The sequence below is a fragment of the Vespa crabro genome, chromosome 23 (assembly GCF_910589235.1).
Source record: "Vespa crabro chromosome 23, iyVesCrab1.2, whole genome shotgun sequence".
NCBI classification, from domain to species: Eukaryota; Metazoa; Arthropoda; class Insecta; order Hymenoptera; family Vespidae; genus Vespa; species Vespa crabro.
The window spans coordinates 3940929-4200414 of NC_060977.1; the positions used below are offsets into that span (position 1 = coordinate 3940929).

Genomic DNA, 259486 nt, shown 5'->3' on the forward strand with positions numbered 1-259486 from the left:
GTAAGTTATATTAAAAAAATAAAAGTATGCAATCGTGTAGAAAATTTCTGAATTGATGCTGCAATGAAATCAAGTCATTAACAAGACAGATAACAATCTTCGCTAAGAGAGAAATTAGAGCCATACGTAGTTCACTATATACGTACTATAAAATGGAATATTACGTTTTAGAAAAATTTGGAAGGAATAGGAAAGTTTATTAGACTTAGTAAGAAACAAGTCATTTGAATAGTAATTAGTTAATTTCTATAAAAATAAAATATCATTCATATTTCTTCAGTTTTTCTTGCAATCTTCTTTGAATGGGACTGCACGAATGAATGAAAAATAAATAACACAAAACAGATATAAGAACGGAAACAAGAAAAATATTACCATTGATACAAACAAGGGTGATAGTACGTTAAACCAAATCGATAGGTAAATCGAAATAATCTCGATGATTTGTTTTTGATTTATACAAGTAATCAACAATGCAAACAAATATTCGAAACGTAATTGGATATTACTTTAATTAAAGCGCATTTACAATATCCGTTGTACGATTCCTATTACATTTAATGAAAAAAAAAAAAAAAAAAAAAAAAAAACAAAAAGGAAGAAAGAGAAGAAACATAGTATGCGTACGTATGTATTTATTATACATATAGATATACATATGTATAAACGAATATCGTTACAGTCCGATTATTTTAGAGCATTTAAAAATCTCTGAAATTTGTTAAAAAATTGCTCGAAGCTTCGCTTTGAGGTATTTCGCGATGTTTCATCATAGAACACGTCATGCATGATTTTTTTCTTTCGAGTCTACGAGTATCTATATTTAAATATATATATATATATATATATATTGTAACACAAAAAAATGTCTTATTTCCAATATTTTATTAGAACGTCTATTAAAAAACGAGACGTTCTTATTTTTTATAGATTTATTACCTTTGTATCAAGTACGTCACAAAAGAAAAAGAATGATTATATTTTCTTATCAGATACGAAACTCGTAACGAATAGATGACAAATCTTTCTTAAGAGAAAACAATTACTTATATACGTACGAGATGTATATATGTATATATATATATTCTTTTCAGCGTTCTACTTTTAACTTAAAAACTAATGATGGAAGAAATCCGATTGTTTCTCATTCCATTTTGTTTATGTATGTAAGTACTTATGTATACTTATATTTCATATATGTATGCATATCTATACACGTGTCGGACAACTTAGCGATAAGACACGAAATCATTGAATAATCTAAACGAAGAATTGTTTGAAACGTTTTACAGATGGAATTTTACGAACACGCATATTTGTCAAACACACACGTAAAAAGCAAGGAGAGAATAAATATTTCTATATACGTACGAATTTAATATGCATATACCGATTGAATGTATCGGACGTTGAACATATTGCAATTACATTGAGAATATAGCAATGACTATCGGGGCCAGCGTATAGGTACCTATGTTTTTGAATCGTTTGCTGGCCGGTAAACATTAAAAAAAAAATGGTCAAAAGCGACCGATACCTTTCGACCAATCGGCTTTATTATAACGATACTGGGATCCGGGCAAATTCGTTCGCTTAAAAAACGTCATGGTCCTTTTTTTTATACCTACTCATTCGGACTGCCGATATTTTTGTAAAAATACTGAAAGAGGAGTGCAGGTAAATAGCTTTTTACGCGGTATTGTTTTTTTTCCCCTCCCTTTTTCTCTCTTTCTCTACCCTCTCCGTTTCTTTTTTTTCTTTTTTTTTTTTTTTTTTTTTTTTTTTCTTTTGCCTCCTCAACCCTCCGAGTCGTTCGGCTGCGAACGAAAATTGAAATTAAATTTAATAAAGAGATAAGGGACAACGATTTGGTTGGGGTACGCGCGATAAAAAAGGACAAAAACAAAACGAAACATACAAAAAATATAAAAAAAAATGCGATTAAACTTGTTCCTACGTAGATATACAAAAAGCCAACACGTAAAATGCGAGTCTTCATGAGTTCCATGAACCCGCAAACAACGACGATGTCGAATCGTTCCAGAAACGTCGTACGACGTGTCGCTTGAGAAAGGAAAAAGAGGTCGAAAGTGTTACGAGGCGATTGTGTATATACGCGTTGTAAAGATAACGTTTCTCTCTCTCTCTCTCTCTCTCTCTCTCTCTCTCTCTCTCTCTCTTTTGCTTCGTCTTTCTCTCTTCGTGCGAAGCGATATACCACCTGAGCACGGTTATCATTAAGCTCACCGTCGTTGGAAAATTGTTTTCTTAGCAAACTACACACCGGCAAAAAGTACCTTTCGTGTTCGTAGCGAATCGAGTCATTTGTTGCGTGAAAACTGTAACCATGTGCCTTGCGCAATCGTTTTACCGAATAAAAGAGCAGCTATATACGTGCTTCTAGAGGTGTGCTCTATGTATCGTTCTTTGCAATGGTCAAGAGCGAAAATGAGAAAAGGGAGATTAGCATTAGGAGGAAATGTTCTTTTTTTCTGTTGTTGTTTTTTTTTTCTTTTTCTTATTTTCTATATACACATTCGTTCGTGCGCATTGATTAGGATGGTTTCAAAAATTTGATTTTTTTTTCTTTTTTCTTTTGAAATTATTATATTCACAATCCTCAAACTCTCATTGAATTTATCGAATAAAAGAGTGTGTGCTTTTCGAAGAATTCTATTGCTGTTCGGAATGATTAGAAACGATAATGAGAGAAAAAAGAGATTAGGAAAGAACGTTTTTGTTTATTGTTTTCTGTGTTCGTTATATTTTAAATGCATCATTTTAGATGCAACATTTTTTCCTCTTTAACTGAACGCATATGTGTGTGTGCGTATGAAAGTCAATTAATATTTTTCAATAGATTTGAGATTTGTAGAAAATATTTAAAGCAAGTTTAAAAACGTGACTATTCTTTCAGCAGAATTTTATCGCCTTATAAAAAAATTGTCATTTTGTAAACAAACAAAAAAAATCCATACTAAGTACAACTAAAATTATGCTGGTATAATTTAAGATGGTATAGGAATTTTTCATTTAAGAAATTCCGTTCGAACGGAAATTAGCTGTCTAGGCAATAATGTTTCGAGATAAGAGATGTCGGACTGCTAAGCAGCACGCTGCAACTCGCTAAACGTTTTGTTTTAATTATTAAAACAAAAGGAAAAAAGCAAATGTACTTCATTGATGTAAAAGAATATTTTTATAAACATCGTTTTGTCAAAAAAAGACAAAAGAAATAGTTCTTCCCTTCGTGCCTTTAAAATGAACTTTTCCTTTGAATATAAATTAAAATGTAACCTACGTAAAAAAAGAAAACAAAAAGGTAATCTGCATTTACAAATTAGTTTTACACATGGACGTGAACGTATAAAAGATATCAACATCGTATTGCCTAAATTAACGAGGTGTAACTCGAATTGATCAAAGAGTATGCCCTAAGTTTAAGTTATCGTAGAAAAGTGGGCGTTGACTTATGGTGATTTACGGCTGTTTGAGGATCTTGCGACTTTACCTCTGTATATATCCGAGGGTACATCTTATAAAATATCACGTGATACGATGACTCGAGCAATCGCTTTTTTTAGGTTGTACGGATGATGCCATCGGTTCTGTGGTTAGTCATCGATGCTTTAAAGGCTTCTAACGCGCGAACGAATTTGCTACGACATTACTAGCGTTAGCGGAGCAATGTAAGTTAAGCGAAGCGCGAGAAAATTATAGCTCCCATAAATATTGGTATTCCGTTTAGATGAAATAAATAACGAAAGGTTAAAACGAGTATTCCAAGTTAATGAACTTGTACTGTATTTGATTGGAGCACTTTTTTCTTCTTTTTCTTTTCTTCTTTCTTGTTTTGTTTTCTTTTTCTTTAATCTTTCGATTAAATTGAAAGATTTGAAAATTTTAACATGCGATAGCATATCTGATTTATTCGAATTTCGAAGGAATTCTCAACCAATCAACCAACCACCCGTACCTCCCATTTTTCCCTCTCCCTCTATTCCTCCTCTAACCCTCTTTCCTCCTTCCTTTTACTTTCATCTTTTTGAAAGCTTCCGAGAACTCATGAATACAACATCTTTGTAAACGAAACACCGAACTAGCTAACGTTCGCCAAGAGGAACGCTTTCACCGCCAACAAGTTTTCCCCAATCTCATCCTTCCCCTTGCTTTCGTTCGTGTGCCATACACAAAATACATAATTCAGTTTAATTACAACTCGGAAGAAGACGTTCGAGTAGCATGAGAGAGAGAGAGAGAGAGAGAGAGATAGAGATCCATGAATCGAGCCGACTACACGAACGATTCTATTATCCTGTGGCTCGAATATTCGTGAGAGATGGTTATAAGCTTTTTACAGTGGATAAAAAAGGGATTCGCTTGTTATTCAAAATCGAATAAATTTGTATAGATTGTAAAAAGAACTTTGAAAATAGATATTGCGAAATTTCTGCTCTACGTAAAATATAATAATATTTAATTAGAAAAAGAAGAAAAAGAAAAAAAGAGCAAATAGAAAGAAACCTAGTGGTTACTCTCGTATTTATAGATCCGATAGATTTATCTACGTGTTATGAATATTATTAATATCGATCATTTAAAATATAAGTTCAAGACAATTGTTCTTTATTTTTCTATTTTTTTTCTTTTTTTCTAAATCGTTTCTTTATTAATCGAAGTCTCAATCATTAATCAATTTTGGGTGTTTCGATTGCACTGTTTTAAAAATAAAATAAAATATAAAAGGATGGTACTCTATGGATTCTTTTAGCGCCATGTCTGAGATAGCTCTTTATCTACTTAGAAGTATTGACATATTTATTTTTTTCTTATTCCATTAAACCCTCTATTTTCTTCTTCTTTTCGTTTCTTTTTTTTTGTTTTTTTTCTTTATTAATCAAACGTTTTAATATTTTTTTAATATTTTTTCTTTTTCAATTGAATCGGACTTATATGTATAGGATGGGTAAAATGTCTCCACACGGGCGAAAAGTTTCTGGGTAACTTTAAAGAACAATTACTTTTTTTCAAGACTTTCAAAGCTAATTTTTTATTTCAAATTATTAAACTACGAACCTGACTATTAAATCTAAGAAGTTTCGAAAAAAGGTTAATTAATTTTTAAAATCATCCAGAAAGTTTTAGCCCAGTTAGGGACTTTTGGCCCTTATTATGTATCTTGGATGACGGCTCTTTTTCACCTTCACTCACTGTTTTAATAGAAATATTAGGTTAATACATATAAAAAGTTCTCAATTTTTATATATATATATATATATATATATATATATATATATATATATGTCATGAAATGTAATATTCATATATTATTACATTGGTTTATATACTGTGAACATTTTCTTCAGTTGTCTGTTCCTCAGTGACTGATGTAGGAAGTGAAGAGCCTCATGCTTGTAGAAGAAATATGACCAACTCATCCATGAAGCTTATGGGCCATTTATTTTGAATGCATGGGAAAGTTGATGCACCCCTCTTTTATTAACAGGATGAAAATAGAAGTATCAATTTTCAAGATTACAATAAAGTAAACAACTATAGCTTCATATTAATTGAATTAAATAATATCTATTGTTATATAATGAAAAAATAAATAAAAATGTTTAACTAGCTAGAACTAACAAATAAATAGATACACTGTGAATCATAACTTATATTTTTGTTTTTTTTTTCTGTAGTAATATATAGCGACTATCTATTTGTCTAGTATTATATTAGAATAAATTTTCTATCACATCTAAAATTGATAATTATTTATTTTCTCTTTTTCAAAAAAATCTCTCGACATAAAGTTTTTAAAAGATTCACTTTCTATTTTTTATCACTGCTATAACAAAAAAGAAAAAAAGAATCTTTTCCTTTTTGCAATTCTTCACGTATTTCTCTAATTTATCGAGAAAAAACAAAGTAATCGGATTTCAAATAACGTTCGAATAGATTCCTTTTTTTTTTTTTTAACTCACTTAAATACGCATCAGGTTGTCAATTAAATTTGGATCGATCGTCCATTCAGTGAGAAAAAATTAACAATTAAAGTGCATTGCGACAACAATTAAAATTAAAAGTAGAAAAATTTATTGAAAACATTGTCAAATGCTTCGTTTTGTAACATATGCACGAAACTAAATGTTTTCAGTATTTCCATTTATACGTATGTCCTGAACATGTTTCTATACTTATATGATTATAAACGAGCGGAGAAGCAGTGTTACGAATTTTTCAGACAATCCAATAATAACAAGAGCTAACGAGAGATCTTCAATAACAATCGGTGGATCTACGAGAGTGATCTCGAAACGGCGCGTCGCGTCGCATAGCTCGTTGAAACGGTTTAACGCGCGCTTACGCCCGACATGAAACAGAGTTGGTGACTGAAGCGTAGAGGAACGGGGGAGATTGGCGCCGTGAAAAGATAAATTCACGAGGGTACGTCTTCCTCATCAATTTCATGCCGCGTTATGTGCGAGATTCCACGGTTTCAATCAGGCAAACGCACGTCGTTCATCCATCGAACGTATCTGCGTTTATCGCGTGCGTTCGTGCGTTCGTTGTAGAGCAAGAGAAGGGAGATCGGTGGGAGCGTAGAAGAAGAGTAACAACGGGGTTGCAACGAAGGGAGGCAGAGGCGTCGAGGGAAAAGCAATTTGCAAATAGATCCGTCGGTAGTGTTGGTAGAAGCACCGTGCAGAGGACCCAGGACGAACGCAGGGTCGAGTGCGACGCGCCGTCGGCTCAAATTCGCGTTACCGCTGACGTCCGCATCTACTCTCTCTCTCTCTTTATGTTTCTCTGTCTGACTTTCTAGCTCTGTCTCTCTCTTCTTCTATCTTCCTCGATCACATCCATTCTATGATATCAGATCCGTCGATGAGATTTAGCCACTCGTCCGTGTCAAAATACTAATTAGTCGTCCGACGCTCCGCCCACTTATTCTCTTCCTCACTCTCTCTCTCTCTCTCTCTTTCTTCCTATCTCTATCTCTATCTCTATCTGTCGCTTTCTCTTTTGCGCTTTTCTTATCCTTCTCTATGTAATAGCTTTTTTACAGTAGGTATCACCTTTACGATTCGAATCTATTTTAACTTCTATATCGCTTTCTAGATAATTGGCATAATCCCAAAGGCAATCCTATGTAATCGTTTGACTTTTCTTTCTTTCTTCTTTTTTTTCTTACTCCTTTCCTTTTCATTTTTTATCTTCGTTTTGTCTTACGGTAATAAACATTAGTCTTAATGATTAGTCTCTTCGCGCCATTAGGTATGCTAATAAATACGTATGCTAATGGGTCATCGAATGGAAACCAGCAAGCGAACACGAAGGATGGTTAGGTGTGTAAGCACGAGATAATGGACGGGCCAGCGCGACGATGCACCAGCATTCCGCATCCTTTGCCCAGATTTCCGACGATAGCATTCTGCTCTATTAAACGATCGTTCGGGAGATTACACGTAATTGCTAATACTACGATTACTCGTACGCGGACATTAGGAAGATATTATTCCCTTTCTCTATCCTTGCGCTTCGAAACATCGTAAAATTCATTCATTTATCGGTGTCATTAATTACGGATATCGAATTATAAATGTCACATCCGTGGATACTGAAATTAAATAAATTCCAAAATTAATTACTTTCGAACTAATGTTTATACATGAACATTACTTTTTTTTTGCGTTAGAACGTACATGATTAGATCGTACGAAACAATTTTTTCCTGCATTTTGTTTTCTTTTTATTTATTTTATTTTTCTTTTTTCTTTTCATTGTCTTTTTCTTCCATACCGAGGACACTTTTTTCTTCTCGTAAGAACAACGACGAACTTTTCGAAAAGCGAATATAAAAAGACAATGACTCGTTAACCTCGAGTAAATTTATGCGATCGTGATGCTTTCTGAATTTTTTCAATATCGGCGGAAAGAGAGAGAGAGAGAGAGAGAGAGAGAGAGAGAGAGAGTCGATTATAGTGGACATGTACTAATAATAATGAAATTGCACGATAAAAATGTTTATTCAAAAGTTCTTTTATTTGGATTAACTTTGACAATGAGTCGAACATTCTAAAGGATTTAAATGCTGATAATAAAATGATCAAGAAAAATAAGAGAAGAGAATAAAAAGTTTTTTCCTTTTCTCTTTTTTTTTTCGATGGAATATTCTTCACTAAATAACTTATGATTAAAATTTAACCCCTGGCATCATGAGGTTACTGCTAGCGTGACAACAGTAGTTTTCCTTGGAATTCTTGAATCAGCTTTAATGTGATAGCTCATTTAGTTAATAAAACGAATAAGTAAGGAAACAGTTTTATTAAAAAAATTTTTATGAAAGTATATGTGTTTATAATATATATATATATACACTTATATATATAGATGATATATCAAAAGTAGAACAAAATTAGATCAAAGTTGGCCGAGAACAAACGGGGAAAATAAATTATAATGTAAAGGATTAATATAAAGATTTAATTAATTAATAATTTATTAAATTAAATAATTTATGAATTATATTTTTCATATTTAAAGAACGTTTTGAATAATCTGACGTGAAATTAAAGAAGTTATAAAAATTACTGGGATCTTTAGAAATTCTAAATAAAATGTGAAAATGTATGTTTTATAAATGTAAGATTTATGCTTTGCTCGTCACGTTTATGCATTTATACTTTCCACATAACACTAGATTTACGGGTATCTAGTGTATACCCACTTATTTGTTTATTTTTACTGGAACCTATCATATTGATCGATACGTAAAAAAAAAAATACGACCTTCTTTTCTCTTTTAACATTAGCTAATATTATTTACATTAATCAATGTCAACATAATATAAATTATTAAAATATAATATTTATAAATTTTGTAACTTTTTAAGCATAAAATTTTACAATTCATCAAATTGACTGTTTACGTCGAATCTAATATTAATAGTGACCTTAAAATAATTATTTCCAACAAACTATACAAACGTAACCAATGATAACAATGAAGAAAAATGAATCTAGCAATCTCTGGAAAGTTTGTTTCGTAGGAGATAGGTAGATAGGTAGATACTCGACCCACGCAGATTTCGTCGTCGGGAAACTTCGAGTAGAATACCACGATCGAATTTGGTCGGCAAGTTTTCGAGGAAGTGCAATCCACACGATCCGCACAAGTTACGCTTGCTATGTCCTTGCGGGCTGTAATCGTTTGAGAAAACATTCATGAACGATTACGTAAGCAAATGGTTAACGATTCCTCCTTATTGATGTTCCCAAGAACCGGTAATTTGGTATAAAACTATAAAGTATGTTATCTTATCCCATTTATCGAGACTATAACAAAAAAGATTTAAGATCATTCTATGTAATGCTACGTATATTCTCATTTACGCTCAGTTATATATATATATATATATATATATATATATATATATATGTGCGTGTGTGTGTGTGTTCTATAAAGCTATTCCATTGTCATTCCTTTTCACTCTCGAAAGAAGGACGATAGGGTGCTTTGGTACCATTTCAAAATGGAGAAACGGACATCGTAGAAGGCCGGCGATAAAGAGTCGGCCTTTGTAACGTATGAAATTGGCTTTCAAGCGAGAAACGTAGGTAATATTCCGCTCGGTAAAGCGGCAAATCGTCTTTCGGTTCGTGCGAACGGAAACCACCGTATGCATTGCTTCTGACAATGGAAGATTAGAAATATACGCATACCAAATCTCTTCGTCTCATTTATGTTAATAAGAAAACGTCAGGTGCTGGAACGGATATAAAGTAATATTGTACTACGTTAAAAAAGCTAAGTTAAAATATATAATTATTGGAAGAGAATCGTCGATACGTTAACATGAAATATATTATCGATATATCATTAGAATTAATGTCACTAATGACTATTTCACTTATTTTTTTATATTACTTTTTTTCTTCTCTTTCCTCTTTCTTTCTTTTCTTTCGTATCATCCTTAATAGAGGTACCAAGAATTATCTGCCGTTTTATTCGGGGACGATTCCTTTTTAAAAAACATCTAGCGAGTAAGAAAAACCTCTCGCGTCGTTAACCAACGTGGCGCCCCTTAATTGCGCGACTCGACATACTTCTTACGAATTAATTGCACAACGTGCAACGCCACGATCGCGCGGCCTGTATTTACGTAACTGCAATTTCATTCATGCTTCTTGACCAGAGTGCGATAGAGAGAAGCAGAGAGAGGGAGAGAGAGAACTGTGCAGTTCCTTCCAAAGTCTACGTAGTTGAATGTATATATGTATGAATGCATGTATATAAGTAAGTTACGCTCTACACAAGGGTTCCCGTACAGCTGTGCTCTAAAGGCTTTTCTTGCCGGCTGGATGACTATGCTGTAGCCAGCTTGTTTTTCTCCCTCACACTCCACTATTAATCTATCGTCGGTGGAATTACGTAGACGAAAATGTGTGACCGTTTCTTTCGATAACGTAATGATCGTCGTACGTAACGTCGAAAATATATCTATAGATATACATGTGTTCGATAATAAATTCAAAATAAAGACAATCACTTTTATCGAGAATAAAAAGAATCCCGTAAAGAATTAGACGAATTAATGAATTCGAAAAGAATAGGTTAAAGGGGAAAGGGAAAAGGGGAAAGAAAGGGAAAAAAAGGAAAAAGATACACGTTCGAACGTTTTGAAAAAAAATGTTTGGGATTTTCTGATCGATGGAAAAATCGTATTCTCGATAATACCGTAGTGTGATATAAATCGTTGATGCGTAAGTACATATCCCTGTCTATTCTTTCGAAAGTAAAAAAATGGCGGAGACACAGGTGGAATATTTCCAACTTCGAAAATCCTTTTTGCATACCTACCTCGAAAGTGAGAATTCATCGAAGGGGATTCCCTCGAGTATAGAAGGAAGGAGTAGAGCGAGTAGAATGGCTACAAGAAGTTAGAGCGTAAATCTGTGTAAGGAGGATCCGCAAAATCTGGGAAACGAAAAGTTTCCGCTTGGTCGAGAACGTGAAGCGTAGCGAATCGATTAGATCGATCATCCTTTTCTTCCTCTTTTCCTTTTCTTTTTTCTTTTTTCCTTTTTGTTCTATTCTCGTCCTATCTTATCTACCCGTCGCCCTTTTTTAGTCTCCCTTCGTGAACTACTTTTTCCAGAATAATTTCGTTTCGTTAGAAACGACATTTTCGTCGGTCCTTATAACACTCGCCCGTTAAAAGTCAGTTGTGTTGCTTGCAAGCGTATAAACAGGCACGAGTATAGGTGAGAAAATGTGTAGGTTACATAGAGACGATGGTGCATACACGAACGAACATATACGTGAAGCCGCATACGATATCCTTGAGCCGAGCGGGCTAGGCATGGTCGCCAAATATTTACCGGCATATTTCGGAGATCGTTAATATTGGCTCTCGCGTGCCCTCGTATTGATCTCGCACGAACGACGCTTATGTAATCTAGAGGCCGTATCACTTGGCGGGATTATCGCCTTTGCCTCTCTCACATACACACACACACACACACACACACACAATCCCTCTCTTCCGCTCTCTCCCATTCAATCTCGCGTTCCGTGCGGTTTACAGAAATTGGGCCATAAAGGAATCTATCCGAAAGCGGTGAATCATCCTTCGATTTTCGTGTTATTCCCTTACCTACTTTCTTCCCTATCGTCTTTTTCCTACAGCCGATCGGATGAACATGTCGAAGTAGAAAACGATTTCCCAGAGAAACGAATCCGCATTTCGCGGCAATGCGGGTGGCCAATAAGAGAAATCCAAAGAAAATCGTGCATCTTGGTGAGAAATGATCTTACAATCGAATCGATAACGATTTCTATTTTTTTCGAAATCATCCAATTCCTTTAAAAAGATCGCATACCTACGTATATATAGTAGAAAAAAAAAAAAAAATTTGATTTTTATCTGAGAAAAAGAAAAAATAAAAACAAAGAAAGAAGAAAGGGAAAAGAAAATGAAACGAAGTGGTGGAAAATCAATTTCAAGAGGGAAAACATTTCGGGCATTAGAGTGAAGATTTCTACGAAGATTTCTAAGAAGGTACATGTCCCTTATAAAACAATATGCTAATAGAGCAATTAAAAATTTTAATTGCGATGATACCGTCCTACCTCCCTTTCACCGTCTCATCGCATCTCGTCGAGTTAGTGAGCATGCTCGCAAACACGGACGTAATAACGATATTCAAATGTGACTTCCATATGGATTCTACTTGCGTAAATCCACACATTGTACGTGCGGAGAGCACGATATTTATCGAGGTAAACGAATATGCACGGTTTATTGGAATGTTCGGTTAAGCTCTCGACTATTTTTAATTAGGAACACGATGTTAATTGCGCGAAGGACATTACGAGAGTATTACAATGGTTAAACGTTCAATCCCTGTTGGTATCGATCCGACGTAGCTGTTTTGGAAGGGAAGAGAAAAGGAAAGGAGGAAGAGTGGCTGTACGAAAAAGACAGAGAGAGTATGCAGGAGCGCGATAGAGAGGGAGAGAGAAAATAGTCCGAGTAAAACCATGGAAGAGAAAGAGAGAACTTCCTCAGTGCAGAGAAGTTTTCAAGGCAAAGGGAAGCGACACGAGACCGGCCTCGACGTTGCTTTATCACCGTAAAACCAACGTTTATTATTACACGCATCGGGGGTTCGTTGTCGAGAATATACAGAGGGAGAGTAAAAATAAGTGGCGGAAGATAACGTAGGAGAAGGCGGCAACGAATGCTCGTATTCCTCTTTCCTCTATTGGACCGCTCGCGTTCTCCTTCCTAGTGATTTGCCTGTCAACGTTCTCGAGATAAGAGCGATGCTACAAATGCATTCGAAATAAGTACTCTAACGAGAAAATATCTTTATGGTAAAATGGATACGTTGATACTTTGCGATCGCAGTAATTTCAATAACTTTGAAAAATTTAGAAGGAGAAGAGTGCAAGAGATTTTTTATCTAATAAATTTATAAGTACACGCGATGGGCTTGAAATAACCCGAAATAAGGAGTGTTGTTATTTTTAAACTGTCAAGCAAATTTTCGTTATTGGATTGCAACGAGTCCCTCTCGTTTTATGTTCTGAGATAAGAGTGACGCAAAAAAAATGGCTTCGAAATAAAAACACTAACAAGAAAATAATTTTAAAGCGAAATAGATGGAGCGTTTTCGACGTCATAGTAATGATCTCAATAATTATGAAAATTTGGAAATACGAATACGCAAGCTCGATTTAATAAATACACAAGGATATCTGATGCATAAACTTGAAGTAACACAATTTTTTTTTAAAATGATCAGCTTAATTTTCTTTATTGATTCGTTCATTCTAGTGATCCGTCCTTGTTAAAATTCTAAGATAAGACCGATGCAAGAAACAGCTGCAAAATAAGAACGCTAACGAAAAGATAATTTTAAAGTGGATTAAAAATGTAATACCGCTGCGATCGCAGTGATCTCAATAATTTATAAAACTAAGAATACACGAATGAGAAAATTCTTTGATGGAGTAAAATAATTCCGACTCGATACCAGTCGGAAAAAAAAAGAAAAAAAAAGGAAAAAAAAAGAAAAAAGGAAAAACAAGAAAAGACAAGAAAAGAAAAGAAAATAAATTTGGAAATAGGAATGTACCTAAAAGATAGACGATGTACGCGAAGTAACGCGAATTAAAAAAATAGTAGTTATTTTAAAACGGCCAACGCGAAGGTGGTGGAAGAGAAAAGTGAAGATTAACACGGATCTTAATGTGGATTACAAATAGTAGCATAAAAATAATGAGATAGGGGAAGGACGCGGAATGTTAAATTTGCGGAGAATCGTCCAACCAGTGGTGGTACGCTCCGCGAGGCAGTAACTAACTCGTGACATTTATTTCAACGGCTCCGTAGCAACTTTATCCGTCTTTTTATGGTTTTCGTTGAGCGTACCATCCCTTCCTAACCTCACTTATACCCTTGGGAAAGAGCGCGCTCATTTTTCGTCGTGCATGCCACCGCATAAATATCGACGAAAGTACTCCGCGGATCCTTTCCTAGAACGTTTACTTATGCATTCGGCTTCTTCGAGGGTGGTCACTTTTCTTCTTACCCTTCTTTATCTCGTTAATTGCATTGAAACGAACCAGTTCCATTTGTTCACGATCGGCTTCCGATGGATTTTGAAATATAATATGCGATTTTGCTCAACGAGTTTAATGATAACATCTATCTTTCAAATTACACATTAAGTATTCAGTGGCAATTTCTATGACCAAATAAATCATTACAAACGAGTTATTAATGTTTGCATTTCGACGAGCCCAAAGTCCCCCTTTTTAAACGTTCAAACTGGACTCGTAACATATACTACATTCAACTTTATACCTACGGGTATCAAAGAGAAAATAACATAATCGTAACTATTTTGAACGTTTGTGAGATCTTACGAACCTTTTAACGTCATACCAGAATATCTATCTCTTGATCCTTCCAGCGTTTCAGCGACCGGATGACGTTTATTTGCTCTGTGTCCTTCGGGCAAGGTAAAGCTCGTAACGATGAAAGGAAACGAACGAGTCGACATTGACTAGGTTAAAAACGAATTTTGTATTCCGCATACGACTAAAGTGGTACCATAATAAAGGAAAGTTGTCAATTATAAGGAGGTACTATAATTTGAAGGGAATATAATATTCTGTCACTAAAAAATAAGAAAAAAAGAGAAAGGAAAAGAACTGTTTCTGAAACAATCTTAAACATAACAAAAAGAGGTCGTATAATTTTCCCCAATTAAGAATCCAACGTCCTACCCACCCTAATTAGTATCCTTCTGGTAATTCAATTTGGATAATGTTATGTAAATATTCCCTTTCCGGCATGCAGTATAAGCACACACAGACAGTTCCGATTTTTTATAGGACATAATAGAAAAGTACTTACGTTAAATTTGTATACTCAAAGTCTAATTTCCGCTGCTATCGTTTGACTATTATTTCTTTTAATTATCCATAAAGAATATCTCCCGGACAACAATAAACAACTTTCTAATGTTTGAAATGATCATTTGTAAAAAGTTCAACGAGGACAACGGTTGCACATTCCAATGAGTACGATGCGCGCGCGAGCGTGCACTTATGCATTGACGTTCGTAGATGATACATAATCAGTGAATATTAAGTACGTAATACTGTCAGGACGGAATCTTGATTATTTCCTGCCAATTTAGCCGCGGTTAAGTACTTCGCGTGTAGAGAAATGCATTTGCTAGCGACGAGTGGAGGTCGGGAGAGAATGTCGAAGGAGCGGTGGGAAGTGGTATGAAGAGGAGGAAGAGAAGTGGCGTCGAGAGGTGAGGAGAGGAGAGGAGAAGAGAAGAGAAGAGAAGAGATGAGAGGAGAGAAGAGAAGAGAAGAGGAATACACCGGGTCACGGTGTAATTAATTGCAGATAAATGAGCGTGTATTGCAGCGTGTTTCGTGAGTTGTCGCGTGCAGAGAGGAGGGCAACATTGTGCCGCTGCCACCCCCGCTGTCACCCCTCGTCACCACCGTCCGTAGGAGCTTGTACCACCGCAATGGGAGAGATGAATCATGAGAACAACACGTACGTGTTTCGTAACGTCTGAAACTGGACGAAATCATGCGAGTTTCTCGATGAAAGTTACGCCGAGAGTTTATTGTTTCTATTTGTCAATTGTCCTCCCTCTCATACACACACACACACATATAAATATATATATATACATATATACACCCGCGACCGCACGTTACGTCCTTCTGATTTATCTCATTAATTGCCACGGTATAAATCGTTTTTAGAAGTCGAACGTCGAATACAACGATACTACATAGAAGGCGACGAATAATCGAACATTATAATCGATCTATGATAATATTATGCTTATTATATTCTTCGTCAGGATACATCAATGATATTCTTGATTATGAACGTTGATTTTCTATCGGCTCGATTATCTTTCAACGATTTATTAACTGAGAAGAATTCAGTTCTACGACATAACTTGCGCGTAATGATGACGAATGATTCTTCTTCTAATCGTGCTACGACATCAATCATCGTCAGTTGTCTACTAACGGATTGTTAAAAGTTCTTCCGTTCTAGATAATCTATGTAAATTACTTCTACGTTTTCTTTTTTATTCCTTACAAAATACGATAATTTTCTAAGATAGTTTTTAAGGTTCTTTTCTTCTCTCTCTCTCTCTCTCTCTCTCTCTCTCTCTCTTGAAACTATACCATCCGGTTTATCGTGATTCGATCGACGTTGGAATGATTTAGTCGGTAAAGTAAAATTCCAATGAATTCGTTCTTTCGATAATAAATCGTGACATTTTAGGAACACGAAAGGACGAAACGAATGTATCCATTCCGAACGAGCGAACGAATGAACGAACAAGCGAGCTATGCAGAACGAAAGGGAAAGTTTCACGATATCTATGACCGAATGAAGTTTTCATCGTTCGATGAATGCTGCATTCACGAGCTGCGAGTTTATAAATCTTGATTCACACGGATGGAGGTACGCTTTTAAGCGCGCGAAAGTATTACCGGACGCTTATACCGGCAACGGGAGTTATAAATTCAAAGCGTTAAGCGGACGCTGACGCGATCGGTGCGAATAATCCATCGTTTGTGCGTTGCTAATAATAACGATTCGCTTTCTTCTTTCTATTTTTAGATCGTATATGACGGATAGATAGTAGCTGTTATGTGTTTCCTTATCGATACGGATATAAACGGAAGATCGTAATACGAACGATGATCATTAAAGGTACGTTCGAAGTGATTAATTACTATTAATATAGTATAGTATAAATGAAACTTATTGGAATAAAAGAAGTTAATAATTTTATTAACGTTCGTGTGAAAAAAAAAATAAATAAAAAAAAACAGGAAAAGGAAAAGGACATTGGTATATATATATATATATATATATATATATATCAATTCAGGATCACAAAATAATTAAGCGATGAGTTAATTAAGCCTAAGGATGAATATAAGATAAAACATTGGAGGGACTATGAAACACAGTGGTAATATAATATTTATCCGATGGAAAAAGTAAAATAAAATGTACAAGTCTTCTTAAGGATTTAAATCATAGACTAATCGTTCTTAGTAAAGATATTTTACACATTATTATTGTACGTGTATTAATGTACATGCAATAGGAAGTATTTTACTTGAAAACGTGATGAGTATCTTCTACTTATTACTGGTTATTTAATCATCTTCGATCTCGATCTGTTCTCTCTCTCTCTCCCTTTCACTCTCTCTCTTTCTGTATATATATATATATATTCTCTCTTCTTCAAATTTCTTTAGCGTGTCAGCGCTTTAGCGATTTGCGGTTCGTTATACCTCTGTAAAACGAAGCGGAATAATAATATAAAAAGTGCTTCGTACGGATTCCTAAGGTGAGTTGTCGAGCAAGCAAGCCGACTGGTGAAACCAACTGATAGTAAAGAGAGAGAAAGGGATAGAGAGACAGGGAGAAAGGGAGAAAGAACGAGAGAAAAAGGATAGAAGGAAAAGAGAAAGAGAGAGAGAGAGAGAGAGAGAGAGAGAGATTAAGAGAGATTGAGGGAGATTGAGAGAGCCAAGAGCGGCATAGACGATAATTGCTTTGATTCATGCAACTATGCGGTCGTTTCCGATGCGTTCGTTCGTTCGTTCCTGTTTAACGTGTATACGTACGACTCGTTCGTACGGCTCGCAAATAACTGCTAACGTCCTGCAGTTCGTTCGTGTGCCGACGCGGACGTAATATTAACTGCATTCTCTTCCGCTTTACAATAAGCGCACTACGCGCTCAACACGAACCTCTTTCTCTCCCTCTCTCTTTTTCTCTCTTTTTTCTTCTATGTATATAATCTGATTTTTAAATTGACATACCTTATATCTTTATAATTCTATATATATATGTATATATATATATATATATATATATATATATATATATAAATATATCTTTATTATTGTACTCTAATGTTAATCTCATGAAAATAAATTTCTTCTCTTTGTCTCTCTCTCTCTCTCTATCTTTTGGATCTTCATACAATGTTTCTCTTCTTTCTTCGTGCATAATTTTAATCATATCCCGAATAAATATCTGATCGATTTGCGATCGATTGATTTTCTATTGTGCATTATTTCAATGGAAATACATTATTTTTAATTGTAAAACAAGAATAGCGGATAAAGGATCACTTAGTACTATGGCAAATTGTCATTCAAATTGATTCACCATCGATGCCATTCGTCTTACGAAGCTTAATCGTCCTTCAACGAGATTCGTTCGGGAGTTGAATTATCGTCCTATCAGATTACTCGAGTATTCAAGGATGGCTTCGATCGGTCGTCGTGCACGTCCCAGTCCATGTTTCTCTCTTTCGCAATGTTTTCCTACGAATGGAGGAAAACCAGGATGAGAGTTGAAGAAGCATGAAAATATGAGGGTATAGTCAGTATGCGGAACCATCTTTGCACGAAAGATTCTCTCGAGTTCTCTCTAGAAATCTAGAATCCGTGCCGATGAAATATCTGTTGTATAAATCACTTGGGATAACGTTGGATAGCTCGATTCGAACTAGGTCCCGTTAATTGCAAAAGTAATTGATCTTAGTTTCGGATTTGAAGAAAAAAGGAAGGAAGAAAGAAAAGAGTAAAAAAACAAAAACAAAAAGAAAAGAAAGAAAAAAGAAAAAAAAACGTGTAATAGGCATATCGAATTTTCAAAGTATATCTGTTATAAAATATAATATATGATAGAATAATTTATCATACACATATTTAAATAAGATGAATACCATTCGATATCTTTTAGAAATGAAATAGACAAATATATTATAATACCGGAAGGAATCTAATCCTCCTGGTAAAAGCCGGAATCTGGTGTTGGTAGAGTACTTCGAATCTCTTATTGGAAATTTACTCGATAATCGATGCTCCATTAAAGGCGGGATCTCGTACTTACTCGTACTCTAGGAAAACGTGTTCTCCCTTTACTTTCTACATCCGGCGTATAAATTAATAGATCGATATGTCTCCTCACGTTCGATAGATTCAATTATTATACCGTTGATTCAAATGAGACGAAGAAAACGAAATTCATAAGGTTATATTCGACATTTTCTTTCTCATTTACGATTTAGATTTAAATTTAGATTTAGATATAGATTTGCAAAAGTATCATCATTTAAAATACATATTCTTCCTTATTTTTTTCAGGATATATCGAGAATAGACGTGGATATTACTTACATAAGTCAAAGTCGTATTGACAATATCGACAAGGAGAACGAATCACGATAGGAGATATCGCGTATCCTTTGCCAGAATGAAACTTGATGGTTAATAATTTAGTCGCGTATCATGCAGAACATAATAATGCAGCTTCGCTTCCGAGGAATTAATTTTACGAGCTGTATCGCATGCAGGTAGAGAGATGCACAGGCGCATCTGTAAGCGACAGCCATTGTATTTTCAATTCGGTAGACTAACGAGCCTGACCGTCCAAGCCTTGTGCGTCCCGCGAAACACTCGCGTGAAATTCTATCCGAGAAAATGGGATTTTATACTGATAATTTATTCGACGATCGTGCTCCCTATCAAAGCACAATCGTCCTACCTTGTTCTCTCACTCTCTCTCTTTCTCCCTCTCTTCTCTCTGATTCTCGTATCCTTTACATTCGCCGTATAACGCGTTTATCGATTTTCTTCCGCGTTCTCTCTCGATTCGTGATCCAATTTGTTACCGTAGAACGTACGAAGCGATTAAAAGGACGTCGATGGAACAAATTACTAGTCCCGATATATAAGTACGCTTTTCTTATCAGAAGCAGCTTTGAAAAAAATAAAAAATAAAAAAGGTAATAAAAAAATAAAAGAAAAAAAGAATAAAAAACAAAAAGAAACCGTTTCTCACGCTCTCTCTCTCTCTCTCTCTCTCTCTCTCTCTCTCTCTCTTTCTATCTATTTATCTTTCTCTTTCTCTCGTTCTTCAATGATATTCGAAGGAATGTAGTTATGCGTTCCGACCTGTATAGCGTGCACCCATCGCTTGGTATGTACGCAAAAGATAGCGTGCATAGCGAGAAGGTAAGAGAGATGGGGAGGAGGAGTAGGAGGAGAGACGATAGGGACTCTTGGAATGGAATGCGATATCCATCGATCGACCGCCATGTGTGAAATAACTCAAATGACACACGCGACTACCTACGTACGAGATCGAGTATACGTTGACGTTCTCGTTTGCTGTCATCCGTCAGAAAAATGCTTCTCTCTTTCTCTATCTCTTTCCCTTTCACTATCTTTATCTCTCTCTCTCTCTCTCTCTTTACATCTCCCTCTTTTTCTACTCACTGTAAATATTCTGTAGAGATATGAAAGAAACAAGGGAGAGAGAGAGAGAGAGAGAGAGAGAAAGAGAGAGAAATGTTGACTGTAAGAAAATCATAGGAAGAAAGAAAAAGATAGTAGCAACGTTTCCACACAGTTGCAACTCGAGCGTAGATTTGTATTCGGAGACACCGATCATGTCATTGACGAATACGTCGTTTTCATGAATACCATATGAGGTCTGCCATCGTATATGTCTTCCGAATAGCGGGATACTCTATCCAGTGACACGATCGAGAAGTCTAACGTCGTTTTCTCTTTCCTGTCTGCGTTAGCCTTTAAAAAGGATATATAAGAAACGTCAGTTTCCAAGTTTCCAATCGTCGTCTTCTAAAATATGACGATATATTTTTACGTCTATTTCAAGATAGTCAAAATACAAGTAAGTTAATAATACCTTAAATATCATAGCAGGATCACTTATATAATAATATAAGTATTACTTGTTCTCTCATAATGAGGGATAAATTAGGATTAAATATATATATATATATATATATATATATATATATATATATATATATATAAAAGAATGCAACTGTCAAGATAGTTAATTAGTCGAGTTCATTATGTCGATATACGTTGATTAAATTTTTTTGATATTTTTCTTATCGTAGAATATTCCCTTACAATATTCGTGTATTCGTTGTCTACCCTAATAGCAACACAACTATTATGGCGATTACGTTCTATCTCCTCGTTTTATCTCGTCGTTGTTATCAGCAAATTACCGCTTAAAACCAGCAGGCTAACGTTCGAATAGATGTTATATACGTTGAATCTGCAATAACTGTAAGCGTTTTGGGATTTATATCGTTTCATCCTCGTGTAAGCACCATATTGGTCGGCAATCGCAAATCGTTAAGCTTCTTACTGAATACCCAGCTAACTTATTTTCGGAATGTTCTCTCTTTCTATCTTATCTTCCTATTTCTATATACGAATAATCCCTTGAATTTTATGATTTATTTATCTTAGAAATTTCTGATATGCGATAATCATAATTGTCGTATCATAATTTGCAGGACATGGAACATAATTATGAATCTGTGTATTTTGAAAAAATTAACAATGTTTGGATATAATATTTTCGAAAATATTGTGTGAGTAATAAAATCGAAGTTGTAAAATAAGTAAAGCCAATTACGACATCGATACTCGTGTAAACACGTAAAGGTTTTAGTAATGCAAATAATAACAAAAAAAAAAAAAAAGAAAAGAAAAAGAAAAAATATCTGTATCCTCCGGTCTCATGAGAAGAGCACGTTCTATTCATCTCGGAATTCTATCTGCAACTAATCGTCAATACTCGCATGCCTTATTTTTCTTTGTTTGTTTGTTTGTTTTCTTCTTTTTTTCGTTTTCTTTACGCACGGATTTATCAAAAGATGTCATCGCGCGTCCTATCGATTTCTACGTAGATACAAGTATTTACATAATATGCATATGTGAGCGCACGAATTTTAGGAAATAACAGATGACCAAAATAGATCATCTGTGTTGTAGACTCCTATAGAATTTGATAGTTTCATAGTATACGTAACTATATGAGTAACGTTGCATGTAAAGTTGTATATAAATGTTATATTATTAAAACAAAGTTATTTCTCGCAAGTAGACAATCGATCGAGCGATCTTTCATCTACCTCTATAACAATTATTTTTATTTGTAAAAGAAAGAGAGAGAGAGAGAGAGAGTGAATACAGACGGATAGATAGACAGAGGAAGACATTAGAATACTTAATTGTTTCTAATAGTTTTCTTTTCGAATGTAAGTTCGACAAGGAACCATCTGTCGTGGCTGGTTTTAAAACAATGTACCCCATTTTTTGCTATGATCACACAATGTCTATCATTGAACATCTGTTTTTATAATAGCGTTTAAGGAAGGAAAATAAACGTGCGACGAGAATAATACAGAGGAACATCTATTTAACGAACGATCATCCATCACAAGACCACCTGAGCAAGCCGCGTCGTGTAAGAGAATATCGAGAAATTATACGAGTTAACAACTCTCTGAGCTCTCACTGAACCATAATTCACATATGACACGTAATCATGGATCTACAGGGAAGATAAGGTTTTAACATTAAGCCGCTGATTCTCTCATGGAAGCATAGTCGTGATGCCCGTAACACAAACTTAAAAGGATCTCAAAGGACTAAGTGTGAAAGCTAAAAGCATTCCAATTCACTTTTGGTTGGGTGTGAATTCTCGAGATCTTATAAGATCGTTGTGACACGACGTAGGACGTTCATTCGAGATGACGAGAGAGACCGATAGTCAGGATGGAAAGATTCGGCGAAGCAGTTGCTGAAACAGAGCCAGATTGGAAGGGGGTAACAGGATTCGAGGCGACTGGTTTTCGGTCGTCTGCCAGAGCTTTTCGAATTCGTTTGTCTTCCTCTCTTTCTATCTAACATTGCACCTTCTCTCTTTATCTTTCTTTGTCTCTTTCTCTCCCTCTCTGTCTCTCTCTCTCTCTCTCTCTCTTTCTCTGTATTTTGCATACTCCAAACCATGTACACCCGTTTCATCCCTTTCGTCGCTTCTGTCCGCCTCCTCGCGAAACAATAAATTTTCCGGCTTTAAATCCATGCTGTAGCACGACCACGACTACGACCACGACCGCCAAGAGCTTTCACAATACATGGAGTGCATATACCTAGCAAGGTTCGCGGCGTACCTACGACGTTACTCGAATGAACAGCTCGGTTCGTACCGACTTTGTACATTCCTGTTTACTAAGCTCTACTGACATATTTATGAAAGGAGGTTACTCAATTCAATTTCGATATTTGATATTTCAGTCTCCTCTTACCTATACATTTACTTATATATTTGTTATTTAAATATTCATACTGTTCCCTCTTTCTATTTCTCTCTTTTCCTTTCTCTCTCTCTCTCTCTCTCTCTCTCTCTCTCTCTCTTTTATTTTATTTATAAGGAATATTTGCAAACTGGTCGATTTCGATTTTAAATATTAAAGAAAGAAATGCTCGAAGTGTAACAAATTTATTAGAAAATTAATTGTCATTATTTTCATTTAATATTAAATAATAATAAAGAAAGCTTTAAATTGAATTTCCTCTTCTATATGATACTACAATAATTTCTTAAGATACTATACTTAAGATACTAATGACAATGGTGTGATATTTTATGTGATAGCTTGCTTTTAATAAAAAACAATTCAACTAATTTGAAATTTTTAGAAAAGTTCACATTACATTCATAATTTCACTTTATCATTATTTACGAACTACCGTTGCATCATCATCAATATCTCTGTTAAGCATGGAACATACATTTATATATTGTATATGTACATATACAATTTAATCCAAAATTAAATTAGCTACGAAATATTGTCTGATATTAAAAAATTCCAAAAATGAGGATTATTAACATTTTTTCTTGTCTTTTTTCCCTTTAATTTTTTTTTTTTTTTTTTTTTGAGGAAATAACGACTTTTGCGAAATTTTCTTCTTTTATAAAATTAATCATAAAGAAAAAAATCAAACAACTTTTTAATATAGAATTTCTTCGTCCCCATTAGTTTACGAGAACTGAGAAAGATCATGTCTTTGAGTACATATTAGTCCTTTAAAATTTAATAATACATCAAAGATAAAGATCACGTGCCTTTTATTCCCGTCAATTCATCATATCGATTTGTTCTAATATTTTATCAAAATAAAAAATGTTTACTTCGCCGATGTATCTTATCGATAGGGACAAGGTATTCCTGAAATCTTGTAGGTTTGACCGGTACAATCGGTGTTCTACGGTCTCCACGAATTTATAGGCAAGGCTGCAGCACGTCTTCCACGAGCGACGATAGCTGAGCAACGTCTTTACTGTTATTGGTGAACCATTTAGGGGCGGATCTTACGTGAATGTATGTATGTACGTGTACATGCATCCCGTGTCGTTGACATGGAACACGTTCTCGAATTAGCTTGGTTAAAGCTCGACCAGATCGATCGAGGCTACCTTAGAGAGAGAGAAAGAGAAAGAGAGAGAGAGGGTTTCTACATGTGATTCCTTTCATCGAAGGAAGCTCAATCTTGACCTTCTTTCTTTCTTTATCTTTCTGTTTTTCTCTTTTTCTCTCTTTACTATCCTGTGAGATACGAAAACTATGACGAAGGTTGGATGATCTTTTGATAAAGATTATGTCATTCGTGATCATAAAGTTTGTGTGTTGCAGTCAACTAGAACGTAATTTCGTGTATACTTGTTCGAGAGAAATTTTAAAAGATATCAGATATAATGTTGTGTCAAAATAACCGTACCAGAAGAAAATTCTTTCTACATGGTTAGATTGAATTGCTGAGTTAGCTTTAAAAATATATTATCATGTTCGTGGCTGAAGTAGATTGAAAATGTACTCTATTGATCAAAAATTTTTTTTGTATTAAATTCGATTGCTTCTACTGAATCAAAATATTTTTTTTTTCGAACTTGATGTTGATACTTTGATTGATATCAACAACTATACAATATAACTGATCTATACTTTTTGGGTTATATATTCTTATCAATAAAAGAGATTTTCTTTTAAAACTAAGAGTATGGTTATTGCAGTCATTGATAAAACTTGTGATTAATGAATTACATTCAATAAATCTAAACTTCACGTAAGACTAGTTTAAAATTTTTCAAAATCACTGATTCAATCCGAGAGATACTTTTATTGTTTACCATTTATACATAATATCATAAAACTTCTCACGATATTATTGAGAATCTGTGATATCAGCAAAAAAAGAAAAAAATAGCAATTACCTGCTAGGAAAGCAATAAGAAAAAATTTTCATGGAAAAGAAGTTTCGATTGAATTGGCAGAGCAGTTAGCGTAACCGCAAGAAACTGAAACGCATCCGCTTTCTGGTCTCGTTTCCGGGTCGATGAAATGCCACGTTGTAAACCGGATGGAAGAGAGATACCAGAAGCACCGACGAAGTCGGTAATGCGGTCGCATGGAGCTGCCAAATCGACTCTTCGCTTCGAAATCTCCTCTCTCTCTCTCTCTCTCTCTCTCTCTCTCTCTTTCTCTCTATTACTATCTCTCTCGTTCTCTCTCATTTACGTTTCAGCAGCATTTGAAAGACGCTCGCGAGTAACTCGCAACAGAGCGTGTTTACGACGTTAACAGCAACGACGGCCGTTTCCTTTGGAGAATTCGAAGTAAACAGAGGAACGCGCTCGATTTGCCTCATCTTCTCATAGGGCTCTCTCGTGCTTTAATGCAATCTGCTTTGCTCTGTACCCGGAGACGCGAACGCATAGATCCGTTCTCTGTCGTTCGATTATCAAGGAACTTCGTGTCTTCCAGGTTACTTAATGGAATCTAATCGTTTCGATGTTGAACCATCTGTGGAACTTCCGTGAGTCTCTGGGTTAAAGATGTGCTCGAAGAACTCTTACTCTAATCGAAGTCGATTGGAAATCGTTCGAATTAATGTTACTCGATAAACGAAGGAAAAGATTCCATTGGAAACAGTAATCATCATTTTGCTTTACGTTAATACTTTTGAGATTGTAATGAACTAAGATGACAAATATTTTATACCACGTTTTAAAAATCTTATGGACGACATCAGTTACTTTCTCTTCTTCTTTTTTTCCCATTGGATCATATATATTTTTTTCAAATTAAATTCAAATCCTTAATTTTATCGATTATATCAAAATAATTGTTAGTTTTCCAATATTTTTCTTATACGAGTACAGCTCAGATTTCTTATAACTTCTTACTATTTCTAATTTATTAGTTACAAGCACAATTGTATTATAATGTCTAAATATATATAACTACATTGAAACAATGTATATTAATAAAAAATATTGAATTCGTTACTTAATATAAAAACGAATATAACAAAAGGAACCAAAAACTAGGATCAATAGAAACATGTTGATTCGACATTACAATCGATTATATATTGTTAATAAATTTAATTTCGAGTATGCAAATTATTTTTTGCATTAATTTTTTAAACAAATCAGTAGATCGTATGCACTTTAGTAGTTATTTTTATTTCTTCGAAAAAATTTCTCCGAAACATTCGAAATTCATTCACACGTTCTCGATGTATCAGATATAGCGAAACGAAGACGTTCTTGGCTAAAAATATCTCATCAATGCTTCTGATGAAAGAAATGATTGAAGTCTATCACGATACTGGTTTACTTCAACGATTTTCAATCGTTAAGCCACCAAAGACTCAGTCACGATCTCGAAATCGATTCGAAAATCGTCAGGATCATTAACGAGTCGGCCACTACCGCCATTGCATAAGGACTCTATAAAAAGATTCATGGTAAGATGAACGTTCCGATATTTGATCTGTGTGGCGATACTTTCGACATATCGATACGTATCGCGTGTGGCATACTATCTATCTCTTTATTCATCGAATATATCCATCTTCGCTGACGCTTAAGATATATTTTTTTTCTTTTATCTTAATACGAAACCCTTACTTATTTATTTCGATCAAGTTATGATTTATTTTTATATTCGTCATCCATAATGTTATTTTGTAATGTATTAGAGTAATAATGTAAAATTCTCGGGGTTTTTTTTTTTCATTTTTTTTTCCCTTTTTCCTTTAACTTTAAGATGCGTTTCACTTTAAGCATTAAATTTATATCTTATCACCATCTATGAACAAAGCCGGAACTTTTTACGATAACAAATTATAATTAATAATAATTCGTAAAGAATTATTTGATTCACTTGTAAATCGTTTTCTTCTTCTAAATAACTTTTAAAATCTAAAATTAACCATCACTCTATTTCGTTAAGGTAACATAAAAGCAACGAAAGGAAGTCAATTTGGAGATCGATTCCCTCCTTGATGGTATCGACTTCTACACGTCGATCATGCGTCGGTCTGCTTCGAGGAATTGAATCAGGATCTCTTTGAGAGCATGCTTGAACCGGTAGAGTAGGCCCCGTGTGATGTAAAAGATAGATAAAGGGCAACTCAAGAAATATTTTTTTTTTATATATAAATCATTTTATTTAGTGGATATAGATATACTTAGGTGTACGTATATATGTAAAAATATTTTCAATTTTTTCTTCAAATACATTTTTCATGTCATCCTTTTGAAAGTCATATTCTCATGATACAAAATTCCATTCACATTTTTAAAAGATTTTCCCATCCTCACTTCCCTCCAAAAATAAGATTTTTGTAAAAGAAAAACTAGACGTGAAAGGACAGCAAATTTTCTTTGATAAGACGTTCCTTTTATAATGATTACTAATAATTCTCCCGTTTTATAGTAATGTTTTACTAAAAAAGATATTACTTCAAACGGTTTACTCTAATGAAAACATGGCATTTTGCAATAAAAAGAGAGTTGCTATAGAATGCAAGCCTGTAAAATATCGAGTCACGTTCGAGCATAAGAATATCGATGTCGAGCCACACTCGACATAGGAATACCTGTGAATAAAATTAGAAGTTTCAAGAAGTTTCATTTGAATAGAACTGTTTCCGCTTAAATAAAGAATAATACGAGAAGAACGTAATGTAAAAGGAATTTAAAAAGCTTCTAAGTATTTATTCGAAAAAAAAGAAACGATTATTTATATTTTTACCTTATCGAAAATTATATATATATATATTTTATTCTACAATACAAAATATGGAAGTCTGTTAATAATGTTCTTATGAAATATGTGACAATCCCCAAGGAGAGTTTATCTAGAAGGAAAAAAGATGTGTTTAATTTAAAAAATTTGAAGACATTTAAAAAACATTTAGTGTTATATAGAAACTTTTAAGAAAAGTTAGGACGTCAAAAGTTTGGCTTGCGGAGCGAATTGCTCCTTATTCCCCTACTTTTTCTTTTATTTCTCCTTAGTGAATTCTTGGTCTCACAATAACAACACTCTCTAAAGCTTATTCACTGTCGTTACATTGCCACAGCTAGGGTATTACTATGTTTCATCATCTACACATGAAGAATATATATGTGTGTGTGTGTGTGTGTAGATATTACGTTTATGTGAATTAGTAACATCTGAAAACGCTGGAGGAGTAAGCATACTCGAATATAGCAGTAGTAGGAGAGAACCATTTCTTCTTCAACGAAAAGTTTTCACGTCTCTGACTTATATATAAGTTCTGAAAATATCTTAGCCGTGAGGTTAGGGTACTTGACTACAACTCTGGCGGACATGGGTTCTCTTTTTGAATCCTGGCCGAAGAAAGAAATTTTATTTCAGAAATCCAAGCGAGCTCTTGGACGTTGATCGCTCGGATGGATGTCCAAGGTTCTTCAAAGTCCTAAGAGACTTCGAAAATATTGGGCTCCAACCGGGTGGTGGTGACCGACGATCGGGGAATACATACCCCCTACCGATGGGAAGAAATTTTTGCATTTTCTTGAACGACCGACGATCGAGTCAAGTCAGGGAAAAGATTTTTATTTTATATTCAGAAGTTTTGAAATATTCTATAGCTCGACGAAAAATAAAAAAGGAAAAGAAAGAAAGCAGAGTAAACAAAAAAGGAAAAAAGTTTGTTTTAATAAAAAAAATACATGAGCGGGACTATTCAAAATTTGAGTTCATTAAAAACAAATTCTATAAGACTTTAAAACCATAATACACACACACAAACATACAAGCTTTTATATTATCCTACAAATTTAAATCGTTATCACTTCGTAATCGTACATTCACTATAAATTACACAACATAACAAATTTAATATCAGATTGCGTTTCGATGATATCACGGATTTCGAATCAACGTCTTGTATTCTTGAAAAACATAAAATAAGTGTATACTTACATCAGGAACGAAAACAGAACGAGTTTTACATTTGATCCATCGACCTTTTTCCACGATTACCGATCAGTAATTAAAAGAGCGAGTCCCATACCAGCTTTGGAAGCGTTAATAAACGTTACCGAGGAGCCGATATTAGAGATAAGAAAACAATTCCGTAAAGGAACGAGTCCGCGGCGATCTGCGTCGAGATGCGATCGGTAAGAAGATGAGGAAGAAATGAAAGAGAGAGAGAGAGAGAGAGAGAGAGAAATATAAAAGGGAAAAGATAAGATGGAAACGCCACTCGCTAAGAGATAGAAGTAGAGAGAGAGAGAGAGAGAGAGATCGAAGACGTAAGAGGAAGGACAAGGAATAGGTAGAATGTAGATGGGGGTGAGTGGTAGGAAGGGGTTAGGGAAGAGATCCTTTCCAGGCGATCCTCCGTGTCTCGAGATTCCTTTTCTGCCTGCTGCCATCGGTGTACGCGAGTCGGACGGGGTTCTATTGGAATTGTCAGACACTCCGAATAAGCATCCGGATGCCGGTGAAATGGGAGGAGGGGAAACGAAAGGGCGGTGATGCTGCTGGCTTGTAAAGGTTGAGGAGGTAGAAGAAGGAAGTAAGAAGAGAAAGAAAGGAACGGGTAAAGAAAACGAAAACACTAAGAAAAAGAGAGGTGGATATGGGATGGATGGGGATTGCAATGACACGAGCATATACGCGCATACAAGCCATCTTAGATAGGAACTAACTTGTCTCTTACCACTAGCGTTTCTTTTTTTTTTTTCTCATACCATTATATCCCTTTCTCTCCCTTTTCTCTTTTACCTCGGTATACGTTTGACACCGACGCCAACGGCATCTTGAATGTCTTTGCATTAGAGAAATCGGTAAGAAGGGAGAACAAAATAACGATAACCAACGACAAGAGGAGACGTCTCAGCTGCCTGGTAGGATATCGAAGGGAATGGTGAACGAAGCGGAAAGATATCGTCGAGGAAGTATGGGAAACAGAAGAAGAGAATCGCTACTAAAAACGATCTCGAGTTTCATTGGTTTAACACGAAAAGTAGGTACTATCGCGGTGGATAAGATCAAGGGAAAGTTTCCGGATTTCCGATAGCGACTACATAGAAACGTATCAGAGATAAGTGTTTACGAGATTATCGAGTGAATGGATAGTAATATTCAATCAATAATACGAGATACAATTTAACGAGTATGAGAATTGTATCGTCCATTTTCTTTTTATTTAGAATTTCTGTCTTCTTTAATTTTCCACCGTAAATCTATGAAAATTTGTAAATTTGTTATGTACTAACAAAGTGTTTTAATGATCACATGTTCCTTGTTAATCTTATTTATATTGTTCCTAATTGCTTATATATATATATATATTATTATTAAGTTAATCCTGATTAATTTCAATAAACGCAGTTGTCTTTTTTCTCGATCGATACATTACTTGTATATGATATAATAGATTGGATATCTTTTTCAAGGAAACTATTTTACCAACAGTTGATACATAGAGAAATTTATTAGTTTTTATTTGTTTATTTTATTTATTAGTTTTATTTCCAAGTAATCTATCATCGTAGTCTTATATAATAATATTTCTTTTTAATATTATATAGATATGCTCACTTATTTAAACATAATTGATAAAGATATTGAATCGTTAGATATAAAAGTTATCGATTATGATGATAAGAAACATTATATCGACTCAGTCGATAAGTGTAATTGTGAAAAAGTTTCTTCTGATAAAATTGTAACTTTTCATTATGAATTATTGATAAGTCAGCATTATTATTTAACGAGGAGGTGCAGTTTCTTTTTTTTCTTTTGTTTTTTGCAGATAATTATAATAAATTCACCAAATAAATTCGCAAGTAATAATTTTCAACATGTTATTTATTTCAAGCGAATTTGAGATAGGTAATTATCGTAATGATTCATTCCATAATACATTCGTATGCGATAATATTGTCAAATTAAACGACGTCCTAACGTAGTCGCTTACAATTGAGTGACGCAAGTGTATTGTGTACGTATAAACTGGTTATGGATATTCGCATCACGCAGAAGAATAATGTTTAATAATATGTACACAGTGAAAATGTAAAATTAATATTAATGACCTTAGAAACAATATAAACCTACGAATTAATGGAACGTTTCTTCTCGTAAAAAATAGATTTCCAGAGCACCATGTTTCGGATAATTTGTTATTTACAATTCTTATAGCTGCGCCGTACCATGGCGTTATAGGGGTAAGAAGATTTTTCATCTTAATGCAACTTACTTCGTCTTTTTCTTCTTCTTCTTCCTCACATTTCTTCAAATCGAAGATACGAGCTATCATCATTCTCTCTCTAACCCCCCCCCCCTCTCTCTCTTTTCTTTTTTTTCTTTTTTTTTTAATCGGTTAATGGCGAGATACTGCAGAATATTCTAATAACATGAAATTGCAAAAAAATATCGAGAAACAAACAAGGAACAGAAACTGACTATTATGTCGGAAAATTTTATGCCCTGTGTTCAATCTTCGACGTTTTGAAAAAAGAGAATAAACAAACAAAAATTAAAGAAAAAAAAAAAAAACACACCAAATGAACGAACAAACAAAGAAACAAAAAAAAAAGATCGCATTCCTGTATTGCTTGTGTTAAAACTTTTATAAATCGGAGTTTATAAAGAGAATATCTATGATGACGAGATAGGACTCCATCTCGGGATCTTTGAGTCTTCGGTAAATGTTTCATTAACGAAGCTCAAAAAACCGGAGGATTTCCTTGATTTCCTTCGACAAATTTATTTCTCCGTATAATCTCTTCCCCGTTTTCGTATTAATTTGAGGATGACCACAAAACGAAATCGATAATGGAGAAGATGAATGGACCGATATTTAAAATCAAAACAAACAGAAATGTCTATTATGTCTGCGATCTAGCAATGAACGAGGCATAAAATTTTTCTCGATAACACCGTTACACCATGGAGGCTCGAAATCTATTCGCGCGTTAACAACGCACTTCTTTTCGAGAGTCCTTGGTCCGGTACTATAGAATAAGTAAAATCACAAGCGTCATAGGGATCCACGTGGAACCCCGTGGTTAGAACGAAATGTAAAAAATAGTACTTTTTGTATAGGCATCTTGTGTGCGTGTACGTGTCTGTGTCTGTGTGTGTGTGTGTGTGTGGATAAGTGTATATGTCCTGTATTTATGAACGCAAACTCGTGTATATAATTTCGATAATACGGTAGTATTATGTCCTGTGTATGCGCTTATGTACTAAAAATCTATATAATATATATATGTACATGTACAACGTCGCTTTATCTTTAAAGATACAACGTCGAAACGAGAAAAAAAAAACGTTTAGCGACGTGGTGCAAAGCGTACGCTCTCCTTATACTCTTATATCACATATCGTATATAAGAAGGCAGCACGGGTTATAGCATATTCATTTTCTTTCTTCCTTTCTTTTTTGTTTCTTTTTGTATTTTTTTTTTTTTCGTTTTCTCGTTTTTTTCTTCCCTTTCAAACGTCTCGCTTCTTCGTGAAACATACATACGCGAAATGTTAATGCTTACACCGAGCAACGTGTAAAAGTTTCGAGCGTGTCAAAGATATCTACTTAGATATTTCTTTTTGACTTTTTAATTCAGTTTAGTCAATATCTCGTTTATATCGCTCTACATTTCGCGTTATCAGACCTTCCGAGGAGTTAAAAAAAAATATTGCACCGAAGTCAAACACTATGTGTCTCGTTCGATCGTATGCCGACGACATATTTCTCCTTTATCGAAAATAATAATCAAATTTCTTTTTTCTACGCGATACATATTAGAATTTTGATTGTTTCAATAATTCTCAATTATTTGATAATATAATAGAATTTTTCACAGTTTTATGAATGATCGATTAATACCGTCAATTTCGTACAGGTATACATACCCGTACAAGCGAAGAAATGTATTCAATCTTTCCATGTGATTTCTTTTTTCTTTTCTTCTTTTTTCCTTTCTATATGTATATGTATACATATATTTATATATATATATATATATATATATATATATATATATATATATATATATATAAAAATGACAAAACAACGAACGATCATTCGCTTACCTCATACACATTATCGAATGAGGAAGCATTCAATTAAAGGTTTACATTTATATCTTCGCTTCTTTTGCTCTCTATATATATTTACATATCAAGTTTTTCATTTTTTTCTTTTCTTTTTTTTTCTTTTTTCTCGTATCACTTTCATGCGATTACGATGTCGCTTTCTCCTCGAGGAAAGATCTAAAGAAGAAGCTTCCCGTGTTTCTTTTCTCTCTCTCTCTCTCTCTCTCTCTCTCTCTCTCTCTTTTCTTTCCTTTTGTTTATCCTCATGTTACCCTCTAGTAAACTTATCGTTTAATAAAGTTAAGAGAAATATTATTTCTAGAGCGGATCATCAGGGAACACGGGGAGAAGATCGACGTGTAATCTTAAAAAGGACTAGGCGGCACTTGAGCATAGGCACTTGGCTCTCGAAGATCATAGAGATTTAGTCCGAACCTACTAAATTAACAAGGAAAATGTGAAACAATCGTTACATCGTTTTATTCTTGTTATTTTATCAAAGAAAGTTGAAAAAAATTAAGTGAACAGAAATTCGTCCTTACATTCTTTCTTCTCTTTTTTTTTTGCGTTAAATATGACTCCGTTTAATCGTGGATTATCAACTTCGTTAGTTTTATAAAAGTTTTCCTTTCTTTTTCACGTGAAAAAGAAATTTCGAAAATTTGTAAAAAGTTATTGTTATCTTTTTTCTTTTTCTTTAGATCAAACATAAACACACACTTATACACATGAAGAATAAGTGTATATATATATACATATATAGTTGTTTCTTTATATTTATACATCTATGCATTGATAATAAATGATAGTATGATAGATCTTTGCTCGTTCACATTGTTTTCCTTATAGGTTCAGACTTCGATTCGACATCGTATAGACGATGAATGAGGAGTCTTGTTTATTAATATTCTCAAGAAATATTCGAGTACTATCGTATCGCGACTTTTAAATACGACCTTTATACTTTACGAATATCTTACTTAAAATATTATTTTAATTTCGTACACGTCTCCATTAAAGTTCATCGTCGTTATTAATCGATTTAATCGATAGCTTCCTTCAATGCAGCCAACTGTTCCTCACCGAGCTTCACTTTGTCTTGAATTTCACGGGTATCCATTATCAGCTTAGCTTTCATGTTGATAAAATGTTGATAATCGGCGAATTCCTCGTCGTTTAAATATTTTGAAAGGATCGCCGAAACGTTGATGCTACGCTTATCGATGTTCGTCTTCAGAACCTTAGCTTCTTCCAACTGATCTATTAGCTTATCTCTCTTGCCCTCCAGTATTTTCTATGATAAAAAAACAAAAGCATTTTAATCCAGCGTGAAAATACATTGAAAATTATATCGGAAGATATTTTGTACAAATCCAATTATTTTCTTTCATTTTAAAGAGAGATTTTCGGGTAACAAATTTTTCATTCTTCAAGATTTTCATTTTGCTTCATTTTAAGAATAAATTTCCGAGTCGTAGAAAATTATGAATCTCCATAAATTTATTTTAACAAAATTATTAATAATATTTAAATAAATTTTTTTGAACGAAACACATAAAGACACTATTAACAAAATTTGAAAATAATTTATTTTATTTTTATCTCTTTCGTTATTTTCTTAAAATTTCGTTATTTACTTAAAAGTGTGTCGTCACTTTAGCAATTTACTCGTCGTTGGTATATTGTATAACATGAGTCACGGTTATTTTAAAGATAAAGGTCAACAATAATTGTTTTTTTAAAATAAGTTAAGTTATGCAAAGAATACATCTATTAAAAAAAAAAAAAAAAAAAAAAAAAAAAAAAAAAAAAAAAAAAAAAAGAAAGAAAAAGGAAAAAAACTGAAACAAAAATCGCTGGTAAAACAGTACAATTTTGTTGATGTAAATTCGATTTTAGATTATTAATAACAATTTTAAACAAAAAATCAAAATAAGCAAGCAAAAAAAAATTAAAACAATAAATATAATATCTGTAAAAGAATGTAAGAAATTCAATGTATTTTTGATAAAATTAATCGATCGATTAGTCTTAGAGATATTCTACATGCCAAAATGAAAAGTGTAATTTTCGAAAAAATGTACTTATAAATGAACGAGGTCAAAAAAACTAGTCCACACATTATCTCTTAGAGATAAAAAAGATAATCAATAAATTGATATTATTATTCAGAAATATATATGAGTTTTGAGATATATTCCGAATATTATTTGTCATTATCAAATTTTGACATATCTCGATTAAACGGTCTCGATTAAACTTCATTAATTTGTCGAATATCATTTATTAACTTCAAGAGCATATTTGTGAAATTTCATTCATGCAAAAATAAAAAAAAAATTGTTTAATGCAGTCTATACTATTTCATATCTGCTATCGATCATTTACCGTTTTCGAATTATTCCATTAAACGAGTTGTAATTTTATTAATTCTTCCTCTCTTTTTCTCTCTTTATAAATGTAATCTTTAAAATCGTACAAAAATAAAAAATCGGTTCTGCTACGCGAGAATCTCTCCTCAATACCTCGATGATTTAGAAATATTATTTAGAAATTTGTATAAAAAAAAAAGTAAATTTAATAAAAAAAAAAGATAAAATAAATAAAAAGATTAAAAGCATTAATATGTCATGATTTCATGCAATCGCGTGAATTTGAAGATTAATCAAATTCTTTAATATAAAGAAGAAGTAACGGGATAGAAAATCTTGAGGAAAAATGTCGTCCCATTTGACAGGAAAAATACTCACTCTCTCCGCATGATCGGCCGGCATACCATAAAGGGCGTTTTCAGCACGAGCCAATCTTCCACTAAGACTAAGAAGAAGGCTAGTAATCTTGCCAACTTCCTCAACGTGAAGTCGATACTTGGAAGCTTCAGCTGGTCTAGCTGCGGCGGAAATACGCATAGCTACGCGAGCACCAAGGGCTTCATTTATTTCTCCCTCTTCTTTAACAGCCTCTTGTTCAGCCCTTAAGACGATCACTTTCTTGTCCAATCGCATCATGAGCTCTTCCTAAAAATTCAATGATCCCTTTCCTCGTTAATCGACGAGAGAAACGAAATGGAATTTTGAGAAAGCTAAAGTCCTCCGCTTTTGCGGAAGAAGAATCGATCTTGGATCGAGATAAATCTAATGAGCAGAACGTGGGCGACCCATAAACTTTCCCCTATTGTCGTTGCTACCGTCTCTGTCCTTATATTCGTGACGTATAAACGAGAAATTGTCGACTGTATATATATATATATATATATATATATATGTATATATATGTATGTACATACATACGTTTAGAAATAATGATGAAAGTCACAGTGATTCCCTTCTATCTCGTTAAGCCAAGTTTCACGGACAGATAGTAGAATATGGATTAAGAATAAAAAGTAATTTAATTACCTTCTTCTTCCTGAGATCCGAATTATCCGCTGTAACGACTGCCGTCGTATCTTCCGATCTTGTAGAATCATCGACACTAACGTCTCGAGAATATCTCGTCAGAAACCTCGCTTTACCTTCGGATGTCGTAAAATATGCCGAAGTGGATGAAAGCGGGCTGCTCGGATCAGCTGACGATGGGGTTACAGGAACCGAAGGTATACTTTCGTGTCTGAAAAAAATAGAGATTACGTTAATCTTTAATTTCCTTTCTTTTTTTTCCTTTCATATAAATGATAACATTTTTATCCTTCGTTATCCAAGAATCAATATTTGTCCTTCATTATCGGAGTTCGATTATCTCTAAGAGACTATTACAAAATAAAAATCTTTTTGTGAGTAATCTCGATATTGAGAATAATCAATTGAGAATATATACATGAGACGAATGAATCAGCGATCGACCAAGTGAATCTTTGCTTGGATAAAAAGATAGAGAGAGAGAAAAAAAAAAGGTTTATGAGCGGAGATGAAATCATCGCGCGACGTAAAAGGAGCGTGTATCCTTTGAAGTCATCTTTTTTTCCTTTCCTTTCCTTTTATTTTTTTTTGTTCGTATATCAAGCTATGAATTCATCTATGACGCGGAAGCGAATAATTGCGTAATTTTTGCGGCTAGTTTTAATAAAGGAAAAATATGTTATATTAAAAACCAAGTTCTACTCGGAACGCATCTGTTATCGTGCGAACACGTACGATAGTAAATCGTAGACATTGCTCGTTTTTCTTCATGCGAATCTATAAAAGAGGAGAAAGTGATAAAACGAAGGAACGCGTTTGTATCTTGTTAACGCCACGAATGTGCTTTTTCCATCGATGACAAATTGCCGTCGATGCCACTGCATACTATGGCCGATTACGTCTCGTTCGTTTCGCACGTTTCGTGATCGGTGTAAGCTAATGAGAAGCGGAAGAAAATTCCGTAGTACCAAAGTGAGTACATTGAATATTTTATTATCACCTCGAAAGCATTCTAAATTTACTAACGTGAAAGTAACAAGCTGAGTTGCGACATATTTCGAAATAACGGGAATCATTTTGTTATTCGAGTTGATTATCATTACTATGAAATGACTACGAGCACAGTTCGAAATAATTTCTTTTTATAAAATTTTTACGTATGATATTATTAAAGTCAGTATAGGAATGACACTATCGGTAATATTCGAGCTACAATGCGATACTTCTCCGAATGTTTCCTTTCCATTTTTGTGCACGTTTGTCGAACTTGGCACGGATACGACAAGCACCACGATTGGCCGCAACGATGCTACCAACTATCCATTCAAGACTGGCAAATAATATGATATCTAGACAACAACCACTGAGTAGTCGCTGCCTGACAATATCATTTATGGTCGCTTACGCAACGATCTTGTGCTCATAGTACTTTCTCCTTAAGCATGCCGGCGGAAGTATTGTCCTCGAATATTCGAGAGAGACAGAGAATGAGAGATAAAAGAGAAGAGAGAGAGAGAGAGAGAGAGAGAAGAGATGAAATCTTAAAGTACCCAGAAGAGACGACTTTTTTATCAATTGAAGGAATTAGGTATACCAATGTCTATACATATTTCTTGTTCAATCAATATTAATTCTCTATAATAAAAATTTTTATTCGGATTAAAAACAAAAAGATTAAATAATATGAAAATTATAATTCTCATTTATTTCATTACATATTATTTATACATCATTTCCATGTTATTTGATTTTCTTGTAGAATCCATAAAAAAATATAATATAATTAATGAAATGTGTAATTTCAAAGTTACATCGCGTTATAGAGAATTAACTTAGAAAAGCGTTTAGTTAACTATCCGATCGAGAGGATGAAATTTCTGACGATAGGAAAGGAAGGAGGAGGAGGAGGAGGAGGAGGAGGAGGGAAACGCTAGAAAGAAATAGAAAGGTTAGAATTCTCATGGAAATCAAGAGAAATCGCATCTCGAATCGACGCTACCGATCGATCATGCTGTGTGCCGTTCGACGAACTCTCGATAAACGACAATTAAATTCCGGCGTTAATGGAGAGTCATTAATGATGCTCGGCAGGAATCCTGCTGTGTCTACGCCCACGTAAACGTCACTCGTTGGTATAATAAAGAATCATTATGTGTGCGTTCGCTTGGCAGGCAAGAGACAGCAGCACGCGATGTTTCCAAGAGCACGTGCCGAGATCGTCTTCTTCCTTTTCCTTTTTATTTCATTGCTTCTGCTTCCTTCTAGCCGCGGGATATCGTGAACACGGAGAAAATTTCCATCCTTGGCACCGTTCCAAAAGAGCGAACGGGAATCGTCCATAGGGTTTATCGTGATCGCTTACGGTGATTAATTACATTCGAATGGTAACGTCGGTCTTTAAAGTTTCTTTAAAAGCGATTGAGTTTAAGAGAGTATCACAAAATGATTCTCTTTATCCAAGTGAAAATCAAAGATCTTAAGAGTTGCCGCGATCTAACGGCAGGATCATTCGAAGTAAGCCTTTGAGCTCATTGAAACTAATTAACGCACTTAACTATGTACCTACTAAGTACGTACGTACGTACGTACGTACGTATGTATGCATGTATGTATATAGATATACATAATTAAGTACAACCGGTCGAACTTTAATAGGAATTCAATGGAAAATAAAATCCTCGGTAGTGAGAGCGTACCGATAAAAAACTGATACCGAATCTTTATTAGCAGTGTAAAAGATACATTCCATTGATATATATAGTAACACCTAATGTTCCTATCACGATGTCCATAAATTTTCTACCGCTAATTGCGAAAGGAGAATAAAAATTCTTCAACTAATTTGATTAGCAATTGTGTTACTTCCTTCATACAGACACACATACGCGTACACTACTACCATTATTATTACTACTATTACTACTCTTATTATCATTATCATTATATTATTATTATTGTTATCTAATATTGTTGTAGTTCGAACAGATTCAAGGATCAATCCTCACTCTTCAATGATCATGTTATATCTTGTAAATAGATATATTACTATTATTGTGTTAGACAACATCAAAATTATAATAAATCAACATATTGGGAAAACAAAATTGATCACATTTAAATCTATGAAAACATTCAACAAAAATTATTTTCACTACAGAGACATTCTTATATAGCCGAGTTCGTAACATTAAAAGGAAAAATAAGTCAGCGTACGTAAGTCATATACGTAAGTACATACACGTAAGTACATACGTATACGTAGAGATCGCAACTAGTCACGTTTAAATTTAGAAACAAGTACGAAGAAAACTTTTTACTTTCAGGAATCGATCATGTCCGTTGATAAACATCGATGGAAAAAGAAACAATATCTACGATATAATTGCGATTGTAATTTATGAAGAATTTGTTCTTTCGAAATTTATTAGCGAAATTATATACTTAAGATAATTACGATAAATAACTCACTTTTTCTCATCGTCATCTGCATTTACGACACAGGAGGCCATCGACTCCTCAAGGGAGAGTCGCCGCCTCGGTCTTGACTGCAAGGTCGCTTCCACCCTAAAGAGACCGGAAACGTAGTCGGTGGGTTTCTTGTGCTCCGGCACTGGAACTGATAAGAAAAGAACAAAAAAAAAAAAAAAGAAAGAAAAAACATTAGTTGAGTCGAGCGAACAGTCAGCTTGAAATAAGGGAAGGGAGAAGGTCTCGCTTCGCGCTCTCGCTCCCTTTGTTCGTTCAGTGTTTCACGCTCGAGGAGTTTACGCGCGTACCGCATAGAAGCCATAATGCGACGGGGACTGTTGCATCTAGTATCACGAGTACGAGTGCGAACACGCAAGAAAGAAAAATAGAGAGAGAGAGAGAGAGAGAGAGAGAGAGAGAGAGAGAGAGAAAGAGCAATGACGTATAATTGAATAACGCGACCGGGGTCGTTGATTCGTTTAACGCTTATTAAAATAAAGGGTCGTCGCTCCGGTGCTACTAATACTACGCGTCATATTCCCCCTGCCCTCTCCCCTCCTCCCTTATCACTTACTCGCTCTAACGCGTAGTACACGTGTACGAAGCTCGATCAATTATTCTACATACTATATATATGTATATATGAAGACAACAACATAATACGGTATGTATACATTATCGAATGAAAATATGATAAGCTAATAAAATTTCTTAAGTTTCAATGATAGGTTCAAATAATATTTTAAATAATATTTTATTATATTGAAAAGACTATGGACCAAGATATATTAACACATTTTCTATATATCAAAATCGATAGACGAAATGATATATCATAGTGTATATTTATTGTTATATGTATTTTAATTTATTGAAAAATGTGAAAAAAAAAAGAAAAAGAATTAACACAACTACGACTTGACCTTCGTTATTATCTTTCGACGATAAACGCAAAGTTATACGAATAACATTGAAAGCAATAAAGAAGCATTGACGTAACGCGTAGGTAGATTATACCGGAACCGAACAAAGGAAATTATTACGAGCACCGTAGATTAATCGAGTTAACTTCCATAAGATTTGTATGGGTAAGACGAGAATAGAATTTGCTCGAAATAAGTTTTACCTAGAATGGGGACCAATTTGTCGTTTGGACTTAGTTGACTGGCGAGATCTCTGCTGAGTTCTTCGCACTCAATCTCCTCCGGTAATTTTTTTCTCGGTTCCGGTAGAAGAGGTTCCTCCTGTTTGACAATGTTTTGCTCTGCGGTTTGCTCCATGAGATCGGTCTGTGATGCCGCGTCACTTGTAGCAGCGTTAACTCTAAGAACTACTTCGGTACGCTGTACCAAAGTCAAGCCTTCGATGCCAGGTTGTGGAGAGACGCAAGGTGAAGTGGTTGATGATGAAGGTTTCTTATCCTGTTCATCGACAGGTGAGTTTCTAGGTGAGGACGAGGTGGAGGATTTGGATACACTTGAGATCGAGGAGGATGATGATGAGGACGAAGACGAAGACGAAGACGAAGAAGAAGACGAAGACGAAGAGGAATTCGAAGAGAATCTACTTCCCGTCGATCTTGATTTTGAACTACCGGACGATCTCTCCGTTCTTTCTGTTCTAGGATTCTCCGTTTCTCTCGTTTGGCACGAACGCTGATTCAATGATTGACCAGCAGAATTGGATCCGTTCCAAGAGACTGTACTATCCGTTTGAGTTGGACTCGAAACTTTCCTTTGATCGGTGGAACCTTCTTCTCTAGTTGGGGAATTCGGTGTACTCTTGGTTGGCGTTCCATAAGTTAAGATTCGAGGAGATGACGTGGGATCGGTCGATCTACCGGAAGAGGAGGAGCTCGAACAGCTTCCGGATCTTCGTGGGATTGCTCCTCTTGGACTTCCTCTTTCCGGAGATCTTGGTGGTGAACTACTTGGCGGTGGTGGTTTGTCATGATGAGACATCGATTCTACCGTTTTCTGAACGACAACATTTTCCTGTCCTCTCGACCAGCAATTACCTGTCATGTTGGTAATCGTAGTAGTCATCGAGGAGGTCGTCGTGCTTACCGTGTACGAGCACATTGTACCGGTCGACGTACTTCCTCCATTGGATCGTTTCTCATTCCTACGGTTCAGTAATTCGATATTTTGCGAGGTCATTTCGATCGTTGCACTTCTTTCGCGGAAGAAATCCTCACCGGCTGCTGGTTGAGAACCACTTTCGACATTACGAAGCTGTTTCTAGAAAAACGAAACAAAAGTACGTTCTAGTATAATGTTTACCTTTTGAGAATAATATTATCGTTAATTATTGGATTGCACGGAATGTTCCTTATGTTCTTTATCCATATACATATGTATCCAAACATATATCTAAAAGTACTAGTAGTTCTTTTTTTCTTTCTATAATTGTATCGAATGAAGATATTATAACAACTCCTTTATACATTTTATTTCGTTAAATTTTTTTTTTATTTGTTCCTAAACAATCCAATAATATTACGTTCCTACGTATTTTACCTTACCTCTCTATTTTCTGATAAGGGCTCGCAACTGGCAGCTAATTTTCTACGCTCTCGTTCCAATTGTCTGTTCCTATCATTGAGAACCTCGACGCTCTGGGGAGATAATCGTTCTCTTCGTTGCTCATAATCGTGCCTCTTTTCCTGATATCTTTTCTCTTGATGCTGATGATGATGATGATGATGATGATGATGATGTCGATCCTCTAGATTGTCATTATTGTTGTTCTCATTGGTACGTGTTCTAGCGTCAGCGATTTGAAGTTTCTTAGTTAGTTCGTGGGATAATTTCCCGATCGATTCGACCGAGTGTTGATGCTGTTGGCCTGACTTTTCTTCTAATCGATGATGAAGAGCGTCGACGCTATGGGATTTGGCAAGTTCGTGTGATTGTTGTTGTTGCTGCTGTTGTTGATGACTATTATGATGATGATGGTGATGGTGTTGTAATGGATGATGTGGCGTGACACGCAACAGAACTGGATCATCGTGATCCCGTGGAGGTGGCCAATCTTCTAAACGAGAGGTCGGAGACATCGTTCTTTTGTAGCTACCTTCGCTATCAGGGGCGCCACGTTCTCTTCTATACGCCAAGTAAGAAGCCTTTGATTGGCTTCTGTAAAAAAACAAGACAAACGTAAAACTGGATTAGTCAGGATTTTCTCTAAGATTTATATGTCTAACAATGTTATTGGGTCTAACGATTTGTGCTTAGTGAACAATTATTTGTAAAATATAATTTTATTTTATTTTCTTTCTCGATTATTTTTAAATAAATAACACTTTTTAAATAAATGGGATTTTATTTAAAATTATTTGAAAATTAATCTATTGTAATCGTATTTATCTCAGATATGCATATGTATACATTAGTGGTATTACATTAGTTGAAATTATTTTTTTGAAATTCATGTATGTGTTCATAGCATAGAAAGGATTAATAGTGCATCTTTTAATACAACATTAACCGTCCTATCACGTTTTTTGGTAAGCGGCTGTTGCCTTTGATTCCTTCTGTAATCTGGAATGCAACGACGTGCTCTGAGAATAAGATAGTCGTTCTTAAAACACAATTCCCATGTTCGTTCACGTAATCCAGAAACATGCGTTTACCGTGAGCTCATTTAAATAATATGTATTTTCAATCGCTCTTTCTATACAAATTCAAATCAAAATATATTATAAATGACATTATAATCGTAGGTATATATATATACATAAATATGTATAATAAAATATCATTTAAATAGCATAATGTTTCAATCAAAATAATTGAATAATAATGTCTGTCATGGATTTATTAAAATGCCAATTATGTGCATTCATTTCCGCACGTTGAATTATATGTTAACAAATTTTCGAGCTATTCACGAAGAAAACAAAGAGACCTATGGCGTTGGCAGGAGAATAAAAGGGTGCCATTGTTCGACGTGATATTTGTGCACAACAATACAAATGCATTTCCGATGATTAATCGTTTGACAGTATTGATTAATAGTCGATCAAAACATCGACCGTAATATAAATCCGTGAGAGACCAAGGGGTCTTGAGGCATCGACGACCGTATTAAGATGAAAAAGACGTTTTAATCGGTACCGGATATGGGATAGCGTAGCTGCATAGAATTTTAATTCATTCTTCTATTCGACGTTCCCACAGATGCTTTTCCTTCTTCCGAAACGGTACACGAAACTTTCTGTACACGCACATCCATAATAACATTAATAATGATTAGAATGCATAATGTAAGTCGATAAATAAATTACTGGAATGGGTTGATTCTAAATAAATAAATAAATATATGTATATATATATCATTTTTAATGTTACGAGAACTATAGGAAGAGGATGTAGAAGAAGATTAGAAGAAATAGATATCGCTCTTTGCATATACAAATTATTATTACTTAGGAAACATTAGAGATTTTTATCGAACGTTCGAATAAAATGAGTCGATAAATCGTGAAAGTAGCAAGACTGGATCGCCGCTACTGGAATTAACGTTTTTTCTTTCTTTTTTTCTTTTTTATTTTTTCTTTTTTACATTTGTAAGGAATGCAGGACGATCATCGATCGTGCATATGAACGAGATCAAGAAGCCGTGTAAAATTTCTACGCTCGCGAGTAACGTCCGTTTCTCTTAAAAGCAAACCCTCTTTGACTGTAATCGCCCAGGTGAAACGAATACTTGCCATGCACGTATCCTCCCGAGATTTATCATTGCTGTTAGTGATAAGAACAGATAAGTAGAAATAACACAAAATTTAACTATTTTTTCTTTTCTTTTTTTTTTTCAACGAACTTGACGTCCAAATGATTTAACATATTTAACGATGGATTTCCTACTAGAAAGATATATATTTAAGATCGATGTGAAATTCAGTTGCCCGAGAGCAAATCGATCATGATATAATTTCTCGTTCCTATGAGCCCAAATTAACTTCCATCAATTTGATCCTACATTTCCATTCCATTCCTTCCTTTTTTTTTATCCTTTTCTCTTTTTTTCTTTCTTCCTTTTTTGCCATTCAACAAACAACCAAGCCGTCTTAATGGATTCATCTACAACCGATAATAAACAAGGATCGAACGTAATCTGTCGTAATTATCATTCGTCACGGACGGCTCTTTTCGTTCCTCTTAATAACTTCTTTATACACACGTGAACTCCTTTAATGATCTCGTCTATTATTTTTTTTCTTTTTTCTTCCTTCTCTTTTTTTTTCTCAATCAGCCGTCCTGTTTCGTCCCCCGTAACGAAACGTTCCACTTTCGTCTCTTTTCGATCTACGAAAGTATTCTTCCATATATGTACGAGAGGCTCTGGTGTTCTTCTTACGATCTCTCTCTCTCTCTCTCTCTCTCTCTCGCTCTCTTTCTCTTTCTCCCTCATAGCTTCGTTCGAACAAAGTTTCAAGAAAGTTTCTTAGGAAGGAAGGACGAAAGTAAAATTTGCGTTTGGATTCTAATCACGCGAAGAGGTCGAGACGTGAAATCGTGTCGGGCGGTGGTTCTACCTTCTTTGCAACATATACGTACATACATAAACACATACATACATACGTATACATGTCTGTACATACATACATATATACATATATTTCTTTTCTTATCGGCAAACTGGAAGAACCGTTGTTACACGTGCTCCGAAGGAAATCTATTCCAGACACGTCATTATACGCGCGCCGTCTTTGAAAGACATACAGGGACAGAACGCCACGTCCTTCGACGATTCCATCATTACTGGTGAACTGGTGGCTAACGAAAGAAAAACATGTCACCGAGTATACATATATATATATATATATGGTCCGATGTTCTACTAACGGCGCCAGAGAGTAAGCTCTTGAGATGGCACGACGACGAAGTTTAAACGAGTCGTGCTAGAGAACTTTGTTTCTTTGCGCAATAACGTCTACTAAACGTTACCACGATCTGTTATATAGGGTGTCTCGATATTTACCTATCTTATTTGTTAACACATTAAATAGGTATATGCGACCAATAGAAAATTCCGTTTTTATTTGGTCACCGTTTTTATTGCGAATGAAAACAATATTAGGTAAATCAGATTAGCTTGTTCATCTACGTGACGTATATACGTGACATTTCATAAAAATCGATACATTTCGATATCCTTATTCTTGTATACATTCTATCGTATAAAATGTATAAAAGGAACTTGTTTTATAAAGGAACCTTTCTCCAATGAGATTACTCACTTTAAGTGCATAAATTGTATTAATTGATTCAAAAAATAATATATCTGCTAAATATTATAAATGCGTTGCAATATTAATTTTTTCGTTACGTTTTTTGCTGTTAAAATTGTTTTTTTTTTTTTTTTATGATACTCTTAATAAATTCGAACTTTTAATAGTTATGAATATAAATTAAGAAATTTCATTTAGTTTGGACCATTCTAAATGTGAATTTTAAAGATGTAGTTTGGACCATTCTAAATGTGAATTTTAAAGATGTACTTTGCGTAATCGTCAAAAATAGCCTCCATGGCAAGAGATTAATAAAGTACAAAATAACCCGCATATAATACGTTAACCTTGAGGAAATCGCGTACTCCAACATTCATTATAGAATCGCCTTGTATCTGCAAGATACAATTATTCACATATTGTGTTGCAAACTATTCGAATACATGACAAATTTTTCTTTTCATCGAAACAGTTATAATCCATATTAAAAAAAAAAAAAAAAAAAAAAAAAAAATATCAATATTACATTTTTTCGGTCGCAAGAAAAATAATATAAACCGTAAAAAAGAATTTTTGCATGAACATATATCGAATTAATGGCGACCTTCACAGGATTAATATGTAGATAACAAAGATAAGAAGTATTTATCTTGTTATATATAATCGTTCAATGAAAATAAATTAAAGATCCAAGTGTTCGCCGAAATCTTTTTTTTCGTTTGTGTAAAATTGACCTTTTTCTTTGTTCTTTTCGATAAAAATAAATTGAGACACCTTGTATATTTATCAACGATAATGCCATAGAAAATTTTTTTCAATTTATTAACGAGTAAGTACTATTGTTAAGAAAGGGAGCAAACCTCGATCTAACGATAAGGATGAACGTTCGATATTGACCAACGAGTTGGAACACGGAATGGGAAGAAAGTGCACCTAAACACGATAATAATCTATCCAAAGAATACCTTATGTAATTTGCTTCGATGTTATGCAACGGGTATATATGCACGACACTGAAGTATATATATACATATATATCATTTTTTAAGTATATAGAATTATGTAAGCGCGTGGTTATAGATAAAAATATCAACCATCAGAGACCACAGGAGAGCGTTTCCTGTTAATGTATATTCGATATAATAATCTTTTCGAGATACGATCGATATTCTAGTATTAAAAGTGTGTCGCAAAGAAAAAATTAATTTCTCTCTCTCTCTCTCTTTCTTATTTAACTTCATTTACGATGAACACGAACAGCCGTATCTTTAAGAACGAGCATTAAACATAAATATCATTTCAATTTTCTGCTAACACACGAAGATTATCATCTCGCTCGATCGTGAAAGGAAAAAAAAAGAAAGAAGAGAAAATAAAAAAAAAAAAAGGAGAAAAAGAAAAAAGGAAGATAATGTACTATGCATTAAGGAAGAGTGGGCGACCGATTTGTATAATTTATCGGTAAGATGAACATCGTTCGACCGGTAGCAAAAGCATGTTACCAATACATCACTATAATCGATGAGCATACAGTTGAATTCGTATTATAGTATGTTCTCTCGAGTCTATCGTGTACCGAAAACTTTACGTACCGGATAACTGGCAGGTGTTTATCGATATTATTACAATCAGACCGGAGAAATCGATAACGGCGATACGTGTACGTGTCTCTCTCTCTCTCTCTCTCTCTCTCTCTTTCTCTCTTTCTTGAAGGACACGTATTCCAATCTCTCGTTCTATTTTTGAAACAGCCAGGAATGAGTACGTACGAACCCGATAAGACCCGCCCTTTTTCTCTGTAAATTCTTCAGAAAGTCAATATTGTATATCTACTTTATAAGTATCGCAACCGATCGATAAGAATCCAGACTTTCAATGAAACGTCAGAGAAATTGTCAAATCTTTTAACAAAATCAAATTGACATTTAAACATTTCTTTTTCATCTTTCACTTTAATGAGTATCGTTTCATTGAGAGAAACGTGTCGATATTAATATCACGATATCTAGATGATATTCGGATAAATGTCTAAAATGTTGTTTAATCTGATAAGATTCGTTTTAGAAGCTTACATTGGATAGTTCAAAAGGGAATGATTTTGATCTCTTAAAAATAAAAGTTTCGCGAAACGTTACGCCTACGGTACGTGTAATAAGATAATTACAATAACGAAGTAATTACCAAATTAATTGGAGTTCAAACGATTTCAAAGGTAGATCAATCCTCCAAGGAAGAAAATTAAGCGGTAGCGAATAGATCCTTACGTAGATAGGAGTCATAAAGATCAGTGAAACACGGACTCAAGTCCAAAGTATGTATGTACGTCCATTATGCTTCGATTACGGGTGTCTAGATTTCTCTGTCTCTCTCTCTCTCTCTCTCTCTCTCTCTCTTTCTTTCTCTCTCTTTTTATCTTCTCTTCGTCGATCTGACAAGACGCTTAGGTACATCGATACGTCTGGACATTGCTATTGAGTACTCTCATTAGGACAGACAGACCTACGATGGGTGGACACCGGTAAACCGAGAAAGGCGATCGGTCATTACGACACCTCGGTAATTAACTCCGATCGGGTTCGACCACGTGTACTCGTATCCTATCTTCTTATACACGATGATTTAAGAAGGAAAAGAAGAGAAAAGGATACCGGTTACAAGAACGTAAAGTTCTTACTTCGATATGTCATGTTCGTGTATTATATATATATATATTTATATATGTACGTATGTGTGTATTTATATATACATATATATACACATCATTTTATACTTGATGATGATCGTGATATTGAAAATTTTATGTTCGATATATATTACTGAATATATATTATTTTGAATTAAAGGATATAATACATTATAACATGGAATTTTAATTCCAAAAGTCAAGTGTAAATTTAATTTTATTAAAAATTACGATAATTTATAGATGTGATTAATGCGAAAGGAAGTAGATTGCTTTGCTAATGACGAATATTAATTCTTTTTCTCTTCTTTCTTTTCATTTTTTTTTTTTTTTCCTTGAGATATTACAGACGGAAGGAAACGTCGTATAAAGATCCCGCTGTATCCAATGATCGACGGATGGATAAGAGACCATATTCGTCTAATTAAAAACGATAAGAGGTATATCGATAGAATTGATTACGATTTATAGGTCGAATCAATGTTTCGTCCTATCCGCCGGATATGAAATGGACTAAAATGAATTAGCAATCAAATATTATGGCGCAAGCTTATTGAACCAATGTATTGTTTACGAAGAGTCGTTAATAAATGATATGTAACAGGTGTTATGCAAAATAATCTTTGATTATATATAAAATAATCTATTAATATTTATTCATACGGAATTAAACTTTTATCTTGCTTTTGTAGACTTTTCGAATCTTTCAAGGTGAATATTCTTTTTGAAAAAAATTCCATCCAAGTAAAGATAACAACACAATATTTTTAATCGTAATATCATTCGGAAATCGTATCATTTCGTAGCTTCATCTGTTATGAAAGAAAATTGAATCAATTATTTGATCGAATTTAAAATGTTATGAAATTAATGTATAAATATTATATGATTAATGTCTTTATTATATTTTTATGAACGCTCTCCTTCGTCTACAGAATCGTGCTCTTTTATATACATATATATATATGTGTGTGTGTGTGTGTGTGTGTGTGTGTGTAAGTATGTGTTTTGAAAAAAGGAATAGAAAAGAAAGAAACCAAAAAGCTATAGCCGGTTTAATTAAATCTCTCTTCCAGTTTAAGTATCCTCTAACCTCTATATAAAAGTATACGTGTAGAGGGAATAAAAAAAATGAAACAAAGGTGCGGATAAAATTGGTCAAAAATACATCGTATTTACTTTCAAAGTGAAATCTATTTAAAGTGAAGACACGAGAGGATAATTAAGGTGACAAAGTCGGCTTTTAACTGGGTGAGAATGGACCGTGACCGAAAATGGAAAGCACCGACTTCTGTGTCATGTTTCTTCCTTCCTGTTTGCCAAATCGTAAAGTGTTTTTTGAAGTCGAATCGTGATAACACTTTGGGACACTTTTAAATAATCGAATCTACCTTAAATTTCTTGCCCATACAATGAATACGACGACAAAGAATTGGTACCTTATTCAATATATGGAAGTTCATCGTTTCCTTCGATCATTCATTTCAATTACGAGTCCATTAAGAAACCATGTATATATATATATATATATATATATATATATGTATGTATGTATGTATTCTTAAATATGGATTCATCATCGAAAATACGTAAACATGTTTTACGTGAAAACACGTTTGGTGTCCGAGTGAAACTTGGCGTTGTCCGACGTGTATTTTAAAAGTAGGTGACCTTGGTTCACTTGCGATTTCGAAAAGCGTTTCACGGCTTTGGCTGGATCATCTGTGCCATCAAATGGATCGTTGTTACGATAAAAACACTACTTTATATTTCCTGCATAATGATTGAAGTTTTTAGATAGAATGGCTTTTATCGAGATAAAAAGATGGCGTAAGGAAATATGTTTTCAATTGAAATCAATTGTTTTTTCTTTCTTTCTTTTCTTTTCTTTTTTTTTTTTTTTTTTTGATCTTTACTTTTCCCCATCGATCTTAGCGGTTAAAGTTCCGTTGCGCATGGAAAGTGCACTTCGTCGAGACCACTTTTGCGGGCGATTTGATATTCGATGTTGAAAAAGTTAAGAATACAGTTATCCGTGACTGAACAACTAAAGTTAATATTATACCTATAATGGTAAAATGAAAAAGCTATGTGATTTGTAATGTTTCACGAGATTATTATAAATAAAACGAATTTTACGTAAGACATATTTTTGTTTAAATTGGCATCTTACATTTTGCATACGTCAATTGTTCCCTTGTGTTTAATATTCTCTGTTAAATTCGTTAAAAAAAAATGCACTAATATTAAAGAAGTTATCATTCCATTATTGTACAAAGAAGAAGAGAAAAGAAAAAGAAATATTGTATATTCGCTCAATTTTTAGAACGAAGAGAGTGAAAGGAGAATTACGCATATTATTTGACAAGTTTATTAAGCTAGATGTAAAATGTTTTCAACATTTCAGTACGACGAGCGAAAATGGGCAATAAAAAACAAAAAAAAAACGAAATTATTACTCAACTGCATCTTTAATGATTAAATCGATTTTGTCTATTTAGTTTTATAAAGCAATTTTAGATATCTTCACAGTCTGAATAAAAAAACATCAAACGAGATATAGCGAGATATAAATTTACTAACAATCGAGATTAATATTTTAAATTGTCAAAATTGATGTTGTATAATTTTTTAAAGCGCGAGGAAAGAGAAAAAAAAAGAGATAATATGCTCCAAGGACGCGCATCTATTACTCGCGACATAAAAACGTCAGTTCACGAAAGATGTCGAGGATAAGAACGATCATTTTATCAATAGATGAAATATCGATCCTTGCGAATCACGAGTATAAAGTTCGTAGAAATCGCGTGTCTGTCGATTCGGACGATTCGTCGGCACGAGTAAGAACGTAATTACGCTCCACGTTTGTGCGCGTAATGCGTCTTGAATTATCCGGTTTTACGATCATGAAATTATAAGTGTGTATAAGTACGAAGATTTATGATTGCTTTGAAGAAAGGCGTTATTGTTTGCTTTCCTTTAGTGCTGGTAAAAAGATTAATGATTCCGATGAAATTTTAGACTTTAATTAGTTGACGTAACAAATCTTATGGTCTTGTTTGTCTTTTCCTTCTTTCTTTTTTTTCTCAATATCTAGACTTTTGTTTTCTCTCGTATAATAGAAATTGCATTAAATTTATTACCCTTAAAAATACAATTTTAAGATTTGACAAAATTATATATCATAAAAGGAAGAATCGGAAGGTATAATACTTCCTAGTTAAAAGTATATTATTATTATTTCCTTTTCTTTCATTTATTTATTATTGTTAATCTTTCTTTTTATCCTTTTTTTCCATTTTAAATTAGAGAGAAAATCAAAGTAGAATGTATTATATTATTATTATTACATATTAAATATATCGCTATATATATCACTTATTATTTCTTATTAGGAATAAGAAACAAATAGTACATTTATTTTTTAATCGTTAATATAAATATACGTATTTATGAATATTAATATTAATTATTTTTTATTATAGAAATGACAAACAAATGACAAATTAATCGCAAAAAAAAGATTGATATCTTTATCGGTACGAGTTTTCCTTAATTATAATATAATAATTGAGAACGCATCGCTTTGAAATTTCTACAGACATATTTAACATATATATGTACATACGTAAAACGTAAAAAGCATATATCGAAGACAAGGAAAATTAGCTTATGCCACTCTTGTTCTCATCGAGTGGAATACATTTTTATGACGATAGTCATTACAAAGTCACTATAAGTACGTCGTACGAACGATGGACGGACGGATGTATGTATACCGGAGCACGTTCCGTCCTCCGGAATGAAATTCGGGTCGAGCTCTCGATTCCTCATCCATTCGTATTTACTGTTGAAGGAAAACTGGGACTCGTTGCGATTTGGGGACGAAACTTTCCTCGGATGAATTGACCCCGAGGGAAAAGGTTCCTAAATGAATCGTAATCGTGTATTCGTCTACATTCGCTCTATAATCGTCGATACTAATTAACGTTACATCGTACGAAAGACCTTCATATAGAGAGAAGAAGTCTAATGTACAATATTTATACGAAGAAACGACGATGAAAGTTCGACGAAATCGAGGACATCCTGTAAAATTACGTAAAAATGTAAACTGTAATCTAAGATCGTCCGTACGTTTTAATTATTTTCACTCTCGAATCAGCTCTCATAAGATTTTCTCTATTTTCAATGTATTATGGAATAATATAAGAGATAAAGATGTTCTTCGATATTAATTTCGAAAGAAAGTTCTTTTTTATATGTCGAATAGGTTTCTTCAACTTTTACAAAATTACACGATCAAGAAACGTTTATAATATAGGTGATGATGTAATCTATAATTTAGATGAAATAAATATATATATATATATATATATATATATATATATATATATATATATTTAATTTTCATCTTGGAAATTATATATTTAAATTTTCAATATAGATGAAATTGGTTGCACAAATCGTATTTTAGTATGAAATTAATAAATTTATAAATGAAAATAATACAAAATAAGATTAAATGAAAGATTTATTTACTGGTACATTTTTCATTCATTATCTAGATTCAACGATATGCAATGCTTGATGAAAGAAGTTTCACGTCTACAATTGGCCTACTTTCGGACGAATAATTCATGCGAGTTGGAAAAATTTTGAATTATGCCAAAGCTAACGAAGAAAACGGTAGCACGACGGAAAGGATTCTGAAAATGTAACGTATAAATTAGCTCGAATAAATCATTTCACCGAAAGAGATATTTCCGGCAAGAGTGGCAATCTCGAGCAAAACGAAATACGTGTCGTGGATGTCACGGAGTGAGCGACGTCGTGCGAGATAGTCGATCTACTACCAAAACGAGAGATTCCGGAATAAAACGTGACGCTTCGCGAGCTCTCAAGATAAATCCACTTGGTTTAATCGCACGACTCATCTGAGTGTAATCCGAAAACTTTTCGAATCGCATGGTAAACAACATATCAAATTATAAATCTGTTCGTTGTAATTTATTCTAATAAACGCAAGGTTTCGCCAAGAGAACCAACAGATAAATTCCGATGGAAATAAATTAAAATAAAACGCATAATGTGTTTGACAAATTTACAAAATCTTGAAATATTCAGCTGGCACGTATGGTAGAAGAATTATGTTTATTAGGTCGTATCTAAATTTACATACGAGATATACATCATAATTATACATATAAAATCATAATTTATAGATAATAACGTCGAAAAAGAAAAATGAGAGTAATTTTTCTTTCATATCTTTAATATTTCTCTTGACATGGCAAAAATTGTAACAGATAACCATTGTCCTTATTAAAAAATATCTAAAAGATCGCACATGAGACGACATGCGTTTCAACCTTTGTAAGAATATTTAAGATAGTCATAGATATTAATGTCAACTTAATCAAAACCATTTTTTTTTTCATGTTAATAATAAAATTAAAATTCGTAAAAGTTAATGAAAAATTTTCATTTATAAAAATCTTTATATATAATCTATTTTTACGTATATAAATTCCTACGTGTTTGAATGAACACGTATCGATCTAAGGGATGATTGATTAGAATAACATACAATTTTCACATTTATTCGAATTAAATTATTCTCGAGTACGAGGCAAAAAGCCTTTGTCTTGAAAAACAGAAATGGACGACAAACCAAACGTTTATGGCGTGGGAAGAGAAGACTGCTTATCAAGTTATCAGAGACACCCGCATCGCAGTGTGCCGTTTACGCTTTGTTATCGGCCAACTAGCATACATACATACATACATAGCGTTCTTACATTGCAGCTGATATATTCGAGCGTATATATCTTCGTCCATACGTAGCTGTCAAATCCCGTTCGATTCACCGTTCTACATTATCAATCAATGATATACATTCTATCTAAAAGAAAAAACTATATATATATATATATATATGTATATAAGAGATGAAGATCATATACAGGTACCTGTACAGATCAAAAGATTTGAATGATTTTAAAAATTGATTATTTTTTAGTTAAACCTTCAATTTCGTAATTAGACTTAATCGCTGTAAAAGAAGTTAACTTGAAAAAGGAAGAATTGATAAAAGATCTCAAAAAATAATATAAAATAATAATCGAATTTTTTAAATCACCTGGACATAGATACTTTTGGCTGACATTATATAATTGCAGATTCTACATACATATATATATATATATATGTGATTGAACGATCGAGGAGTTAATAAACAGAGAAAATATAGACAAAATAAGAGTCGCAAAATAGTTGTAAACATATAGACGAGTATATTTTAGATGAATTATCATAGAAATGCTCGTAAAATATGCTCGATTTATCCGATTATCGCGATCTTTACTGATGTTATGCCATGAAATGTGCCGTGACGAAATGAGATAGCTAGGTAGGAAAATCATAAAAGAGCTTTGCATAACTTTATATCTTCGTGAAACGATCATATTTTAGAAAGAGAGAAAGAGAGAGAGAAAAAGAAATGGATAGAGAAATAAAAGGAGAAATAAGAAGAAAGAGAGAAGAGAAAGAAAAGAGAGAAAAAGAGAAGGAGAGGGAGAGAGGAGAGAGAGAAAAAGAAAAGAAAAAGAGAGAGATGGATAGAGGTGTCCTCTAAAATACGAAAAAGTTTTTTTACGGACCAAAATCATTGCGTACGCGTCAACCCACTTTCACATTTGGCCAAATGACGATGAGTTTTTGATTGGCAATTTTCAAGTATCCGATTATTCACTATGTTTATGGTTTAAAGTTAAACGTATGAAACTCCTGCGAGTATGCGAGTAGATACCTCTATGCTAATCGCATGAAACTATTTCCGTTGCTGACGTTCGACCGGATAACGTTCGGCTAACATAAGCGAAATATGAAGAAAATAGCCCAATAAAACGATTATCGTTTAGAAACTCGTCTCGAGATATAAGAAATATACACAGTGTTGTAGTTAAACAGGGAAAGTGTCGTTGAACGTGATATTCGTCTTGTAAAGATTGCACCTTCTATCAAGGTTATCTCAGCTACGATGATATCGATACTATCGTTTCATTTAATTATATTGTCGTATAATTTAACCCGTACGCGATATGATAATTTCATGTATTTTTCTCGATATTCAATTTCGTCTGTCTAACTATGTTTCTTCGTGTATATGTGTGTTATTTTCTTCAATTATCATTTTTAAAATATTATTTAGTTATATATACTGAATAATTCAATAATTATATAAATATATTAAACGATATTTCTGATATAATATAGAAAATATTTTGATTGTATATTTTGCAAAATAAATATGAAAGATCATAATAGAGAAGCGAATGAATGAAATTTTTTTCGTTCAATCGATTTAAAATTGAATCTTAATTTATATATATATATATTTTTTTATTACTTAAATAAGAGTAAAATTAATTAATCAATAGCCAACATTAATTAGGCATTATTATCATCAAATTTATATGATACATAACTCAAAGAATAGCATAAGAAAACAATAGAAAATATCGATCGAAATTAAAATCAGCAGAAGAAATATTGAATTTGTATTAATAAAATTATCTGAATTTTATAACGCAGGAGAGAATATCGAGAGATAAAAACAATATTACTCGAGATAAGGGACATTGAAAAGTAACACGATAATCGATAGAAAGTTTCATGAAAATATCCGATCAATTTCTAAAACGATTTGCTATCCTCCTATGATCGCTTTTATAATCGTCTCATGCTTTCGACGGGTAAATTTTTCAACGGGTAAGAGGGGGATAGGGAGAACGGGGAGAGATGCCAAGAGGCAAAGCAATAAACGTCACTAAAAATATTTGACCTTTTATTATTTTTTTTTGTTCTTTTTTTTCTTTTTTCTTTTCGAGTTGCGACGTTGTCGGAAATTAGAAGGAAAAAAAAAAAAAAAAAGGAATAAGTGTCATAACGATCGCCGCTCTACGACCTATTTGTACGCCAGTCACGGAACTTCCAATACCGGTCTAAAGTCTCCTGTGCGAGCGAAGGTAGACGAGTACGATGCTAGCTCGTTTACGCATTCAAATCGCTTGCGTTATTATACTCGTACCAGAAATAAAAATAATGGGGAAAAAATGTAAGCCGATCGAAAATTGTGTTTGATTTCGAAAAAATTTTTTTCTGAATTGATTTGCAATTAAAATTTACAATTAGAAAATGAGTCTTATGTCATTTCTTATAATCATGTTAAATAAAAGAAACCCTTTACGAAGGCATTTAAAAACGCTTGTATTATTATATTAGTATCTGAGTATTTTTATATAAAATGAAAAAGTGTGATTAATCGATTGAAAATTATTCGTACGTAAATAAAAAGATCTTCTTGTTTGATGTTTGAAAAGTAAGGGGACCGAGTAATAAGTGTGTTAATCCGCGGATCGTTCGAAGGATGCAACCGTGGAGGATGATGAGAAGATCGCGTCCTTGTCAGGGAGAGGAGGAAGGAGGAAACCCAACGTTTTGTTGGATTGCTCGCGGCCAACTTGTATCGCGAGTCGCGGAATGGTGCAGTCGTATGATTCACTTGGGTCGAGACCTCATGTCCGACCGGTTGTTGCTCGAGCAAACGATAACGGTTCGAGACTCGATTAATACGTAATTCCTTAATTGGCAAACGACACGTGAACGCGCTATTTTCTTTGCGTCAACTTGTATTCGCGGAAGCGTATCCTCTGATCGTTCTTCTTCCCACAGAGTATGTATCGCGTATAGATTTCAACGGAAAGTGTCCGACGAGAATCGATAAGCAATCTTGAAAGCATTTAAATTTGACAGGTTATCGCCCACTCGTAAACTCATTCATCATATATTACGAGAATAATATGTAAAATAAAAGAGGATTGATATTGTCTTCCTTTAATTTATTATCATTATGTTATCATTGAGATTTCAGATCAATCAACTTGATTTAAATATTATAGAAGAATGAAAAAAGTCTCTGAATGATAGAAAGTATATTTTTCTACATTGCAAATTTATTTTTAATGATCATATAAATTCATCCTAAACAGATTTAAATTAATTACAACAGATCCAATGTTATTAATACTGAATTTATAAAATTAAGCGCACGAAGTTATTTTATTTTTCTTTTTCCCTGTTTTTGTTTTTTTTGTTCTTTTTTTTGAATATATGAACATCCACAATCATTCGTTTTGCGTAAATTTCCATACATTATCAACAACCGATATAATATATTTATAAAAAGTACTTGTTACATATAACTTATAATATGATACACGTTACGTTTTTACAATTGTCTCGATGCAATTATATACTACGATATATGAGATATTACGAAAGTATACTATACGAAACAATACTATAGGATAGTAGGTATATAACACTATACGCCATTATCCAATTCAACAATGCAAATGACTCGTCTGGTCTTCCATTGCTTCCTAAAAATCATTCACTCACACGTTAATATCACTACATGTTAACACCAATACCAATATTCTGATTGACCTCGGAACGTATTCCCTGCACACACACCCAGTAATCTCATTTACGAATGACAAATTCTATCATTCATTCTGTACAATGGCCATGGGAGACAATATCAAACTGCTGTTAATTTTTGAAACTTTATTATTATCATTATTATTATTTAGTTTATTTTTCTTTATCTTATACAATATAATATAGATTCCGTTCTATATGGCATCATATTTGTCAATACACAAAATACGAAGTGAGTTGACACGTATGAAAGAATGACTCATGTTGTTGATAATACTACTACTACTAATGCCAGGGTCGAAATCGTTTCGCAGAATTTTATGCGAGCGAATAATGTAAAAATGCGAATGGTGTTTTATCCTCTTGTTGATCGTCCGAAGGACAAAGGATTATACGGGCGACAGCACGAACGCGTTGTATTTATAAACATGGAACTGATCGATCGCTCTAACATACTCAAATTATCTCGAATGAGAAAGGTTAAATGAGCGAGGAGGGGTGGTGTAGTGGGAAATAATAATTACTTGATTTCGCCTCCTCTCAAACTATTAATTATACAGATCCGGGAGAAGTTTTTGTACTTCTTTCTTTTCTTTTTCTTTTTTGCTTTTTTTTCCTGTTTTATTTTTTGTTTCATTTTCAATTTTCCGGTTTCGACATGTTCGATCTCGGCTCGTTATTTTCGGAAAAAAAAAAAAAAGTAAAAAGAAAAAAGGAAAAAAATAAAGTCATTCGGGATGCATGATGAAATTCAGAGAGTTCATTCGGACGGAAAGAAATATAGCCTTCGATATCAAGGACGATTATAAGAACTTGTCCTTTCCTCTCTTCAATTTCTTTCTTTCCTTCTTTCTTTCTTTCTTTCTTTCGAATATGTATAGAGTAGATCGCAGACACCACGAGAAGAACTCGAAAGAGAAGAACTCGATATCCGAGAAGGCAATCGCCTTTCCGTAGGAGTTCGAATGAGGAAGAGGAGGAGGAGAACAATAAAGTTAATGAAGGCCCGTGCCGACTCGAGGTGAACTCGTGGAAGTCGCCCACGCGTTTCTTCTTTTCTCTTTCATTTTCTTTTTTATTTTTCCTTTTTTCTTCCTCTTTTCTTTATTTCTTTTTGTAAGGAACACGGTGAGAGAAACGTCAGCCGTCGTATAGTTTTGTTGTTGGACTAAAAAAAAAAAGAAAAAAGAACAAAAAAAAGAACAAGAGAAAACAAAAAAAAATCGATAAATGTGTAAGTTCGATCAACCTTCGATCTTCTCTCTTTTGAATTGATTATATTGAACGATCGATTTAAGAATAACACGAGAAAGCTTCGTGATTCGAGTTTACCTTTACGTTCTCGATGATTCAGAGTTGTCCGCCGACGTAAAGATCGAGGATTGAGATTCTACGGATCCTCTTCGGAGTTTAAAGACCGGAGAAAGGAGATTACGGACGTCAGTGTCGAGAAAAGAATGGGCTATTGAAACGAAGCTGGAAGGTGCTACCTGAATTCGCTCGATCGAACGCATCTCTCTCTCTCTCTCGATTTTTTTATGAATTGAGGCTAGTCGAGCACTTTCGCGTGGGCCGTGCCATACCAAAAGCGTTTGCCGACTTTGAGATGAAAACTGGATTCTCCGTTACTCGTGGTAATGTTCGCCGATCATGTACGTTCGGTGGATCGAGATCCTTCACATACAATTTCTTCAAGTTATTAATATCTTCGTTTATATACGATTAAAACGTAAAGAAAAAGTTTTACCGTTATGACTTTGCTCGATCGTATCAAAGATACGGATTATGTCACGATCAATCATGAAGGACAGGATGCACGGGGTCTTGTAAGAGCTCGCCATTTCGAAATCAGAGCTGCTTAGATGAGTCTGACTTAGCGTTACATTCGCATACCATACATTCTCGCCTTTTAACACTCGTCGTTCCAGTTTTACTTTTCTCGCAATTCGCGCTCACCATGACGCGGACTATAACGAGTAATCCGTTCTACCTTTCTATATGGTAGATTGTAGAAAAGAGAATGAGAGCAATCGTAAGAAATAAAAGAGAAATAGAAAAAAATATATATATATATATATATATATATATATATATTTGTATAGAGAGAAGAAAAAAGTGTACTTTATTAGAAAAATAAAATAACTCGCGATCGAAATATATTATAAAAAACATCTATTGTATTTTGATAAGTGAGTAAAAACGAAAAAAGTTATCATTTTGAAAGTACATATTTCAAAGATAAAAACGTGAATCGTGATCCCAATGAGAATACACGACTATGTATCCACGTAATCTTGTTCATAGTAATGCAAAGTGTTTGCCAAGCAAGTAAGGCACAGCTGTGGCGACAGATGTCGAGATCTCGATCGTTGGTTGCATCGATTTCAAGCTACGTATTTGTAACTATAGAGCAAACTATAATGTGAATGTTTACAGAGGAGAAGATCGTGTTCCTCTTTCGATCGGTATAATTTTTCAAATGGACATTTGAATAAAGATAAGCGATTTGAATTATTTTCCAAGAGAAAACGATCTCGACGATCAAAAATGAAAGTACTTTCTAATATGGATTACACATAATAATGTCATAATAAACAAATCTATCTGTTTTTTAGTTACAACAAGTCAGTAAAGAAGTGAAGATTCTTAATGAAAATATTGTGCTCGTTTGAGAAATCAACGTTAAACCGGTTGATGAAGAGTAATTGCGAAGCGTTCTGCCAATCGTGGGAAACAGTTGCTATTACATCCCGCAAACGTTGATCCATTTCAAAGATATTAACGTTTAGACTGGATGCTGTATTAACGATTTTATCTTTGCGAGAAGAAAATTAATGAAGATCCGGTAATAATCTTCTTTTTCCCCGAAAAAAGAGATGAAACGATATTGAAGAAAACATCATCAGAAAAATGATCATTCAGATTATTACGATTGTTTTTCCATGATCTTATTGCATGTTCTTTAATTTGTAGCTAGATTCACCAAGGGAGATCTGTTTTTACGGAGAAAAAAAGAACATAAAAAAAAAAAGAAAATAAACAAATAAAAAATAAAAAAAAATAAAAAGTTTCATGATAATAAGTAAAATACTGAGATAATAAGACCGGTAGCTACCGTGCTGAGATAATGGTAATAAATGAAGCAAGAGGAGAAGAAAGGAGAAAGATAAAGATATTCGGAGAGAGAGAGAGAGAGAGAGAGAGAGAGAGAGAGAGAGAGAGAGAGAGAGAGAGAGATTGGAAGCTAACCACCGCAGATGGAAAAGTAATGGAGCGACATGTAAAAAAGCGGTGGATGATGAGAACTAGGCGGTAGTTTCGAGGTGTCGGAAGACAAAGGATAACGGAAAAGATAGATTTTTAAGGTAAGTAATGGAGGCGGCGAAGCGGATATAAAGGAGTCGAAGTGAGCATCACCCGAGGAAAAAGAATCCGACATAGTTAACGGTTGTAATCCGAAAGGGCATGCTGCTTAACGCCTTAAAAGAACGTTTCGCTTTGCCACCTTAAAAGAACATTCGACCTTATACTCAAGAGACTACCTAGAACTAACCTTCCACAAACTCATCGAAGATGTGCCGTATGTTACATAGCTTTTTCTTGCGAATGATTATTTCATTGATACTGCACGTTGTCGAACATAATCGAAAGTAAATAATGTCTTAATAAATCCTTTTTTTCTCTTTCTTTCCTTCTCTTCTCTTTATTTTTATCTTTTTATCTCTTTTCTGTTTTTTCTTTTTTTTTTTTTTTTTCTTATAACAAACCGAAAATGATCGAGTTGAACGACCAGAAATGATCGACTGTATTCTTAAGTCCACTTAAAAAGATATCATTGGATACAAATTCTTTTTTTTTATATCTGCAGCTTATCCAGATTTAAAGAATATCAATGATTGCACATCGATCTGAATTATCATTTACGTGACAGTTTTATCGTATTGAGGATTACGTTTAAAGGCTTGCAAAGAATAATATTATATATATATAAAAATAAGAAGTAAGAGGTCTTAAAAAAGACGGTCTTTTCTTCCGACAAACGAAAGAAAAAAATTCCCACCGTCTCATCGTAGAAGTTTCATCTCTATGACTTGACTTCGACTAATTCCATCTCGTCTAAGAACTCAATTTCGCTGTAGCAATTACGACGCGGTAAATGATTCTTCTTCTGGCATTCCTCGCTAATGACAAAGAGGGAAAGAAGCCGAGAGGACAACTTCGTCTACTGATACCCGTCTTCGATGGAGTCGGAGTCTGCGCTCGATTTCTCAGAAACCGATGCTCGATTGATTTTTCTAATAAAAAGCATCTCTTATCTTGCTATTCTCCTCGCAGAATCATAACTATTACTTTATGATGTTTGTTCTGTTATATAAATTCTAAATAAATAGATATCTTAATTATTACATTTAAAAAAATGTGCGTACTTTATTCATTTGATGTTTAGCATGATATAAATAATATCATAAAATGAATGTTTATGACTTGTTATTTATTTTAAGATGATAATGTTGTGTTCATCTATGATTTATCAATTAATTTCAATTTGTTATCCATTGACATTTCTTTGTTGTGCTTTTATATATGTCGAATTGAATATTTGTGAAGATTTTCTTTTTGTTATTAATAAAAAAAAAAAAAAAAACATAATAGTACATAAAAAAATCTCTTATTTAATCTTATTTTTATTGATATTTTCATTCACAAACTTATTACATTTAATTTTTACAATACTGATTGATTGCACGTCTTACACTATTGTACTTAGTTCCACTAAATTAGTTCTTTTTTAATAATATCGAACATGTATATTTATATAGCAGGTGTCTTTAATCAAGCTACTATTACAATTTCTAATATTGAATACCGTAAAATTTTATATAGAATAAGAAAACATAAGTGTTACGATTTTTGCAACTCTCCCGTAAGTAATAGAAAAAATATTAAAAATGAGAAAAAATTGTTAAGCGAACTTATAATTAGTATCGTCTCTCGATGTTTTCGTCCGTGAAACTTGCTTTCTCTCTACGGAAGGGAATTCGAAACGTCGACTTTTCCGGCACGAACGATCTCGCCACCGAATCGACTGTCTCTCTCTCTCTCTCTCTCTCTCTCTTTCTCTTTCGTGGCTCACGAGCACTAGGAGAGCCCCTTTTGAAAGGCACCATAAATCAAGCGGAAAGTCATAGGACGACGGACTCGTCTCGCCGTAAATCGTGGAACGTCTTTATCGCGCGGAAATACGCATCGTTCGTTTCGTTCTCGCGAATCGATTTCGCTTCCTCCCTAAGCAAAGAGGACACGTTGTTGCTTTGCGCGGCTTTTTAAAACACGTCGATGATTTTTACGTTCGAACTAAAAGAGATATTTTATGATATGAACATACGATTCCCGTAGTTATGACAATCATGAATAGAAAAATATGTTATATGATCGCTATACGACGTTATATCATTTAAAGTAGTAACGCATCGTCATGATGACGTTTTTTTCTCTTTTCTTTTTTAACAATTTATCAAGTTCTCTTCTTTGTCGCGAGATAAATATGCACGAGGCGAGTATCATTAAAAATAATTACTTTTTTAATTTTCTCCGAGCTTTTTGTTTCTTTGTTTGAAAAAAAAAAAAAAGAAAAAAAAAGAGGAAAAGAAAAAATAATGGTATTCGTTGTAGCGCCGTCGTTGTTCCCAGTGAAAGCCTCGAACGTTGATTTATGAATTTTATTGCCATACCGTATTACCTACCAGCTTATCCGAAGAGATCGTGAGTTTTATTCAGAAAATATTCAGACAAATATGTCTATGGTAGATTGTCGCGTGGCGATATGAGTAGTTTATGTTTTTGTTGCTCCTATAATTTATTTAGAGTTTGTTTAGAGAGTCAGTCAAAGTTAAGTCGTAACTGTACAATCGACCAGTGAGCGTCGAGAAAGATTTAGTTTTGTTTCCTCTTCAACTTTCCTTATATATCAACTAACGTGTAATTATATATATTTTATTTCGAATAAAATATATGTTAATCCTCCTCTGTATAACACCATGCAACTGTGAAGCCGTAAACGGTACATTTCTGTATTTTTAAAAGTTTCATTTCATTCTATCGAGAAAAACTTAATTATTGTTTCATATCCGAAGTTCATCATGTTTCTTTTTCTTTCTTTCTTTCTTATTTTCTAAGTATAAACCATATTTAATACGGTATAATTATGCCAGTACAAATATAATACTAAGACTTTCACATTGTATCTGTAATATTTTTGTAGACATAAGGAAAAGAAAAAAAAAAAAAAGAAAAGAAAAACTGGTTCATAGAAGGTTAATCAAGACCGACGTCAATTGGATAAAAATCCAACAAGTTTATTTGAAGTTTGCGATGTATACGAGGAAGACGTCTATCGAGAGAAAATTAATGTAGAGCTATGAGTTCGATGCCATTGCGATGTTATTGAAAAAGAAAAAAAAAAAGAAAAGAACAGAAATAAAATAAAATAAAGGGAAAGAAATAAAGAAAAAAAAAAAAAAAAAAACAAAAAAAAAGGAAAAGATGCCGTAACGATCATTAACGTTGGTACGAAGGCTTTGCTTACGTAGAAAGATTTACACGACTTTGCACGCTCGAACGTAAACTCTTCTTCGGAGAACAAACGGGTCCATGAGTAAAGAACACGAGGTTACTAACACACTCGAACGTGGCGACGCGAATGTAGAACGCATGGCTCCTTTCTATACGCGTCTGGAGTGGTAAAAACGAGACTCCTCTCGAGAAATAAACGTTCGATTTTCGATCCAGATCGTTGAGCTGTTATGCGACGACGGTCATCGATAGATATAAACAAATTCTAAAATACGAGAGAGAGAGAGAGAGAGACTTAGAATTGAGAAGATATATATTTATTTTGATTTGTGTACAGAATGTTCGTTTAATATATACAGGATAAATCAATGTCACGATAGACCAATATTTCTTAAGTGATTTTAAAAATCAATTACTATTTTTCGAAACATTTTTAGGCTTTTAATTAAGCATGTAGTTTTATAAGCTAGACGTCTAGTGAAAAAGAAAATTTATAATTAAAAATTCTCGAAAAAGAGTAATTAACTTTTAAAATGATCTAAAAACTTCCGATCCATTCTATAATAAGACTGTTGCAGTATCATCGCTTTCTATACGATTCTTGCTGACATCGTCCAATCAAAAAGAAACAAAAATCGAAATAAGAAAAATGATTTGACTAGAAGACTTTTAATGGTTTAAAGAAAACTTAATAAAATGATTATTTCTTTTTCTGTAACTACGAGACTTCGGATTGTATGTTTAGAAATTCAATGAAGTGAACGTGAAAGAAAAAAGAAAAGACAAAAATAAGAGAAAAACAAAAGCAAAAATGAAAAAGAAGATAAGGAAGTAATAAATGGGATAAAAGTAAGACATTGAAAATCTCTAAGGATTATTAAGTTGTAACATTATAACAGAGTATCGTCATACACGGTAGATAGAAAATCAGTCAAAAAGGGGATAAAACGAAAACTGAAATACTTATTTCGATAAGCCGGGGTTTGACGTACGACAAACGAGCCCATCCGTTTCATCGTAGAAAACAAAGTCGGTGTATCGAGACGTATCTCCTCTTTCTAAGCGAGATTATCGTGCCGGCTCATTACCTTTCACCCCGAGGCCGATCCGAAAGCGTGCCTAGACGAGAGAGAGAGAGAGAGAGAGAGAGAGAGAGAGAGAGAGATAGATAGAGATAGAGAGAGAGAGAGAGAGAGAAAAAGAGAGAGGATACAAGATCTACTCTGGAAAACTTTTCGCTTCTCTCGGGAATGGGGAGTTTCAAAGAGATTCAACGACAGGAAGGAAGATAAGCACGTCGAATGTAATGCCGGAGACGATCGATTGAGGTAGACGGTGGTATCGATATACTACGAGGTACCTGTTAATCCGTCCGAGGTGAGCGCAATTAGGGCTTGGAGTCTCGCTAATTGAACGTCGATGATATTACTGCTCGGCTTGGCCGAGTGAAAGATCGTCGTTACTAATATCGCCGAGTACGAAATTACGTGCCGTCAAGTAGATACGCGCACCTATCACTATCTCTATCTATATCTCTATCTCTCTTTTTCTCTCGCACTCTCTCTCTCTTTTTATTCTTTGCAAGGTCTCGAACCAATATTAAATGTACGCCTAGATTTTCTTGACCGAAGTGAAAAAAAAAACAAAAAAAAACAAAAAAAAAAAAAGAGAAGAAAAAAGAGAAAATAGAAGAAAAAAATATATGAAAAAGAAACGATCGAAAGCATGTTTCGAGATATTTCGAATCGACTATTGCCATGATACCCGATTTGCCATGAAACGGACGTAGTTTTGCTTTCGAGATATCGAGCAGTACTAGGTACTTAAATTATTTGCCGGTTAATCGTATAATAACATACCGATAGCTTTTGCTATAATTTCGATATAATTAGTACGGTACGAGTTATACGCCACGTGTTATCCAATTAAGGATAACAGGATGGCGAATACCGAACGGCCAAATGTTTTTTCAGTCGAAATATAGCAAAAAATGAATGAGCGAATTACGTGAGTACTCGCGAAAAATGATCTCGGCTCGTGTGAAGCGATTCAAAAACTCCAATTTAATAGGTTCAATGTCCCGAATGTTTGACGAACGAACTTTGGATCGAATCGAATCGAATCATTCTCGTTCCGTTCGAAACGTTTTAGATTTAAGATCGAGGGAGTTCTCTTAAACTCAATGAATCTCGATCGTTGTTCGATAAATAAAGGCGTCCTTGCGCTGAAAAGGATATCGATCGGAGAACGGTCTGAAACGTAGAAGGAAAACGAAGAGTGAAAAAGAGAAGATGGGAGGGGGGGGGAGAGAGAGAGAGAGAGACAAAGATGGCTACAATCGCTTTGCTTAGCTGCTCTTTCTGTTTCTTGCGGTCGTGTCGAGCGAATAGTTCCCAGGCTTTGCTCGCTCGGTTAGTTCTTAGATCGGGTAAACCGACACCTGTAAAAGTTAGCGACCTACACGTATGAAGCTGTCGCGTGTACGTTGTTAGCAACACGTATATATATAATTATCGAAGATAAAAAAAATTGTATTCTTTCTCGTATCGAGAGAATTTTGAGAAATCAAAGGACACGAATAAAATTTGTCGTAGATAGATAAGTAAGTTAAATAAGTACTTACGTGTTTTATATCTTTCTTTGGGTGTGTTCATGTATATGTGTTAGCGGAAGAAATAAAGAATTCTTAAAAGCATACAAGATTGTTTTTTTGTTCCTTTTTCTTTTTTCTTTTTTCTCTTCTTTTCCAATGAAACTTAAAGAAAATCACGTGTATTGGAAACTTACTCAAGCGGTCGTCTAGAGTATTTTTGCTTATCGATTGGATTCCGATAAGCCGATAATATCGAAAATTATCTATTTATTTTGTGTAAACAAAGAAACAAACATTCTCCAATAAATATTCTTTCGAGCGATGCTCTTGCGATAACAGATATTCCTTAGTTTATCTGTAAATATTTTATAAACCAGGTAACTACACATGTTGGAACATGTAAAAAATGACGATTGTCGATGATCATAAATAATCTTTCCTTTAGATATTATTATTGAATTAAGACAGGGAGATCGTTGACCTCCGATCGATTCAAGTACAAAGTTAAAAGAGATTTTATGCGAAAAACAACGAGTCTCGGAATCGATAGAACTCGACTGTAAAATTTTCGACTGTTACGGTGGATGGTCGTCAAGGGGAAATCGGACAGTATCGATTAGGCACGACGCCAAAGCCAAGCAAGTGCTTGAAACCTGAAACCCGCTTACGTGCACTACCACAAACCTAACGAAATCGTTCGTGATAAGGATAATACCTTCGAGATATATAGTAAATTACCCGTCGAACGCACTTATGAATAATGGATTTGTCGGTATTACATCATTACTTCTTTCGTACCAATAAAAAAAAAAAAAGAAAAAACCATAAAATACGTTTTTGCAATACTTTTGATAAAAGTAAAAAAATATTTTTTGCGAAATATTTTCTTTCTTTTTCTCTAACGAGTATATTACGCTTTTATTGATCTTCTTCTTCCATTTTTTTTTTTACTGAAAACATCATGGCGACAACCTCATAATAAATATAAAATTTAATTATTACTAAATTTAATCCACAGGTCGTTTATTTAAAACCGCACAACAAACGCATAATTAATATTCATATCCAGGTTGCAACGATCATAGAAATCTTAGTACGTACATACATTTGTATTCGAAATTTATCGCTGTCATAACCTTCGCTGGTCGGTGTATTTAAAAACAACAGGCAGACTCTTTCCTAATAAATAATAGTTTTAAAAGATCATAGAGATTTTAATACTTTCTCATTCAGAATTTATTATTTACATAATCTGCGTGACGTTTGTGCACGAGCGTGTGCGTTAAAAAAAAAAAAACAAAAAAAAAAAGAAAAAGGAAAGAAAGAAACAAACTCTTCTTAATAATTATATATTTCTACGATCATATAGATCTTTAATACCTTCGTATACGAAATTTATTGCTGCCGAAAACCATGCTGCCAATGTTGCAAACCAAGTTTTGAGCATTCAGATTCAACATCTGTCCAATGACCGATACGAAGAGGCTGTCGCTGGACGGACGTTAGGTCATCGTACGACCCTCGACATATTATCGCACCAAAAAAAGAGAAATCATATATTAAATCTCGCGACACGACATTATTCAATAATTCACAATAAAACTCCACAGGAGAACAAAATAACACTAGTTGTAATTATCGTTCGACGATCGCGATGGATTTATATGTTCCATCGTTGAAAGGAGACGATGAAAAACACTTTTCTCTTTCACGATATAATATGACGCATTTGTTGTAATAAGATGTTTTTGACAAATGTCAAAAAAAGTTTATTGAATGACTAAAATAAGAAAAAAAAAAAAATATATAAGAAAAAAGAAAGGTGACGAGAGAAAGACAGTATGCTATGGCGAGCACTGTCAACGATATGACTCGGAGCACTGCTCGTGAAAGACTGGAGGGAGGATGATGGAGGGGCGACATCGAACCGAGGAAGATAAATAAAAGGGTGGGAGTATACTGCTGAGGGTGGGGGAAGCATATATATGAGTGTGCGCGAAGCAGCATCCGTAAGAAACGTAAACAGCGATAGCACGACGTTTCTCTTTCTTCCTCTTTTCTCTCTCTCTCTCTCTCTCTCTCTCTTTGTCTCCTTTCATTCTAAAACGAATAACAAGTATTAATTTGTTTCGACATTATGTGAAAATTTGTAAATAAATGATTACGTAAGATATTCGATAAATTAGAAGAAAGAAAAGGAAGATAAATTAGTTGGCTTATCTCTCGTAAAATTATTTTACAATTATATATATCGTTATATTGGTGATTATTTTTCATTAATATTTTTATTGATATTATAATAGTAATATCAAAATTTATAGAGATGTATAGTTTTTATATTCAAAATTTTAATATTACGTATGTATTTAATTTTTAATATAATTTATGATTATTCTTTAAAATTTGTTATATTAATGTTTAATAATGCGAATAAAAGTATTTTAGTAGATTTAATTAACTTAAAAAAAATATAATATACATATATACATATATTGAAGACATTAAAATGTAAGAAATTATTTTTAAATAAATTTATACATACTTATAAATTAAAAGCAGTAATAACATATAATAATATTTAAATATTACAAATATATTTAGAAGCTTTATAAAATTTATCTCAATCATAAAGTAATATCATTTAAATTATTAACAAATATTTCCATCTATTTTTGCTTTAAATGAAGTTTATATTAAATATAAATAAAAAAAAATCTTATTGCAGTAATGTTTTAGTCCAAATAGGATTACAAATATATTACATATTTAAAATATAATTGGAAATTTTCGTCGCGTTAATTTATAAAAAGAAATGAAAAAAAGAAAAAGAAAGAAAGAAAAAAATAGAAACGTTTACGTAAATTACTACGGCAGATAATAAAATACGATGGTTTAATTAAAAATGCCAACGAATGAGTTTTAAAAGGAAGTTCGATTTCGCACGATCGTTGGTGGGCGAGAATTGCCGAGGGCTGATCGAGAAACGATCAGGGAGGCCGGATAGACTCGATGCGTCTTCCTATCTCATCCAATGATCTGGATCAACGAGTGGGTAGAATGCTCGAGCTAGTACGCTTTAACGTTGTTGACAGGTCTCCAACGAACGAGTTGCTACCGGTGGCACACGGTAGATCGACGATCGAAGTCTTTGATTCGTCTTTTCTCGAAAACCGGTTCGATTTCATCCCTATCGACTCTGACTAAATACCCAACGAGATTTAACTGGCACGTTCCTCCGTTTCTCCCTCTCTCTCTCTCTCTATCTATTTATCTATCTATCTATCCATCTATCTATCTATCTATCTATATCTCCCTCTGTCTTTTTCTCTTTCCTTTCCTTTTTTTTCTTGCTTTATTTCCTTCTGTCGTTGGAACGTCGAAAGATATAATTTCGATAATTACAGCACGGTACTGGTCGAACGGCTCGAAATACTTCCTCGTTGTTGTTTTTAACTGGTCAACGACGCCGAACGTCGACTTGTTTTTCTTCAAATTATTACATTTTGCAACTCGAAAAATCGCACATCGAGACTTGTGACATCCCCAACTCATAACTTGTTTCATTGCCAGAACGAATGTTTAACCTTTCGGTACTATAATTATTTTCTTTATTTTCTTCTCAGTAAATCTTCGATTTTATTTTTTTCTCACTTTCGATATCTCAAATATACATATGCATATTATACATATATTATACATATATAATATACATATATATATATATTTCTTTTTCAATATCCTATAGGAGAAGATATTGTATATTTATTAGACAATTTTTAGACTGTATATAGATAAACAATTTTTATTAAGAAAAAATTTTTCTGAGAAATATATATATATATATGTGTGTGCGTGTGTGTGTTAAAAATTTACAACATTTAATTGGAGTTACCTGAGAAATATTCTTGAATTTATAATATCCTTGAATTGGTAAAATTTAATAATAAAACGTTTAAAGAATCATTGACGATGATTAAAATGGATTAAAGAATCCGCATCAGAAGAGCAATTTATTGAGAGAAATTTATCGATAAAACGATAAATGATATTAATGACACCGTTACATAGTTTCTTTTCGTCGTACTAGACGAATCGAATATCGGTTGAAGGTAAAGACATCGAACGTTCGGCTACGCTCCAATGCCGACGTCGATTTTTTCTGAGTTTTCTTGATCCACGGAGGTCCGGTCCGGTCCTCCTTTTTCGCATTCCCCTGTAATAACAGGTCTGGGTGAGGATCGACCGGACCAGCTCTTCTGTCCCGAGACAGAAAACCAGCACAGCCTCCGGCGATTGTCGTAGGTAAGGGAGTTTGACGTACACATTGATGTCGACTTGCTCGATCTTTTCTTTTCTCTTCTTACTCGGTTTTCTCTCTCTCTCCCTCTCTCTCTCTCTTTGTCGTTGTTTTTATTTATTTTTTTCTTTGAAAACGATTTACAAATAAAACGATTGGTAGGTCGAAATTCGACTACTTTTTCTTGAAATAAGATCGAGACATTAAACTCGTCTATTCCTTTTCTTTGCTTATTCGTTTCTCTTTCTCTTTATCTTTCTCTTTCTATTTCTTTGAAAAAGATTGATAAATAATATGATTGATAGATTGAAATTCAACTTTTTTTTGACGAATGAATGATTTTTTTCACGGAACAAAATCGACACATTGGTTTTCTCTGTTATCGGAAGCAAAGAATCAACGTTGTGATCCTTTGACGATCGTAAGCGTCCTCGTTACGTCGAGAATGCTAAAGCGCAAACGTTATTCTTATGGAACGACGAGTCTGAGTTTAAAAGGTACGGTTCAGTGCCTTCCGCGAGCGACGTTCGCGAAATCGCCATTGGTGTTTACGAAGTGAAGGATTCGTTCGTCACTTCTTCGAGGTAGAGACTCCTATTCTTATTTTTCGCCAGCATGATTCGACAAAATATAGAGACGGAAGAGAGAAAGAGACCGAACCTTTCGAATCGTTCCTGGCGACTTTCCAAAAGCAAGACTTGCACTTTTCGCACTACCCACGTAAGAGAAGCAATGTGTTTTAATAATCATCAAAGTAATTTCAGCACGAGTAGATTAATAAGTTGACGACGAAGTATGTAGACGTTGAGCGTAGCACATAACACGTACCGTTTGATTCTTATTTATATTCATGTTCTTTTCACTCGACAAATTAATCTCGATCGATCACCTCCCGTTCGATTTTTAATTTATTTTGAAGAAAAGAGAAAACTCTGTTAATTATACAAAAGAACGCTGAACGATTATTTCGCGATACGATTTAAAACGATTGCGAAATACGAGGTGATAATAATTTGGACGGTAATTTTTAAGAGGAAATACGACGAACGATTTATAATCCATTTTAGAAATAATTAAAGTAGGTATGTAAGTACAAGTGTTACGATCATACGATCGTAAAACTTGGAGCGTTAGTTATACATAAACTTTGTTTCATTTATGAGCAATGACAAAGTCTGAATTACTTCGTTTATATCTCGTCGTATACACTCTGCTTTTGCTATCGTTGTGCTTCCGTAAAATAAGAGAGAAGGAAAAGCGTGGAGAAAGAAAGAAACAAAAAAGAAAGAGAAAAAACAAAAAAAAAGAAAAAAAGGAAAAAGAAAAAAAAAGCACACTCACTGTAGAAAGTGCGTTTAAACTTCGCTCTCGTTCCTGCGAGCGAAATGGAAGATAGATTGCGAAAAGGAGGGCAACGGTACCTCTTCGCAGATATTTTTCTTATCGTAATAGTTCGAAGGCGTTGTCCGCCGAGGAGAGCCGGGAAAGTTTGTGCCTCGAATTAACCACAAATGGGCACGCGAAGGAAGCCATACTTTGCGTTTCACGAATCAACGAATCCTTTCTGTATCTTCTTTACGATCGTCTATCACCGAGATTAATGCGTGTAATATATTTCGATCTTGATTTTCGATTAAATTGTATAAATTTTTTTCATTGGCCTTGAATCTGTTAAAATAATCCGTTAGCTACGATAAGATTTATTTATGCATAAAAATGATCGGCGAATATGCGAACATGATATTTCGATTAAATCGAAGAAATTTTTTAATTGATCTTGAATCTTTCAAAATAATACGTAAATGGCAAGATTAATTTATTTATGATAATTATATGAATATGCGAATTTTACATTAAAAATGCTGATTAACATTTGTACTTAATGATGCTATAATAATAATAATAATAATAATAATAATAATAATAATAATAATAATAATAATAATAATAATAATAATAATAATAATAATAATAATAATAATAATAATAATAATAATTTTGTGTCGCATTTTGATAAATTTACTTTCTTATTGTTGAACAAATGATATATTAGATTTTGAAAATATATTTTAAAACTTTAAAGAACGAAATCATTCAATTTAGCGAAATACATCTGATAAATAGTTATTTATATTTTTTATTTTATCTCTAAGAGATATTTTGTATGTGGTTAGTTTTATTGAATGATTTAATGATAGAGACAAGAGGTTGATGAATTATTTTTACAGAAGATTTTTTCAAAAACATTTTTCAACTTGGAATACAGGATAACTCGAAAAATAATATATTATATATTAAATATTTTATATTTGGCACCGTATAGTTATTGGTCATGTAATACACGATTGTAAAACCTTTGAAATTGGTACTGCTAATTTTTGTTTATATCATTATTTTCATTGTTTAGTATTAAATATTTAATCATAGAAACCAAAAAAAAGTAAATTCGCGCGATTTTATTATAGTTTTTATTTAAAACTTCTATAAAACTTTTAAAAAACTTCTGGAATGTCACTGCAAAAACCTCTGAGAATATAAAACATGCTTTTGGCCTATAGACCAAATTACCGAGCGTATAGAGCTCAACATTGGATACAAAAATTTCGTGATGGTAACGAAAGCCTTGAAGATGAGAAGGGTCGCAGACGTCATTCAGCTATTGACTGAATATAATAATTTAAGGGCCATTATTGAAACGGACCCGCGTAAAATAACTCAAGAGGTTGCAAAACAACTCAATGTTGATTATTCAAACAGTTGTTCGACATTTAAATTATATATCTTTAAATTCGATATCTAAAAACCTCAATTATCTTTTCAACGACCTAATATATTTTACATATAAATTAATCAAAACTTTAAGACCAATTTTGACTTTTGCTTTTCGAATGACTCTGACTTGTATTGCATTGCGCATCAACGAGCGCAATTTAGGAGTTAATTTACACAATTATATATTTTACAATGAAAGAGATTTAATAAAAAAAAAAAAAAAAAAAAGAAAAAGAATACAAAGACAGAAAACGTCTTTGAAAGTACTTTTTTTTTATATACATATATCACAAAATTTTACTTCAGTATTATTAATAGTCTTGTTCGAAATATATATAAATTCATGATGATTATGCTTTTTCTTTTCCTTTTTTTCTTTTCCTTTTTTTTCTTTTTTTTTTTATATATACACGTCACATGAGAATCTCTTTCATAAAGGTAACAGACTGTTCTGGTCATTGGAATTTCTTTTGCATCGGACAGATGACACGTGATATAACAAATTGCTGATTCAATAAAATTATTTCGAATTATGATTAGTCGATTAGAAAGGAAACAAACGATGCTTTTTGATTATCGTTAATATGAATTATATAATGATTAACTATCAATTAGAAACATAAATCATTGTGAACAGATATCTAATCGATAATCCGACATTGTAAATTACAACGATTTTCCGTCGCTGATGTCATTGGCTATTCTGGCTTTCGATATGAAACCATTCGTAAATACAGCTATTTCGGTCAGCAAATATGACCCTGGAACGTTCGACGAAGGCGTGTATCTATACACATGTTAATCCACGGACTCGATATATTTATATATGTATTGTATGTATGTATATATATATATATATATATATATATATCGATATCATCGATCAGTATGTTAAATTCAACATGCTGAAACCTATCTAAAGAATTTCTAACGAAAGAAAAATAAATAAAGAGGTGTGCAATAAAAATATATTTAGAAAACGTACTCAAATAGATCTTAGAATCCGATCTCGTTCGCTAATTCGATATTTCTTTCTCTCTGAAAATGTCGTTTGCTCGTTGAATAAATTCGACGAGTTCCACGAGTTTCCAGACGCTCGTAATTCCATTCTCCGGACGGCATTTGCCTCGTCGACGGTGTCGATTAGAGATCGAGATCTACCGTTCTCTTTATGGCACCGAACACGAGGCTGTTTATTAAGGAGGAATGTCTCGGCTTCTTTCTTTAACCGATCATTAAGAAGGTCGAGGGAGAGAATAGTAGGCGTCGTCTTAGGTTCTATGTAAAACTGTCGTAACTTTAACAAGATTGATATTAAGTGTTACATTAATACTTATAAAAACCCATGGGTTATAATGTATTTTGTCGAATGATATCGAAGACAACCGATCTTTCAGAAAAAGAGATGTGTGAAACGTCGACCGGGAATTATTCCTGGTACGCGTTCAGGAATCTCACTCTTTTTCCTCTTTCTCTCTCTCTCTCTCTCTCTCTCTCTCTCTCTTCCTTCCTTCCTTCCACTCTGTCTATGATTATTCTTAAGCTCGCGAATAAATTCCACGAAGATGGGAATGCGAGCGCGAGCTGCTACGTGCAACGCTATTTATAACTTCACTGTGCTCTCTCATCGTGCAGACTAAGGTGACTCCTAAATAAAATCAGATTTGGATGGATAAACAATATTTAACTGTGAATTGTATATTATTATTTATATGTATCGCTTTTAGATTCGAGTATAACGAAAAAAGAAAACTGGATTTGAAAAGAGAACAATATTTGATACAAATAATAATTATGTATATTACTTTAGGATTTAGAAATAAAATCTGATTTGTATAAATAATGTTCATTTAAATTACAAATTATATGCGCAGATGAATAAAATCGGATTTACATAGATAAATAATATATCCAAGCAGAATATGATATATCGAATAATACGATATGATATTATTTGAATAAATGCGATTCTTTTCGATATTAAAAATGATTTTTTTATATAAACTTGGAAGACGATTCAGTTTCAGTTTCGATTGTTCGGCTCAATTTAATCAACGACCATCATGCATTCTTTGTATCAAAGAACGCATCCGATTTTCTCGATGATGTCTTTTTAAAACTAACTAAAGAAATTTTGATAACTCACAATCTTTTGTACATCGTTCTTTTGTGAGGATATAAAGAAATGTCAAAAACGACGTATAGTATATTAAACTGATATGTGTGAATATAAATGATCTGTGACTGAAGTGACTGAAATAACAGAGATTGAACTAAAGCTGAACTGAAATGTGTGAATCGGCCTTAATGTGTTGCCTCCTTCTTGAGAAGGTGCCGAGGTAGATGCATCTGCCTGTCTTCTGCGGTTTACTGCGTCCGTAGGTAAGAGAACAAACCAAGGCTCTTCTTCCAGTAACGCAGGTGCACCTACGGTGCTTCTTCCACCGGTCTGGATGTCAGCGACCTTTCAGTAATTTTCCAGCAATTTTACAGCAACAATATACTCAAAGCTAAAGCTGAAGCTATCTGAAGTTCCTTTAGAAATTCCTTTCTCGCAAAAGGAATGATCGAATTGAGTAAAAGTTCTATCTCTAAAGGTATAACTTGATTAATCTTTCATCGACGATGAAGGATCAGCTAAAATATTTTCTTATCCTTTTTTGTAGCTCGTTTCACATGACGTTTACGAGAAGACGTTTCGACGATCTCAAATGTTTATGACTTGGAATCGTCTGCTCGTCTGCTTCTAACGCTCGGCGCCCGACCGAACTCAAATTTACAGGCACGGCCACAGCTGCTCCCAAGAACGAACGATCGTATGGTGTAAATATTATAATAACGAGCAGCCTTTGTGTCTTCTTACTCGCGGCAAGGAATTATATAGTAGAGAGACTTTCGCTTAGTCATATGAATAAAAACGTATGGCATCGGCCGAGTTTATCGTTTCAAAAGTTTCTTTCCAAACGATCGATCTGTTTTTATTTTTACTTTTTCTGTTGTTCTTTTTTCTTCTTCTTTAAATAATTTCGCTATAAATAATAAACGGGTCGACGTAACAATGTGTAAGAAGAGAAAATAATGAAAATAAATCAAAGGAAAAAGATAGAGATGAGATATAACAAAACGTTCTGTCAAACTATTTCTTTACTCCGGTTTATAACGGTAAATCGGTTGGTTAATAATACCAGACAATTTAAGTATTTATTCATAAGACAATGTCACCAAGAAGATATGTACTGTTCCTCGAGACGGTTCCGTGAGCTCGTGTCCGGTGTCGTCCGGTCTCGAGTCGCTGGCCATTCTTTCCTTTCTCCTCTTCCTCTCGTTCGTTCGCCCTCGTAGTCCTTGTCCTTCTCTTCCTATTCGCTGTCACATCTTCGATGTAACAGTCGTGCTTTCTTAAATCTTTCCACGGTAGGAAAGCCATCTTCCTAAGTCTTAACCAGAACGATGTACACTCGGACGATCCTCAAACTTTTATGTAATGAATTTTGTTCGAGTACGAACGAGAAGATCCATAGTCTTTTAGAGAAACCATCGAAACAATTTTTTTCTCCTCGAAATCGTTTATTATATTATTACACACTAATAAACACCGAATTTATATCTCGTTGAACTTTCTCACTTTTTGCGTTCTTTTTTGCTTTTTTTTTCTTCTTTCTTTCTTCCTTTCCTTCGTATTTCTTCTCTTTTCTTTTTCTTTTTTTATTTTATATATTTCACTTTACAGCACGATCTATAACTCTTTTAATTAATCCTTTGTGAAACGAGTTCTTACACGGTTTTATTATTCGTCTTATTCGCGAAGCACGATGTGGCTTCTTAAAGATTAAAGATTAAAAATCACTGACAATTTGATTAATGATCGAAGTTGCCGCTTGAATATAATTTATTACTCAGCTTGTTTTTCTGCATTCGTGATCTTTCCCACTTGGAGACGTCCTTGTAATTGTATATACGAAACGATACTAGTTCGATCTCTCTTAAGAAACACTTGTCTCCGTGTGGAATTCTAATCAGCCGACAAACGTATTAGCGCTATCAATCGTAAACCCGCTTAGAATTAGTCACGATAGCATGCGATTGACCCTGTTTCTTAACGAGCCGCCAAACGAGTCTTAGAGCGTATCTACGGAGGACGTTTACACCTTACGGAAGGTTGTTCAAAGAGAATGCACGCGTTTACATTTACTTGTTAAAGATTTTCACAAGTGAGATTTTCATAACGATCGATAAAATATCATGTCTTTCTTTCCTTTCCTTGAATATTTCCTATCATATCCCAATAGCTATAATCTTCGAACCTTAATAATATCTACCTCTATATAAAAATATATCAACTTCGATAGAAAAATATTGTTATAACGATTAGTCATTCTTCGAGATTAGAGATTATTTTCTAAACGACCGTGACATTCGCGGTTGAATCAGAGTGCTATCAATATGGCGCGACTTATATCGTATCTTCTTCGTGTCAAGAGATATAACTCGATATATAGAAGATATCGTTTTCTTCCTCGACTATATTTCTTACTAGGTCGTCATCCGGAGCACGTCTTAAGCGATACCATAAGTAAGTAAGTAAGTAAGTAAGTAAGTGAGTAAGTAAATAAGTACTTGGGTACTTGTCGTCTAGTCATATCAATTTATTTTTTTTATGCTAAAGAATACTATAGCTGTTTATCTCCTCTTAAGAAGAAAGAAAAGATAACTAGACATTAATCTAGATATTAATAGTACAACGTTTTAAGAACAAGATCAAGGTATATACATTAGATAAATGAAAGAGGAAATTACAATCAGAAAACACACAAAGCTAATTTAGCTGACATTAATTCCCAATGAAAAACTAAAAAGATTTCGTAACGATACTCATATAAAGTCGTGACTCACGAACATCCAATGATGTATCATAGAAACAATCGCTTGATTTACTCTATTCGTTGTCTCTTCTCTCTCTTTTTTTTGAGAGAAACTTCCGATTGATTATCCACTTGAACTTCGAAGGAAATTTTTGAGAAAAATAAAGAATGAGAATGAGAGAGAGAGAGAGAGAGAGAGAGAAAACGTTAACTGCGACGTTGTCACAAGACCAATAACGCATTCGAAGGAAGAATTCACGGGCCAATTATCGCACCGCAGGTGCAGCACGACCAACGATACGAAAAGTGAAAACACATGCTGCAACTTATAAGCCTTCTCTTTCCCTAACCTCCCCTTCTCTCCCTTCTCCTTCCTTTTTCAAGCTACTTCAAACTTAACGAGGATCGTGCGATAACGTGGCGTGGTCGGTGCCACGTAACTTCTCTCCTTCGAAGTTAGCTTCGAAGGGAACGCCTCTTCTCTTTCGATGTCTTGCATAAATCTACGATCGCGATCACAGCCATGTACGGTGGACTTTCTATCCTTCTACGGTAGATCTTCGCGTGGGGACCTTGAAACGACGACACGTGCAAAACGAGAATACTTCGTACATCGTAAAAAAAGGTACGCTTATTATTCGTTCGAATAAAATATTCTATATAAATTGATTTCATTTTTCTTATAATCGTCATATATATGTATATATATGTACATATATATATATATATATATATATATATATATATATATATACATTAATAAATACTAACAATTTTACAATAAATAAAAATATCATAACAATAAAAACCATAAAAATGTAAAGCAAAATTATATACATCCGGTCCTCGATTTACGCGAAGTGTTCTTTTTATGCAGATAAAAAACGCGTAAATAAAGTCTGGACAATTATGAAAAGCAAAAAATATTACAGAGAAAATTCAGTATAAGTTATAAAATTATTTATTTCACATAGATTCCTAAGAAGATAAATAAAATTATCAAAAGAAAAGAGTAAAATAAATTTTATTTGTTGTCGTTGTCGGTACCATGTCTCAAAGCAATAAACTTTTTCCTTTTAATTGGTTAAAAGTCATAAAGCACTTATTGGAAAATTCTTTTGGTATTGTCAATTATGTCGGGAGACATAAATTCAATAAAGATTAGAGAAGAATTTATTGATATTTATTGATCGTATAAAATTAAATCGCGTAAACAGAAACCGCGTATAAATCAAGGAACGAGTGTAATTATATATATATTATTAGACATTTACTATTATATACATATTTGTTATTTAGACCCAGCAATAAGAAAAAAAATGAAAGATACGATTTAAGAGAGCAGTAGGCAATTGGCAACTCTCCTCTACATTGTACTGATACCGTACGTACGTATATTATAGTAACGATTTCGACAGAGTTTGTCCTAGTTAAGTGAGTTTGTTGGATCGACTAGCCCGATTCTCACACGCTTCGATCTTCCGCCGTACGTAGGATCTATCAAGAAAACAGGGAACACGATCGGTTGCCATAGAACGGTCTAACACGCCCGTGGTAGCGCACGTTCTAACCTTTTTTCTGACATTTCCAACCTGTTGGGTTGGTGATCCTAAAGGTTAAGTCTCAGTGAGTCTATCGAATATCCTAGCGTTAGAGAATAAGAGGATAAAAGAAGAAGGATCGAGAGAATAAGAAGATCCTTTGGCGAGGATCTTCCTGTCGAAGGTCAAAACAAGCCGAACGGTTCGTTCGTCGAACCGTATCGCGGAGGTCAGAGTGCGTGTCGGAGAAAGATCGCTCGGCCGTTACCAGAAGTCAGCTAGTCACCCAATCAGAGCGAGAAGAAGACAAAAGAAAAGGTGAAAAGATTTATCATCCCGTGAGATCGAGTCTACATCCTGTATGCCGCGTATGTACGTAGCACGTATTTATCCTGACTTTGGATACTCCAACGACATCGTGATTAGTATTGCTCGATCGTTAAACTTTTTCCTTTCAAAGAGGAAAGAAAGGATATCTTTCTTTTCGTCCCTTTCGATCACTTCAAATCTCTCTTTTTTCGTTGATCAAACTCCGTGGCATGAAAAATCACGCGTCGAAGCTCAAAGTTGGTTTCTATCAATGAAAATCGTAAAAGTTTTCTATTCTAGAAATTTAAATATAAACGTTTAACTTTTGCGAGATATCATGCTCAATTTAACCTCTGACCTTCCGAAATGTATCGTGCCTCGATCGATATCCGCAATAGTATTATTATACTAGGTAGATATATTTCAGTATGGAAAATTCTTCGTCGAAAATAAATCGTAAGGCAATGTAGTCGAATATTTAAAAGTCTTTGAATATTTTTCTTTTTTGATCGTGGAAAGGGCGAAACACAAAAGCCATTTAAATCCGTCGTCGTCCGGTATAATTCAGAGAAAGTCACACGCTCGTAAATCTGACTGGTAATGGGTGCCGTTAGATTTGCAATGATAATCTTATGGTAATGCATGCGATTCGGTTGAGCGAACGAAACGAGAAAATAATTAACGATCCCGCGTAATCCGACTTTTGCGGACGAACGAGGAAAGATCCTTAGGGATTTTACGACATCGTCGAAACGCGAATGAAAATTGGACGATACTTAAATGAATCTGTATCTTCAATTTGAAATTACTACTCATTCCGTTTCGTTACGACGATCAACGATTTCCTATGATATCTTATGTCTTATATAATAGTTTTGAAAAATTTCCATTTCGGAATCACTCTCGAAATCATTAAATTACGCAGAAACGTAGTAGATATCATCGTAATTTGCATGGACATAATTGAAAGTAAATGCTAGTCAGGATAGTTTGATTTAATTCCAGTACAATCCTGAAATCGAAAGCATTTCTAATTAATTCGTAATTCATCGTTGATAGATGGGCAATGTGCTTAAAGTTATTACCCGTTCATAGGATGTGATCGTCGAATGTTGCTCGAACGATTTAGAGAGACTTTCACGGATAGTTAATAAGTCACGATGAGGGATATTTAATTTAATTGATCGATCGCCGGACGAGACATCGTCCAGATTTTAAAAGACATAATAAGCGACACCGTTGTTCGTTATTCAATAATGTCTGCACTTACGAGCTCATTCTTCTTATAATTATGAGAACGACTAAGTATAACGTGAATTGTGAAAGAGATCTTTTTTAACGAGTAGAAAAGATCAATTTGCATTTGGTTATATCTTAGAAAAAGAATTAATACTTTCACGCGTATAATTAACTATGATAATTATATTAATTGTTTTTGCTAATAAGAAATAAAACTTACCCTTGAATAGCATGAGGCGGAGCTGGCCTTGGAGGTGGAGGCAAGGATTTCCTTCCAGGTGTATTTTGTCTCGGTGCTAAAGGCGGCGGTGGAGAACTGGGCGATGAAGCGCTGTACCGATCCGTAGGACACTGAGGCTGTGGTTTTTGTTTCGGCGCGTCGATATATTTCGGTGGTAGAGCATAATAGTTTCTTGGGGGTGTGTCGCTGTGACGAGAATAATGATTGGACATGTACTTCGGTGGTTCATGATACTTTTGTGGACTGGCCTCTGGGGAATAAAGTTTTGAACCAAGCTCGTATCCCATGTTAACGGGACTGCCGATAGAAAAGGCATGACTTTTGGAATTATCAGGGACAGGTAAATAATTTGGTCTTGATTGTTGATGATTCGATTGATTCGTCGAACCATTTTTATCGGTATTCTTGGGTACTTGAGGCTGCGGCCTCTGTCCTGATGACGATTCCAATCTTTGACCAGAATCGTTGCGTAGTAATCCAGATGCATCGATTCTCGTACTTTCGACTCTCATCGATTCTTGTCGAATGATACGTGGTTCGACAGGAACTTGAGGCGCTGGTCGTTGATTCCCAGAATCACTATAACGCTGAGATATGAGATCGGGTAATTGAGCGGGTGGTCTAGCTGTGAACGGTCTTTCTTCGGATATTCTTCTCGTACTCGCTATTCTACCGTTTACCATAAGCTTTTGGGTAGAAGGATATCTTAAACTCGAACGACCAGTTGTCATCATTCTGTGAGCGGCAAAACCCGGGGAAATGCCATTTTCATGGACCAATTCGGTATCGACGTGTTTCAGTGTCGTTGGGGTTCTTACAAATTGATGCTGATCTTGTTCCTGCGAAGAGATTTTCGTTGTCGGAGAATTCGGCGAGGATTTGCCAGATGTTTTATCAAGATCTCGTTTGTTGTTATGTTTTGATCTTCTCATCGAATGTCTTTCCGACTTGTGTCGCTCGCAGGATCTCTCGCGGTGCATCTTTCCTTCCTCGAGTTGATGATGAGCCGAACTGGTTTTCCGTGTACTATCTGGATAACAATCTTCGCTGAGTTCGGGCGGCGGAGGTGGTAAAGGATCGTCGCATTCATGGACCTCGCTTTCTGTCACTGTCGGCGGTGACGGTGGTGGTAAATCAGGACTAGGAACGCGATCGTTGTAAACATTCCTAAGATGAGGTTTCTTGGGTGGTCTTTCTGGGACCCAATCGTCGATGGATATAGCAGGTCCTACTATAACCGGACCCAATAAATCTGTAGAAAGACTGCCGCAACTGTTACTATGCTGATGCTTAGGACTCGGTAGATCTGAATTTCCTTGATTTTGTCCTCTAGCAGAATTCTCTCTCCACGTGCCACTAGCATAATCGGACGCAGAACTGGCTCGTCTCGAGGAGGATGGTCTAGGTCGTGGCGGTGGTTGCGGCGGAGGACTCTGCGGAGAGGTCCCTGAGCCTTGAGCTAATTGTGGCTCTGATCTCCAGGACGCTTGATGATGTCTTTCGTAAAAAGATAATAGTGCTTTCTTTTGAATGGCTTTCAAAGTCGGATCAGAAACTCTATGTCGTTTCTCAGGATCGAGATAAGTGTAACGCATCTGTTGTTGCTGTTGTTGTTGCTTCTCTAACTCGCTTATACGTTCAGCTACCGACAATGGGGACTGCTGCGGTGACGTGGGTGCCATTCTAAAAATAAGAATTAAGATTAAACGTTTATTGTACGAGGGTATACATTTCAAATCGATGCAATTAAAAAACACTTAATATATATTATAATACCCACCTAGAAGACTGTGGTGATTCCTGCGGCTGCGTAGTGCTAATAGGATATAATTTTCGTTGATTACGTTCGCGATCCAAGTACAATACACTCTCTGAAAGATGTCGTTGCGGGGTCTGCACTCTAGCGCTATAAGCGATTAACTGTTTGTTGCACTGTATGCCGTTCGATTGGCTAACATCTGACATGGATCCATGAAGAGGATCCCATCCGTCGGGACTTTGTGGGCTCGTAGGCACAACTTGTCTGGTTGGACTTTGCGGCATCGGTTGAGAGACCGATCTATATTTATCACCGTCCAATGTAACAGAACCATCCCACGGATGGCTGCTTTGCGATCTATCAAGGGAATCTTCGTCGATACTAGATTCTTGCCAATTGCTCTCTCGAACTGTCGACGATTGACAAATGTCTCCGACAGAGGCAGAAGCCACGCAGTGTCCTATAACTCCTGGTAAACTTGCTCTAGTCTGTGCTTGTTTATTTCGGTCGTTCATCGAAGCCTGCCATTTGTCCGGCCACTTTTCACTGTGCCTTCCTTTCGTCGTTGGCGATAAACCGCTCGTACTGACGTCACTCATAGAATCTTGCCACTTTTCATGACATACGTTACTTGATTTCTGAGTCATCATACCACCATTGACGCTACTGACGTCGGACATCGAGCCATGATGCCACCTGTCCGAAGTACAGGTCTGTCTCGCTGGTAAACCACTAGAAACGCTGACGTCGGACATCGAACCGTGCCATTTTAATGTTTCACTACTGGAAGCACTTCCGCTAGACGTTGTCACCACACTGTCTCTGCCCTCCCTCGAAGTATCTTCCCAAGAAGGAGTAGATCTTTGCGCCACGGCTTCGCTGTCTCTTCGAAGTCTGTTTAAGGTGATGATTTCATTGAGAAAGATCGATAGATCACAATTATATATAAATTACAACACACATTGAAGTTACCTATCGAGAAAAGGTGTATTGGTCGTGGAATCAACGCTGGAAACATAACTGTGATAGCCCTCGGATTGTGCGTAACTGGCCTGTTGCGAATGTTGGACCCTCGTGTATTCTTCCAAACCCGCCTGCGTTAATGCCGTTTCTCTGTACAAATCCACCTATAAATACAAATCAAATAAAGAAGCTTTGTAAATAAAACATCAACTAGCGTAATATTTTTTATAATATTAGGGAATGAGGAATCGAGATAAATTACCTGGGACACTTGAGGATCTTGATAGCTTCTAACGTAAGCTTCGAGATCCGCATGGCTGAGAGTCTGAGCCGATTGTTGTTCTCTTTCCGGTGGCGATGGAACTACGTATTCCGCGTCTCCTAATGCCTTGCCTTCGCGATCTACGCGAGGCCACAAACGTGGCTCATCCTCGACGCTTTTTCTGTTACGCGACTCGAAAGTCTCCGCTGGTATTTTCTCGCAACGTTCCATCACCGTTTTTAGCTGTAAGAGAGACACTCGTGTTAGCTCGTGCTGCAATAAACTTTCGATCAAAGCCTTTCAAGCCTAGACGATTTACTTGTTTATTTTATCTTAAACCAAGATGTCTCTTAGTCATCCTACTCAATCAAAAGCGTGCATGTAGTGTAACAAAGAAAAAGCACTAAGTCTACGTCTAATTGAAGAGACACGCGATCGGAGAGTCGAGCAAAGAGATAGTTTGATCCCAAACTGTGGATTCACTTTTAGCCGATGACGGTGTTTCTAGCGTGTGATTGCGTCATCAAGAGAAAGGAGAATGTGCGTGTAGAGATTTAATCGACGCTGTCGAGGCAAGTAAAATTGACGAAAGTTTTGCGGTATATTGTGACTCAATATACGAAAGGTACTATATGTATATCCTGATATTAACAGCGAATAAACGATAGTGGTTTGATATTACGACGAAACGATATCTTCTTTTTACCAAGAGACTCGACAACGGTCTGAAAACAACTGACGTAGCGAGTTTCATGAGCCACGAGAAACAATTCGAATGCTTTGGCTGATGTAAACAGAGCGGATTATTTAAGTAAAGTTTTGATAATCAAAGTATCATCGAACAATAGAAATTCTTCTTGAATATACATTGACGTTTTTCGATAAGAATTCTTCAATATACTTCTTGGTAATAACATATACAACCTTGGGATTATAAAACTGTGGATACTACTTATCTGATGATTTATGTAAATATACTTTGGCTTGTGTAATTGAATGTGTAAAAATGGAAAGAAACGAAATGGAATGGGAAAGCCGGGAGTATATGTCTCAATAGAATTACCTGCTGAGTGAAGACTGGATTAGGTCTCTTTGTATGAGGTCTCGTATATTGAGCTGGTTTCTCTTTCGGATAATTGGTGTGATCGGTCCAGGATTTGGAACGGTGCGATCCGTTGTGGCTTAAATTGTGAATGTCTTCGTCGGGATGTCGTTCAGGGGCGCTCGGCCAAGATGGATATTTTTCGTGACCTGGACCGTAGCAGACACCTTTGAGACTGGATGCGTCTCTAACTGGTGGTGTTGGTGGTGGCGAAGCTTCGTCCCTTTCGTTGAGAGCGAGAGTGAAACTGTCGAATCCAAGAGTCTCGCTATACCTAACAGATTCAAGAGTTGTTCTTTCTTTTCTTCCTTCTTTCTTTTTTGTTGTTGTTTTTTTTCTCTTTTTCTCTTTTTTTCTTTTTTTCTTTGTTTTGTTTTTACGTATCGTTCGAGTCTCGACTTGAACGAAGAATAAAAATGAAAGGATATTAATTAATAATAAATATCGAGCTTGCACGAATGAACGATGTATAATCATCAATGTCATTGACGAATCGTTTATCAAGCGAATACCGGCAAAACGTATAATTGATAAATTCGTATAATTCATTTCGAATATCGATTATATGCCTTTGTGCGAAAAGCAATCAATTTCGAAGAGAACATAAACACTACAATAAGGCGACGTCTTTGCATCGTTCTGCGTGGGAACAAGTACGAATGAATACGGCGAGACTTGTTATTAGCGCTTAACGCGATGAATCACTTATGATACGTGGTAATCCCGACAGCGAGCGAGCGCGTTCTTATACGGTGTCATTGAACCACTTTATTACCAGGATATGTGCACGCCGCATAATTTATGGAATAGTCAATAAGTTCGATGTAACTGGAAGCGCAGCAGGACAGAGACCGTAGACCGACCTACAATTATCTCGACTTTTCTTTCCTCGTTCCTTTCAATGTTATTAATACTGGAATAACGACCTTAACAAGCGAAATTATCATAAGACAAATTGCGTCCTACCGCGATGATTCCTGGATTATGTAAGCGAACGCAAATACTGCGAGATGAAAAACATACGAGAAATCGTCGTTCACTATTATCGACTACTCGATTCTTCTTCGTTCTAATAGATTCTTTTTTACACATGAACTATAACTCGACCGATCTAAAGTTCATTCCACTTGCTAGCAATTATCGGATATGTAGGTTAGATTCTTCTTGAAATTTAATTTTATACTCTCTCTCTCTCTCTCTCTCTCTCTCTCTCTACTCGATCGAGGATAAATATTTATAGATGTACATCGAATTTTAACGAGAAGGTGATTATTAAAGATAATATTTAAATAGACGTATACCCGCTGTCGTTCTTATAGCCCGAAGTATTTTTCTTGTTACTCTCGTTGTAACCAGCAATCGCTGTTTTTTTGTTGCCGACGTTGTTATTGCCTTCGTGTTCGTTTTCTGTTGACCTCCTGCCGTCGTTTCTGCGACGATAGTATTGGTTAGACGGCACCGTCCTGGACGGACTCTTCTTAAGGCCATAGCCTTCCTGAGTATACGACGTGGCACCCTTGAAATTGGTAGTCTCGTTGTCATGCCCGTGGTTCGTATACTTGTAGGTCCCCGAGGGACAGGAAGGTGGACCTGGGGCCTCATCCTGTACACGATATCCTGGCGGCGACGGTTGCAATTCCGTCATCGTGTAACCGACGTCCCCGCCATCCGGGATACACCTACGACACAGACGACGAGAAAATAAATTATCGTGAGTTTTATTGTTAAATTTTATAATTATTATAAAATATATTTGAATATTGTTGTAATAAAATTAGTATATATATATATTTATGTTTATATATTAGGAATAATATATCGTTTGAGTTTTCTATCGTCACGTTAATGCCTTCATTAAAAGTTTTGCGATAAAAAAGAATTTTTACAATCACATTCAATACCAGTGAGTAGATTTCACTATGTTAATTTTTTACTTATTAGAATTGTATTTTTATCTGTATTTATCGTATATATAATTAATTATTTATTTATGATGATAAATACAAATTTTAAGAAGGAAATATGTTTAATTCTAAATATAAATTCAGAAATAATTAAATGTCTCCTGATGAATGATTAGATCAATTTCGAAAAGGAATGTTTCTATTAATAATGGTAGATAATATGACAAAATTTAGAGCGTCTTAAATTTATTTAAATCTGATTTATGACTTTTGTATGATGCAAAAATTAAAAGAAAAAAAAAAAAAGTCAATGACTTTCATATTTCAGATAATCAATTTAAGATAACCTTTAGGTAAAATATTGAATTTCTTTTATATCAGTCTCTTCGAATCAAATATATTCTTCCCAAAGAAGATTTTCATTATCATTATCATCATCATCATCACGTTCTCGGGTTTAAACGATTCACCCGATTGTATTTTATACATATATTAGTTCTAATATATTTTATCGAAGTAAGAGTTTTTCTATCTACCCTCTTTAAGTTCTTAAGTTACGTCTTTAGTCGAATTAAGACCAGCTACAAATCGTATATCGTTAAACTTTAGAAATAAATAAAGGTGTAACGAAAAGTAAAGTAAAATCTGACAAGATTAATGTACAAATGTAACGATCAAAAATAGTTTAGGAAGATCGGTTGGTCCAGATATATCGAGTTATATAAAGAGCAAAGCAAACGCGATTATATCGTTGAGAATAAATGCATGCGCGAGGCCTTTTAAACGATGGATTACGAAGCGACGAATTTAAAAGGCAGGATATATCAGGTATGAAATTCTTGGAAAGCTTTGCTTGGCTCGGGTGCGAACATGGTTCGCGTACAGGTAGTATGTACATACCATAAGAATCAATTTGTTCGCGGATTGAATTACATTATCTGCCGGTAAGCGTGAGCTTGTAGAACTGGATGGAAGGCGTGTCGGTTGAGACGATAAAGTCCATGGAAACTTCATAGGACTGGTTACTTAACCTTTAAGTAAGAGAGAGAGAGAGAGAGAGAGTCAAAGTACGGGCGCCGAGGCGAGAGGAGGAGGAGGAGGAGGAGGTGGAGAAGCAATAATCGGCGTTAATGACAGCATTAGCATGATCGACGAAGTCGATACATTGTTCTCTTCAGGAGTTAGACTACGTTGGGGTGTTGAAGGGGTGTTGAGAAGCAAGAACGTGCCCGATCTTGTATGCCACGCCTTCGTTACTACCGATTGAGCCAGCTCCATTACGTCAATCTTTCATTTTGGTGATGTTTAACATATTGACTGTCACGGTGGTTATCTGTAACCACCTCCTATATTCTCATTGTCAGTGGTGGAGCCACAGTAGATATTCATCAATGAACGGGTTTCTATCACAATCGTAAAATTAATCATTATAAGTTGAATGTTACCGAATCAAAAATTTGAAGTAACGCAAAAAACTACTAAAAAAACACTAAAAAGTATCCTAATTAATGAGCATTATTAATAATTTTTGTTTTCTATGCAAATAGAGAAACGAAACTGAATGAATAAGAAAAAGTTCCATTCGTGTGTTTATAGAGTATATGTAAATTATATTATTTATGCTGATTCAAACGTTAACAAACATAATATTTTATGATTATTAGATTTTCTGACGAACCGTATAAATAAAATGTGGGATTGACTATTGTTGTCTTTACAATATGTTGTTTCCTTTTTTTGTGTAAATTTCAACAGCTTTTGTATCAAATGTTTGTTATTTTTAGCCGGCTCATGAATTGTTAAGAATAAACGAATTGATTATGCATGATCATCAATGAAATAAATGCGCTATTGATAAGATTACAGTCTCATTTAATCATATTACACGTATATAATTATTATATTGAAAATTTTACTTTGACTCACAAAGTGAACCGTAAGAAAAATCGTGTGGCGGTAAATATGTTAACACGTTCGATGAATCAACGGATTTCTCAACTCGCGAAAATAAAAATCACGATGAGAAGAGCGTCGAAAGATCGGTTCGATATAAATACGATCGTAATTCGATTTCATCCGACGAAAAATTTAGGACGATCGTACGTTGCGTACAAGGAATACGGTGACGGACGCGTTTCGGACGAACAATCGCCGATAAATCATCGAAATGGATCGTACATACGTATCGAGATACGAAAAGATCGTCCCAGATTTTTTATTCACCGATGGCCCAACCAACCATATCCCGAATCTTCGAATACAATCGCAGTCGTTATTCCCGAGAGAGGATCAAGATCGATGACATTATGCGTCAGAGGATCTTGTATCGTCTTACGAGCAACGTTTTAATATCGTTTGTTATCTTCTTGACGACGACGACGACGACGACGACGACGACGACGACGACGACGACGACGACGCTACGACAATGACGAGTCATCGAGTGTGAACGTAAAACTTTTCAAATGTGTAAAAGGAATATAAATAACGTTTACACCGTGACTTTGAACTTAAAAAATATAATATTATATGAGAATAGCAATATTAAGGAATGGCAGGAAAAAAAAAAAATTAGTGAGTTTTGCAACGAACATTAATAACCGAGGGAGTAATGTGAAAATTTTGCAATGATCTCACGAACATGAAAAGATACATACATACGTAGGAATACATAACTACGTAACTAGTTACTACGTACTACGGGAGCAAAATCAGTATTAAAGTATTTAATATACGAGGAGACGTTCGTAAATTATCGAGAGTTCGTAGGTTTTAATTGGAACGGGAGAATTACGAAAAGGGTTAGAGAGGTAAGTTTCCTCAGTCGTTTTACGAGTAAACGAAGAAAATAATAAAGTATTAGGCTTTAATATAGCGATAAAATTGCAAGAAAAAGAAGAAGAAGAAAAAGAGAGAATGACGGGAGAAAAAGGAGGTGTTTCTCATCAAGATCTGTACAACGTAATATCGTTTTAAATATCTTTTCTAAGATAAACATACATTTTCCGTAAAAGTCGTTAATGAAAATCTATATAAACGAACTCGGTAATAAATCGTATGTAAACTCAAGAGATCGAGAATTATTAGGAATTCTCGATCGCGGTATATGTTAAATTGGATTTGTCTTGGTGGGCGTGCCAGTAGTTTTGCATAATAAGAGTGAGGGAGGGGTACGATATATAAGACAAAGTTTATGATCATTAAAAAGTTAAATGGGTAGCTTGCATAACAGAAAGAAGAAAAATTTCAACATTCTTATTATGGTTAGTATGTATGTCATTCTACCTTAAATATTTTTTCTTTCATTTATTTTTCCCTTGCTCCATTTCCGTTTTACAGTCCCATCATTGATCATAATCTATCTTCATGAATCTACAGAGCGAGAAGATAACATAAGAGTCGTCATCGTCGTCTTCGTCGTCGTCGTCGTCGTCGTCGTCGTCGTCGTCGTCGTCGTCATCGTCGTCTCTCGTTGTTCTCTGAATAAATTTCACCGGACGTTTATCTCTCACAGTGTTCCGTGGTATCTCTCACAGTATTCCAGAGATAAAATACGATCTCGATTATGTTTGTGTCCTCCTCCGTGTACAGACTTAATAAAGTCAGGACCAAACGCAAGCCGCTCGCGTTTCAATCCACGTAACTACGTGGTACATACATACATACGTATGTTAGTACTTACTTACTTACTTACTTACTTACTTACTTACTTACTTACCTATGTTGTATAATAATATCTATGTACGTTGAATCTTATGTACGTTGCACATTGAAGTTTCTCCGAAAATCTGACGTCACCGTCGAGAAGTTAAGAACAGAGAGTGAGCGCAATGAGGAAAAGGATTCCGTTATATAACGCTTTTGAAACTTCGTAGAAACACAACGAACTTGGATAGAAGGACAGTTGGTACGACATTTGACAAATTTTTCTTTCTTGCTTGGAAAGGTGTTTGCTTCGGAGTTTTTCTTTTAAACGTTTTAACGTGCGAGACTCGATCATCGGATACTATTCCACGGCGGTAGTATTAACCGACGATGAATGGCCAGAATGTTGCATTGGTGCTATGACGATGGTGCAACTCGCATGCCAACACGCTTTTAGAAGAAAAGAATTTGTTTTGCCGACTCGCCAAGGCTCTCAGGTTTCCGCGAAATCACGCGCTTAGAAGTCAAATAAACGGGTGGTTCGTCCATTAAGATCACGTTTTTCGTGCCCCTAAATCACACCCTTTTAATTGCCACTTCTCCAAGAGCTCCGTCCGTGAGTTCTTCCTTCGTTCCGTGATTATTCCTCTCTAACGTGGAGGTTGAATATACCCTTACCTTTTCCCGCATTAAATTCTAGCATCTTACGACTCGATTTGGCCACCGACCAACCTGACGTTGTCTCCTAGTCAGGACGTCGACGTTTCATGTCATTTTTTTTCCTTCCTTCCTTCCTTCCTTCCTTCTTTCTTTTTTTCCCTTTTATTTGAATTTATAAGAACATTAACGACTTCAACGTTTCCCTTTTTCAGCCTTAGTCTAACGCATTTTTCTTACGTTTTAAGAGACACGAGAATTAATCGAGCAGCGTGAGCACACTGGCCGAACGAGTCGTTGCTACTCGATTAATGCACACGAATGCATTTACTAAAGGACAATACCTACGTTGGAAGCATGTAAGTCGTGCACCAACGACGATCCACTTCGTTAATGTTCTCCATGCTTGGTGCCGCTTCTTAAAGAATTACATGAGCCAACGAAAGCAGTTGGAGAGGGAAGAATGAGGGAGTATCCAAAGAAAAGAACCACGCCCTTATCCGTGATCCACCGAGACAAATAAGAGAATGAAGAGAAGGAGAGAGAATCTGTACATAGGACTCTTTCTCTCTCTCTTTCTTTCTCTCTATCTCATGAGCGAGGAACACGTTACGTCACATAATTAATGCGCGTCGGGTTCGTTGACTGGTAACTCAGCGTGTACGTGTAATTCCGGGGAACGATCGTGTGCCATATGAACCAAGAGGAGGAGAATCTTTGGGCAAGAGAGGACCGAGTCAAACTCGTTTCAACATAATTCAGCAACGTAAATCTCTCTCCTGTTGGTTATAGCGAATATGCATCCAAATATATGTACATACCGGGTGAGTCAGTTAAAACTGGAAAATATTTATGTATTTATATCTCGATAACTTTTGATGATAGAGAATTCTTTTTTCTGCAAGTCTATTAAACTGTTATTCGGTGAGATTATAGATTATTTAACGTGGATACGTGAAATTTATTTTGATTTAAAATAAAATGATAAGACTAAAGACTGGAAACTTTGAATATATTACTAAGAATTGTAAGAAGAAAAAAAAAAAAGAAGGAATCATGAGATATGATAATGTTTTTTTAATAGGAATGTGAAACAAATGATTTATTTATTCCGTTATAACGAGAGAAATAAAATCTTCCTTTCCGAAGTTAACTTTGCTCCCTCGGTTATTCGGTTAAAGTAACAGTATACGTTAAATAAAAATTAATATTGTTATTAAAATATAAACTCGAAAATCATTGAATATATTCAACTACCAATACTGTGCATAATTAAACTTGTGGTATTCATTTAAAACATTTTGCATTTTCCTTTATTCGCATTACAAATTTCGTATTGGAAAAATAACGAGTTTCATTCAAAGAAATGTCAATAATCCTCATACGTCGAGATATATGGTCTTCAAGCGAAAATTCTTAATGTTACTAGAAATAAGTGAATATTATTTTTTTCAAAAATTTTTTTCTATCATCAAAAGTAATCGAAAAATAATTTCGCTTTTAATTTTAGATGACACTCGTTATATGAATAGAGAAACCTGATAATTTTAAGAATGGTCTAAGAACACATTTCAATGAGGATATTTGATAAGTCTTGATAATCGTAAGATACGTTTGTCATTGACAGAAAGAGACAATAGCATTTCCGTACGCTTTTTAATATTCAATACTCGACTCGACTTTGTCTGATTGGGATTGAGGAAATGAAGACGAGTGTCTACACGTGTGTGTGTGTGTGTGTGTGTGTGAAATTTATTTTAATTCGAAATAAAATGGTAGGATGGAAGGCTGGAAACTTTAATATATATATATTAATGAATTGTAAAATATATATATATATATAAAATATAAATAATATATATAATATATATTATTATTTATATAATAGAAAGGCGAGGAAGTTTCCTTTCTTCTATTCGAAATTATGATGCTGCCTGGAGCAGGACATCGCGTTGGCGTTCGGCGTTGGAGTCATGCTCGAGAGAAGTTTTGCGTGGGTCCTTGGTAGTCTCGAGCGATCTCGCATATGCACTCCGTCTCAACGGTAGCCATCACGATGACACGTCGCACGAAAATGCGAATCGGGCGTGCATCTCGAATGCATCGGGAGGTGGACCGTTCTTTTCAGTGGCGTAAGACACGTGAAACTTTCTGCCCCTATCTATTTTTCTCATCTGAATTTGAATCGTTCCATCTTATCTTTCGAATCATCTTTTCCTTATATTTTCTATTCAAGCAGAAAAGTAAATTTCACTTACTCATCCGATTGTTTTATCTTAGTCGATTTATTTTATATAATTGGTAAATTCGTAAAATGGAAATTGTTAATCTTTTCTTTTTTTTCTTTCATTACTAAATACTATATTTATAAATTATATATTATTTTGTGGATTTTACGAACATTCAAAAAAATAAAATCAGATATGATTGAATAATTTTAGGTTCGATTTGCATATTCAATAATAATTTAACTAAGCGATTTAATTGAAAATTTTAATATATCTACTATTTCGATAATAATAAATCTGTTGTAGAATATATTTTTTGATTTGTAGAACATTATTATAAATATTAAGTCGGTATTTTTATAAAATCACTTTTAATTCATAAATATTGTAATATAATTTTAATGTATCTTCTTCGTATATCTGAAAAAAGTTTTTAGAATGAATTAGCCGAAGATAAACAAGAGTGAGATCGAATAATATGTTACAATCCTTTCGGGTTCGATCTTAAACTGGTTTTTTTTCGGCGGATTTATTTATTGCGATGTTATTGCCGCGTCATCTCGATTTTATGCGATTTAACCGAGGCTTGGATAAGAACAAGACCATCCAAGTTCCCCGTTAACTCCTCCGCTTGTAAATGCCGTATTATATGTATACCGTGATTCGTCCACCATAAATCGTTCATCCGATCATTCGCTTACGACTTTTCACCGTGATATTGGATTTTATTAAGGGTTACTCAGCGAAGCTACTTTATAAGCACACTTTTTCAAAACTCGTTTCTGCCGTTAAACGTGTCCCCCCCCTTGCGGCACTGTTTAACGTCGGCCAACCGTTCGATCGTTAACTTTCAAACTTTGCGGCTATTTTGATCACACCTTCGACATGTGTGGTCCTTGGGATCCATCCTCAAAACTCTTTGGATCTTTCATATCGGGTATATTTATATATATATATATATATATATATATATATATATATCTTTCTCTTCTTTAATTTCATTCATATTAATTCCGTTTGTTAAAAAAAAAGAAAGGAAAAAAGACGAAGAAGGGGAAAAGAACGTGAGATTCGGTTTCATCAAAATAGTCAAACATGGTTACGTCATCGAACCACAGCGGCTTTTGCGTAGAATCTTGATCGTCGAGAGATTAAACGATTACGCCAGTGAGTTCGAGTCATCGAGACGAGTGGGTAGATAAATCGTTCGGAAAGGAAAGATCGCTTCCTACTAATTCAAACGCCTCGCCTTCAGGCTTGCGGTGAGTGTCAAGTATGTTGGAAACGTTGAAAAAAAAAAATCAAAGTCGTGCCGGTGTAACGTCTATGATCGTTCGAACTAAGCGTCAAGAATGATTTAGCTAATCCTTTCGTTATTTTTTAAGTATTCCATCTCTAAAATATCTGGGTTTAAGAGCAGGTAGCAAACCGAAGAAACACATCGGAAATTATCGAAAACGTTCGATACGAGTTACATGGCCTCATAATGGAGTCATTTTATTATCGACCAGTCATGTAGATTTTTATCGAACCAGAGGTGGTACTTGCTAACGTCATTCCGTAAATGCTCGCAGAGCAGATTAAAGATTGTGAAGGTCGAGCCTTAAGAGAGCACTTAACGTAGCTCGATTATGTTGCTCCTTGGTCTTTTCCGTCCAATTAATTCTCTGCCCTCGTTGGCTCAATCTAGGGATGATGTTCCGTTACTCGTGTCACGCGATCGTTCCACGTTCCTTTAAGGGAAGGAGGATGTTTAACAGGAAACATTATCGGCACTCGAGACGTTACTCGAACTGATCTTGTTGTTTGTCAGATCGCGTGTTTCCTTTTCTAACGGTTCCATTTATTGATCATGCTATATCTTTATTATCGAATAACGTTATGTTAACTATTGGAAATAACGATTATATTCGAGTTTTATGATTAAATACATTTAATATATAATAATAAAAGAAGAATGTTCATTCGGTTTTATCGAAGGTTAAAAGAAAAATAAAATATTTTCCGTAAACCAACAAATCAGATAATAGAAAGTAGTAATATCTTTAGTGTCTCATATGGATTGGTACAGTTGATTATCTCAAAAGCGGAGGCGTGGGTCACTTATTGACGAAGCCTCGACATTACTGTGATAAGGAAGCCCACTGAAAGACTATGTCATTTTTATTTCCCAAGATAATCCTAATGGCTGAGTATCATATTATATGCGATCTGAGTATATGATTGCCAAATATCCATTAGGAAAAATAATAAAAATATAATAATGTAAAATTTATTTAATAATTTCAACTTGTTCATTGATACATTGTAAAACATGAATCAACGAAAATTATAGATTTTATTTTCTTCCTAGATTTTATATTTTGTACAGACAAGATATTTTTTTTTGGTTGGTGACCAACCATATGTCTTATATCAGTTTCACGTAATATATACATATTCCTTTCATCAGTAATCAGCAACTTTTTGAAGGCAATACTTAAGATAAAAAATGCAATCTCATGACTTTAAAAATATTTCATTCTGTAATATCATTTCTTGATACGTGTAAGCATAAGGTTTTTACATTTTTCCCATTTCAAATAGTTTGCTCAAACCCACCTCAAGGTTAGAAAAATGATACTTCCTCGAAGTTATTTTTTTATGAGTTATCGTACTATGAAAAAAATGTTAAACAGTGTCAGAATTTTATTATGAAGAATTATTTTTTTTCTTGTTTTTTTTTTTTATATCATATAGCACTTGGAAATCAGTTTAAATTTAAACATCCTACAATTTGATTGAATCTTAAGTTATCTTATTCAAACACTCTTTAAATAAGAATTTTGTAATTTAAAAATTATTAATATATTTATTTCATCGCGTCTCGACTAACAGGTTTTATGGATCCAGTAAGATGTAAAATAAACAGATGTATAATAAAATAAACAGACAACTAAATTGAAGATGGAAGATAACAACTTTATCAAGTATATCGTAAACTTACCTAAATACATACATACAAATTAATTCACAATAAGCTGGCTGACCTTACGAGATATATTATAAATAAATTAGCCATCTAGTCTTCTTGGATTTTCTTCGCTATCTAAGAAAAAAAAAGAAAAAAAAAAGAAAAAAAAAGAAAAAGAAAGATCACGTATAGATCGCTCATAAAGCTCATAAAAGAGACTCGTTAAAGATTTTAACAAGTAAATACAGAAAGCGAAAAGATTTTAAAACTGAAAATTCATCAGAGAAACAGTAATAAAAATGTCATTCAAAAAAAAAAAAAAAAAAAACAAAAAATACAAATCTTATTTAGAAAAAAGTAAAACAAAATGATCGTTTTTTTTTTATAGATTATTCAACGTCGATCATCTTGCTTAATCCATTATTATTGATAGATCATGATCAAAGAATTACATATGAAGTCACTGTAAATTGATTAACGAGATCGCATTTCAGATAGAAATCGTTTTGATGCGTTTCAAAAGGGACGATCTTTATCTATAGACTTTGACGTAATAGAAAGGATTGGTTCGACCGGTCTGTGAGTTGATCACCCGAGTCGAATCTATTTGCGTGACTCCGTGGGATGTATTAAAAGTGGAGCGAGGAAATAGCTTTCTCCGTTCTTTCCGCAAAGGCAAATTTCCGAGTTTTTGTCCGGAAAGAAAGAGGTCGTCGACCGAAAGGAAAATCCATACGAAAAGTCGTGAAACTTCAACGTGATGACAATACCGTTGTCCTTTCTTATGGGAACACCTAGTCGTGAGATCGTTTCACAATTCGACTTTCTCGACTTGTAGTTCATCTTTAACACTAGATCTAGGGACAATATAATTAACAATTAATATTTTTATCCTTTTTGATAACGATTTCCAAAAATAGAAAAAAAAAAAAAAAAAAGAAAAGAACAGTGTATAATAAACTCCGACATTATCTCAAATGATCAATTTAATCCCATGAGAAAGTAGAAGAAATTCATTCGTAAAATTTTTAACATACAGATTGGAAACATACAACATTTTTTCCGCCAGATATTATTCAATTGTCTTTACGGAGAAGAAAAAAAATGTCGTAAGCAATAGGTACATAAAATATATAAAAAGATTGGACGCATAATATATGCCACATAATTTTCTTTTCGTACGTTCGAAAGTTTCACCTTGTCCCGTCGTTTATTATCAACGCGTAAGGACAAATTTCTTTTTTCTTTTATCAAAGGGAAAAGGAACGATCGAGAGAAGAACTCTTTACGGTGTTCGTTCTCGTGGGCGACAGTGAGCGTACGTTTTCTCGTTTCGAAGTCATGGAACGGATAAGACGAGTACGAGGATGGAGACACGGACGTAAAAGTATACCAAGCGGAAAACGTTAAGAAAAAGAAAGCAAAGGAAAGAGAAAAAAAAGAGGAAAAAAAAGATAAATAAAAGAGAAGAAAAAAAAGAAAGGGCGAAGAGAAAGGAAGAGGAGGCGAGAAGCTCCAGAGAGAGAGAGAGAGAGAGAGAGAGAGAGAGAGAGGGAGAAAAAGGACAAATCGACGAAATACGAGGTATCGCGCGGTCGCACGCGAGCGAGCGAACGAGCAGATCGTAATTTCTTTCTCTTCTCGTTCGCACGAAGCGAGGGCCGATGTTCCCTTTCAAAACGCCCGGCCATAACTCGGTAGGCCCGTTTGGTGCTTTACGCGCTATACATTAAACCCGAGTAACTGACTTTCACGAGAAGAAATTCCCAATGAAACACCCTGGACTTCGATCGGGACGAACGTCGGAACGAAGGACAACGATGACGGCGTAGAGGAGGGCACCTTTTTACAGATAAAAAGGAAAAGAAGAAGGAGAAGGAAGAGGAGGAGGAGGAGGAAGAAAAGAGGGAGGAAGAGGAAGAGGGTTAACGGTTCGTTGAACTAATTCTCGCGAGGATGGAATCGTCTCGTTACGACGATAAACCTTCTATCTTCAAGATTCCCGGCTTATTATCCTCTCCACAGAATTATCCACCGTTCCAAGGAATTTATATTGAAAGGAAAGCGAAATATACATGGGACTCACGTACCATTCTCAGATTCCAAAAGTGATCTCTCTTAGCGAGGAGGAATTAAGTATACGGATCTTATCGAGGCTACTCACCAGCGGACCAACAACATTCAAGTCGGCACAAGTTCTATCGTGGCACGTACCTTCACCAAGCGCGAAATGTGATCGACGTCAATCGGGATTCGATTCCGTCGTAATTTCTATTCGTTCGAAGCTCTCTCTCTCTCTCTCTCTCTCTCTCTCTCTCTCTCTCTCTATCTATCTTTCTACCTCCCTCTTCTTTTCCTCTTATTTTTCAACCTTCCCTATTAAGTATACCATATATCCAACGAAAGAACTAGAGATAAGGATTATCTTTCTTTCTTTTCTTTCGTTCAGAAAGGAAAATCGTTAATATAAAAGGGATGTTGAAAAAAGGAAATATAATAAAAAATAAATAAATAAACAAATAAACATCGTCTAGTTCGACTCGTATCGCGATTTTTCAGAAAGCTTTTCAACGCGCTAATTATTTTCGATCGGTGTAATTCGGTATTTTAATGACTATCGTTAAATTTATCCCCGTGCAGATGTACCTTCTTTTCTTCTATCTCGTTCAAGTTTCGTTTGTTCGAGAATGGAGAATTCGTTCTATGTATTTTATGTGCATACACACACACACATATATATATAAATATATATACGTGTGTTTGTAAATACACGTGGAAATAAATCTGCACGATCTCGAAGACACGTTTCAAATTATAAAGAGATGAAAGAGAGAGAGAGAGAGAGAGAGAGAGAGAGAGAGAGAGAGAGAAAGATAGATAGACAGGGAGACAGAAAGAGACGACAGAAACGTTTGTAGGTGCATGAAAAATTGGCGAGCTCGTCCTCGGCATCTGAAGATCGATCTAACGATAATCCATTGTGTTTCTGCAATTCGTTTCTCGAATCGCGTCGTTCGACGAACAAACCGGATCGTTGACCCTTTTGCCAATCCCATAGGTATATCTTCTTCCTTTCTTAAACGATTTCGAATCAACGTTTTGTATCTGACGACAGACAGCGCATCGCTCTGATGCAACTGTATCACGAATTAAAGAGGATTTGTAGGGGATCATTGCTTGTAAAACTCGTTAAAACGTTTCATAAATTCTGTTGCGTTCGAAAAGGCTGCTCCTTCTTTCAAAGAAATCTCAATATCCCTCGCAACTCGTAGAAATGTTAAAAGTAACGGGTCTTACTCTCGTCTGTTAACCATTCGAGTTTTACAATTATGAATTTAGTCGATTTGGTCGACTCGACGACTGGAACGGGTTCTTTCCAAGCGGCAAGAAGAATTACGTGTGCACGATGACTCGCTATAGTATTTCAAATATAGGAAACTTAGCGGGAAATCTCTTTTGAACTACAGCTGAACTTTTCCCAACGCGTATTTTGCAAACACGACTTCTTTCTTACGGTATGTTACGAAAAATTGTGGGAAAACGGTACTTCTAGAAAAAAAAAAAAAAGAAACAAAAAACAATTTGAAAAAGATCCAAACATTTTTATATGATAAGTAAAGACGAATAAAATTATAAATAATTAAAACTCTTTCAAACTTCTGTTTCTTTTTGTTTTTATACAGAAAATGTAAAATTTTTTATGGTAATATGTATTAATTTTTAATATTCACTATATAATAATATTTTGTTTCTTTAATATAAAACATTACGGATTTTTGTATTAAAAGAGAATTATCTGTATAAAAATATCGAGTTCAGTCTCAAGAAAAAAAAAAAAAAAGAAAGAAAAGATCCGTACATAAAATCTAAAACTTTTACGATATTAATCAACCGAATCACTTATGAATTATATTCCACCCCGACTAAGTTACTTTATCTATTATACCTATCATCTAATGTGTTCTCATCGTATTTGAACTCTTGCTAAACCGTTACGTAAAGATCCATCCGCATTCTGACGTATTTAAAAAGAAAGCTTATCATAGTAATGCTTTCGAAACTAACATATACCATTTTCCCTAGTACTCTCTTATAGCACACTTTTAACAATATAACAATTTCCATCATACAAAAGAGAATCGCAAGTTTGCGATCGAATAGCGTTCGTTGTATGAAACACCTACATCGTAGAAACGCGAAAAGGCTCTCAGAGTTCGGTTTCGTGATTTGCACTGAGCTCTTTCCTCCCACGGCTCTAGTCGCTTATCTACGCGTTACAACGCAATGCGAGTTGAACGAGCGACTCTTCGTGTGCGTCCTCGCAAAGATGCTGAAGGAAAAAGCCAATGACAACGCACACGCGCAAATGCGTTTATGGGCTTGTTGTATCTACGTATTGCGTACGATCGTCGATTGCAACATCGAGAATCTTATACTATGATTTCCTGGAGTAACGGCCCGGGCCACTTTACGATTTCTTCCTGATATTTGTAAGTGATTTCGAGTAAAAAAAGAAAAAGGAAGAAAGAAAAAAAAGAAAAAAAAAAAAAAAAGGAAAAAAAAAGAAAGAGGGAAAGACACGAGATTCTCAATTTGATTTGGACATTTTTAACATTGTTTTTGTATAAGCCATCAGAACGGCTGATTGGATTTTGATGAATCTTAGGGGAAATGATAAATAATTCTTTAAGATTACTTTTATCAATCAATCAGAATTATTGATTTCAACTGTTTTTATAGAAATTTCTATTTTATATTTCATCGTATGTTTACTCAAGTTGTTATACGACTTTTTTTTTCTATTGTATACATATAATGAATTTTATAAATTTCTTTTTTCCTTTTATTCTACATATAGTATGTTATCTTTCGATAAACGGTAAATCATTTTTTTATAAGACATATTACATTGGCTAACAGTAGAAGATACAATCTTTAATCAAATGGTAGATCATTTTTTAAATTAGGTTTTAGGTACATTATAGTCGCCAATAGTATAGTATATGATTAATAGTCATTATATCCGTGTTGACCCGTAAAACCGGATTCATTGAAAAAATTACATTACACAATAAATATGTTAATTTGATTAGGTGTGACTTGATAGATTTGTATACGTCGCGAAATAGAAAAAAAGACGTGCAGAAAAACGCGCAAAACAATAACGAAATGAAAACAAAAAAAAATAGAAACAAGAAATGAAACCATTTGCAAAAACAACGATCAAAAAATTAACAAAAAACAAAAAAAGAATAAAATAATTATTTGATTAAACTAGAAACTAATTAAAAATATACAATCTTTTTTAATTTATGAAAGGATATAATAAAAAAAAAAAAAAGAAAAAAAATTAGCAGTAACAGAAAATACTCATATCTATGTAATATTATAAAATTACGTAGTCGTTATTTTTAATAATTATCTTGTAAAATTGAAAAATTATAATATAAATAAAACAATCGTGAACTTACTTTTACCAACGTAATTACAAAGTAACAAATAATAAATCGTATATATGAATACTCAGTAAGTAAATTCTCTGTTTGATTTTCTTCGCATTATTTTTATCACTATTTAATTTGGTTTTCTACAATTATATCTATTATTTTTCGAATATCTTAGTTCCCTCGATCAATCTAAAAATCTTACGTTTATACGAGTAGACTTGCAATGGCGATAAATTTATTACATCGTAAGTGTAGGTAGAATGATAACGCGTCTCAAATTACGCGTGTGGTAATACACGAAGAATGTTCAAGTAGTACTATCGAGAATTATTTCTTAATTAGCACGAGAATGCATGATCTCTAGAAAATAATAAAATAAATCGATCTCACAAACATCCGTTTTACGTTGAAACTATAAAAGACAAGTTACAACGAGTGAGTATATAAACTCAATGAACTTGCATATATATACACTATTGAAATTTAAATGACAAAATAAAACGTATTGATCATGTATATGAATCGATATATAAATATATGTATGTATGTATGTATATTATCAGTTTCAAATCCCGAAAAGCTTCAGAACGACCTTCCTTCTTTATCTATGTATTATGAATCTACATGAAATTCCAATTAAATAGAATAAGCAATGTAAGATAAGTGTTCCTCGAGGATATTTATATCATCGAGATATCGGTATTTGATTCTATATTGGTATATACGAGCTGACCGCTCGTTAAGAATGAAACGTTCGATGGTTTACGATATGTCATAATAAAAGGCATATATAATAATATGCAGAGGGCTAAGATCTATATAATATACAGAATAGAATAGAATAACAAAGTGCTCTTATGCTTGTACAATTAAAAAAAGAAAAAAAGAAACAAAAATTCTTAATAAGATTTACGCAATCGAAACGACGTTCCAACGTCGTGATGAAGTATTATTTGTGTGACTTTATGACGACTTTATCGGATAGAACGTATCTCTTGGTGATATTTTAAACTTCATATTAAAAATTAGGACTCGTGTATAAAGATAAATTCGAAAGTAAGATGCGAGACAGGGAAAGAAAGAGAAAGAAAGATAGGGAGGGAGGGAGAGAGAGAGAGAGAGAAAGAGATGTTAATAAATATTCAATCCAAAAGGAAATCAGTGTCTATTAACAATGCGATGCTCGACTCCCGTAGTATTAGAAAGAGACAAGATGGGATAGGGAAGGATCGTTTCGACGAGTGAAAGCGCGTCCAGTTTCACGAAATTGTAATCGGGCAATGTCGCATCCAAAGAGACACGAGGGAGCAACTAGCGTAGATGGGTGGGCCGTTGGACGTAATCTAATGAAAGAGTCCCGCCTTGATTATGCTACGGCGCTTCGCGTGCCGTAGTCGGTCATTCGTCTTTCTCGAACAGCACGAAGATCTACGGTGAACCCACCGACGACGTCGAAAGACAAAGGCAAAGTTTGCATCGTGATTCAGTTCAGTTCTCGAGATCTTGCTAACTCCTTTGTAATGGAGTAACCCTAGTAGAAGTTGAATAGCTATGATGTTGAACAAATCATTGAAATTCTCTTTCTATTCTAGTATGGCTTTTATGAAGATACAATTTTAATAAATAAAAATTTTTATCATTGTCAATTATTATCTCGTTCAATTATTTTTTATTTATCAATCTATAGAAAATATTTGCCGGTAGTATCGATTAATAGGGTGCGATACTACGAGATTTACATTATGTATATATCTATGTATGTATGTGAAAGTAATATATAGAGTATTATTTATTTCTTTTTTTAACTTTCATTCGTATTACACTATAAAATTATAAAATGTAATAAATGATAATTTATAATTGTTGTATAAATATTTTTTATAACAATATATGTATTATACCTTTTAACCTATGACTTATATTATTATATCTTTCGATACTTTCAATGCTAATCAGTGTTTGTAAATAAACTTATAATATGTTTGCGTTTGAATCTGAGCGATACTTCCGTTCAAGTTACAATCACGCGAACTTTTAACCATAACATTTACTGTTGTGAAATATTACTCACAATAACCATAACATTCCGAATAATAGTAACCTCATGAAATTCTTAGAGAACTATTTCATATTATTAAATCGCATGAAAAAATTATTTTCTATTATGGCAACTTCGCTACCAATTGAACAAATCTTTTCATTAAATTCTTAATGAAAAGATCTAATAAGTGAAATTATGGTAGGATTTAATAAATACAAAATACTTAATTTAAATTTCGCCGTAATATATTATGAAGTATACATTAAAAGTTCCGATTGATAATTAAAGTAACATTATTCATAAAGAAAGAATAAAAGAGAAAACGATTACAATATTGCATGCATCACAGTTAATCGATTCATATACACTGTATTCATGAAGTACTTGAACAATTATATTGCATTATTCGAAACATCGATACTTAGTTCATTATTACCATATTTTTATCGTTTCAGTATCATTATTATTATATATATTAATACCGAATACCTTGCTCACGATATTCTTTGTCCTTTATAATAATAAATATCAAAGATACTTGTTGTATCAGTTCAATCATTAAATTGACTACGTATTTTATTATATCAAAAAAAAAAAACAAAAAAAAGAAAAAAGAAAAGAAAAAACAAGATCTTTAGAAATTCACGATATCATTGCAATACTACTACAATACTTCAACTTGACGTGAATCCATGAAAGAAAATAATAAAAAAAAAAAAAAAAGAAAAGAAGGAAAGGAAAAAAAATAGAGAAAAATGAAAGAAGGTAAACGTAAAGAAAATTTATTAATTGACCGATCGCATAGCTTAGCTATTCTCGAAGGTATGATACCAGTTAGAGATGTACATTTCCTTATCGAGAAAGGGAGTTATCATGGATGACGTATCGGCCTGATCGGTATCGTCCCGCTGCGTAAGCACGGCCCTGGCAAGTTATCGAGCTGTTTGCGTGCTCCATCGCGTCAAGCAGAGCGAGAAAAAGGCCGAGGGTAGAGCTTGTTTCTACCTCCTACAGTGGTTACGCGAAGCTTCTATACGCGTTCCTATGTACAACAGAGCAGTAAGCCGCGCACAAGAGTAATCAAAGAAAGCCGATTCGTTCTTCTTACGGTCCAGGTGCAGGAAAGCCGGCCTCGAGGTCGTTCTACCCAAGGAATGAGTTACGTCGAACGTCCGCGATCTCGCGGAATCATTTATAAGGTCTCTCTTGTACTGAACGAATAGAGAGGCGCGAGTGTTTAACATTAACTTGATGTAGGTATATGATATGTCGGGTTTTATGAGATAAAAAATTGCATTTAATTCTGGAGATGTCGTAATAGAGTAGATGGAAGGTCAACATTTATACAGATCGAACTAAAAGTTCTTAGATAATTTTCAAAATCAATTACTCTATTTGTTTTCGAGATTTTTAATAATTTTCCTTTCTTTTTTAGTACAACTACGAGCTAAGTTAGGATTTTAAAGGCCGTTCAAAAATTTTTGAGCCATTCTATATTATTTGAGAGATAAGATTAGGATCTTCTTGTATCAGAGTCTTTATAATTGTATTTTTTTAAACTACTGACTCATTTTGACCACATTTATCAATTTGACGAATACTCGTATAAAAAAAAATAAATCTTTTGTTCGTTATTTTTTTTTTTTTAGTTTATTTAATTCTGTAATCGAATAGCTTGCAGTTAATATTAGTTTAATCATTATCATTAACGCAACAGAAGGAATTTAAAATCTGTTATTTTAACAGATTTAGTAGCTCTAGTGTTAAGTCTGATTTAGACTCATTTTGAAATGACTTATGTCTAGGAACTTTTAAAATTAATATTGGATAATTTATTCGTTTATATTATATACCGTATACTATCCTTATGTTAAGAGTTGCGACAGCGGAGCTGTTTGCAAGTTTAAATTCCTGTAATAATATATATTTCACTGGTACTTATCTTGGTGATTGTAAAATTAATATCAGATACAAGTAAAACGTTTTATAAAAACAGGTTATATTCAACACGATACAAAAGCTCATTTATATATACATAATAAATATGTGTGTAACATGTTTCGTAATTTATATCTATAATTGCAAACATATTTTACCTAAGAAAATTCTAATATTTCATATATACCAATCTAATACGTATCGCAAATTCCCCAACTTTGTTACTCTCGTCGATAATACTATAAATTTTTGCATTTGTTATACAAAATTTGTTATACTATTTTGATATATCAAAATTGATTAATAATTAAGATTTTTATTGAAAAAGAAGTGATTAAAAAAAATTGTGTTTAGACAAAAATTACACGATCGAAATAATAACTCTTCCTTTTTTTTTTTAAATTCTTAATTAGTTCTTTCAAAGTTATGCAATAAAATATTATTCGATTTATTTATAACTTAAAGTAAAAATATTGATAAATCAATATCCGCTATATAATTGATTTTTAATTTTATTGAATTATTAATATCTTGTGATATGTTGATTTTAAAATAAACATAATTTATCAAGATGAAAACATTCTTCGAAACTGTAAGATATCGATTTAAAAGGTATTGCGAAAGAATGAGCAGCAGAGTAGTGGCGTGGCGCGCAGTTCGTTCGACGCAGACTCCACCATTTACAATCGCCATAACTTGGCAGAAGTCGTCAGAATTCTCATAAGCCGACTCGAACCCATATCGGTGGCTCAAGGTCGTCGGACAGGCCCTGCTAGAGCAACGAAGTTAGCAATCTCTTCGTTCGTTGTCGAAGAGCTTAGCGAAGAGAAAGAGCGCGCGGACGAAGTTTCTCGAGAGAAAGAGAGAAATAGATAGATAGATAGACAGATAGATAGAAAGACAGAGAGAGAGAGAGAGAGAGAGAGAGAGAGAAAGAGAGAGGAGAGAGGAGGGAAGGTCCCATGGAACGAGGTAACAGAGTGGAGTAAAGGGTGGAGAGCATTGGTCTGAGGGTAAAGAGGAGGAGAGTATACAGAGTCGTGAAGAGAGAGGAACCGGTCCTTCCTCAGCTTGGTCGATTCCTCGCTTGCTCGACTGGACTTCCAACGTAGAAAGAAAGAAAGAGAGCGTAGAAAGAAGAAAGAGAGAGAAATAGCAAGAGAAAGAGAAAGAAAGAGAGAAATACTGTTGGCGTGGGTGCTCGATTCGTGCCACTATTCCTACCACGATTCTTGCGACGCAAGGTTGCCCCTTTTACTTCTTTCTGAGCCGTCCTCTTCGACACGAGCCTTCGTAGTTCTTGCGTAAGTCGGACAGTTTCGAGACTGGAATATAATTGGAGCACAACGGGCGAAATAGATAACAATTAGTTTCCGATTATTACCGATTGCCAATGGCAATACAGATGACGTTTTTACCTCGACCATTTCATTTTTTAAAGCTGTCATTAGAAAAATTACGTTAATGTTATTATAGGTGATATTTCGCGCCGGTATATTATTCTTTAGTATTTTTTTTTTTTTTTTTGTGAAAGAACCAGCAACGTATTATTCTTGTTTTTTCTTTCTTCCTTTTCTTGTTCTTTTAATTTTAACTCTATTTATTGCAACATTTCTTTTCTTTTTTTCATATATAAAAGAAAGTGTTTATCTTAATTTAAATATTATTTTTTTTAAATATAGGTATGACGAACAAACGTGCATCTTCAAATATACATTGATATGAAAGTCATGAAAATCATTGCTATACTGAGTCCACGCGATAATACAATCAAAATAACTGTACAAAACCAATAAGGAAAAGAAGTGCAATTGAAAAATTTTGCCTTTTATTATTTGATATTACATGAACATTAAGGAAAAAAATTTTTGACGTAATTCCAAACAATATAGCAATAAAAATAAATTTGTTACACTTTAAGTGTTGTGTACTAAACAAAAAAAAAAAAAAAAAAAGAAGAAAAGAAATAAAATTCGCTGAGTGTGAAATTTCACTCATGGTGGTAGCCTTTATACGTTAATCCGAGAAAAAATGTATTCCAGACGAGTGATTTTGTTGCATAAACGTTAAGTATACCTATATTCTTGAGGTCCAATTACACGCACGCTAATGTTTCTCTTTTTCTTTAATATCTATCGACATAGAGATTGTAAAGGTATATGCTAGAGTTCGAGATACGTTAGGACGTTAGTTCCTCAACGTAATTAACTGGATAATTAGTCGATGAAGACGAACACGTGCAGCGTCCACTTTTCTCCTTGTCATCCCATAAATCTTTAATATTATAGGTAGAATAGCGAACGATCCGCAAGGATGCTTCCGTAAAATATAGCAAAATAAAAAAAGGATGATTGTAACAATATATGTACTTAAAAGAATTGCTTTTAAAAATATAAAATGAATGATAGAAGCGTGTGTGATTGATTCGGGATGCATGTATTTATGTGTATCATAAATATTTTTTCGAGTAGCTAAAATATTGGTACTGATGTAAACACGCAAAGAAAGAAAGAAAGAAAGAGAAATAAGAATGTTTATATCGTAATTAAACAATTTTTATGCATCAACGAAGACCCATCAAGAATGGACCCCATTTGTATTCGTATAAAGTTACAAAGTGTCAGATAGTATTGCATATATTTTTGTACGTAATATATCAGCGACGTATCAACTAACATATATAAACTACATAACTCATTAGAACATAGTTATTTTTCGAATATTAGTGAAATATATCAAGTACCGATCTTTCATCTGTTATAATCTCATTAAAATATACTTATTTCTTGAATATTACTGAAACCCATTATGCACCGATCTTTCATCTGTTATAATCGTTAGACAACTATATTTTAAGACTTCAGAGTTGAATTAGATCTCTCTCCAATCAGCATTAATCACGAACGTATAACGATTAGCCTACTTATCGAAAGGAAAGAATCGAGTTTATAGTAAGTATTCGAGTTTATAGTAAGTATAGTATTCCATAGAACGTTTGAACGTTGCAACAAGATTTCTAACGGCAGGGATTATCGAAGCGTGGGCAGAGGACAGTTCGCAAGATGATCACGAGTTTGCGTCATCGGTATTATTATTACTCTATCAAAGATATCTAAGATCTTTCACCCTTTGGCACTTTCCTTGTTTGTGACTATGAAAAAGAGATGGAACAAAGCGCGAATTACCTTGTCCTACCGATCGTCATCTTTTCAAATCACCAAGAGGTTCGCTATCATTATTATTATACGAACGAACGGTAAAAGCAAGGGTATGGACATGCACGATTAACTCGAAACACCACGCACGCAGAATCGAGGTATCTTTTCGCCGTTGCTTCTTCTTCTTCTTCTTCTTCTTCTCTTCCGTTGCTTTTTCCTTCTTCGTCCAGGTCGTTAACCCTGGCCCGTTTAGCGAGATATATCTTGTATGCGTGCTAAAAAGAAAGAAGAGGTGGGAGGGAGTTGTAAAGGGGCGAGAGGAAGAGGGACGCTCGGCATTGGTCAGGGGAAACAAAAAAGAAAAAGGAATAGGGAAAAAGCCAAAAAAAGTGGCTCCTTCGCCAACGATAAACGTCATTATGCGAGCGTAGAATGAACGAGAGATCAATTACACGACATAATGAATCTTTCCTACTTTCGATCGCGTGTTAAATACGTACGCAGAAAGTTGACTGCGTGCAAAATACTTATCGAATAATCGAGCTGCAATGTAAATCTTCGAGGTAACTTCCTCTCTCGACCTAAAATCCTAATAACGTTGTTAATTAACTATTCTTCGATGCGAAAGTTAAGAGTAGGTTATTTCTGCTTGCTGAAAGCTTACAGATTGAAAAATGTAAGATTACAAATGAGATTTCGAGCTTATCTTTTCATGTGCGTACTATGTATTAAATCGAACTGTCGAACGTTCACATCTTCCCGAGTGCATAAATATAGATAAATAAACATTGGAAATCGCGTTTGGCTTTCTTTATCGGTTGTAAAGAATCGCAGGATTTTTCAAATCGGGCTTCGTCTACGACATCGACCCACTTTGAAATTTTCTTATCTCGTTCAATTACCTTCGACGTGTCAATAATAAAACACTCCTTTATCTATGCACTATGTTCATTTACTTACGAGGAAATTTAAAGAGAGAAAAGAATTTGTGAAATTTTTTCACGCAGAAGATATACTATCGTCACTTCTATTTTAGGTAATTCGATTGACGGAAGACATCGAAATTGGATAGGTAATACTAACCAAAGAATCCGAGAAAGAGGAAAGCAAGTTAGAGGAATAACGAGGATGGTAATCGAAGACGTGAGATAGAATGAAGAGGGAAATGGAGAAAGAGAATCGCATTTAGAAATGCTTCCGAAGAAGAGGAATTCTGATACGTAAATGAGAGGAGTGCCATTAAATTGCTACCCCATTGTCGATGAGCTATCAAGCAAACATAAGCTAACATAAGCTTGAGTCCTCTTCTTCATTTCTCTCTCTCTCTTTCTTTTGTAATTTGCGTCTTAAAAGCGTGTCGTTCTCTCATGAGCAAAACATATATATGTATACATACATACATATATATATATATATATATATATATATATATATATATATATATAACATACACCCACCTGCGAGGAAGAAGAATCACTGGTTGCTCGCATATCATTCGCACGGAAAAGCTATGGTGGGAGTAAGATACTGTTAACCGTACTGCCACTCGCTGACAGAGAAGACCCTAAGAGCTGGGAGAACGGCTCGCTTGTTTGCTCTGCCCCGTGCACTTTTTATCTCGCTCGCCTAGATTTCAAATCGGCCTCAGGAAGGAATACGAGAGGAGATATGGACGCCTGGGTCAACGAAGAATAATCTTCGAAGCGATTTGCATTCGCGTCTGTTATTCGTCTCTTCTTCCCTTTTCTTCTCTCTCTCTCTCTCTCTCTCGTCTCTATTTCTCTATTTCTCTTTCTTTCTCTCTTTCTTTCTCTTTTTCTCGCTCTCGCTCGCTCGACGAGATCCATTACGCATCATGATGGATAGTAGAAGTCTCAACCGTCGAGATCGCTTGCCAAGGTGAAAGACGAACATCGCCTTTGGCCGGTCGTTACTCAATGTGCGATAATAAAATATCTATGAGATCTGCCGCTACTATATTTCTTTGAGCCAACTAGGTTGCGCCTAGCTCTTCGGCTTTATTATCCTTCCTCGAAGGCGCCTCACGGATATTACTAGTCAAGAGGATTCTGCATTGTCAGCGGTAACGACGTTGTTCGCTTACTATCGCAGGAACGACGTTACTTACATTACCCTATCGTATCGAAACTAGAAACATAAAGATTGAACAACCCAACGGTGATCTACGATGGAGATCCGTTTCGATTACCGTTTACAACTGGACTTTTCTTCTCTCCATCTTCGATTTGCCTTGTTGTCCGTTATTATTTGTAGTATTCTAAAGATGATCACGTCGTTAATGAGAATAAAACGATCGAAGATATACATGATGTAGAACATTCAAAGGGTTTCTTCCTTTCAGTTAGAGGACGACGATTTGTGGGTCATCGATGCAAGTACTGCGCCTTTAGCGGCTTCTTCGAGAGGGTGCTTCGATCGGATCACGGTAGTAAGTAAGAAGGTAAGTAGTAAGCGAATACCACGAGCCTCTCGAACCATCTTCAGTACTATTTACAGTAAAACGGATAAATGGCGGCTCCTTTCGAGCTCTTTACGGCGGTACCGGCTGCGGTGGAATCCGCGAAGGAAGGTAAGAATCTCGAAGGACAAGCGTGCGACAACGTGAGAAGAAAAAGCCAGACGATTTCCACGATCGAGTGCGATCAAAGAGCAACGTAAATCGTTCCTTCTCAACCGTCTCATAGCCTAAGCTATTCGATTAATAAACTCAACGAAATAATAAGTATCGTTTAGAACCGGCTAGACAAATTAATGGACATTCCAAGTTTCCTCGCCATCTACGAGTGCGCGTTCGAGAGCAGGCTGGACGCGAGTGTTACTAACTATATTCATATACATATTTACTTGTTGTAAACGTATATAATATGGTATTGTATAATATAGTATAGTACAGTATAGTATAGTATAACGGTAATATGAAAGTATGGTGGCTCTCGTACGCGGTGTAATTTAATTAATGCCGATTAACATCGCCAAAGGCTGGATTTATTTACGTTTCGACGAAGAGATCGTGGGGGAGAAGAACAACGACGACGAGGTCAGGGCGAAGAGGTCGAAGAAAGGATACGTACGGACTAAGGATAGTCCGTAGTGATATCGTCTTAACACCCGCCCACCACTTTCTCTCGCGTCTCCATTTACATTCACCGTTTATGTATCTCTGCGTATGTGTCTTATATGCTATCGTGTACACTTTTACGAGTTTGATGCTAATTAGGCGAATGCAGGTCGAGCGTAAGGAATTCAGAATCTTTATTTCGAGTTTCAAGATAAACGACGATGTTAGCCTTCTCGAAGAAGAGAGAGAAAGACTGTTTCCTCTTACGAAGAGATACACGTCCTGCCAGTCAAAGTGTCCACTTTAACTCTCTCTCTCTCTCTCTCTCTCTCTCTCTCTCTCTCTCTCTCTCTCTTTTTTCTTGAGTAGCCATCGAAAAGACGACGACATAACCCAGCAACGTCAAGAGGCCCACGGCTTTGAACGTTAATTGAATAATTTGCATCCCACCTGCCGGTTTCCGGCAGTAGGAGTGCAGCTGCGACGACGAGACACACAAGGTCAGGGAGGAACCCATTTCTTCCTCTTTGTGCTTCGAGGGACCTTCTAATCATATGACCTAGAGCGTGGAACGCGTTCGAACCTTTTCACCTGGCTTCTTTCTATTTTTTCCAATTTCTATAAAAATTATCTGAAATTAAATTAAATTTTAAACCGTTCGAGAAAATATTTTGATTGCAAAATTCATTTTGATTGAAAATAAAATTCATTTAACGTGATGAAATAAAAAAAAGTAAAATAATAATTAATGTTTCCTCAGTAGGAATAAAAAGAAAACAAAAATGATTAGTTTATTCTTTTATCATGAGAGAAGTCATGATATATCTTCAAGTTGAGTCAACCCAGTTTTAACAGGTAACCATTACGATAATCATTATAAAAATGATAAAATATTTGTTATATGTAACGCATTTGTTGTATCTTATTGCAAGAAAATATAACTTTCGTATATCTTCATAATTACCAATTGATTTTTCTTCGAAGCTGAAAGATCTACGAAGATCGATCGATCGATCGTGACCACCTAACGACGACAACTGGAAGTCTGCACGAGTTTCACGTTGGACACGTACTCGTGTCTGTTCTTTAGGAATTTCAGCTAGGTTGAAATGCACCCCGCGAGTATCGAGTGAGAGAGAGAGAGAGAGAGAGAGAGAGAGAGAGAGAAAGAGAAAAGGGGGGACCGGTTATTGCTCGGCATTCCTGACCGTCGTCCAGATGTCATCGGCCAAGGCAACCTCGCGGAAAAAGGCAAGCGGAGGACATGACTTTAATACGACGGTATCGGTTTCAGTCTTCGAATACCTCGTGTTGCTTCCAAGAGACACTTGCCTGTCAGACTCGCGGAACGTCTCTCAGATCCAATCGTCTTTATGAGACGAGTATCGTCGAAGAAAATAGCCTGACGAGATCGAATCCCAAAGCTAAAAGGATCAATCTATTAATTTTCATTTATAAACAAAAATTTCTTGGTAACATTTCGTGGTTATACGATAAAACGTGTCGTTTATGGATTAAAATGAAAATGATTTTCGTTTATTACGTCACACGTGAATGTTTCGATTAGACGATATTATTAGATTTAATAACGTTAAAATAATTGAAGTGAATTTTTTCAAGAGGTCAAGGGAGGTCGTGACAACATCCGTGAGGTCAACTGGGTTAAGGGGTTACCAGAGACGATTCCAAAAAGTCGCTGTCACCGTGCAAGGCCAAGAACGTGATCCACCGAGTACGTCTCTTTCTCGGTTCGGACCGCAGCCTTTCGTCCCTTGTAAGGTTTCGCGAGGGTAACAAGAAGCGGTCTTTCGAGAAGCAAGGCACGATGTCGGGACCGTATGAGGTAGCGACACCTTCTTCGTTCGTTCGAATACGTCGACACGTGCTGCTCCAAAAATCAAATACGATCCTTGTTATTCCCGTCTTGTTGAGCCGTATCGCACTAAAAACTCGCGGTACCAGCGCCTTTGGTAGATACATAAGAAGTACGCGTACAGAAGTACTTCGCATCTATGAGCATAGCCATAATAAACGATCTCGAAATCTCTTTCGTCCCTTTCAATGTGTATTCCTGTTAATGTAAATTCTACAAACAATTATCGTTGTAATCGTCAAATTTTCATTATATTATAACTATTATTCTCGTGCTACTGTTGTTATTATCATTATTATTATTATTATTATGATAATAATAATTTATATAATTATAATTACCATCATTATCATACATAATTGTATAATTATAATCATATATAATCATAATAATAATTTCTTATGATTATAGTGATTATTGTTAAACATTATTAACCCTTCTTTTCTCTTTTTTCTTCTTCTCAAAAATTACAACGAATGATGATATTTTATTCTATCAAAAAGAAAAAAGAAAAGATAACTTGTTATTTTCTATCTGCCCGTTCGAAAGAAACGTATTGATAGAAAAGAAAACTAAAAGCCGTTTTAATTGTAAGATTTATTATCTTGAAAAACTTGATTGGTTCAACAATAATTCCATAAACTTGCTGATTTAACGAACTAAGAACAAATCAAAGACGTGGAAAGCATTCGCGAACGCGTAAGTATGGTATAATCAATGTCTGAAAGGTAGTAGCAACAGCAACAGCAGAAACAGGAGCAACAGCAACAGCAACTGTAGCCGTAGCCGGTTTATGTATACCTATCGGAAGGTTGTACCGATTAATCGATCGTTTCCAATGCGTCCTTCCTGCGACAATGAACTTGTACTCTTACCGGACGCGATGAGAAACGAGATCTTTGTGAACAAATTACGAGGACAAAAATCGACACTGGTACGGGCACCTAATGGAACGATCGAAAATTGCTCTATCGGATGTAATAAAGTGTAAAAAGGGATAATAAAGTTCCACCTGCATTTCTACATCGAGAAACTTTTTATTACCATCGTATTTTCTGTCCTTCCTACTTCCTGCAGATTCCACTTACATTAGTACATCCTACCCTTCTCTATCTCTCTCTTTCTCTCTCACTGTATCTGTCTTTTTCGCACACACTTCTGCCACATTTTATTTAAAGAACGTACAGGAACGAGATAAGCAAGAAATTCGTCCTGCTTAAAGGAAAAGAAGTAATGGAATCGCTTAACGTAGGACGATTACTCGATCCACAGAAGAAGATACGTACGTAAAGATACGCACCAACGTAGGAAGTTCGCCGAACGAGCGCATAAAAGTCGAAAGCAAGAGAGAGAGAGAGAGAGAGAACGAATTCAAGAGTGTCCAGCTTCCCTTTAAATCTAAAGCTTCTTGTAGAGTCACAGGCGCGTGCGCGCGCGCAAGCTCTCGACGACTGTGAGAAAAAAAGAAAAATTATCACGAAGCGGTGACCAATAGAGGAGAAAGAGAAAAGGAGAAAGACAGGCAGTGAGAGAGACAGAGACAGAGAAAAGGGTTTCCATTAAATCGGTGCAAAGAGTCTCGCGCCGTAATTTCACGTCGTTTCTTGCAACTATCGGTAGATCTACCGAGAGTGCTGTATACACGACTCTACTCTTTCCAAGGTCCATGGCGTAAAGGCGGGTTTTGCGCTCCTTTACGATGGTATACGCCATACACTAATAACTCACGGTCGAACTATCAGATACGTAGCTATATAGTCGGAGTGTATACTACTACTCCTTCTCTCTCTCTCTCTCTCTCTCTCTCTCTTTCTCTGTATTTCTCTTTCTGTTTCTCCATTTCTTTGCTCGAGAGAACTAAACTCTCTCGTACTTTGCCCATCTTATTCTTCTCTCTCTCTCTCTCTCTCCCTTTATCCTCTCTTAAGAAGGGAAATCTGGGGGCTCATTGTTGCTCACTCGCTCGCGCGAGAATGAACGACGATTTATCGTCGCGATGGGAGCAAGAGAACAGCCGCAATGTATGGCAGGACCTTCTTTTTCGCGGCAGGACGCCATGCTATAGGGGAAGTGTAGTAAAAGAGAGAAGGAGAAGGAGGAGAAAGAGGAGAAGGAAGAGGAGGATACCTCCCGAAGATAAATACTTACTTCAGCGACTTTATCACGTAGAGCTACGTACGATGCGTGCACCCTCACGATCCCTTCTTAACGTTTGCAATGGCACGAGCGTATCTCGCTTAGTTACTAACTAAAGACGATTTTCTGGCAGAGGGAAAGAATATGATACAGTGTGCCATTTATGTTGACATAAGAAGGTTAAGAAAATATGATATCTACGGGAGACTTATGTTGATTCTTAGATTATCATGATTATTTAGTTTTAGTTGATTATTTAGAAACATCGGTAAGCCGAATGTTTTATATTACTGTTTAGACTCTTCAAATTGTTTGTGACTATAAAAAAAAAAGAATCTTTTTTTTTTCTCTTCAAGAAGGCTATCTTGTTAACACTGAGAAAGTCAATTTCTAAATACGGATCGTGTCTGTGGGTTTTTCTTGCATGGCCCTTAAGTACAAGAGCCGCTTTGAGAAAGAATCCAGGCATACCATAAAACATTCGACCACTTTCAGTCACTTTCACAGAGGGAAAAATTTTCATATATTTGTAACGCAGTGAGAAACTTCGTAGATACACATATAGCTAAATCAAATCGGTTCTGCCGTGATCAAAAAATCTACGTACATCAATGTTAAACATTATGAAGATTGGATCAATTTTTGTATATTTTTATAATCGAATAAATTATTCCTCGAAAAGAATAGCAAAGAACGATTGTATCGTTTCAGAATTGATCATAGTACAAGAGTTATAATAATACATTATGTATGATATAAGAAAGAGTAGAATTAACGGGGCATTGTATAATTTAATCGGTTAAAGCACCGGACACAAAACACTTAGAATCAAGTTCGAATCTCGTTCTCTTTCTTTGTCTCTCTCTCTCTCTCTCTCTCTCTCTCTCCCATTTTAGCGTATCTAAAGCCTATAAAAGCTATAAAAGATGAAAACTGAGGAAGAAAATAAAAAGGAAGGTAGGCAATTCGATCGAATGGAGATAATATCGAGCAAGTCAGAAACCTGCCTTATGTGTAAACGTTATACGCAGGTGTTATAGCTAAGCAAGAACGTGGAAAAGCCAGAAAATGGAGTTAGTGTGGTATCTATCGGTGGATGTAAGTTCGGAGAACTCGATTCTTGTATCTGGTTCGAGAATAGGGAAGAAATGAGGAAGACTTCTCGAGGAGAATGAGCGTGCGACGACGAGCCCGTAAGATCGCCACTACTCGGCATTCCTCGGAACGACATCTGTTCCCGGCTTGTTCCGCGTTCTCGCCAAGAACGAGAGAGCAGTGTATATATATATGTGTGTGTGTGTGTGTGTGTGTTTGCGTGTATGTGTGCGCTGCGCGCGGCTCGTTTTGTCCGTCCTCGTACACGCCGGTAATTGCGATCGATACACGACGCGAACGGCGTCCTCGTCTTCGTCCTCGTCGAAATTAAACGACGACGAAGCTATTTATTTCATCGATGGACCGTAAGGGCAACTCGCTCGATAAAGAGAGAGAGAGAGAGAGAGAGAGAGAGAGAGAGAAAAAAAAGAGAAAAAGAACTTGATCTTGGAATGCCCCATGGCATTCGTGAGTTCTCGCATCGTTGCGGAAGGTCGAACGTACGCGGACTCGAAATGATTTATTATCAAACATTGAATTTCATTTATCCTCAACGATCGTCCCAATGTTGTCTTTCTTTCCTTTTCTTCTTTTTTCTTTTATATTCTCTCATTCCTCATAGAGAAAAAGACGTTCTCTCTTAAGATACGATCACGCGATAGGATAGAATCTCGAACAATGTACATCGTTATCGTCACCTAACGCGCAAGTAATTAATATATAAATCATTGCCTGGAGCCCGTAGTGTAAACGTTTACGATTTAAGAGGCAAACTTTCGTGAGGGTTTTGCCTTACCATGCGAAACATTTCTCATAATCTAGTATCTCGAGGCGTATAAGAATTATGTAGGGAGTTAACAAGACGATAACCAATCGCAGCCAATTATATAGAATTTATTCGGGCATTCGTCGATTAGCTCTGGCGTTGCCAGCGTTGTGTTCCTCGTAACTCTTAACGAAGTTCATCGGGAATTGTTGGTTGGTCGTAGTAAGTCGAAGAACTCGGAGGTAGAGCTTGTTCGCGAGGTTGGTACATCGCGATCGGTAAATGGAGAGAAAGCGAGACGAACGAAACTCAACAACGTGGCTTTTTCGGTGGTCCATACACGAGTACGAGCGTGGGCGTAGCTTGAAACGATCGATCGATCGATCGATTCTCCTGACGACAACGACGACGACGACGACGACGACGACGACGACGAGGAGGAGGAGGAGGAGGACGATGGTTCGGAGATTCGCAAGAATAAACCGCGAGAGAGGTTGCTCGGTGTTTCATCGGTTGTGTCTAACGATCGTCGATAAGAGCCCGTTTCGAGAAAACCAGGATCGTAACGTATGTTCGCACGACGAAGAGAGAGAGAGAGAGAGAGAGAGACAAGCAAGCAAGCAAGCAAGCAGGCAAGCAGACGGACAGACAGACATGAAATAAAAAGAAGATAAAAGGGAAAAGACGACGGCGTTGTGGTTGCATCGAAAAGTTACGGCGTCAAATATATGCTGGCGTAACTCTTGCGCGGCACGGACACGACGTCGTACAAATTGTCGTAAATCGTCGTGACATGACCGATGCGCGCATTGCACCAACGCGCTCGCAATTACGCGCTTGTATTCTTGACGCATTATTTCACTCGTAGAGAAACCTTTATTTGAAAAATTTTAGTAACCTCGAAAACAGGTCTTTTTTCTACGTTGCTCGTAAAATGTAGTTTCATTTCAACCGTTTTATTACGTTACACTTCGTGATAATCATCTTTATTAACAATGTTATATTTAAAATTATTATAAATATTATCATCATTTATATTATAAATATTAGCATGGTCGTTATCACATTCAATCTCCTAATCATGCATACTAACAGAAACAAGCAAACGTTTTTTTAAAATCCTTTCAATTCATCGAGTAACCATCCCCTATTCAAAGCTTTCATTTGCAAACAATTTTTTCCTGGTTAATTCTTAAAATTCAAACATCTTTTTCTTAGAACATTGTTAACTGATCGATGAAATCTCCTCGTTTCAAAAAATTGCATCTACGGTTTTTCATAAGTTATATATGAAATATAAGATAATTACTATTTCATTGTTTGAAGTTATTACTATATTTAATAGGTATTTAAATCTAAGAATTTTACCGCACATCTTTTAGAAAAAAAAAATATGTGGTGAACAGTGTATAGTCAGGTAAAAATCGCGAGGTTGTTCAACTCTACTGTCCGTTAAATCATACGATTATCGTAGCATGTATTATTCTCTTAAAAAAAAAAGGAACAAATTCAAGTTAGTATTCTAAGAAAACCAAATCTTGAATGCAATGAACGTATACACATTTGTATAATTATTTTTTTTTTTTTAATTTTCATTCAACGAGGACAAAGTATGATCGAATAGAAAGAGAAATCGCGGATAGGCGGAGTAGCAGAGAGAGAGAGAGAGAGAGAGAGAACAATAGAGCTCATGAAGCTTCCTACGGTGGAAGGAAAAAGACACGGTTAATATCCTGGGTCGAGGCCATGACTCTCGAAGGAGCTTTTAAAGAGGAAAGTAATGGACGTCGTTTGATACGCACGCATAAATTTCTTTGACGAGTCCTTAACAGAGCTTCATTGCAGTTAGAAGGGAAAGAACAAGAGGGAGAGAGAGAGAGAGAGAGAGAGAGAGAGAAATGGAGAGAAAGAGAATAAAAGTGAGAAAGACGACCAATGGTAGTGTGTTCCATCGGCCGTTCCATCGGCCGTTCTGTCGGGCTGCACCATTTAATAGCACATGATTGCTCGTTGCAAGCGTTTAGCCACACCTTGCGCGCCTTATCCAACTTCGTTCCCAGCTACGCGGCTTCGATTTCACGCTGCGTCGCGCGACTTTCCGACGGCGAACTCAAGGAAATCCAGACACAAAACAGAACAAGTAAGTAAGTAAGTAAGTAAGCATGTAAGTACTTATATCCATTTGTTTTATTGTTATTCTATAAATTTATCTTCATAACTACTCCTGCTCTTATATTTCGTCGAACAAAAGAAAATATTCGTTAAGTAAAACACAAATTGCGATTTCTTTCGTTCTGTTTGAGAAAAAGGCGGGAAAAACAATCTTTCGATATTGATCTCTATCGAGAACATATACAGAAGGTAACTAAACGAATGATATTTTCATAGGACGCGTAAGGTACGAAACGGTGGAAACGACGAACGGGAAGAACACGAGCATTAATTTCATGTTAGCGGAGGTGATTGTGCGGAACGCGTGTACCGCCATAAAGACAATTAGTTGCAGTTGGTATTAAAATTTAGCGACGTGTTACCGCAGGGAGGTAGAACAATGGGCTTTGTGAGGTACCATGCTTCTGCTTCAGGCTTATTCTTTCTCTCTCTCTCTCTCTCTCTTTCTAAAAGTGCACGCGCTCGCGCATGCGTCGAACAGAGTATGATACTTAACATTGTGTTAAAGGCCGAGTAGATCGTAAAGCTTCTCGTTTCGACGTTTATCTACTCTCTTCTGAAAATGTGAATCTAGAATTATAATTTACGAAGGTAACCACTATTTCTCGAGAGGCTCATCGTTGTAATTTGAGGAATAATTGCGTGCTCTTGTAGTCATCGTCCTCATCGTCGTCATCATAGTCGAGAAAAGCGAATGAAGAAAATAAAGAATTCCTTCGATTCGACATGGAGAAAGGGAGAGAGAAAGAGAGAAGTAAGGGCTTGGCATTGACCTTTAACACCAAATCGAAAGGAACGATGAATGAAACGATCCTGGTCATTAATCGTCGCGTCGTTTCTACGAAGGAACGCTCGCTTCGGTGCCGAGCTATGCTGATTTCAATTAATCCTGTGACATTCCACGTTTTTCTACATCATAGTTCGTTCTCAAGAGAAAAGAGAGATAGAGAAAGAAAGAGAGAGAGAGAGAGAGAGAGAGAGAGAGAAATAGAGCGGGAAGATCGAGACGAGACAAGTCGTGAATTCTTGGACGCGACCAACGCGGAATCTATTTCTTCGGAACTTCTCTTTGAAACTTCTCCTCTTCCTCTTTCTGAAACAACGAGAAAAACGTACCCGCTCGTAGACGCAAAGGAAGAAGCTCGTTACAATTGTCCCTCTTACGAGTTCACCGTCTTTACGAGACACTCACGTTCCTTTTGCACGCCCTCGTTCCGTAAGCCGTGCGATGTAAAACGTTTTATAATTACAGACACTCTGCGACTTATATACGTGTGGGTATGTGTATGTGTGTGTGTGTGTAGATACCTCGGATAGGGATAATTGACTTAATGACTCGAAAAAGTATGCTATTAAAATGCGCGCCACGCGCTTCTTTCTCTCGTTGCATTGACTACGTCGAAACTCGAACGTTTATCTTCCCGGCGATACAATGAAATAGTATTAACAGTCCCGATGAAATCTTTTATCGATCAATATGTCTAGTACTTTAATCATAAGAGCTAATCTTGATTAATTTCGTAAAGAGCAAATATATTACATTATATTTTATTACTATCTTCCAAATTAAATGTATATATATATATATATTTATTTAAGGAAAAAAGTAATTTCGTTAGCACATAAATATTTTTAGCTTTTACGAAAGTGAATCCTTGAATGGAAACATGTTAATGCGATCGATAATTCTAATAATAAGATGGATTATTACTGAGTAGGTATAATTCAATGGTCACCTTTAAATCCATGAGCATGTTACTCGTTAGATCTTTTAGACGCATTCTTAGCTTCTGTAGAAAGCTACCGAAGCATTAACGTATTTCATAACGGATTATCCTTTATGCTATTGCTATTCATTAGAAAAGAAAAGAAAAGAAAGAAAAAGAGAGAGAGAGTACGCCGGATGAAAACATTTTGATGTGGTTGAAACGTCTAGCGGGAAAAGAACGAGATTAACGGGTTTTTGCTTTTTAACTTTTCGTCCTAGAACACTAATTCCCTAGAAATATTTTATTGCTTGAAAACTTTTAAATATCTCATTTAAAAATTAAAATGGACACGCTTCAGCGATATGAAGCAAGATACATTTTAATTTTTGTGTTACGATGGAGAAAATAAAAGAAAAAGAAAAGAAAACGGAATAAAAGAAATAAAAAACAAGAGTAGAAACGCAAAAAGCACGTAATACCTATCGACATAAAATAAATTTTATTTTTGTTTCTTTTTTTTCCCCTATTATTTCGGGAGAAATAAGTAATAACAATTATAAGACCGTAACAGCTAAAACAATCGGCCGCCGGTATGTTCGAGCGTTTATAAAATGTGCAAAGGAATCTTTCAATTCGATCGAACGATAAATCGCAAGAACTAGGAAGCAAATTACTGGCGGAACGAATTGTTTCGCGATTAACACCGTCTTTCCTTACCAAGTGCCAAGGCAAAGAAGAGTTTCTAGTATCTACATTGCCCGAGAGAGCCATGGAACGTGTTCGAAAAGAAGGTAGGATCAAACGAGGGCTATTAAAAAATATAAAGGAGGACGCGTGTCATGGATGAAAAGGGACGGCCGTAGATCTTCGCGATTGTATCATCGACGAGAGGAGAAAGAGAGGAAGAAAGAGAAAGAAAAAGAGAAAGAGAGACAGACGCCCACTTATCTCTCCTTCTCTTCCTCTCTCTCTCTCTCTCTCTCTCTCTCTCTCTCTCCCTCTCTCGACGAGAATCGTCTTACAAGAGCGAAAATAGCTTCCGAACTTCTCCCCTCGGCATCTCCCCTTTCGCGCCTAGAATTGGGCATCCATTGTCCATTTCGAAGCATCGTGATCGGTCAAGACTGGGTAAACCAGTTGGCTTTAAAGCAACTTAACATAGGTACCTACGTATGTTAGACGCGTGGGCGACCACGGTCGGCGTTCTCGCGCGTGCACGCGAGCCCTTCTATTTATGCGCTTCTATAACCGAACACAATGCATCGGTTTTATTATTTGGCCTACGCCTTACATCCCGTACAAGCTCGATGTCTCTCTCGACGACGTGCTTTCGAATCATAAAGCTTCGTATCTTTCGAAGGAAAGCTACGTGTTCGTGACAATTTTCCTGTTATATCCGGATTTCTCTTGGATTTCTTTTTATGTTTTATTCTTCTTTCTCCCCACGCGCACGCGCATACATACACTAGCACTGTAATAATTATTATCAAGGTATATGAATATTAATAACAAATAAATTAAACAAGTAAACACAGGAGTTAAGAAAACAAAACGAATACTCGTCCCTTGATCTTAATCGTGTAAAATAAAAAACTACGAGAGTAGTAAAATAGTATCTGTAATATTTGTAATTTTTCCGCGGGAAATAGTTTGGGAAACTATTTTGCTCTGTAAAAACATGTCCCAATTGATGAGTTTACAATACAAAAAGATATAATAAATCGACAGATGCGTACAAAACAAAAGCTATGAGGTGCATTTAATTATACGACAAAGTTAAAAAAAAGAAAGAAAAATAAATAAATAAAGGATTTATAATTTTCAACATTTATGGAAAAATTGCAAAAATTATGAATGGATAATGAAGTAGGTAATTCTTTTAACGATCAAACGATGTCTATCATCCCGATTAAACCATCTTTAAGAATTTATGTGAAAGTCAACGTTTACGACGTTCCTACGATGACCACGCCCTCGCGAATATAATGCGAGGAATATAACTCGGTACGATGTACGCACATTCCTCTCCTATCCGCGTACATGACGGGATAGCACGCGCGTGCATTAAGATATCGCGTTGAGCTCGCTGGTTATATTAATGGAGGATGCCGAAGAGGAGTGTCACCGCTGTTGCGAGCATCGAAGTTTCCCGCACGAGGCTATCTCCACGAAGCTACACTTTACAAGCCATTAACTAGCGCGAAAAATCAAAGATCGGTATGAAAATTTGCGTAATTACAATTCCCCCTCCCTCTCTCTCTCTCTCTCTCTCTCTCTCTCTCTTCCACTCTTTCCATCTGTCTAACTATCTCTCTATCTCTTTCCCTTTTTTTTTCTCTCTTTAGAATCTATAACGAGGAAAACGGTCGTTTGATCGATGGAAGCGCTAACTGCTTTCCGTAGAGATAATTATAGCCCTTGACGGATGATATAAAATCCGAGTACGAAAGACCATCGCCTCAAGCATGATCGCATATCTCGTATTATCCATGACGGGCGGTGACTGCGCTCGTATTTATGCGACTTTAAAGGATAATTGAAAGAGACGCGTTCTCACAGAAAAAGAGAGAGAGAGAGAGAGAGAGAGAGAGAGAGAGAGACTGACGTAAGAGAGTTCGTGGTGGCACTCCGCCAACTTGGATTATAGCTGTTTGTACTCTCCGTTACCTTATATGTACCTCACATGGTAGGTATCTTTACTCGTTGTTGTACGAGTATGTGCAATCGTAAAACCGAAAGTAGATTTATCAATTTCTGCCGATAGGAAGAACGAGTTCACCTCTCGGCGAGGATCCTAAACGACGACGACTACGACGACGTCAAGCTGCCGGACGTTTGAAATCAATAAGTGGTATCGCTAACATATACTCGTCAGGTGATCAATATCTCGCGTCTATCGCGTCTCTTGCGTCTAACATCATTCGCCTCCGAATCTCATGATGGACCGTAACGGATTTTTTCTTTTCTTTTCTGTTTTTCTTTTTCTTTTTTTTTCTTTCTTTCTTTCTTTACTTTAATCGTTCGTTATTTACAGTTTATAACTTTTTAATTAACTTTAGAAATGTATAAAAAGAAAAAAAAAATCACAAAGATAAATTCAAAAATAAACTCAAAGATAATGAGGAGAAAAAATAGAAGTAGAGTGCCAACAAAATTAATTTTCGTTTGTTCGCTTTTTACTAAAATATCTCTTGTTGTTCTCGTACCTTTCAATAGAATGACAGTATAGATATTTTAGCATTTATTGAATAGAAACATAAAGAAACGGAGATCATTGTCGGTAAACAAGTTTCAAGGTCGGAATTGTTAAAATCATTGAAATGTTAAATGCATAAACTTCGTTCCCATTTCTTCTTTAAGCGATCCCGCCAAACAGAATGGTACGATGTCGAAAAGATAATAAAAAAGAAAAACCGGATCCCCAATGATGCAGACCCGACGTTTCTTTGTGTCGGCTTTTTAGGGGAGGAAGAAAGGAGTATAAGGAAGAGAAAACAAAAAAAAGGAAAAGAACAAGAAGAAGGAAAAGAAAGAGGGAGAGAGAGAGAAGGGGAGAAGAAAAAAAAAGAGTCGAGAGAAGGAAGAACGAGAATTTAACTTATGTCACCTAGTGACACGAATCTTTGTATCATTTTTCTGGAGTTTCCCGCATGCGCAAGTAGTTATACGCATCTAGTGAGCAACACTCGAAGAAGACGCGTTCTCACGATGCGAGGGAAAGAACTGGATTACGTTCTCGTGCCATCCTAGTTTGAAATAAATGGAGAGGACTTTATCGCACCTACATCGCTTACTTTTATTTTGCACCGAAAAAAAAAAAGAAACATAAAACAAGCAAGTAAGAAAGGAAGAAAGAGAGAGAGAGAGAGAGAGAGAGAGAGAAATACCCATATACATACATATGTACATACGCAATATATCCGACACAAACACTAAGAGACAACAAAATGGCTACGAGTTCCACGAATCTTCGTATTCTCTAAAAGGAGATCATACGGTTTTCTCTCGAAAATGTGGCACGATCTGCGATCCACTTTGTCCAAGTCGACGTTAGTCGGATACGTATCTTTCATCTCTAAAGTCGATTTTTAATTAGCAACCATCGAAACGTATATACTCTCTTAAAGATTGAAAAACATTCGACAACAGGATTTCGCGTGAAACGAGCCGAGCATAGCGGATTGAAAAATGCAAACTTAAAGTTATGGTAAGAGCTCATAAAAATAAAGCTTTTGGTAATCGCGATTCCGTACAGCATTTCTCCATTCCTGTTGACCATTTAGCAAATTCCTCTTCCTTGCCGAGAAAAAAAGAAGAGAGAGAGAGAGAGAGAGAGAGAGAGAGAGAGAGAGAGAGAGAGAGAGGTCTCTTCCCGACATTGGCATCGGTCTCACGACGTGAATACGAAAGGGGGTGGTCGAGGGGAATGTGGAACGTCGCAGTAAATCGACACGAAGTACGCGTTTCTACACGTATACCTACACGTAGGTACCTATATTACCTACGTGTGTATTTTCGTAGAGGAACTCTCAAGCATGGACATGATTCTCCCTCTCTCCCTATCATTTTTCTTCGTTCCTTTTCGCGAGGTCAGCAAAGCCGTAAAGAAGAAGCCGGAAATGCGGGTTTCGAAGCGCCATCAGACGTATACTTATGCTCGCGACAAACCAAAGGAGACGATGAAGAAGTAGTCGAAGAAGATGAAGAAGAAAAAGAAGAAGAAACACGAATGCTCGAGGGTCACGTCGACCACCTTCGAGATACCACAAAGATCGATCGAGCGCCATCGACGACGTTAGATCGATTAAAAGACTTCTGTGATCTCCTAAGCGTTTCGATCTTCTTCGTTTCTTTTAAATGATCATCGTTTAATTTTAAGAGGAGAACGCTGTTGCATCGGTATCACGCTACGTAATGTACCAATACTTAATGTGCTAATACTTAAGAGAGTATAATAAATTAGAAAGTAGGAATAAAACTTTTGAAAAATATTAATTAAAAATATTACACCTTTTTTCTTTCATTTTTATGCGTTCGATTTTTTGCTCATGATTATATGTATATTTTTCTACGGTGTTTATTGAAATTATTCTTTATTGGTAAGCTACAAAGTGTCTTACCTAATTGTGGTTAATTACATCATTCCGAGCTATTGTGGTTGACTCGTGAATTAAAAAGAGACACATTATTAACGAAGCTAACCTCGAACCAACCAAAAGGTAAAGAGTAAAATACGTACTTAATTAGAACGGATAAAATTTCAATTAATTTTTCTTTTCTTTTCAATTTTCATTATCATTGTTCTCGTTGGAATATGTGAAATAAATATTTCTATAACATAGATACTTACACGTGTTTTTCTTTTACAAATTTATTATATTACACGATGTTCTTCGTCGAATTTTTCTATTTAAATATGTTAACTATACATAGTTACGATCTATAAAATGCAAATTAGAAACGTACCGTACGTAAACTCGAATTCGAAAGAAACCACAAAACCGTCGGACGTTGTACAAGCCAGACTGGTTAGGATGCGCATTCCGTTTAACAACGAATAGCTAACGTTGAATATTATTCATTCTATGTTTAGTACTAACATTAAGATCGGCGTGCATGCACGGGGATCGAGCGTTCCTAATTAATCAAGTGTTAGTTTCATGGAGATTTCACGCGACCGATAAAGCCACAAGATCCATGCTAACGAGTGAATACCGAATGGACGGATTTCGACGGGGAATCACGACATCCGCTTTTCTCTCCGCACATGGAAAGAATCGTCTCTTTTAAGAAATCTTTACGGTGTTGGTTCGTTCTACGTAATATACCGTACTATACATATATATATAATATCTATACGTTCGTATGTAAGTGTGCGGTTACATATGTATATAAATACGTAAGCCGCAAAGGACACGATCTGTGTGTGCCATAGGCTTCTCTCAGCACGGCGAGGTCAACGTATTTGGTTTCCCATATTTTCATTGGACTTGTTTTCTTTTTTCGGATCGCGCATTCGAAATCCGCCTTTGTTTGTCCAAGTGGACCATTCGAGAGTATCGTACGATATTCTACGACCTACTTGATCGATTTATTCCTTTTCGATGAAAACAAAAAGAAAGAAAGAAAAAAAAAAGAAAAAAAGAAAAAAAAGAATTGAAGAAGAAGAAAATACACTTTCCCGACAAGTAATTGTAAGCGAAATAAGGTAAGTATAATACTTACACGCTTTGTTAGGTAGATTTAATAATTGAGAGGAAAAAAAGAATAGATACCCTGGGACGATAATGATGAAAACGATAGCGAGAAAAAGTCGTTTGGGCCCGTCTAAACGCGTAATAATTCACGAGAGCGTCTGTGAAATCTTGGTTATAGCAGTACGTCACGCTTAACCACAGTACACAAAGGAACGTTAGATGCATCTGTGAATAACCAAGAAGTACGCTTACGTCTAAATGTTCCCACGTATTAACAGGTCAATATACTTTTTAAATGCGAGTACCGTACGGTCACCTCAACCCGCGAATAATCTACAACCTTCACGGCCTTTCGACGTCACAAAAGAGATAAAAAAAAAAAAGATATAGATGGAAAGAAAGACAGAGAGGGAGAAGAAGAGGGAGAGGGAGAGAGATAATCTTGCGAAATCCAGGTTACGCAATCTCCTTCAAATACGTATTCCGTTCAACGCATAATCGATCGCTCAGGAATATCTAATCCATGATAAGCCTTCGAATCGAAGGACATTAAACAACTTTTATTTAACGTGACGTAAAGTTTGAAAATTTAAAAGGTGCCTCAATTAACGAAGCTTCAACGTTTGCGATGAGAACGTCACGGCTTTCGGCTTCAATTACATTACGATAACGCCAATTATACTAATTACGAGTCTCATTCACGTTCCACCGATTGTCTGATCAGGCGGATACTTGCGATTATTCCAAAAGAGGATATCGCTTTATAAGACGATCCAGATGCATATCGGTACAAAGTAAAAGGAGGATGACTGTTCTAAACCATAGTTATGGTTCTCTCGGCTCGTGTAAGTTTTGATGAAAGAAAAATGAGCGTCATCCGGTAACGGATACGTTCGACGTAGGATATTGTAAAAATGAATTCAATAAAGAAGATAAAGAAAAATATAGATAGCAGAGTGAAGCCTTACTTGCTATTACGTAATCCGTATAAGACCCAATGCTCTTTTATGCAACTCGTAAAAGGTGTTCCACGATCCTATTGTCACACCGAGTAGTAACAGAATAATATGTCGGTCATATACCAATGTTATACAATGCATCTAAATCCATATTCCTGACATATTACAATTACATCACTTACCAAGAGATTGCATCTGTAATCACGGATTATTATTATCAGTTTGACGTTAGCAGTAAAGGCGACGAGTCACGAAGTGAAAAGAAAACTTTTGACTGTGTGAATCGGTAAATTATCTTGTGCAATATACCATAACTCTTTCGAATAAACGAAAAAAGCCGACTTATAAAAAGATGGACGAAGATGTTTTTCGAAAAGAAAAAAAGAAAATAGAAGAAAAAAGAATATAATCGGGACCAGCGTTAAAACCAAATTTTATTATTTCTTATATATTATACTACAACAACGATAATAACAACAGAAAAATTAGATAAATGGAAAAAAGAAATTTCTTAACGAGGACATCTTTAGGTGATGGTTCATTAGCTGAAGGTATAACTTCAGTCTGGCGATTTTTATTCTTCGTGGGACACCGCATTATAGGTGCAATCATTAAAATAATCTGCAAAAGTATTCATCCACGAAAAGGGTAAAAATTTCAGACTAAAAATTTCCAAGAGGTGAGTTTAACACCTGAAAGTAGTATCGATCCTCGGACGAAGAGGAGTCGCACCGTATCGTCGTGCGTGTAATCGCACACACGCGTCCCCGGGTGTTGGAGGTTAGGTAACGGTGCAGCAGCCAAGTAGCAGACACGAAGGCGACCGAGAGTCGAGACGCGAAAGAGAAAGATGAAGATAGACGAAGGAAGGTAGACGCGGGATTGCCCGTAGAAATATAGAAAGAGAGAGAGAGACAGAGAGAGAGAGAACGTTGTACAACTGGAGAACCATACGTCATTCTCGGTGTGCGTATACTAAATTGCCTTGCTCAGAAGAGAGACGGAAGAAGGAAAAGAACGAGAGGAGCGGAGAGGAGCGGAGAGGAGCGGGGAGGAGAGGAGAAGAGAAGAGAAGAGAAGAGAAGAGAAGGGATTGCCTGATACATCGTACTCCGCCTAGCCCAGATTTCGAATCGTTTTCTTTAGTAGCTTGAGAAGGACAGGGTGGGTGGAGACAACGGCGACGGGGTGACGCTCGTGACCCGCTTGTTCTGAACCCGGAGATTCCTCTCCTTTTATCTGCAAAGGATCGTACAGACCACGTGGCTACCTACGACCTCGAACGAGGAGAAAGAGAGAAAAGGGCGAAGAGTTATCGCTCGAACGAGAAACTCGACCAAATTCCTTCGACCTTCCGTGGTTGACCGCTTCAACGACTCTCTCTTTCTCTATCTTTCTCTCTCTATCTCTCTCTCTCTCTCTCTCTCTCTCTCTCCCTCTTTCTCTCTCTCTTTCTTTTTCTCCTTCACTAAGAAATCAAATCGTTGATCTAACGTCCAACGATGTTCTAACGAGCGAGAAAATTGAGAGAGGGCGGTAAAGACGGAGGGAAAGCGAAAGCTTAGAGTGCACGCGCGCGCTTCTCTTTCTGCTCTCTCGTCTCACCTTGAGATCCGGAAGTTTCTCCCTAGAGAAAGAGAGAGGAGAAGAAGAGGGAGGTCGAAATTCCAGACCGTCGGATGAAATCGAGACAATAACCCAACAGAGGCTGACCTGCCGTGAGCCTGAAAGATGATTTACCGATAAAACTATGCATTCACCTATGCACTCGCGTTGCAGTGTATGGAAAGCTGTCCAATTAAGTGCAGGTCGGTGCACGTAGAGATAGTTCCAACCCTCTCCCTTCTCATGGCCGGTGCTATCGCGAGCCAACTTCGTAGCGCAGAACCACACGGAATACTCCTTGTTCTCTCTTCCATCGTCCTTAATTATAGCCGCAAGCTATGTATATTCCCGCATATATACGTAATTGCGGCCAATATTCATGAACCATCTCTCCCTCTCTCTCTCTCTCTCTCTCTCTCTCCACGTGTTTCAACAACGATATTGCTCTTTTGTTATACCGTCGTTTACGTTCCCGAGCCGATAAAAAACTAAATCGATAACGCGGCTCGAGCAGAATACAAAAATTCACTACTATGTGTCTCTATACTCTGGTTATACAAAGTTTGCTAAAATAAAAATATGATGAACTCTTTTTATGGGCCACCTGCGAAATGAATTCTTCTGCATGAAATTCTACCTCTCACGTTCACCTACATATAAACGTTCACCATAAAATTTTACTTCTTTTTATTATGGAATGCGAAGTTCGAGGCATTCCCTATAGCTCGAACATTCGCGTCGAAGGACCTACGCGTACAACATCGAGACGTTTCACGGTGGATAAAGGGTATATAGGATGTAAGACGAGAAGCAATAAGAACGAGCCGAACGATCCCTTCGAATGTAGAACCAACGCGTCATTCTTGAGACCACCTGGCAAGCAGAACTTTTATATAGTATACTACATATAAATGCATAGGTGTTAGAGCGTGGATATACATATGTCCATCGCATGGAATATCGAGATTCTTATGTTCTCGAGTGGAAAGATTTTGATGCAGCTGCCTGCTGTCCAAAAACGAAAAGGATAAATATAATAAATAAAGGAAAATATTTCTATCCGTTGGATCTCGAACAAACTCGAAAAGATCGATCTCATAAGTTACGATGTTATTTCATTAAAATTCAATTACTTTGTTAGAAAGTTTTCGAATCGATGATAAAAAGAGATAGGAACGATTAATTAATCTAATAATCTGTCTTACGTAAGATTAAGAAATTTCACGGTTCATTGATCGATCTCAACGATGAAATCTTTTGAGAGAATCGAAACAGTTAAGTTCTTCCTTGGGTAATAATAAGAAGAAAATAAAAAAAATTCCATTCTCATGGCTCCGGAATCTTTTTTTTTTTTTTTTTTTTTTTTCCACCAATGACGAAGACGTAAAGAGGAACGAAGAACACGTTGCCGCCTATTTCCTACGCCGTAAAGGTCGGCAATAAATAAAGAAGATCGATGTTTCTCAAATCTCTGTTTCTCTTTCTCTTTATGCCGCTCGAAGGAACGTTCGCGGAAGGTAGAATGAGTTTAAGCGGAATGATAGTCCCGACAAAGAAATCGTCTCGCCACCTACGACGGACTTCTTCTTTTTCGAACGAGACTTAGAATTTACGGCGTGCTTTCTTATTCAACCGGCTCCGCGCAAATCCTCGACATGGAACACGAATTTTACGAGTATTCGGTGATTCCGATGACACGCAAAAGAGATTAAGTACATACGACTTTAATCTTAAACGGACCAGAATTAGAATTTACGGTTCGCACGACCTCGATGATTCTTAGAGGCCAACACGACGATTTGCATGGTTCGAATGCCGGTTTACGAGGCGTGCCCGCTCTTTCGAACTTTACGAACGGTATGCGCTTTCCGCTCGCTCGTTCTTTCGGAATCGACACAACGTGCAAAAGCGAGTAACGGATTCTCCGGACGAAAAACCATTGCTATTGTTCGCGCGTCCTGCCGACGTAAAGATAGAGAAAAGAAAGGAAAAAAACAAATAAATAAAAAAAAAAAAAAAAAAAACAAAAAGAAAAAACAAAAAAAAGAATGAAAGAATATACGATCCAAGAGTTTAGTTTAGCATCGTAGTAAGTAAGTACTTTGTTCCGCGAGATTGAAAGATTTAGAAAAATAATTGTGAGATTGAGAGCGATCTTTCAAGCTCAACCTCTAACCTCCATAACGTAAATATAGTATAACTCCATTGATGGTAATCCGAGACGAGTTAGCGGAAACGATCAAAGTGCTATACATTTTGTAATCTCGTAGAAACGATTAGGAATCATTCCAAGGAAGAAAGAGAAATTTCAATAAAAATGCAACGAAGAAGAATCGTATGGGAATTCGATCATCGGCTGAGCCCGATTATTATTACTTCTCCTAACGGCATTTTCTTACGCAGGATAATCGATGCCTCGCTTTGTGTTTCGAATGGCAATTTCATTGCTGCGATAATAATGGCCCCTTAGGACTCGTACCGATGAGATACGGAGTTGTGGCTCTTAATTGCACAAAGATATATATCTTAATTTAGATCGCGGACAATCGCACTACAAAGTCGTGCCTCGGGCGAATCTCTTTCGTTTTTAATATCTGTACAATCAGATGTATAGATATGTATATACAATCAGGATGCATTAATGGCATATAGTAAAGGAACCCATTCCACTTTGCTATTATTATTTCTTAGCTGTCTTTTTCTCTTATACTGCTCCACTTTCTTATTTTATATATAAAAATATTATTTGTTTTGGATTGTATAAGTTTTATTAAAAAAATGTCGATCACTGAAATCAATATACTTTTCTAATAACATTTATAATTTTTTGTATGTAAAAAATGCAAGAGAGTTTATTAACATATCTCTCTCTTTCTTAGTTCTTAAACACTCAGCATTAAACTTCATTCTTATTGAAAAGTATAGTTTTGATCTTTTGAATTTTAATCTTTTACAAAAGCAATCTTAGAAAAATGTTAAATAACTTTAATAAAATTGTGGGTCGCTCATCGATGATCCCTACGACATTTAAAATATTACAATTAAAGTGTCTTAATTAGTAAACTATCCTCGTTAAAATATCTTCAATGTAAATATTTCTTTATAAAATAAAAATTGAGGGATATTATAAAATACAGAATATTCTCATTCATAGTGTCATTAATGCATTTCATTGTACATACATTCTTAATGACTCGCGTAAGCGTACTATATGATCTACGAATAAACCATGAATCAGAAACGAATCAGCTAATACGTTTAGAGACGCGAAACAATGAGAAAGGCGACGCATTAGAAGGATTCTCAACGTAAACGCGACCGACTAGCGGTATGTTTGCGACGTTCACGCGACTCCGTGAAATCAGCTACGACGAAATACACAGTATCTTCTTGAACTCTGCCTACATAGGTACGTGTCAACGAAATGCAATTTATGTCTTAGGTTGGTACGTTCGTAGGGGTACAATGTCTTGGCGTCATGGAAATAATTTGCGGTTTTAAGTCAGAAATGTCTTCTCGGGATAGGCTACGTTGCAGCTGATCCCGGACTGACACGAAGAATAAGTAGGTTTTTATCAAGGTGTTAGCAAATTACCCGCAAATAATTTGTATTTGCGGTAGATCAAACTGTTATGATATATACCAATCCCTTCTCACTTTTACGACTATTTTATGTTTCTTATTTCTAAACCAATCTTAAAATCTTCAAGTTCAAATATTATATTTAACTTTGTTATAATAAATATAAAATATTATAAAAAAATATATATATGTATACATAAAATAAAACGAACTAAAAGTCCCTAGATGATTTTAAAAATCAGTTATAATTTTTTCGACACTTTTCAGGCTAATTTTTCAAATCTTTCTTAAAAGTTACGCTTGTATTTTTACAATCTGACAAAAAATTAATTCAAGAGAAAGAATAATTCATTTTTACAAGTCATTCATTTGACTCATTTTTGACTCATTCTGTATTAAACTTATTTAATTTTTTTTGCGCAAAGAAATCTTTGTCTGATGTATTCGAAACGACTGTAATAAAACGAAATCGTTTGAAGAAAAAGACGTCGCGGCAGATATCATGTGTCATATTTCTTTCAACAAGTTTCACATAACAATTATTATGCTGAGATTTTCGACGGAAAGAATTATTAGCTTGAGAACTTTGTGGAAGCTAAGTTAAGCAAGTCAATCTAAGGAAACTTGAAAACGGGACAACGATGTGTCAATCTTGAATATTGTACTGTAAATACAAACATATCTAACATCTTTTATGAGTTTTTCAACATATCTTACCGGAAAGACTAATTTAGATACGAATACTGACACTGCTGTTATTTCAACTGACAATTTAGTTGATAAAAATTTTTAAAATTTTTAAACATTTGAATTTTTACTTATTAATTAAGAAAAATTAAGAATACATTAATTGTAATACATTAATGATGGTTTTCTTTTTTTTTTTCATACGATTCTTTAATTTTTTCTAAGCTTCGTCGTATTCATCCATATTTTATTTTGAAACAAAATAAATTTCATGCGATCGCCAATCAAAAGATCTTCCTAATTCGCAGATTAAAATTGATATAAACTATATCCGTTTCGGATTAAATAATAATATCTAATTATGTAAATAATATAAAAATTATAATTATATAAAAATATGTCTTTTACTCAATCATACAAATCAAAAAGAGTTTGTTATTAATTCATTTTACAAAAGAAATATTTTAATATTAACATTACATATTTTATTTATGATTACACTGTACATGGAGAGAACCTAACTTATTAAATTAAATTATTACTTAATACTTTTAGGTGGATAATTTTTTTTAATTTAATCATACACTTGAAACTATTCAATATCCATTCATTTTACATAATAATAATTCAATGTTAAAATTATGCAAATTATTTGACTACGCTATATATGGAAATTCAAATGCGATATTAAATGTTATTTACATACAATTTCTTTTAATTTAATTTTATGCTGAGACATTAAGCGTCATATTTTTTTCCGCGTAAGAGAACGATGGGAATAAAATTTCCACTGATCGTTTATCCCGTAACGTAAAAAAGATATGTCGACAAGTGAGCAGAGAAAGAGAAAAAGAAAGATAAATAGATAGATAGAAAGAGAGAAACAAAGATAGTTACTAGAAAATCATGTGCATTACTCTAGTCGAGGACAATCCTCAGATAACTGTAAAAACTTGGATAAACGAAGATGTACGCGCGGAAAGGCTTGAACGTGGCACCGTAACACACCCACTACTTCTTTCAACCGCTAATGGAATTACCTGTTCGAGTTTACTGAAAGCTATAACCAGGGATCGTCCTAAGAACACAGGGCGTGCGAACGTAGCCTTCGAGAACGTGTGCGAGTATACATCGGCAACTCGATCGACGGTTCGTTGTGTGCGTGCTCGCGCGCGTGGACGGCTGCGTGCCCTCTCATGCGTATGCTCTCTTGTGAGTGTGGGTGCACGCGATCCTACGGACGCAGGTGGAAATTATCATCGACTTTGCCTTCCATCGCCATAGGCAAACAACGACCTCCGATCTTCCTCTAAAGCGAAACGTGGTACTTTTTTTCTTTCCATTAAAAGGGGGAGGGAGCGTGAAGGAAGATACTAGACTTCAGTTTTACGCCAATAGAAGATACGTAGATAGATAAAGATTTTGCTCCAAGAGAAACGTTAATTAACGAACGGTATTAAATATAAGTGTTTTGAGATATATGAAGTGCTCGTTATAACGGTCTAATTTCTTAAATAAAAGAAATTTTAAGAAAATAATATTTTCATAATATGATATCTACTATAACTAATCGTTAGCCCTTCTTTTAGGAGCCTAAAAAATTTCTAGGAAATGATTGGATTAGAAATGATTAGATAAATTATTATTCTGGGAAATTTTTTAGCCTTGTAATTGGATTTGTCGTTTTATTTTAAAACAAAATTAGCTCAAAAACATAAGCCACTCACTATCCACTATTCAGTTCATGAAAATCAGCAGTGTAATAATAAGAAATACATAGATAATTATATCTACATGTACGCGTCTATCTATGAATTAAATGTCTTGAATGATCGATAAATGTCCCTATGTTCTCTAAAAATTTAAAAGATGGAGAATTGAAGAGGATTATCTCAAAGGATCGCGTAGAACGACTCAATTAATGCGTATACAAGTCACACTTGAGAGAGGCGCGAAATAATCGCTAAAGGCCTTTTTTTATCGGCCATTAACCGTAAAATACTACGTTGTGGCTACTTAATTACTGGGGATACTTAATGAGAATATTATCCGTGTAGACGTCGAGCATGGTCAACTCTCGACTAATGACATTCTCTTCTCTTCACGACTAACTTCACAAGGGACTCGTCCTCTTAATACAATGGCGGGTCGCGAACCAATCGAAGATTTAATCGATCAATCATGATTCTAGTTTCTTTGATCTTTTGTAAATCCTTTGATAAAAGGATTTATTTTTCTTTAAAATATTTTGCACGAAAACAATATTGAGTTAAGTATTACGTAAGAATTTCAAATGAAAATGAGAAAATTACGAAATTTTTATACGAATATTCAATTGAGAAACTTAATTATTCCAAATTATTCAACACTAGTCGTATATTATTAATCACGAATACAAAAATTATTTCTCTAAAATTATGTAGATGTTATATTGCTTATTAAATTACATTAAAATATAATATTTATATCGTAATATTGTGATCTCATGCATTTAAGAATTAATGATAGATGTTAAAGAATTTTTGTTTAATATGTTGATTTGTAATTAAAAAAAAAAGTTGGCAAAATAATTTTTTTTTTTTTTTTTTTTTTTTTTTTTTTGACAAAATCACATTCTCCTTTAATATGATAGATATCTTACGATTTTACTTCTCCAATATAGCGGTACTATCAACAAGGAACACCAATCAGACGACAGAAAACCTTACATTAGAAATGAATGTGCGTGCTCACGCGATGCTATCTACCAACTAATTTGGCTAATTTGTTTTACCTTACGATCGTATTGTCACCGAGCGATCGTCTTCAACCTTACAAGAAAATATTAGAATGATCAATAAAGTGCTATTGTAATCCAAAGAAATCAACCTAAGCCTAATAATTAACTTATTAATTTTGAAAGTACGAGTTATATCTCAAATATTTAATTTGTTAATAATTAAAAAAGAAAAAATGAAATATAAATAAATAACTGAGACAAAGTATATTAATGAAGAAGAATTATACTTAAGATAAGAATTATTATGATAGTGCATTAACTTTTTTAAACAAAATCTATTTACTTATAAATTTCAATATAATAGAATAAAAAAATTCGAATTAGAAAATCAGTCAAGAAAATACAAATCATATGGTATAAGAAAAAATTTTATTTAAAATCAAAATAAACTTCATCCATTCAATTTCACCAATCCCACAATTAACTTCCTAATTGAAGGATACAATTTTCTAAAGAACAACATCGAGGGTCGGAGAACAAAGAGAAAGAAGTGAATGAAAAAAAGAAAAAAAAGAAGAAGAAAAAATAGGAAAAAGAACGAAGAAGAAAGGATAAAGAAAGGAATAAAAAAAAATGAGTCGCCTTTCCCAGCAAAGTTTGTCGTGTTTTATTTCAGAAAGAGATTGCACGCATCGTCGTTGTTACAGTGAAGGAAAGTCACGAGTATCAAGCAATTCTTTCTTTCTTTCTTTCTTTCTGTATTTTTTCTTTTCCTTCTCTTTTTCTTTTCCTACTTCTTTTGCGGAAGTGGTAAGAAAAAGTTGCGGAGGAGGAAGCGGAGAGAAAAGGAGAAGAGGGAAAGAGTTGAAATCGGGCGAACGTACGAGCGTGAACAATGCTCGCGGTTACTCGATATAGAATTTCTACGCTTGGCATTCGCCAAGTTTAATGGTGATTCTAAACAGAGAGACGAAGGAAGGAAGAGAGAATTGTGGAAGGTGGTGAGGCAAACGCGCGCGAGAAGGAAGAGGAGACTCACGATGTAACACCGTGGGAGCCGGCGGCCTCGTTTCACGGTTTCTTCTCCGTGAAAGTGATCCGATATTATAAGAGCACTCGCGCGAGTCTCGCTATTAGTCCTCCTCGTGGCTATCCATTCTGCTCCATAGATCTCGAGATCGTGCACGGATAGATCGCGGTCATTTGTTCAGCACGACTTGCGTTGTCCCGTACAAGTTTTGTGAATTCTCTTTCCTTCTCCGATTCTTCTTTTCGTTTTTTTTTTTTTACCCTCTCTCCTCATTTCTTTTCTTTTTCGTTTTCTCTCCCTTTTCCAATTCTCCTTCTTGTTTCTTACGTAACAACGATCGATACTTTCAACGCTAATAAGACGGAAGTTTTCTTCGTTTTCGTTTTCAAAATTTATGAAGCGCGAAGAGAAAAGCAAATGATCGGAAAGGTCAAACGACAACGGCAAATTTCTCAAATGAAGCTGTTGGCTGTTTCAAACATTTTAACGTCGTTTGTTAATGAAACGATTAGTTTTACAATTTATCATATTTCGATAAGTATATAACTATTAGCATTTATTTAAGTTCAATGTACAACCTTATTTTTATGCATCTTCCAATTTCAATTTGATAGCTCGAATTGTATTAGCATAACTATAATAATATCAAATAGAATTAATACTTAGCAAATATTAATCTTTATCTTAGAAATTAACAATAAATTTTATAAGGAGGAAATGGAATAAGACAGATTTATGAATGTTTCTCTATGTGCATGCGTGATTAAAGTTACATGACGTTAGAGAGGGTTAACGTTCTCTCCTTCAGAAAGATTCGGTCACGAAGGGAAGGATTATCATGTGCCGTGTCAGAAACGATTACAAAGTTAGGAGAAACGAGAAATAAAAGGGCCCGACCCCGAATGGAGAGAGAGATGCTGGTTTCTGTAGACCGTAGCAACTTTTACCGTTAAATGTTCGGAAAACGGTTTTCAGAATTTCACAGTAATAATACACTCGTTCCGTACGCTGAGAGCGTTCCCCTAGGGTAGCGTAAACTTCTTCGAGGTGGAAAGGAGAGGTTCGAAGGAAGGAGAGAAGTTACACGGCGAAAGAGAAGCCTCGGGGCGTTCGCGCCAATGGGGCAATGAATCATCCGGTAACGCAGCTTGTCTCGTCGTTACTTTCCTTACCGATCGGTGCACGCTCGGGTAAGGTCAGCCCGATCGTAAGGTCAAATGCGTTTCCACGCGAGAGTTCTCTCGAGCTCGCGGGAATGCGATATATTTGTATTCCCTATACGCTCTGCTCTAGAACTCGAACGAAATCTAAATCAATGAAGTGAAAAAGAATCGATCGATCCAATTGATCGTTCTTATCTGAGATTTCTGATATGAAAGATGGTTTATTATAAAAGCGAATAAAGGTAGAATCAGAGTGAAAACAGTAATGTATAAAGGAAGATTTCTGAAATATCGTATCTCACTTATATTCTCCATTTGATACAAATTTTAAAGCAAGTTAATATTGAGAGTTTACAACTTAATATTTAAGAAATCGATCGATTCATTTATATTACTCGAGATTCAGAATACTTAACTTGTATAACTCATACATACTGCTTCAATATTTGGAAAAAAAAGAAAAGAAGAAACGTAATCGATCGATCGATCGAGTTTTTGCCCGATATCCTTCAATAAGGGATAACGCCTTATTATTAAATTGACGAGGATGGTAAGAAAATGATTGGAACAATAATATCTTTAGTATCTAAGTATTATCTTTATAAAAGGACTCAAAGTATGTAGGTAGAAGTATACTAGTACGGATTTCGTTCGATCGAGTATATCGTCTTTACCACAGCGTCAATCCTAGTGGAATCTTGTTTTGTGGTTGAGGAGATATCGCGAGGTAGCTCTGGCAGCCGGGACATTACGAGCGTAACGTTCTCAGAGAGGACGGACATTTTCTGCGGTGAGTGACACCGAACCTCCCTCTCGACTTGGCTCGGCTCGGCTTGACTCGTACTCGAACTCGACCACACGCGGATAGAAGAACACGACCGACGACTACTCTCCCTTTCCATCGGAAATTCTAATCCCGAGACTGCTTCTCTTTTCTCGTATAGAAGAGAAGAATTTTTATTTTATTTTACTTTATTTTATTTTATTAGATCGCGTTCGTTCGGTTATGAAAAATCACAAGTTAATGATACGAACCAATAGTGCGTTCCCATAATGCGTTGTGACTCGTCGAAGAAAATCGCCGGGGTGGATGATGATAGACGATTTTAACATCGATCCCTTCTTTTTCTCATCTTCGTCCCATCGGCAAAGATCTTTCGATTATAAATTACGATATTAATACGCACGCTGTTAATTACCAAGAGAATCATTAATCTACGGTCACTCGTCTCCTATTATATTCGCGTACCTTTACCAGAGACGATAATAATCATTATCCTCCTCGAAGAGGATCGGATCTCGATGGAGTCGTGCCAGTTCGTTACATCGAGAAGAATCCTTTCGTAATCCTCAACGGATAAAAGGATTATAGTCACCTCGAGCAATATCGATGACTAAAATGCCGTCAAATGGATTACTCGAGCTAATTCTAGTTCAATTCCTCAACGCAAAGTCCAAATTTCGCAGCTCGTTTGTCTCCCGAAAGAGAAAAGAGAAAACGCAATCGATTAATCTTGAAGCGCATCTCTGACGGCAATCCTATTCACTGACGGTTCCTTTTTTATGAGAATATAGAGAGCTATTCCTCTTTTGCCTTTCATTGATATGTAGATCATTCTCCTGACATTCGAGCGTACCAAAGGAGCACTCATGCATGGTCCATCTCTATATTTTTCTTTCGGTATAAAGAAACGTTTCTACTTTCGAATGAATGGATAAGTAAAATCCTCGTAAGCCAGATTTATATTATAGTTTATTTTGATAATATTATGTAATTCAGAACTGAAACATTTTTCTCACTTATATAAGATAATAAATGAAGAATTAATACAAAAAATATTCACCAAGTAAAATATAAAATAAAATTAGTATAACATAACATTATAGTACTATCGATAATACTATAAATTGCCATTAAATAATTTTTCTTTCTTTTCTTTTTCCTTTTATTTTCTATTTTTATGAGCACGAAAGAAATTGGGTTATAAAGGATTAAAGTAGTATGAAAAAAAAGGAAAAAGAAACAAGAAAAAAAAACACGTGTTCCCCTTATTATCATTCCCTTTATCAACTTGTAAAATTCCATCAGTATAGTAGACAACCAGTTTCTAGATGTTCCTTATAAGAAAAGGACGTAAGAAGCTATGTAGCTCGAAAGGCAGTAGCCGAGCAATCCTGCATTGGAATCGATGCGCCTGAAGGCAGCGACAAAGAGAGGGCTCGGAGGGCACGCGACTCGAGAGAGTGCGCGACGCCGACGGAGGGAGAGCCCTTTCAAGGTCGGCTACCGTCCAGGATTATCCGTTGGAATCCTCGATCGCACGCGTGCGCGCGCGCACCTCTCGCTACTTGAAACACCGAAGGAGTGCCAAAGAGGAGAGCAAAAGCCTCTTTGAGACATACTCTCTCTCTCTCTCTCTCTCTCAAGTATGGCTTGCATCGAGGTCGACCGGACGAGAGGGAGCGAACGACCGCTCGAAAATTTACATTGCTTCCCTTTTTCTATCCCTTTTTCTATACTTTCCTCTCTTCAAACATCGCGTACGTTGAATGAGACTTATGACTTCTTTGTTATTTCATCTTCGATCGTCGATTTTATAATGAAACCCGCACTTCTGTAAATTCAGAGAAATCTGCAAATAGATTCGGCCGATGTTAATTCATATTATTCACGATAATCGATAATTAATTCAAATAATACTTTGAATAATCCCACGTAGATGTTTTTATGCATTTTTAATGAATTTTAAATGATACTTGGAAATACAATATTTCTTTTTTCTTTTAGTCCAAACAGCATCGAAATTGAAATTATTTCCTTTCTTGTTCACGTCCCTTATCTTCTATTATTATAAGAAAAAAATTGCGAAAAAAGATTCGTGTTAACTTTTCCCATTCTTTCGTAAATAATCCTATAGGGTTTTAATTATTATCCATGAATTGAAATTTTCTATCATTCTTCAGTCTTCGATTACTTTCATAAAAAAAAAAAGGGAAAGACATTCGTGCGATTAGCTGGCACTGTTTTAAATACTTTTTAATTTTTGAAATCGAAATTCCTCGTTGCATTGAACCTGACATTAGGTATAAATTTTCAATTGCATACTCTCGCATGCGCACTGAAGCACATAGATTTTGATATTGATACGAAGGATAAAAATTTTAAGGAATCCGTTGAATTTCTCAAATGGTTTCGAAGAAAATCGTCTATTACACTTATACCATTTGGTATGTCAAAGGCATAAGAAACTCTTTATGGTACATAGTTAAAAACTTAGTTGAAAAAAAGCTTTCCCTTTCTTTTCCCCGTAGAATCTGAAGTTGATCGTTAGAATCCAACATGGTTGTACTATGGTCACGGCTCGACGACAGGAAATTATGAAAAATAATAAGCGTAGAAAAGACGGTGCGGAACGAATGCGAAGAGGAGCGTTAACTTAGATAGGTATGTACTTTCTTGGCGATTCGCGACGCGATTTATTTTAAAGCACAGTCTCCACTTTAATTTCCCCAGAACGGAAGGATTAAATTTTCAAGAGGAGAAAGATCGTATCGCGCGAGGAGATCCCTATACGGACTCCTCGAGCTCTCTCGACAGAGACAAACCGTGTAACGACTCTCGTCGGGGGAGCTCTCGGTATATCCTGAGAAGCCATTGAATCTTGCCGAGTCTAGCTAGCTAGCTAGCGGAGATTCGAGCGCGGATCCAAAGAGAACTCCGTGTACTCGTAGAAGGAACGAAGAGCATTGTTATGGAAATGTAAAGAAGCTCGAGATGCGGTGGCTACGTTCGTGCCATAAATTCGACGACAAGGTAGAGTCTTTACTCTCGTAAAACTTTCCGAACCATTCTATGTCATTCCGTTTGCTCGTTGTCCTCCTTATGCCCGTTGTCGCGATTACCGATAAAATATCCTACGTGACAATCGATCTTCTATATTCGACTATCTTGTATATTCGACGAGATTTTTGATCGTTTACGTAATATCCGAATATACAACGACACGTGATAATAATGTGTAGAATGACATGATGTAATCTCAACATCTTGCTATTTCATTTCAGTCAACCAGACGAAAAATGAGTCGTATTACGAAAAGAATATAAAAAGAAAAAAACAAACGAAGAAAAATAAAAAAAGAGACATAAGATCATAGAAGATCGTTATAGTCCGAGAAAGTCGAGTCACCTTTCATCGTTAAGCCATGTTCCTCGATTAAATTATAATAAATTAGCCAGCGTGTATATAGATTTTTATATAAAGGAAAAAAACGGTCGGTCGACGTTACGAAATCTTAGCGATCGCAGGCACCCACGCGTAACGATACACCTCTAAGGTAATCCTCGCCGTACGAAAGATCGGCGCGGTTATTAACATCCCCGGGAGTCATCGTGTTACGTATTATATTCCTTCTTGTTGGTAAGTGGATTACCAACATATGTACGAAGGGTACGTGTATATGTATGTGTAAATCTATGTATGCGCGTCGAGCAAAACGAGCCGTCGAGGAAACGATCAATCCTACTGGTGCTCTCGTACGTCGAAACAATGGAGCCGTTCTAAATTCCAGTTAGCAATCCCGTTGACCAATCTCTTTGCGAAGTCATAATTCGCAAGGAAGCTAAACCCGGTGCACCGGACTCTCTCTGGTTCTAATAGTTTCGAAGGATCACAGCGATCATTCATTGCCGATATAAAGAATACACGATCGTTTCTTGACTCGAGTAGCTACTCTCGGGTAGACACGTCACCAGACACAAACGTCTTGCTCTTGTGCAACCTAACCCAGATAGTTCTACCAGGCGTGTATTGCACCTCGCAAGAGAGAAGCCGTACATGCTCGATAAACGTCAACTCCAGCTCGACTAATCGTCATATAAACTAACCAGTTTGCTTTACGATTCTTAAAGAGAAGGGAGAACTTATACGATTCATCATGAGATTATATTATATATAGTCCATGGAATTTTGTGATTGTCTTGTTCACGTAGATGGTATGATAATAAATCGTTTGAAACCAACGAGAGTTTCTTGGAAATTCAAGATATTGTTAGAAGATTAAGAATGACTAAAGTAATATCAAGTATCAACTTCTTCAAAGAGAACTAAGTATCCAGAGGTTTATCCTTCTCTCCCCATAAATAGGTGTTTCCAAAATCGTCCCACTTAAGATATATATATTTGATGTCATACTTTCTATACGATAGATATACAATTCAACGTTAGATTAGAGTCGATGGAATTTCGAGATCGTGTCGTTTGTTGTGGACAATAAATTGTTGGAGTCCGAAGAGTGTTCTTTAGAAAATCGAGAGATCGTTATGAGATTAAAGGATGAAAAAAGCGGCGTAAGATATCAACGATCGTAGGCGATCGTTCATTCTTTACAAAGAACAAATCGTTACCAGAATCGTATCAAATCGTTCATATTTAATGTTATATTTTCTATTGAAATAATTATGAACAATGAGGAAATTGTAATTCAAAATACTTACTATTACGGTATTTAATCTTTTCTTTAAAAACGAATTAATTCGAATAAAATTGCACAGTTAATATATTATTAATTGGGTACATTTTCAAACAAAAGTTGTTAAATTAATCATTTCAAATGTTTGCATTTTATATTGGTAGATTCGATAATTTTAGTGACTAATATAAAATTTTTAAGTCCGTCAAATTAACTGAATCCGTATAAATCTGATGTTACGCTCTTTGAAAGTATGCACGTAAATGATTTTCTCGAGAACGAAAGAATTCCAAAAAATGTTGAAACGATTTCGACAAGTTTATACATAGCACTTACTTGTAACCAGTAATATAATCACGAGCAAGAACTTGACCATGAGGTGTTAAGATAGGGAGAAAAAAAAAGAAGAAGAAGTAAAAAGAGAATAAAACAAGCTTGCGTTTTCCAGGTATAACAATCTGATATCTTCGTTCGGGCGATGCGTGCTAGTGAAAAGGTCACTCGAAAGTACCGCGTACGGTCCCACGAGAGTGGTCCGCCCGCGGAGGTCGACGAAATTTCGTCTTCCGTAGAACTCGGTGTATGAGGTTGCCTTTGGGAGGAACTGGTTTTCATTCCCAAAGCGGGCGACACGAATGTGAGGAGGATGAAAAAGAGGAAAATAAAGTAGGTAGAAAAAGTGGAGGGGTGGGTAGTGATGGTGGTGGTGTGAGTAAGGGAAGGATGGGAATGGGAAAAGGGAAGAAAAAGACAAGAGGGGGAAGCTCGACTTAACCCTTGAAAATCGACTGTCTTTTTCTTTCTTTTTATCTTATTAGTTTTTTTTTTTCTTTTCTTTCTTTCGTTTCTACGAGTTTTACGCTCACGCGCGAATAACCAACCAACCCCGCGTTGGCGTCGTGACGGCACGCAAAGCGGATAATTAAAGCCCGCTGCGTGTCGGTCGGTCTCTCGCGCGCCATAATCTCGCGATAGACGCACCGTGGCGCATAAGTGCATACTTTCACCGCGATCGGCCTATACGGTGAGCACGTGGTGTTCACGAGTCCTGATGGAGGTGGTTCTTAGCGAGCTGCGTAGAGAGAGAGAGAGAGAGAGAGAGAAAGGGAGACAGAAATAAAGAGACAGACAGAGAGAGCAACCGTCTCGCGGCAGCCTTCTCGCGATTATAACGTGTGGACAATTCTGTTTCAGTCGAAACAGGGCCGCGACGAATAAAGTAACTATTATTACGCCTTCCTTCATCCCTTCTCCTTCGAGTCGACTTGATTAAACACTCGTTTCGTTCATTTCTCAACAAGTTAAAAATATTTTTATGAAATATTTTTATGAAATATCAAAATAAAAAAGTAATTTATATATATAATATACAAGGTGCCCCATTTTAAGTTTCGCACGTAATTATTTCTCGAATTACAATTAATTTTAAAGAATGTTTCAAATAAAACTTACCCTGTTTCGGGAGCGATATTTTATGGTGGCCACTAATCTTCTCTAGACAGATGTGCTTTCGAGATTTCAAGGTGCCCTTGTTTTTTTTTTATTTTTTTTTTTTAATACGGTTCTGTACATTCTTATTTAGGTAGGCCATTTCATGCCCATTCCGAGACGAATTCATTAACTGTAATATTGTGGTCTTTCAAGGTCAAGTAGAATGACAAAGGTCACCTTGTAATCTTGGGAGCACGTTCACCTAGAAAAAATTTGTGAGCACTATGTAATCTCTCTGTCTCTGTATCTGTGTCTGTCTCTCTCTCTCTCTCTCTCTCTTTCTCAAAGTTTTATACGAAACATTTTTCAAAACGAGCTGTAGTTTGAGAAATAATTGCGTGAGTAAATTCAAGAATTAAAATAAAAGTGAAAAATATCGGTCATCTTTGAAAATTCTTCTTTTCTAGCAGATTAGACCAAAAAATCATAATAAATATAGTATATAAATTTACATAAGTAACTTTTTTTACCAAACAATCTTTGAGATAGATCAAGGAAGTAAAACTTTCCTTTGGATTTCTACATTTCCATTGGATTAAAAATGAATGTTATCCTATAACGTCAGGTACTCGTTGATTTTGTAAAAAGTTATTTAGATAATGAAAAAGTGGACGAGTTTCTTATCGATATTCTTAAATATTTAATGACGTCGACTATAGATGGTAGTAGCGTAAGGACGATAGTAATGACATAATTTCAAGTCGGGATTTATATATACATATATACATATAGTGAAACCTGTTGCACGTATAAAAGGGACAAAGAGGAAGTCGCAATGTGGTAAGTAACGAAGCAAGTATATCGAAAGGCACACGCAAGAAGTAAATAAGGAGATACGAAAACAGGTCGTGGAACGAAGAGAATGAAGAAATAGTAAGTCTTTTATCGGTGCGGTCCGATCTTCGTTCACGAGCGAAGAGGAATTCGAAGCGTTCCTTTCCGCGAGACGAACGCTCGTGAAAAGCGAGTTTTAAACCTTCTGTTAAGTTAAACGATGGAAGCCCGAGGGTTTCAATCGAACGAGTACTATGCTCCTTGTTTTTCTCTCTCACTCTGTTTCTCTCTTGAAACGAAACGACGTGCTCTCACGCGATTCTCCTACGTTGTGTCCTCGGAAAAAAATACAGAAGGAGAACAGACCGGACGAATAATCGTTTCATCCTCGCGAACGGCGCCACGCCCGTGCAAATATATCCAAAGAAGAGAGAGAATCATTCGATGTCCTTCTTTCACGCACGAAATGACCGACCTACACCGTCTTACGATTCGACGAACTTTACCTAGAAAGAAAATATTCTTTCTGCGTGAGGAATTAGCTTCTCCACCCTTCGGCTACTCAGGCAGCAAGATCTCTTTTTCTCGAAATCGCGGTAGGGTTCAATTGTACCGAGAAAATGAGAAGTAATCTAATAAGAACAAAGGTTTTAGTCCTTTCTTTTCATGTTTCTTTTTTTCTGTCTTTTTTTTTTCTTTTTTTTTTTTCTTTTTTTTTTATCGACGATAGAAAATTACTTAGACGAGATATAAAACAAAGGCTATTTTTGTTATTGCTTTTCTTTATGTATGTAAAAACAATTGTTTGATATAATTAAAATGTATTTTATAGAAATACAAAAAGAAGAACGAAATATTCAATGATGTTCGCTGCAGTGAGCTTCGTCTAAAAATCAAAAATCTTTATGTTATTTTATAACATAATTGTAGGATTGTAGTTTCAATTGTACATTTTTGTAGATTTTTCGTAAAAGTGCTCTTGTTTTAGCACAAGTTAGAAAAAAGAAATTAAAAAAGGATTGCTTGAAGTTAACGAAAAGGTTTCTGTAAAAACCTATGTAAAAATTTCGGATTAATCGGATAAGAATGACAAAAAAGTATGTATTCTCAAGGAAAACATATTTAAAGTTTACCTTGAAAACAAGGGCACGTAATTCGACGTAATAATATAGGGACATCACATTTTTGAGACTTTGAGCATTAAGCAAAGCAGGAAAAAAGAAAATAAAAAAGGAAAAACAAAAAAACCTTCATCCTATCCAAAACCATCAGACATATAGTGGCTCTCTCTCTCTCTCTCTCTCTCTCTCTCTCTGTTTTACATTCACGATAGACGTTAGAAATTTATTGAAACGATTATCCCTTAAAGAATAATTTATAAAATATTCAACGAGAGTATCACTTTATAAGATCAAAGATTTACGGTAGGCGAGCTGAAGGAATCCAAAGCAGGCGCTTGCTTCTCTGCGGTTCTCCCTACCACCGTCATGGAATTTAATTAATTGCATTATGCATAGCCGGTTACGTAGAAGCGGGCATTTAACGAACGACGAAAGAAGAAAAGAGAGAAAAAGATGGAGAGAAAAAAAGAGAGAGAGATGAGAGATAATATTACGATTCGCGCGATCGAAACTCAACATATGTAAAAGTGGACATGCAATGACAGAAATGTAGTGGTTCGTGATGCTGCATTGGCCTGTTTGGTACGATCGAAGATAAGAAAAGGAGAAAAATAACGAATAAAGACGAATCGGTGATGGGGCTATGGGGCGAGAGGGAGAGGGAAGAGAAGGGTTATGGAGAAGAAAAAAAGTTGAGCGAGAATAGGGTAGAGGGGAGAATGGTAAAAGAGAGAGGGTAACTCTCGCGCGCGCACATGGACCTCACGCGAGGAAGGTGACAGTGAAAGTCTTGAATCACATTCCAATTCCGAGTGGTACTATTAATAGTCGAGTGCGACGGACCGAGAAAATGCGATTAAATTAAGTGGTTATGCGAGTAGAACAGTAACGTCTTCCTGTATAGATGACATCAAATTAGTCCAATTAAAGTAATACTTGTATATCTATTTATCCCTTAGAAAATCATTTTAAACTATCGCCAGTCATTCTATTTTATCAAAATTACGATTTATATATTCAAAGTCTGTTCATTTAATTTATCTATCGAAATGTATCCGTTTCTTATATATGTTTATTAGATACTTGTTCTGAAGTCTTGTTCTTATATATGTTTATTCGAAACTTGTTCTGATGTCTTGCCCGACGGAGTTTCAGCGATAATATTTATTTTAATATTTTACTATGACGAAAAATAATGGATACGTTACCAAACGTATGAGTAGGTTTCTCTGATCTTTTCTTTCCTTTCTTTTTTTATTTTATTTTATTTTTTTTTTCTTTTTTTTTTTTTTTATTTTTTGTTCTTTTTCTTTTTTTCTTATTTTACCGTGAAGAACGTAAGTACCTGAAACAGAAAAAAGCAAAGAGGTAAAATTAATACCGACGGTCTATCAAATGTTCAACGACAACGTTTAAATTCGTATTTGCAAAATCTTATCCTTCTAATACGCCATTGAAATTTATCGTTCTTCGATAAGCCATTACAGTCGCTTGCATTAAAAGCTATCCAAAGGGATATAATTTCTCGCCAACGTGAACTCATCGTACGATAGGACTTGTAATTCACCTATTATCGTTCTATTAACGTTCGTATTTGCACGGGGGAAAAGCGACGGTGACTTGCGAAACGTCCTCTCTTAAATTTACAAGCCTTTCTGCGAGAGAGCAGCAGGCCCTCCGACTATCTTTGCTTTTTAATTGACGTCCACCAGGGGTCTGCCCGTCACGCTCGAGCTATTTCGATGGCCGATCTCGTGGATTATTCGTAGCGTCCATCCAATTAAAAGAGAGCAACTGCTTCGTGTAATAAAATGGCTAAAAAGTCGAAAAGAAGATAGCGAAAAACGAAGAATATCGAAGGACGAGAAAGAGATCGGACAATAATAACGATAAACGAAGACCTGGTAGATTCATTCGGGTCGTTTCATGTTTTTGTATCTTTCCCGGACTAAGAAGACGAAAAGATTGATGGGGGAAGAAAAAAAAAGAAAAAGAACAAAAAAAAAAAAAGACACAGAAAAAAGGGCGACGAACGATGAACGAAAGATGTTTTTAAATTGACGTCGTTCTGCGATAACTTTTCGATTGATTCGATGACTAAGAATTAATCCTTTTGGTATAATAAACTTTTAATAAAATAATAAACAAATTATTATTTCTTACTTTCGTTAAGAAAATATGAGAATCAATTAAAATGTTCGCGGCTTATTTCTTTTCATTTTAAAGTTTCTTTCTCTTTAAGATTGAAATTTGTACTTTACGAAAAAAAAGAAAAAAAAATTAAAAAAATAGCCGTTGCATCTTCTAATTTGTTCATTTACGCGTTTAATTTATCCGAAATGTAAAAAGTTTTACGTTTTCTAGATTCAACTGAAGAAAAAGAGGAGAAGAGAGAGAGAGAGAGAGAGAGAGAGAGAGAGAGAGAGAGAGAGAGAACAAGATCGAAAGAGAGAAGAGAAGGAATCTTTCAACGACCGGGTGGAAGGTCAAGGAACGACCTTCGAGACCTCCTCGTCGTCGTCGTCGGTGGCTCGTCTACGAGAGAAACGAGCAGACTCCTCCTTTCCCGCGACAGAGACGACCCTCCAGAGAGTATCCTCTGATGGTTATCGAAAAGACGACCTATACGTATATCCACAAGTCGTAATGCCACTCTTAATGACGCGACTAGACACGTGCAACCAGTGGTACCTAAGTCAAGTAAGTACGTCTCTTCACGTACTCACCACGACTCGTTTACCGTCTGGCAAAAGTAGACATTTTATTTATTTTTCGACTAGGTGACCTCGAGATATACCTGCTCATATATATCTATCCTCTTAAAAATCTCGATTCGTATCGTATTATTAAGTTAAGACAAATAACAATTAACTTGTCTCGCATGCCTACGGATTCATTTTGCTTTCTTTTATTCTGGAATAATTAACTTCTCAAACGTAAAGAAAATAAAGTAAAAACGGATGGTAGTTACTTTCGCGAATAAATCGAGAAAATCTCGGCAAATAGTACGTATGTAAATTGGGATCTTGAGTCAGTACTGTGGACAAATGTTCAATGATGATATCGAGGAACGATGATGCGACTGAGAAAAGGAAAAACGCAGTGAATGTGACTGATTGCAAGGTCGTTTATAACTTATATTAGGAACTTTTTTACGATATAAACAAAAATTAGTTTAAAAAGTCGCGTAAAAGAGTAATTCATCTTTAAAATCACCTAGGAAGATTTGAATCAATCGTGTACTTTTCTTCTCTTTCGTTTTATTTTGTTAATTTTATCCATCTATTTCTCGTTACTAGGAAATGTTGAAACACATGGGAATATATTATGTTTCTCTTTCTTTCTCTCTCTTTCTAGCTTGGATCCTTAAATAGTCGTTGGATTCAGTGATTCAGCGCAGAAGTATTCAAGCGAACCGGAAATCTCATCTCCAGGGGACCCAGAAGAAAGATTCGAGCCAACTTCTGACCTCGATTTATGGACCGACGCACGGACGTGATGATTCAGAAAGGTATTTCTGTATCTCTCGATCGTATTGCTTACGATCGTACGCAACAAGGAGATTTGAGTCATCGCATTCGGTGCATCGGACGATCGTGAAATCGCACGTGTCATGCGTTACGAAACTCCTGAGCTTGTCCACGTGCTTGTCCACGTTACTCGTTTTGTTGTCCACAGCGACGATCGAACACGACTGGAGAAAAGGAATTTGCTGCTGTTTCTCAACAAACGATCTCGTACCTGATCGTCCATTGATCTGTTCCTTTAAATCTTCTAGATTAAGAAAATTCCTCTTCGAAATTTATCTCTTATCGAATCATAAACGTCAAATATTAAATCAAAAAAAATTATTGGTATGAACTTTAACCCTTAATAACATTCTCAATTTTTTTTTTTTTTTTTTTCATAATACACACTTGTGAAATAGAATATTGGCTAAATTTAGAAAAAATATATAATTTTATATATTTTTATATGTAATATAATTAATCAAATATGATAAATAGATTATTTTATGTACATCTCGTAAATATTATCAAGATTCGATGATAGAACGATCATAAAATGATCAAAGAAAGAGCTTATACCTGCTTAAAAGATCTGTGAAATCGTAAAACACAGCATATCACCCCAACTCAAAAGATAAGTTTATATTAGAATTTTTTAAACGATCTTACATAAGTAGATAATTAAATTTCTGAGACATTTGGAGATAATGTTAGAAATAGAAAAATATGAAAATAAATAACAACACTAATAATCGGTAGATAATTTTAAAAATTTTCTTTTGCGTTTTGCAAAGATTTGATAGAACAATTGTGTTTAATAATTTACTTGAACTTTAGTTAAATCTTTAAAAAATTCACGGGTCACTTAAACTTTCATCGTAGGTCATATAATGAACCACGGGTCACAGGTTGACCATCTCTGGTCTACGTGATCAGATTCTTTGTTCTCACCGCACGCTCGTTCTTACAAAGCATTCCTCTCAAACAAAACAGTTTCAATTACGCAGCCTATTCACACGGACACATATACGCATACACACATAGTTTACCATACCTTACCACGCCTACATATATCTTACAATATCTTACAATTTTCTATAAAAATACCTTACAAAATTTGTATAAAACTTGTTTCATATTTTTTATCGTTGTGTACTAATCTTTGATCAAATTACGTAACAAGACGTAATAAATAAATGTTAAACCTCTCTCTCTCTCTCTCTCTCTCTCTCTCTCTCTAATACGTTTATTCCTTCTTATCAGGCAGATCACACTCTCTCGATTGTTTGCACCTCTCTGCCATACTCGTTCTTACTCCTCTTTCTCATTCTAGCATATACTCGTCATGTTACGTCCTGTCAATCACTCTTCTTCCTAGTATTACTCGCATGTTTTCATTTGTTTTCTCATTTACGCACGTATTCTTTCATCGTTCAAACAATCGCTACAATTGCTACGACAAAACATTGGGTTATTAATTATTAATACATTTCATATAACATACGTAGAAGTGAATATTTTAACAAATGAAATGGTTCTTTTAAAGTAATATTAATAGTAGCTTTTTTAGTTGCAAAAACGTTAAGCAATAAATCAATACATCTGATCAATATGACATCAAAATGAAAAAGAAAATATGATTAATCATAGGAGCGACGAGATAGATGATGTAAGAAAAGTTAATCGTTTAAATTCGCTTCAAAGAAATACTTATCACGTAAGATTATTTTATTCTGTCAATCAATCTTCCCTTTTCCATACACGCGCTAATTTCTCAATATATACAAAATGCCAAGTCCTTTGTTTAATCTATAAAAAGTTATTTGATTTTAAATACGTTCCACTTTACCTCCCTCCCTTCTCTTACGCCTATAAATCATCTTTCCTTCGAGCCTTCTTTCTACAAACATAACATATTATTACAATAATAATAATTATTATTACTATTATTATTATTATTATTATTATTATTATTATAGATATTTTATATGTAAGATATTATATATAGTCCGATATTCATGGACTTTCGAACCGACCCAACCTTTCACAAAGGGACAAATTTCTCTTTCAGGTCATTTTATGTTCCTTTCAATTCATTGTTACTAGTATCCTTTTCAGGGTTTACCTCTTTGGAAATTCTTCCTCGCCAGTATACGAATTAACGAAGGTCTAAAAATCAGTTAACTTAAATGAATTTCTAAGCTGAACATTCTTTAAAAAACGAACTCTAGTACGAGTCTTTGGAACAAGAAAATCTAACATATAATAATATTTCTTTTTAACTATTACATCATACAAGATGGTGCCAAAAGTTTCTGGGTTATTTTAAGAATCAATTATTGTTTATCGATTCTTTTTAGGTGAATTATTTTCAGACTGTGAGAAAGTTTCTGGGCTTGTAGTTTTACAATATAAAAAATAAATTGACCTAAAAAGTCTCGAAAAGGAGTAATTGATTTTTAAAATCACTTAGGAACTTTTAGTCTGTCCTATATTTGGCACACGTGGAATACTTTAATGGCGCCTATACGTCGGCCTGTTCTCATTCGAATGTAAACACGTATATATTTACACACACATATTATATCTATATACATATACATATACTTTTAACATATATATACTTTTAGGTTGCACATTTGTCTCTTACATTGGTCTTATCACTTTCTCTCTTTTCGACTTTCTTCTCTCCTCTGTTTCTCACCTCTCTCAGTTATTCTCTCTTGGAGCTCAGAAATACCTCCTTCGTCTTTCATATTCTATCTCTGTCGCTCGTACTTCGCTCACGTCGACGATCCGGGGGCAGGCGAACAAGCTGACGGCAGGTATGTGCATTTTTATGCGCCCATTTATGCCCACGCGCGCACTAAAAATAATCCCGCTTCGAGCCGTAGGATAATGAACACTCGAGAGCTAGCGGTTGCCGGGCGTGCCCTTCCTCGAGTTATCGTTCTTCGACTATCGATTTGATCCTTCTTTTTCTATCCCTTTTCAATTTACAATGAACATCTACAATGTGGCAATCGTCATTTTCAAATTGAATCCATTTCGAATCCTTCATCCGAATTCTATATATTCTTATTATTTATATGAGTTTATATGAAATAAATGGTTTTATATTTCTTCAAAAAAGCTTTGCGATGTAAACGACGTTGTCACTTTTATTATTTTATTAGAAATTTCTCTTTCGAGAAATTTTTTAATTTATAACAGTGTATTACGAGAAATATTTGAAAAGATAAAGGCGACCAAGGATCTTCCTCTTCTTAAAGAAGAAAAAAAAACAATTTTTCAAATTTCTTTGCTATTATAATAATCAAAAGAAGCCAAATAAGTTTTCTATTTGGTACTTTTTTTCAATCACCAGTAATTAACGAAATAATTAAACTTTAATGAAATAGTTAAAAATAGAATTACCGCAGATAAAGAAAGATATTATATATACCTCTTAATTTTGTTTTCTTTATCAACTTGTTAAGTTTAATCAATATCGAAGACTGACATTCCCGGATGTTTCTTTTGAGAGACAGTAAAAAATGAAATGAAGATGAATGAAAGAGGTACTTATGTTGTTCTGATATATTTACATCGTATATCCAATAAACTTTACGATAAATATTACGAACGATCAACGTTGCGCCATTATTTATATTACTTTTATCCAATAAAATACTATAAATCTTTCGTTTGAATTTCCAGTATCTTCCATACTTAAAAGATTTCTTCTTTGTTATCTTTAACAACTCTCTCGGTATCTAACGATATTCAAGAGCATCGTGATTAACATTAATACAAAATGCGCATCGAGGGTTCGACCGGTAACAATTATTCTTCGAGTTTAATTGACAGTCATAAATAAGAGTTAGTCGAAAGAATCCATTGATTCGATCGTCGTTCGATCTTTCGACCCACGATCGCCAGATCGCTGGTGAGCGCGCGCGCGCGCACCAGTCCACGGCGCTAATGATCGTAGCGCGATAACACGCTACGTAAAGAAAGAGAATGTGTATGTAAGAAAGAAAGGGAAATAAGCACACACACAGCCATAAATAAATGGCGCATCCTGCCCTTCGACTCTCCTCTCGCCATATATGAAGAGGGGTCTTGTCGACGCTCTCGCCCACGCCACCGTCGTGCATCTTATACTGAATTCTTCACGGTTGATTCTCTTGGCCAGCATTTGTGGCCTTCGTACTCGACGATGAATTCCGTGGCTCGAAAAAAATAAAATCGATGTCCATGAAAATTATTCCAAATAAATTCTCACGGTCCAATTTTAAGATGATAAACCGGTATGACGGCATCGATAAAAAAGATTATTTTTGTCCATCGTGTTATTCTTTTTTTTTTTTTTTTTTTTTTTTACGAACAAATACGCTTTTCATATAATTCTTTTCTTTGCATTAATCTTTCGATATGTATCTGATTCGCGGAATGAACATTTTTTTTATATATAATTAATATAGCTCTTATAAAAATATTTTGTTCCGTATCTGCCGTAAACAAGACTTTATCGCCGGCTTCTTAATCTTATACTTTGATTTATAATTGCACTTTGAAGACGTTGTTATGATCGCATAAACTAATATTTTAATCGAAGAAAATCTTAAATAGATACGATAGAAAAGTAATTTTGTTTTAAACTACATCATGTAGAAAAATTTCGAATTAATAGGATAAAAATTCATTAAGATAAGTTATACGTTCAATTAAAAGAAAAAAAAAAAGAAGAAAAAAAAGCAAAAAAAAAAACATGAACAAGAAAAAGAACCAAAAACAAAAAGAAAAGGAGAAAGAAAATGTATTCTAAAGTTAAACGATAACTTATATGCGATAGCACAAAACTTCACAACTGCTCTAACTTCGTTAATAGTTTGAGTTTCGATATAATAAATTGGATGGATACTTTTGAATTCTCGGACATTAAGAAACTGCAATAAAAAGAAATACCTGCCTATCGAATTTTTTTTGTTCTTTTTTCTTTTTTGTTTTTTTTTTTTTTTTTTTTCTTAAACCATCACAGTGACTTTCCTCCATAATAATAAACAAGTCCGTGAAGGAGATGCTCGTCAATGCGAGCTACCTTAGGGAGATAAGAAACAACGTTGGAAAGTCGTGAACGGAAAGGAACGACATTCCAAACTCAAGATCGCCTCATACACTTCTTCCTTTATTTCTCTCTTCCGACTTAATGCCATAGGTATAGAAATACCAATGCGGACATATCGACAAGCAACGACGTCATATTTCGCCATGGTATACACACGCAAGGTAAGTGAATTAGCGTGATCGAGAGCGCGAACGCGTTCAAGGCCGCGGATTCCTTAGCACAGTAATTATGGAATACTCCGCTTCTTCGCGCCGCCTATCGCAATGATTTCTATTTCCCTTTCTTTCTCTTTTCACTCTTTCTAATTATTTCTTTTTTCTTTCTTTCTTCCTTTCTTTCTTCCTTTTCTTTTCTTTTTCGCATTGAAAATAATTGGGTTTGATATGCGAGATTGTTGGTAAGAAATTCCGCAGATTCGATAAGCCTACCGATATACCGATATTCGTAACGATTTTCACATAAATAGATATAATATTTCATGAGATATAATATAATTAAAAGTAATAGAAAAGAAAGTTATGCGTAGATGAAAGCGTCTTCTACGAAAGGATCGGTGGCAAGGAATGTCGTTAAGGTTCACGGATGTACGATCGAGTTTCGCATGTGCTCACCGGACGATGCAGGAAAGGGGACGTTACAAACGTCCAAAGGAAAGACCGACCCTTCTAACGCGTTATTTCCTCTGAGAACTTCCTCTCTTTCTTCCAGTGATTTCGAGACATTCTTTTTCGTTCTAAGATCGATTTCCTTCGTCCATTAGTCTCTCTTTAGACTCTTACTTACCACTCAGAGAGAACTGTAGTTTTATGTAATACTGACGGACACGATATATTTTATCATTCTCTTTGTAATATTATAAGACAAGATAATCAAGAAAATGTTTGTACATATGTATGTACGAACGTGTTCATAAACGTCTCAATATATCCGGTTGAAGCGGAAATGCATGCCGCTTCTTTACGTTATATCTATTAAAAAACATCTACTTATAACGCATACGTTGACGATGCTAAAAACATATTAGTTTTGTGGTTATTAATTAAACCGGGGTAAATGACCATATATTTGCAAATGTATAATAAATGTATTTATTCTTCATCTTCTTCTTTTAATGCAGTGATTCATTTCAATATTTTGTCCCATCGAAGATGAAGTGCATTTCATGCACAATAAAGTGGATTTTCAAGATTTTATGATTTTTTCTTAAAAGTACGAATAAATTTCAAAGAAAACAGATTTATGATGTTTATGAAGATGTTGATTTAGCTAAAAGGACTGATTAAGAAATGATTTACAAAGTTTAAAATTGATTTTGTAGGAGCAAGTCTTGATGGTCTAAGAATGCTCGAATAGATTAACATTCATGATGATCAAATCAAGAAATTAATCGAGGAAAATTATCAACGCTCGTTTCGCATACAATTCGCGAAATAGCAGAGGTATTAAATTTATCAAAAACGAGCATTTAATAAACCTTGATTAGTAATCGGCACGATTATTTACCAGGCAATTCACTTTAACTTTTGCCTTCGAACGTTTGAATTGGCTTTAACGTCGTAGGCTCGTAAAAAAAAAATACGACATATTTTTACGACGAGACACCTTCGCCAAAGAAGAATTCTTTCACGAGTGTCCTTTCACGAGTATTACGAGATTCATGGGAGAGAGATGGTAAAAGGGCTTAAATGAAACACGAAAGAGGAAGCCGGGAATCTCTATAAAAGTGGCGATCCAGATGACCAAAAGCACCGCGTCGTTGTTGTAGTCGCCGGTGAAGCCGATGAGATAACCGTCGGTCAGATTAGAGGACCTGTTTTCATGGTGAATTTATCGCCAGAACGTACGTGCAAAAATGCACTTTGTCGGCGACCAGCATCCACCATAACGAATCGGCAATACGCAGGTGTCGTTCGGTCCGATGAAATTAACAAAAAAAAAAAAAAAAAAACAATAAATAAAGAAAAGAAAAGAAGAAAACAAAGTAAGTTTATCGCAGTTTTAGTCGGCAAGTAATCGAAGCCTCATGGTGGTCGTGTTCATAAAGGAAAAGAAATTTGAATGGCTTTTAAGATTCATGGGAATTAGCAGAAGTGACAAATTCTTAGAGAATTAAATTCATTTGCCAATTAAACATGAAGTATAAATATTCAGAAAAATGCACACGGTAAAGCAGAGTTTTCAATATATAAAGTAATGTTCCGACAATAAAACAAGTTATTTATTAGTGAACTTTAAATTTTTTAGAAAATCTCTCTCTCTCTCTCTGAAACGAAATATATTTAAATAATTTATATGTAAATTTTTGAATTATCTTTATTTATCAATTTATAAAGAAATTTTATTTCGATCATTATAGGAGGATAAAAGAAACACTGCATGGAACACATCTACATCGATAGAAAAGAAAATATTACGTTTCGTAAGTAAATACGTTGTTTGGATAATAAAACGTTTGTATAATGAAGGCTCTACTTTATAAGAATCAAAGATGTTTGAACAGATATTAGAGATCAACCGACTTTCACAAGAGATCGAATTGATTGGAGATCGTACGAAAAATTCCAACTTGGAAGATTTAACGATCAGGTTTCTCGGCCTTGAAAATCTTTCCGATCATATTCGCAAAACTTACGCAATTTCATCGAACAACGATCGGCTGAGAACTCATCAGATGTTTGATTGCCAGTCATTGTCGTTGCCTAGGGCGCGTTTAAAATTCTACATTGCCAAAGTGTCATTAACCTAAGAGCAATGAAAAAAAAAGTGAGCAAATAAATAAAAAAGAAAAACAAAAAGAAAAAAAAGAAAATAATAAAAAGAACAAACCTACGAAGAAAGAAAAACAAGAAACGTCAAGTCTGATAGAAAATTTTATCGAAGAAAGATCTAAGAGAAACGATAGACGATAAGTTACTATTTTTATCGTTACGATAAGAAAGAGAAAATCTCATTTCGACCATGAACGTAGTTCGTGTTGATACCACCTGGGTCTTTGACTTGTCTCGATAATTTCTTATCTCGCGTCAAGAAGAAGAAGAAGAAGAAGAAGAAGATAGAGAGGAAGAAAGAAAAAGAAAGGGATATAGATAGATTAAAAAAGAAAAAAGAAAAGGAAGAAAAAAGAGAAGGAGCAAAAAAAGAAGACGAGCCAAGGAGGTGGTCTTCCTCTCGACGGGAGTCAATATTTGTACGACGGACTCTGTCACAATGGTGGTCATACGTTTATCTCCGGTACATTCCAAGGAGCTTTGGAGCCCCAGCATCGTCTTCTCCTCTCCACGAGTCAATGAGTTGGAATGTTCGCCGACTAGTTATCCGGTCGTCGATGCCATGGCATTGAATGTCAGGGACTACATCGTACCAGCTCCTGGTTGCGTCGCTTCAACTATCGAATATCGTTTTTGTCAGATCGGCATCGCTTGGCCGCTAAGTCGATTTTGAAAGCGAATAATGCATGCACGAATAGGATTTTTCTTTTTTGTTTTTTTTTTGTGTGTGTGTCCGTTGACCGAGCGCGCTAGATCTTAAGTAATAAAAAAAAAAAAAAAAAAAGAAAAGAATTTTCCCAAGATCTATGAAAGAGACAATAGTCATAAATCAATCGAATCGAACGGGAAATCCTTTAATCTCATCCTGATGGTGTTACCTCCTAAAGGTTATCTTACGAAATAATCTTCAGTGACGAAGAGAAGGAGACAGAAAGCGAGAGAGAGAGAGAGAGAGAGAGAGAGAGAGAGAGAGAGAGAAGGAGCGATATCGATGAGTTCCTCTGAAGGAATCGAACACGATAGTCAGGGTCACGTTTTCAAACGGAGTCGTATTTGTATCACCTAAACAATCGCACACACAAATACAGGAAGAGGCACGAGTAGAGTCAATCGTTAAGTTCTTGCGGCAGGCTAGCTCGTGAAGTACAGCGGAGAGCGCTGGCACATTGAGAGATCTCCACCTCGTGACCTACGCCACGAGGAACTATTCGTGCGATGCGAGAAGCCACGGCTTAGTTGAGTCGAACCGAGCGTATCGGCCCTCGTCACGGCGCGGATGTTAGGAGGGCAAAATGGAGCAAGGATCGACACGACAGGGCCGTGTCTTACACGAAAGATGAATACGCTCGATATAAACTCCCACCCTCCCTGTCACCCTGTCTCGCTTGCCTGTTCGCTTACTTGCTTGGTTGACTAGCTAGCTGGATGGTTAGCTTGTTGGCTGCTTGTTCGTTGCTTTCCTTCTTGGTCGCTTACCATGGCACATGTCGTGCATTCGGGTGTTACTTTCCACTCAAATTCATCGATCGTACACTACCACCGATCGTCCGATTACCTTCCTCCAAACGGAACGGTTATTATTTCGAACGAAGAACCATCCCGGATTTGAGAGTGTCATCTTTTATGTCGTGTACTCGTTGCGTCGATGCAAATTGTGAATCGTCATCTCTTCAATTCTGATGATACTTTGCATCTTATTGTTCTATATAAAACTTACCAATACAGAAATAGGTGTATTCCGTAAGGGAGAGAAATAAAATCACGATTTCACGAAGTTCGCATTCGAAATTATTTCGTTCGATATTCCCCTTCGAGATTTGAGGACGATTAAAATCGAAAGAATATGGAATCGTCAAGTCGACGACACGATTGGAATTTCACGCTCACGAAGTTTACGAACATGTCGGACGTTGACTTTCTCGGTCGGGTCCAAGACCGGAGAGAGGCAGACAGAGAGAGAGAGAGAGAGAGAGAGACAGAGACAGAGAGAGAAATCTTTCGTCGACGTTCGCGGTCTTCGTGAGAATTCGCATAATCGTTGACGAATGCTAATGCGCTCTGCTGAACGAAGGAAGAAAAACCAGATTCACAAGTTTTGAAAATCTTATGCATCGAGAACCCTACCGAGCTCAAGGATCGTTCTTTCAATGTAACGAAATTGAGATCGAACTTTGAAATACGTTGCCATCTTCCTATTGTTGAGCTAACACGCAACATTACACCACACACGCCCACAAAACAATCACTATTGCATTAATCATAATAATTTTATTATCTCATTCTGTTTTATTATATTATTATTATATATTACTCTTATGTTTTGTTTTATTGCCTATATTATTTTATTATTACCGTTTTTAAATATCATTGTGTAATATAAAAAGATCTAAAAGTCTATCCCCACTTTTCAAAGATGCCTTCACAAAATCTCCATTTTCTCAGACTTTTCTTATTCCCTTTCTCTAAAAGACTTAAAATACACGCATCCCAATTGCTGAGATTACAACACCAAGAGTACAATTAATTATCATATATATATATATATATATATATATATATATATATATATATATTCTTTTTCTTTATTTATAGAAATCATTATTATGCCTGATTAATTGGCGAATAATTTCATAAACTTTTATAATAGATATAACTCTCTCTCTCTCTCTCTCTCTCTCTCTTTTGTCGTCAGGTGCAAGTATATATAGCACAGCGAGCGATTATTCTCGGTTCGCGCCTTAACACCTCTTCTACGTACGAAAGAATTCGCAGCGGGCGGCCACGATTATCGATCGGTCGCTGATCGTAAAGTTCATTCGATCGAGATGACGTCAGTGCCAAAGTATACGCGGTTCTTGCTCGATGTACGATTTATAACTTCTGAAACTATAACTATCGCCGTCTATGACACAGACGCGCATGCGTGTACCACCAACAATCGTTTCTCGATATTTTTCTCGTATCGTTTTTTTCTCATGTTCCAAAGTAACTTTATCTCCTTGATTATACCTTAGTAAGTAGGCTAAGGAGATTGAGTCGTTGCGTTACGATTACGGGACCGTAACTATTCATGATTTATAGCATGTAACTTGAATTTTCATTATTGAAAAATTCATTTTATTGGACGTTGCTGATTTTTATAATCTTTTTATTTTTAGAACGCAACTGTTTTCATAGAATCCACTTTATCTTTCAAATATTTTATACTTATTAACTCATTAATATTATTTACATTAACAAATTGTGAAATCAAATATTACTTATCATTATTATAGACTAAAGCAAATATAGGGATAATTTTGTAAAAAGTGTAAAAAGTAAATGTGATTGTTACGTTGTCCTATTGTCCAAAAAATTTTTATATTTTAAGAGGAATACATAGGGATGAGGTAGAAGATCGTATAGATATTCGAGTGAAGACTTTCGTAGAGTCTACGATCGTCTAAAGATTTGAACACTCCTGTACTAATCGTACGTATAATCATATTTAATATAAATTATAAAATTATCTAGTATAATCAAATCGAATCTCAAATTATCGTGCGAAGTTTTTAACAATTTACTGAACAAAATAGAAGTAGCTTTCTCTCAGCTCTAATTTTGAGAAGGAAAAGATAAACCGTTTATTAGTAAAAGAAAGTAGGATCTGAACAACAGACTTTTCGAAATAACGCGAATATTTCTAATGAATTTGAGATGAGAAAATAAATCATATAATATAAATCATTTTATTAGAGAAAATAAATATAATATAAATCGTTTATCATTAGAAAACTTTAATGGCAAGAGTGACACGAATTAGCAAGGATTCTAGTAATGTCGAATGAAATCTCTATTTCCTAGGCCACATATTCGTCATAATCCATCGATGTTCTCCTTTTTGTTTTTCTTTTTCTTTTTTCCATAGTCGTCATCGATAAGACGAGACGACGATGGACTAGCACGTTTTGTCGTACAACTCGTTCCAGAATCGGTTAAGACTTTAAGAACCCGCTGCAAACTAGATTCACTGCTCGTCGCCGTGAGCGTTAACATGGCTTCCGCGCTGTTAGCTACTTCATCTGCTGCTTGTGTGTGCGTAGTGTGCGCAAAAAAGGCTTGCGAGAGGCGTGCGGATGCCGTATTAGTGGCACGAATGCGGTGTACCACGTGTTTTATTTACATCCAGTGGTAGCAGTAGTCGATACCTTGGACACCCGATATCCTATTGGACAAATGAGACAACGAGGTCACTGCCAGTCCGCGATCGACCGGAAGGAAGGGGCTTGTATATCAACGTGATCGTACTTCCTTTCCTTCGAGAAATTTTCTATCTTCCGGTAACCTTCCACGTGTCACATTAATTTTATTCATCATATATATTGGCTTGCGAACCTCCTCCTTTTTATTTCAAGGTAATAAATATTCTTCTCGATTTTATACAATTATTTTATGAATAAAATATTACGAAAATTTTATATTCATCTCAAATAAAATTTCGTGACGGTGTGTCAAGTGAAGAATTCCATTTAACAAGATCCGAGAGAATTTTGACTGAGTGGAAATGTTATCTTCATGTGTCTATGAAACCTAACGGTGAACATTTTGGATAAATTTTATAATCCAATCTTTGTTTGCTCCCATCATGATTCTAGACTTACGGTGCACATTCTATATAGAAAATATTTATCTAAATTTCGTATAAATTTTACGTACGAAGAATTTACGAAACTACCCGAATATATTTAATATATACATTAAATACCTATATATTTAAACAGAAAAGACATTAGATCGTGAAATAGCGTCGTTAAATTTATTCGAACGACTCTGTTAAAGTTGTCTAAACATTGAGACCTTTTCCTCTCTCTCTCTCTCGGTATATCTTTGTCTATTTTATGAGACTCTAAGTCGAAGTCGCATCGTAGGCGCACGCACAAAAGAACATTCTCACTCTAAGAACAGCGGCAACGCTTTTATCCTCGTGACCATGACCGGTAGATAACACCGCGTTGATGTCATTTTCGATTCTGTCCAGATACATACATTTCCGATGAACGGACGAGCATCCGTTCTAACGCTGAAAAAAATTCGACGGACAGTCGTCGTGTAAAATTATCATTAAAAATTACCATTAATTTTGTCACGAGTGAAGATCACTCAAGCGAATATATTATGTTCTTTTTCTTTTTTCATTTCAGAAACCAACGAAATAAACAAATACAATGATTACAAGTTCGTATTATTATTTAATATCAAAAAACGTTTATACATATATTCTTTATCTTCTTAAAGTGAAACTTCATTGATGATATTTATTAAGGGTTACGTATAAAAGAAGAAGAATTCTCTTTGAAATTACGAAATGAAAGGAAATTAAGAGAGAAATAAAAGAAAAATCAAAAGAAAAAGAAATGAAGAATGAATATCTCTCATTTGAATGGGTCTCATTTAATGTCGGATTAGCCTAACGAGCGTTTCTTTTGTTAAATCATATTAAAACAGAAAAATCGCTTAAAAGCGTTTTGTGTGTATAACGTTGGCCGTAATCTCAGTGATGTAAGCCATAAAAATCAGGCGTGCGCCCGGTACATATAGTAGGTATAAACATATACCTACTAAAATCGAATGGGTTACCCGGTTATGTAGATGATTGCGTAGAAGAGCACGAATTATTATAGTTGAGGCTACTGTTCGTCGTAAAGACTCCTAACTCTCTTTCCGCGATGCATCAAGATAAATTACAAGCGGGATGGAGCCTTTCATTGAACTACCACAAGCGGAAACGAGAGCATCATGCTTGTTTGATGGAAAATACAATCTCGTAAAAGATTTAACCGTGAGAAATTCTATCCGACCTCCATTTCGTTGCTCGAGCTTAAACATTCGACGATTATTCTTATAAGAATGGTCTCTCTTTTCCATACCTGCCAACAACGTAACGACGAAAGACGCATAACGGTACACATTTCAAGAGTGGCTACTTGAAATAGAAATGTCAAAAAGTTCTCTTAATGGAATTTTGTCGTTTAGCGTGAACTGCGTTCATGTCAATGGCAGTTTCTCGGTAAAACAACAATGACGAATAAGGCAATCTCGAACTTTCAAGATTCTTACGAAGTTATCGACTTTTACTAGTAAAAAAAGAGGCGATCGTTGAATTCTTCGAAAGGTTCGCTTCGTAATACAGCTCGATTTCAAGCGAGAAAATCAAGAGACGATGCTCGATGCCATGTTATTATAGCGTTTTCTCAGATCGTCATGGTCACCGGGGTTGCGTTTGTTATTGTTGCTTACCCAATCGATTCTTTTCGAGTACAAAAAATATTTTCCCGCCCTCTCTCTCTCTCTCTCTCTCTCTCTCTCTCTCTCTCCTTATCTCTTTTTTCCTTTTTGCACTCTTCCCTCAAGGCTACGTACCCGTTCGATCTTTGCGTGGCTTAAAAAAAACAAAATATAGAACAAACTCTTGAAGAGAAACAACGAGAGATGATAAGTACGCCTTTGTGCGCAAGAAAGAACACCCGGAGGATTCGAACGATCCGTAATAACTGTCTACCGCGTTTCTTAACCGTAATGATATGGACTCGTATTATGCTTTCCTTTTCTACACGCTACAACGTTTTATTGTAATTTATATACGCGCTCACCATCTTCCGATATGATATTTATAGTTAGAAATTTACGTAAGTGGAGAGTCGGCAAAAGTGAAAGAAAAAAAAAGCTAAATTTATTTATTATCCAATTTGATTTCTTTCGATCGACTATTAATTTTTTCCTAAAGTAATGTCAAAAGAAAAAGAAAAGAGAAACTATTTCGTTCAAAAAGGATGTATTATGATCGTATGCGTAGGACCTCTTTTGTGTGCTATAAATACACCTGGCAACAAAACTTATCGATCGTCGGCATATTCCATCAGGATGTTAGCGGGATACGTATTAAGGCCCCTTCTACTGGGGGCAGATACGAACGTGCCTACGTCTTCCGGTAACAAATTAATTTCGTGTCTCGCCCGACGTCAAGGCCCTCGCGACTGTTATGACATTAAAGGCGGCAAACGCAAATCCTATTAAGACACGTGGCATGTAGGTGTTATACAATATATCGCGAGGCACGTTCACGAGATCTTTTCGTGCGCACGTGTATCTGCAAATCTTGAAATCTCGATTCGCTCTAATTATCGACCACTTCGATTCGACATTATACGTGGCTCTGTTTGTACGTAGATATGGACGTGACTTTGCGCCACAACTCGTTCGGTCTTAAGAGACGAAAAAAAAAAAAAAAAAAACAAACAAGACAAATAAAACAAAAGAATAAAAATAAAAGAACAAAAAAGAAATTGCCAAGAGGAAGCGTTATTTTCCATCGTGACGTTGTTTCGAGATTCGATACGATAATATCGTATTGCGGAAGAATCCTATAGAAAAAAAATACATCTAATCTGAGACTGCACTTAGACGGTGATATTAAGAGTTCTAATCTTGATTCTTTAATCGTAATAACCCACAGGAATGGTGTCACGAACACCGAGTACAACGAAGAACGTGACGCAACATTCAACAGTCATCTGTCGTATTATTTTATGACCCTATTCGCATTCACGAGCGATAAGCCTTTTCCCTTCTCTCTTCGTTTTCCACTTATACATCGTTCGCGGACAACGTACATAAACGTACGTACTTATGTATGTTACTATATGATACCTCGTGGAAGACACAAATCGATTTTCAAATTCTATCAAGAGATCCTAGATATCTATTATTAGTACGATCTTATTGAAAAGGAACGATCGTTTACCTAATTAGATATGTAAAATTAACGATCAAGTCAAACGGATCGTGGGAATAACTATATACTTGATAAAAGTATGTATACAAGTATAAAACTATTGTTTATCGATTGAAAATATTGTAAGTTTTTAAGATGTGTGAAAAATATTTGTTATTTTTCCTTAACGACGGAAAGATCTAAATTTCTCGATACGAAAAATATGTAATTTTATTCATTGTCATAATTATCGGGAATAATAAGCGCGTATGCACTTTAGGTCACCCAGTGACCTAAACAGGCAACTCGCTGTTCACTGAAACTAGTTAAATACGTTGAATAAAATGCAAGCGCCGTAGTACAAACAATTCTCTTGGAACATCAAACACTGTAGCTTTCAAGAAATCCGAAGCAATAATTTTCATTTCTTGTGCGCAAATTCGAGTCGTCAAGTTTAGTCACCTGATTTATTTATTATTCTTTTATCGACAATTGGTCGACAATGCGCACGTAGCCTAAGTATCGTGGATATTACGATTTCTAAACGACGATAATAAATCTAACGTTTTGTCGCTTAGAGATGTACGCACTTGGCCGATAACCAGACGTTATCAATGCTTTGTGAAACGTCCGGAAAGATAAAGATAAGGGATTTATTTGTTCACTAAGTGGGGAGAGTTTCAAACTCTCTAGAAAGAAGAACGTGTCAAGGTACACGACATGACATTTGCTCCAGTGCCATATATCCGATCGGTCGTTTTTTCAGATAAAGACAATTTTCTACCACATCAGAAGTAGGATAAACAAATCTAATTTCACATTTGAAATCGGTCTGCTTTCTATCGTGAATTGCTCGTACGATGCTTGAGAATATTGTGCGATAACGCCATTAGAAAAGATGGAAAAAATGACTGTCGCAAATCTAAAAGACATTGTGCGACAGATGTTAGAAAAAATGAAGGACGCTCCCGTATTAATGATAATTAATGTTCCATCCTTTGATAGATGCAATCCATGAATTTACTGGCAATAATTTGTCTGTCAAACATTTCCAAGTGAAAATTTGTCCACTGTTTTTGTATCTGATACGTTGTTCTATACGATCGTACGTACGTTGAACAAATTCCAGATTAAAATTGATATCTATTTGGAACAAAAGCCGAGTAGCACTCAAAATAGAAGAATTTATCGATTATTCTTTATGGTTTCCGTATTATGTCTTATATCGATGTATGCGTAGATATCTTAATACCGGTGACGGTGCTTGTGTGTCTATTATGCAAAAAAGAATAGGAAAAGTCGCAGTGTTGAATTAAACAAAGAATTATGGGTCATAAGGCTAAAGGAAAAAAGCAATAAAAAAATAAATTGTGTGTGTGTGTGTGTAAAAGGAAAACGACGGCTCACGTCAATACTATTTCAAAATATAGTCACACATTATACGCTAGAAAATGGAGTAAACTGTTCATTAATCGAAGAATGGATTGCGAAACGGGTTAATTGTAAAGTTACGCCTAAGATGACCCCGATTCTTGGAATTGTAAATGTACCAATAACAAAAATTGTTCATTTAAGTGAAATGATCCTATTGAAAGATGTCACAACTAAATATTCCTCGAAACTATGTATTTTTTAGAAAATGTTGTTGTGAAATATATTCTCGCACTGTTTAAATCATTTCCATAGCACATGTACAATTTTTGTCAGAAATTTTGGAATTTATTAAAATATTCGCCATTATAATGCCACAAAACGGAATTGAACTGGAATTCCTGGTTGATTTTTGTTAAGCTCGCAAGTAATTTTATCTCTTATATAAACTTCACAAGTTGATCTCTGTCCAGCTGTTTAGAGAGTAGCCACATACACGCATACATTAGATTTTTATATAAAGCGTAACAATTCAAAAGGATATTTGAATATCTCAAGTTTGCAAAAAATCGTCTATTCGTACGATTTAAAAAAAGAAAAAAAGAAAAAAAGGAAAAAAAAAAAGAAGATTTATTTAATTCTTGAAATACTCGTTATTTTGAAGTTGGAAACGGGAACAAACTGTAACTCCTCGTTAAGATCGTTGTTGCACGTAATTTTATTTTTTATATCTATTTCGAATCAATCAATCCAGCAATTTACAACGGTAGAGTAGTCATGCATGCGCACGCACTTTTTTACATTTTGATACGATATTTGGATATTTTACATCAAGTAATTTCGCAATATAATCGTTTATTACACTTGTCGCTGTATCAAGAGCAGAAAAAAGTAGCCTGCGGTTATGTTTAAAAAATTTCCAAAGTAAGAGAAAATAGAAACGAAAAGAAAAGAAAACGTACCTCTAGCGATCATTTTCCTTTCTCTCTTCCGCGAGAGGAGACAGACAGACAGAGAGGGACGGACGTATTACGTAGATAAATACGTATTTCGAGACTCGTAATCGAAGGAACATACGTAAGTACTCGTGAGCGATAGTATCGATACCGCTAATCGACATTAGCATTCCAAATGTCAATTTCGATACATTGTGTGTGCGTGTGCGTCTGCGTGTAGAATTGCTGTACCAAGAGGTCGATCTATGTCTGGTGTTGGAGGAGGTTCGGAGGGACAGAGGAACGGAGGGTTGGATAAGTCGTATCGGGAGAAAGTTACGAGTGTCGTGCAGGCGTACAACGGAATAAACGTTAGCTCGCAAAGTATGACAGTGCTAAATGGTCTCGAACGTGTTCGCGCTATCGACACACCAACTCGATTTTAGCACTCTGTGCTCTCGAACCACCCGGCTCGAGAGCAGCCTGAAACGACTCGAGATGCCTATTTACGATCGCATTAAAGCGAATACATTGTATTTAAATATCAAAATGTTCTGTGAAACTTCTTATTATCCTTTCGGTGTGGCAAGTTTTGCCAATACGCAAATGAATAATCAATGGATCGTTCTAACGTCGATAGTTTGCTTCCTCTATTGAACCGTTTCTCTTTCTTTGTTCTAAGGTACACTGTGGGAATAAAGTTTCACTCTGAAGTAGGTTAAACTGTATAACAGCGCTTTATTTTAGGCTTTGACTGACGAATGTCATAAATAATGAAAATCTTTAACGTGTCATCTGGCTCTTTCGTCGTTTATACATTTGTAATTATTGTCTGGTTCAAAATCGTTGGTTCGGTAACAAGATTGTCAAGTGTCGATGTTTATGGAGGAAACATTACAATAGACTCGATAAATTGTCCTTAAATTACACGTATGATATAAACAATGTTTATATCGAAACGAATATAGAATTTATCTTCAATAAGTATAACTAAATGTCGTTATATGAAATATCGGCTAGCAATTTGCGTTGTTCCACTTTAATAATATTTTAATTTATAATGTTAAATTTATTACATTCCCCTAAACTTCCTTAATAACAATAGTATCCTTGCGCAAAATGGAACATTTCTTATGTGACATATTTTAACTTCTTAAGTATTCAATGCCAAATCGTTCGTTGTATTCCAAGAAAAAGAAAAAAAGAAGAAGAAGAAATAAAAGGAATAAAAGAGAAAAAGAAGGGAACGAAGAGATATGAAATTCCTTTATTATTAATTCCAAGTCGGTTGGTGTAAAATGCAAAAACGCCCACCTTCCTTTGGTGACATTGGCAAGAATGTTTTCAAGAGCGATAAAAGCTCCGAGAATATCGTAAATCTTAAAAGAATGAGCCATTGAGAAAACAACGTTGCACTCGAGAAAACACGATAAGATTGTGCCTTATGTTCGCGAGATACGGAACTCCGTTTAAACTTAAATATAAAATTCTTTCATATACCCGATGCTATATGCGATTTCAAAACGAAGAGAAGAAAATGATTTTGTGACGTGATTCTGCGCAAGGATGCGTCCTCGGAAGTTAACTTGGTAAGTAATCGGAGCCGACCGTTTCTGTGCTCCATTAGGATTTCATTTTTTTTTCTTTTCTTTTCTTTTTTACCTCTTTCTCTTTTTTCTTTCGTTACGTTTTCTGTTCTTTTATTCTTTTTATTTCTAACACCGACCCAATTCAATCGCTTTGAGAAGCATGCCCAGACTTTCTTAACGCATCGTTAATTTCTAAACGCGTACTCCGTTATCGCACGTCGGTTAATAAAATTACAACCTCGACGGAGAGCTCCGATTTTACCAGGAAATTGACGATAAGCGGTCAAGCAAATGCTATGCTCTAAAACAATTCCAAAATCAAACGCGATCGCGAAATATCTCGCACGCGAGTTCGATCTTCCTGTTTTATATTCTTGAAGGAGCACCTGGATTTATGTCTTATAATTATAGTCGCGAGATCTTCTTTTATGATTAATAATTTATAATTTCATATATAGCTTTCTGCTCCCTCCCTCTCTCTCCCTCTCTCTCTCTCTTTTTCTCTCTTTGTTTTTCGAAGATAATTTCGTAATATGATATTATACTAGTTTCTGTTCGCTTTAATTGATAATGATTAACTGTGTATTTATGTTATGACAAGATAAATACAATAATTTGCAAATTATTTTGAAAATTGTTCGAGCTATTTTTTCTCACATAATAATAAATTATTCCGTGACCTTTTCTTTTTTCACTTTAAAATGTGTTTCATTTTACAAATAAAATTTATATATTTAAAAAGTACGTCATAAAGCTAAGGTATGATTATTCACGAGCACCAACTGGAATCGCAAAACAATAGGCTCGACTAAATAAACGAAAACATATCAGTTATCAGTTCTTTGTTAGGCCGGCAGAATAGAAAGAAAAGTGCTAAAATACGTGGCAATAAACAAAGAAGGTAAAATAATCTCAAGATTATTTATGTTTTTAAAAGTATAGTTTGAACGTGTGGTAGCAAAAGTAATGCGATTTAAATTTATTTTTGAGATTATATTTTATGTGTGTTATATTGTGCTTTATATATATATATTATATATGTGTATTTTTTTTTTTTTTTTTGTTTTTTTTTTAAGCATTTAAATATAATTTTATAAAACCAATTACTTTCTCTTTCTCACTCTCTCTTTGCCTCCATAATAATTATTACATACCTAATTATGCATTCTAAATATATAATTTTGAATTTCCTATTTCTTCTAATCGTTTAATTTTATTTGTAAGTATCAATAAAAGAAAACATTCGTAAAAGTTAAGGAAAGAATTTCAGTAGAAATCAACTCGATTCCAAAAATAAATTACTTACGAATTCAAGAATCGACGTAGGGACAACGTCTTCGACAGTATCTTTCAAGATGCACGTCGGAAGCAAAGCGCAAAAAGGTTGAAAGGCGTAAACGAAACAACGTTCCAATCGCCATAAACGTCGCGCATTATCGTAATCGTAAATCGCGTAGCACGGTCGTAGGATAAAGAAGAAGAAAAGAAGAGAGATCGTATTACCACAACGATAATCAACGTTGATGTTTGACACGGTAGAGCAAGATCACCGAGTAAACTGTTCCTCATGAGTCACCATGAAAATAGAAGAGAAAATAACCAGCTTTTATTTGTATTACTCTCGAACCTAAGTCAACGAAACCTCGAGTACCTGCGCCAGGTAACAATACTTGTAGCAGTGGGTTCAGTACTAAAGATATTGGGTTACCCATAGATCATGGAAAAATTTCTCATGGTAGTTCAGTCAATTTTATCTGTCTTTCCTATTTCTCTTTGCTTGAAAGAGGAGAGCAATTGGGACGGTTTAAAAATTTGAAAATGTTTCTTTTTTCCTTTTGTTTTTTTCTCTTTTTGCATTTTCTTAATACCTTCGAAAATATAGATATTTTTAAATTATTACATGAACAAAAAAAAAAAAATTCGAGCTACTAACGGAGTTGTAGCAGTTGTCGTGAAGTTACGTGCGATAGCTTGCATGGGACTATTAAATTTTAACCATCTATTACGCCATGTAACTGAAATTACACGCCGATATATAAGTATGTATTTTTAGTTCATATCGTATGATTTGCATGAGGTTAATGTTTGCTAAGTATAAGTTATACTTACGCAGAATTATACTAGTGTAAATTATACTATAAGTTTATATATTGTATCTTTTTCTTGTAGATGTGAAAGAAAAAAATTGGCTTGTCAAAGCTTATCGATTAAACGCTTTTCTTTATCCGATTTATTTGAAGTTCGCACAGAATGCTTATTATATGAAAGAAAGATTATTTTCAGATGCACACTCAAAAATATTAGTTTTTACAAAAAGTTTGAAGTATTACCATATGCATTTAAAGGGTTTATTTACTTAAAAAAAAAAAAGAAAAAAAAAAATACAATTTTTTTACAAGCTCGCTGATTTGTCAAACAAAATTGATAAAAAAATTCTTCCATCGATGTCGTTGCTGCAGCTTTCCCTCTTAACGAAAACAATAAAAATTAGAAAGAAAATAAACTTCTCTGTTATTATATTCTTAATAAACTGGAATTCGAGTGGAACGTTGACTACTCATTCGAAAAATTACTTTCCAAACTTTTCGTTTCACTTACAACCTGGGACTTCTACCAAAATAAAAAATACCGGTATTATACCGGTATTTTTTGTTTGTACCTTTTTACCGTTATAGAAACCGAAATACGAGAATACCGGTATTACGTCATACCGATATTCGAAGAATACTAATATTTTTATCGATATTTATTGGTAACTTTTTCGGTTTCTATATTTTATTACAATTTTTAAGATATTTCTAAGCAAAGCTTTCAAATCATTATTGTTTTATTACCAATATTATATTGACATAATTGTACTGAAACCGATATAGTATCAAAATAGTTTTTATCAAAGTAGTTGAAGAAAAAAAATATATTTTTATTGTTTTTAATTATTGAGAAAGAAAAATGTGCCCTAATCATATATCTAAGAAAATCGATAAAATATCGGTATCAGTAATAACGGTTTGTAAAAAACCGGTATTTAAAAAATACCAGTTTTGGACCTTGTATCGGTCCTTATTTACGATCAAGTTTTTTGTCACGTCATTCTGATAGAACGAAAATTTGGTGGAAAAAAAAAAAAAGAAAAATCAATGAAATTCGATAAACGAAACGTTTCAAATTAGCAATACCGTTCTCTATTCGCGATTTTCTCAGATTATTACGACTATAAGAAACGCGAAAAGTCGCGTTATGTATGTTTAACCTGACATTCAAGGAATTGTCTGTCGCAAGAATGAAAGACTGCGCAAGAACGATGGTTGCCGGTAAAATGTACGAAGGAAACACAGCGAACACCCGTTTTCTTTAATTGTGCTCTCCTCTAGGAAGGATTATTACCTACGAAGAACGCACATAACGCGGAGAAAGGCGATCCAAATGGTTGCTGCAGCGTCTTCTTCGACTAGTACTTCGTAAGTATTAGATTACTAATCGAGAAAGAGAAAGATAAGTAGTACTATGAATACAGATTACGAATTAACGAAGAGAATGGAAGAAGATCCGATGACTATGACGAGAGAATTAGAAAGAACGACAGAACCAGTCTAATCCTTGGCATTCCTCGTCGAATCGAAGGAGAGAGTCTCGAAACGGTAACAGCGATAGATAGCACAGAGAGCTTCGCGTAATTGCTAATAATTATACCGATAATGAGATCACGTCCTAAGCTGGTTCCCCGACGTTCCGCGAGTTCACGTATCGATCGAAATTCCTTCGAACGTGGAGAACGAGAAATCGAAAGAAAGTGGAAAGAGCGGGATGATTGGGAAATACGATCGATGCGTTCCAGTAACGACGTTAAATATTTCTACTTTAAAAGTAGCGAATTCTTCGTACGATTAACATTTTATTTTTGTAAAAACAGTCCGTGATTTTTTTTCTCTCTCTCTCAATTAATTAAACCTATGCTTTTCTACGTATGTCTGTATGTGTGGGTATGTATATCTAATAATATATAAATCGAGCCATTAATTGTCACCCGGCAGTGTGTGCGCGTTTTTCAGATATCGTAGATAACTAAGATTTATGCGCGGCGTCTTACATAACTTATCATTCTCTTTTACTCTAATTGATCGTAACGAATCGGCTCGCTTTAACTAACCAAATAAACCGGCAAGTGGAGGGAACACTTAGCATTTTAATACCGGAGAACTTCGTTTATTTCGTACGAATAAGCGTTTAGAGAGATACGATCAAAGAAATATCATTTGTATATTACGCAAAAAAATTCTCTGGCATTCTCGTTCGTTATTATACGTATGAGAATACCGAGAGCTTCCGATTATCGTCTTTGGAAACCGTTATCTCCTCGAGAAATTGAGAATCTTCATTACGCAACGAGTAATGAGCGATTATCGACCGACAAATCGATCTATGTATATCTATCGTCGCGAATAAAAAAAAAAAAAAGATATGTTAATAGAGAACGATTAGAAGGGTTAACAAAAGCAAACAAAAAGAAGACTTTCAATCTTACCAAATTTACGAAATGGATGCTTCTCCGCTCGTCGTACCATATCAAAATTTGAATCAAATTTAAATTATGGCAATATATTATATACTATAAATATAATAACAGTGGGTAATATGTGGTCTTAATGGAGTCAAGGACTATAGATTTTTACGATCACCGGTATCGATATACTCCGATTTTCTGTAATGGAGTCGATCGAGTTTGCTCGAGTGAGACGCGATAGTAAAAGAATGTAACCGGACTCTAAGATAATGATATTGATTGTAGGTACGTATATATATATATATATATATATATATATATATATATATGTATATATCACAAAAATAGAACTCGTTAGATTTCATCGTAAGCACCACACACACACACACACACACATATACGTATGGTAAATAAAAGAAAATATGATAAATAATTTAAACATTTTCAACGTTTTCCCGAAAACATATCAACATACGTTTTTATCAATATTTTTCTAATCGAAATCTTAACTTCCTCTTGTATATATAAACACGAAGATCGTATTAACGATCAACGATAATAAACTCAAGAGCATCGTCATTCTAGATCATAAAAGCATAGTATAGGTTTGGTGTTACATTAAATAAAAGCAAAAAAGCTAATAAGTGCCGTTAATGTCGATCATTCTGAGATGCCGTTGAAAACTAACCGTTACGCATAACAGCTGCTAGCGACAGATCAAAGAATATAGAAGAAAATAATAATTAGAATCATTAGAATCCCTGACATATGATTTGCCATGATTTTTAAGTGGTAGAACATCTTACAAGTTGTCGTTTAGGAAATTTATTATAATTGTTCATGGCTTAAAATATTGTTAGAATTAAAAACTGTATAAGTAAAATGCAAAATGAATAGTATTTTAAGCTTATACTTTTTACAACAAACAAAATATCTCGATATGTTTTATATAACGCCTCATGACATTTTATTGGTGGTTCGAAATAAAAAAGTTTAACTCGTTTAACTTAATTTAGTTAAGAAATTTATTTACCTTTAAAAATAATGCAATTATTTTTGTTAATTACTTTACAAAGAAGGATTAAGTTAATGATATTGATTTCTATCTCTTCGGTTTCTTAATTCGAAAGATAATTGTATCGAGTAATTTTCTTTTAGAGAAAAAAAAAAAAACAACTCGATAGATTGAATTGGTCAATAAATAATGTCGGAATTATCAATATTTTATATCTTTAGTATTTTTTTATCGAAAATTTAATATCAGAAAATTCCGATAACCTGTAATGACCTACTAATTTAAATACAGCGCATTAACATTTTTCTCCGTTCGTTAGAAAGAAAAAAGAAAAGAAAAAGAAAAAAGAAGAAAAAATTAACAACATTAGCCCAACTTAACCTCGTTAAATGTTTTTTCAGATGAAAATAAAAAAAAAAAAAGAAATTATTCGATTTACAAGTGAATAAAATTGCTTTTGTTGACTGTTTCGTAAAGAAGGGCTGATTTAATGATCTCACTTTCGATTTCCTCTCGTTCTCGGTTCGAACCAAGAGCCTACTCGTTTTCGATCGGACGTCAACGAAAGAAATCGTGGTATATCTATGGCTACACCCAAGAGAACGGCCAAGCGGGTGGTCAAGTGGGTGGCCAAGCGGGCGGTGGCGCGTGGAGCAATAATTTTCCAACGATCGTTCACGGTTCGCGAACGTACCGCGGACATAATGACCCTTTCCGTTCACGAGGCCGTGTCATCGACATTTGCGGAATCGCTCATTGTCGCAAATGACTCTCAGCGACCTAACAAAAACCCTGCTTCGACTTGGCACCGTGCAAAATGATACTGCAAGCCCATAAAATCGCCTAACCACAATCGGCGTGCCGCCATTATCTATTATCGGTGCGTTATAAATCGCCTCTTGCTTCGAACAGATCGGTAGATCAGCGCACGAGTTCTCGATTTGGTTAATAGCGAGGTCATAAGAAAGAAAAAGAGAGAAAATCAGAGAGAGAGAGAGAGAGAGAGAGAGAGAGAGAGAGAAAGTGAAAAAAAAGTTTATTTCTAGAGATAAAGAGTATCATATAAACAAAATAATAGAATTATGAATGAGTAGTAATACAAATAAAAAAAGAAAAAACATAAATGGTATAATAGATACGTAGGCATTTAGCAACATACTCAAAATAAGAAATAGAAAAATAATTTCCAAAGGAAAAAGAACAGAAAGTAAAATAGGATAATATTAAAAACGTGGAGAGTAGAGAATAAATAAGTATTATAAAATATATAATTATTCTTTCAAGAAGAGAGAAAGATGAAGAAAGAAAGGGGGTTATTATGCTTTAGAAATTTCTTCTTACTTTGAAGAGATTCATAGGATTGGCATGCGAATGCGCAATTTGATTAATATCGAATTTACAAGAGAGAAAGAGAGAGTGAAAAAATAACATTTGTATCTAGTATGTGTAAGTACGTGTCAAAGTTTTCTATGGTCGAAATAATGAAATTACAAATGAACAGTAATACAAGAAAAAATAATCATTTAATAAATACGTTGGCATGAAGCAGCACATTCACCATAACAAGTAAAAAGGTCATTGCAAAAGAAAAAAGGAGTAGAATATAAAATGGAGACTGAGGCAAAAGTTTCAAGATGAATTTAAACATCAATTATTCATATTTGAAAAGTATTAGGTTAATTTTTTTTTGGATTGTAAAGATCTTCCTAGCTTCGTAATCTTACAATCTGGAAGAAAAAAGAAATTAATCTCAAGAGTTTCGAAAAAGAATAATTGGTTTTAAAATTATAATATTAAGAACATGGCACAAAATAATAATGAACAAAATAAAAACTTTATATTAAAAGTTTACATATATATATATATATATATATATAGAGAGAGAGAGATTTACTAACTTTTATTTTTTAACTCTTAAATAACTTTTACTGATTCTAACAATTTATTTAAATCTTATGCAAAAATTTTATAACATTAAAAAATAAACTTTTAATATACTTAAGAGAAAAATTAAAGAAAAGCTATATTATACAAGAATAAATTGTACAATCATTAATTATTTCTGCAAGAAGAGAGAAAGAACCGATAAAAAAGAGAGAGAGAGAGAGCGATGAGGAAGGAGGAGGGAGTCGTTTGTCGAGGCAGCCATTCGCTTTCCGCATGGAGTATAAATTAGAAGCGGTGCAACCGTGCGTGCCACGCGCGATCCGGCACGCCAAGACGAACAAATAGGCCAAGTGGAAAAGGATTTGGGTGACTGTATATGGTTGCTCTCGACACTGTGTCGAATCGGACGCGTCCTTCGATCCCAGAAGAAATTTTCTTCGGTTTTACTTTCACGAAGAAAGATCATCGATCTCTGGACATTCTTCTCCTGTTTCTTCTCTCTAATGTCCATCCTCGTTCAAGATCTGTACGAAATCGAAGGTCATCTTATGCAAGCAAGAAATGACGATGCAAAATATCATCGAGCAAAACCTTTTTTATCCTCTTGATTAAACAACAATAAAATATAACTTTTATAGATAACACGATTATATTCACTGGAAGTAATAAGTAAGTACGTACTCATGTACATTATGTATTTACATAGATACGTATATAATGGCAGATAACTGTATAACATGGATACTTTTAATAAGTTGTACATTTTTTACACACGAAATATAGCAATAATATGCGACGTATACGAAATTCAACGTTTACTCAACAGCGTATCGTTGTCGACTGAGGACTCGAAGGACAGTGTTGCCTGACAAGGACACTCATAAAGGTCCTTTCTAAATGATAGATATTTATTTTTAACAATAGCACACCCAGGTATAAGGTTCGAGTATAATGTCACGTACTTTCCGGAATAATCTCGTATGAATGTTGCACAATATCATTTGAGACTTATCAATCGTTTCTTGAATGGATTTTTTAGAATTACTAATGTTGATAAATACAATCTAGTAAGCAATATTGTCTTATTGTCAATAAAAACTCTACGGTAGAAGCTTCATCAATCTCTTATCTCATCATTTCTATCAAAATTCTTCTTTAACCTGAACGTTATATTATCTGAACAAGTTATACATATATGCTTATAGAACATAAAATTTCCTTCTTTATCGAAATATAATCTTTTCAATAATTCAATAATTAGAATTCCATCATTAGAGTAACAAGTAGAGTAATTAAAAGGTGATATATTAGTCAACATTTATTAATAGCCGTGATCTTTAATTTAAAGAAGAAGATTTATTAATAATATTATCCCCCTCCCTGGGGCTATTCCAAGATCTCACTTTACAAAGGAATTCGTTCGAAAGATCTTTTATACGCGTTCACCGTTTTTCAAGAATGACGAAATCAAAGGCGAAGGCAAACGAACGGTCGTAGTACGCTTACCGTCGATAGCCGAGGGCATCTACATGAATATCTACGCCGCCTTCCACCTTCTTCCTTCTTCTCTTTTACCATCCCTCTTCCTTCCTCCCTCCCTCTCTCTTTCTCTATAGATATAGCTTCAGCACAACAAATGGGCGCTCGTATCGATTCCCAAGATTACGGACCGTTCCCCGATTATGCCCGCTCTGGAACCTCGCAATTTCAATGGCTATTGCCTGCCAACGGGAATATTAATGCGAAATGGGTTAGCCTGCGCGTGCACCATCTCGCTTTCCTCCTTTTCCCTCTCTCTCTCTCTCTCTGCTGTCTCTCTTTCTCTTTTTTCGCTTCCTTCTCATACTCGGTTCTTTCTCTTTCTCTTTCACGAAGGACATCCGGTCTCGTCTACTCCCACCCCCGCATCTTTCTTTACGTCTACAACGTAGGTATAAGGTACATTCGTATGCATCGTGTAAAAAAAAAGAAAAGAAAAGAAAATACAGAATATGCTTCATTCGAGATTTAACTCTTTGTTCGGTCCATTATACTTGAACAAAATTTTTAATGATTTGGATCTTTAAACATCCCGATCATAAATACTCATTAACTTTCCTGCTTATTTTTTTGTTCGATTTTTTTTCTTTTATCCTTCGGGACAGAGTAAAATTTTCATTATTACGTGTAATGATAAATCGTTGTGTAGTATAATTAAATAAGACTCTACTCGGTTACTTATGATAACATTTTAGTTGACTAAATGTATCAAATTTACGGTAAGAAAATTGCGAAAAAAGAGAAGTACATTAAAAATGTAACAATTTGTAAAAACAATTGTAAAATCTAATTTTTGTTAAATATTACGTTTGTTAACTTTTAAACCAAAGAATTGAAATGAAATGATCACTGATAATCAAAACAATAATTGATATGTATGTACGTTATCAATGAAAAGATTAAACTTTTTTTTTTTATTTAAAATTATATTATTCAATTCATAGGAGAAACGAAAATTATTAATAATAATTATTAATCGGAAAATTTGTTGCTTTATACTGTTATATAGTTATTTGAGTTATTAAACATTTTCTATTCGATGGCATTTGACTAACAGTAATTAGCTTTTAAAATTTAATAGCACTTTTAAAATTTAGTAGTCCTCAGTGATCATCATGATTCTATTGAGGAAATAGGCTGTGGTTATGGTGACTATCGTGGTAGACAACATGTTAAATCATAGAAACGAAGAAAAACAAAGTTGTAAGAACGAATTATGTGTTCTACATAACTACGTACGCGCGCACAAATATACGCACAGACACGTGAATATATGTAATTGAACATATCTATTCCACGAAAGTTCCGGATGAAAATATGAGTTATAGTTGAAACTTATATATTCAAACCTATCTCGCGTAATACGGTTCATCAAAGTAGGACAATCGTTCGTCTTTTCTACTTCGAAGTATATTTTATCGACCCTAAAATGCGTCTCATTAAGAGTGTACCACTTCCATTAGACATATTTTGTTGCTAAGATATGGTCGCATAAAACGTAATTTAAAGGAGAAGCCTATCCATAGATATTACAACGTGTGATTAGATTAGAAAAGAGAATGTGACGTATGTATGTATATTCGTCTATATTTATATTTTAAAAAATGAAAGAAGAAGAAGAAAAAAATATTATTTCCTTTCACAATCATTCTATACGATTACATAAATAATATTTTAAATTTACTAGAGAATGTTTCCATTTGAAATTTAATCGTTGAGAGAGGAGCGAACATATATCAGGGCTAAGAACCTACATCTGGCTAGACACTCGCCCACTATCGCGCGTTGTCATAATCGAAGAGAGACCTCCCGCACACGAAGGCAGCCAATTGAGCAACGCACGTTGTGTGCTCTTTTCGAGGTAATCGCATTTCACCTACGCTCCCTGAGGACGGCCGATTGTCGCTACAATGGCTGAACATTATGATCGAGATTAGCTCGTTTCATCGAAATCGAGATTATATTTTTCCCGAATAGAAATTATCTGGATATTATCGAGTTTTGTATCGTTAGAAAAAAAAAAAAAAAAAAAAAAAAAAAGGAAGAAAGAAAGAAATAGAAGTTTTTCAATCGAAAAAATTCTATTGGAACGAATCGATAGCGAGCATGTGTAAAAGAACCCGTTGCAAATCCGGTATGATGAAGTAAGTAAAAATAAAATGAAATAGAAAAATAGAAAATATATTACGGATACGAGTTCGCGGGCATGGATAGTCACGGGGTATCTCTCGCGACGTTTACGGGAAAACGACGATACAATGACAAAAACGCAACACAAGGAGACGATAGAGACGGCACGAACTCGTGCAAGAGAGCGAAGCCGGCCCGTCGCAAGAAGGCGATGGCGTACACGGAACAATGGTCGTGCCGTAGGAATAACAATCGCCATTCGTAGTACGCCGGCAGCAAAGTCGTGCAAATAATGAGACAGCACAATTTTTCTCTCATACGGAAAGTACCTTGCAAACTTCTCCATCTCCTCATATTTTTCTTCGTTTTCTCTTTCTTCTTTTCCTTTATTCATCTCGGGAAGCATCTTGGTAAGTCATAAAACTGCAAAATTCGACATCACTTTCATCTTCTTTTTTATGAAGGGTTACCTTTGTAAGAAGTATTAAAGTAACGTGTCGAGCTTTCACGAGCGACGTTCCCCCTACTACCCACCCTTCCAAGGAGTCAGAAAAGAAAAAGGAAAGAAAAGGAAAAAAAAAAAAAATTGAAAAAAGAAAAAAAAAAGAAAACAGAAAGAACGAAGGAGGAGTAGGAAAAGGGTCACGACCTAAGAGCAAGAGCACGAAGATCGACGCATTTGGCTGATGGTATTTTAATAAGCGTTACGTTTGGACCCTCTCGAATGCCATAGCTACGTACGTCTGCTCGTCCATAATTAACAACCGCAGGTAGCTACCTGCATCGATGCTCGTACCTGTAAGTGAGCGTTCTCCTCGTACGGCAGAATTCTTCGTTCTTAAAGGTAGTCATGATTCATTCATGAGAGAGGAAGAGAGAAAGAGAGAGAGAAGCCTTCGATTGCCATAGAACGAACAAGAGGAAAACGAGAACCCTCCGCGGTTAACTTTTGTCGTCCTCGATCCTATATACAGTAAAGCGAATATCTTTAAAATACAGCGTACCTACGAATATTCCTGTCAAGGCCGTCTCGAAAACTACTATGCTAAACGTGTTTCGTAGCACGCTCCTCTACCTCGATAAACGAGCTTGTTTTGTATGTTCTCTCGAAAGGAGAAAAGAAGAGACAACGAAACAACAACGCGACCGCCAGATAATAAGCGACGAAAGCGTGAAATAGAGGCGAACCATACAATTTCCCTTTCCATTATACCTTTACACACGTCTTCTTTTTTTTTTTCGAATTTGGAAGAATGAAAATGTAAATTTGTTTCCGTCTCTCTCTCTTGCAATTTTTGTCTTCTCTCTTTAAAATGACCTGCATTAATAAGATTTACTTTGTATTACTACAAGAAAAAGTCTTTATGAATCATTAAAATCATTAATAATATAAAGAATATCTTTCAACTTGGGCATCAAGGTGAAATGTTAAAATGAATATCTTAGGCTTTAATATATGTATAACATACTTACTACGTACGATGTTCTAAAAACTTTTTACGCTTGGACTACCATCTCTTTGTCCGAACGATATAAATATAGCCAATGAGATATATATATATATATATATATATATATGTATATACGTATGTAATGAGATGTACATGTATATACATATGGAATAAAACACTTTCTCTCAATGTTCTTTATGATTTCTCTGTATAAAAATTTTAATAACTTCTCGATGTTTCATGGACATTAAGTTGCACGAAAATTCTCCAAATGAATTTATATTATCTATAATAAGTTAAATAAAATCAATGAAGAATTTTCATATGGAATTTCGATCGGAGAAAAGTTCAAGGTTTTCTCGAGTCGAAAGAATTCAAGGTCAAAGCACGCGGAAAATCCATGACAATTACAATTGATCTTATAACGTATCATTAATTGATCAATTTTTTGCAGACAAATAAAATTACGATACATGATCGAACGGGAGGACGTGCGTGCCGGAAAATCGCCTATTCGCGGACGCTACTCCGTTCCTTTAGTTTGTGTGAGAAAAATATCCAGAGAATGTCGAGCGTGTCGCTAATGGCGGCTTAGCGCGATCGTGTTGCTGCACGCGTAGCAATTCTTGTCTTTCTTTTCTGTCCACGAATACGCTTACGTTTCTTGGTTATAAAATATTATCTAAATCTCTCAAAGACCGCGATAATGATTTTTTTCGTACGTAGAGAGATATAGAATTTAATTAGTAAAAAAAATGAATCATTAAAAATTGTATACAATTAATGAAATTTATTCTTTATGTAGTAAACGGTCCAAAGAATTCTAGGTGATCTTAAAAAATCAATTACTCTTTTTATAAACTTTTTAGGCTAAATTTTTTCAGACAACAAAACTATAAGTTCAGAAACTTTTTTTATAATCTGAAAAAGAAATTGGCCTAAATGTCTTGAGAAGGTATAATTGATTTCTCCAATTAAGGATGATCATTTGGCCCACCTAAAAAAACTTTTGGCGTTCACTCGGTATATTTTAATTATATTGCATACATTTTTCAATGTCAATAAACTGTTCCCATTTTTAATTTGTTTTTTTTTCTCTCGCGCGAAACAATCATTCACGTGTAACAGTAAGGAAAGAAATTAAATTCTCTTATCTTAAGGAACATTTATTCGGGTTAATAAGATGAATCATTGAGTCTCGTGTGTACCTTCAAAAAAAAAAAAAATAAAATAAAAAAATAAAAAAAAAAATCACCATATTTTCATTAAATAATATTAATTGCTAAACTTCGATATTTTGTTTCCTTTCATAATGATGTTTATTCGCACAGTAATAATTCTCATAGAACAAAAGAAAAAAAAAAAAAGCAACATTTTCTTGCCAAAAGGAATGCATGAGAAAATTTATTTAGAATAAAAAGATGAATCTTTGAATATTGTCTGTTCACAAAATTTTAATTAATAAATTCACGTTAATTAACAAAAATTAACATTAATTAATAACAACAATCACTACATTTTAATTAAATCATATAAATTTTTAAATACCGATTTAATCGATCTTTATGTCGAAAGGTATGCATGAAGATTTAATTAGAATGAAAGGAGAGATTAATCTTTAAGCGTCGAATATTCATCATAGTAAAATTCACCATATTTCAATCACATAAATGAATAAATGCACGTGATCGATTCCCCTTCATTATTATTATTTTTTTCTTTTCGCTGAACGATAATTCACGTAGAACAGGAGGAAAGATTTTCTTATCGCAAGGAATGCATGAAGATTTATTTAGGACGAAAAGAGAGATAAATCTTAAAGCCTTGTGTATCTCACCACAACAAAATTCACCATATTTCAATTGAATCGCATAAATTTCTGAATGCCTGTTATCGATCCTCTTTCTCGTAATCCTTTATTTTCGTAAAACAATAATTTAGACAGAACAGGATGATAGAAGTGATTTCTTCACGATAGGAACGGAGAGATGATTTAATTAGGATGAAGAGAGGTAGATCATTAAGCCTCGATTATTTATCGTAACAGAATTGATTTTATTTGTAAATGACATGAATTCGCGTATATCCGTAATCGATTATTATTTTCTTTTCAAACGACAATAATACACGTAAAACAAGAAAAGAAACAACGTTCCTTTATATCCTGCTCTCATTGTAACCCCCTCGTAGTTGTGCTCACGAGAAAATGCGCGGACGCCGGAGATCCGGTAAGGATCGTTATCTTTAACTTACTCGCGCAAAAGAAGAAGAAGAAGAAGAAGAAGAAGAAGAAGAAGGAGAGGAACTTGTTAAAATTCATGGAGCCGTTGTTTTATCGCTGAAGAAGAAACATGTACAAAAGACGAATCCCCGTTACGTTGACGACAATCTTACAATCCTTCAAAGACACAAATTTGAGAAAAAAACTTTTCAAAGAGCGCTCTGGACGTTTAAAGCCAAGTACGAAAGATTAAAGAAAGTGCGTTCAAGCGAATTCTCCGGTGTGAAATGACGAGTTTCCTACGGTTTGAAATATTTTATAAAATATTTCTACAATTTTTCTACGTGGATATCGTAATTACGATACCGTAATCGTATAAATATTCATTAACGCGAGTCGAGTTAATTAAACAAACGTGCGAAGAAACGAACGTTATTTCTATCGTGCCTTCTCACGCTGTGCGTGAATGTTAAAGAAACATTGAGAATAATCGTGCGACGATTTAAGTCTAATGGAGAGAACGAAAGAACGGATAATCGAAATAAATAAACAAGTTGTTTATTATGTACGTTAAAAGCTTCGAGAAAATGGTTGAAGAATCGAAAATGAAGTCCAATCGGCGAAGACGTTCTTTCATCTTTCTTTCGCACTCGCGTTGCCAGGTGGCGGCAAGGAAAAGGAAGAATAAGTACCTGTGAGCAAGCAGGTTCCCACCTGTTGATTCTCTCGCCGGAGGAGTTCTCTCGATCTAAGTAGCTCTCTTCGTGGCTTTATCCAAGCCACTCGTCGTTTTCTTCGGAGCTCGATCGACGACGGTGTTTCTTCCACAGGAAATTCGAGAAAGGATCACTTTAAATTCGCGAGGGAAAAGAATGGCAAAGGGAAAAGTGTGTGCATATACATACGTACACACACATATATATATATATATATGTATATATATATATATATATATATATTTCTGTAGTAAGGAAGGAACGAAGCACACCCACTATACACAACCCACGACACACGGAAAAGAGTACGAAGGATATAAGGTGAGTGTGAAAGAAAGAGTCAAAGAAAACGACAGAGATATAGAAATACGAAAAGATCTTTCTCGCACGATTTTTGTCCTTTTCTTTCTTTCTTTCTTTCTTTCTTTGTATTTTTCTTTTTTCTGTTTATTTTTTATTTTTTTTTGTTTCCTTTTTTTAGCGCGAGTTAACAATGTCGAAGAAACAATACTCGGGAATGATTAAAGAAATAAAACGTAATAAAGTAAAGGTCGATCACGATCAAGAGAATAGAACGTCAACGCGCAAAAGAGCGTCCCTCGACGTCGTCGTCGTCTCGTGGCGAGAACGGCGCCAACAGCAGCGACATCACCGCCATTCTGTCGGCAACTTGCGAGGAAACCACAAGAACCGGCGATCCACTCCGAGCGAGCGCCGATGCACGACTGTTGCCGAAGATGGCCGAGACTAAGATCGAGCCGGTAACAAGCCGAGTCCGGCCGATAATCGGCGAACTCGTCCGAATGGAGGCGGCCACCGACGAACGAAGGCGTACAGAGGCGAAGAGAGAAATGGAATGCGCGCGGCGGAAAGCCGAGGCGGCTTCGAAATCGGGATCGGACTCTGCCGCTGCCGCCGCCGCCGCCGCCGCCGCCGCCGTCGCGCTGCTTCGAACCTCGATCCAAGGCAAACGACCGCTCTACCCGCTTCGTTTCTTCCACTTCTGTGGACCTCTTACCCCCACTTCTTCTCTCTCTTCCTCTCTCTCTCTCTCTCTCTCTCTCGTCCTTTCTTTCTCTTCTGTCTTCTCCTACGACTCCCGCAATCTATGTCTATTATCCTTCTCTCTCTCTCTCTCTCTCTCTCTCTCTCTGTCTCTCTATTTCTCTACCTTTCTATGCCCTGAATCCCTGTCTCGCTTGAATTTATTTTTCTACTCTCTAACGGCGCATCGCACTAACCATTTGCACCGTTTGCAAATTTATCCGTTCCTCCTTGCGTTTCTACTTTCTTAGCATCCAACGGCGATCCCTGCTACTACCTGAGTTTACATTTTTTTCATGAAAACTAACTACACAGAGTGAGTTTTGATCGCTCCTGTGGATAACGTTTCCGTATCGTGTATATCTGGTTGACCTTAACATCGATGCCGCATCAAGGGCATTACTATAATGTGCCATTCTCTTTCTTTTTTCTCTTCTTCGACGTCTTCTTTATGGCATTTGCGAGATCTCTGGAGAAAAAACAAAGAGAAAACAAAGTGTTCTATTTAAATGCTAACTGTATTTCTTCTTATATCGGGTTCCTACAAACTCTGCTTCGTATTTTTTGAAAGTGGGATTCCTCGTGTATTGGTAACAATATATATTAAGGTATTTAACGAAAGATACATTTTCTTTTATTAAAATCACGAGAGATGATTCTCTTTCCTGGACCTCCAGTTTAAGGATCGGAACGCGTTACTCGTGGAATGTAAAATTATAGATGATGAATGGGAGCAGAATCGAGTTAACGAGGAAACATGATTCTGGATCCACCTTGAAAGGAATATTAAAGTTACGAATGCATCTTACGAAAGAGTAAGGTGATACTTTTTCCACAGAATTGGCTGGTATCGCTAATCTCATCGGTATATCGAGAAAGTGATAAAGCGAGACTGTTAGCGATTTATATGAACGAGTAGAAGCGAAAATATGCCGTGTTCTTCCTGTTTCGCGATTGGAATGTAGACGACGACGCCTTTCGCGATATTAAAATTAGTTCGACGACGTGATTTAGAGACACGATAAATAATTGAGATTCGATCGTGAAACAACGACGTTATCGAGATAAATTTTTTCTCGTCAACGCGTTCATCGAGAGTCGATTAAAATTAAACATTGTTATTTGTTTTAGCGATTAATTTAAGAAAAAGGAAAAGAAACGAACAAAAAATCAAAAACAATCTCGTCGAATCGATCCAACACAATCTCTTCCATTCTATTCCATTTAACCTACTTTATTGCTACTACATTTATTATATTCATGAAAATCTACACGTAGGTGTTTTATCTATCACCGTTTTATAGGCAGTATATTTTTCAAAGTCCTTTTACTTTCACCTTAAGAAACTGAGTAAAATAAGGAAGAGCTGTTAAATGCGTACCAGTCACTTAAATTTTATCTCACTTAATTTTTGTTTTATTGTACTATAAAGTTTAAAAAAAAAGAAAAAAAAAAAAGAAAAGAAAATACAGGAACGAGATTTACAAAGTGAAAATATATAAATATTGTTTTTCTTGCGTTTTATAAGTATTTTAAAGATGTAAGTATTGATGTATTTTTGGATCCATTTATATCTATGCATGTACATATTAATATTATTACAAAAATTATATTCAATTTAAAAAAAATGTATCATGCTTTTTAAATCGTACTATCACAAAGTAATATATGGGTTATATGATACTTGACTTGCTATGTAACAGCGATTATTTGTCATTTTCTGATTATATAAATAATTACAATCTATATGGAATTATTGCATAATATAAAAAAAATTAAAATGAAATTATTTTTTCATTTTATAACATACAATGATTAGTAAGTACCAGATAATAAACATGATATAAGAAGTATCTATCTTTTGCAAACAAAAAAAAAAAAAAAAAAAAAAAGAAAAAAAAAGAACATGATACAATTTTGACAAGCCTTTCCAATGCAAAATATTCAAATGAATAATATCTAACGATATAAGTTGAAGAGAAACTATGAATATTTTTAGCTGAGGATCTCTCTAGCCGTGAAAATACACGGTGTTCTCGAAGGAGTACGAGGTGGAGATAGAAGAAGAGAAGGGATGGGGGCTGGTAAAGTTGTCGTTCGAGAAGAAGCAACGACGATACGATACACCCTCGAGGAAATTCTCGTGCTTCTCGAGGTACTCGAGGCGCCCACGATCTTTCTCTTGCTCTTGTTCGTTGGGCGCTCTCTCTCTCTCTCTCTCTCTCTCTCTCTCTCTCCCTCTCTCTCTCTCTCACTCTCTTTCAAACTCGCGCGCGCGCGCGTTCACGAACGCAAGTTCGAAAGAAACGAGATGTTGCCTCGTAAGTTAGACCGTACATCCACGAATACGAGTTTGCAACGTCGGTGTGTACCGTGCGCTGCACCGAGCAACGTCTTGCCGACCATCTGCCGGCTCTGGCCAAGGACGTCGAGTACGTCGATGCTGCTTCTGACCCGAGGTCGATTCGATTATTGCCACGACTAAAACGTTCTTCGATCTCCGATAACGCTCGTGATACCACCGAACGACCTCGTTCTTTCCCTTTCCCTCTCTCTGTCTCTGTCTTTATCTCTGTTTTTCTTTTTCCTCGTTGCTCCGAAATTTACTTCTAACCTGATCAAGAATATAAGATAGAAAGGAGTAGGTAAGTTGATATAGAGTTTTTTTTTCTTTTTTTTTTTTTTTTTTTATAGAGTCCAAAGTCGATAATATTCAAGAAACAATTTACTTTTTAATTACGATAATTAGATCGTTTAGAACATATCATCTAGGAACTTATTGGACTGTGAGATCTATTCGAGTAATTTAATGATTGAAAAAGTTTTACTTAAAAAAGAAAAAAAAAGAAGTGGTTTATATTTATTTTAAAAACTTAAACGATGTTATTGATTCGTGTAAATAAATTCAAGTAGAATCATTATGATTTTCTGTAAAATAAATATAGGTATTGTTAAAAAATTTGAACCTTAGATGTCATGTTATACTGACGAAAGAATTAATTCTATTATACCTTTAGACTAATACTAATATACCTTTCAATCCCTCCGAATCATTTTATTACATTTTTTCTAACAATCTAAAAAGATTTAAGGGAGAAAAAAAAATAGGCAACCTTCTTCTAATCTATGTAACAAGACGTATGAAGAGAAAAATTTTGAAAGGATGATAAATGATAGAATGAAGAAAACAGAGAAGGAGAGAAAGAGACAGTGAGATGTTGCGACGGTGAGGGTACTGAACAGAAGAAAGAGGTTTCCCGTTCGAAGTAGGAGGAGAATGAGGAGGGTGGGTGGGGAGGAGGAAGAGAAAGGAGAAAGGGCGAGCGTAAGATAAGCGGAGAAGGAGAAAGCAGTGGTGTGTAGCTACGGACGAGGCACTGATTGCAAGAGACACGCAACAATCGCCGCAATTGACCGCGTAATAGAAACGCGTTATGCAGTCCGCGGTAAGAGAGCCGGTAGGATACCGGTCGACCTTGAGAATGGACATGATTCCTTAACCTGCGTTTTCCCTTTTACGGAAGGGTTCCGCGTGTCGGGTAATTGCCGCGTTATATCGGTCGACTTGCAAAATTCGAGCGCGCCGGTACCGTCTCTCTCGTTTCGTGAGCAAACCAGCTGTCGCTCGCACGCGCTAAAATGTATATTACGCGTACGCACGACCACTTATATACATAGTTAACTATCTATATAAATATGCATAAGTACGTATTTCATAGGAATGCAAATCTTTTTTTTTTCTTTTCTTTCTTCTCTTCTTTTTCTTTTCTTTCTTTCGATTCTATAGTTACGCTAATGAACCGAGCTATTGTATCGTCAAAGCGACAAGTTACTAATATTTTTTTCTTTTTTTTCTTTTTTTTCTTTTTCATTCGCTTTATTATGAGAAATATAACGAATATAAATCTTCGTCAAGAAATATATCGTTTCATGGTGTAAATATCATAATCTCTGTATGTATTAGTCACGTGCCGCTTTTTCTATCCTATACTTAGCAGAACTGATAACCCTACAGAATATTTTTATTTATTCACTAATGAATGTTTCGTGAATATTAGTAAAAGTGATCGAACTTGTCATTGTGCAATTGATTACTTTTAAAAGTATTCACGGTATAGTTGTTCATTTTAATTGTAAATGATTAGATTGATTAGTTCTCGAAAGGATGAAAATTCTTTAGGGGTATCCGTTAAAGTAAAAACGTGAGATCGCTGAACGAATTGATTCTTTGAGATTCTCGGAGAGCGATCGGGATAAGACAAGGTGCCGTGAGAGCAACTCCAACCGCAAGATCCATCCGGATTAGATAGGGTATATTTTTTGTATGGTAAACAGATGAAAGTCTACAGAGTGTGGGCGCTCGTTGCAGCGATCGGGGTGTATGCTAAGCGAATGCAAATCTCTGTCAATCTGCATAATTTGCCACGAGATTTCTCTTCGTTTTCCATGGTTTTGTCTTGGGCGGCCACTCGGCTTACGCCGATTTCGATCGATCTATTTGCTTTTTAAAAACGATCGTAAAGAATTACTTACGCTCTCGATCTAGCGAAAGGTGTAACGGACGATTGCCTTTTGACTTTGACGTATCAAAAGAACATTTTGAATCTTTAATACGTTTAGTATTCAAATATATATTCAAATCTAAACGTTTATGCTTGTAACCATTCTAGTATCTAAACGGATTCCAGATGGATAAACCTAAAAATCAGATTACACGCGAGGAGAATTTACGAACAATTTTCCTTCGAAACAACTTTCCGATTAATCCTTAAAATGCCAGGGATTTAAAATAATATGGGATAGATTCTTAATTTATAATCAACCTCTATAAAGTTAAAATGTTTTTTAGTGCGATAGTCGTGAATAATGCATAACAACGAAATGACTGGAGCTATTATTCAAAATTAATAATACAAATATAAAGGGGAATGCCTGATAATCGTCATGATAATAGAACGAAAAGGAGGGTCAACTTTACTTTTTCACTGACGTCCAGAGAATATATCCTGTTTGCCAAGCCGGATGCTGAAAGAGGTCGAGCTGGTTTTATTACCTATCCCCACTCTAAAATCTCTCGAATGTCAAAGGGCGACTGATGAATTTATATCTTTGTATTATGGTAAAACCTTTAAGGTTTCACAAAAGGAACGGAAATAATAAAAAAGAAAAAAAAAAAAAAAAGAGAAAGAAGGAAAAATAAGTGAAATATTATTTTTCGATAGATACGTAATCAACTTCCTCGAGATAAAGAGTCGAGAACCTTTGTCGTTGTCCTTGAGCATGGTGGCGTTGCCAGATACGATCTCGCAAAGTAGGAATACAAATATCTGACCTAACGGTCAACGAAAGAAAGCTCTAAGCGACGAGATGATGAGATAACGTCTTTCCACGATACGAACTTGCTGGCAGAATTTTAAAACTCGCTCTTAACAAGAGAGGTCGAAATGAACAAAAAAAAAAAAAAAAAAAAAACACAAGGAAAAAAAAGAAACAAAAAAGAAAAGAAACAAGGGAAAGAAAAGAGAAAGATCCAGCATAAATTACAAATAACGTTTACCGTATCGATCAAAGATCCAAGTATTAATCCAAGCGTTATAAATAACGGTCGTTTTACCTCTCCTTAATCCTTTTCCCGAGAAAATAAAGCTCGTACGTATAGTAAAGGTAGAAAAGAAAAAGAGGGGTTATCATTCGCAAAGCGGACGGATATAAATATTCGTCGAAAGGAGGACAGAGCGCGCGGCTTATTCTTCGTGATTTATCGTCTCGCGTGTCATGCCCTCTGTACATAATTTCCCGCGGTGAATTGCAGGGTAGCTTAATTGACACGTTATCTCTTTTCGTAGTATACACCTTACGAATACACATTCGTCTTACCCTCCTCCGTCCACGCGTCGGCCTTAAATCAATTCCGAGTACGGACAAATTACCAAAAAGGATTAATGGCTTCAACGCCGGCCCTAATTGGCCCCCCAAATCATGCGAGGAAAAGAGAAGATGGAAAGGAACCTCGAGAGATCCCTTTTCGATCGATGCCGCGCCCTTTTCGATCGAACAACGACGGCCTGCGGAGAGATGAACGAAGATGAAAAGAGAAAAAGAGAGACGGGGCGTAACGCCTCCTCTTCATCCCTCTTTCTCTTTCTTTTCTCGATATTAACTTTGCCTCGCCATAAGCAAAGCCAATTCTACGCCTACGTGAAATTAGTCAACTCGTATAAGGGTCTTGTACTTATATACGCGTACGCGTAAGTATATATATATATGTATGTACATATACAGACCATCCTTAGTTTTTTCCTCATAACGATGCTAACATATCCTACGAGATAAAATAAGAGATGTTAAATGTTGTATAAACGTACGCTCAAAAGTTCCTTAAATAATTATAATAAAAATACAAAATAACGAAGGCATTGTTTTCTCGTTCGATACAGCACAAGAACATATTGATGATATTTAAATCCATGTTAATACTATTTCAAAATGTCGTCTGCTCTTACAAATACAGGATACTTATAAAATATCAATCGAAAATTGATTAGATTACACTTCGAAATTATTTTTCATCTCTTTCCATTTCGATGAACGTAAAATTAATTCTTTTTTATTGTTTATAATAGTTCCATGAGATAACATTATTGAAAGAACAAGTCATTATTCTTTGACTCTCGAGATATATGGCTCGATTTTTACGGAGATAGTTGGCCCATCGTTAAATTATACGTTGCTACGACCTAAACTCGGTTGCTTACTAAGATATAATAGATTTTTATTCTTTGTGTTAATCATTTTTAATGACGAAGGTCTATTATGCACTTTTTTATATGAAAAAGAACAACCAAAACAACCTGCGTCTAACCTGGTTATTCGCAAGTAATTAAAAAAAAAACTCTCGTGACAGAGAAGCCAAACATAATCCTAAATAAAATTAATTCAATCTCCAGTACATTATCGGGTATAATTCAACGAATTATAGAAAAATGTAAGAGACGTTTCCAAACGTAAACGTCTTCCTTACGGAATATTCATCTTTGGGTGAAAATTTTCCAAATTTTGTAGTCCAAAAGTCTGAAGAATGTTTTTAAGAAAAAAAATAATCCTGAATAAGTCGAATGTAGAAAGTAGCACAGTTGAAACAAGATGATTAATGTGTCAGATGTGATAAATATTTTCACGAAGAATATTTTACATTTTTGGATTTATATGATCTTTCTAGAGAAATTTTATGCAAGCAAAAGAAATAATTTTTTCTTCCTTTTATATTCGAAACCTTATTTTTTTTTTTATTTGGGCTGATTCCTTGAATTATAGTTCATCTCATCCTGACAATATGGATGAGATGGTCTTTTGCACGAGAAACAGTTTCTCTTTTTTTTTTTTTTTTTTTTTTTTTTTTATAAAAATCTACGATTACTCATTAGTTTTATCTTGATATTATAATTTTTTAAGTATCTACTTTTACAAATATATTTTTTTGCTTTGAATATTGATTCAATTGACGATTTATAAATAAATTTTAAAGAAAGATGGATCATCATTCTCAGAATTACATAATATATAATGTATTTAGAAATTATATAGTATATAGTATATATTATATATACATATATGCATATATATATATATATATATATATATATATATATATGTACATAGTATATATCCTTCTTCCCTTTTCTTCTTAAACCAAGGCTTATTTCCAGGGATGGGATCAAGTAGCTTCGAATCTAATTCGATGGTTTTTAATTGTATGTTTCATAAGTACATGAAAAAAGAATCAATATTTTCGAGTAGATTCGAGTCCAGATAAAATAAATTTGAATTTATTAAAATAAATTAGAAAATTATTAAAATAAACTTCTGAATAATGATTGTCAATAATCAGCCTATAATCTGCGATAGTCTTTCATTTTTAATTAACTTAGACTACGTTAAAAGTTAAAAGTTTGACACAATGTTTAATGATACGATCAGTTATGCGCATTTTATTAATATTTAAATGTGATTAGTACTTGTGAAATGTTCGAATCTTTTTAATCTCAAATTATTTACAACCACGTTTTCGAATTTATAGCTATTTATTCTAGAATTTGAAATCAACTTATACAAAATGATTACATTGCAAGTATATTGAATGAAACTTTATTGCTTTTGAGCAGTAATGAGAAATCCATGAAATAAAGTTTATTTATTGAAATTGAGTCGGATTCGTAAATACATATTGAACTTGATCCCATCATCCCTACTTGTTTCCTTCAGCAAACTTTTCGGGTTTACTTAAAATTTAAGTTTTCGCTTCATCTTTTATATAGTCTTCCAACACTTTCTTTGTTTGGTTAGTGATTTATCTTCTCACAGCTCTCAGTTTTCACAACTCCTCCTCCTCTCTATTCTGCTTATAGATATGTTTGTTTTTTTCCTTTCTACCGTTTGTATATCCATCCGTTACTATCCTCTATGTTACTTTTATATATTTTCACTTTTATCTCCGTTATGAAATCGTATATGAAATCTTTTAGTTTTAATTATATTTTATCTGATTTCTATCATGTAGTCCAATATCGATACGATTACTACTGTATATATTCTTGACTTAGTCATTTTTCTTGTTCTGTCAAATTGTATATATCGTTATACCAATCTTCTATCTTATTTGCCTTTTGGCCAATGGTTCTTTAACTTCCTTTTCCATTTTCCCACAGTTGGATAATGTTATGCTTAAATATTTGAATGACTTTTTTTGTCGGTTGACTTTACTACTTAATTCTAATTTACTTAGTTAGTATTTTTATTGAACTTGTCTCTCGTGCATTTCGTTTTTTCTTTTTTTTCTACAGATATAATCATATTTGATGTTGAATATATGTAGTAAAGTTTATAAGATATTTGTATAGAAATCAAAATATATAAAATCAGAGTGTGTAAAATCGAAATGTGTCCGAAAGGACTATGCTCTCTATCTCTTTCTCCCTCTTTCCTCTTTTTCTGTTTCTGTAGGAGGATAATTGAAGGAGGCTGCCCACGCACTGACAATGAAGCCTGTGCACGTTCTAATCTAACTCCATTCTACCGATTTACCCGATAATTATAATAACGATTATGAAATTGTTTCCTTCGTTTATAAAGGTTAAATCTGTTTTATGTTGATGTTTTATGAGGATACATATGAAACATTTCTTGAATGGTCTATATGCGTTGGTATATATATATATATATATATATATACACAAACGTGCTATGTATACTACAATATATATTGCTATTATATATATTAAAAAATTATAATATCATTTCTATAACATTATTTTCTTTGAAACATTAAAGTACTAATTGGATGTTACTTGTTTGTAAAAGGAAACGTTTTTTCAATGACCCAAGACTCATAACAAGATATTTATAGCATGTAGCATTTAGAGGTAGGAGGGAGGAGGTTACGAAGTCGCTTGCGGAACGGCAAAATGGTGCGAAAGGAGAAAGGACCGAAGGGAAAGGAGCCACGTGAATCCTGTTCAATGAAGCTTGGCGATGAGTGAATTTATGACGGAACACTTTAACCGTTCGTGAAAAGAGAAACGTACGTTATTAGCCGATATGAATTAGAACAAATTTTTCCTAAATTGACTGTTTCAACTTTATTACTACTTAGTTTAACTTTATTCGTTTCTCAGCGATTATCCGATCGGTTGTAATAAATTAAATCGATCGATTAATATTCTTCTACGGTTTAGATTAAACCATACCGCGCTGTGTTTAGATTCATTTCTTATGTACCGGAACGACGAGCATGAAGAATTTTCAAAACCGATGACAAGATGTGCATTCGCTTTAATGTGGTAATCCAGTTAACCAGGAGCCCGAAAGTCACGCGATGCGGTCCGTAAACTCACGGCCATCTTTAAAATTGCTATGCAGATTTATTCTTTCCATGGTAAAACCCCATCATTAATACGTATTCTAACCGACCTGCTTGCGTCAAAAGATGTTTCGACGAAGCTACCAGATATTCTTTGCCTTACCTAATACGATTTGAACCTGTGTGTCGACGTAGTACGCTTAAAAGGTCCGTAGGCGTTCCGACAGATTGCCAACGAAACGAGCCCGTTTTAAAGAGAAGAATCGTGATCGAGATTTAAATTCGATTCCTGCTGCGAGAAGATAATAAATTAATGAGCTACGTGTGCGCGACGATTAAGGACGAATATGCAACAATTATATATGAGTCGAACCAATCATTCTAAGAACTTAACAAAAAGCTTTGGATTTTTTTCATCGACATGAAAAAATTAATTATATTTTATACGAGGGATAATTACAAAAAGTATTATATTTTCTTATAGCAATCGTTAAAATACGAAATAAGCTTTTTCTAACTGCTTTATCAAATGCTTTTATAAAGAGTGCATAATGATAAATTGTCGACCATTCTTGGAACGTTAGAAAATGATAACGAAAAAAAAATATATATATATATATATATATATATATATATATATATATATGACCGAGCGCTTTAATGTCGTGAAATAAATCTCGCCGAAATGTTATCGTATGTTACTCGATATATGATAACGTATCCTTTACATTTGAATACATTTGAATACTTTTATTGTTGCCTCGTTGAAGTTTAATCCGAGGCGATTGGTATAAACTGAACGAAATAAATCCGTGGATCGTGCAAGCGGACTAAATGGAATTGCGCTTAACCCTTCTAATACGCATCCTGTGCGACATATTAACTTATGACCTACGATTCTGAGTATTCCATTGGCATAATAGTCGCTGCATCCTGTACTACGTAATAACATACGAGCGATACGTATGGATATATTTATCCGCGTCGACTCGAAAATCATGAGTCGGATAAATCGCGACTTATTCTCTCTATAAATAATTCGGACATCTTATTATCGAGTCAGCATCGATAACATGCTAAACGCCTCACTACAAACTTAGTTACGTTCTATCGACGATACGATACGATACGATACGATACGATACGATACGATACGATACTTCCCGATACGATAAATTATAAACTCGCGTGGAACCCAATCGGCCGCATGTTTTCCGCTTACCGCACGTCGAAAACGAACGAGGGAAACGATACGTGCTTACCAACATCAGCATCGCGCATATCCGATCGACATCGATCGGCAAATGTATCGAGCATGAGCGAACAATATCGGTAATTATCGCGCACAATTGGTGATTTATTAACGATACTTCGCCGTCCTCTTTGACGTTTATGATCGACGCGAATGGTTTATACTCATTGCCATACCCGTCTCACGCGATATTAAGTTGTCGCGCCGTAACGATGCAAAACGTCTAGTTTATCGTACGAAAGATTGCTCACGCGCTTTTTCATTATAAAATTACTATAAAACGACCGAAGGAAAAGTTTACTTTCAATTTTAATGTAATTCACTCCCAAATCGTTTCTATTTATTGGATCAGTAATTTATAACAAATGGTCAATATTTATAATAAAATATCAATATTTAATGCAAATGATATCAGTATTATATAAATTAATACAAAAGCTGCAAGTGCCTTCATTAAAATATTTATAAATGTAATAATTTGTCATCAGTAATTTAAATAGATGATCAACATTTATAACAAACCTTTATAATGCATCCCGAATTTGAAACTTGATCACAATATTTATATGTACTGATCATTTATTATAATACAAAATCGATATACTGACTTGAATTTTTTATACTGAAAAAGATTCCGAAGAATCACTATTCGAATATTTCTTTTTGGACGATAATTTTGACACCATTTTTTTCTTCCTTTCAGTTATAAACGAATATTCGCGAATTCTTTGTCTCATTCTCTCGATATCAATGGTCAAGGTATTTCGCAGCTTCACTGCTTTATCCATGTCACATAATATAGGCCTAAACGTAAATAAAATAATAAATAAGATCAAAGTAATTCATTCAAACATACCAGAATATTTTTAACTCACTGTAATCCTAGCATACCAGCTTCTATTCTTTTATGAGCATACTCTTTTCTTATATCTTGTAACAATATAAGAAAATAATTTAATCGTTCTCTAATTTTCATAGTTTCTTCGCGAGATTTCGTCAACTTCTTTCGCTCCTGTTCTATATCTTCCATAATGCATATTTCTTTCTCCTTTAAATTAGCCGATATGTTTACCATCCCCTCTAGTCTATATGTACATATACATATACATATGTATATATATATATATATATATATATATATATATATATATAGCAATCAATCAATCATAATACTTTTATGCAGGATGTTTCACTTAATTCGAACAGTTGAAATGTCAACACTGCCTTTTGATGATGCTAAACAATGTCAAAGAAAGAAATTATTTTATTCGAAGCGGAGTATATTTTTAAGATTGCTATTTATTGGATTGGTATTTTAAATAAATTATATTTATAATGAAATATATCAGTAAGTTTAATATCATTAAAATAACAATGATGATATTGCATTGCAAATGTTCGAGTTAGGTTTAAAAATTCTGTATCATCTATAAATTTGATAACGTACGTCGTCCAATATTTTTCGAGATCTCGTTCACGCTCATCAACTTTGTCTATAAGATTAACATTTGCCATACGAAGAGCTTCGTAATCCATGGTCGTCATACCTTCTCCTAAAACTTCGAGACTTTTGAGCAACACATTGATACGTTCAAAACGATACTGAAGAAGAATGTTTTTCAAACGATCACGCATCATTCCTCTGCGACGTATCATCTAACGATTTTAATGATTTATTTTTTTGTTCTTTCGCTTCGATCACCTTATTCGAACAATTATTTGTAAACATTTTAAAGGAGATTCTTTCGTTTATTTTTAACGATAAATTTCAAGTAAAAAAAAAATTGAGAATTACAGGGAAGTATTTCAATTTACGTAGATATTTCAAGATCATGTCATTTACTACATTTTTATCAATGCTTTTCTTCAGTCATTAAACGTATACATTGATATTCAGCGAGTTGAAAGTTATTTTTTTAAATTGATTAGCAGAGCAGATGTCAAATTTCTTTTTATCTGTAAATTCAATCTTTAGGCAACTGAAATTAAATTATAAGACATGCGTTTAGTTTTTATTATATCTTTTCGCATAGAAAAAAATGTCTGGAATTTCGAAACAAAAAAGAAAAAGAAAAAAAGAAAATGAACAGAGAAGAACATGAATGTGACTTTACTAAGTATTTCTCGAGAAAAATGACGTAAAAACTAACTGTTTCCATGTTATCCTAAAACCAGATTGGGAGATTGATTTTGAGTGGTTTAAGATAAAGAAAAAACTATAAATGGAGATGAAAGGAAAGCTGAAAGATAATTAAAGAAGCCTTAAAAAGACAAGAGAAGAAGGAAGTTAGAGGAAAGTACATTATAAATAAGGAAAGGTATGATGACCCATTAAATAGCCAATAAAAGCTAAACTTTAATTAAGGAGATTGTATTATTGGACGAAAATTGAATACAGTTTATCGAATGTGAAGGTTAGGCATATGTTGAATGCACAGATAAGAAAAATATGAATTATTTTACTCGCAATGTTCATAAAAATATTTAACATCCTTAATCATTTAGACCTAAAAATCTACTAATTTAATAATTTAATAATTAGTATAATCTACTAATATGATGATTAGTGAAAAAAAAAGAAAAGAAAGAAAGAAGAAAGGCGATAAACGGACCTGACGATTTGCAATCACGTCCATGGTCTTCTCTGAGATCTTTGCGCCGGTCTTTACGTAAACAAGACCGACACCGATCTCTTTCTCGCGTGCAATAAGTTCTTTGAAGACGCTTGCATCCTCCTCTTTCAATTCTCGAACCTTGTCCTTATAGCTGTCTACATCGAGCAACATTTGCGTTTTCTTTACCGCCACCTCGTCGATCTGCAATTTGTAAGCTCCTAAGGCTGCTCCGTAAATTCTGTCGATCTCTTCGCTCGTTTTACTTTCGATATCACTGACCAACATCTTTCGTTGGACCTGAATGTAGACGCGAATATACATACATATGTTGGAGCACTTCCTCGAGGAAGTGCGTTCGTCAATAGAACGAATCGTAAAATCGATCCGCTTGATGATTTTCCCGATTTCGTCATTCGTCATTAAAAATATTCGAAGTTAATATTGCCATTAAAATATCTCAGATTCGACCTTCTTGAAGTGTTGATGGACCCGAAGCTCCAAGAGCTTGTTTTTCCTTTTGATAGGGCGCATTTCACATATCAATCCTTTCATCATATCGATCATGGCCTCGCGGTCAGCTAAGACCTATCGAAGAAAAAAAAGGAAGTAAAGAGACGATGCGATGGCTTCTCAAAGTTTATCCTTTTATTTGCATCGTCGTGGCTCGTAACAAATAATGATCGATAGTAACAACGTATACAAAAGGCGGAAGCGCATAGGAATTGAAGGGGAAGATGGGGTGGGATTGGCGTTGAGAAAAGGTTCGAAGGCCGAAGGAACGCGTAGGTGGAAGAAGAAGGGAAGGGTCTTAGGGTATTACGAAGGTCGTGAGGAATAGCAATTCCATGGGCAAAACGAAGGAGAATGACAGGTTTATGCGAACCTCTGCAGGTATCTCGGCTAGCACGTAATCGGGCTCTACCGGCTCTCGGACTTCCTCCTCGAACTTTTCCACCGGCGGAGAAACTATCGGTGTAGTTATGCTCTCTTCCTTCTTCTCTTCCTCTTCTTCATCTTCGAAGATGCCTTCGTCCCAGATCCAATCGATGTCCTTTCGTTTTTTCACCTTCTTATCTTCCCTTTCCTCTATCGAGCTAGTTTCCTCCTCCTCCTCCTCCTCCTCCTCCTCCTCCTCCTCCTCCTCCTCCTCCTCCTTCTCTTCGAAGACGGTATTCTCGTACACTTTGCCATCTACCTCTTCTTCCTCCATGTTCGAAAGACCGTGAACAACGTGCGACGAGACATCGGGACTATCCTTCTTTACATCCAACGAGTTAAAAACACCACTGATTTCCTTCTCGTTTTCCATAAGTTCTGTCATTTAGTTGCGATTGACACGACTCGTTCGAGATCGCGAGGACAGCCTAACCCAAAAGAAGCTTCTTTTCTCTTTAAACGTCGACAACTGCGACTCGACCGAAACAGTCGAACGAATTCCCTTTACGGTTACTCGATCCTTCTCAATGACTTTTTCTTTTCTTCTTAGCTGACCTTGAGAATCGTGGATGATCCCTGTTCTTCCTTCGGTTGAACAACCGATTAAACTGCCGCAAGCTATCGGATACCATCATCCCTATTATCGTTCTAAGCATCCAGAAGCTATGAGCCTTCGATTTCATCTTCATAGATTTTTATTCGATTCGCTCGCTTACCCACCGATCGTTTTCTTCTATGAAAAGTTTATTTATATGATATCGTAGATAGTATCTGTAGATATTTTTATTTTCCTGGTAATTAATTGAAATTGAATTAATAGACACATTGCAGCGAATTTTTCTTATTTTTATTTTCCTTTCCTTTTTATTTCTCCTTTTCTCTTATTATCATTATCTCTCTTTCTCGTTCATTCTCCCTCTCTCTTTTTTCTTTCTCTTGCTCTTTTTCTCTTTTTCTCCCTTTTTTCCTCTCTCTCTCCCTCTTACATTTCTTCTCGTTTGAGCTCACCGGAGAGTTTCTCAACCGTCACGAGTTTTCCCACACAATGTCAGTTTGTTCTTTTATTATCGTTTGCCGTTGGAACGACGCTAGATTCCAACGGGAATTAGTGCGCAATACTCGCACGAGGGTGCCAGCACTCTGATTTTTCTAAACCTTGAAACCTTACTAATGATCAGAGGCAACAAGAAAGATAGTTGTCAAATTCGTTAAAAATTTTTTATATTACATTTTCTATTCGGCATGAAACATTGGATGGGTAAATATTAAAAATTATTTTATGTTTAAAATAGGAATTTTTACTACGTGTAAGAAAAAATTGATTCGTTGTAAATATTTTTCTAAGATATCTTGTATAAAAAGTACGATTTAAATTGTTAACAACCGATCACTTTTAAAAATAACAAATTTGCGAATGATGAATTTCTTTACTATTGTACATTTTATTAATAATGAAAAGAAAAATAATTCTTAAATAGCTTTATGACGACAGATTTAACTTTGTATTAAAGATGGTTTCGATACAGTACACATATTATATTTTGCAATATTTATTGAATGCATCACTTTTTTCTTATATTATTCAATAACTTGTTCCGTCCTTTTTTTCTCTTTCAATTATATATTTTCATTTCTTTTATTCAATCAGAAATAATATTTAAACAATTTTTCTTGTATTAATTAATAGTATTACATTGATCGTAATTACTTTTATGATTGTAAAGTCATTAATTTTATCTCTATTACGCATCTGCAAAAGCAGGTTTTAATGATAAAATTAATATGTTATGTAGCATATAAAATAATAAACTACTTACAACGAGTTAATAGTTAATAACAGTTATGTATTTGATAAAAATCCTGATATAGTCAAATATTTTGCTATAAATATACCTTTATAAAAATACAGACATGGTGAATGAAATTATATTGTCAGATCATTATAAACTACTTAAATCGATAAAATTATATAAAACGTATATCTAAAATGTTTGTAGCAGCCATAAGACAAGATGTAACTTAAACATACTTTATTTATACATATCATCACTCTGGTATATTATATGTGTATAATTATTTTATGAGAGAAAAATTGATGGGGTAAGATTTAAGCTACTAGCAGGTATTTAGACATTCTCTTAGATAGATACACACATACTCTAATTAAGATCCAAATACCACAGAATGAGGTAGGAAGATGAGGTTTACAAGAGGTGCTGCACTAACCATTAACCCGATTACAGGTTCTGCTAGGGTGAAAAACAAGACAAGAAGAGAACGAGTCGAGTCGTATAGCTATGAGCCTTGCACAAGTGCCCATACATGGATTAGATCTCGTGAATGCGAAGATGAAAGATAGGAGGTATGAAAGAGAAAAAGAGAAAGAGAGAGAGGAAGAGAGAAATAGTACTAAGAGGGTAGGGGGTAACGGAGGGCGCGTGGGCCGCCACCACTGCATTCCTGTAGGATCAAGGATCCCTCCTTGCTCCTCTTCGGTGCATCATGCATGTCGCGAACGCAGAACGCGCCGAGGTGTTCGTCTCTCTCGTAGCTGGATTCGAGCGTTCGCTGTGTCGGCCTCTCTCGGTGTATCGGGCCCGGCTGCTTTTTTCTCGCGGCTCCCCAAGCCTTCTCCTTTGGACTCGCGGAGCAAGTTTTTCCGCGCCGATGACACTGACGTACCAATTTCGTGAGTTCCAGCTCTGGACGTAGCTACCAAGTGGAGGTAGGAGGCTCGATCGAATTTATCGCGAATTTTATTACGATCGTTTCGTTCGTTTCGACGTTAAAATACGATCCCCGATAATGTTACCCTCAAAATCTTATTCCAAGTCAGCGAACTTATATATTATTTAATTTGAAACTTTGATATTTTTTATTTCTCTTTTAATACTCTCAACACTTCACCCACGCACGTGCGGACTTTACAGTTTTAACAAAAGGACAAATATTTTTCATTGAATTAACATTCAAAAATTTATTCCTAATTAAATCTACGCATTATTGATAATACGTCTTTTTAGTTTTTGCATAAAAAAAGCAAAATTCAAAAAAAAAAAAAAAGAATTAAACATACATATATCACCTATTTTACTGATACACACAGAATTTAATTTCCACGTGATAATTACCACGTGTAATTACATGATAACTAATCTTCGATGAAAGATAGAAATCGAAAGAGAAATACAAAAAGAGTGAAAAAGAGAAAAGCGAAAGGAAGTGCGAGAAATGAAGATAGGGAGAAATAGATAGATAGATAGATAGATAGGTAGAGAGAGAGAGAGAGAGAGAGAGAGAGAAAGAGAAAAAGAAGGGACTTCTCGCACTCAGATGCAATCGAATTCCCGCGAGAAGTGTCGTTTCGTTCGACGTAACGTCGTCGGTGACACGCGCGTGCAAGAAGAGTGCACGAGCGGGAGCACATGCGTGGCTTGTCGGGCGTGTCCAGGCCGTTCGTTGGCCTTTCCTCAGATTTGATTTCCTTTCGAATCGCCGCGTATTCCAGGCTCGTCTGTGCAGGCTACGATGGAAACTGGACTGACTGGCTTTAACGCGCTCGTCTCCTAACTTTATGCGTGTGTACGCGTGCACGAACGCGCACCTATGTCTCGCTCTACCCCCCCCCCCACTCTATCTCTCTCTCTCTCTCTCTTTGTCTTTCTCTCTCTTTCTCTTTCGAGAATGCAAGCGCGTCGAATCGTTGTGCGTCAAATAGAACGCGACGAGAGGGTAGAGGGAGAAAGGAAGTAAAGAAGGAGAGCGAAAGAGAAAGAAAAAGAGAGGGAGAGAGAGAAAGAGAGAGAAATGTTGCAGGGGCCCCACGGATACCATTGTGGCCGGTTGCATAAACCCGCCATCTTGGTATCCTCAAGGACGTGGCTCGAATCCTAAGGTCAACGTACTCGACTCGCATCGTATGCCCTTCCTCCCTCCCATCCTTCCTCCTACTTCTTCTCCTGCTTCTCATCCTCATCTTCCTCCACTGCTTCTTCCTCGATTTCTTCTTCCTCCGGATCTCTCTCTTCTCTTTACTTCTCTCTTACTCTTTCCCTTGATCCCCTGGGGCAACCTTCTCTCTTTCCCTCTCTCTCTCTCTCTCTCTCTCTCTCTCTTCTTCGCCGCGTGAGATGGAGAATCTCATCTGGCCACGAGCGAGATGTCACTACCATTAATCCCGCCGATACGCCGTCCCTGGCCAGGTTCGGATTGAGAGCCCTGTGGCTCTCCTTATTTTTATATTTTTTTCCTTTTTCATTTTACTCGTCCTCTCTCTCTCTCTCTTTCTCTTCCTCAACAACTTCCCTTGCATTCTTCCTCTTCGATCTTACGACCTCCATACGAGATGATAAACGAAAGATATTGCGCGAGGTACGCCGATCACCTTTCTCGCACAAAGTACGGCCTCGTTATAGTTGCCGTTTAATCTTTCATGAAAAAAAAAGCGTTCTTCCCTATCTATTCCATTAAGAAAAATTCCTCGGATGTTTTTGGATATCAATTTGACGATATCGATATCTACTCAATTTCATCCAGAAACGCATGATATTTAATATGCTATTTCGATATGTTAAACCTTGAGATATTTTCGTAATCTTAGTTGGGATGTTTACGTGTCCCAGGAAGTCTGCAGATAGCGTGTGGAACATTCGATGTCGTCGACCCTTTATCGAAGAAGGAGTCGACTTCCCCCCTGTGGTGGCTGTCAAGAAAGTAGGAAGGGAAGGTGTTAAAGTCATGGAGTGGATCGTAAGGAAGAAGAAAGAGTTCTGGGGAACTGGTGAAGTCATGGTGCTCGAGGAATCGGAAGTTTAGAGAGAGAGAGAGAGAGTGAGAATCAAGATGAAGAAGAAAACAGAGAAGATGAAAAAGAAAGAAAGAAGAAGAAAATCTCCAATCATCCTGGCCCACGAGGTTATTCTATTTATACTTGAAACGAGAGGTCACGTCTTGTACATGCCCGATCATTTTCTAATTTAGAGGATAACGATACATGCGATGCGTAATTTAAAAGACGTCAAGTCTAAAATACCCTCGGTACGGCCAAATGTTCACTTTTATAAAAACACGTATGTAGGTACCTAGAAATATATCTACCTACATATATTCATTGAAACTTGTCTTTGGTTACTGATTATCGATTGATCGTAAATATTTGACATAATGAATTTCAGAAAAGGAAAATAAATAGAGTTATTAAGAAATTAATTATATTTAAAAGCGAAATAAAAGAGAAAAGAGAGAAAAGATGAGTAATGGACAATGATCAAAAGAAAGAAGATACGAAATGATTTTCGATTGAAAATGATCGAACGAGAAAGAAAAGGTCGTGTAAGATTGAATTCGTTAGGCGACATTAGCGAAGATATGTCGACTAACGAATATATTAACACACCAAATCTGGCTATCTCTTCCTTGGGTAATAGTAGTTTTCATTGAATCTTATACATATATATGTATGTATGTATGTATGCTTTGTATATACCTTTTTATTCCGTTTCGTATATACGTAGCAAAAGCAACGAGTTCTCGCACCTGCGCATAAGCAGCCACGCTCGTATTCCGCGCCCATTCGTGCCTGCTGAATAAATAAATGCGTGAGAGTACGTAGTTAAAAGTTTTGCGAGTTCGTGCGAGTAAGCGAGAAAGGAAGAGATAGAGTGAGAGAAAAAGAGAAAGGGTTGCGGGCTTAAGGAGGGGGAGAATGCAGAATACTTGTCGTGACGGGGCACGATATCTTCAAATATCGTACGTTGCATTAACGAGAGAGCATTCCGAGCAGGGCCGTAGTCGTGGCCTCCCGTCGTTCGATTATTAGGAGAGAAGCTTCGTAGATACACGCTTTGACACGAATAAAGTCCTTTAAACATAGTAACGTATAAGTATGTGCATACGTAGGAGAGAAAGGTACCATCCAAATGGGTTATCGATCCTGCGGATAGATTTTTATCTCCTTCTCATTAATTCGTCTGATACTTATCGCTTCTCATCGCGTCACAACTTCTCCGCCTCCGTTAGCACGCTCGCTATACAACGATTCTCTTTATATACAGGAGTATCAAATGTGGCCGTATTTAATGAGACACGTTTGATTAATCTCACAAGCATACGCATAAATATGTACGTATATTAATCGCTATAATTAGTTTCGTAGCCGTAAGTAGGTCTATCTCGAGATATCGTTCGATTATGTCCCATATATAGGAGATAGCTTCGAACATTCGACAAGGAGCCACTGACACTACAGTATTCACTTCGATTTACATTATTGCGTTTCCGAGTCGTGGTAGCAACGATCTAGAAGACTTCCGTGGTGCGATAACCGGCCGAACGTAAAGTTTCGAGGGAAAATAAGAGAGACAACGATAGACGTTTCACTGGTTACAGGGTGACTATATGCCCGTGTCGGCCTATCGAGGTTATCGCGGGCCTCGTCGTAAATTCAGCCTCCCAACAACACTGGTCTTTAGACTCTTCCTTTCCTCTCTCTCTCTCTCTCTCTCCCTCTCATCCTTACACTCCCTCTACTTTCGGAGACCGTAGGAGACTCCGGCTATTTCCCTCACGCTTTTATTTTTTTCATTTCTTCCCTTTTTCACTCTCACTCTTCTGGGTTACGTACGATGAACCCGACCTGGCCATGCTGGTATTTCGCGGCCTCGCGGAGAAGAGATCCTCTGCGAGCAAGTATCTCTTTCCTTCTCTCCTTCTTCTTCTCTTCTTCTTCTCTTCTTTCTCTTATTTTCTCTTTTACGTGCCACGAAGAAGAGGAAACTTATACGAGGGACGAACACGAAGACAGCCATATATTCTGAGCGTACACACCGGCCGCATACTAGACGTGGACACTTACAACCCATGTAAGGGTCCAATGTTCGAGCCACGACCGGGCATTCGCGAGGGCGCCAAATGACTGCCGCGCTAAATCATCCTAGACGAAGTGTCTTAGCCTGACGACTCAAACCAATCCAACGATTCTACTACCTCCCAACATTCCTTTTCCTTTATTTTATGCTCGAATACGAACGAGACGTTAATGTAACTACACGTGGTCAATCGCCAGGAAAGATTTGTTTCATTGCGATATCGAAATCTGAAAGAAAGAGAGATGGAAAAGGAGAAAGGGATTGTTAAATAACAAAAAGAAAAGGAAAAAAAGAGAAAAGAAAAGATTTTCCTTTACTACTGCGACGTGGTAATCATGGGTCACGTGTTGTGGTAATAAATCATCCTAGTCGAGTGAATTCCACTTCGACGATGCTGTCAACGAGCAGAGGCCTCCAAGAGATAGCCTATGCGAAAGAGGCACTTTCCGAACGAGAAATTCGTTCCTAGCTCTCTCTTTCTAGCCATTCCACGTCCTACACCGATGCACTGAATCACTCTGGACAGGCTTGTAATTTAAGGAGACAGAAATAGAAACCGATGGTATACGAAGGGGCGGTTTTCAGTCGCGAACGTGCAAACACGATTCTCTAGAGGCGCGTTACACGTCGGACAGGGTGATACGGGGCGGTAAAGAGAGGGAAGGCGAAAGAAAGAGAGAGAGAGAGAGAGAGAGAGAGAGAGAGAGAGAGAGAGAGAGAGAGAGAGACGGAGAGAGATAAAAACAGAAAAATAGAGAGAGAGAGAGAGTAATCGCGCATCCTCGCTTTATCCGACGGGATAAAGGAGAAGAGCAAAAACGAGGATCATTGTAAGCATCTCCGAGTCTCACACGCTGTCTCATTGAAACGTCGAACGCGCGACCTTGCCAAAGGTGAGGAAACGAAACAAAAGAAGGCGAGTACACGAGGCCGCCTGTGTATTTTATAATTTCGTTCGATGAATTGGCATTAAAGCGCATTCAACCCCGTCCGCGAACATGCGATCGCAAGCCCGATGACGAGGCAATAAATTCGTTGAATTGCACGACGTATGTACGACGGATAAAAGAGCTTTTACGAGTCTCACCCTACGAATACTGCATTACGATCTAACGCGGATTATAATTCTGTTATTACAACAAATAAATTCGAGAAGATTTTTCAAATAATCCCCTCGGTTTGAACTCCGTCACATCGAGATATTAGCATCTCGATCGTTGATTTTTGTCGAGGATGAAAAGGACATCGAACGTGGATCGACTTAGACGTACGATCCTACCTACACTTCCTGCATCGCTTTTCTACGAACTTTAACGAATGGATATGGTCTCACCTTGACGGTGAGTCCTCGACGTCAGAGTGACAGAGGCTAAAAACAGACAAGTCAATGTCCGACCAGTTGCTATCACGGACACGTTATAAGCGAGTTGCCTATCGTGTAAAAAGTATACAGAGGATTTATTGATAGGCATTAAGAAAAGTTTTCTCGATATTCTTTGTACCGTTAATCGTCTCATCTCGTCACGATCTACGTCCGCCATGACTTTTCGTGAATTTATCCATGACATTTTGCTCGGCGATAAATCGTCAATGTTAACGACATGATTAAATAAAATATCGACACTCACCTTCTACGACGTTGTCGATCGTGCACGTGAGGCTCGTTGAGCGAATGCCTTCGTCGATCGCGATTTCGTTTCTTCAAGCTCTTACCCTCGCTGCCATAGATAGGGCCACCTCTCGTCAAACCACCAGGATCACCGCCGACGAACTTCTCCTGATAGTTAGAACCACTCGATCGCGGCCTATCCTGTCCTTGAGACTTGGAAGAATTCCCATGAGGGCTCTTTCGTATACTATTATGACCGTGACGTCCGTGCTCTCTTGGTAGACTGCAGTAAAGATTTTGCGATGTGCAAATAGTAGCTCTCGCAAAATACTTCTCCTCGTTACTGACGTTCACGTGATTTCCATTTGTTTTCGACGGTAATGCGGAATGAATATCGTGGCTTCCTTTCGAACTGCCTCCTAAATGTTCACGCAGCCATTTTCCTATACCACCTCCACTACCGTTATTTCCTACATCACTTCCGTACGAATCACCGGATTTGTTTCTGTGAAAAGAAAAACAAAAGAAAAAAGACGAGAAAAATTATAAATCTCTTTGTTAATCAATGACGAAGGAAATACGAAAAGTTTTACGAATATACAAAACTCGAGAGAGATCTAACGTAAATGGTTATTTCGTAGAGAGACCAATCGTACAATAGACGGCCGTAACGATGGCCTATGTCCAGTGGTTTCGATTTCAGTATCGAACCGGCTCGATGAAGAAAGAAAGAGTCGTGTACGCGAGAGGAGACAAAAAGGAATGAAAAAAAAGGAAGAGAGAGAGAGAGGGAGCTTGGACGAGGTAGAAAGAAGGAGGGTGGGCGAGAATAACGAGACGAGTGTTGAAGACGAAGGAGAGGCGTATGAATGGCACACGGCCTCAGGGGAATCGGGCCGAATGCTTTATAATAATAAGGACCAAGTGCGTTAGGAAGAGAAAAAGAGGGAAAGGGAGAAGGGGAGAGAGAGACAGAGGAAAAGAGAGAGAGAGGGAGAGAACCGGAGACAAAGAGAGAGACAGCAGTAAGGGTCGAGAAGTAGTTAGGACACGGTGACCTTGGCAAGGTCACTGATACTTCTGGCCAACGCCACTAGGAGACGCCACCGTGCGGTACCACACAAACCTTCTCCTACTCGTCTTACCGCCGCTACTGACCATCCCTGTCCATTTCTTCTTTATCGGTAATACCAAAAGTACGAGCAAGAAGAGTCGATCGGTCCTAAATGGTGGAGACATCGACGTGAAGCTAAGAAAGGCGCGAGCTCGTTCCACTCTCAATAGCAAATGACGTCTCGCGCGACTTTGAACGCATTATACCACACGGTTACCACTAATCTCGATCGCTAACGAAATCTTGGCCGCGTCGTAAGTAATTTCCATATCGATTTAACGAGCAACGAAACGCGTCGCTCGAGTACGATCGATTGGTGGAATTGAAATGAAGAGAGAGAAAGGGAGATATGCGAAAAAGCCTGCTTACTAAAGACTCAATACAAGCAAACGTACTTAGCGATTCGACCAAGATGCGCCTAATTAATTGCGCTGAAATTAATTAGCCGCGTAACGCAGGTTACTTAATTGACCGGGAAAGAACAAGTCCCTGGGCTTCGTGATAAGAGGACCACGGTCAACCTCGTCCGTGGTTCTAATCATACAAGGAGATCTCGACCTCGAGAAAGGAGAAAGGCGCGAGAGAGAGAGAGAGAGAGAGAGAGAGAGAGAGAGAGAACGAGGGAGAAAGAGAAAACGAGAAAGAGAGCTTCGGCACATCGACAGCAAGTTTCGTGACTCCAAGCGAGTGTATTATCTGGCGTGTTACGCCACTGTATAAAATTCCGGTTCTTTGGCCCATCCTACAGGTCCCTTCTTCCCGCTCCGGCCTTTAGGGTGCCCCTTCACCCTCTTATATACCACTTTATCTCTTCGCCTTTTTTCCAGTCCTTCCTTTTTGCACCTCGCTGTCGTCGTCGCCGTCACCGTTGCCGTCGTTGTCGACGTCATCGTCATAGTTGTTATCGTCGTTCTCTTAGTCTTATGGAACGCCGCTAGGCATTGAAAAACGAACGTATTATCGGCGCTACCATTCCTGTATGTTTCGTTTCGTGCAATGAACGAACAACTTTAGCTACGTTCCTCTATATTCCTCTTTAAAGTCACTACGTAATCGAAATAAAATTAATGACAATGTCTACGTTCGTTCGCTCGTTTATCCTTATGATCATTTTCCTTTTTTCTTTCATCTTTTTACGATTAAAATAAACGATACAGTTAGATATATCTATTGGGGTAAGAAGGGAAGGCGGAGAGGGGAACGATGACATTTAACAGCACTTTCCTCGAGTCCGTTATGAAAGCAAACGATATGGTTTCGAACTTCCGACCGAATGTTGTTCCGCATTAATCGTTCTTTTCGATCTAAAATGGAACAATGAGAGAGTCTCTACGTGACGTCGAGGCAACTTTCCTCGACTGAATTACGAAGCACCACATCTCTCTCTCTCTCTCTCTCTCTCTCTCTCTCTCTCTCTCTCTCTCTCTCTGTCTCACTCTCGCTCTTTTTCTCTCTTCAGGTATCGCCTTTTCTAACCCGTCTACCTTGATTACCGTTCGATCTTCGACTCGACCACGACAACGTTGGCTGCGTTCGAACGACATTCTCACTCGCACTTAACCCCAAGTCTTCGTCCTCGACGCTAAGCAATGCGTTCGTATGCGGCTCCGCCGAGACCGATTCTCTTTTTTGCGGCATTTCGTTTGGTACGCCTCGTTCTAGTTTATTTGTCGACGTTACCGGCCCTCGCGGAGGCCACCTTAGCCAGAACTCGAGAGAGCTTCGTCGATGAGAAGCATTGTTCCGTTGCAATAGCGTAGCCACAAAATTCGAATGATTCGATTGATCATTTTTAAAAGTCGATCGACAATTTTATCTTATCAATTTAATGTTACGAATCTCATTCAATTATATTGAATTTTTTTTTTTTTTAATACTCTGTCTAAACTCTTGTCTCATATTTTTCTTACGAAATTAATTGTTGAGTTCGAATTACGTCGGAATATATTAAAATTATACTTAATTATAAGTTACTATATACTTATATACTATATAGTATAAGTTATGATTTACTGTAATATTTAATGGATACATTAAAAAAATTAAATTGCAGAAAATGCATCTTGTTTGAAGATATTGTAAAAATGAATTTTATTTTCTTCGTTAGAGATCTCTTGTAAAATTAAAAAAAGGAAAGAAAAACGAGAAAAAGAAATAGAAAATAAAAAATAGAAAAAAAGAAGAGAAAGAATAAAAAAAAGAAATGAGAATGTAGACAAGCCGATATTATCTACACGGGTATTATCGAACATTGAAAGGCAGCCTTTATGTAAAGCGTAATAGATACGTTCACTAAACGTTTCAACGGCAGATGTTATACATATATCCTTAGAACGCGTCGAAATAAACATACTCAACGCGATCCAAGCAAAATCGTCGGAGTTAAGACTAGACTCTCGTTGTCTTATCGAACATCTTTCTCTCGATTCTCTCGGTTGGAATACCTTAATAACCTCGATGCATTCGAAAGGATGAACGGGTAAAGACGATGCTCGCGAAAACTCGCAATTTCACGGAGCACCCTATATACGGTCTACCTCTTTCGCCCTACACCTTTCCGTGGCTGGATGGCCTGGACTCTCTCGGGCTGGTTCTCGTTCTTCTTACTCTTCGTCCAGCTCTTCGGGTTTTGTGTGGCTTGAGCTTCGCAAGAGTTTTTGTTTTCCTCTTCCTCCGCATTCTCTCTTCCCTCTTCTCTTCTTCGCATACTCCTTCGAACGTCTTTTTCTCTCTCTCTTTCTTTCTTTCTTTCTCTCTGTTTCTAGCTCACCTTCCTCTTCTTCTTCATCTCTCTCTCTCTCTCTCTCTCTCTCTCTCTGTCCCCTTCTTTCTCGTGGTCGCGACAAGCGTATGTCTTTTCCCGACTATGTTCCTATCCTTACCGTCTCTTTGCATCCTTCTCCATGTCCACTCGTTTCCTTTTTCTCGTCCGAAAGCCGCTGACCATGGATCTTCTCCTAAGAATCCTCCATGGAAGCAAGTTCATGTTATTCTCGTTTATTAATTTACCATGCTGTTAAAACCACCGGACGAGTTGCCTATATTTATTTCGATCTTCAATTTCGACACGCGCTATTCCATTTATATAAGTGCAACGGATAAAAGACCGATGATTATACGACGATTAATTAGAAAGTATCAAGAGTAAGGAAAAGAGATCTGCATTAAATAGATGTTACTTTGACAATAAGGATAGAATTATTCTTCGATCTATTAAATATTGGAATTATTTCTCTCCCATCTCAATCCCCGCTATTCTTGCGATCTTATCGAAGATCACGTTGTTCAGAAATTGGCCAAAAGCAAACAAGAGAGTCTGCTCTCGTTATGTCAATATTGACCGTTCCACTCGTTTAAAAGTCAGAGGTCTTTATGAGTCGGTTAAACGATCCGATCTTCTCTTTACTGATTTACCTACTCTTCTTTAACTTGGAGAAAAAGATAGAGATACGTTTTCGGCTCGATGACAGGGACACATAACTATCGCGCTGTAAATATATTTGGCTAAATTCAACGTGGCCCTCTTGGTCGGCTCCTTTGACTGTCTCGAAGAAGGAACGAAGGACTAAAGGAAGAAACAAGGAAAGGGCAAAGGCTCCTATGGTGGAGTAAGGACAATGCTCCCACTGTTCAGAAAACTCTCAGAGGCTTGGAGGAATTACCTCTACTGTACCTCTCGTGCTCTTCATCGTTTTTCGGGTTCTCTTATCGAATCGTGATCGACGTCCACGAAGCCGTGACTTTAGCCTTTCACGCGGCGCCATTGCTGCGTGCCACGAATTCGTGCGCAACCCACACGCACCTCTCTGCGATCGTGCGAGTTCCACGTACATACATATATGCGTATCTATATACATGTAAAACGCCCGCACTCGAACACATCGAGAAACACGAAAGGAGATCTCTTATCTTTCTTTCTCTCGGCTATGGACTTTCAGCCATATCGTTGTTACTAATGTCCTGTCTGTTGTGATGGCCACCGTACGGTGAATCGACAATTTTAAGCTTCTCCGAAAGTCTCCAAGTTAATAAAATATATCACGGATTAATAGTTGGGTTGTAAAAAGGCACTTCTTAAAGAAATCACTTTTTAAAAAGTGTCCTTTTTCCTTAAATTATTTCCATATGTAAAATTTCTACGTGATTCGAAGCTTGAAACCCTTGAAACTCTTGAAAAAATCTAGTCTTGATGGATTCTGAATGTTTTTGAATGTCTTAATACGTGTCGACAAAAGGTAAACGTCTTGTCTGAGTGTTTGTTCTGAAAAGATCGGATATCATTTTTCTCAACTACGCGTTATATTTTTGTTAAATGTTCGTTTGTGTGAAAAGAAGTGGAGTAAATTCAAGATCCAAGACTACAAGATATTATAAAAACTGGTAAATTCAATTTAGGATCTATCGACTGAAGTTAATAAAGAAAGATTTATAATCTTGCAATTTTTATTTTAATAAAACTGTCAATATATGTACATCGACTTGTGCAAAAACATATTTTTAATGCAATCAAGTAATATATGGAAAAAAAATTTATTATATAAAAATTAAATCATATTTGAAGACCTATGAAACTGTTACAAAATATTTATAAACATTTCCAACTATAAATATCTTATGTAATTTTATATTATACCTGTTAGTATCTAAGGGAACTGAGCAGATGCTTGTTGGACAATCAACACTTACCCACGGAGTGGAGATAAGATCAACACTCGGGTTCAGGATAAGGTAAACCCAAATCAACACTTTCGGAATCCCCAGGTTAGCTGCGATCAGGACTTTAGCCTGAAGGATGGTTTTCGAAAGAATGTAACGAAGAGTTTTCGATCGTTATCGAATTGTGGTTTACATACTCTAAATCGACCTTAATTGTAGGTACTGCACAAGAAGGGATGATGCATTGATCTCTTATCTGTCTTTAAGAATGTTCAGAAAATTTTTTATTACCACGTGACCATGATTTTAGGATAATCAAAGTAGTTATTGAATGTTTAAACATAAAATTGTCAAAGAATATAACATCATGTGATCATGTTCCATGTTCTTCAATTTTAATTAAAGTTAGAGGAATATAATTAGGTTTATGGTTTAAGGAAAACAAAATTATTTTTATCTGATTTAATAACTGATATTAATCTGATTTAATATAAAAGTGAACAACGGGAAATTCAATTATTGTCCGGAATTTCAGCAATTATTTAAAAGAGTTAATTAAAGAAATTAAAAATTACGTGTAATGTAATATAATCAACAAAATTTATAAATATATAGTGAATAGGTACAGAGTAAGAAAACAGTTCAATTAACTTTTTACTTTAATTATGTTTTGAGTTACGTACTGTGTAAATTGATACAAAATTATACAATAAATATGATAACAAGTTTTCACTTGTTATAAAGGTATAAATGTTATTTTGAACAATTTCAAAGTAGATACTACTGTAAATTTGTAAAGAATGAGAAATATTATAGATGATATGTGAATGCATTATTAAGAAAAACTTTCATTATTTATCTACCGTCATACAATCACTCGAAATCTCAAATAACATACGAGACAGTCCAATAATCGGATAGTGTATCCTATAGATATAGATTACTTCGTGTTCATTTTACTTTTATTGCTTTAATATCCGTAACGTCGATCACTCTGTTGAGCCGATTGATCCTTTTTACCTGATCCTTGAACGAGGATAAAAAGAATCACGAAAGTGTATAAAGAAAGAAAGAAAGAAAGAAGGAAAGAAAGAAAGAAAGAAAAAAGTAGTTTAAACGATCAGAATTGAGGAAGGTTACGTTGGACTGATCGAGATCGTCCTCGTCATTGGTGTAGCGATCGGTCCCCCACAGGTCAGAGTTCACAAGGTAAGGTTTTGTTTAACGGTATCGCCCGTCCATCCACGACGCTAATACCTCTCGCTACACGGTCATTACTCCACCGGTTGGGACACTGATTGGCTCGTTACGTCACACGATCTCACGCTAATGATCCCAACAAGGCACCGGATATCTTCGATCGACTGGATCGTTTCGGTGGAATGTGAACGGACCATGATAGCCTTGCGCTCGATCTCTCGTTCGTATATCACGTAAAAAAAAATCGATCTGATTCTGGTGAATCCAGGTCGATCTCCCGATTAGTCTATGATACCTCCAAAAAGAGATAAAGATGATATGGAATACTGCTGAGAGAAGCACGCGCTTACTTTAATAACGAGATAGAAGGGAACTGAACAGAATGATATTCTAATGGATACTCTTTACCATCGAGACTCTGTTATTAAGCGTCATTAACGCGTTAATCATCATACCGGGCTCCAATGGTACGCTGTTTACATTAGCTCTCGTTGGTAATTAGCGGTTAGTAATGAAGGACAAAAAAAAGTTAAATAGATAGGCATTACATTTAATAATGCTTGATCTAGTTAAAGATTATTTTACCATATCAATATACACACACGCACATATATATATATATATATATATATATATACATATGTATTTGTATGTACGTGTATACATATATTTATATTTAAATATATACCTATATGTATGTATGTATATATGATATATATATATATATATATATATATATATATATATATATATATATATATAAATATGTATATGATCTTGAGAACGCTTTTAACACTTTACTGAATAACTACTTCTTAATATTTAAGAGCTGGTGCTGTGCTCGCAGGAAAGTGTTAATGGACGAAAGTGCGGACATCGCCTTTGATATTTTCTCTCGTAACGATCATTGGGGAGAGATATTTTCATGAATATACATACATACCGCGGGAATATTTCTAAAGACCGATTACTCCGCATGTACGATTCCGATCTATAAAAACGAATTACGCCGCTCCATTAATTGCTATCTCATTTTTATCGGTCCATTACTCCTGTTAATTTAGATACGAATCCATGGTATGTAAGTTCTTAAGAACATCGTGGAACATGCGACATGAGATTGCTTTAAAAGCTTCCCTTTCGAAGGCTTAAGGAAGAGAATTGCTAAACGTTCGTTGAGATCATTCGAATGAACACAAGACTCCCTTCTTAAGGAGTTACCGTCGGAAGGACTTATGTTCGCACGTCACCGCACCTACTACTATATTTCCTGACAATGAGTAGTAAAGCTCTCTGATGTACGGCCTAAAAGTTCATTTCTCTTTTGCGCGGGAGAATCCAAAGAAGGTCTTAAAAAAAACGGTGGAAGAGATACGCAAGAGGGAGAGCAAGAGAGAAAGCAAAAGAGAAAGAAAAAAATGACGCTTGTCCTGCAACCATGATAGTCTGCAAAAATGTTTCTCTCTGCGCAAACCAATGGCAGTGGCGATCGCATTTGAATACCGCCTGTCCTTGGTTACTATTGTCTGCCTTCCTTCTCATCCACCTTCTCCACCTCCTCCTTCCCCTTCTTTCTTCTTCGTCTTCTTTTACTTCTCGGTAGTAGTTCTCCATTCCTTTCCTCTCTTCGCTATCCCTTCGCACTCCTTCTTCTTACCTCATTACACATATCCAGCTCGTAATACGTATGCATACCCTAGCGATGTTATATGTTCGCTTTACCACGCGCCGGTCGGCTCGTCAAATCGCAACTTATGATCTTCCTTTTAACTATCAACGCTTAACCGCTTCTCTTTCTTGCGATGAATTAATCTCCAATTAACGATGCCAGAGCGATTAACTTATGCTAGCATCGTTATTCGATGTTGGACAAGTATAACGAATAAATTACGGGTTATGCTTCGAGCTTGGAAAAAGATTATTGCTTTGTCAGGTTTTGAATGGTTTTTTCGATCATACGTTACCGAGAAGAAGTGCTTGATTATAAATAAGAGAATTATGATTTAGAGTATTATGCGTGGGGATAAGCGATCATAGATAACGTAATTTTAGGTGAGATGGTCATAAAGATAATATCTTTTTTCTTATATTCATTCGACGCATGTAATATATGATATTAAATAATAGCCAGATTAACAGATAATAGTCAGCTACCAAATATCTTTTTATCATAGACAATAAAAAAAACATTAAGAAACAACCTTTATGTACTTATTAAATGATATCTATTCAATACCTTTGTTATTATGAACTATATAAACATTTTTGATTTGATAATGTTGATGATATTTCTCTTATATAAATTTAAGACTCTTTAGACCGATCGACCGATCGGAGATAATTTTCTAACGTTATGCCCATCAACAAGTTCAAATTCAGATTGGATGAGTTTCTAGCTTCCATGTTCGAATTATTTTACCGGAAAGGAATTGAGAAACTTCCGTTCGCAGATGGGGAAAGGTTGTTAATGAAATAACAAATTTTTAGATTAAACATTAATAAGTTCCGTTTATATCACGTGGACAAAGAACCTTTTTTAGTAGACTTAATATATCGACTTATGCGAGTAAAGAATTTTGCTTGTTTCGATGTAGTATAAGTACACCGACCTCCTTACCGGTATGCCTTTTAACGTTTATATGTTATAAGAGAAGAAACAGAAAGAGAAAAAGAGAGAATGAGAGAGAAACATAAAGTGGGCGTGCATACATTTACTGTCAAACTATGAATCCGCAGGCCTTCTCTTATCGCCTGCGTCCTATAATTACACAGTCGGGGTCGCACGCGTATAAAGCACAATCTTAACGCTTCCGATCTTTCTCGACCACGATAACACGTGCAAATGTTGATCTTTTTTTTCTCCTCCTCTTCTTCTTCCTTTCAAGCGTATTTGCGCTTACGAAGTTAGGAAAATTATAGCCGTTTGACGTACTCATTGACCAAGTTACTTGCAAACCAATCCGCCAGATTATAATCTTCCTCGCGTTCCAGAAGTTGCAAGAACACGATTTCGTCCGTTCAATACCGCATGGAATTTCTCGGATTCGCGTGTGTTACAGGCACGCGAAGAATAACTTCTGAATGGAACGCGTCTCCATTATCATAGAAAATCATTCGTACGTTTCTGTTTTCATACGGTAAAATATCGAATACGATAACGAAGTTCCATATCGATTCAACTCCCAACGTTAAAGAGTTTTTCCTCGAAATATTAAAAGTTCGTGCGAGCTATGTGATTTAATATAAAGCGTTGATTGCATTGCGATCGTTAGGATACCAGTATGCTAACGAGGGAAAGCATGAATCTCGTACTCCTACAACCTTCCTACGTTGGTTAGAAGAGTTCGACGGCTTTTCTTTAGCAATTAAGAGAAGAACGTATAACAGCGAAAATTTATGTACTTGCATATTGTTCGTCAATACCAACGTTTTGTTTGATAGAAACGATCGTCGTATAATCGTCAGTCATGATCGGAAAGGATGATTTCTAATGATTTTGAAGGAAAATTTTTATTGGATTAAATTTATATCGGATATTTTGTTATTATATATTTAAAAAATGGCGCGATAGTCGATTAAAATTTCGAAAAACTCTCGATGCATTGGGTTAATCAGGATAGTTACGTTCAAAGGAAACAGGCGCATTTTAGTAATAACAAGAATAACAATTTAAGTAAATTTGAAAGAGTAAAACGAAGGGAAATACTCCGTGAACATACCACGTCCATTACGACGTACAACGTTCGGAATTCTCCTTACGATCGGAAGAACAATTTATGCGAAATGAATAAGGGTGTGGGAATCGACGCTCCACTATACGCAACGCCTGAATTTCATTCCTTTTCGTAAGCCATAAAATCGAATGATAATGACGCTTAAAATCCCATCGATGTATCCATTAAAACCTATTGTATTGTTACTAAGAATCAAACTGCGCTTTAAACTTACATACGCTATATATACATACACATATATATCCAAGATAGAAATCGAAGATATACATTTATACTTGTATCGATCTGTGCAGGATTAGATAGATATCGGCAGATATATGTCAAAGATATGTATATATATATATATATATATATACATTTTTCTTCATTGAATATGGCAAACAAGCTTATAGTAAAATTGAAACGAAAGTAACATCAACATGTAATCCTCTTTCTATAAGTATATTTTTTCTTAATACAATTGCTCGTTAAACCTTTTCACCTACTGAAATTCAAGTAGAACAAGGTCAAAGAAAAGTGGTGAAAACTAGATCGGACATTCCTTTGAAATTAGTTGGAAAGTGTTACTCTTGGATATATTTACACAGATCTAACGTAGAATTTCGCGTTCGAAAAATATTCAAAGATGAATTTTTCCAATATCGCGAGCGATATTGCGCGATGCTAGTTGTAAGTTCTTAAGGATATTGTACTGGTGTGGATGGTAAATTAAACGATAATCTACGTAACCATTTGGAGATTTTATCGGCCATATTTCGTGTTCATTGAGAAAGGCAATCGACATTTCCGAGGGTGGAACCTTTCGTATAAGACTCGTACCCTTTCCAAGAATATGAAGTACACGGTAGACGAAGTTTTCTTAGCTTAAAGCTTCGCCATAACGCGTAATTTCTCGGTGTCGTGCGAGTAGACGATAAAGAGTGCATCGAAATCGCTGCCAGACGTTACGATATGTAGTTATGTTAAGCGTGTAGCTTGTATACGCACAAAGGGAGGAACCTATCTAGGAAGGTATGCATTCGCTCGCTGTAGCATGGAATACTGTGCAAACGTTATCGTAGGACAATACACGCGAAGAACGTATATTCCTTTTGATAGTACACAAGCTCGTATAGGATAGTACATGGAAAGGAAAATAGCATAAGGTAGATAATGTATCCGATGTAACATAACAGTCTTGAACGAATCGGAAACATAATGACGAAAGGAAAAGTATGGTATGGATTAAAGAAATGAAATATTTACGAATATTAAAAAATAATATTTTCAATAATGGTTAAATTTAGAAGATCTTTATTGTATACGTCAAAGAATTTATTTAATTCTGAACTGTAATTTCCAATATGTAAAATTAATTTAAGTAATCCATTAGAATAAGCTTTTTATAAAGTAATTAATCGATATATACCGCAAAATTTAAATGACGAAAGAGGATATAGCTATTATTATTACATTTTTTATTAATATATTATTAATATAGATATTATAAGCGTGTTTTCAGTAATCTACTCGTGAGAAAATTTCTCGTATCCATTTGGAAAAGAGCACCCTGTAGAAAGGCGGCGAAACGAGGGAGAAGCTTTCGAAAGTACAAGAGTACGAACACGTAGATTTAACGTATTGCCGGGGGCCTCGAAGGGAAGCCTGGCAAGGGGACGCGGCCAGCGACGAGATATAAACATACGTGTCCTTTTTTTTTTCTTTTATGGCACAGAGAGCGTGCTTCACCGTTTATATACCTCTACGTACCACTACAATTAAATATATCGCACCTACGCACACGTATACGTACATAATACACCGCATTACACATAGGTACATACCTATGTAATGATAAAAAAAGGAAAAAGAAGAAACGAAAAGAAAAGAAAAGGAAAGGAAAGGGAAAAAAAAGAAAGAAAGGAAAAAAAAATAAACACGCGCATATACGCAAGGGCGCGCGCGCGCGCGCAAGCTTGCATCGCTCGTTTCACTGATTGCCGTGCAGCTTGCTACGGGGCAACCGTAGCTAACTCTACGTGGGCTCGTTATGGTTTCTCCGGCTCGATAATGTTCGATTGAAATGATCCCGACCGTAAACCATGAAATACGTACCGATCACGCTGGTGCTTTTGCGCGAACGCGATTACCCAAGTACGTACGTGCTTGTTTACGTGTTGTCTCCCACTATGTATATATGTACGCAGTGTATATATATATATATATATATATATATATATATATATATATATACACACACACGCGCGCGCGCGCACACACACACATATATACATACATGTGGACTATGACGGCGCTAGTGGTGATTCTTTAACCAACGTAGAGAGATTGAGTCTTCAGGCGTTCTACGACGACAACAACGACGAGTGTATCCCAGCGTAACGCAACAACACCGAGTAGATCGGCACCGATGCTTACGATTTGACGTTCGAGTCCCGCTCGTTCTCGTCTTTGCAGTGGCACGAAAGACTCCTCTTACTCTTCGATCGGCTCACGACCAAAGATAAGCTCGTCGAACAGCTGCCACCACGCTTTGGCTATCGCCAAAGACACCCGACGCCATCTTTTCTCTTCTTATTTTTCTTCTTCCTCTTCTTCTTCGTCTTCTTCTTCTTGGTCTTCGTCTTCTTCTTTTTCTTTCTCTTATGGTGAGTCATCCTGTAACTCGAGGGTGGAACTCTTATCTGGCCTTCACGCGGACCGCCGCGAGAGAAAGAGAGAAAATAATGTTTGGTCCTTAATTATTGACACGGTCTGCCGATAAATTAATGCACTTTAAGCCTTGGTATCTTTTATTCTCGCGCGACGAGACCGCGCTCAAACGATAGCGCTTGAGATCGTTTTCGTATATTTCGTTTTCCTTCAACTCAATACCAATAGATGATAGTCGAACATCGTTCTTACTTTTATCGCATAAATCGAGTATAGCCGAAGGAAGGCGTATCTGAATAGTTTGGTTAAAAAGCATCATGCAAATCGTTGGCAGTGAATTAATTCGGCTTTAACGATCGAATGGCAGAATAAACGTCTTGCCGGAGGCTGTGACAGCATTATGCTTGCGGATGCAAAATCCGCAATGGTAAACGCCAACTGACTTTGTAAGAGCCGCAGTATCCGAACGGAGGCTAGATATATCTGTGCTCTCTTATAAAATATTCATTACGTTTTCTCGCTTCCAGGTCACTGGAACTCTAGAATGTTGGACGTGTACGTGTACTTTGGCTATTCGCGCTTTACCCATTCGAAACGACGAATAATAAAGAAGGAGGATCTTGAACGTGTACCACGCCGATTAAAGGGGATGACGTGTGGGTACTCGAACAAAAGAGAAGCTCACGTTTCGCAATGTATTCCTAGGATAGTTTCAAACACGATCGTGATGCTTATGATCATCATGGTGATCCCAATGAACACGATTCTGAAAGCTCGAGGCTGTTTGTTCGGTGCCAGCAAAAATATCGAAGAAGATGCAGCACGAACGAACGAAGTGAAACTTTGGGAGCACGTGTGCGAACAATAACGGCCAAAATGACGACGGTTGTTCGATCGTTCTGCATTCACACGGCCCAACGCCGTTGTCACCGCCGTCCTGAAGATTTTCTCCTTTGCATCGTGCTCACGATCCTTTACCATGTATTATCATGCGTCCCTCCCCTCCTTAGAAATTACATTTCTAAGATCAGCTTGAATACAAAATAAGAATCGTGTCTTTCAAAATCTTACTGGGATACCAAGTTGTGCTTGATAAATTGATCCGTAGAAATTAAATTGTCAACTGTACGTAATTGAGATTAATGGATACCTGACAATTGTTACGTGCGAACGTTTCAAACGGTTCGAACGGTTCTACGAACCGAAAGGTTCAAAGAACAGACGAGCTGAAAGAAGCGCGTTTAAAAGAAAGTTACGAAAGTTGTAAACGTTCGAAGAAATAAGCCCGAAAGGGATGTTAATTATTCTTTCGAAAAGCTTCGAAAAGGATCGAACTTTTCAACGAAATTATACGTCAGACACGAAGGACTGACGTAGAAGTCAAATGGGACAGGAAGAAAGGGATCTATCTTAGATTACAGTCTAGTCGTTTATTTAGGTAGAATTACGCTATGACCTAGGTTCGAGGTCAAACCGGAAACGCCATAGTACAGTGCTCAGTACATTCGACGAATTATATACCAGTGTAGAACTTAATAACATCTCGTTCCAACCCTATCGTACGACCCCCTATCATCTCTTATTGCCTGTTATTCGAAACATTTAAACTGAGTCTTTAGACTGATTGTAGCTACCAACCAGGATAACTTCTACCTTCTCGTTATTATTGTTGTTATTCAGATCGATATTCGTCAGGACCCTATTCATTGATCCCTTAATTGAATTGTTTTATAAACATGTACTATTTGTACTAAATGATTGATGATTTCCTGACCAATGAAACGTGCCAAATTCTTTCTTTCTTTCTCTATCGAAATACTCAAGTGTACTATAATTTTATTGTCCAGAATGAATTATTTTTTCAAAAACAAAACATCTTAATGAAAATGTATGACTTACCCTTACAATCTGCATATCGAATAATGTATTTAAAACGATGTAAATCGACATTCTAAATAGCAATAAAATAATCTGCCAATCGATAATAATCTTGTCATTTCTGTTGAAATGAAAATAATTTTATAATAGATGCTGAATTAAGATTAAGACAGGGTTAATTAATCATAGTTACGCCGTGGAGTTTCTAATGTTAGAAATACAACACAAAAGGCGTATCCTCTATGGCAGTGACGTATGGCATATCGGTGGCACAGAAAGTACCGGAGATGTTATTCGTATAATCTAGGTTCAGGCATTGGGTTCAAACTCTTAGATTCGAGCCTAGGTTGTTGGGTTCGAAAGAAGTTGAATATAATCTAAACGGTGCTCCATTTCCCGCGAGATCAGTGGCGTCGATGGAAGATGCCGACGTAGGAGGGGCAAGGTGGGATCCTTTTACACGAGTCGATTTGCACGAACTTCTACAAGGGGATCTTTGGGTGGAGCGAAGTTCATGAGGTCGGGTCAAACGGACAAGAACCAACGTTACGACGCTATCAAACCGTGTCTTATCGTCGTGGACATAGACGGAAAAACGATTAGAGAAGAAATAGAAGTAATGAAAGATCATGAATGATTTTAAAGAGAACATTTGCTTTTTTTTTTTTTTTTTATAATTTACATGCAAGTATTTGCGTGATATTTGTTACCGAAATCTTATTAGAAAAAGTTAGACGTCTTAATGGTATGGTTTCAATCGACTAATTTTTATAAATTTTGTATTTATTCCTTTTTTTGTCTTTCGAAGAAAAAGTTCGTGTCGATCTTTATCAGTCACCGTTTAATCGTAGAAAGTGAAAATAGAACGAATATTTCGACGTCATAGCACGAATATATCGACTGTTTAACTTACACTTCATAACGAATAAATAGAATAAATAGAACCGAACTTTCCTCAAAAGCGAATTCTTGGATATTCGTTAAAGAAGAATTATAAGCCGCGTTTTGTTATCTTTGTTTTGCATTTACTCGGTTCCAACGCTAAACGTTCTCCATTATTCATTTTTAAATAACGCATCGTTGCGTTATATAACGGTGATTACGACGAGACGCAAAACTTTGGATGATTTAAATGAAACAATAAAGACGTCTCGTTTCATTCGAGTTTATCCGATAAAACTTTTGTCAGAAATATCTTTACAAGTCGAAAGATTTCTATTTACTCTCTTAGATCTATAAGCATCGTCGCATTTAGTTTTCACATGGGTATATATAAGATCAAGACGAATCGGGCAATTCATGCTGTATTCCGATTAACCTCCAACCGCGCCGATGGACCGTGCTTAATAGTTTCCACTGGGAAAGGAAGAAAGAAGAGTCTGTGACTCTCGGAGCTTGGCAATAAATCGCAAGCGCGAGACTTATCGGAGTCGGATATTCGTTCGGGACGTGTTGAGAGCTCGACGCAAACGGGGAAAGAAGTGCACGAGTGAAAAGAGAGAGAAAAGAAAGAAAGAAAGAAAGGGAACGAAGAAGGAGGAGGAGGAGGAAGAAGCAGAAGAAAACGATCGAAGAGAGAATTCAGAGCCGGGTTGGCCGACCGGAGCCGCTCACTGACCCCTGACGGCTCCGAACGAAGCGGACGTCACGGAGAAACCTTTACCTTCGTTACCTTCTTATATTTAAGGATCTTCCTTAGAGTACTGTTCAACGTGTCTACCTATATATGTATATACATACACACACACACACATTATATGTATATATATATATATATATATATATATATATATATATAATCTGTAGAACTAGAAATATGTACAGATGTACGACTATACATGTGTACGTATAGAACTATGTACCCACTTAGATCTTTATCCGAGGCCACCACCACGTCATGAGCGGATACTCCAGTGAACCTGAAACCTCCTCGAGAACCATTATCGGACCACGAGATACCCGCTGTGGCGAATTGCCTTTGAAATCGCGGCAAACATCGCGTAATAGGAGATGTAATAGTAGTCGGTTGGAAGCTACGAAGTAGTATATTTGATTCGGCGGCTATATACGAGTACTGGATCCTTCTGTTGCGAGCTACGTTGCAAATTATCATAGAACGCTCGCACTATGAGCTATGAGAATAATCTGTTTTTATTTGTATGCTTCTTAAAATATTATATACTGGTCAAGGAGTTTTCCTCGTTTACATTTTCTACGCTTTCTTCACGCATAACAGACAAATTGAATACTCGTGAAAGAGACAAAAATTAGTAAAAATTAAACTTTTTTTTATTTATATATGTAAAATATGGATAGTTTGGATTTTAACAAAATAAAAAGGGTTGCGCCAAGAGATAAATATGATGCTAAACAACTCGCGTTAATAATGTGTTAAAATAAATTCTTCTCGATTTCGCATTGGAACTTGACAAAGAAACAGCTTGTTGCAGAAGCGAAAGGGCTAATAACGAGACGTGCGTGCGTGCGTCGTGAGCTCTCCTCGAGCTTATTTTTATCCAGGCTTCCGTCAACGCGTTCATTAGCGTTAAAAACTTTACGACGTGTCGTAAGTTGTCTACTTCGGACCGTAGAAGGGGACAGCTTGGGAGAAGATTAGCGCTCGTACGCTGACAAAATTCTCGCGGATTCGCATAAGGATTCCAATTTTAGAGGACGACAGGCAATAAGGCAAGGAGCATATCGTGAGTCGCACGTGTATGTATGAACGAGATTTCGGTCCTTTCGAAGAGGTTCGCCCCGTTATCCAGGCTCGTCACTTTCCTTTGAAGAACGCCGAAACGTCGTCTCTCGACGGAAGGAAAGAGAGAAGGAAAAGAAGAGAGAAAGAGAGGGAAACGGGAGAACGTCTTGCGATGTTATTTATCATTGCGTTCTCTCTTCCTTGACGTTTCTCGCGATCGGATCAGGGCTGATAACGGTACATCACTTACGCATACACGCACGTGCGAATACAACGTCCACACATCGACGAAACTTGTAGATATGGTTGCATCTTTCACGGAACGTTGCCTCCTGACCGATGAGCTGATTTTTGTATTCGCTAACCAATTAATTTCTAGCACTGGCAGGTAGATAATTACGTTATCGTTCGGTAATACAAAGCATCGTCACGAAAATAGTTCGAACTGAAGGATAAGAACTCGATTATGCCCTCATATCGATATATGTATTTTTTCGTTTTTCTTTTTTCCTGCTACGAGTTTTGCCAAGTCATATCGCCATCGACTATTGACTTGGTACAAGCTTACCGAGTTTTCTTACCGAGTTACGTGCACAGTGCTATTTCATAGTTTCGTTCTTGTTAATTGGATCGTTGGAAGATATAACAAGATGATATTAATTACGACATTTGCGATTATTTCTTTTAGCATGCTAATCACTACGAAGGTAAGTACTACTCTTTTCTCATTTTCAAATTGTTCACCTACTCAATATTACTTTTCATTACTTTTAATGAATTAAATTGTATTTATTCGACGAGTTCAATAAGTGCAATTCGATCTTAATCATCTGCGCTTGTACGTCGAGCGTGGTTCGATATTCTTCAGAATGGTGTCCTAATGACTTTTTATTACAACATTTTATATTTTCATTGCGATAAACAAAGTGAAAAATATGCAAATATTTTTCCTTTTTTTTTTTAACTATAAAAGCAAAAGAAAGAAAAGCAAAAAAGAAGGCAAAGGGCATTTTCATGATTTTGTGCTCGTTCTTTTTTCTAACGAACGTTAAAAAATAAAATGTATAATAATCGCTTTAAAGTTTTTATCAAACTTTGTTTTCAATGACCATTTTATCGCTCAACGAGTTGATAACGAGTTAGTTAGTCACGCTAAGATATATGTACGCACGTACGTACATACGTTGACATAATAAATAAATAAATGTCCTACCTACTTTGTTATTATAAAACAATATCGATATATTCATTCGATCGATCAAAAAATTCATATTCTATGAGTAATATATTCAATACAAATCGACAGGCCATGAATTACACTATAACAAAGATCTTGGACGAAACAGTGACAGTATACGAGAACTCATTGTTCGACTTGGAAGTAATTGGTTTTAATAATAACAGCAAAGCCTACATGATAATCAAGAAGTCCATTACGGAGAATGATGAACTTCTCGTAAGTATTATTCTAAAGTAAAATTATGATATACAGCTTTTCCATTCCAAATTAAATTCACCTTTTTGCAAATCATATTCGCCCTTTCGCCAATCAAATTCAATCTATTGCGAAGCAAATTTAACCTTTTGTAAATCAAATTTTTCTAAGAAATTCTTTTTTCAGATTATTGTCTTTCAATTTCTAAAATATAAAAGCAACGAGAAAATATTTTTAACAAAATTATGCATTTTGTTAAAAATATTCAAAAACTTTATAATTAATTATTTCCTGCAATGTATCAAAATCAAATTCATTTGTTATTTAACACGTTCCATGTCGGGCCAATTGCCGCATAATAACTTTCTTTCCATAGATCATCATCAAATATTTCGTTATATCATCGGTCGGTAATTTTTATTACAAAATGTTACGAAAAAAAAAAAAAAAGAAAAAAGCAATTTTGTAGAAAAAGCCGACTTGAGAAAATGTGAATTTGGTTTGCAAAGAGTTAAATTTCAAATGCAGAAATTATACATAATACGAGCTTGTTTATCTCTTAAATAATTAAAAAGATTAATCTATCTCTTAAAATATTTTTGTAGATTATATGGGGCTATCTGTCCATAGATGTCCGAGCAAATATCTCGTGACCGGTTGAAACTACGAGAAAGTTTAATAAGAGAAATTTCCGAGTCAGCTACGAAGTGCATGTAAAATTTTTTTTCTTTTACTCGTGACCTATCCGAGACATGAAAGTCAACATAGTTCTTTTAAATGGATAATTTTTCTTTTGTATATTTATATATAGTAGTAGTCATTTAACATGAAAATCACATGTAGTAAAAAATTGCCATTACATCGTTTACGAGTTAATCGATATCTTAACGATTCGACCAACAGATTTATACTGTACTGTAATTCATGTTTCATGCTATACAAATACACTATTTACAAATCAAGGAGTTGTGTATTTTGACGAGTTGAAGGTCAGTGATATTCGTCGATTTCAAAATATTATGTATATCTGTTTTCTAAGTTGTTTTCTAAATTGTGTTATGAGAACGCAACTACTTCACTTCTGAAGATGCCGATTATCTCGTAAATGATATATAATGGCAATTTTTATTACAAACTATGTAAATTAAAAAAAAAAAGAAAATTATACATATACATTAAGAAAAACTATATTGACCTTCATAATTCAAAAAAGTCACAAGTAAAAAGAAAAATGTTCACATGGAATTTGCATTCGGAGCGGTGCAAATTTTTCTTAATAAACTTTTTTCTTACTTTAACAAGTTTTGAGATATTTAACATCTATGGACGGACATCATGTAAATATATCGTATGAATAACTTTTACATGTTTTTACATATATTATCACGATTTAATAATAAATATTAACGATATACTCCATAATTTTATCGATCTATTATATACATGCCTTATTATTATTATAACTTTGTATGATGTATTGTATTATTTCAGTTGCTTTAATTACATTTTTTATTATCTTATTGATTTAACGCAGATTAATTTTGTGGCAGAAAGGTTCGACGGTGTGAAATTTCCATTACCCCATAATCCCATGAAACTCTGTAAGTTCCTTTTCGAGGAACAATTTAACAAATCGGAATCTTACATCCAACAATTTCATATTTCAAGAGCTTTCAATCTCGAAGATCAAATTTGTCCTATATTACCGGTAAGAAACAGAACTTTACTTTAATAATACTAATTATAAAAATTTATCTTTGAAATTATTAAACGATGAAACATTGATCCTTTTTTTTCCTTTTTCTTCAGGGTAAAAGAAAGCTGTTACCGTATATGTTTCCAAAAAATATAACACTTTTGCACGACATAGGTTGCGGGAATTTTTTTTACAATGTCGACTTATTAACCAACACAAGCGATTCCAGTGAGTATAGACCTTTGATTTCTAGTCAGACAACTGTTCATATAGAGGGAGACAATTGTTCGAATACACTAATGTAACATAATCTACAGACAAATTTAATAATAATCTGATATAATTTAAGATATAATAAATAATATGTTAACTAACCAATAGATCTGTATAAACATTGATAATAAAATGTTATAAAATGTTATAAAAGACAATAGGAATAATTTGTATAAAGAATAATATAATAGCGAAATGGTTCGACAACTAAATTAGAGATATTTTAAAAACGATTAGGGACGCTGGTTAGAAATGAACTGTAAGTGTAGGTACAATTTTCTAAGCGCAAAGAGACCGACACGAAAAGTTTCACAAGCACGTCCTTGCTTATCGTCTTAGCCTCTACTGTTCCGTACGAACGTGTTCCTTGAACGTACACCTACGTATAAACAACGAGCAAGCATAGAGCACGCGAGAAACCGTCTAAAAGGCGGTATCACAGCCTTCATCGGATAATATCGGTACCCGAACCCGAACGTAATGGTTATGAGTAATGGCTCAAGATCGTGGCAGCGAGAGGTCGACTTCGCTGAACCGTACACGGAATCTAAGATTTAGATACAGGTACCCGAACTTGCTTCAGTAGACCTGCCTTCCCCATTACGCATTTTCATCCTTGAGCATATTTAAAACGTCATCGATCGATTCAAAGTTTCATTTTATATTGAACGGATTTTTCAATTCTTTTAACCATAAACATTATTAACAATTAATCGTTCTTATGATTATTTTTTAATATATTGTTGGCCAATTTTCATTTCATTTCTTCCGTTTATCACGTCTATACGCGTTGAATGTAATTTTTAAACAATAAAACCTTCGCTTATTAATTGGATGAATATATGCCGTGTCAGAGATGACTCTTGAGTTTTGGATAAAAATAATGTTATAACGCCTGGAGGCATAGTTGTAGTGTTGAGGATAGTTGTAGTGCCTAACGATTAATTCTATCGAAATGAATTTATTTGAATTATCTTCGATTAGATTTTTCAAACTAATTTTTGTTCCCGTTTAACGACAAATTATACAACACGGAACGTATAATATAATTTATTATTACAGTAAGCGAAACTTTTACTTGGGAAATATCAGAAGATTTCTTTTTTTAATATTAAAGGAGAATTATTACGATATGAAATATATAGTATAATTTATACTAAGTAAAGTTATGTTTTGTAGAAAGTATTAGTTTTTTGAGTGTACGAGTTGTAACGTTTCGTTACATTATAGAGAATTAACATTTTTAAAAGATTAGCTTAAAAAGGGATGATGAAGTTTCCGGTTGAATTGACCTTTCTCGCGATCGATCTGCTATAAGTACTATTCATGCCAAGTTACGGATGAACCCCTTACGTTTATTACGTATCCAATTTCACACGTTAGCGCCGATAAATGTACGATAAAATGTAGAACCACCTCTCGAGCGATGGATATATTCGCGGCATAGGTGATACGGGATATCGTTGAACAACTGCTTGACCCCGCGTGCAATAAATAAAATGGTCGAGTGCGTGAGAAAGAGAAAGAGGACGTATTCAAAGTGAAATTTATCGATATGTGTCTACGCAATGGAGACCGAACATCATAAAAATCTATTTCCACTTTAAGCCAATAGTATGCGAGTAATATATGCCGTCTTCTTATACGGTTAATGCATCTTCGATTCTCTCTGTAGGATTCATTATACGGAGTTAGAGAAAGATGGATGCCTCGTGTAAAGCTCATTATACAAATCAATAACCGTACCAAACGTCGTTAAATACATTTAGGTGACACTCGTATGTGACCATAATAGTGCTACCTTTTGACAAGTATTTTAAACATACTTTCATCTATATCTTGAAAAAATAAGATCTTATCCAATTTGATAACTTACTATTAATTTACTCCTTATGGATTAGTTGAATTATTCGATGCGAACTTAACACGTTAACTGTTACCATAATCAAATCTTAAGTTTCTTAAGTTTTTTTTTTTTTTTTTTTTTTTTTAATTCTTTTATTCAATTACTATATCTATATGCAAAATGTTTAGTAATACGAATAACTGAATAAAAAGTAAAAAATAATTAACAACTGAGTAAAGTAAATGACGATTTAATTAATAATCATTCAACTAAATTGCATTTTCCTTGAAAATTAAATAATACAAATATGAATAACAATTTTATTCATGTATTTATAATATACACATATATAAATTAGTATTACGAATAATTCAATTACCGATCGAACATAATATAAATTTATAATAACTATATTTGGCAATGAATCGTGTTAGAATAGTGTAAACAAAATAAACAAAAAGTTGACCATTGTTATCTTCAAAATATAATTTTTTTAAGCTTCTTTCAAGCGAAAATATTTTAAGCCGAGTATCAATATAGTCATCAGCGATCATTAGTGAAATAAACCCACCATTGATAAGAATATAAGAGTTCTATTCGATCATACTATTCAATAATTTATCATTATAAGTCCTATTCAATCATATTATTCAATTATATCGTTATAAGAGGTTATAATAATGAAAATCCATCTGTGGCCAGAGGATAAAACGTACAAAATTCACGTGGCACATTGGTTGGCGTTACACCGTACACCGGAAGATCCCTGATAAATGAAAAAAAAAAAAAAAAAAAAAAAAAAAACAACAAAAAAGAAAAAAAAAAGGAAAAAAGATACGAAGTTTGAAAGGTGTCGATAAGATCAGACCTTATCGTAAGCAAGAACGTGTTCGATAAGCACACGGAGCTCGCGATCGAAGAAGAAGAAGGTGTCGATAAGGTCAGCCCGTTTCGAGCGTACGAATACGTTCGATAAATGGCGTAGCAGGAGGTAGACAAGGAGGGAAAAGGAGACTCGATCGGTCAGAGGTAAAAAGGAAAGAAAAAGATTCGATGGGTGGTAAATACGACGGAGAGAAAGAAGGAAAAAAAAAAGGAAAGATAAAAAGAAGAAGAAGAAGAGAAAGAAGACGAAGAAGCCAATCGAAGAAAAAAAAGAAGAAGTGGGGTAAGGGGTGGAAGGGCTCGACGAGAGAAGACGATTCATTAGTCGTACAACACGGAAGTGTTCGAAGCTGTGCGGCCTCTCCTTCTCTTCTCTCTGCATCAATGTGTGAAACGAGTACGAGTGTATGTGTACGTTCGTTCCGTTTCTCTCTCTCTCTCTCTCTCTCTCTCTCTTGCTCGCTCGCTCTCTCTTGAACATACGAAGAGGAGTCTGAGGGAGCCAAACTGGGTTTCCTCGTGTGGCCCTCCGAAGGATTATTATGCGCGACGGGGGCCCCTCTAGAACCGAGCCAAGCCGGCCAACTCGATTTTGTCCGATCCCGTTCGACTTTAAAGCATGAAATATATCGCGATAATTCTTTCCGTTCGATCGACCGTATCCAAGATTTTCGGCGTACTGAGTTCCGATCTTCTTTTCCGTTCGTTTAGGCTACTTGCACGAAAAAGAAACACCCGTAGCTTTGAACAGGACTCTTTCTCGTATAAGTTCGTTAGAGAAAAAGAACGGAGGGAGAGAGGGAGAGAAAATGATGTGCTTCTCTAGTTACTCCCTGTCGCTTAAACGTAATTTACATCGTCTATAACTTACGGCAAAACGTATTATTTATGAATGCCGTGTCTCGTTCACGCGATACTTGCGATAGCCGATAATACAGTGGCCCGAAAAAAGTCGATAATACGACGGCTTCGTTTAATAATCTCGTCGGAGTAAGTCGATGGTTTGGATAAAGTCGATACGCCTTAGTTCTCAGTTAGCGCGAGTGGCATTTACCGCCACTGTTACTTCTTCTCCGTTTTCTTTCCTCTACGTTTTCCGTTTCTATCGATATCGATCATTGAAATCTTTATTTATTTCAATTCATTTCCTTTCGTAACATTCAATTCTATCTAGTGCTACGAGATTCTTTTTATTTCCATATATGTTACTTTTGTCAATATTTCGAATTTAACGTTTCTTTAGTACGTGTCATTTGTACTTATTTACCTATTATGTTTAGATTGTATTACACGATAATACAAACTGGCAAGTAACTGGGTCTCTGATAAAAGAGAAAACAGGAAGAATATCTAAGGGGAGAAGTAAATTTGAATGAAAAGTAAATGAAAAGGATGGGGCATGAAAATAGGGAACTGTTAAAAAGTGAGGATAGACACTTGAACGGGTATGAATTCTATAATATAATAATGATAATTATAATTATGTTAATAAAACTGTTTTTTTTTTTTTTTTTTTTTTTTAGTGGAAAATAACGTAGGAGTTAAACGGAACGTAACAATTATTATCCTTGAGATATATAAAAATTCGTATGAAATAAATGATTTATTCTTCATCCGTAGTCATCAAGTTATAAAAAAAAAAAAGAATATGATCGATTTTATAATTCGACGCGAATGATTTCAATGAAAATATATTTAAGAGGGACGTGTAATAAAAAAGATTTTATGACACCGACGCAGTGTAAAATCGTCGTGTCACGGACAACGACTTACAACGATCACGAGATCGGTAAGTTTACCTCTTCAGATTCTAATTACTTTTCTACAGAGAAAAAGATAAGTTCGTAGTCATCGCCGCGGGGCAAGAATCACGAAGCTGTCTCGTCGTAAGACAAGCGACCGTCTTGGATTCCACGAAGCGATTATTAGTAGTAGCCGTGGTTCTTCTCACGCACCGCAAGGACCGCGAATTCTACAAATTGCTTCTGCTTCCTGCTACAGTCAACTTCTTCCCATCTCTTGCTCGTTCTTCGTGCATGTCGATCAACCGGGATATACAATTTACTTATGCATCGATCTATACGAAAGCGAATTACGCGATGATCGGACATAATAGCTGATTCGACTCTATTACCACTTAAAAATTCACATTTGTCTAAGAAGAATTGATACTTAAATCGGTAAATAGTGAAGAAGCTTATATGGATTATTGTTTCTTCGTTGATTGACCTGTCTTTCCTGCGGCATCTCGAGCACGTTGTACTCGATGAATATAACATGAACAACGTTAAACAACGGGAACGTTGATTAGAAATAAATAAAAGAGACGAACGTTTCGATAAGATGAAGAGACACAGATAAGAATAAAATATTGACTTGATGCAATGGGAAAAGTTGCTACGTGAAAAGTCTCGAAAGGTAATCGCTCGAGCTCCTTTCTCGTTCGCGCCCAACGATTATCCTTTCTACGCCACGACACAAGGATATCGAATGTTCCTGCGTTCAAGCTTACTCGGCGTAATGCCAAAGGTGCGTGAATCGTAACTACGGGGGTCCTTTCGTACGGACTGGTTTGCGGCATGACGAGTCGCGCAAGTCATACGGCATTCCAACTGCGCCAACGGATTCGTCTCCGATGATACTTTTACCTTTCTTGCATTTTCCTGGCCCTTTCCTTCCCGCCGGCAACGACGTTTCTTTCGTAAATGATCGAATAGTTATTATTAGCAACTAATTCCTCCCTTATTGCAAATACATTGCGAATACCTTCTTTACAAGAATATCTGTTTTTAATCATTAGTCTTTAATATATCGATTGCCGAATCAATGAAATCAAACATAACTTAAATATATAGATAAAAGATACAATTCGTTATCGTATCTTTCTTTTTCTTGTTCAATCTTATTAAAATGTATATTTTTAGTATTTTAAAATATCAAATAGAAATTGAATATTGTTTAATGATAATTCTGTGAATTTTTCGAAGGTTAATATACGCTGAAAAAAATGTTGTTCTAACACTTTAACGTAAAGTAGTTTACAAATAAATTTAATACGATATTAATGGTTACGTTAAGCATTGATAATAAATTTATACGTAATAGAAATAATTCTCACGTCGATACTAATTGTCAAATGGCTTAGGCAACTTGTTAAAACGATTTTCGAAACAATTAGATCCGCTTGTTAGAAATTTAACGAGCAGAACATTTTTTTTCCCGATGATACTTGTGTACCTTCGTTACGCTCCATTAGCCCTTCGTTCACCATCGTGCCGTTCGTTCGTTCGTTCGTTCATTCGAAAAGGACCGAAAGCCTAAGCCGGTCGTCGTCGGATGCTTTTCCTTTCGAGGCGAAACGTCGAGATCGTTTTCGCGACGATTTACTGCAAAAGGGAATGCGCGTGCCGATCTATTATTTCTATCCAATCGTTTTGCTCTGTTTTTTCCCCCCTTTTCTTTTCTTTTTCTCTTTTTTTTTTCAGATCTTACACTCGTAGATCAGAAAAAGCTTCGTATCAAACATTATATATTCTATTTTTGTACCGAATTAGAGAATAATAAAGTATAAATGTGACTGGAGAACGATCGTAAACGACTTTAAATCATCCATTTAAAGGATCTAAAAATCTGATATAAGACTAACCATCATCAGTATACATCTTGCGAGTAATCGCAGGTAGTTACATTCATGGGGAGTTAAGTCGTGTGATAATTTGCGATACAAGAAAACTTGAAAGTTTCTCGCTTGGTGGTACGGCCATGACGACGGAGTCGTCGGTAGCCATTATGCCAATTACGTTTCCGCTCGAGCTTCGTGTCTTTGCGAATGCTATGCGAATGGATGAAACTCGCGTTAAGTCACGAAGATCGGTAGGAAATAACGATCGAAATAACGATCGAAGTCTATTTCAAATTAAGGATCAATTTCTCACCGATTGCAGTGCTTCTTAAGATCTCTTCGGATGCTGCTGCGAGTACGAATGAAGCGTAAGGCACCGCTACCAATCGAGTTTGGTCGCTTGTCTCCTTTCTCGAACGTCGAGAACCACTGCTCCGACTGTAGACCGTTCTGCACGCCGTCGTCCATATCTGTCTGCCGCCCTCGCTTTGAAAATCACCGTCGAGAATGTCCTGCCGACTTGGTTACTCGAGTATCTGTCTCTCTCTCTCTCTCTCTCTCTCTCTCTCTCTCTCTCTCTCTACCTTTCGTCCGATACATTCACCAAGGGTAAATAGGTGAATACAGAAGTTCGATCGATCGATCTTTACAGCTTTACGATTTTTCTTTCAAACGTAAGTAGGAAAGAAAAGTTTCAAAGGAACTGTAATGAAACGATCGTAAGAGGATCTGTATCGAACCATTCCATAATCCGTGACGGCACGGCAAGATCCTTCCATGAAAATCGAAATGATCCTCCGTATCGGTCGATTACTTTCGATTCTGACGTTGCTCGTTCGCGTGGCTTCGCCTATACGAGTAGAGTGGAGCCGATTACATAACGGCCATCACACGGCGTACGCACGCACCGATGCACGCATGCACAATATTACCTCGTGGATGTGCCGAGACCGGTCTTCCCAACCGTTGTTCGAACGAGCAAACGATCCTGAGCCAAACGATGTTAACTCGCACCTTGCCTAATAAACTCAAAGTGTACGAAATTTTCCTTTCCTTTCTTTTCCTTATTTTTTCTTCCTTTTTATTTGATCCTTTTCAAAAGATAAACGATTTTCTATCAATTATTTTTCCCTTTTCTATCACAGAAACGAGCTCACGTTCTCTTTCCCATGATTCGAAATAGTCGATTTCATTTCTCTTCGAATCGAATGTACACTTAGAAGCGTGGATTCAAAATAAGCTATCAACAATCCACGATCCACGATTTCGTAGTCCCCTTTCATGGTTTTTCACACGGATCACGAATTGCTTTCATGGTTTCACCGTGCTACAGCTACTATTCAATCTTTTCCTTTTTTTTTTCTTTTTCTTTTGTTCTTTTTTCTTTCTCTATTTATTTATTTATTTTTTTTTTTTTATTTTTTCCTCTTTCTCCTTTATTCTTTCCTTCTGTTTTAAAATTATCGTGATCTCGCGAAGATGGTTTTGAGTAAGTGCTCATGCGGATACAAGTTTACGATGGATCGAGATATATCACGTTCAATATCAATTTGAAAATTAATTTCCGACTCGGTGCTATTTCGTCGCGAAGGTGGAGCGACATTGGTGCACCGGTTTACCGTTCGCGTTCGCGGTACCAGCAGCAAGTGTGGCCTCTCGAGTGGTAATGCTCTGGAGCGACACCTGTGAAGAGACGCTACCCTTTTCCTCTTCTTCCTCTTCGTCTTCTTCTTCTTCTTCCTCTTCTCTTCTTCTTCTTCTTCTTCTTCTTCTTCTTCTTCTTCTTCTTCTCGGATCTTTCTTCGCTGTACGCCGCCGGGCGACTTTTCTCCCCCTTCTTCTCTTTCTTCTTCTTTCTTTTTTCTCCTCCTCCTCCTCCTCTTCTTCTCCCCTCCTCCTCCTCCTCCTTCTTCTACTTCTCCTTCTTATCCTCCTTTTTTTCTTGCTCTTCTTTCTTCGCTCAACGACAACTTGAAGTAAAAACGCTACCGATTCGAGCGCCGACTCGACTTCGTTGGAAATTTAAACCGAATCCTTCATGATGAACGGCTTTATACGGTAAAAGTAACTGAAAACTTTAAACCTCCTCTTCGTTTCAACGTCTGACGTTTTCCATATACGTCAGTTCTTTGCACGGTTTATCTACTGACACGAAGAAATTGTCCATATCGTTGTCTTCGTTTTTGAAAATGAAGAAATTCGAATATAAATTACCAATCATTTGTGCAATCAAATGTTTACTTTTATTTTCTATTGTAACAATTTTTCTGTATATAATATTACGTGAAAATAATTTGTATATTTTGTCTCTTTTTTTATAAGATTTAACTATTTGAAAGAATTGTTCATTGTTGTACTCCTTCTCGAATATCAAGAAACTCGAGTATAGATTGCCGATCATTTATAGTTTACGTAATCAAATTTCGATACATTAATATCAGAATATAAAAAGGGTTTTGCGTATGAGACATACGCCATACATAATACTACACAATATATCGCATAATCCATATATTTATTATAAATCGTAGGAATTGTCAAGATGGAATAAAAAGTCACGATATACGTTCCTTCTTGAAACGATTTATCCATTTAAAGAATTGTCCACGGTTGTTCTCCCTTTAAAAAAATCAAGAAACTCGAATATCGATCATAGATTATCGATCATTTATGCAATCAAATTCACGAATATAGATACATTATTTTCGAAATATAAAAATGTACAAGTATGGGATATACGATACTACTCAGTATATTACATAATCCCTATAGATCTTATAAATCATAGAAATTGTCAAGATCGAGAAAAAAAAAAGAAAGAAAAAAAAAGAAAAAAAAGAAGAAGAAAAGAAAAAAGAAATAGCGTCACAATTTCGCTCGAAGTATTATGATAAATGAATAATTTACGTTCACCGCGGAAGAAAATTGTACGGCCGAGGAACATTAGTCGAAACGAGAGGAGAAAGGATACAGAGTCCTTTGGAGAGATCGACTCGCGTACACGTAATAAAAGCACGTAGGGCCTGTACGGCGCGCCAAGAGGTACTGCTGCCCGTTATTCTCTCTCCTCTTCGACTCTTCTAACCGATCTCGCTTCGAGTTTCTCCCTCGCAGTTCCTCTCTTGCCACTATTCTCCTCGAACTCGCCAGCACGACTTCGTACTACTCGTACCTCCTCGTACTTCTCTCGTTGTTGTTTCTCATCACGGTCATCTTGAGACTGCTCTCAAATAATAACAAAGAAGGTGCTCGAAGAAATAACAATTTCGATTTCTCATCGACTAAGTTTTTTTCTTTTTCTTTCATGTTCCTTTTCCACTTTGTAAAAGTCTACGAAAAGTTTCATTCAATGGGTGTCAACGATTTCATCTTTCTGGAACAACGTCCTTTCATTCGATATGAATTACGTCTTCGATCGTAATCACTATTACGTTTTAGATCATTTCAAGCTCGATTTTATCTGATATAATTGTATGTATATATTTGTGTAACAATTTATGTCAATTATTAAATGTTAAAATAAAATTTGTTAAAGTATACGTTTAATGTCTTTACATTATTCCTATTTAAATGTCATCTTTTTCATTCGACATCTTCTCAAGTTCAAAGAAGTGACATCAAATACTATGGTGATAAAAAGATATAACGTTTGAAGGAAAAACTAATATCTTGAAAATTTATATATTGTTGTATTTTTTCTCTCGAAAGATAAAACTTTGTCATATAACTTTTGTGATATAACTTTTTCATACCACTCAAGACAAATATTTAGACGATTGGATTTAAATGAGACCTTCTATTATAAACCAATTATTATGTTTCAATCATTTATACATATATAATACTTGTATTTGTAATACTTACTAATTTCTCTTGATATATTATAAAATTATACTTGGTAAGTATTGAAATTTACAATTATAATCCACGCACACACACACACACACACACACACACAAACAAAAATATTAAGGCTACATTCCATATTATAAAATATAATAATAAATAGTCGAAATAAAAATAATGCACGTTCCGATGTTTCGTCGTTAGGGAATACGTAGGTATACAAATCCTCTGATTCTTTTTCGATCGTTTGACCGATTTTAGCAAGCAAAAGTATGCGAAGAAGTAAGTACATATAACATTACAGTATCAGGTAGTACGTATAAGCCGGTTCAATCGCGATAACGTCAAGCGAGAAACGGAAACAATAACTCCTGATGCGGATAAACGCAGCGCTACCCTCTTTGCTTTCTCGCTCCAATGCACGTTACCGTTTTCTTTCTTCTTTGGACGATCCGGTAAGGTGCACCTGCATAATTGCTACCGGCATAATAATAACGTAATAATAAGGATTTTCTTAAGGAACGATATCAAATCGGGAACAACATCCGCGGTTTTTCTTTCGCAACAACAAAGTGGTTACGTGAAGAAGAGAAGAGATCTAGCCAAGTGAGAATAGCGGTATATACAAGACCGCAAGAATGAAATAACTTCGATGATGAACTTTGTTTTATACTGTTATCAAGAGAAGCGTCACATCGGAATCAGACATTTTTCATATTTATTTTCTATTAATTGTATATATAGATATATCAAAGAAATACTCTTATAATATTTTCATGTTGCAACAAGATTGTCCATTGATCAAAAGATCAGAAACAACGATTCTTTGTTAAATAAACTGCCACAATTATTGATCCTTTTTCCATGATAGCTCGTTTTACAACTTGTTATTATCAAAGTAAGTAATTACACGAAAAAATATTACATTAATCGTAACTATTTCTTTTTTACTTTCTAATAGGAATGTACTAAAGATTGGGTTTAATTCAACAAGTAAAAGAAATTAACCATTACGAATCATTGAACAGCTGTAACGTCGTTGATTGCCAGATTCTCTGTCGCAGTTGGCGAAATGTGATTCCTCCCGAGTCTCCACCGGCATCATTGGCACTGCTCTTTCGCCTCCATAAATAGCCTTGAAAGCGCATCGAAGAAGCAAGAAGCGACCAAAGGGAGAATTACAGACGCGTTCGACGGTGAAAACAGGTGAGTAACGGCCGACAGTCCTGCAAAGACTGCGAGAACACGTACAAAGTCGATCTTCAGGGTCGGCGAGAACCACCGGATGATACGTACTCTTCTATGGGGAGCAAAGATACCAAGAGAGAAAAGGAGATGAAAAGGGAAACAAAAAAATGAGAGAGAGAGGGAGAGAAAGAGAGGGTCATGGTCACGAGCAAGGCCGTGCTCGCGATTCTCCATTGCTGCTGCTGCTGCCGCTGCTGCTGCTGCTGCTGCTGCTGCTGCTGCTGCTGCTGCTGCTGCTGCTTAAATGCATAGTATACACCGTGAAAGAGGATAATGGCTCTACGAATTTCTCGGTTCTCGGTGCGATCTTTCGTTTCATTTTCCCTTCTCTTTCGTCGGGATAATGTACATAAAGTCGATGCCGCGTGTACGTAGTTATGAGGATCGAGCCGGCAAATTGAAAGAAAGTACTACCTCGGTCTTTAGCCCGTACGCGCGTTATTTTCATCTTAACTTTTCTTCCTTTCGCAGCAAGCAAGAACGTTCAAGATCGGCGAACACAATGGATCTCGTGTCTCGATTGCTGCTCGCTTCATGGCCGAGCGTAAACCGTTCCAAGATCATAGCACGATCTCGCGTTTGAGGTATAAATTACACTTGAGGGTTAGAGGCTACGGATAATCTTGCTTTACGTCATAATGGATGTTGACAGGATTGAAAAATTCGATGGGCAGCGCGAGCTCTCCTATATCTTCAATCTTTCATTTTTATTTCTCTTCTATTAATGTTATTATCATTAGTATTATTATACTTTGTAAGAAATAAAGAAGAATGATGAGATAGGAGGCGATGATATCCAAAAGCGTTTTCATATCCCTGTCCTTTCAAACTTAATTTCTTCGAATGAAAAAGAACCCTGACGAATAGAGAAGGAAAGAAAACACACTAAAGAGAGGTTAAAGAGGGATCGAATGAACCTTTTGTTCAAGAGTGAATCGTTCGTATTGCGCGAGATAAGCGCGTTCCATCCGAAGTTCATTGAATCATGGCATATAATTATACAAAGTTGATGAGAGACGTGCATCAGATCTATTGCGAGGTATGCGTTCGGGACAATGGAGTAGCGTGCGATGCTTCGTTAACCGTTCGATTAAAGTGGAATGCCCGCTGGCCACTAGCAACCGTCGAAGGGCTTGTCATCGCACATGATACGTCTTATTTTTATGGGGATCCTTATTTTAAAATGATTCCAAATTTTTCCTCATCTCTTTCGCGTGCCCACATCATTTGCGTCAATGACACTTACTTTGCTTTAGATCGTAATCCTCTCCCTTTGTAATTTATATACATTTTATTTCTTATTCATTTCTTTGCTTTAATAATTTATGAAGGATTTGTAAAATTGAAAGACTTTGTGTACCTCTTGACTTGCTCAATTCAGTTTGAACAAACCTTTTAATTATAAATGTTATTCGATACAAAAAGTATACAAAAAATATAGCAACTTCATAAATAGTGGAAAAAAATGACAGCTGTAAATATTCAGATGAGAGAAAACCTCATGAAATTAATTTCGTACGTATTACATATTATATGACGTGTGTTACGTTCTCTTTGGAATTGAGTTCCTTCACTTAGATTTTCCGTTTGCCGCGTTTCCCGCATAATAAAGCAAATAATTAAATACATTGAAGTAATGAGAGAGAAAAAGAACCGTTTTGTGCAAATCTTTCGATTTCCAGCATTTAAGATAAGTCTTAGGGTTAGCTGAAATGAATGCTTTGAATGCTTCGGTTTCTAACGTAGCAATTTCATTCTGTTTCCAGACACTTTGTAAATGCATCGGCAGATTAAGCTTCGTCCTTGGCTGAATTCACTCCTTTTAAATTATAGCGTTTATCCAACGTAACCATGGATTAGGAAGATCTGAGGTTAGAAAGATTACATACTTAAGGGAACAAAATATATTTTCCAGGGTACAAAATTCAGGTAGAAAATCGTTCTCTAACAGTTAAATTTTTATACGTGGAGGGATATGGAAAAATAAATAGAAATCTTATTTTATAATAATGTAACAATAATATTGAAGGGCCATAGATTAACGATATTGTAATGATTTTTTATTAGGACACCTCGATAATGAGTCGTCAGGGAATTTTTGAACTCGTAGAAAAAGCGAATATCGAGACATATACTTATACCGTTAGATACATATGCCATTATGATATAATCTTTACGGCTAAGTCCTATATTTATACAATAAATTTGATCTATTTTATTTACATATTATTCTGGCTATACGTATATACATATATATTGTTACTAATTCATTGTTTGTTTTACAAATGTCAGTAGGTATCGTTCGGTGAAAGTGAAAAGACTTGGAGATGTTCTAAAATATAATCGTTTAGAATCACTTTCTTCGTTCGCTATAAGTTCATGTGATAGTCCGGAGTAACTTTCTTTCGATGTTGATTATGAGTCACCCTCTTGACTGTTTGTTCTCGATAAGTGCAGAAATAAACTGGTTACTGAGTTGAATAGCCAACCGAACAGGTATAGTGACTATTCATATACACGATGAAGGATATATTAACCGTTGACGGTAAAGTTTTCTATTATGATTTTTATTATTATTATTATTGCATTATAAAATATATTCTCAGGACTCTAGCGCTTGCTGTGATTGTTTTACAAATCATTTGGAAAAAAAAAACAAAAAAAAAAAAAAACAAAAAACAAAACAGTGCGTCATTATTTAAGCTCTCGAACCAGATGATTACCCTGCGCTCACCGATTTTTATATCATACATAGAAAAGTGTATTTAGGAGAGAAGCCATTTGAAATAATAAAAAGTCAAATGTTTGAGAAGAAAGTCCTCGCGTTATTACCGAAACGCATTTTCAAAATCGATTATCAATCAATATCTGGAACAATATAATCGGTACCATGCTTGGTTGTGATTTATATTCAACCATATCGCAATCTCCTACACTAATAATGATATAGTAGTAATATTCGAACCTGGTGATCCGCAATCATATCCTATCAGTTCTCAACCACGTGCATAGCTCGGAAGCAAAATAACAGTAAGAATGATCATTGTGCCGTAGACGAAAAAAAAAAAAAGAGAAGAAAAAAGAACATCGAAAAAATTGAACCTTATAAGCGCTTTTATTTATTCCTGTATACTATCTTTTCCTTTTATGATTATTTTAATGTCATTTTAATGCCATTTGGAAATAGATACATTATGAATACCTGTCACCAAATTTCTCTTTTAGAAATTCTATCAGGAGAAAAATTCAATCATCAATTCAATAATTTTGAGCAACCATCTCTCTATCATAATATTGATTACAAACTAAATTTGATTATTAAGTTTTGTATTCGTTATGCATCGTACATATCGATCATTAGTCGCTCTTTTCTTCTAAAAATGTCTATCTGCTGTAATAATTTTGTAGAACCACGGATTAACGACAAGAACAAAGATTTTTCAACAGAATAGAACTCACCTTCCTTCAATACAAGAATCCAGAAGAAGAGATTCGTTTAATTAACAATTAGGCCTCTTATTGATTTCAATTTTCTCTATACTATATTATATTATATTATATTATTTTTATACGATATATAATACTCTAGGAATATAGAAATCTCTTGAAATCGAAATGTGTCATCGTATGTGGACGAATTTGTGTCTATGACATACTATCTATCGGTGTAATGACAATTGAAATCCTATTAACATCAATTATCACGAGAGAATTTCATATAGAGCTAGGTAGAAAAATATAATAAAATAAATATAATACAATAAAATTATTACAATATTCTCGACGTAGCATTGTTTAATTTGTCACTTTGTACTTTTCGTTAGAAATCTGTCATCTATCATGTTTTCTAATCTCATTCTAAATCTACGTAGTATATAATTATACAAATATAGTTATATATAATAAAGAAAAGGAAAAACAAAAAATATTACGTATTAAGACAATACGTATAATTGTCTTTCTTTTTAGAGACGTAAAAGAAATCAAGTTAAACGATCTGAATCGTCGAAACTCTGTCGAGTTCATTCCATTTTCTTTTTGACTCCGTTCTTGTTAGTATTTCAAATAAAAGGTTTACGTGCTCGCAAGCATTAGCATCGTCGTACCCTCTTCTTTCTTCACATTATAGGCGTGGTAGAGGCACGTGCCACGCTTCGATCACGCGCTCACCAAAGCATGTATTTTCAGTTTTCTTCCCAACAAGTACGCGAGGAAGGTGTAAACGAGGAGGCAGGTCGATCTTACCAAGTAAGAAGATACTGGCATGCATTAGCTGCCGTCTCTCGGGTTGGGACTCGACGCAACTTCTAACGCGGCCTTCGGCACGTAATTAATAACAGATCAGTCGCGACAAATTGCTTTAAGCGAGAAGTATTGCGAAAGGCAACACGCGATTAAATGGACACGTTCTTCCAACAAATCCAGTTCCTCCAACAAATCGTAATGCATTATAATTGCGACAATTATAATACAAACGATTATAATTGCGACCATTGATGGAAAAAGAGGGACGTAAATTAAAATGCCATTTCAAAAAATGATTCTCCTCTTTATTCCTTTTCTATGGTTATATTATGTCCTGTGACATAATTTAAAATGATCCAGGTCGTGAATTCGATGATCAGCAAAGTCACAAGAGACCATAGGTCGATAGAATAAAATAGAGGAAATCTAATAGTTCAATAAATTGGACAATTCTTTAATCAGTTCTCATATAAAAATCTTAAATATATATAATTTATTTCAAGTTGGTTACGTTTTCTACATGCGTTGTAACAATTCAAGAAGGGACTCCTGTCTCAATGTGATAAACGAACAACGTTCAGTAAGATTTATGAGAGTATACAAACCTTTCAACTTGTTGCATTTACTGATTTCTCGATACAGTCTTATAAATTTATTACCGTCTTTAATAAAAAGCACAGATTTATTAACCAATTATCAGTTTTAACAGAACGGAGAATACAGTCTTATTAATTAATTACAGTTTTGACAGAATACAGATTTATTAATTAATTATTAATTTCACCGAATGTACAATAAAGGCTTAAGAACTAATCACGGAGTTATCGGCTTGATTAATTACTGATTGGATTTATAGAATGACAAATGTTGAATGATTTTTTTTCTAATTTTTATTAAATCCCACTTTTTGACTTCCTCTTCTTTAGACACATTTTAGCTTATCACATAGGGATCACATAGGAATCAAGGATAAAAGATCTCCATTCTAACATCCGTGATTCTGATTGATTTAAGAAAGATCGATCTAATAAAAGATCTATCGTATCGCGAAGCGAACTTTGGCCGTTGGAAGATAAGAGAAATTCAACTGAATATCTATTTGTATAAAAAAAGGTATTAGAGATTTTCTGAACTGTTCCTGAACTCTTTCTGAACAAAGTTTTAGGTGATGGCACATGGGTGGCCTGAGTTTCGAAGAGTTATGGAATATCGACGAGAGCGCAATGGGATTGCGATCTTTTGGTAAATACTAAAAAGGCATCGGTTCACTTTCTGTTCTAAGTAGGTCCTTAGGTTACGCATTCCTAACCTTCAGCGAGGAAAATATTAAGCGTGAGAAGAGAAAGAAATAAACTTACGCAGGACGTAACATTTACTCCATCAGCATTTTCAGATATATAATCTTGTCTCCAATGCAAATCATTTCATTTACTCCCATTTTAACAGATTAAATGTATCAAAAATGATATTACAATTATTTCAAATATTAATTTTTATATCAACAACACACTTGTTTATAAAATATGCCCCAATAATAATATGCTGCTACTGTGTTATCTTCTAATTATTTATACTTTTTTTTTGTAAATATATTTTTGGAAGAAGTCAATTATACCAAAACAATTATTCCAAGTTTTCTATATAACTATCTATTGTTATTTGTTATATGTATACCGTGAGTCAATACGATAAAAAGCATTTCTCGACTATACCATGTTGAAAGGATTAAATATTGAATTCCACTGTACACTTTCATTTTATTTTTTTCTTTCGATTTTCGAATTTTCCTATGTATCTTTGTGCATCATAGTTCTAGACGATATCTCTATCGTAGGCGAGAAGTTCTTTGTCGAAATACTTATCGAGATCGATTCATGATCGATTTTACTTCGCCTTCGTAAAGTGTCTTAGTACAAACATAAATACAAACATACACACATACATACGTACATATATACATATTGTATATAGATAGACGATCGGTCGTATGACGGGCCAGACAGTACGACGAACCCCGTTCGAGATCTGACGTGGGTCGAGAACATTGTGCGAGAACGAGGTTCCTCGTCTCTCTCGTGCGACCATATACATGTTTCGTATACAAAGAGAGAAGAGTTACCTAACTCTTTGGTTCGGTCCAAGTAACAACATTTTTTCTTTTCTCAAGCTTACGACTCGTTCTCACCGTCCGTTCCTTTTATGTCATACCTTTCTTCGAAATGGAAAAACAAAGGGGGGGAAAAAAAAAGAAAGGAAGAAATCGTTTCAAGAATCATATCGTAATGCTCGTTAATATGCGGATGACCTTTCGAGAAAGAGTTCCCAGATTTTAGAGGATTCATACGTTTTATATGTATGAGCTTTGAGAAACACGAGTCGAGATAACATCGAAGGGCTGTGTCCTTCCTTAAAGATTTTTATATTCCGTTTACGCGTTCACGTGTATGTGCTTTCCATTTGATACGATTATAATATGAATTTTTGATCCTCCATAGCGCTTTCTAACTTTTAAATCACATATGTGTATGTATGTATTTATATATACACATATACATTTTATTTTATATTTATAAGTAATTAGTGCAAACTAATAAATTAACGTGCGTAATTGATCTAAAAATGACATTGAACATGCCTAATTTTATATTCTATTTATAGCACGTACAAATCAAAAGATATTTCCAATCTCTATATCTCGTTCCTCTTTTAAATAATATATAATTACTATTAGATGTTGTTTATATTTAGCAATAAGACAGAAAATAATAAGATAGAATTTATTCGACTGATACTCATTTAACAACTCTTCCCTCTTATTAGTAGATATATTATATATCACAATATATTTCCTTACTCGTGTTATAGGATCAAATATAATTTTACACGTGGCAAAGAGCGAAAGGAATAGACAGACAGGGAGAGAGAGAGAGAGAGAGAGAGAGATAAAGAAAGAAATCTATAGACGAAATGGTATGCGCTATAAAGATTTCTATCGCCACAAACCGCAACGATCTCTTCGATCGACGTAGAGAGCAACGTTGAGACGATGGAAGGAGAGAACGATTTCAAAGGATTTAAAGACTCGTTACTCGAGGAGTAACGAACGACAAAGGGCCCTTACAACGTGGCAGGCATTCAACAGGAATGTGATTTCGAAACGACCCGTCGACTTGGGTCACGATCGTTGGAATAACGATCCTCTAGTGGACAGCGACTACGACGACGACGAAGATGCCGTCCTCGTCGTTGTCCTCGTCCTCATCGTCCTCGTCGTCGTCGTCGTCGTCGTCGAGTCGAGTCGAGTGCACGGCTGCATTCGCGTTCGACAAACTCGATCGGTACGTATCTCTGTCTTTCTCCCTCCATCCACCAAGGGAGTTTCTCGCGCGACGTGATGGATGGTACGAAGGCACGCACATGCGCTCGCCGTTATGCTAATTAGACGTCTAATCAAAGCCTCGTTTATTCATGCTTCCCAACTCGCACCCGTCTCCGAGAGGACCATGTTACGAGCGTAATTGTTTCGAACGTCGTTCGCTGGACAAAATTGAAATACGATCGCGTACGTATTCGTTGCTTCTTGGTAGAGAGGAAAAAAGAAAGGAAAAGAGGAAATAAAAAAGAAGAAAATGTTAAGAAAAAAAGAACGAACGTAAAACTCCAGAAGTATGTATGTACGTATATGGAAGGCGTATAAATTTACATTCACGTCGCGAAGTCGCTTCTCACCGAGTTGGCTCGGTAGATAAAGCTCGTTTGCAAAATATACGATTTCATTACACATCTTATTCTACATTTAAACGCAGCCAATTAGCTCGATAGTACCTGAGTTACATTATATGATACATCAATTAAATTGCAAGTAATATCTCGATTATTCGAGACTCACCACGTTGAGATTGATACGTAGTGTGATTTACATTTTAAAATTCTTATTTTTATGACTAGACAAAAATTTATGTGCGCTAAAATTGTCGTATCAACAGAGATAAACGAGCGATTATGAGCATTTCTAAGGATCAACCTATATGTAAATACTATAAGTCATATAGAGTTACTTTTTAAAATTTTGTAATCTCTACGAAGAAAATAGAATATAATAAAATTTATGTAAAAGGTCAATACATTCGGAAAACTAATACTAATCTAAAAGTAGTTATTCTATTTAAAGAATTATCCCATACGTTTTTTTGTTACTTACTCCATCTCGATATTATACCTTGTATACGTATGTACATAAGAACGCAGGTATTCGACTGAAAATGCAACATAAACGCAGCTTGCACTTGGCGCTCGGGACGCAGCACCGTGAAATGTCCGAGCGCGCTTCGCTACTTTATTTATGTAACCGGATTCGTCCTTTTCATCCTTTTCTTTTTTTTATTTTACATCCCCACCGTTCTATCCTCCTTCGTTGCACCTCTCTCTGGCATACGGGAGCGGTCCGGACAGACGACGATAACATCAGTCATTTATATCGACGATTATAATTTATAAGGAGGTATAACGTAATATAATACGCGGAGCGAGCATTAAAAAGATGGATGCAAGAGCCGGTCCTTCGCAACGGGTCTTCGCTTTGTCCGTACGCTGCGAAAGTCGTCGTTCAAAAGTGCGAGCTTTGCGTACTCTTACATACATATGTAGGCATGTCGTATGTGTAATCGCAGAAGAAGAGAAAAGAGGAGACTACGTCGCGCGAGAAATTCTTCACCCTTTCTCCGATAGGGGAGACTCGTCTTTACCTTTCTCTCTCGGTCCTTCTTTCTCCTTATTCGAACATATCCCCACAATTCACTGAGTTTGCCTTAATAAGTGTAATGTGATCCCTGTGTAACCACCCGCCCCCCCCCCCCCCCCAACCCTGGAACGATGAAAAAGATGTATACAGGGTGTCTCGAAAATATTTTCACCTTGAATATGTTATTTAAGAATTTTTTCAAATGAAAATATGAAAAACATTTAGATATTTATCATAAATATTTATCATACCTAAATCATTTCCTGTATAATGTTAATTTATTGATTTTTTGTTGTTGTACTATTTAATTGCAATATGTCTGTCGAGTCTTATGGGAAAAAAGGTATACGAAAAGTCTAGAGAAAGGGAAATCTGGTGAAGGAAAGGGCGTGGGTGTTAAAAAGTGAGGGGCACACCTTTGAATCCGTAGGAGTTACACAATTATATTTAACGACGACGACGACAACAACAACAACAACAACAAGCATAATAATAATAACGATATCGATGATAATCTTAACAATGATAATAGTGATAATGATAGTGATAATTATAAGAATAATAATGATGATTATTAAAATGATAGTGATAATAATAATAATAAATAAATAATGATAACAATAATAATAACTATAATTATGATTTTAGTAATAGTAATAGCACGTACAAAATATATGTGGGAGAAGATGAAGTGGAAGATAATAATTACGTTAAAAAGATAGATATATGCGAAATTCTGCAAACGTCTTTCTCGATGATCCAATGACCCTTAAATATCTTGTAAAGTTAAACGAAACATTCCCATTGAAGTCCTTTCGACCGCCTACTGAGCTAAACAGTTGCCAATTTCCTCTCTCTTTCTCTTTCTACTCGTTTTTACGAGAGAAATCGATCTATCGGAAATAATAAAATCCTAATGAAAGCTCAGCTAACGGTACGACGGCTTAACGAGGAAACTCAGGAGGTGAGGCGCGAATGAAAAGAATGATTTACGTTCGCGATTCACGCGTAGGCGGACGAACACGCGCGATCGCTCAAACATCGAAAACTGTACAAAATACATTCGGTCCTTTTCTCGTTGGTACAATGTCGATGACTACCTACTGGGCATGATCTCGATGTAGGCGAGCTCTTAAAACGATTTCTCGGATTAACTTGCCGAATATTTATATATATATATATATACATATGGATAAAGATCTGAAATTCAGAAAAAAGAAAGACAAAAGATTCAAAAAGTAAGTCGAACAGAAGGTTAGATTAAAATTAAGAATACCCGAAAAATGTCAATGCAATCATATTATTCTATTAATTTTATTTCTCCTTAAAATTAAACAAAGTTCCGCCTAAATATTTTCTCGATAGATCGAATCGTTTGTATCTCACTGAGTAAAGAAAGATTGAATTTTTAAAGGATTATCCATTCATTTTAAACCGTTTATTAGCAAAAACAAAGAAACGCATGTTTCATAATTTTTAACGCTTCGCAAATTTATACCGGTTTGAAGAGGGGAAAGGGGAAGAAAAAATTTTTGCTCTGTGGATATACCCTTGTTAGTAATAACTACCTAGGATGATGAGCAAGGAAGGAGAAGAAGAAGTCGAGCGAAAAGATCGAGGAAACGTTTTGCGCGAAACGAGCCGTGATCAAGCTTCGTGGGCGTCGATCACGAATAGAGGAAGAGAGAGAGAGAGAGAGAGAGAGAGAGAGAAGGATCGTCGATCTTATGGATCATGGTTTAAACGGGATCGGCTCGATCTATGACGGATACTTTTAGAGGGTGGGGAAGGTGGAAGAGTGTACCGACAGTTTCTATCATTCCCACGCCCACCATCTTGTCTCGGTAGTCACGAGACCACTCGAAGAGAATCCTCGGAAGAGGCTGCTCGTAGTCTCTAACCACCTTACATTACGATGGAAACGTTCCGATCATACATCGATCCTCCCGTTCTCTTCGATCCTCGGTTCTCCGTCCTCGAGATATCTCAACAAAGGCAGATAAGCAAACTGACTTGCTGGCAGGCAAACAGGCAAGTGAACGAACAAGCGAACGAGCGTTCGACAAACCTTTGACCTTTCGTTAAACAAATTTGAAAAACGACGTCTCCGTACGATAATTTCTTACCATTCCTCGACGACGTATAAAGATAGAGCTCTTAAATGCTCTACGAGTAGGAAATATCGCGGAATTACTTGCGTTATGTAAACGTAATACACGAATCAGAGAAATATATCGCAGACTGTTACAACAAAACAGCGGGACATTGTATCTTGGCTATCTCACGACTTCCATGGTTATAAGAGATCTACTGGAAGGAGGGCCGAGCGTAAATGTCCTCCTAATAAAGGTAACGTCTGGATTTTATCTTTCGGTAATCTGCGCAGTAATGCCGAGCGTCCGCTTTGATCTCTTGGCGCTTTGATGAGAGTCCAACGTAACTGTGAGAAAGAAGGAGAGAGAGAGAGCTCTTTCTACACTTCACTTTTTTGCCTCTAAACATGCCGCAAAAGAACACTTAAAATCTACCGATATTTTGCTTGCTATATTCTACGCCTACACTTACTATCCTCCAAGTAGTGACATTCGTAAAGTCGTCAACGACGAGTTGTCTCGATGAAAAACAAGCCTTGAACGAACAACCAAATGCGACTCTACGAGTTTCGTATTCCGTGCTGGAAATCGTTTAGTTTGCCAAGACGATCGAGTAAGGAATCCAACCTACGCGTGGATCATGCTCTTCCTCCTCCTACTCCTCCTCTTCCTTTTCTTCCTCGTTCTTATTAGACCACCTCCTCGAGATCGACGAGCTTCCTTCTAAACGATATCCTGGTTATCTCCTTAAGACGAGACTCGATGAAATCCTGATTAGTGATTACCGACGTAGATACCTACATACATATCGCCCTCGGCATGCCGACGTTCACGTTCTAATATTTCAACATTTTATGAGACTCTCCTATCTTGAGAATATAGTTGTATTTGTATTCTTTTTAAAAACTTGTAGATCATCCGTAATAACATTCGCATATGATTCGTACCAGATCGAAATTCTTCCAGGATATTAATTTATTCGATTTTTTGAACGAAATATCTTATGTTTCTGTACATTAATATTTGCAATTCAATGGTGCTCATGTAACATCAAACAAAATAAGCTTGAACAAAATATTTTTATCATCATTGTAACATAACGATATATGTATGTGTGTGTATATATATATATATATGTATACTTATATATAGATAAATTAAATTTAAGGGAATAATAGTTTATCTTAAACAAACGATCGTTAAAGTAAATTTGACATGGATCTTACGATAAATGATATTTCATTTTATAAGAAAATCTAACTTGAATGAACGGATATATTGATATTTGATGAATTTTTAGACAAAATAATTTCGAAGAAATAATCTCAAAAAAACATAAAACATAATGAAAGAAATAAATAACATTATATAAATTTCAAAGTTCCCTCTATGTTTATTAACTATGAATCTTAATTCTATTCGGTCGATTACTTAAAAACACCGCGGCGTCACGATATAATCGCATTTTTACAAATATTTCACGTAAAGAAAGAAAATAATATGGTAAAAAAATTAATCTACGAAGTGTATATTTAGTATTTAGTATTTACTATTATTTAGTATTTACGACTTATACATTTACGACTTTCATTGATAAAATCCAATTATATTTATATGATTATTATCCTATGTAATATCCATCGTTAAATAATACAATGAAAATAGTGAGATATTTCGTTAATGAATATAAAAAAGGATTATTATTCCATTGTACTTAGAAATATAACGAATACAATCTAAGAAGATCATTAAGACGAACGAGGTACCGAATATTTGTTTGTGATTTCATTGATATTAATATGTATCAGTATATCTCCATTTCTTTCTCGACGGTGGACGCTTAATTGCCTACATGTAATGTGCAGACGAACGGAATAAATTGGGCTCTTTCTTTCTGTCTTTCTTTTTTTCATTTGCTTCTTATTATTATATACATTTCTATGCCTCGAAAAGCTTGTAACGTCTGCGAAGCGATCGGATGTCCTCTTATGGGCCTGTCAAAAGTCAATCTTCATTAAAATTCCATACAATGTAAGCCTTCGTATATTAAACGATAAGGTTTCGCGTTTCTGCAGGAGCCCCTCCCTCTCGCCTCCTCGCATTAAGTTCGTCGGCAAACCGGATTTGGAGAAGAGATCGAAAATAGTCGTTCAGAGAGGAGTTCTTCTCTGCTCATGTGAGGAG

The 259486-nt window shown here is 35.5% G+C and overlaps 2 protein-coding genes and 1 long non-coding RNA gene across 6 annotated transcripts; 1 reads left to right on the top strand and 2 right to left on the bottom strand.

Moving 5' to 3' along the window:
* Nucleotides 1-31116: 31116 nt before the first annotated feature.
* LOC124432119 lies at nt 31117-190152 on the bottom strand. Of its 4 annotated transcripts, none has more exons than XM_046980732.1 (13): nt 189261-190083; nt 88472-88849; nt 87132-87444; nt 86069-86311; nt 85816-85970; nt 84865-85737; nt 83064-84767; nt 42757-43369; nt 41359-42472; nt 40233-40380; nt 36765-36975; nt 36117-36383; nt 31117-34660 (listed from the first exon to the last, which is right to left on the bottom strand). In XM_046980732.1, exons 2-13 carry the CDS (start codon nt 88813-88815, stop codon nt 34409-34411), a joined length of 6237 nt encoding a protein of 2078 aa, XP_046836688.1. In that variant the 5' UTR covers nt 88816-88849; nt 189261-190083; the 3' UTR covers nt 31117-34408. The 4 variants fall into 4 exon arrangements, with proteins under 4 accessions (XP_046836688.1, XP_046836689.1, XP_046836687.1 ...); XM_046980733.1 differs by having other exon boundaries at nt 87132-87417; nt 189239-190083; XM_046980731.1 differs by having other exon boundaries at nt 189239-190083.
* LOC124432120 lies at nt 63335-69789 on the bottom strand. The gene is made up of 3 exons (XR_006944187.1): nt 69204-69789; nt 67854-69002; nt 63335-67670 (listed from the first exon to the last, which is right to left on the bottom strand). It is a non-coding gene; the product is annotated as an uncharacterized LOC124432120 (long non-coding RNA).
* Nucleotides 190153-231890: 41738 nt separating the features above from the next.
* LOC124432070 lies at nt 231891-234934 on the top strand. The gene is made up of 4 exons (XM_046980608.1): nt 231891-232079; nt 232679-232828; nt 234342-234515; nt 234617-234934. Exons 1-4 carry the CDS (start codon nt 232023-232025, stop codon nt 234806-234808), a joined length of 573 nt encoding a protein of 190 aa, XP_046836564.1. The 5' UTR covers nt 231891-232022; the 3' UTR covers nt 234809-234934.
* The last annotated feature ends 24552 nt before the right edge of the window (nt 234935-259486 follow it).

What these genes read in the sequence shown, in the direction of transcription:
- LOC124432119 (XM_046980732.1), bottom strand. Translation starts at nt 88,815, where the DNA reads ATGACGGAATTGCAACCGTCGCCGCCAGGATATCGTGTACAGGATGAG. An exon ending in AATACACCTTTTCTCGATAG is followed by an intron (nt 85,738 to 85,815) that starts GTAACTTCAATG and finishes CACCTTAAACAG; the next exon opens with ACTTCGAAGAGACAGCGAAG. An exon ending in CGGCCGATCATGCGGAGAGA is followed by an intron (nt 34,661 to 36,116) that starts GTGAGTATTTTT and finishes TTTTTATCATAG; the next exon opens with AAAATACTGGAGGGCAAGAG.
- LOC124432070 (XM_046980608.1), top strand. Translation starts at nt 232,023, where the DNA reads ATGATATTAATTACGACATTTGCGATTATTTCTTTTAGCATGCTAATC. An exon ending in CGGAGAATGATGAACTTCTC is followed by an intron (nt 232,829 to 234,341) that starts GTAAGTATTATT and finishes GATTTAACGCAG; the next exon opens with ATTAATTTTGTGGCAGAAAG. An exon ending in AAATTTGTCCTATATTACCG is followed by an intron (nt 234,516 to 234,616) that starts GTAAGAAACAGA and finishes CTTTTTCTTCAG; the next exon opens with GGTAAAAGAAAGCTGTTACC.